General features: G+C 40.4%; 4 protein-coding genes across 13 annotated transcripts; 1 reads left to right on the top strand and 3 right to left on the bottom strand.

Moving 5' to 3' along the window:
- Positions 1-37,146: 37,146 nt before the first annotated feature.
- Positions 37,147-85,305, bottom strand: HACE1 (HECT domain and ankyrin repeat containing E3 ubiquitin protein ligase 1). 3 transcript variants are annotated; one of them, XM_040059280.2, is made up of 24 exons: positions 85,112-85,305; positions 80,657-80,711; positions 79,541-79,630; positions 77,640-77,744; positions 77,074-77,149; positions 76,641-76,772; positions 75,696-75,778; positions 73,328-73,424; positions 70,561-70,662; positions 68,857-68,963; positions 65,040-65,286; positions 59,755-60,092; positions 58,584-58,652; positions 57,855-57,942; positions 56,509-56,620; positions 56,329-56,426; positions 56,057-56,144; positions 55,313-55,462; positions 49,483-49,679; positions 44,711-44,842; positions 43,907-44,005; positions 43,532-43,602; positions 38,409-38,522; positions 37,147-38,059 (listed from the first exon to the last, which is right to left on the bottom strand). In XM_040059280.2, the coding sequence occupies exons 1-24, from the start codon at positions 85,185-85,187 to the stop codon at positions 37,957-37,959; spliced, it is 2,829 nt and encodes a 942-aa protein (XP_039915214.1). In that variant the 5' UTR covers positions 85,188-85,305; the 3' UTR covers positions 37,147-37,956. The 3 variants fall into 3 exon arrangements, with proteins under 3 accessions (XP_039915214.1, XP_039915215.1, XP_039915216.1); XM_040059281.2 differs by having other exon boundaries at positions 37,202-38,059; positions 65,136-65,286; positions 85,112-85,248; XM_040059282.1 differs by lacking the exons at positions 80,657-80,711; positions 85,112-85,305 and having other exon boundaries at positions 37,202-38,059; positions 79,473-79,612.
- Positions 85,306-134,050: 48,745 nt separating this feature from the next.
- LIN28B (lin-28 homolog B) lies at positions 134,051-215,975 on the top strand. 2 transcript variants are annotated; one of them, XM_040058966.1, is made up of 4 exons: positions 134,051-134,254; positions 135,203-135,387; positions 174,858-175,042; positions 212,375-215,975. In XM_040058966.1, exons 1-4 carry the CDS (start codon positions 134,245-134,247, stop codon positions 212,742-212,744), a joined length of 750 nt encoding a protein of 249 aa, XP_039914900.1. In that variant the 5' UTR covers positions 134,051-134,244; the 3' UTR covers positions 212,745-215,975. The 2 variants fall into 2 exon arrangements, with proteins under 2 accessions (XP_039914900.1, XP_039914899.1); XM_040058965.1 differs by having other exon boundaries at positions 135,200-135,387.
- A 15,839-nt stretch (positions 215,976-231,814) lies between these two features.
- On the bottom strand, positions 231,815-257,593 carry BVES (blood vessel epicardial substance). Of its 3 annotated transcripts, none has more exons than XM_040057910.2 (8): positions 257,498-257,593; positions 252,691-252,924; positions 250,493-250,617; positions 244,603-244,790; positions 243,601-243,709; positions 241,539-241,706; positions 239,337-239,478; positions 231,815-232,129 (listed from the first exon to the last, which is right to left on the bottom strand). In XM_040057910.2, the coding sequence occupies exons 2-8, from the start codon at positions 252,911-252,913 to the stop codon at positions 232,005-232,007; spliced, it is 1,080 nt and encodes a 359-aa protein (XP_039913844.1). In that variant the 5' UTR covers positions 252,914-252,924; positions 257,498-257,593; the 3' UTR covers positions 231,815-232,004. The 3 variants fall into 3 exon arrangements, with proteins under 3 accessions (XP_039913844.1, XP_058275645.1, XP_058275646.1); XM_058419662.1 differs by lacking the exon at positions 257,498-257,593 and adding an exon at positions 255,302-255,382; XM_058419663.1 differs by lacking the exons at positions 231,815-232,129; positions 257,498-257,593 and adding exons at positions 234,496-235,978; positions 255,302-255,383.
- A 10,514-nt stretch (positions 257,594-268,107) lies between these two features.
- On the bottom strand, positions 268,108-282,651 carry POPDC3 (popeye domain containing 3). Of its 5 annotated transcripts, none has more exons than XM_040057914.2 (5): positions 282,461-282,651; positions 280,005-280,121; positions 272,073-272,816; positions 270,247-270,355; positions 268,108-269,360 (listed from the first exon to the last, which is right to left on the bottom strand). In XM_040057914.2, the coding sequence occupies exons 3-5, from the start codon at positions 272,561-272,563 to the stop codon at positions 269,031-269,033; spliced, it is 930 nt and encodes a 309-aa protein (XP_039913848.1). In that variant the 5' UTR covers positions 272,564-272,816; positions 280,005-280,121; positions 282,461-282,651; the 3' UTR covers positions 268,108-269,030. The 5 variants fall into 5 exon arrangements, with proteins under 5 accessions (XP_039913848.1, XP_039913847.1, XP_058275647.1 ...); XM_040057913.2 differs by lacking the exon at positions 282,461-282,651 and adding an exon at positions 281,515-281,616; XM_058419664.1 differs by lacking the exon at positions 280,005-280,121.
- Between the last annotated feature and the right edge of the window lie 5,707 nt (positions 282,652-288,358).

Genomic DNA, 288,358 nt, shown 5'->3' with positions numbered 1-288,358 from the left:
GGAAACTAGGGCAGAGAGATTTGTTTACCTGAAATTGAGGAGGAAGCCTATGCCAGAACTAAAAACTGGAACCAGGCTCTGTGCTTTGACTGTATCCAGCCTATCCTCAGGTAGCTGTTACGTGCATCCTTGTGGGTGCCTTCAGCCACTAACAAAATTACCTCTAATACCAGGGACATCATCAGGAGCAGTGATGGCACTGAAAATCCCAGCACCGTCAGGGTAGATTGAATTTGGCCAGTGTATTGCCCTGTGGCAATGTTGGAGTGGGAGACACTGAGGCAAAATGCTCACCCCAATGTGGGGGGGACAATGACGAGTGCACTTTCAGCGAGACGAGTGCGTCAGTAGGAACAAGAGGCAGCCCTGTCTGTCAGAAACTCTGGAGAGACATGTCCTCCAGACAGGAAGGAAAGGAGCAGTGAGGGCTGGAACTAGCTGGAGCTATAAGGAGATTCACAGAAGTGCAGTTGGAAAAAGTAACCTCCTGGCTAGAAAGAATCTGGTAGCTGGGGAATGGGAACCGGTCTACGCCCGGCAGCTTATGTGAAGAATTTTGACAACCATTCGGAACAAACATTTTGAGTTTGCATTTAAAGCTAAATTGGGAAAGACAGCAAATAAGAAAAAATGCAGTGAGATAAAGAAGGTCTTAGAGTAGATATTTTAAATACCAACACGGCTAATAAATGCAAATTAAGTTCAGTGCTGATAAGCACAGAATTATGAGACTGAAAGCAAAGAATGAAAAGGAGAAACTATCTGCTTAGAGGCAATCAGCTGCACTGTAATGGCCAAGAATGAGATCTGGGGAATTATTGTAAAAGAAATCCCTAAAGCTTTCAGCCCAATGAGAAAATGATTGAAATAAACAAGATGATAGGCTTTATTAAACCACCAGAGTATAAGGTTCAGCTTCCACACCCTGCAAAGGGTAGGAGTGAAATGCACCAAAGCAAAAGGATTAAAACCAAAAAAGCAGCACTAACCTCACAGAGTAAGATGGATTTTTGCCCTTGGCTTTTGTCCGAAGCCTGAATCTTCTCAATTGTTGTGCTCCTTTGTTACTATAATGTCCTATTTTGTTATTCCTCTTCCTTTTATTATTTTTCAGCCTGTCAGATAAAACTTAATGAGAAGTTACCTGGGAAAGGACAGCATCTTCTTCACAATCATGTAATCTATTGTTCAAGTCAGGCAGATTTTTAGAGCATAAATCCAAATTATACATTGGATGGCTACCTGGGTTACCATATTACCTCAGAACAATGTGCAGGAACAGAATTCAAATCAGTATTGCTGCAGTATAGCAATGTTAAGGGAGGGTGTCAGCAGAGCCTGGAATATGGCAAGGAGGAAGCAGGTTGGACAGCAGGAGAGAGGAACTTGCACTAGCAAAGATCTGGTGTGGACATAATGCAAGAGTTAAATGCAGAGGAAACCTATTACTCCAGTAATTATTTAGGGCAGTTTGTCCAGCCATCTCTCAGCACAGGACCTCCAGAACCTACTGGGTAGCTCCTGTCAGCCATTAGCATTTTCTTGTATAATCTCCAATTGCATCCCTCAACCTCATTGCTGGCTCTTAGGAACACCACAGAACAGAATGGACATAGTGTGGCAGCCTGAAAAGTGTTTAGCTCAGACCTCCTGAGAGTTCAGCTCAGATCAAACACATAAACAATATTTTATTAAGTTTTTTTCAATACCCTAAAGAAAATGCTCTTTTTAACAGGAAATGGCTAACATTGAATTTACTGGGTTGTTTTTTAACTCATGTAAATTTTTACTACCCATACAACCATTTGGCAAGAAATCTCACGGGTTGACTCAAAATAAGACCTTTAGTTTTGCTGAGACCTTTCTAGTGATCAGCAGAAGATCGAGTAAAGTTTTCCTGCCTTTTTCTATAGAGTTCCCTATCCTGCCTAAAGCATACTCAGCTTGTGATACATGACAAAAATCCTTAGAATTTTTTTTCACAGGACTGGTTTCCAGATGGTTGTTTTGGCAGCAGTAAACAACTGCAGCCAGTGTGGAGTCCCATCTTTGCCATCTTCTTTTTTTGTATTTTGACTCTTTCTGCATGTTGTCAACATCACTTAACCTGTGCTTCATGTGGCTGCTCTCCCCTCCTCATTTTTTTCCTGACTTGAAATTTTAGAAGGATATTTTTTTTATCTCTGAGGTAAGACATTGAAAATAACTTTGAGTTGTACCTGAAAAAGGACAGACGCCTGCAGATACACTTCCATTCTGACAGTGAAATATTGCCTGATGATTTTTCTAAGGTGTTTTGCCTCTACTGTGTGTAATTCCCACCATGCTTCCAAAAATGCTGTGAAGGCAGACTCAGAAGCCTCAAAAACTTCAAGGGTTTCTTTGGTTGGATTTGGGGTTTTTTCCAGTAGTCACTTGTATGTGATTAATCTACTCCTGTACTTTCTTACAGCAGAATTCAAGCTGACTGGCCTTCAGCAGTTCTTCCACCCATTTCATCCTTCATGAAAAGAGATTCTATCCGCCCTTCTCCCAGAACATCACGTACACTCTCTTTTCCTGCAGAAATAAATGACTATGTCTCCAGAATCATTTGGGGCTCTAAACACCCTAGTCCTAAACTTCCTGCTGTCCAGCAGGAGCAGTGAATTTGAAAGCTTCAGGCAGATATTCTCCACTTTCTCACACTTAATTAGGATGTACAGAACCTGCAATAAAAATGAAAATGGAAAGGGCTTTAGGAACTCTCTTTCAATGACATTTTTGGTCCACATTTTTCCTGCTCTATTGGGCAACAAATCAACCCTTTCCTTGGCCACCATCTCCCTTAGCAGATATGGCTAAAGAATTATTTGTTTCTGTTCCTCATGTCTCCTGATGGTCAGGTTGATTCTTTTCATGCAGAAGAGTAACGAGCAGCTAAAATGACAGTGACACTGTTGCTGATGTGATCAGGCTTCAAACTGCTGAGCCACAGGTGCAGCTTCCTCATTTCCTGGTGATGTATTAAAAATCCCTCCTCTGGTCTATTCCTGCAGACAGCTGTTTTCAGATGGATTTCCTCATAATTGCTCTTTCCAGGGCACACTGCTTCTCATTCTGTTCTAATCCTTCTATTTTGGTCAGCCCAGTGTATGAAAGTTTAAATTGAACACTTTCAGGCTGCCACAAAGGTTAAAAAACCTATTTACCACAAAATTAGACTCTGACTTGCAGGAGATGCCAAACTCCTTTGGATTCAACAGGACTCCAGTCCTTATTAGGACCTCTGAAAACATCCATGCTCCTAATCAAGACCTCTCCAGAGGGGGTCATTTTGTCTCAGCAAGGCTGCTCTACACTCATCTGCTGGCACAACAGAGCCCAAAACCTGGGGTAATTGTCACCTGGGCATTTCTAGAGGGCACAAAATCTCCGTAAACACTTTGCCTAGATGCTCCCAACAGAGTGATACAGAGCTGCTTTCTTTCTCTCTTTGACTCCTTGAGTATTTGGAGGCAGCTCCCAAAGGGCAGAGAAGTGCCTTCACCACCAAACCAGCCAAACATTTGTAAAATGTGCCTGGCTCAGGGCCAGCAGTGGCTCAGAAGCCCCAAGGGGAGCTGATAGTAGAGCAAAATGGGGAGCTCTGGAGGAGCTAATATCTCATCTTTAGCATCTCCTGAGCATAGCTCTGACTTTGGTTCATTGACTTTGTGACTTTCTTTGAAGCAAAAGGAACAAAAGAGAAAAAAAGAAAAACAAAAGAAGGACATGCAGAAACAAGCATTTGAAAAGTACATTTTTAATAGCCTCTCCTGGGCAGAATCAGCTGAGCTCAGATGCAAAACTACTTTTTGCCAAACTGCATGAAAGCATCATAAGATCTCATTTTATCTCTCTTCTCTAGATTTATTGTAGTGGTGCCCTCTCACACTTCCACTCCAAAAAGCCTTCCCATTATAAACCTCCTCCCTTTTGCAAAGAATTTAACTCTTCTCTGTGTGTGCATGATGCTGTAGCTTGGCATACAAAATCCTTAGTCCAGTTGTGGGGTTTTTTTAAGAGGTTAAATTGTGTTCTGCAGTCTTTGATTTACAGACACAAAAAACCTCTAAAATCTACATTTTTAAGAGCTAGGAAGTGTACTTGAAGAACAGAAATTATTTAAGTCGGGGGAAAATGAACTATTCCAGATTTTAACCCTAGATTCACTTACTTGAAAGGCAAAATATGTTTTTCTCAGACCTCAATTCCTGGGCATGTAATTTTCAATGTATTCCACGTGCAATAAAGTTGCTGGAGGGGAATACAGGAGGAATAGAGAATTTTGCCTGTGATATGTGGTATCAGAGAAAGTTTTTGGTACTTGTAGTTATGTCTCAACGGGCTACAAGGCATGACCAGAGGAGCCAGTACCACATCAACAAACAGACAACAATAAAACAGCCAGCAAAGAATGCTAGCAAAGCTGGCACTGCATCCAAAAGGTAACAACTTCTGAGAAGGACATGGTGGCTGATCCCTTAGAAACACAGCTGCTAAAAAACTGTCCTCACACCCACATAAGGCTCGTGTTCTGAGCCTAATCTAGTGTTACAGGTAGCCGTAATAAAATCAGTTCAGTTTTGCTGAGAGGTAAAACCTGCCACACACCAGTACCCAAGGTACTCCAAAGGTATCTCCAATAGGTGTCTTACAGCAAAGAACAGCCCACCACTACTTTCCTGCATTATTGCCTGAGCCCACAACCCTAAATGTGGAAACAAACAGGTGTAAAATCTTTAAAATCTAGTTTGCAGCAGAAAGGAACAAGACTGCTGGCAAAGGACTTCACATATTCCTGCACTGGCTGTTGGAAAACATCTTGCATAATTTTATAACCCACTTGATGCCTTGTGTATTCAGAAAAGGGAACAACCACCAGCAGCATCTTTTACAGCATCCTGCTGGTGAGTTAGGGTGGGTAGCACAGAAGACCTGCTGGTCAGATGTTCGAGGCCAGAACAAGCTGCTGGTCTCATTCACTCATTTACTCTAAAAGGGATAAGTAAATTTACTGCACTGCACTGCACATCTTGTGCCTCAGCTGGGCAGAAGCAAGCAGAACCCAAAATCTGCAGTGGGCTGAGTACATATTTGCCAGTCTGTGTCATCACCCTGCCACTGCCACAACCCATTCTGGCTGCTGCTCTCCCTGGGCAGTAGCCCATGTACTCCTAGGTCCAGGCAGACACTAGGAGACTGAGCCAGCAGTTCCCAAAGTTGTATTAGATCCGTGGCAGCTAATTTTGTTAGCATGATTAACTAGGGTTTGTGCTGCCTCACAACAGAGAGCTCCCCTTTATATGGATGTAGCCTCCATGTATTTGAAAGATATCCCAAGCGCTGAGATGAAAGGGGAGATTGAGGCTGTGTTACACCTGGGGTCACATTCTCTGAATTCCCGTGTCTTTGCTCTTTTTCTCTCTCTTTTACCATAAAACATGCAGTGAAAATGTTTTTTCAGCTATTTCAAGAGCCATGGTAAAAAATCAGTACTTTACCAGGGCTGTGTGCTGTAATACTGCAATACAGACTTCACCTCACATGTTTGGAAGTGGTCCAAACAAGAGAAGTAAGAACTACACACTTAAATTAAACAAGTTCAAAAGCTAGGACACTGAAGCTACCCAAAATGTAGCAAACCAAAAATGGGTCAAGTCACTGTTTATGGCCATTATAACTGTTTTTTTTGCAAATTATAAAAAGAGGAAAAATAATTGACTGTTTAATTATGTTTCTTTTTAACACATTACCTGAAAAACCTGACATATTTTAAATGACAGTAAGCTAATGTTTTAGACTTCCCTTGGCATTATTTTGATATCTATTATAGAAAATATTTAGGTTATTGAGGCCTAAAACAATTGAACAAGGAAGTGCAAAAATGGAAGTGACACAGTTTTCTTTTTAAGGTGATTCGTAAACATCTTGATAACTGCTGATCCAGATATTTCATTATGAACTTCAGACAATTCACTATTAAACTTCCCCAGTCTGTTCTGTGATGAGCAAGGGAACAGGAAAAAAGATATTAACAAAGGTGCAGCTTTCTGATAATCCATTAAACCAATAACATACACTGCTTTTAAAAAATTAACTTAGTTTGCTGTGATTTGGTTATATTTTCTCTTTACATGTATATGCAAATGCTTTTTAGATGTAGTAGTCTCACTACTTATCTCCTGCAGCCATAAAGGTTTTGTTTTTCTCACTTGATGGTGAGTAAAATTATCCACAAATTTATACCCTAATGTCAGGACATGAGACTATGTCATTTAAGACAATTCTAGAAAAGAAGGTGTCATGGCATTGAAGTGCAAAACAATAGCCTTGGTTTTGCAGTTTCAGTTTTCTAAACATAAAAATAAAATTATTTGAAAACAGAGTAATTTCAAACTATGTCAGGAAATTCAGTATTGTGGGCTGTGCTGGTTCCCCCACACAAGCTCACTTGTGAGCAGGGACATTTCCTCCAGAGCAATGAATCCTGCAATAACACTCAAGAGTAAAGCATTTACTTTCCCTTGTAAATTGTCACACTTCAAAACATTGAAAAAATGTTTCTGTATTCTCTTTAATCAAATCAGTTCTATTAAAAGCAGAATGCAGGTTTAAAGAAGGCACTATATATACATTACCACAACACTATAAAGCATGGTGTGTATGAGGTATGTTACACTGTCATTGTTACTGAGCTGGAGAGACCTGCAATGCAGTAAATGTTTGCCAGGAAATGAAAGGCTAGGAAGGTTTACATTTCCTTTACATGTACCCAAAGCATTCCATATTTCAATGTTCTTACATAAACATGCCTTTGTTTCAGGCTTTTAGTGGAAAAAACCAAGCGCAGTTTACAACTAAATGACTACTATCTGCAAGTGGCAATTCCAGCTAGCAGCCTGTAATTTGTCAGGGACAGATAACAGAATGCTGTTATCCTGCACCTGGTTAATCCTAGCCCAGTTCATCTTGTGTGCATGTCTGCACAGCCCAGCAACGTGAGCAGTAACAAATCTCACAGTATATGCACACATCTTGTTGCCTTGTTCATCACACTTTATTGCCTTTTTTTATAAGTTGCATGTAAAATGTTCTTCCAAAGTTTGCTAACTATAGAATGTACATTTGAAATCCAGGACAACTGGAACTTTACGAGAACCTCCACTCTCATTCAGCTGTTTTGAGAGAGGTAATGAGGGAGGAAGAGAGGTTTTTCTAAACAAATGAGTTTTCACACTGGAAATAGTCTATGTTCTAATGCACCATGGCAGAGCATTAAAGTGTGCTGTGCAGGCTTTTAAAAGACAGAATATCACCATTTGTGGTTAGTCACCATCCATAGCCCATTATTTGAAGGAAAATATTATCCACTAATGGCAGCACACAGGAAATTGCTCCCTTGATAGAAATGGTTTACAAGTAGGAAACAGCTTTGGAATGGAGATTGGCTAATAGCTTTACCTTGTCTTCACAACATTTTTTATTCTTCTTTGCCTTTACTGCAAAGATGACTCCTTAATAGAATAGAGCCTCTATCAGAGAATATTAGTTATTCATGTAGCTTCTGTGAGCTGTGGAAATAAATTATTGCAAGCTGAAAGTGTTTCTCAAAGACCATAAAAAGCACCCCTTTCATGCTGCTCCATTAGGTACAATTATTTTATTTATTTCTGGCTTTACACTTTTCCGTTAGTATCTTGTTCGCTTGTTCTGAGGACAAGATATAATTTGTCTTATCAAAATCACTCAGCCCAGTCTGAGGTTAAGTTTAACTAGGAAAGCAACTGGCAATTATGCAGATCAACTTTAGTAAATCTAAGTGAAGGCAAATATTGCACAGAACTGTCTGGATCCAATATAGAACCTGGATGCTGCATCTTCCATTCTACCAGCTGACACTGTAAAATGCAGAAGTTTCACTGAAGCCATTTTTCCAAGTAAGATTTAACTGTGTAACTCTCTTACACACTACAGAATGTGCATTAATTAATATTTTCTTTCATCTGACAATTTCAAGTGACTTTTCAGGTATTAAGGTATTTAAAAAATTGGTTACCATGCTATCAAATTAGGGGCTTTTTTCTCTGATCTTAATCCATTTGGGTTTCCATTCCCCGTATGGCTGAAATCCAGACATGGGGGGTTTTATAGAAGTCTGTTCAGAAGATTGTTCTCACAACTAGTTTTGAGCTGCTAACAGACATAATGACCTTCAGGGTGTGTTGATATTTACAGAGTGAATCCCTTTATGATTGTCACCCCTGGTACTTTTCCTCAGGAGTTTGGAGGGGCTGGAGAAAATTGGCAGACAAAGGTACCTGGTATTTGGTTATATCTCAAGCATCTGATTTCTGTCTGTCAGAGAGCAAGTGGTCAGCATAGGAAGCAGAAGTCAAGGGAGACACCTGCTTACCCTGAGAGTCATGGTACCTGATGAGAAATCTGTTCAAGCAGCAAGGTTTTTTATCTCTAGCTGCCCCAAGGAAAAGAGAAATATTGATATTCACCCAGTAAGGTTAACAATATGCTTAACTGACACTCAGCTTGTGGTTATTTAGATCACAATATTGAACAGTTTGGACAGATAGCTGTTGTCCTCAGGAGGCTGAGTTGCCAGCTTGTGTTCCGATTACCCTCCTGAGTATCCAGAGAAAAGTTTGCAGGTTCACAAACATCAGACCACGACAGTCTTCATGTTTATATAAATTGGCACATATTCTGACAACACTTCGGATGTTAGTCAACAGCAGAAATTAAAAACAAGATAACTCGCTCGATCATCCCCCCTGGTCAGGAGCACAAGTAGGCACAACACTCCCCCATTGCAAGCCCATATCTCCAGAAGGCAGCACTTTCAGTCAGCTCAGGCTTAACTCAAATGGATCAGCTCTTGAGGGGCAGGAACAAGCTAATCACCCATGAGTGACAGGAAGAGAAAGATCCTGAGCCCCTCCAATAAATTCTCTCCACCTAGTAAGAGCAGGCTGTTAGCTGTCTGCATAAGTTATCCCTACAATCTGTAAAAGAAATATATTCGACCTGTCCAGCCTTCCCTCTGGAAATATTGTAGGAGTGGGACGTAACTCAGCTGCTGCAGATTAAAAGCGTAATTCAGATGCCCAAGTACTTTGCAGGTGAATTACCTCTGTGTTTGAATTTTGTCTATTAAGCATTTCACTGAAAGAGAATGAGAAAGATGCTTAATTTATTATTTAATATTTTCAATAGACCTCACTATAATATTCAAAAGCAAATAGTTTTCCTGAGATGCATATGTAGATGGGAGTTATAAAAAGGCTATGCCAAAAGGTTTTATGGTGATGCAGATGCAATAAGAAGATTGCTTTATGACCATGTTTTCCATGTGGTAGCTCAATTAAAGACTGGAGGATTCTTTGTTCATCAAAAATGTACAAGACAAATTCAGTTTTTTTAATGACTGTGGAGAGCATGCCTCACTCAGGATTCCAAACTTTGGTTCTACGCTTTTCTTTCCTCTCCTCACAATATGACACTTGCCTATTTCCTAAGTAAAAGTTTATTTATTTCACATCCCTCACAAAACTTGAATCAAAATGACATATCCCTTTATGGTTTTCTTTGGAACATCATTGTTGCAAGCTACCTGTCATGTCAGTTCTCCTTATCTGTTAGCTAGATTGATTAGTAGCATCATGTTGGGTTCCATCAGGGGATGTGCCATTTTAGGATGTTGTTTAAAAACATTAAAATCACAGGACCCAGCTGCCATCCTTACCCAAAACATGAGCAGCCTTTTCAAACATTAGAACTCAGGTATTAAACACCAGTGTTATGGCTCAGAAACATTTCCACCTGCTTTTTGCAGTGGCTCAGGCATCATTCTCTGCTCAAGACATGATTGCCGTCTCTCAATCTCCCAAACCCTTTAAGGAAACAGAACCATTATAGGTGCCAGCTCAATATAATGTGCTACTAGAAAATCAAGCACATACTTGGTTTCACAAAACCATGAAACAATAATAGCTGGTTTTTTTTTTTCTCTCTGTTATTTGACCCAAGCATTCTTAACTACAAAACTCTCTGTGATCTGTAACCCAAAATCCTGAGAGGGTCTCCTATTTCAGGGACAAAAGGCATAAGCTGATATCATCAGGCCTGAGTTATTAGATTGCTTCAACAGTTTCTTTGTCATCAGACATGTAACTTTACCCATCAGAATTCTACCAGCAGGATTGTTGGAGGCCAGCTTGCTCTATGGGTAGATGTTACTGCAATGACACAGCAGCTGTTTGAGGGAGAAAGGAAACCAGCAATCCTAACCTCAAGGGCCCAGTTCTGCACAGGGGCACTAGAGGACTGGAAAGCAGCAGAGAACTGGAGAAAAAAATTCTACAGACTGAAGTTCAATCAAGGGACACTGTAGGATAACAGCAGTTAGCGACAGAAGCAATCATCAGATGGGATGGGGAAAATGCACAGATAATTGATTGGAATAACATCTGGGCCCAGATAACCCTCCAGTTCTCAACTAATACTTATAGGAGGTGTCAAATGAGCAATTGAGCTACCAATAATGATTATATCACTTTTCATCCCACAAGATCTTTGGATGCTTTTCAGACTGCAGGATTGCTCATTCACTGACGAATTACAGCTGGCTACAAACAGCCATTTTGCAGCACTATACAATAGCTATTATAAAGGAAATGAAGAATAAACTTCTTCTATTGATCCAGCAATAGGAATGTTCAATAGACAGAAAGTAATTACCTGAGGTAGAGGAAGGTTACAAAATGGCAGTAACTATGAGTATTAAAAAAGCACAAACAAAGTTAGCCTCGAAGCAGCCAAGAAATCTCTGTGAGAAGTTACATAGGACAGAGGGCCGCTCAACAACAAGCTTTAATATAGCATCAGGGAGCAAGGGAAAAGGGAACCTCAGCCCTGCCCAATTACCCCACTCTCCTTCCCCCACAAATACAGCATCCTTTCCAGCCAAAACCATCACTCCCTGTGGTCTTCTCACAGGAGTAAACAGTGACTTTATATGCAAATATAATTAACTTGGTCTGAAAAACAGAGTGAGAAAGGAAGATAAAGAAGGAATCTTTCCAAAACAGTCTCCTTCACAGTGCCTGTGGGGACTTAGGCTACTTACAGCCTTTTTGGGTGGCAGTCCTCCCTCCTTCTCTGGATCTAACAGGAGTTCTGGCTTTGCTTATGGAACAACTATGCATCCCAGGAATAACCACACAATGCATCTCCTGCCATTGTGATTGCCATTTCAGACTGTGTCTTTTGTTCCAGGACAGAGGAACCAAAAGTTCTAGAAACTCTTGCTCTATATTTCAAGGATCCACAGAAAATCCAAGCATTATGTGTTCAGGTATTTCCTGCTCAGATTCTGAAGAACAGCTTTTTGTCTTTAATTATCAGCTCCTGCAGAGGGCAGCTACTTTCTTTTCAGACAAGATGTTCATGCTTTCCCACAAAATATGGCTTCTTCAGAGCACCATGGAGAAGGGGAGCAGCAAATCTCACCCTCCACATAAACATCATCATTTTCTGAAATCACATGTTACTAGTGCAAAATTACTGTTTTCTGTGTCAAGGACTGCCTGATCCATACAGCAAAAGGGAAGAGCAACGGTGGATCTAAAATTTGCCTATAAAACTAATGAGCTCAAAACTGTCTTCTTTGAGAGCAACTCCCTTCTCCTTAGCACCTCAAATCCTCTGATCTTCCCGTCCTTTCTGATGTCTTCCCACCTTGTCATCAAACTACCCTTAGAGCTGTTTTTCCAGCAATTTTTTTTTTTCATTAATTCAGAATATATGAACAAAGGACATGGGACTTGAATGAGCTGATTGGTTTGGTTTCATTTACTTTCAAGATTATCCAAAACTTCTTCAGCTTTGCAAAAGTAAGGCATGTACCCATTGACCCAACAGTCATATATCTGCAGAAGAAACAAATACCAGCTGCTGATAGTTGAGACCACACTTTGATTTGACCCCTAGACATCTGAAGGCACCTTATTAATTTGAATTGCAAAATCTCGAGAAATGTCGAAAGAAATATGAAGTCATTACAAATGACAAAACCCAGAAAATGCATTAAAAACACTCCTTGACAAGATGTAACTCTTTACACACCACTTAGGGGGGGACAGGGGTACAAATAGGAACATGCATACCATCTACCACTCATACAGAGGAGAGGGGCATGGTAGTCACTAGGGTTTTTTACAGCTTCTAGCATTTATCTAGCAAAATCCATCTGTATAGAAAAGTCCATTTTAAAGAGACTTGTTGAACTGCCTGCTGGCATTTTCTACAGTTTGCAGCATGTTAGATCAGCAGAGTCAACCTAAAAGAAAAAAATTGCTTTCATCTTCTATTTGTCAGGAAAATGGCTGCATCTCAGGTACATTTAATCCATATTTGATAGACTTTGTAATATTCTGCAAACATTCCGGTTAATGTTAATTATCGTGCTGTGGCATGATGCATTTATAGAACCTGATGACTTCATTGATTTAAATGGCCCCTGGAAAAGATCCAAGCTTGCATCCTTGCCTAGTCTCGTATTTGCCAAAACCCAATTTAAAAACCATCAAGTCCTGTGAGAAGGAGATTATCATTAAGAAATTATTTTAATTCAATACCATTTAAGCCTAGAGTAATAGCTAATAACAGCAGGTAACGCTTAAAAGAATGTCTATAGTGCTTTGAAGACAGAAAGTATTCTTTAGTATTTATACCAAAGAAGAGAGATGATTTTGAGTAAACACCACCTCTTTCAAGGGAAGAGAGAAGGAATAAAGCAAGCTATTATGTGTCAGTCTGTAAATAAATAGCTTTTGTGCTACTTGAAAAGGCTCAGGCACTAATAAGATTGACATCTGAACCAGAAGATTTCAAGTGCTTTGGTGCTATTAGGTACTAACCTATTTCTCTGAATTCTTTTGTGAAAATGGCCATCTTCATCAGACAAGTAAAGTGGTAAAAATCATGTCTTAGCAAGGCAGCTTTTTGAGAGCTTGCCAAATTACAGAAAAGGATACACAATTAATTGTGGCTTTGTTTCAACTAACTTGGGTAAGCTACAAACTAGTCTTGGGGTTTTTTCCTCATAACTATTTGGAGTTATTGTGCTTCAGTGACCAGAGGTGGATGAATCTCACAGGTGAACGGTTCTCCCATCCAACAGTTAAAGCTGCTAATGTGTTGATTCATTTCCACCCTAGAGAGTGGAGTTTGTTGGGAGCTCAGAAGGGTAGAAGAAGAAAAGCCTTAGTTATATCACCAGTGTGAAGCTGCAGCATCTAAACCAAAAAGTTATTCTAACATGTATTAACATGGATTTAATTTGCTAGATAGCAAATGAGTTTTTCAACAAAGCCTGAGACTGCTGCCTTAAAGCAAAAAAAAAAAAAATCCAGGACCCTTGGTTCAGAGCTCTGCCTTCCACACTGAGAGCAAGACTGAGCATCAAGCCCAGAGTGTGCTCACCTGTATCCCTAAGCAGAAGGTGACTATTTTTATTTAGGATGAAGGGCAGATTTAGAGATGTTGGTGCTAAAATCTCACTGGACAAAAAAAGCTCAACCCATTAGCATCTCCTAAAATGCACCGAGCAATTCTGCTGGGAACCCACTACTTTTGTGTGGTCTCTATTTTACTGTCAAGTCGTGATCAGCCTCAGTTTGACCCATGGTTATCAAGTGATGCTCTGAAGATGTCTGCCCTGAGGATCACATTCTGGCTTTGCTGTGAGTGCAGAGCTGCCTGCTTGTCAGGGCCAGAGACAAGCGTGTGAGGCTGAGACAGGGCCTGGATAACTCCTGACTCAATGTGCCCACACACTGTGGGGCAGTGGAAATGTTCTACTGCTTATCAGGCCCTGAGCTGTTCTCTAGCAGCAGCATTATGTTAAAAAATACAGACTGAAATTTATTCTGATTATCCTCAAATAGTTATCTTCTTCCAGGCTCAGCTATGCCAGAAAAAAGGGGCACCATAATATCTGCTGATCGCCTTTCTCTCTCACTGGAGGCCACTGTCCCTGCCAGACTGTAAGTGGAGAAACCTGCCCAAACACTCTCATCCTGTTCCAAGCCAAGCCATGTGACTTAGCTCACACAACACAAGAGATGGTTTGTTCCTGAAGAAGCAAAAGCTTGCACACAATTCCTCATAGCCTGACTAACACGGGAAGCAACCTCTTCTGTGAGCTCAGCTGAAAGATATGCATGGCTTACACTGCTGGATTCCTATATCACAAACTTCTTATTTTCGTGATCAGATCCTCCAGATCTCTACCACATATGATGCCACAAAGCAGTTTGTACGAACAGGTCACCCGCCTCCAGATAATTTGGCCAGCTGTCCTCAAGTTTCCCTATGTTTCAGGAGCGCAGTAAAAAAAAATGTTCAGCTAAAGAGGAAAAAGAGTAGCAGCAATGAAATGACACCTCTCTGTCAGAGTCTTCCTGAATCCAGCAGAAACAGACCAAGACAGAGGGACCTCAAGGACTTCAGCAAATGGTTGCTTGTCAGATGCTGTTATGAAGCTCTCAGTTCTGCTGAGAAGTGTCTCTTGGAAGAAGTGTTTGCTTCTTGGGAAGCAAAGCACAGAGATCCCCTTCAGAAACTGAGAGGGAAGGAGAGCCCTTATTTTGTGCACTACTGTGGCTTGCATGAATCTGCTGCAGATTCTGCTCTTTACCCCATGGGACCCTGGCTGCCTGCGCTAAATGCTGTCTGAAGGCATATTTGCTTTCAGGTGTGTGTTTGCTCAGGGTGACTTTCAGCAGATAAGCACTATGAAAAATCCTCTTACCTGTGCTAATAGCAAATTCTTTTCTGGATCATGAAGTGAAATCGGGATGAGAAAAGTGACATTGAAATGGCAGAGAAAATGATAGTTATGAATCAGCAGGAAGACAAACAGCAGTTCTGCAATTACATGTGGTACACCAAAAGCTCTGTCAACAACTGACCTCTTCAAGTTGTCATACGTTATATCTGACTGTACCATTCACCACCAATAGGACTGAGGGGAGTCCATTGTCAAGCACAATTTCTTTATTATTATTGTTTTCCACAGATCTGAATGCTCTTTGAAGACATTGGAGATTAATAAATAGAAATCATTTGTCGGTTCCATCAGTCTGCAAAGATTAACACAATCATGTCCTTGGTGAAACCTTGACACGTGAAGCTAACATGAATGCAGCAGAAAGAAAGATGCCCAAAGGACTCTTTCAGATCCCATCTACAGCTGCATCCTCTGGGTGTCAAAACACGAGTAAAAGAGGAGGACATGTCCCGTAAAAGTTGACCCTGTTTAATATATTTTAGTTAGAGGTATGAAAGGAACTGAACTTGGCAGTGTATTTAACAAAAAGTTAGAAGAAAAACCAATAGAAAAGGCTCCAATCTTTCTTTTGATGCCATCCTGCTGCTATGATGACCAATCACCTCAGAGGCCATTCCCACAACACTTTCATGAGCTGCAAAGTGAAGCTAAATTATTTCTTTAGGAAGTGTGCTGTAGAGAGGGGGAAAAAAAAAAAAAAAAAAAAAAAAAACAAAACAAAACAAAACAAAACAAAAAAACAAAAAAAAAAAAAAAAAAACAAAAAACAACAACACAAAAAAAAAAAAAAAAAAAAAAAAAAAAAAAAAAACACACCACCACCCACATGATGATTCAAATCCCAGACTAGACTCCCAAGCACTGGAGTATCTTTCCTCTGCCAACTATTTATCAGACCACTTCACGATTCATTGCCTTTCCAAATGGCTTTTCACTGAGGAACAGTGAGTTGCAAAAGGCTTTGTAGATTGAACTAGAAAGAAGGTGAACCAGGAATGATTTCAGACACAGAAAGAAAAATGCTCTCTTGAAAGAGGTCAGAGAAACAGATGCCCATCATTTCACTGATGTTGCAAAGCTGATATGCTGAACATCTAGCCTCAAATATGAAGAGAGGAGTGTCCATTCTCACCTCTCTGCCATTGCAGCCTATTATTTAGATGCCATTTGGGAATTTTTCAGTTCTTTCATCTCTTACAAGAGTTTCTAAGAGCTATTCTACAGTCCCAGGGCAGAGTCTGAAGTAAAAATAGAACTGTGCCAGATACAGATGTGATATTTGATTAATTATCAGCATAACCCTTTATGTAGACACCAACAGCTTCATGATGGTATCATATACAAACATTATTTCTTTTTCTCCCTATCCCATTAGACAACAAGCCTTACTGACCCTGTAAGCATCTACAAAATCCCTATGGCCAAGAGCCATTAAAAACATTTTTTATGTCAGAAAGGCAAGGGGAGAGTAGTGGCAAAGTCACAAGAAAGGGTATGGGAAAACAGCTTCTCAGCCCCTTGAGCTCCATGGCAGGATAGAGCAAAACATCCAGGCAGATCCAAGGGCATCCCAGCCACATTCAGCCAAACATCATCTAGCAATGGGATCTTGTTGCACATGGCTCAGGAGTCAAGGGCTGACCACGTGAAAATTGTGGGTTCCACTATCAGACGCATTCCCAGTGGCACTCGTGTCTGTCCTGGATGCTCAGAGGGAACTTTGTGCCTCTGCTGTTATCCTGGCACAATTAGAGCACAGCAGCTTTCACACTCTAGCAAGATTTCATTTCACTTCTCTGACAAAATAAAAAACCTCAGAGTAAAACCTTATCAAGTGAATTTTGACAAACAAAAAAAAGCCCAAACAAACAAACAGAGTCACTCAGGACAATCATGCTTTTTCTTCCAGAAACTCTCAGTGGTCCCCTGATTAACAAAACATTGACCCCCATGCCACAGGTTTTGAGGGCTGCAGGGAGGAAGAAGGCAGATTTTAAACAAGTCCCATCGATAATGTCTTATTGGGAAAAGTGCAGGATGCTCTTAGACACAATATCTTTCAACAAGACTTTCAGTTTTCTTCTTCTGAAATCCTGCAAATTGGGTTTTCAGATTCATCGAACATTTTTCCCAGTCAGAAGAGATGAAACGGGATTGAGGGATAAACAGAAACCTGGTCACTTCACCTGAATACCTGTTTTCAAACAGCATATCCAGTGGTGTTCAGAAGGCGATGCCACTTGAAGTGCACCCCCACATTTTGCTTTAAACTCTCTCTAGCCTACCAGCATTTTTCAAAATCATGACAGTATGTCTGTAAAGAGAGAGAAACTAAAAAAAAAAGGCAGTCAGTTGAGGGTCTTGAAGTCTAGTTACTGCTGTGCTAGAGGAAGAATAACTGCAAGCAAGGGGGCTACTACCAGCAGAAGAAAAAGGAGGAATAACTACACAGGTGCTTTTTTCATCCACTGCGCTCACCTCCACTTGCCTTGGGGAGGGAGAGAGGGAGGAAGGAAGGAAGGAAGGAAATGCACCCCACACAGTGCATGAGCAACTGTTCAATCATTCTGAAAAGAAGCTACAGAGAAAAAAGGTTTAAAGTTCCCCTAGTTTGGGGGAACTGTTACTGATCACTTTTACTGATTTGATAAGAGTTTGGGGTCAGCTCTCAAAAAAAGAGAATGAAGTTTAACATAATGAAGCATTTGGTTTCCATCTACTATCAGCACAACACTCACCTGGATTGTGGTTCTGTTTTTTAAGACAGCATGACTACCTTTAAACCACACCAGGGTTAGAGAGACACCAGGCATGCCCTGTGTCTGTTGTGAAATTGTCTGAGAGGTGAAACAAGCAGAAACTGGGCTGCCAGCAAAGTGGAGGGGGGGAGGGAGTGGGTATCACTGCCACCCTCAGAGACTGACAGGTCAGACTGACAGAAAAACATATAAGCATCTGGGAAAATAGCAAGTGTAGAGAAGAGATTTATTGTGAGCAAGCCTGGAAATATACTGAAATATTCTGTGCTGTTATAAAATATATTTTTTAAAAGCCCAGAGACAAAAGACATCAACTTCTAAATAAAACACCTCTTGAAAGAATCTACTAGAAGCTGGGAAAATATCCGTAGTTCATTTATTGATAAGAATATCTATTTGGAATCTCTCATCCACTATTAAGTGACACCATAGTTTGATGTTGTTTACTTCTGATCAGCATTTTTAAAGAGAGTTTTGAGGGTTGCGAATTCACTTGCACCATAATCCAGAGATTTCCTTCTAGTATCTCAAGACTGATCTTAGCAATTTATTCTGACAAAAAACAAATATATTCATGTTAAGATATTAAATATATGTGCACTCTCCCAAGGAATTTCCATCTTGTTTGTCACAAATGCATCTTTCATTTCTAATTTTTCTATTCCATGACAGTAACCAGATGAGCCTTTGCTTGTTCATTTGCACCCAATCCTGTCTCTCATGCAAGAAGCTTAAAAATCTACTGCCAGATAGGTGCCCTGTACTTAATGTTTGCCTGAAAGTTCCTACACAGTTGGAGCTGTACAGATAATGTTCTTGCTTTACACCATTAGCAACCAGTAATGTTGGGCAGCACTTCCTTTAGGTCTCACCTGCTCCATCTGGATCTCCAAGCACTTCTGTGGTACAAGTACTTGCAATAATCATCTGCATCTTATTTGCATAGACAGTATGTCTTGATGAGCAGCATGAAAGCAGCATTGCCTCCTGTTGAGACGAGTAGGGTATGGAGCTCAGTGCCAAAGGGCAGTGGAAGATTTCCCATACAAAGCATTAAGGTGGAGTGTGTTAAACTAAAATGAAGAGGGGAAAAAACCCAGGAAATCTACTGCACTTTTTCTTTTCATTTGCATGGTCTTTTTTTTCTTATATCTTCTTTTCAGTCTATCAAAACTTTCAGTAAATTCTAGAAATGTAGAGGAGCCCACGCGGTGCTAAGCGGGCATTTGTCTGTGCACCTGCCCTGTGTAAAACTAGGGTCTAGGAAAAAGCTCTGTGGGTAGGAAGGCATTTCAATTAAAATGCAAAAGCCAGAAGTACTTGTTTCCAAATTAAACACTTCTGACTTTCTTCTGTGCAAAATGGATATATCTCATGTCATTATCGTAACATGTGAGAAAAGCAATTGTTGAAACGACCTTCCCAAGCTCCTGCTCACAGTACAGGAGGGCTAGACTTTTCCTAGAGCATTTCCATATGCTTGAAGACATTGCTGTTATTAAACCTTCCATATGTTAGAGCTACATAAGGAATTTATCAGCTCCTGCATGCTCACTCAATAATGGTCTGCCGGCCTTCTGGTGACAACCTTCCAATAAGGTCTTGCTGTGGCAGCCCTGACAGCTAGGGTTGGCTTGTTTAACAGCATATTAACAAGAAAAATTGTCTTTTTTAACCTTACAGAACACTGCAGTGTCCTGGCACAAGCTCAGTGAACTGTGACACTGCCTGAATTTCCTTGAATTGCTCAGGAAAAAAAAAAATCCTTTATTAAATATGAATTCAAAATGGAATTAAAAATAAAATCAAGCAGCTTTGGCAGGAAACTGCTTTATGTTCTTTATCAGAAACCACTCATGATTAGCAGCCCACCAGGCACATGACAAAATCAGGGTCCCCAGCAAGAACTAGAGTGTGTCACCTTCATTTCCAGTCCCTGAAATCTATTTCAACCTGTGTTTTCCTCTTAATTCTAGAATTTATTTACTCACTTGCTACAGAACAGCTTTTAAAACTTGCTTTCTAGCTTGCTGAGTTGTAGGGGGTCATTCCCAGAGGTCCATTTTTGCATTCACAGTGCCATAAATAATGGCCTTCATCTACAGCATTATTATCTTTCTTGTTCCAGTATCTCTCAAAGTGACATTTTGTTTGGTGCTCCTGTGCCTGAGATGGATTAACAATACTCACAGGTAAGAAACCACATTTGTTAGAGAAATATTCTCTGGGTTATTGCCTTATACACTAACACAGTTCTCTCTTGCATTCCTTGCAAGGTTTAGAACTAACTCCTTTGCAGGAGGTTTCATAGCAGAGCAGCACAGTTCCTCAAAAACTTTTCTTTCCTCTTGGAGGTAAGCACTTGCATTATCAAGTTACACTCATGTTTTACTGCTCATAGATTGAATTACATTTATCACCCTGGAAGCAGCAACAGCATGACTGCCCTTCCACATGTGAGACATGCAATTCATCGATTTCTGGAGCTGTAACCACAGCTTTACATTTATCATATGTCAGTTCTGGTTTACTTAGCAGTCCCCTGTGTGGGACAATGTAGTTTAAAATGTTGCTATTAAAGAGGGGGGGAAAAGAAACATTTCACATACAATGGTAGTATTCATCAACTGTTCTTTGCAGAGTGATGTAGCACTATTTATCAACTACTAGTTTCCAATTTCTCTAGCAGTAACTTTTTTACTCTTATAGATGGCTCAAAGATCTAAGAACAAAATGACAAAAAGAATAGTTGAAATATGACTCACATAAACCAGTCTCTTGTGCTGAACAACAGCCCCTCTTTTACAATAGGAGATGCAGTCTTTGATCCCTGAACTTTTGCCTGAAGGTATAGATCAGCTTCATGTCCCCTAAGGAAATTAACTTCCCCCCGCCCCCCCCCCCCCCAATTGCTTTGTGTTATTTGTTTTCATATTGTATTTTATGTTACTTATTTTTAGATTGGGTTTTATGTTATAATGGTTTGGTCTGTACTCTCCTGTTCTCCTGGAAAGTGTTTTATTCCAAGGTTTGTCCCTACCCCTTTTCCCTGTCCTCCCACGCTCCTCCCAGTCCCCTCCTATGGGCCGTGTCTGTCTGTCGGCTGCTCCTCCCAGCTTCTAGAGAGTTTGGGTAAAGGACATCGAGTGATAGGGCAAGAGCCAAGGAGGTTCCTCCTTTTATGTTCCCATTGGTTTCTTTAAATGTCCCTCCAACCCTGTTCCACTCCCACCTTATCCCTCATTGGATGTTGGTTTGTCCTCTCCTTTAGCCCGTCCCCTGTAGATAAGCCTGGAACAGGAGGCTGGGCAAGGACTTTGCCTGAGCAGCTGAACCGAGGCAGATGACCCAACAGGATGGGATAAAGACCTTGGACTCGCCCTCTCACCAAGTCTGACTCCTTTCCTCTGCCACCAACGGGGTCTCTCTCATGACAGGGGAAAAAGCCCCTTCACTGTCCTCCTGGTTTCTAGGACCTAGGGGAGTTTTCCTGTCTTGTCGGAGTCTCGAGCTAGCCTGGGCAAAACAGAGCCAGCAGCTCCGACAGAGACAAGCAACAGGCGTGACGACAAACCTTGGAACAAAACACTTTCCAGGAGAACAGGAGAGTACAGAACAAACCAATATAATAAAAATTAACAACATGAAATACAATATGAAAACAAATAACGCAAAGCAACACCCCCCCCCCCCCAAATTAAAAGCCGTGTTCCCAGTTTTGAATATCCCCATTCGAGTGAACGATTCCATATTAAGACATCCTGTTCCAAAAGTCTTTGAATTCCTCAAGCACTGGGCTTTATGTAGGCAGCCCCTGTTCTAGGGGACCTCACAAACAAACCCTTGCACCTGCCATTTGGCTCTCACATCAAATTAAAATGAAGGCAAGTGACAAAAATCTCATCCTTATCTCAAGGATACTGTTATCTCAAGGATACTGTTATCTCAAGGACACTGTTATCTCAAGGACAATCTCAAGGATATTCTTATCTCAAGGACAATACTGCTTAAGTTAGTATCTCAAAAGATGAGACACCTTTACCTAGTTCTCAAGCTCTTCCACTTTTCTTTTTGCCACCTTTTAGTATTTGTGGAATGAAAACTCTGACAACTGGTTGGGTGTGCAGGGACAGTGTCTCTGGTCCCCAGTCACACAAACCTATTCTGCTGCCCAGGAAGTCAGGAGAAGGTGGTCTTCCCTTCATTTCTGGAGGTGTTGCAGACCCCTTACAAATCTCAGATGGATAGTGGAAAACAGACTGCAGAAATACACTTAGAATCATCTGCAAAATATTCCCCGAAGAAATTTTTCAGCAACATGGAGTTTGTCACATCTCTCTAGGCTTTAAGGAACGACGTGTATTCCAGCAGGAGGACACAATGCGGTGGCTTTCCCTGCTGCCAGACCAGGAGGCACTGCAAGAGCCTGCCCACTACCATGAGAGAGGGAGCAATGCTGTCACCCATAATTTCAAAGACTTTCTCTTGGCCCTTTGCACTGGAAGAGGCCTCTCTAGCCAGAGGAATAACTTGTCTTGGGTAGGAGGGACATGAAGGGAAGAGGGTGGTGAGTGTCACCACAGTGGAATGTATTTTCAAATGGCTGAGGGGAAAAGCAGAATTCATTCTGTCTGGATGATGCAGCAACACGCCAGCACAACTGCAGGAACAATCAGACTTCAGCCTCTTATTGAAAACATATTCTCCAAGGCAAATGAAAAGAGAACGGCTTAAATAAAATGATGCCTTCTTCTGACACTTAACCTTGAAGATTTTCTCATTCTATCAGAGGTGCTTTCATGCAGTTTACAATATGAATAGCAAAGCCACAGACTTTAATCACAAGGCAAGTCCTATTTGTTTCTTGTTTTCTGTAGTGAAAATTGCTTTTCTGGCTAATGTTAAATACGTCTGAAACAAAACACTGTAAAAGAAAATCTCACAAAAAATATTTGTTTACACTACAGTACAAAAAATATATTAACAAAGAATAAATTATGTAGTGCTGTTTTATCTGTTTAAGTTTTAAATGGAACAAGGCATTGGAAAAGATAACTCCCAAGAACTGTCATTTCCACCTCCTCCAGAACTTGCTAGTATGAAAACAAAGTTGGTTTTGCCAGGATTTCTCATTAAGAAAATGTCATTTCCACTAGTTAGGACAGTCTCTTGGAAAGTGGGAGATCCACATTTGAGATGTACTATCACATAGGCAAACCAGAGACTTACATCTTTCTCAAATTCCAGGTATGCATGGAAAGGACTTCAACTTATCAAGTAGTTTGACCTTCTTTTCCAAGTATATCAAGTTGTTCATACCTATGTTCTAGCTTTGAATGTCTGCAAGAAGAGACACACCAAAAGCTCTCTGGCCAGGCTCTTACAGTGTTTGGCCACCCTCGTGGGGGAAAAAAAATCTAGTATCTACTTGGAATTTCCCTCATTTCAGCTAGCCTCTGATCTCCGCCATTCTTTCCCCCTGCACCTCACAGAACAGTATAAAAGCATAAACATCCCCCATCACAATCCCTTCATCTACTCACCACTACAGGAACATGGCAGACTGGTCAGACACAATTTGCCCATGGTGCCTGTTCCCAGTCTTGCTGGCTGTTCCCGTCACCTTCCCATCCTTCACGTGCTTGAACATGGCTTCCAGGAAGACAAGCTCCTGGAAATGAAGTTAGGCTGACAGGTCAAAAGTTCCCCAGATTCTTCTCCCTACCTTTCATTAAAACGGCATTAAAAAGGCATTTGCCTTTGTCCTGTTCCCTGACAGTCATCACATTTACAAGAGGATAGAGAGGGATTTTGCAATTTTATCAGCCAATGCTTGGCATCCTTGGATGCAGCCCATGTGATTCCACAGTCTGGTATTTGCCCTGTTGACTCCCGTTGTTCCTAACTCAGTCCAGGTTCCCTGTCAGTCAAGGATCACTCTCCCAGTCTATCATTGGATGCAGAGCCCTTCACTAGTCATGCAAACTACCTCATCACATTTCTGCTATTCCAGTGACATAGGTCTGCAGCTGCATGTGGACTTCAAATTCCTTCTATTTTTTTTCCATGCTGTGTATGTACCTGCACAAACACTTGATTGAGAATCTGGCTTTAGAGAAAATAAGTAAATAAATACTCCTTCTTTCATGCTTCTCATTGGAATGTCTGTTTATCTATACTCATATCAATGCTATCACAGTTCTCAGGTGTTTAAAAATTGGAATAGTAAGCTAAAATCTTCCTGTATATGGATTGCATAAATTCAGTCAGACACTAGCTATAACTCCCATGTCCATAGTCTGAAAACAACAACAAAAACACAAACAAACAAAAAAGCCCAAGGGGAAAAAAAAAAAAAAAAGTGAAATAAAGTCTGAGGAGGCTGTTATGGGACAGATAGGAAGAGAGAAGGGATGTACAAATAGAAACTTGGAAATTGATGCGCCTCCCCAATATTGAAGAGTATTCCACAATACTGAGCACAGAGCTCATATTATTTAAAAGTCTCAAGTACTAATTAGAAGAATGGCCATGGTGTCCAAGTGCCATGGACATGGAAAGCACACCTTAGAGAAGGAATATTTAATTGAATGGTCAAGTTTCCAACATCAGTTGAGGCCAAGTAAATTTAAGGTATATGTAAGTTGTAAGATTTTAATACGGTGTCTCCGCTAACTATTTAAACACATCTGTAAAGAAAAAGGCAGATCTTCAACTGTTTTTGCCAACAGTCTTTCTGGAAAATATATTTTAATAGTTCAGAAATAGTTAACACCTGAAAAAAAAAAAAAAACCCACATATGTTTTGGCCTCCCATACAAAAAGTCAGAAGAGAACATGGGCATAGACCTCTACGTTCAGATTGAAACTAGTGTAAAGCAGGCAGTTTCCTCATTCCACCTACAAGAAAAAAAGGGTTCCGTGGGCACCATAGCAAGTCAGAGGTGTCCGCAGTAGCATCACAGCCAGTGTTCTGCCAAGGAAATTTCTGCTGGAAAATATCCATTTTAATTTTATTAGCATTAATTAATTCCAAGTTTTTGGCATACTGGTATGAACAATCCAGTAACGCAGTAGAGCAACAGCCTGTTTATATTCTTGTAGAATGACATTTATTGCAGAGATGAACTTTACAAACACTTTGGACCAGATGGTGACCGTTTTCCTTGATGGCACACAGGGGAAGGGAAGCCCCTCGGAACTGAGCACAGAGGAAACCTCAGGAGTTCGCAAGGTAACACCTCCACTGACTGTAACTCTCTCGAGGTAACAGGGCTTTGTCTCTTTGCCCTTTATATGGGAATAAACCTGGCTGCAGGAGAGCTTTGTGGCTGTGTGTGAGCTCATGAAGAGAAACAGATGTGGAAACCTTGTCAAGGTAGACATAGCTGTCACCTGCTCCTTGCAGCAGTCAGAGACTGTGGCCTGCTTCAACCAAGCTTATGAAGGTAGTTCAAGCCTTTGCTGAACTGAATCAAAAAGTTTGGAGAAATCCTAAAGTGGAAACAAGTAAGGACAATATTTTCTCGGGTACCTGTCCTTTATTGTTTAGGTCTTATGTCTCTGATCATCTGTTTACACTTAGCAATTCTTTTTTAGCCTTTTTTAGCTTTCTTCTATTGCTATCTGAGTCACACTGTTTAAACCAGCTTGCTGTCCTGACCCTCAAGCTGCAGATTATGATATTGGTTTGGTACTTCACTGTGATGAGCAGAACTTCATGCCCATGCTGCAGGCATGGGACAAAGCCCGCTGCTCCTGCCTGGATGCAGAGAGGACCTCCCCTTCCTTCTTCCCTAAGACAAGTCTCGCAAATGGGCTTCAAGCTGTTTGCACATAAAAGCTGCTCTCCCACCCACACTTCTGTCTGCACACCACAAGTACACTCTTTTGGCTTTATGAAATGCAGATATTCACACCAGCAAAATGTACACCCCTTACCAGCGTCGTTAATTCTTATCTCTAGCAAAGAAACAAGATGCTGTTTGAGATACTCAGAAAAAGCACTTTTTAAGCATTTGTCATTGCATACCTAGTGCATACAAAATGCTCCTCTTTGCATTTACCGCTACATTTGAGAATGTACCTCTGTGTATTACCTTATTGTGGGCAACAAACATAAGCTTGGTGTTAAAATCATAGCAATCATCCAATCTGTATGTTAGATAGACAGTTATGCAGACTCATTTGCATAGCCAGCATGGCAAAAGACTATTAGAAGAAAGAGCTTTAGAAAGAAAACCCTAGATGCTACAATTCAAGGATAATAAAAAAATAAAAGTTACACAAAATCATGCAGACGTCATTTTGGACTAGCTGAACTTACAAGAACAGCTGTTTCAGACATTTTTCCAAGAGAATTGAAAGGTACTGGAGGAAAAAGCATTTGTGTGCACACATGCATATCCTGTGCACACACAGGAACATACATTATATTTATTTATGTTCCTGATGCGATTTCTCCTTTACTCCAGACAAAGCATAGAGGATCTTAAGGACTATGAGTTAATTTGGTGTCTATATCTTCAGATACACAGCACAGCTGCCAAATGACAGAAATGGATGGTGTGTCAGTCTTTTTTTTTTTTCTCATTTGGTGCTGATATACTTTATATCAGAAGCAGAGCTGGAACGCCAACCTGGATCAGCGGTCAGCTGCAGCCCTGGCACATTTGCTCCCAGTTCCCTCTGTCCATTGTGTACACATCCATATATCTACCAGGCCATCATGCCCAACTTCTGAGCACCTTTAATGTGCTTTAAAGATAAACACTTCTATGTGTAGGACAGAAAACAAGGCTTCTTTTGCTGATTTAAAAAAAAAAAAAAAAAAAGATTCACAAGTGTAGGAAAAGAACCTTTCGAATTAAAACATCGCTTAAGCGTTTTTGTTGGGTTTTTTGTCCTCAATAGATCAATGAAATCAGAACATCACTGTAATTCTGTTTGATAATTTTAACTTAGTTTATTAGAAATTATCCCCTGAGCCAATAGCTGACCTCCAAAGCACTCCATCTTCCTGTGGGATAACAAAGAGTAACATAAAACATGCTACTGTAAAATAAGCATGGCTGGTGTGAAGTTTGTTCCTGTGTTGTCAGATAGACAAACGTATAGCAAGTACTCAGCAGTGATCAAATAAATATCCAGAGACATTTTTCTAACAGACAACTCAGCAACTTCAAACAGATTTCTTGAGCTAATTCACTTGTGGTATGGGCTGATAAAGCAGTGTTAATCTCTTGCCTTAAATCAAGCCTCTGTCATAAGGCTCTATTAATCTCAACCAAGTTATGGAGTGTCTCAGTGGTAGGAAATTATACTTATAAATTGAATCTTGTTCTCTTTCAGTGCAGCAAGAAATATTTTTCAAACTTCTAATAGGAACAGTAAAACCTATGCCAACAATATGTTTGAATAAATAAAAGCCATCATTTAAACCCACTTTCCTCCAAGCCCAAACATTACAGCAAAATAATAGAAAATCATTACCTACAAAGAAGAAATTAAACACAAGATTTTAAATGAAAGTGAAGCAGATAGTTAACATTTTTATCTCTTTACAGCAATTGGATTCTTAAAAAAAAAAAATCCTTTACAGTCAAACGATCTCCAGGCACTAATAAAACACTTATTGATTCTTAGTATATACACTTACTCTACAAGATGTCCTAACCTGCAGTTTCCATTATTTTTAAGAGAAACAGATACCCTTTACATAAGTCTGCAAAGTCAGTGCCCCTTTGTTTCACGGGAGACAAATTCACAGTAACTAAATATGTCTGCATTAAATTTACTATGCTTAAGTTAAAATTAATAACCATAGGTGACAAAATAACTTCATTTTATGGCCAGCAAATAGAGCTGCAGGGTGGGTAGAGGTAGGAGGCACCAGAATGTAACTGCAGCATTGATAAATGTTATGGGCTTTGCTTCCCAAGAAGAACCCCACCGTCTCTGGAAGGTTCAGACAGATCTGTCCCATTGGCTTATTTGAATCTTATCTGCTGCTGGTACCATCTCACCAAGCACAACAAACAGCAAGGGTCAGTGTTCAGATCAGAAATATTGCCTGCATGGTCACACAACAGTAAATACAGAGAACTCTTACACATCAGCATATTAGGATTTGCATTAGGCAGAGTGTTCAAAGACACAGGGCCAGGGCATCAGCACTCAATTCATATCAGCTTTGCAGTCAAATCAAAATCCAGGTAGCACAAGGAATCATCTTGACTTAACAGGTTTAAGGCAAGATGGATTCAATTTCACTTGGAAGAAATTTACATTAAAAAATAAACACACACAAAAGAACACACACAAAAAAAATGCTTGCTATGGATTTAGTCTCTCTGTGTAGTAATTAGATTTTTCTCACAAAAATGAAGGTCAGAACACTTTACACAAAGCTTTCTTTGGGAGAAGCTGTAGGCTGGGAAGGATAGGGTTACCTTTTAAGTTCAGCTGGGACACATGGTGTAAGGATTGAATACCACCAAGAGCACAGCAAGACTGGAGTAAGAAGCATTTCAACTGACTGCTGCCTCAAGTTTAATTTTAGCTGACTTTCATTAACTGTTCAGAGTTGACTTGTATTAAACTTTCCTGTTTTCACTCTTATGACAAGGGTCCCAGAGTCTCCTCTGACATCAGCGTGATCTTCCTTGCTGCATTTTCTAATATGTGCCAACCTTTAAAGCATCTATCCTAATAATCAGAGCTGCTAATGAAAACTGGAAATAATTATGAAAGCTAACAGAAAATTTATTCTTAACATTTTTCAAGGCTGGCACAGGCATGTGCTTGCTGTATGTGCAGGGAGAGCAGACTCATCCACACACAAAACAAGCAATAGGAGTCAGCTGAGGGGGCTATGATGGAGCACATTTCAGACTGCTGGTTCTTCTAGTGGCACTAGTGGATTTCCACAAAACAGAGCTCTTTCTTTTTGACCTGCTTTCTTTGCGACAAATAGAAGGATAATTCTCCCTGTCAATAAAAAAACAGGGAAAAATGAGAGAGGGAGGAGGAGAGAGAGAAAAGAAGAAACAACAGAGAGAGAAGGGCAGCTGCAGGCACCAAGGCTGGAGAGAAAGGGAGAGCACATTCCAGAGCTGGCAAGCCTCAGGTGAGCATTGCAGCGGTCTTCCTGGAGTTTCTGCAAACAATTAGAAATTAAAGGAGCCTGTTCTTGTTGATGCATCCAAAGGGGCCTCAACAGTTTTTATAGTCCCTTTCTTTGTCCATCCGGCTTCTCCCTCAGGACATTAATTTTATCCTCTTTTAAGTAAACTTGTTTTAGACACATTTGAGTGATGTTTGCAGCCCCAGCTCTGAAACAAAGAGATGATGCATTCAGTAGCCTGCACACACCACATTTCCATGGAAAATTCTTCCCCAGTTTGCCCTAGGTACCCTGTGATAAGTAGCAGAAGAAATCTTTTATCAAGACATTGGTATTTTCTCTGGAGACTGATGATCAGAGTCTTTTCCTACCACAAACGAGATTCAGCAATAAAGAGGAAATATGGTCTTAGGACAACATAAGCAGAAACACATGTTCCTCCAAAATTCAGAATTTTAAGAACTCAAGACTACATATGAAAAAAAGTAGTGTAGGGCAGATGTTAAATTTCCTATTTCAAGGTAGTCTTATACATGCAGAAAGAGAATCTAAAGAGAGTAAAAGCCTCCCTAAAGGTAAGTGTCCTTATTTGTATTACCTGATTTCAGCAAAGATTTAGATAAATCACTGCTCAGAACACTAATGTAGCAGCTTGGCAATAAAAAGAAATCAAAAATGGGAGGAAATGACAAGGCACATTATTCAAAGGTCATACCTCCCATAGACAACAGTCTACAAAAAAAAAAGGCTAACATACAAACACTAAATTCATTAGAGGAAAGAGGAATTGGACTGATTAACTCTGTATTAAATACTATTCATTAGAAGCACATTATACTATCCTCCCATTCCAGCAACTTATACCAATTTACAAGCAAAAGACAATTTTCTTACACAAGTAATTGATAAAAATTGTGCTTTAGCCCAAAAGTTAAAAGCCTTTGGAATCTCAGCAAAGGTTTCTAAATAAAGACATTCCCTTACCCACCAATTTACATGAGTCTGATGAATAGGATATCCTGCATTTAGTTTGGCCTTCGGCAGATGGAAGACATGGTATCCTACAAAGATTGAAGTCAGATAAAAATGTCAAAATAATTAAGCTTCCTTACTTAAGCAGGTTCAGACATACTGAACTAGCACAGCTTTATGGTCCAAGATCAGAGTAAATAGCTTTCCTAAGGCAGCAAAATCAATGGAAATATTTTAGATACTTGGCACTCCTTTTTTGAGGGATGGTAGGAGTGGATGTTTGGCATAAATCACCACATACCTATATGTCACCTTCAAAATTAGAGACCTTCAGATCCTGCAGATTCTTTGCTGGTTTACTGCCTTCTATCCTGCATTCCATCGTGTTCAGAAGTGTTCCTGATGCTGTGAAGTTTGATTTGTCTGAAGGGGAATTGAATGGATTGCATGGAGTTGAAAGACCTAATATTCCACAGTCATAGTAAAAATAAGGTATGTTCTAAAAAAGCAACATCTCTGTAGAGCTGGAGGATAGCACTCTGGATGAAAAGACCAGCACATTTCTGGAAAAATCAAGGAACTCCCCACCCTTGTCCCTCAAATTGTTGAGTTTTTCTTTAAGTGCCACCCACTTCAAACACAGACCTAAAGTCTCTTCATGTACGTAACTGCTCATCTTACAAAGATACAAGTGCACAGGGCTTTTTTTATTAAGCCAAAAAATCATATTCATTGCAAATACATATTGAAGATCCAGATTAGATTTAGAATCTCTACATAACAGAAATAAAATGCAGACTCTAAGTAAATGTTGTACTAGAGAGAGCTCATACGTATAGAAAAAGGTAGGATCAACACAAGATGGACTTTTGGGATGGGTTCAACTTTAGGTGGTTAGTCTTGGTACAGGAGTTTCCAGGAATGTTGAGTGGATACAGAAACAGACCCAAATAATGGGTGCATGAAACTCACCATCAAGGCTTCTGAAAATTAAATTCACTTCTGCTTTAAGGAGAAAGTAAGATTTGCCATAGGATAACGCCTACTTCTTTAAAGTGACTTTTAAACTTTGTCACAAACCAGAAAGCAACGCTTAGATCCTTATTTATCTGAAAGTTAAGGAATCAGCATTAAACCGTGGGGATTTCCCACCTTATCAGAAGCACATCTCCATTCAGACCATCAGTGTCTAGGTGTAAAAGCCTCCAGCATAAAGGCTACAAAGGATCTTGACAAGATGGTGCTTCTAGGGCAAGTTAAAGCACCTGAGTCACACCTGTATGGAGAATCCCCACTGGTTATCAGACATGACTGCTTTCCAGATAGACTACAGGAATGAACATATTCCCCCACACTTTACCAAGCACACAGTCATGGTGACAGGGAAGGACAAGACATTGAGGCAGAAGCAAGCCTTGGAGAGAGTTTGGTTGATCCTGAGCCCTTCTGTTACCACTTTCAAACTTTGTGACTGGTGAGCACTAAACAGCATTTTCAAGATACTGAGGTTTCCCTTACGACAGCCATCTGCTCCAGTTTGCTCCAGCTGCCAGAAGGGCTCAGCAGGATAGGCGTGACAGAAGAATAAGTACACTCCTGAGACCCCACTCAAGGACGGTCCCCAAGGAACAGAACTAAACCCTGGGTAAAAACACAGACACTATGTCTGGATACTTCCACATAATCCCTGCCAAACTCATCTGCTCTGCACAGCATCACACAGACACACAGAGGCTGTCTCCTTCCCTCAGAAGTTTACACTCTAACTGCAATAGCACAGCCTACATACAGAGACACAAAGGGATTCACCGAGGTTACAAAGGGGGTCAGTGGCAGACGCAGACATCAAATATGAACCACGGCAGTCTCCCTGTCATCTGCCTGTCCACTGAACTTTGCTGTCTGTTAACTGCAAAGATACATGACAAAGCAAAAGCCCCCAGTGAACTCACATCAAACCAGTCAAGACTGAGTAACTGAGAAGCTTGGTACTGGAAACAAGATAGAGAGACAAGCAGAAACAAAACCTACAGGCCAGCAGGGCAAGACACCGTCAAAGGGTTTTTTTGTCTTTTTTTTTTCTATAAAAGACAGTAAGAAAAAACTTTTCTTCAGGCATTTACACACACACACACAATGTGCACATTGCTATGAGCTGTAATTACACACTGCTGAACTTTTAGAGTGTTAGTTTAAACTGAAGTATTAATGCACCTTATAGAAAGTATAGTTTTACATTGAAGTTTATCACAGTTGTTCACTCACACATTTCTACTATTTCAGTCCATTCCTCTGGTGCCGTTACCAGTGAAGACACAGGAAAGTGTCGCACAATACACAGTAAGACTGAAAGTACATTTGCTTGGTCTAAGCTCTTAAACTTCCACAATCCAGTCAATACTGAAGATGGATATACTAAATACGCTAAAATAAAAACACTCCTGCAAAGAACAACAACCTAAGCAAAGACACACAGAGACTATTTCCAAAACAAACACACAACATAAAGAAGGTGCATTTTTAAATTATGTCAAGTTGCTAAGGACCAAGAGCACAGATATGACTATTAACCCCCACATGTCCTGCTCATGGAGTTTACATATAGAATTTTCCTAAACTAGAGACACATTTCAGCAGTTACTCATGCCACTGTGCTTAATGGGGAGCATCTCATCTGCACAGAAGCGAGCCCCTTCTAACATACAATTTGAAGTGATGCCCTTTCAGCAGAAGCTTAACTTGCTTTAGCAAACACTGCCAAAAATCTGCCTTAAGGCATGGGGTGGGGGGGATATATGAAAATGACAAGTCAGCAGTAGGCTCATTCTGAGCTAGCATCAAACATAAAGAAATTCCACCATGGTCCAGCTCTTGGCTGAGCCCAACCAGTCTTCCCAGTCTCAGGGGCAGCAGACTGCAGCCTTCAGATCAGGCAGGGAAGAGAAAAGGATTGTATCTCTAGGAGTCTCAGGCACTTTTCCCATCTGCCAGACGAATGACATATCTGTTCTCAAAACAGCCCTGTTATTCCACATTTATACTCAGTACACGACTCACCTCTTTCCTGAAGATACTCTTCACTTTCAGAAGTGTGCCTCTACCATTTATTTCCTCTTTTTTCTTGCTTATGGTCCTACACCTAAGAGCATCACTAATATGTCCCACAAATCAGGGATAAAGCACAGTAGTTGTCTCCAGACCACTTCTCCAGACGTAATCTAATACAAAATTTAGATTCCCCATAGTACAATCCCATCTTTTAGCTGGCATACACTGAAAAGCCATGCTTTTGGTAACATCCACAGGCATCCAAATACCAATCAATAGCTGTGTCACTTTGTAGAAATAAAGACAGCAATTAGAAGAATTAATCTAAATGCATCAGAATAAACTCACCAGTACAGAAAAGCTGTCTATTAGATACCCGTGAAATCTTTCCCCTATGCATGTTAACTAGTATCATTCTTCAAGTATTCAGTTTTCTTTCCAATCCATGTAATTTGTACACCAAAGGTGTTTTTATATACTGGACAGCACAAGGGTTTAGTTTCCTTTTGCCAGGGGTTATAAATTTGACTAGACAGCAACAATTGCTTTTTAATCTAAGCAAACTGGTATGTCAGAGGCAATCAGTATGGCAAAGCTATCCCAGGAGTATCCTAATAATCCCAATGAATCACTTGGCGTTGTATGAAACTGAATAGTTGAACTCTTGGCAGAGAATGTCACAAGCACTTAATGCAGCAAGTATATGCAGCTGCAAACAGCGACCTCAGAGACACTTCCCTTCAGTGTTTGTACTCCTACTCAACTTCTGCTCTTTTGGCATTAAAGAGTTTCCAATCATATTAGCGTATTTCATTTTTTTTTTAACAATCTCCCATGGGAAAAACCCTGACACAAATTTAGGGATGTTATTTACTATTCCTACCAATGGCTGCACATCACATTCAGAGAAAATGATCAGGAAAAATCTGAGAGGGCTCTGATATAAGAGAAAATGTCTCCATATAAAGCAGTTAATAAAATAAGGAGACCAAAGTGTTTCCAATGAGAGACTTTTTAACGCACAAATGATTAACACACAAATTACATTGATTTCAGAGGAAATATTTCAGTGGACCACTGCAGGCCTTCTTAGGGGTGTTTTGGACCTAATTTGTAGCATTTCAAACATATTAAGTGAGCATTTCAAAAATAATGTTCTCCAACTAAATTATATGCATTTATGGAAAGACATGCAATAATGCCATTTTTAAACCCAAACTAAAGGTGCAGTCTATCTTAATTCCATTTTCATTAATATATTCTATTAGTTTGAATTACATGCAGATTTTAAAAACTGAAACTAGAAATCCTGCTTTACAGACATAATTAGAAATGTTTCAATCTACTTAAATGCACAGAGCTATTTTTAAATGAAACTAGCCAGTAATTAACCTAAGATGAAGCCAGAAACCTTACACTAGGTTTCATTATGTGGTGTGATTCCTACTGCCTCTAAACAACAGCCAGCTCCACAGAAGTACATTAACTCTGTTAGTGTCCTTAGAGTGTAAAAATGTTGTTGAATTGACAGGTGTGTCTATAAAACATGTATTACAGTCCCTTGTCTATCTATCTTGTCTCTTGTCTGTATGATTATCTATAGTAAGTCTGGATAAAAACAGATGTTCTGACTTGAAAAGCACTTATCTTTACAACTCAAGAATCCCTGAGGAGGTTTAATCTAGTTGATTTAAAGCTTTGCTTCTTAGCATCAGTTCAGTAGTTCGCTGATTTTACTTCTTAACTAGACAAATGCTCTTCTATGGACATGCTAAAAATTCTCAGTAATAATAGCTGCAAAAACTACTGACTTGCCATAATTTCTAAAGCACAGGTGATCCTAATTTTTCTTTTTTACTGTGCATTTGAAAGTCTCCAAGTATCTGGAAAATTCTGGCCAACCACCATCTTCCTGTCATTCCATTTTCAATCTTACTTGACTATGAAACATACAGTAGAAGTCATTAACCTGCATTTCACAGTTTATGGTTTTAATGGTTTTGCAACATTAGATGCACAACACATTTTCAAGCATCAAAAACTAGGCTTTGCTATCTAACTTTTCATAAAGATAATAAAAGCTAATGAGCACTCATGATCTATGATCTGACAAGACATCTGTTCTGTTCTTTCCAAGATAAAACACTCACCCTGCCTTGTTCTGGCACAGTGGGAGAGAACAAATATAAACCAATTAACCATTCTAAACTATAAGCTATATTAAGTTATAGTTTCTCAACAGGCTTTTCATACCCTGTTGCTAATAGGGCACAGGTGTCCTAAAAACAGCCTTTCAATGCAGTAATTAAATCCTGCTAACTTCACATGGTCAGCTGCAGTCAACAGCACTGCTCAGTTTCCACAGGAAAAAAAAACCCTTTAAAACAAGCAATAACAAGGTTGATGTTATACCAAGAGTCCAGTATCAACAGCTCTCTTCCTATGATCTGCATATTTACATCATGCTTTCTTATTACAGGAGGATTTTAGAGGAACTTCATTCTGATCTGTTAGGGGGGTGAGTAGCACAAACATTACAAGAAATCCTACAAGATACATCACAGGGGACATGACTAACATGGGGCACAGAGGCAACAAGAATAACCTGCTTTACCATTGCGAGGCTGTAACAGGGAGATCTGTCATAGGAAATGGCTGAGAACACTAAAACTCTGCTCTCCTTTACATTTCAAAACCAGCTGCCAAGCATGTTAGGTGAACTGGTTGAGACCAAATTCATCTTCTTGTCATCCACAGTATAATATAGAAGTGAAAAAAAAAAAAATCTTTTTTGTCTTCATTCAGCCTTGCAGTATGACTTATTTTGAACACTGCAGGAGCATGCAATGTTTTGGCTTCCTGGAAACTGCTGTACATCACTGTAAATAAAACATGTAAAAGGGAAAAAAAAAAAATCACAGAACACATAGCAGTTAATGAACAACATTTTTTACAGTAAAACCTTAAAGACAAAAATCCCAGTTTACATAAAGAAAACAAACACCCAACACCTGAAAAATACCTCATATTGCTCAAAACCCTGACCTCCTATCAATCTACCTTGCAGCAGCACATAATAAAATAAGCAATAGAACCAAGGAACCAAGTACAGCCCAGCTGTGCAAGTGAGCAAAGTACTTTTCCTAAACAGAAGGATCCAAGGTAACTGGGATTTAATGTTAAAACCCTGCACATCCTCAAATGTCTAAGCTATTCAAGTAGCCTAAGCTTCCTCAAGCACACCAGAGAACAGCACCTCCCCACTGACTGAATCAACAGCCAAGCAGCTTTCCCCAGACTGTTCTGTTGGAAGAGTCTGCTCTTTCCACTATAACTGGTATTCTCCTCATGTTGCAGCAACAGAATCTGCCTCAGAATTTAAACCAGCATTTACACAACATGTGCACAAACAGAACCAGAAAGGAAATTAAGCTAATAAGTTCATGTATAAAGCTTAGTCCAAAGGAAAATTACTGTGGCAAGATGGTCCAATGATTTCTGGATTTTCATAACCTCTCTCACACCCCCAGAGATGTTATGTATGCTTTAGATTAAAATAAATAAAATCTGAAAAAAAAAAAACCAGCACTAAATAAGCAGCCTAAACCAGCTGGTGAACTTAGGTTACACATGTATTAGCACTTTGTGTAGGAAAAAGTGTCTGCTGTGGACCTGAACCTTAAAATTTGCATGTTTGCTGGGATTGCTATGACCAAATTAATTTGTGAACTCTTCAGATCTGTAATATTCTTCTGTGATATTCTTTGCATCATTTAAGCCTTGCAGACATAAATTTGATGCTCATCCATTAACATCTGGTACGTTTTTGGATCCATTTTTTCTGTCTGGTTTCATCGGGACAGAATCCAATTTGCATTCTCCAAGACAAAAGCATGACAAGCTGGGATGACCAGACTAATTTACAAAGAAAAAAACACACCCACAACTGAAAAAACACAACGAAAAACCATTCCTAGCACGAATCAAAACAACAATGTAGACCTACCCCAGGGGCCCTAGAAAAACAGTTATGCAATAGCATCATCAACCACTACAAGTGCAGCTACTTATCAAATGTGCTGGGCTCTTGCTGTGTATTTTTGAATAAGTGCAACAGATTCTAATTCCATACAAATTTTGACACAAGAGTCTAACTATCACAGTTTTGTCAGTTAACCTCATAAGCTCAGTTTACTTCCTTGTGCACTTTTTTATGTCCATCCACACACTTTGACAATGATTCCTCAAATACTGGTTCTATGACAATTTAAATTATAGAAAGATTAATAAAATCCTGAATAAAAAAAAAGAATAATCTGCCCACAGAGACACACAAACTTGTCACATTCCAATTCTGGTTAAAATATTAAAATTTAATTAATACCTTTTGAACATACAATTATACCAAGTAAAGGCATTCAAACAATGGATATAGATCTTAAACAATATTTACAAATTCTAAACTGCAAATTGACTATAAAGTCACAAATACTTTAAGTATTTAGTAGAATATAGTGTAAATTCTAATATAAACTAGGCAAACTCAATCTGTTGTTTTTTTCCAGTCATAACAGTCTAATCTTTACATATTATATACATTAGAATACCAAAAAGTTATAAAATTTTCTTTCTGTTACTATGCAAAGAAATGGAAAATACATCAGCTCTGTCTTACTGTACAATATTCCAATTGAACTTTCTGTAGTGGTCTGCAAAAATAAATGGCACTTTCACATGCAACAAGGCATAAAGTACAACTTTTCATTTGCAGTATTCCAGCTGAGTGCAAAGTAAACTGCAATGCAAATGTCATTCAACCACATAGTTGGAAATCAAATGTAAACTGTGGAAAGAGATTCTGACAAACTTTCTCAGAGTGAAGTAATAACGAAAAGCACGTAAACTGATTTCCATACAGATCTGTAATTCTAAAAAATGAAAATACAGCACACTGAGAAATTTCTTATGATGGTATCAAAGCTACCTTGGCAACACAATAATGGAGAGAAAGATGATGATGCTGCGCCAGTTCTGAAGCCCAGCCATGCCAATGGCCTACAGCATCTAAGATGCTTTTCTTCTGACAGTTTCCAAAATTACTTCTGCCATTCAAAATTGCACATTAACAAAATTGCACGGTCAGATGGGTTTTCTAGACTTCATTATGCCATTGTGTAACCATAGCTTCCACAGTGCAATGCCACAAGAAGCCTGTCTTTCAGGATTTCTTTACTTGGGTATTCAGGTAACTTGAGCATGTTGATACTGAAAAGAAAAAAAAAAAAAAAAGACACCATTGAGCATCTGAATATATTGTAGGAAATTACGTTGTTTTTTCACTTCAGTAAGTTGTAATGCAATAACTTCACTTTAATATTCCTTTATTTATTTCACTACCTTTAATTAGACAAATTCAAGTTGCAAACAATGAGCATACATAATGTAACATCATTTGGGATAAAACGCACCACACCTTCATGCTGGAGAGTGAATACTGCAGAAACTGTTTAAATTTTTTTGGATCTTTTAATATTCTAAAGACCTGTACTTTTAACTGTGACTGAGATGAAAAAGCCCTGGGTTTAAGATATTTTAATGAGAATAGTTACCATACCATGTGCTTGATGTTGGTAAAAGATTTGCAGTATATGGTACAGCAGCAATAGTAAAATTTTGCAACCCACTGCCACCCATTATATGGGCAAAGCCACCATGAGGCACCCTGGAACTGAGAAAATGTACAGAAATTAGAGCAGTGCAACAATGTTATAAGGCAAAAAAATATAATCTTTACACTGAAAAATATATCTTAGCATACTTTGACAGTTACTAATACTTTTACCCAAGTTCCCTTTTTCTTACTGATATCAAAATTCTCATTGTTTAAAAGCTTTTAATTACATGACTGACTAACACATTAGTCCACTTACAATAGGCATCATATTGCTTGACATTTAAGACATTTCTGCCTGCAAGAAGGACTCATTTCTATAACCTGTTTCTGTAGCAGAATGTTCATAGAATCAGAATATTCTGAGTTGGAAAGGACCCACAAGGACTGAAATTCGACTCCTAACTCTGCAGGGAACACACTGTGCCTGAGACTATTGTCCAAACCCTCCTTGAACTCTGTCAGGCTGGTGCTGTGACCACTTCCCTGGGAAGCCTGTTCCAGTGCCCAACCACCCTCTGGGGGAAGAACCTTTCCCTAATATCCAACCTAAACCTCCCTGACACAGCTTCACATCATTCCCTTGGGTCCTGTCTCTGGTCACCAGAGAAGAGATCAGTGCCTGCTCCTCCACTTTCCCTCCTGAGGGAGCTGTAGACTCCAATGAGGTCTCCAAGGTCCTCCCTCAGTCTCCTCCAGGCTGAAGAAACCAAGTGTCCTCAGCCACTCATCACACGGCTTCCCCTCAAGGCCCTTGACCATCTTCATGGCCCCTTTGGATGCTTTCTAACAGATTTATTTCCTTCTTATATTGTGGCATTATCTCAGTTAAGAATAACATGTCTATTTATGTTTAAATTTTAAGCTACACCACAAAACAGTTTATTCTCTGATTACTATCTGTGGGACAAATGACCAAAGTGTCCTTGACATGTCTGTTCATTTACTACTTCAGACCAAATATCTCAAATAACTAATAAAGCCATTGTATCAGTCACACTATAGCCCAGTGACAAACTACGGCAAAACTAGAACACACTAAAAAAATCCCTAGCATCTTCAGGAATGCAATCTCACTTAATCATATCACACTTCTTTTTCCTTTACCAACATATTATTCAAAGATTACTCCAGGTGTAAATGGGCAATAGCTCATTGTTCAGACTCCCTCTCTGTCATTCTGAACTAACAAATAGAATAAAATTAAGATATTCAGATATTTTCATATTATTCACTTAAGCTGACATACACTACAAGATAACATCCTGCCAGCACAGCCCTTGCACCCAAAAAAACCTCAACACCCCCTCAAACTCCACTAAAACAAAAGGATAAAGGAAGTTGAATGCATTAGGAACAATACCACCCAGTAGGGAGAGGGTGATTATCCTTTCTCTGTACTTGGGGAGAAATACTCAGCTCCAAGCTCCCCACTACAGGAGTGACAGGGACTTAATGCAGCAAGCTGAGTGAAGGGCCACAAAGATTGTAAGGGATTGGGAGCACCTGACACAAGACAAAAGCAAGCCAGGATTGTTCAGCCTAGAGAAGTGAAAACTCAAGAGTAATCTGATCAATACTTGAAGGAAGGGATAAATAAGATGAAGCAGTGGTCCCCAGTTACTGTACAGGAGGCAACAGACTCAAATTGAAGTCTAGGAAATTTCCATTTAAACATAAGGAAGATTATTTTACTGTGAGGTGGTCAAACCCTAGTACAAGTTGCCCAGAGAAGCTGAGAGGTCAGCATTCCAGGAGACAGTCTGGACAAGATCTTGAGCATCCTGCTGTAGCTGACCCTGCTCTGAATACCATGTTGGATTAGACAATGAGATTACATCACTTGGTTAGAGCATGGTACTAATAATGCCAAGGTTGATCCCTGTATGACCCATTTACTTAATAGTTGGACATGAAAATCCTCGTGCAACCCTTTCAACCCAGAATAATCTGTGAAAGTCTTAATCTCCAGAGGTTCCTTTCATTCTCACCTCTTCTGTGATTTTATAGCTAGCAAAGAAAGAACCTGATAAAACAAAATAAATCTTCCAAAAATATGTAACAGCTGATAGAATTCTGGATTACAGGTACCTATACTAAAAACAGTGCTCCCATATTCACCAAATCAACTGACTATAAAATCCAGAAGCAAGTATAACAGAAGAAGTAATGCTTCCACTCACAGTAAAAGTACCTGGCAAAAATGCGAAAGCGTAATGGTTGCTGCTGCTGAATGTGAAGGAGCTGGGACACAACTCACAGTAACACCTTCTAAATAAACCCTTTAGAACTAGCTCTAGTATCCAACACATAAATCTGTATTACCTAGCTTAACAACAGCAATGTTGAGCATACAGTTCTAACACTGCTACACGAAGTACCTGCTGTGGAGAGAAGTGCTGATTATTTGCAGCATATTATTTATGACACAAATGCAATTGTGCTTACAGCAACAATTCAGAACAGTTGTAAAGATGTTACATCAGTACTCTTATACCATGGTTTTGGCTCACATTCCAATACAGTCCTGGCACTCCTGCAATGACTTTTTTTTTCTCCTTTCTGATAAACATCCCACATTCAAATCAGCAATATTTAGCTGATATTTGATATTTAGCAACTATACTGAATTTTCCTCAAAATGGCATAAGCATATTGCTTTTTGCTCAACAAAAACTGTAGTCCCCAAAGAAGTTCTATACAATCTATGCAGCTGTTGAATACAAATAAAGTAGAATTTATCATTTAGAATCTATCAAGCTGTCAACACTTCCTTCCAACTGTTCACTAAAAATCCCATCAGAAGTTGCCAGTGGAGAATTAACAATAAATTAGCCAAATACTATTATAAATACCAAACAGATCAAGAGGGGGAAAAATTAGAAAAGCTTGTAGAATGGGTAATATCATCTCAAGCAGCTGTTAGCTGGGAAAGAATAAATGGCATCATAAGTGAACTTTCAGATCCCCAACATGAACCACAAAAACATTTAGGCTTTTTCTTGAGTGTGCTAAGACCTCCAAATATGTTCAAACCTTACTCATGACAACTACTATTACAAGATGTCTCAAAATTAGTATTAATGACAAATGCAATGTTATCTCCACTGAAACTACCAAAGCAAGACTTCATAAGAGAAAAAGAGAAAGAGATGTAAAAATGGGGGAAGAATACAAAAGGCTAAGTTTAAGAAATACTTAGGGATGTCACAGAAACACTGAAGACATAATCATAAATCTATTTTATTTAATTCAATAGATTAATTTCATAGTCTTTGACTGGAAAGAAAGAGCAGTTCCACTTCACACATACACAAAAAAATCAAGTAAGTGAATGTACAGAAGAGATTAAAGGGAAATGGAGAAAAAAAAAGACTTTTGAATGTAGCCTGCCAACCAGTACCCACAGAAACAAATTCTTCACTAAGGCTAGAAAAACATCATAGTTTAAAATCAGGTATACTTTTAATGTAAAATTTTACTTACAATACCAGCCCGACTACTGTACTAGGCTCACAGAAAAGTCAGTATCTAAATCTTCCATTTCAAAGAAACTAGAACTGTCTGGGGGCTTACATGCAAAAATGCCAGCTGCATATACCTATTAGAGGTAACTTTCAAAAGTTAAGTATTTATGGAAAAAAATTATCTATTGCATTTCACACTGAAGAAGAAACAAAGCGTTCTTCCCAGCTGATACAGGAAAAAAAAATCTTAAGCAGGTTGTTTTTAAATTCCAGACCACAGTTCTTAAAGCCACACCAAAATTTTCTTTCCTACTAACAAGAAAAAGGATAAGAACAAGACAGTAGGTGACTTGTGACCAAAACGAATGATGCTGACACATGCATTAATCAGGCAATGTAATTGTTTACTTGATAGAAAGCCCTCCTTAGAATCCAGTAGATTATCCCAAATGCTATGAAAATACTGAATGTCACTTCAGTATCATCTGGAATGCTTTAAGAAGCATTTGAAATGACCTTACATTTTAAAGATACTTATTTGCTGTCTAGATTTAGAAATGGACTAGTCCACTAAAAATGGAAGACCAGCAGTTGGCAGGCCACACGTGTAGTTACAACTTCAGGAATCATTTCTTCAGAGGACAAAAAGATCAATGTGCATACAACTAGCCTCTTAAATCATCCATGATCCCTAAACCCAAGGAAATTAGTAATAAATCAAGTGAAACTAATAGAATCTGGAGACCAGGCCATTTGATGATACATATTTGACTATGAAATTCCTTAATATAAAAGGTAGTTTTGATTATCTTAGTTTGTATTCTATCATTGCTTAACCATAAAACTGATACACAAAAGGTCAACTACTCTACTAATCCTAGAATAGTAAGGGAACATCAGACTAATAAGATGCTGTGATCTCTGCCTGCTACCAGAAGAAGACTGGATTGCACAACTCAAGTGTCACATTAATGTCTATGATGCACTTTGTGAAATGTCTGTACTCACAAGCTCAGCAACTCACCCAGCTCACAGGGGCATTTCTTGCTAAAACATTCCCTCACTGTCCCCAAACCATAAGGGAAGTAAAAGTGATTTTCCTTAGAGAACAAATAGAATTTAGAACAGAAAACCTTTATAAAGCAGACAGTCTTCCATAAGGTTACATCTTTACTTATCTTGACACACTGCACTAATACTAAATTCAGCTCAGCTTGAGGAGAAGGATATTCTGTGTACACTGACTGAAGTGCTACCTACTTATCTCATATATTACAGCCTCAGCTGATTACCAGAAAAGCCATGAGACACATAAATATGCAACAGGAACAAGAATATAAAGCTCAGTTAAATTCACTATGGCCTTGCCAAGAACGGCCTGGACAGCAACAAAGGCCTCTTGAAAAGTGGTCAAGTATAATAAATATGTAATCAATCATTTTGCAAGTAAGAGACAGCAAAAGTATTAACACACACTTTGTCTACTTTGACCAACGTATAGAACAACCTTTCTAGATGATCTTTTATGGTCTCTCAAGTCTCTTGTCTTATTTCAGAGCATATAGACAATGTATTTGTTCTTACAGAAGAGTCTCTCACCTGCCAGTAACAAACTGTAACAGTAACACTCTCTCTTCCTGAGTTAGTTCTTCCACCACATCCCAGAACCACTAAATGACAAAAAAGTTAGTTTGTATTTTCCATTAAATACTTGTAGTACTTGAAAATATACTGATAAAACAATAAATGGAATATATGTGAATTTGCTACTTAAATTATGGAAATTTTTTTTACCAAATTCATACAACATTAAGTTACTTAATGTAGAAATACAGTATAAAAATCTCCAAGAATTTCAGCGAAAATAAGCTTCCATAAACACATACAAATAATGACAACAATAAAACCCACATTTTTTGGATTAAATAGTCTACATTATTAAAAAAAAGAGAACAAACAAATAAATAACTTTACCTGAATAACTTGGTCTCCTCTCTCATAGCCACTGGTGTATTCTGTATTTTTTAACCAGTCATTCACATCAATCTCTGGCATACCAGACAACAAAAGCTCCTTCAGGAGAAACACACAGATTGTGATTAGTCCTCCTGACTAAACAATTATTTTGAGAGTTTATGCTATTTTAAGAAGTAATGCTTGAAGAAGTAGAAAGCTTACAGTGCTTTTTCAGTTTGGTGCAAACTTATGGAACCCACGACTAAATATTAATACATGAAGATTCTTGAATTCAGGTGACTTCACATAATGTGTTTAATTTAAGTATGCACTAGCAAGAGAGAAAAATTACTGCCAAAGAACCTATAAGAAAAAAACTCTGAGTCTTGCCATGACTTCAGAGAAAATTTGAGATGTGTTGGTTACAGAAGATCAAACCACCAACAAAAATTTACTGAAATTCCACTCTGACTCAGAAAAAATAAAGACAACAGACAGCATCTCCTTATTCTTAAAGGATTTCTGTCCTTCTCAAGGAAAATATGCAAAGACTTAAAGGCCACAACATGCTGATTCTATACTGAAATTACAATTTAAGGCATTTATTACTGGCAGGTGAAGTTTCAGGAAGATGGTAATCCTGAGTAATTAGAAAAAGCAGGAATACACATAAGACCCTCACTGATAGATGCCCTGGAAGCAATGCTAATGTGAAAGCTACAAAATATTTTGTGGTTACTGAGCTGTACTTCTACATTATTTGCACTGCTGATGAAGTATGCTGAACAAAGTGTTTAAAAATACATAGGCATTTCTGCTTACCAGTTCATATTCATCAAAAAGTTGGATCAAAGATGGTGGAATGAACATATGGAAGCCTTGTAAAAAGGCATTTATCTGAGGCTGAATGGCTCTTGTCATTCTGAGCTCTGTCACAAGCTGCACATACTCAGCCTGCAACATAGAAAACAATACTAAGATAGACCCCAGCAAAACCACATACAGCTCAAAGAAACCCACACACACGAATGCAGTCCTCAATGCATTTCAAACCTCTCCCACTGCAAATTAGTAAGAGTCCCTTTATATTTTTCATGTGAAAGCAACCCAAAATAAGCCCCTTCTGCTCTTCCACCTTCCCTCCTAAGACAATTCCAAAACAGAAGTATTCGAATTGTTACATAAACAAGCCGAAAAACAGGGACTCAGACTAAGATACAGGAAGTAAATAAAACCTAATTTGTCATGCCCACATCTAATAAAATCTCCATTAAGCTCAACTAAGGGCATAAACACACCAATGTTTGTAAGCAAAAATACTCTATTTAAGCAAACTGACATTATTCAAGAAAAAGGACTAAGTTCTGAAGGAATATTTGTGAGCTAAAAAGCTTCCTTGCCTTCCCCCTGTCTCTGGAACCTTAAAATAATACATAATAAAGCCTACAGAGGTAATTAGTCTTAATAAGAACTTCAAATATTCAAGAAAGTCTTGAAAAATCTCCTTAGTTTTTAAAAAAGAAAAACACCAGAAAACAATTTCCATCACAGCCAGGGAACAGACTATAATATGCTTTAGAAATCTGGGGGCTCCTTTCCCTTTAAAAGATGCCAGCCAGAAAAGGAATCCACCCGAACTTTGCTTTTGTTGAGAACACAAAAGCCTAGGAGGCGTTAATGGAAGCAGGCTTTTAGAAGGAGAGAAGTGCCTTTTAGAAGGGAAAAGTGCCTACATTAAAATTCTATAAAAATGCATCTCGTCTACCCTGACCAAATTACACAAGTTTAATAAAGTTTCTTTACTCAAGAAAATAGTTTTCTACTTGAAAACAAAATTTATTCCTAGATTATTTAAGGTACTCCGTTTAAAGAAATGCTTTGACTTCGTAATCATGACTTTTGATAAGACAATCACGAAATGCATCTCTCAATTAAACCACTTCAACTATCAGCTTTCTTCAAGAAAACAATCTTATGAAAATACTACTTGGATTTTTAATTGTAAAATACTTCAACCTAAACTTTTAGGTTCTGAATCTGCACAAAAGCAACAAAGCATTTTGTATTTCCTCCCCTTCAGAAAAAGATAACGAAGTATGAAACATTTCAAAACAGAAGGATATTTTTTAAAGGCAGCTTCTTACATTCAGAGATGTACAGAGGGGTTGCTTTCTTTGCAGTTGAAAGATACCTTTAAATGCATTATCACCATTTAATTAGATTGAGAGAACAATTAGTTTGTGAAGTGCTCTGAAGAAGAGGAACATGACCTAGTATCTTCAACTGCTCCCAAAAATCTAGGTTCAGTCTAGTAATCTCCCCAGGTTGCTTCTACTATCAGTGGAACTGAAGATACGTCCCTTCTCTGAGGACTGAAGGGCAGCCAAAGGAGATTAACTGCACTAGACAAAAATAAGTCTGTGAATACAGAAGAAATCAGAAATTTTTGCAACACCAGGTTTCAAAATAATGTTAATACTGGTTGCCTTCAATGATCAGAAATGCATGTTTTACGTCTCTTAAACTGTTCTTATGTAAATTTGGCTACCCAGAAAAACAGGGTTGTGGAAAGAAAAATTCAGCACCTTATTTTGAAAAATCCACTAAAAAAACCCAAAACTTATTTTATGCATGACAAAAATACTACACTGAACACTTTAAGTATGAGAGAAAGCACTTGCTGTACTTCAGCTGTAACAAGAAATGTTTAAAATCGCCTGGAACAGCAAAGCATCCTGGCTATCAGCAATGGCACATGATGAAAGACCCGTAGCACAGAATTTACATAATACATGTCAGTAAACAACCTGGTCAATTTGTTTTGCTTTCTGTGCACTTCATTTACATTTTATTCCTCTCTGAAGCTTTAGGAGCACATTACAAAACAGAAATACCTACATCATTTCAGATCTACATAGTACATAAAGTTATGATCCAGCCTTCTTGAAGGAAGGGAGATTTGATTGAACACGCCTTAGACAGGCATCACAAATATAATGACAAAGTCTGGTTTGGGTGAGGGGTTATTCTGTGTTTTACTTTGAGGTAAATAAAGCAGAGATCATGCTTCCTCGATTTCACAGTCCCATATACTGTGATACAAGGATCAATGGTTATGATGATTTTCACATTCGGAGAGCAGCTCCATTTTAAAGCTGCCTGGAAAAAAAAAAAAAAAAACCCTACTATTTTACTGCCAAACAGAATGGCCAGCTCACAGACAGGTTCTGGGAGGACAGTGAAAGCCATAGGATTGCGGAGATCTGCACCATTCTTTAATATAACATATAGTCAAACTTTGACTAGGCCTAATTTTATTTTTTTCTCAAAAAGTAGAAAGCTGCAAAACGATACACAGCAAAGATAAATTCAGGACAAAGCCTGACTTCTCCCTTTGACATCTCTCCATTACCATGACAAAAGGCATTTGAACCAAGCTATAAGTGTATTTCAGCTGTGGACACAGCTACATGGACACAGCAATTGCAAGACACGAATATTTGCATCATCTAATCGTCCCACAGTCATTCACCTATTACCCAGTTCATATAAAAAAATTACCCCATTCAAAGAAAATAGCAATTTACAAATAGCTCTTTCTACCGATGCATTTACTTTGTTTCCGTTTTCAATGAGAGAGAGAGACTGTTTGGGTGTAGGGAGGGGCAAGGGTGTGTTTTATTTTGGTATTGGGGGGGGGTTTTGTGTATGTGTACGTGTTTATTGTTTAGTTTTTTAAGGGATAAAGATTCATTCATAATTTAGTTTTAACAGGTAATCTGCTGGTGTTCATACACAGCAAATTCTTTTGGAAGCTGATTTTTTTCTCCCAGAGGTATACTAAATACAATGAATTTTAAACAGTGGTCTATTATTCCTTGGGTAAAGGCAGGGGGAAAAAAAGGTATCACTTGCAGGAGAAAAAGAGATTTTTTAATAAAGTAGACACATTCCTATTTAAATGGGTAGAACAGCTAAGCTAAAACGTACTGCAAAACTATGTCACATTAAATGAACTGGAAAAAAATCCCCCAAAACCACTAAAATACACATCTCCAATTTGCAACAACTTGGCCACTGTCAATAACTTTGCTAGTGAAAAAAAAATGCCATCTTACAGATGTTTTTTGACTCCACATTTTGCAACTTCAAATTTAAAACATGCATTCATAGTTTCAAAGGTACCACCAGAGTCACCTCTTTCTTACCATCCTTCAAATTAAAGCTACACAAAACTCTAGTCCCCTCCTGCCATGCTGACAAAGGCTTGATGAGGCAGAATGCAGCCATCTCCTCTACATGCTTGCAATCACCCTTTTTAGACTGTGTCTCAGCTCTAAAGTTAAGGGAGCAAATTCAGCTGCTAATGGGTAATACCCTCATGTGGGCAAGCTTCTAATTTTATGCTAAATGAAAATGGGTTTTAAATAGTTATTATGAAACTTACAATTTACATTAAATACTTATATATATATATATACACACTGAGAAGCTAACACTGATCAGATACAAGAATCAACATCCTTGCTTTCTCCAACAGATAATAAAGAAATTAAGTATCCACTACCTTCTTAATTAGACTTGTTTTACCATCTGTATTCTTTCACAAATGACTGTACCGCAGGAATCACAGTAAAATCAGGCTAATAATACATATTCCTGCTATTGGAATGACATTGCCTCAATGAAAACGAGGACTAAGGCTACAAGACTCCAGGGCCAGTTGCACCAGCACAAACTGCAACAAAGGCTGACACCCAGCGGCTGCTCCCCAGTGCAGCAGCTGCCGACACCGCTCCTGAAGAATGCTTACTGAGCACAGAGAACAGGCTCAGCCAGCCCAGCACAAATAAAAATCAGAACACAAAGCACACATCAGGACCAAGAGTCAACGTTACAAAAAGCTGCAGGTCTACCGCGACACTCCTGCAGTTACTCAGAACTGTTTAGTCAGTAACTGCAGGATTCAATTAGACTTGTGTTTATCATAATTTCTAAGCAATTTTCAAAATCTGTCTGTGTTTTCCCATATTTATTTTTTTGAATTAATGCTGCAGAGGAATTGGGGGCTTCTCAATCTGTTACTATTAAAGTGAGTCTAAAAAGTAGGTTATTTCCATATCCACCAAGTGACTTGCAAATGGCTGAAAAAGCTTCCTGCAGACTTTTACTCTGTGCATTTATCTGCATATTGTTTACAGCAATCCAGCACTATTGACTGGCCTAGCAGGCAGCACACTTTGCAACATTATCTATAATTTTATGTTCAGCAATTGCAACTGTTCATATACCCAAGACATCACTTTAGGAATATTTGTAACTTTTAAAATAAATCCTTCATTTAGATTGATCCTATTTCCCTTCCACACTCTCTGTCAGAAAGAAGAACTTCTAATCTGAACTCTTTTAAAGATTTTATGTAGTACTATTCCTGCAACATGCTAACCTAGAAAAAGGGGGAAGAGTGTTGGCAACTGTAATTTTTTTTGTGTTTTCTTCAAAACTGGTATACCATTCATCCTTCCAGTTATTCAGAAAGTCAGTCCAATGGTGTTTCCTACGCTACCATCTTCTGAATAAACCTGTATACTCACCTTGTTTTCCTGTGTAACAAGTATACTTGCACCCCCTGGCTTCAATGGCACCTCTTCCATTGCTCCAAACACATCAGTCTCAACAGAGAAGGTCAGCTCTAAACCCAGATCACTGATATCATTATCTAAAATCCACTGCAAGTTCTTTGCATACTCTGGATCAATAGATGCTACATCCTGATAATTTACAGGTATGCCTAAAAAAGAAAACAAACAAACAAACAAACAAACAAACAAACAAAAAGAGACAAAACTGCTCAAATAAATAGGATAAAGCAAAAAGGGTTCTGACTTAATACATGGTAGAAGATTGCCCTCTAGAGAGAAACAAGAATAATGCAGTAATAGGAAAAGGGAAAAAGGGATGTACTGTTGCTAACTACAGCAGAACTGTGTGCGCTGTATTTTTAAAATACTACAGAATCAAGTTTCCTCTGTACATTTTTCCTCCTAGTGAAGCAAATGACATACCACTCAGGCAAAACCAAACTGCACAATTTTAGATCACTAAAAGCATCTACTCCTTCTGAATACAAGACGTTAAATGTTTCCTACCAAGTCTTAAGGTTTTCTACCTAAATTTTAGAAACACAGATACCATATTTCTCTATAGCAGAATCTTCTCCCCCAGAGCATTAGGGGAAATGCTAATTTAGGGGGTATGTGGGAGGAGACAACGTTCCCATACCCAGAAAAGTCTTACTCTTCAGTGTTCTTCTTTTTAATTATACTGAAATGAGATCTATTAAATAGTTCAAAATTATTATTACAGAAATTTTACATTTCAAACTGAACTTGTTTAGAAGTATTAAAAGGAGAGTTGCTAGAAGTCTGACTTTCATCCAGGTACAGAAAGTGCCTATTTTCAAACCCCTTGAGAGGCACAGCACTCAAGCACATTTGAGCAAATGGGTCCAGAACAAAGTGACCCTAGTTTATGCAAGAGAGCTACCCCCTTCACAAGAAAGCAGACCTCGATTATTTTAACTCTGGCATGATAGATACTTCAACTCTACCAAGACAGATACAATATCTGGGAAAAGGGGCAGGGGGTGAGGGTAGCAGTAGGTTTAGAGAAAAGCAAGTTATTAGGAAGTACTGTCCTTGCTTCACCATCTTCCATGCATTGTGCAGTGTCATAAGGGTGCCCATTAGTAGAAGCCTTTAGCACACTATGGATTGTGGATGCAGTACCTCAGAGAAACACAAAATTCAAAGGTTAGCCGCCACTGCAAAACATCCAAGTTGTTATGGTATTTCTCTGGAGGAGCTGACAAGTGCTGAAATGGTGTATACAGCTGTAAGGCATTGGTTTCCAAATAAAATCAGGCAACACTCCAGTTTAAGAGAGGGATAGATAACTTACTAATTAAATATCACGGTCATCTTTCTCAAAACAAAAAATCTAACAGCTGCCTAGTAGTTTCAGCTACTGGGCGAAGACTTTCACTTTTGCAACAAGCAAGCATATGTGCATTTGACACACAAAATGTGGAAATAATGATGTCTCTGAAGGACATAGGCAAAATGTGGAAAAAGACAACCAAAAAGTAGGAATCAGAGACTCCTTTAGAGAAGAAACTCAGCAAGTGTTACGATGAGAGTACACTCATAGTCAGCATGTTGTGAGACCAAAGCACTAAGTTCAGTCATTTGGTTGACAGATATTTTACCAATAAATAGACTCAAGCAGGCAGTTATAAAATTTCCATCAGATTTATCATGACAAAATTTGAATCCCACAAAATACGTAGAATCTTTCTCTTGTATACCCTTGAGTAGTTTGAAAAGGAAGAGAAATCTATCTTAGTATAACTGTGAGAAGCAGGTATTTCTGTGCAACACAGAAATCTTCAAAGAGATACTACAGGTAAGCTCTGAGACAAGCTCATTAATTATTCAAGGTTTTAAGGCCTCCAGTTCAAAATACACTGACCCAGAAATTAATTTTCACTTTTTTTTTATGCCATTTCAAGGACTACTTTCTATTGTAGAGTGGAATGTAAGAGTAGATAGAACAGTTAAGAATTTATCAGCTATCTGTAAGCTGGAAGTTGAAGATTCCTTTTACAAAAAGGAAAGTAACTGTATCTGTTACAAAATACAAAGTAACTGGAAAACAGTAATGGAAAAACCATGCTCCTCCCCTGTTTAAGCAAAAGGCTGATAGACAGGAAGAGTGAGAAAAATTAACCTAAGAGGTTGTTGAGGGTTAAGTTTTCCTGTAGAATTTTTCCCCCCCATAAGTTGCTAGGAGACTAAATACTGATAGTTAAAGGGTGCTCAACCCGGACAAAGGAAGTTGATCACTTAGTTTTGGGGGAGGGAAAAGGCTCCCGAGGGCTGAGGGTGGTGGACTCATCTGCTCCCCGTTTTCCCGGGAGGACGGTCAGGCGACTAGTAGCTGCGTGGATTCCACGGTTAATGGAGGAGTCTGGTCCTGGGAATTCTATCATCTGTTGGAGCGCCCAGGAATTCGGAGTTTCTTCGCTGCCCTGCTGGATTTTGGGTCAGCCCGGGTCCAGCCGCTGCGGGTTCTCCGGCACTGCCCACTTTGCCTGCCAGGACACCCCCCTGCCTGCGGAGGACAAATCCACCGCTTCCAGCCATCAGCGCCGGAGCTTCCACTGTTTTCCCCTCAGGGTTCTTGGTTCTGTTTTACTATTATTATAATTGCTGTTGTTGTTTGTCTGTCCTGTTATATTTACTAGTAAAGGACTGTTATTCCTTTCCCCATAGCTCTGACTGAAAAGTTTTTTTTAATCTTCCAAATTATAATAACACAGAGGGAAGGATTTGAATTCTCCATTCCTAGAGAGGCCTGCCTCTCCCTAGCAGACACCTGTCTTTCCAAACCAAGACAGAGGTCTTACTAATTTCTGACTGTATTTCTCCCGGTGCTGCATCTGGAATAGAGTGCAGCCTAAATCAACGCGCAGACCACACAACGTTTGGTTTCACAGCACATACACACAAAAAATCATGCACACTACCTATCTAATACCTTATAAAGCACATTAGTTGTGTGTTAGCTGCAATATCATATAAGTTAATGATCTTTCCTCAACTACCAGATATTGTTGCAGGAAGATCTCAACTCACCACAGTGGAAAAAGGTAATGCACCCACCTGAGTCTAAAAGAAATGTAAGAACATTTGTTCATACAGGTTTCAGCTTCTAATTAAGGCACTTCCACATCATGTCTGTTGACTAAAAAGAGGAGTTCCTCTGTGAAAGAGGTTCACAGTGCTCCTCAGACACAGAACGGCTTAGCACACAACTGGTGGTTTCAGTGCCATCAACAGATGGATATACTTTCACTACAGAAAACAAGGATCTCGGCGCAAGGTGAGAAACCAAAGGAATGGAAACAGTCTCAGACTGCAAGAGATTTCGTACTTCTTTACTTAAGGCCTGACAAGTAGCTGAAGGGAATTTCTATGTCTGTAACAAGATAACTTTGTATTTGGCATGAACAAGAGCTAGCAAAAATAAATCCGCTCAGGAGGACCCACTGCTGTGCAACTCTGATTCCTTAACCAAGAAGATAGGAGATGCGCAAAGCTGATGGAAAAGGCCTTGGAAAGGTTTAAATAAATCACAGTGACTGAGGCAGAAAAAGCAACTACTTTGAGAAGTGGAGGTGTAGTTTTCCCGGTTCTTCATCTCTGATAAGTAATAAGAAGTGATAAAGAATTGTGAACCTTTTGACCTTAAACAAGTTGAATGTGTATAAACCTCTAGAAAGTTCCAGGATGCCTGTAAAACAGAATGACAAGACCTTACTAAGACCAGTTAGACCTTATTAACAGAGACTAACGACCGCTGCTTGATTTGCAATAGTCATTCTAGCAAAGAGGAAAAAAAAAGAAAAAAGTAAGTAATAGGTCATCTTGTCAATTCAGAAACCAATAAATCAAGCATATCATCACAAGCCAAAACTAGTAAGGAACCTAAAATCAGCAGTTATTTCCAAAAGAGGTGACAAGAACAACATTTCACAATTTTCAAGGTAACACAGAACAGCAGAAAAATAAGATTTTCTTTTTTGTGAATACATCACAAGGTAATTAGCTTGTGAGTGTTATTCATAGCAATGAAAGCAGCATGGCCAGCAGGTCAAAGGCAGTGATTCTGCCCCCCTAGCTCACACTCATGAGACCCCATCTGGAGTACTGAACGCAGCTCTGGGGTGCAAGCATAAGAAAGACACAGACCTCTTGGAGCAAGTCCAGATGAGGCTACAAGATGATTAGATAGCTGGAGCACCACTCCTATGAAGACTGAAAAATGAGACAATTGCACTTGTTTCAGCGTGGAGAAAAGAAACCTCCAAGCAGCCTTCCAGTACCAGAAGGTGGCCTACAGAAGAGCAGGAGAGGGACTTTTTATACAGTGACAAGACAAGGGGGAATGGTTTAAATCTGAAAAACAGTAAGTTTAGATTAGATATTAGGAAGAATTCCTTTACCGTGGAGGTGACAAGGCACTGGAACAGACTGCCCATAGAAGCTGTGTATGCCCCATCCCTGGAAGTGTTCAAAGACCAAGCCGTACAGGGCTGAGCAACCTGGTCTAGAGGAAGGTGCCCCTGCCCAAGGTATCTAAGATCCCTTCAAAACCACATCATCCATGGATCTACTCACTCTTGATGTCAGAGGCCAAGGCTTAAGGTCAGCACCAAACTGTGCCATGCAATGATGCCTCTACTTTAGAACCACTTTGCTTGTGAAGATCAATGGCTAGGGGAGCCTGATGAAGCACTGCCAACGTGGTGCTGCTGCAGACTGGCTGTGTTCCACTGGCTCTTGCCAGCAGTCTCCTGCCACAGAAAGCAGTAGTGAGGGAGAGAAGTAAAGTATGCTTCTCTGTGAAGAAGCTCTTGACAAAGATGGCTGAGCCTGCAGCTTCAATGAACTGCAAGTGTTTTCTGAACACTTTCAGGGAAGATAAACAGTAAACTTGAAGTTAAGAGTTAATCTGTCCTGGACTCAGCAAACATCACAGGAAGACTGTAGGTAGACAAAACGATTACAGAAAACCATCAAGCTATCTTATACTTCCAAAGAAGATTAGTGATCAAACACAAAGGAAATTCTGCATGCAACAGCAAATAAATTCATGTACTTGGAGGAGTGACAAGAATGCACAGGGAATCACATCTTCTTTCAAGAGAAGTTTTTCAATGACAATGCAGAAGAGGGGCATCTTGTTCAGCAATCAAGAGGCACAAAGTTTCTTAAAGAAGAGCAACGAAGAGCCCTAGACTACAGATACCACCAGCTAACAGAGGTTATCCTCTACTAAAAAAGTTACTTTTCTATAAAAATGTCTGTCCAATCCTCTTGAATGCTACAGTAAAAGAATATGAATTAACTTCTCTCATTAAGGAGACAGGAGGAACCTGCATTAGTTTTGAAACCCTATTTTGGGAAATAAGTAGTATTTGTTGGAGTAGGTAGACAGAACGGTTTTTCAACAACAGGGCTTCACCTTTTTAAAAACCTTTGCACAAGCTGAAGAATTTCAGACATAATCAAGATTGCCTGATAGATTTTTACTGGAGTTCACAAACAATCTCAGCTTTGTCTATCTTAAGTTAACCGGGGAACAATTATTTTCATTTCTCAAGAATGACACTACTTACAAGGGCAAACAAATTTCACAACTGTGATGCAAAGATTGTTGTGACTCTGATGTACATAAAAGACTAGCAAGACATTTCCAAGGCTTTTTCAATTTTAACATACACACAAAAATAAAAAAGGAAAAGGTTCACTACTCAGACAACTGTTATGAGTAATAAGCAGGATTTTAATAAAATCATACCAAGAATGTGTTTGTAGAATGACCTTGTGAAGTAGATGTTCACCAGCTGCCTGTGATTCAGAGCCAGCCCCAGGATCTGGCCTGCGAAACGGAAGTAGTTCAAATGATCTGGATTTACAGAAGAGTTGCTGTTTGGCTGGAAAGTTGTTCCTATAAAACAAAAATATTATCATGTTCCATCAATTTTTTTTTTTAATTAAGCTTCTCTTTATCAAACGCGCTAAGCATCTGAAAACACTGCAGGAGTTTTATCGCAGGGTTTTGAAAGTCTGTTTGGGGGGTTTTTTTGCACAAGAAAGACATCACAAAGAAATGTCTTAGAATGTAATGACATCTTATTACAATGATACTGCTTAGCCACTCTCCAAGGCACTGTTCTGAAATAATTATCATCAACAAAAGGGTAATTACCAACTGTTAAATTTGGTCCTCCATCTTACTGTATTGCTATATACGTGTTTTACTCACTCTAATGGGCTTTGCTTCTGTCAACTTGTGAACATGCTCAAAAGAAGGACAAGAATATATCTACTTCCTTTCATCTGTCTCCAACCAGATGCAGGCAGGAGACAGTCCAGTCCTAGTCTCCTTGGAGATGACTACTTCAAACAGGCAGACCTGAACCTTTCCTTTTAGCTTTCATGAAATAATCTGTGCCTCTATACAGAATTTTTTATAAAAATGCTTTTATAAAAAACTACAACCTAAACTTAGGGAAAAAAGAAAAAATGGGCAGAGACATACCATCAGCTGACTGGGTAAATAAGGCATAATCTGGGTTAACTATTTCACTGGACAAGATATCAAACCATTCACGCACCACACCCTGTCCCTGCATGTCAAGAGAATAAAACACATTAGTACACAAAACTTTCACTCGATAGTTATGCTGAGCAACCACATATTTCTTTTAAAGTAATTTTAAAGTAGCTTTTAGTTCAAAACCACACTTGTGAATGAAAAATAATATTTCCATATGAAAATACCATAGAAGAAAACCATGCACTTTTACCCACCATGCCTTCCTCTCCATGAAATCTCACAGCAATCCCCTGCTTCAATTTTGCACAGTTTGCTTTAGACACAACTTCACAGCTACTCCTAAAAATAGAATCTAAATACAAAATACCAATTAATTTTTTCATCTTCATTCATTATCTTTCAAAGACACACTAATTCCACTTAGAACATAATACCTCTGTGAACCAAAAGTATGTCATTTTCATTGACAGGCCTGTGCACCATGTCTGAATCTGGCTGTCCGGCGTGCAGGTGTTCATAGAACCACTCACAGCGATCTTTAAATGGCTACAAAACAAGGTGCAAACCATATTACACACTTTCATTCACCTTAATAATTCCTCTCCCATAAGCAAATGGTTATGCATAATTCTCAATTTATTTTTGAGATGTGCACAGTTGCCCCAGTATGCTACACAGTATTCTGGGAAGAAGAAATGACTAGACATACGCTTGAGTGCTTTCTGATATTGGGTCTGCAGAAAGACTGGACCACCAGCTATCCAGAAATAGCTATTGAAGTTTTCCACAGAAGAGAAAAATAGCACAAAACTTCTTTTTGTGTTAGGGTTAGGGGAGAGCATGAAGGAACTCAGATAGAAAATAAGTCACTGGCTTCTGTAAAACTACTGATAATCAACCAGAGCTGAGCACAGAAGCACAAATGATACGAACCAGCCCTATTTGCACTAAGGTTCACTGGTCATATAAAACGGCCCAAAGGAACCAGAAGCCTTACAAAGCAATTCCTAGGTGAGAAGGTTTTAACTTGTTTGACTCAGTGTTTATTGACATTTTGCAGCTCTTTGGAGATAGGTATGACACAAGAATGGCCTTTTTCATCTCCTGCAATTCACAGCACGTACATGAGTTGATCTAACAAACACGGTATCAGTTCTCAGGGTTTCCTCATTATTCAGAGGTAGTGAGTTTCAAAAACACACATTTCAATGAAAGAATGAATAAACAATACACCTACACCATGTCCCAAAAATGAGACTGGATTAATAAAATCTATTTATCTTTACAAAGAAAAGCACAGTATGGTTCATAACTAAGGAAATAAAGCTGTTGGAACAGACAAGACAACATGATGCTTCACTAAAGGAGCTGCCACTATGACCAAATCAAGTGATAGTGATGTATTTATCCTCTGTTTTGTCTCAGAATGTAAGTCATTTAGAGCAAAGTAAAGAATTTTAAAGTTCAATCTATTAGTGGTACACAAATAGATTTAAAAACAGAATTTCCACTCTTTAACTGAAAGTTGGACTTGTAAGACACCTCCAACATTGGTTATCTCAAATGGACTCACCCATGTATTTTAGAGAATTATGAATACAGAAATCTGGCTGCCATGTCTGTTTAATATGATCTTTCCACATTACAGATTCAAAAGCACTAGAGGCCATTTTAGTTCTTTCATCCTGTCCAAATGGATTTTCTTTAAATATTATTTTTTTAAAAAAAACACCCTTTGTATATTCACAGAAGTTGTAACTAAGTACCTCCCGACATTTACCTGAGCTTTTATGATGTGCATAAATCTGGACATTAGTTCAGGACACTCCAGAAGAAAATGAAAATGATCAAAAATTATTTTGGGATTTCTGAAAGAAAAATAGGTTAGAAGGCCTTTAGAGATTTAATAATAATGCTTCATGAAGCAACAAGTCTATATAAAGAAACCATGGAATTAATCATATAGACAAGTTTCAAGAGATTCTTCTATTTTATCATTTTTTCCAAACTCTTGTTTCCAAACAACTTAGACTACTACCTCATCTGTTAAACATGGGAGGATTAGAAGCAGTACACAGAAGGAAGCTTATAAATCTGGCAGTTCCAGAGAAACTCTGGAAACAGCCAACTATACAAAGATGGTTTAGACTCGTTTAAATCATCACACATTTGAGGAAGAATGAAAGTTTTCATCTACCTTAAAAGGGAAGGCCTTATTTGCAACAAATATAAGGAAAGAATCCATTCATCAAATTATTCTACTGCTCTGTGAAATAGATTTCATTCACGAATCTTACAAATAGATCACTTAAATATGCAGGAGAGTTCATTTAAGTCTGAGCTCTGAATCATTAATCTACACTCCCTTGAGTTCAGCAAGACCATTGAATTGCATATTGTTCATATATCACAGCAACAATCTAAAAATACAACTCAGTAAGAAAAAAAAAATTATTGCCAGGGAGGAACAGAGGGATGCATCACAAGATGCATATTTGTTGAAACTTACCGGTTAACAAAACACTTAAGGACATCATCATGTTTACAAACAAATTCTATAAAACGAGGTGATGTCATCCTGTTCAAAAATCATAAGATATTTTTGGTTAGTGCCATCGAAACTAATTTGAATTATATAAATTGTTGGTTTTCTTTTTTTTTTTTTATAAATACTACACAAATAGAAACTGATGCTGTTTAAGTAGTCATCATGAAACTAAATATACAAGAGCATCAAGATCTCATAATGAGCTAACAGAAAAGGCAAAAATGTCAATAACCAATCATCTTCCAGAAGATCCACAGAGAACTATGCCCCAGACAAATATTACTGGCCAATTTGAAAGCTTTTATTCAACTCAGTTTGGCAGAGAAAGAAAAACTCTTATGGTGATTATAAAACCAAGAATAATTAAGAGTCGTCATGTAGTGGGACCCTTGCTTCTAGATTCCTCAGGGAGCTTGTAATGCCATCATACTTGCCTAATCTTCTACTCATGAGGGCTAAAGTCACAAATATAATCCATAACAATCTTGGACAGACTAGGACCTCAGTTACAAGGAGTCATACTTGTTTCCTTTTTAAACCAGACCTCAATGATATTAGGTTTACCTAAGCTGAACTGCATTTTCCACACAAAACTACATGTTTGCCAACCTGGGGCAGTATTCAAAGTGAGCATTACCTTGAGACTGAACTCCCCTTGTTATATATAGTATAGTCAAATAAGTTCTGTCCCAGCCATCATTTTCATACACAAAGATAACTCACTTCTTTTTTCTTCTGAGCTTTAGCTCTTCTTGTTGGATAATCACATGAAATTCTGGGATAATTTCACATTAAGAACCAACAGCAAATACAGCTAAGTTTCAAAATATCAAGATCCTACTACCTACAAATACACTACATGATTACAAAGAGCCATTAGACATTCAATACAAAATGTTCCCTACTGCAGCTACATTCATAGGCAGCAGCACTACAGAAAACTTGCAGTGCTGCTTGGTACCATTAGAACCATTAAAAAATAAAAAAAGCATTCAAACAACTGAACTAGTGAAAGCATTAAACAGCATAGCCTTGACTGTTCCAATGTGGTCAGTATCAACATTCTTCCAAGAAAGTATGTATGATTTTAAAATGGTAATAGTTGGGTAAGAAAAATGAATCCTTTCCTTACCCCTGAGGCATCTGACAGGAGCAGCACATATAGAAGGCTTGAATGACAGCACTTAGCCTGTTTGCTGTCATGGAAATAACATCCTGATAATCAGCACAAGCTTCCTGCTTCCCAGCAACATCATATGTTTTCAACTCGACAGCATCAGTGGACAGCTCTTTTCTTCCCTCACTTCCTGCAGTGGCAAAAGAAGGTGCAGGAGTAGCATCCTGGTGATCTGGTCCTTTTTGCTTTAATAAAATAGAAGTAATGTTGGCAGAGTCCCTTTTGTTTTTCATCAGCTCTGTGGCTATCAGAACAAGCCACTCATCCAGAGAATGCCAGAGCAGTTCCAGCGGCTGCAATAAACACATGAAAAAACAGACAAAAAGGAACATGCTGACATTAGATAATATTAATAATGTGATAATCCTCTTAAGGCAAATAAATATCATGCACATTTTAAAGCTTTAAATAATCCTGTAGAGGTCATGTTAGAGATAAGAGGCAAATACTCATAAAATACAAAGAGAAAATTTCATATAGAAGGAAAATCAATCAGCAGATGGAAGAAAGAAACTCATTTAGAAAGAATTACAGAAGACCTATAGAACTGAACTATATGACTAAGTTAGGTTTCACACAGCACACTACTGTCTAACCACTGCAGCCAAGCAGGGAACCAGGAACACATAGGCTGAGTTTCTAAAGAGACTGTCAGTTCTTTTTGAAGAACCTGGTCAAAGAAGCTTCCTCTGCCAAGAAGATGGAGGAAATTCCAGACAACACCATTGAGATTCAGGTTCGTGCACACGTCTAGTAAGAATGTGCTTTATGCATAATGTGAGCTCATACAGCTCATTTTGATAGTACCTCAGATGTTTCAGAGTAAGGGTCACTAATATCTAGCTTTACGAAATCGAAATCAGCAGAATCCCATATCAAATTAAAAAGCTATACATTTTATTTTACTTTAACAAAAACACACTTCTTTCACTACCACCTGCTAAAGCCCAATATAATTGAAATCCAGTACAATTCCCTCATAACACATTTACTCCAAGCTGCAGGCCTACTATGGAGGAGAAAAAGGGATAAGACCTGTAGCTTTCTCATGAACATTAAAAAAAACCCACAAGAGCTAACTGTGTTGTCTCTTAATGGTGTTTAAGTGCTTGTTTCACAAGCCTACAGTCTAGTGAGCATAGGGATATGAATCCTACAGGGAGGTAATCGACTCAAGTACTTCATAGCATTCCAAAAGTAAGAGTGAACTTCTAAATGGAATCTTTTTTCCATATATTACTGTTGCATCCACATTTTTCACCAGTGAAAACATTCAAAGATTTAGCAAACACTGGAAGTTATGTTCTCATATTCTCAGGTTGCTTTTGAAAATAAAGAGCAGCTCACAGCATCTGTACACTACCTGAAGCTCAGTAAGGTGTACCTCATAGTTGACACACTCTCAATACACAATAAATTACTTCTCATAAGAGCTGTGTATTAAACGATTCTGCTGAAATTCACCATTTAAAAATTTATCACTACGCTTCCATTTTTTCCCAATAGGAGTGTGGGGGAAAGCCAGCCTCATCTCTAATAGTGCTGGGCTTTGCTCAATGTTTTGTATGTCAGTCACTTAATACTTGCGCTCCTAGTGACCACACATTTCTCCAGATGGTGACCTCCAGCACAGGCAGAATTTTCTACATAAATGTCTGCCATACAGGATCAAGTTACCCTCCTTCCAAGACACATCTTGCAGATCTTTACCACAAAACATAACATAAAAAACTTTCTAACAGAAAACAGGATTAATTGAATACACAGAAGAACAAAAATGCAGCTGTACTCTTAACCTGTAATTCAGGAGAAACTAGGTTGTTATTTACTAGAATACTAAAATCTAGGTTTTTTCCCCTCAAACTTTGCAATGTTTAGCTTGCCAGATATCATATTCCCCCAATGTCTTGTGTTTTATCTTTTATTTCCCACAGATTCAGCACACCTTTCAGAACGTTTCCACCAAATTTGTTTTTCCAAAGCTAGTTCTTCACAGCTTCTGGTCATAAACTCATTTAAAAGTCTAATCAAGCATAACAGCTTTAACATTTCATTTTCCTTCTTTCTAGTCCAACTTCAGGATAAAACACACCTCTAAATATTGCCCATCACCTCCACTGCCCATCATACCCATGAGTGTCAGCATTTTATGTCGACACCCCTGACCAGACCTTTTCAAACGGCATATGGACATATTCAATCAAACCACTAGCAACATTTTTTTCAAACTACTAGTCAGCATTGTTCAGTCGATTCTTACCATGAACCTCATATTAAACAAAGACCTCCACTCAAACTTCAGTTGTCACATTTCACAGTGCAGAAAAGTTTCTCTAGAATTATACAGCCGAGTCTGATGGAGTACCAAGCTTTTACAGCTGCACACCTTACCTCCCAAATGCAAGAATTTACCTATGCAATCAATGCCTTCCTCTTTACTCATCTAGAAAGCAAGACCAGTAACCAAATCCATATTCAAACTGCAACACTGAAGCAAAATCTTTTGCCAGATGTCAGATAGCTTTTTAAGACACAGGATGCAGGAGATCACTAATCCATGAAGTGACTTTGTCACAGCAGAGAAGTTACCTCAATTCTAGAAAAGAACAGTATCTGAAACAAGGAAAAAACATTAAGCACTTCCGAACCTTGTTCAATTACAGAGAAATTTTGCAGCAAGTCTACCTAATATGAGATCACACTGAACAGCAATTGGAAGAGCAATACATGGAAAAGTAATGAGTGTAAATCTGGTCAAAATTACTATTCAAAGTTTCTCACTGGTAAGATCTCATTTGAGTTAGTAGCTTGTTTCAAGCTTGAGAGAGAAAATTCAGTGATACTTTTGTATCTTACAGGATCAGTACAAGAATGTGTTATTATTAGCTAGGGCTTCCACTTTAAAACATCTGGATAGGCCTGAATCACATCCCGGAATTCACTAACGCACAGATAGCTCTGTGATTTTCTTGACCTCATCAAGCAATAACATTCCTTAGTAGGCTCAGATCAAGAATACTCACATTTTTAATCCCTCCTCAGCTACATTACAGTGACAACTCTTCAAAATATGCTCAATCAATACATTGATACAGAAAAATTCAATGAAGCCTTATGAAAAGTCAGGTCTTTTTTATCTCCTACCAAAAGGTGAAAAAGACCATCAGAAGCACATTTTCAAAGAAAGGACAAAAAAGCAAAAGGAAAGGTAAGACTAAGAGAAAACTGGAAGTCACCCAATTCACTTAGCACTGTATCTAATCTCCCCACCATCCAGCCCTCTGTAAATTCAGGGAAGAACAGACTAAACCAACCACAACTGCAGATTAATTTAGCATTGCCAGACCTGAGTGCCCATTCCCAAACAACAGTAAGTTCTCATCAGCAGTTTCATATTTCTGAGTTTGAAATTCACATCAATCTTTAAAATACCATGGACACAACACTGGCCCTACTGCAGGGTTTCCTTACTCATAAACTTCTAAATAAATTACAATAATTGCAATAATAATTTTAAATCATCCTGAAATTTCTTGTTTTGTTAGGTAACGCAACAGTAGTATACATTTTACTTATTCACGTTGTTTTCACAGAATTAAGAATTACTGATATTTTCTAGGAAAACAGTGGCAGTAGTTTAATAAAAGTCTACTGCACAAGACTTAAATGCACAGTAAATTAAGAAACAATTCTTCCATCATACAAAGTCATTTGGGCATGCAGATAAGTGATTCTACTGATATGCCACTTCCTTTGCAAATTGCAATTGAATATTTTTGTTTATTTTATACTGTGTTCTGAAACTATGTGGAGTTGAAAAGCAGGAAACCTTTCTTTTTTTCCTTTTTGGGCTTGGTAACAGAGTATCTCACTGGATATAGTTCTTGTATGAAGCGTGTTTAACATCTGCTTGTTATTCAATCTGGTATACTTGGAGCAATCTTCATTAAAATTGTTAGAAAGTGCTGCCTTTAATAAAATAATTCTTGTGATTTGGGTAGGGCTTTGTTTTTCAAAACCAGAATGCTGGTTAAACCCACATTATTGCCCTATTTTGATGAACAATTCCAGAGGACAATTATTACACTGCACACTGCACAAGGCATTACATTTTGCATACAGTACTGTTCAGACTCCAGCACTAGCTTTATATTCATTATATAAATCAATTTGTTCTTAAAACTATTGTGCTACTAGAAGAACAAACATTTGTGCTTGCACGTTTTTTGGCTTTTTCAACAGTCTGATGCTTTTCCTCTTTCCAAGGAAAGAAATTTAAACAAAAACTGAGATACTTCACTAAAAACACTGGAATTAAAAGTATCATCTCCCACAATATCAATACAGCTCTGTCTTAAAAGCCCTGAAAAGCAACCTGATGAACATATATCATCAAATAATTGAAGCAACTTCAAAATACTGTTTTCACAACACAGTGGAAGAAATGCAAAGAAACATCCTCAAGTAATTACTGGCATCTAAATTTCTTGATTTGAGCTGTGCTGTTTAAGAGTATGGAATAAGATGGGAGAAGAAAGATACCCTGCAGTTCTTTTTTATTAGGTGCTCTGAAAAGTATGGCAGTTGCATATCCAATGAAGACTGAGTGGCACACAGGAAACTGGGGCTTCTTTACAAAAAGGCAAATTATGACTTTCTACAGAGAGATTCCTTAACAAATAAACATAGAACTGCCAAACACCTTCAGGAGCTAAACCTTCAAATGCCAACCACCTAAAGCATGTGTTTGAAAGCCGCTATAAACAAGTAACCTTGGGTAGTAGTGAGTTGATGTTTCAAAGCACATAATAAAAAAATCCAAGAACAACTTCGGAAAAGATTTCATGATCACAGTGGGAACAACAAACAGATCAAGAATTCAATTGCTTGAACAACTGTTCAATTGTTCTTGTGAAGCTGGATAAAGCTTATTGATCAGCACTCCATCTGTGTATCTCCAACTACCATCTTGAAATTATATTAATCTATTATATTAATATCACCATATTTTGAGATTACTATACTCTTAACAGAAATAAAACAAAATTTACCAGAGTCACCTGGGTAACTAAACCTTCAACACCTAATAAACAATCTATTAAATAAGAAATAAATCAGAAATCATAACATGAGATGCGCATCAGCGGCTAAATGAATTAATTCAGTGCGGGGAAAAAATATAGGAGAAGGAGAGAGGTAGGTTTAACTTAAAAAGGGATAGGGACATCAACCAAACTTACTTCCTGTTCATGAGATGTCTGATTAATGAATGCATGCTTTGTGAAATTCATCTCTTTAACGTCTATCTTCCTAACAACATCATATACTTTTCTGACCTTGAACACCTGACTTCTTGGAGTTTTATTTCCATTGTAGCCCATGTCATTTCCATTACTGGGAGAGGATGGGCCAATGCGAAAGACATGGCAAAATATCCTCACGATCCTTAAGAGACTCTTCATTTGAGCTTCATAATTACTTGACAAGCTGGGGGAAAAAAATGGAATGTTTAAGTTTCTTTTCCTAGATGAAGCAATTTAGTATAATAAGGAATAAGCAATCTAAGGGTAGGGTCTGATACACATGCTGGAAAAAACCCTAAGCTTCAAACCCTAGTAAATTTTAACTTTCACTTCCTGCACCAGCCCCAGAAGTCAAATACAAGCATTATGGTTTTCTTACATGTACAGGTAATTTTAACTACAAGTAAGAACAGGCAAATGCCTTATCTTTCAAAATACTTCCTTATTTTTTAAATGCACTTCTTATGAACCCCTAGGAGGAAATTCAGCTTCCAACAGAATCTCAGTGCATGAAGCAAGCTGGGATATTTAGATGAAAATGCTTTTCAATCCAGAAAAGAGAGCCTCCAACAGTAAAAGCCTACTGACAGATCAGATATAATGCCACAGCCCATCCTCAGCAGCTGTTATTCTAGAGGCCCACGAGCTACCTCAACCAGACAAGGGATCAGGATGGTAAGGATGCCACAATTTCTACTCAAGAAAAGCATAATCTAAAAGATACTAAACAAAACCACCACTATGTTATTTATTTATCCAACAAATATACTAAAAGTTTTATGTCTCCTTAATTGAACTGGCAAACACTGAAGTCTGTACCAAAACAGTGCAAAATATGAGATATTCATGACCCTATGCACAAGCAGAACATTCTCCATCAAATTCAACTTGGTTTTCTTTCTCAAATCCCAAGTAGTAAGAATTTTTCTGTCTTGAATGCATAACAAACTGCAAGAAATTTATTTTTTTTTCTATCAAAACCTATTAACTTATAAATATTATAGAAGTGAGCACATACTCAATTCTATCTTTAAAGTACTTACAACTCAAAAGCAAGCATCCCAGCCAGAAGATCGGTAAACACCAGAAAACTGACATCTTATAGGGTGCTGTAAACTTCTGTTGTAATTAATAATCTGTTAATTCACAAACCTGAAACACTGTTAGCTCTAACAGCTAGTGTAGCTGTTATACTTCATACACCCCATGTCATCAGCAAAAGACTTCTTTGTTTTCAGCACTATATTTTAATTACTGTAAATTAACTTTATAAAGCAATGTACTAAGAATTTTACCAAACTACCATACAAAGTACGACTTTCTTGTGACAATTTACACTTTAATCAAGTAAGTTTTCAGTAAATCAATATAAGAAAGGAACAGAGAGAGTAAATAGTGCTACAGTAGGAATGTTAAGTTTTTAACCAGGTAAAGAAAATCCCCTGAACTGGCAGTCTGCAATTGTGTTACCAGAAGCTCTCATCACAGCTAAAAATTACCATTTGTAAAATCTTTGCTTATATACCAAAAGAATCTATGAATACAAGAAGCTATCTCAACAAGTTAAATATTTAAAAAAAAAAAAAAAGAAAAACTACTAATATATCAACTGTGGTTTATCATGTCTCAGCAGCAATGTTTTCCAGGTGAAATTTCCTGGATATTTGCTAGAAGCATTACAGGAAACAATTTTAGATACCTTGGAACTAAACAACAGACAAACCCAAAAGCAACAGGTTGTGGGTTAGTACCTAGGAAACTAATAGAGATGAAATTGGTTCAGCCATGCAAGAATATCATTATTGGAGGTTTTCATGGATGAAGTACATTTTACACACTTTTGTTGGAAGAAGGGAAGGAAAGAGGCTCAAGCTCAGAGTATTCACAAAGTACTACTTTAATCCTCATTGTGTTTATCTGAAAGCAACCAAGAAATACTTCTTGAAGTAGAAATTTACTGCTTCTGTCAGGAAACCAAGCTGGAGAGAAGAGACACACAGTTTTTGCGAAACTGCTTCTGGGAAACTGTCTTGGAATTGTTTTCTTTTGCTATCCTAGTTCTGTTGTGACATATTACAAAGTACCAAAGAGAAGCTGGCCAGTGAGAGCACACAGGACATTGCAAGTACTGGCATCTCTAGAAATGAGTCCTCATCCAATGCAATGCAACCCTTCGATCTTGTCTTCAGGTTCCACTTTGCCCATACACAGCAATACAGGAGCACACAGGGCTCAAACTCAGAGACAGTACAGGCACAGAGCTACTGTTTCTACAGCCACACTGAGGGGGCATTGCTAAAATCAGAAGAGCAGTAACAGTAACAAATCAAATCTAAACAACAATCCCTTTAATTTACCTCTGAAGACACTGAAACAGAAACAAATACTACCTTGTATGATGTAACCCAGATACTACAACTTCCAATAACGTCCTTATACAGAGCAAGTTTGAAATCCTTCCCTGCACTATGGTTGTACACTTTATCACAACTTATTTGTGGGAGATCTATTGGCTCTAAGGAAGTCTGGAGACAAAAAGGAATGTGTTTCAAGTTAACATATTATTACAGTTAACATATTGTTACAAGTTAACAAACAGATACACACTGAAGCTCAGCAACAGCAGAAATTCTTCAAAAAGTTATAAAGTTATCTTTGCAGCAACAAAATTTTATTAATGTCTACACACTTTAACCCCAAAGTTTAAAGGGATTCAAACCTTAATCAGACATTAATTCATCAAAGTAAACACCCACCAGAATAAGATTTATTAACAGTGTAATAAATTTCCTGCCGTCATTCAGGAGTTCTGACCTACAATCTACAGGCTGCATTTAAATGTACTAATGGGGAAGAAAAAAAAAGGCATCTAGGAGTAGGAATACACTATTTCTTTTCCATCTCACTAATGGGCTCCTCAGAAAATCTTCCCAAGAAAAAGAATCTTCCCAAGTCGTAATCCTCTACAACCTACACTGACAGGTTTCTCTGATTACAGAACACTCTCAAACCTTTCTTTGCCAAAATGCCACCTAAAACATGCTAATAAAGAACTTGTGTTTTCAGACCTTTGACTCTTCTAGAAAAGATTTTCTAGCAAAGCATAAAGGTAACACCAAAAACTGTTAGCTGCTAAAAACAGTAAAATGTTCCAACAAATTGTAGACAAAGTGTTTTGCCCTGACTCAGATGCCAAAAAAACTAGGAAAGCAGACCAGGTAAACATGCTTGCCTATGTCACGAATGTCTCCAAGTTACTGCCACTTGTGCTGCTGCGACAGCACACTGGTAGATGAAATTTTTTACCTCATATATATTAGTACCCATGTAAGGCAATCAGAGCCAACAAACATGAGACAGGCATCTTAAGTAACAAAACTCTCCTCCAGCATACTAAGAAAGCATGTAGAAAAGTAAAAATGTGGAAGGGAAGAAAAAGTGAGAAGGGTGAAGACAAAATAAAAAAGAATTGACAGTTGTCTAAAAAGCTTCCCTTCCTAGGGCTGACACAGCCAGACTAACCAAACAAAAAATACACTTCTTTGCAACTCAAGCTTCTAGATACCAGCAGCTATACAAGGACACCAATTTCTTCTCTTGAAGTCTTTGTGAAGATAGTGATCTAAACAGACATAAATCAGATTTGAGATCCATCTATTCCAGCATGTGCCAAGCATCAGATAGTCTGGACTATTAAAACTATTAAGTGGCACTAACTGCCAGGTAGTTTATCAACTTGTGCCCTCACACTTACCTAAGCAATTTGTGACCATTTGTTGTAGCAACTTCAGCAAGACTTGTCAAGATTTTAAGATACTGGCTTTCGCTCTGCTGAGACAAGTGTTCCAGAACTTGCCGCAACTGAAGGATTAAAATAAAAGCAATTGAGTAGCATCAAGGAGTATCAGATCAACAATAATTTATCAATTATGTAGAACACTATCACCCAAGTATTAATATCTAACAATAATAATGTACATCTATACTCTACAACCTCTAATCTAACCTCAGATAACATTTCATTATCATTTACAAAGATTACTGCAAAGGTACACATTCTAGGGTCGATGCACGTACTACATGGTGTTTAATGTTACACAATGTTACAACACTGAATGCTTAATCCTGTATTATTAATTCATAAGAACAACTTATGACATTTAAAATATGAGTCTTGACTTGTAACATATACCCAGTTTCCTTATGTCATCACTTCTAGATAATATGAACTGGTCATTACCCAAGACTAAGCAGAACAGCTCAGACTTGGCCATAGAAAATAATTTTCAATATATGATTACATTTCAGCAATGAAGCAGAACTATACCACATATTAGCTAATGTATTTTGTACACACTCTCATTAAGATCTTGTTATTTGCACACAGCTCCACCATTACTCAGATAGAGGAAAAGTATTTATCACTTACTTTCTTCACTCCCACAATATACAAAAGATATTTTTGTTCCATTGTTCTGGTTTTCTCTTTTATTTAAATCATCTCTAGCATTTCCCCTTGCATCTAACATACACTGAGAATTCTCACCTGCATCATTTCACTCTGTAAAACTCAACCCTGTTTCAGAAATTTAAACACTGACTTGGAAATCCTCAGCGTTACAGCGGAAGTAATGGAGTTACAAAGAAAATGAAAACATCAAAAATCTAGCAAACTAAATTAAGTAAATTGGCAGCCAACACCTTAATAAATCTTTTTTTATTTTTACAGTCTGTAAAGTTGTTTGCAGTCATTTTAAAACAAATATATTAAAACCCACAGCAAGCCAGATTTACAAGAGGGAAAAGGCATCCCATGCCTCTTTTCCCTTACACAATCAAGAAACAAAACTTTTTTCCTTGATTTTTCTTTGCTTTAGATTAAATGACACCACAATAACCAAAGAAGCAAGGTATAAGAGAACTATTAAAAAAGAAACAGAAAAAATTCATCTACAGAGATAATCATCAAATGAAACTGTGGCTGAAATCTTTTACACTCAAATTGTATAAGATAACTTCATACAGATGAGTGCTCATACCACAGACTTTTAAATTAATTCCAGATGATTCAGCCTCAAGACACATACTAGAATAGAAGTCTGCAGATAATGACTAAATGAAGGAAAATAGGCCCTGTTACACAAAGTAATGGTATATATAGGATGCTCTAGGAGTGCTCTACCAGCACCTTTGTATTGAAGCTTGCAATGTCTGCTCTTTAAACTGTCTAGATCAGTTTGCCAAATATGCCAAGTTAGAACACTAAATGAAAACTGATCCTACATTTAATTCCAAATTCTTGTGTTTAAAACTATGTGTAAGTCTGTACATTTTCCACAAGGAAAGAAAGATACCTAGTGGACAACTACTGTGGTACTGATTTCCACTCATGTTAAGCACTCAGCTCCTCACTACACTCAGATACATCCCTGCTGTAACATACAGATTCCCATATTACCATGTTTTCTCGCAGATCTTCATTCTGTGTCATTTGAATTATTGTCTGGAAAAGCCGAGGATGGTACTGTATTAAGACTTCACAAGTCTCTCCATAACCACCCTAAGAAAACATTTTAATTAAAAGAAACATTAGAATTGAGAGTTAGACTATTACAGGCAATAACATATATTAAGGATTACCTTTTTTTTTTTTTTTTTTTTTTTTTTAAATGCTGGAGAAATCCTATTCTAAAATAAATTGAAATTCAAAAATGTAACGAAGATGTTTGGGAGAAGATAGAATCAATTTTTTTCAGTATACTGGTTCACATATATTCACTCCTGTTTTTCTGGTTTTTTAAACATTTTCATACTTACCAAACTAAAGGTACAACTGAACAGGACTTCAGCCAACAAATACCAGGGATTAAAAACAGTGCAATATTTCACTTCTCTTCCTCTTGCTGACATCTACTTAATTACACCCAGAATCTAATCCTTCAAAACAAACATTTTCTAAAGGTTCATAGGACACATATCTGACTTGTTACAGGAAGAAATGGGATAAAGCCATGAAAGGGTTAGCTAACTTTAAAATCAATATACAAGTATCACACCACTTGTGCCTTAGATTAACTTCACACCCTTCTGAGAAAAAAAAGTTTTCTGGAAAGAACAGAACTTCATTTTGTGGTTTCTTTGTATCAAATCTTATCACAGCTGCATTTTTAAGCAGACACCTGACACCTGAATATGCATCAACTTCTGCTCTAGGAAAATGACCACAGAATGTATTAACTGCTGCAACTCCAGGGACTCCTCCTTGAATGACAGTTGATATTACCTCAGTGAAAACCATACATTAAAAAGATTAATTTAATTATTTCCAGTACCAAGAAATTATGTATTAAAAATAAACCCACACAGAATCTGTAAGAATTAATGAAAATCAAATCTTCAATATCAAAGTATTGTTGGCAAGAAGTATATGAATCTATCATTTCAGTCTTCTAAAAACACGTATCAACTTTGAAAAATAAACCTGTAAGCACAGAATAAAAGCTGCAATGTAAAAAGAAAGAAAACATTGTTTTCTCCATTCTTACTTGGCATCATGAACTTTATTACTGCATGACCTCAAACACAGTAAGATCATCGCTACAAAACAAACACCAGGTGTCACTACTCACACCTAAGAAAAGTTAACAGGAGTTTTATGTGTAAAGAGGTGCCCTAGGGATTGCAAAATTGGAGACTGAAGCAGAAATTCAAAACATTAATTATAAAAGATAATAACTGTACCATTAAGCACACACTGCTATAGAATCACAGAATCATTTAGGTTGGAAAATACTTGTAAGATCAGCAAGTCCAAACATCAGCCTAGCATCACCCCCACATATGCTACTAAACCACATCCTCAAGGGCCATATCCACAATTTTTTGAACACTTTCAAGGGAGGGGAGACTCCACCACTTCCCTGGGCAGTCTTCTCCAATGCTTTACAGCCCTCTCCATGAAGAAATTACTCCTAGTATCTAATCTAAACCTGTCCCACCATATGCTTACAGGTCTGTGGCTGCAGAAAACCTTGAAACTGATCAGACTCCATGTGGCTTTATGTAATGAAAAGTCATTCTGTCACAAAAAAGGAAAAAAAAATCTAACTCTGAGTTTCACAATAAGCCAGCAGTGAGAGAGTACAGTGATCTGGCACTTCTCAGTGACCAGAGCTGAGGACTTACTTGGTTTCTTATATCCTTTTTATTTTCAAAAATAAATACTCTAAGTAACCTAACTGGATCAAGGTCCTCCACAGATAGCCTATGAAATAAAGCTTTCAGAGTGAAACATTCCAAAAATATCCCACAGGTACTGGAGACAGGACTCTTGCACATACACACAATTATTTCAAGTGCAAGTCTTAGGCACGTGAGGACACCTCAGAAATTAAATAACACGAGGTTGAAATAATCTGAAAATACAGGAAAAAAAAGAAAAGAAAATTCCAACTTTATCCTGACAAACTACTGACATGCACAAAGGTAGTGTGATGTCCACTCACTCCAGTGATCTGGTTTTTACACCTTTCAGTTCAGTTTTCTAGTCTGATTACTAGCAAAGGTTCAAAAGCTTCCATTCAATTGTGTTATTTATACACTGACCTTCAACTGATCTGACAGAAAAAAGTGTAAGTGCTCACAAATCAAGTCACTTTAGCAAGCAGTACAAGCACTACTTGGTATCAAACAAGACAGACTGTTTTGCAGTTGAAAATGCTCTATTAGTTGAAAATATGTAAGAATTTTGTTCCTCATCCAGTTATAGAAATATCTTTAAAAGGTTAAGTAGTCACCATGTAAGTTTTGTTTGTTTTAAACAGCAACATCTCCTCAAGAGAAAAGAAAATCTATTTTTTGAGGTAAAAAAAATCAAAAACCATTCCTTTCTGCACGCCTTTACCTCTTACTTGTTAACAGGTAAGCACCTAAGTTGTCTACCACCATTATACTGAGGAATCCCAAACTTTCTACTCAAATGGAGTTCTAGAAACTCTTTCTTGTGAAGTCCATTTTTGCATCTGACTTATGCAAAGGGTAGAAATTATGAACTTGCCTGTAGGATCAATTTCATGATAAAAAAAATTAAGTTTTGCACTTGTTTTGCCAAAGGACTACCACTTTTCAGAGGCCTTAAGAATAAAAAAAGGTAGCAGTGATCAGGTGACGCTGTAGTAAGTCACAGAAATCAGAAATTCATAGAAAAAGTGTTGCTAACTTAATACCTGTACACAAAGATCCAGTGGAGTAACACCATTCTTGTCTGGTAAATATTTGGCTCCTCTCATTAGAAGAATTTGTGCAGTGTCTCTCTGACCATGGCTATTCAAAAGAAGAGAAGAAAGACAGTTAATACAGCATTTATGATCTATTATGAATCATAAATCTGTCTTTATTGCATCTAACAGAAAAAAAAAAACATAAGCTAGAAGAAAATAGTTACTGCAAAAAAGCAGTGCAAAATTCAGCCCATTTATGAATTCAGAGTCACCCTCGTCATTCAGAAATGATTCATCTTAGCCTCGCCTCAAATATTTACGAACTGCATTTCCTGCAAAAAGAGAGCTCTTTCTCAATTTACATCCTAATTTACTTCACTGAGGAAGTTCTCTTTGCCAAGTTCTTTGCTCACTTCTACCACATTTGAGGAAAAAAACATCTAATTGTACTTTAGCCATCAATAAAATATAAGCAAGTTATTTTTATTGATAATGCTTTTTGCACAAGAAATAAATACATCACCCAAATGGCTCTAATCTCTATATATAAATGTTTTGCATAGCCTCTAGAAGTGGTGAGTTTTACTTTTGCATTCAAAGTCTGTTTCACAGTCTATTCACTAATCTGCTTATAGATTGTATAGGAGCCTTAGCTCCCTCGAGTTAAAAATTTCCCAACATGCCAGCATTGCCTATAAAACAGAAAAACCAACTATTTATACCTCTCAACACTTTCCCAAACCCTTTCTCCTGAAAAAAAGGAGACAATGAGTACCAGTGATCAGAGGTTTACTTCATTAAAAACACATGGAACGATTATTTGAATATTGCCTTCACCAGCTTTAAGTGCATATACTGCCAAACATAACAGAGAAGCATCTAAAAGGTGAAATGAAAGACTGATAAAAAAGACATAGCAATTAAGGTTACAAACACAAGTATTTTCAGTGAAGGTTTATTTCTCAAGCTAGTTTGCAGTACACCCTTTACACTGATGTATATGAGCATTTGGCACCCTGGAACACAGAAGAGGCTGCCTGCATCCTCAGCCTGATATGTGCAGTCTATCAGCTCAGAAAGGGCACAGGTAAAGTGACAACTAATAGCTGAGGGGCAAGAGGTAGCTTCACTGATCTCTCAACAGCTCCCAGACAAGCTCTCTTCAGTCCTGTCCTTCCAGCCCAGGAAGTCAAGAGGTTAATCTAATGTACCAGACTTTGTCCTACAGCAAACAAACATTAAGGGTCAGAAAGGAGCTAAGATTAATGGCCTACTTGCAACATCTTCACTGTAATTCTCTAGACTAAGTGGAGAACCCAACACATCAACTAAACAGGTGTTTCAGACTCAGACTTTGAACACTTTCTGCAGCTGTCACCCACCACTGCTACTACATCCTGCCCTCCCTGTCATCAGGGACCTACAACCTTTCTTTCCAGGTTTGCTGTAGTGCACACCCTGTTCATTCTACACTGCCAGTTCCAGTTGGTAATTCTAAAGAATATGATTCCTGTACTTGCCACATGCCACGTTCCCTTCTTATGAAAAACTTCCAATCCAAGACAAGCTGCTTACTTCTTTTAAAGTATGAACAAATACCCTACAGTCCCTAAATCAAGGACCAAGGCTAGCAGCTATCTCTTCTCCACTTCCCTTCTTCTCAACTGCCACAAGTCAACACACACTATCTCCAGAAACCACAGCTCCCCAAACATAGTTCTTAGCAGGCCAGCACGTCAGTGCATTTCTCCTTTTGCTTATAGTCACAGTTAATCTTATGTGAATATTTAACCTGTAACCAAAGAAGATCGCGAAGATCGCAAATATTGTAAATGTTCTAACAAATCGCAGAAATGGTCTAATTAAAACAAAAGATCATTTATCATACATGATTAATTTTGAAATATAACTAAACTTTTAAGAAAACAGAACTGATCAAAGCAACAATGTAATTTTAATTCAACATTGCAATTTAACACATATAAGCACATTTCATGTATATTATAATACCATACTGTACATTAAGGAATAGCCAAACTCACCTTACAAAAGGCTCTGGGTTTTGTGTACTCAAAATAATCTAAGTTTGCAGAATTCATTTTTTCAGAGAAGGGTTCAGCAATCATCAATTTATGACTCATGCTAGAACATGCACAGGTATATGTTTATCATGTCTGTCAGAAAGAGGTATATAAGCCTACAGTATTAGCCTAAGTATTTAGATAGGACACCAAACTACTCCCAAAAAAGAGACAAGATTAAATACCAATCAGCTTTTGTATTTCCTCTATTTTATAATTTCTAGTCAGTTATTGCAAAAGGGGAAAAAATATTTCACTTTTAGGCCAGTATTCAAAAGTTAAAAGTATATAACCTGCAAGCAAAATAAAGCGGAGTTGCCCCAGAAACGTTCGGCCTGTTTATATCTGCACCGCTGTCCAGCAAACACTGCACCGTCTACAAGAGAACAAAACACCAGCTTCAGAAAAAGAGCAAAAAGGGGAAAACCCTCTTGGCTTGCAACTACCTCGGGCATGTCTGCATAGGTAAACACTGAGCAGACTCTCAACTTCTGTTACATTTCAGTCACATAAGTTTGCTACATTTATAGGTAACAGTCTTTCAGAATTTGGCCTTCCAAAATCCAGCGCTGACAAGGACAACAGAAAGGATCTGGGTAGAATTACTATTTATTCTTTTTAGCAGTAAATAGTTCTGGTGGCAATCTGTATAACTCTATAGGGCTCCAATGCAGTTCAAGTAAAGAATCCAGATTTATACTCTGAACATAAATAGTCAGCCCTAATGCAAGGCCAGGCAAAAAAAGTATTCACACAGATCAATAACAGAAGAGTTTATTTGGACTTGTTTACTTCTAGAGTTAAAATTGTAATTGACCCAACTCTGTTTTCATTTTTTATTCACAGTAAATTAATATTTCAGATTTCAAAATCATATAATAGCTTCCACAATTATGAATTGAACATATTCTGAAAAATAAGGAAAAACATTTTCAAACATTTAACATTATATAAAACCTGATATTAACAAGCCAATAATAGCACTACAGAAGAGCTGAACAGCATACAGTAAGTTACCTAAACTCCCATAAGCACCAAGATCAATCACCTCCACAAGAATAAATAAGTTGTTCCCATGGAAGTACATGCAGACACTACAACACACAACAGCATTCTTCACGCTTGTAGCCATTTTCATGTGCATTACTACTCTGAAGTTTATAAAACAAACACAACAACTTTGAGGCATTACCTAGTTTTTCACAAATCAATTGTGTCCATACAATTTAGAAACTTACTGTCTTGTGTCCATTTTGACAAGCTACGTGAAGGGCTGTCTGTCCCATGGCATCTTCAACATCTACATTACTGACGTGCTGAACAAGATCATGAAGCAATTCTGTTCGTCCATTGACAGCCAACCAATGAATCTAAGTACAAAACAATGATACACGTTTCCTTTAGCAATGATACATATATATCAGAAAAATTATTTTAAACCTGGCTGTATTACTGTCAACACTTTCACAAAGAGAAGCTTTGCATAATATTAAGAGAAGCTTTGAACAATACAATCATATGCTTAGGTATTTTGATCACATCTTTTGATTCTTGATGGCACTGGACACACAGCAGTTTTGTGTTATGTGTAAAATGGCAAAAGCTTAAAAACTGAGAATCTCCAAATTCTTCATTCATTTTAAGAACATCATGATAATTAATAGCACTTACTGCAGTCAAGCCTTCATTGTTACAAATGTTGACATCTGCACTGTATTCCAGCAGCTTGCTCATACATTTTTTCTGGCTATAAGCAAAAGAATATATTAAAATCCAGTCAGGGAAAATCACAAAGACTAAATATTTGCTCCCTGGTTTGGACTTTTTTCTCTGCCCCTCTCCTAACACTGTGCAGGCCAACTTTGTATTCCTTGTCTTGTCTTAAAGACACTATCTTAGAAAATTCAGATATCTCTGACCCCCTCGAAGCCCTCCAAAACCTTTTCTTACTCAGCTAACTGGAAGGTGAATGTATCCCTTGTTCAATTACTGTTGTAAGAATCATTATGCCCCTGATTAACTGGCACTGGAATTGGCATTTCAGACATGACTTACTATTTATAAAAAAATTATTGTATGAATACTCCAAGTAAGGATTTTAACCTCCAAGTTCTCTATTTTCAAAAGTGAAAATGAAAGGCATTTTTCTGAACTATGCAAAAATATTACAAAACATGCCAGCTCAAGTGCATTATGCACAAAATTTTTTTAAGAGTTTAAGCATCTTAAAAACTTACCCATTCCTTGCTGCTAAATGAAGAGGAGTACATCCTGAGATGTCCTGATAGTTTGGATTTGCTCCTTTTTTTAATAATAGAACAAGGCATTCAACTGATCCACAGCTAAGAAGAAAACAAGAAAGGGAAAAAATATAACAAGTATATTTACAAATCTGCATTGGCATAAAGACAACAGCAATATTATGTACAGATCACACTCAGCAGAACATCTTTACATAAAATTGTTTTACACCCTCATAGCTCAGGCCACACAAAGCTAAAGGAAAGCCACTTAATGCAGCAAGAAGTGACCAAATATAATTTGTAGGAATGAATAGATGCCAGCCTTCTCTGTGATTCCAATGACTTTAAAACACAATGGTGAGTCTTTAAGACTGGTAATTCTTTAAACTATAAACTGGTTTAAAAGTTTTGCTTTCAATTTCCTCTCACCTCCCTCATCCCTAATCTATTAACAGGACTAAATTTTCCATTAAATATTTTGGAGTTTGTTATGCTTCAGTGTCTGGAAGTTATGATTACAAGTCTGAGTATCAGGAACATTCTAAAACTCGTACAAGTATTTTTTTGCTATTAATTTTGAGTAAAGAGCTGAACTCTTTACATAATATAGCAACTCTTCAGGAAAACCAATGTCACTAAGAAGACAGAAATTCTGCATCACATGTTTATCTTGCTCCTGAACACTCCAAGTGGCAGAGCTGATTGAAAAGATAAACAGTATTTTTGTATCTGCTGCAACCAGCAAATCGATTTTTACAAATGTTCCCAATGTCAGAACTGCTATGTAACAACCCAAAGGAACTGAAGATTAACTGTAAAATATGTTGCAAAAACAGCAGCTCAATGACCCCTTGTGACCCAATAACTAAGTCAAGATAAAAGAAAATCCAGAAACTATGTGTAACACAACTTCTTGTATTTTTAGAATCAGTAAGTACAGTGTATTTTCAAATATGCTTCTAAAGCTTATGCTAAAAATTTGTTTGCATTTTTGTAAGTACTTCCTTAAGTAAATTTTATATAAGCACGATGTAATTCTGAGATTAAATTGTTGGGAAACAGCTATTTCTAAAAGTCTATTTATGAAGCTGGAGTTTCCACCTTTATTGCTACCAAACACTGCTATATATCTGCAATACTACTATTTTTTAAAAAAAAAATTTTCCCTTTTTGAAACAGTTTAAATGTAAGAACTTTCACGATATTTAAAAGGGGAGCCAAATACAGAGCATTCATTTATCAGTTTAAGTTGAGTTTCCTGAAAGGTCATGTCAAAAACTATCTGGTTCATTTCTATTTATATGATGTTAACCTGTCTTGGCAGAGTTACATATAAAATAGAGATATCCCCATTGAAGAACTATACAAACAATAAATAATGCAGATGAAAATTTGCACTTAAGCTCTCTATCCAGGATACAAAACTTATTAGAAATGAGTGCCCAGGTTATATTCCCTTCAGTTAAAGCCACATAAAGTACTTTGGAACAGCTGCTTCCCAACAAACACCCAAATGCTTCCCACTCTTTTAGAATACCTCAAAAACAATTAGCACTTGCAAACAAGAGTTCTCTACCTCTATAAAGTCAAGAGTAACCCAGCTATACAGGATGCACATCATAGCTTCATTTTTTTAAAGACTTGAGATTCCACAGAAAGGTAAAAAAGTATCTAGCCAAACTTCCTTCACTGGAATTTGGAATGCCATTTGAAATCATGTGTAAAATCTGTACTCTATGAGGAAGGCACATTACCAGGAAGAACAAGCAAGATACAAAAAGTGTGAAAACAAAATGTAAACTGACACTACAGAGTTTTCCAGCTTACATTGGTGCCTTAGATTTGTGGCAATATTTTCATTGTTAACTTCTGGACTGGACTCAAGTAAGTCTTACTTTGCTGCAATATGAAGTAAACTTCTCTTCACACGTCCAAAGGCATAATTCACATCAAATTTTGAATTTGAGAGCAGCTCTGAGACAGACCTTCAAATAGAAAAATAATTTTTTAATTTTAAAAAAGGTTCACAGCATCCGAGCAAAGTTTATACTGTAAGTAGTACACAAGTACTCTATTTCTTACTTAATCACTATTTCTTTTCCCTCCAACTATAATTACTATGAGACCAAACAGTTTTTAAGCATTTGCTGATTAACAATACCTTTCCACTTCTTACTGTACATAAAAAATTAACTGTGACACTGGAAAACTGTTTCAAAGGTAAACTAGTAAGCATTAGACCAAACAACCAAATCACTTCTTTGTAATATGAAAAACAAGCATTTCAGCAGCTTTGGTTTAAACAAAACATAAATTCCCATTTTCCTCCTTATCACAATCACCCCAACCACATATCCAACAGTCTTCCCAAACATAGGCAAAGTTCAGAGTGAAGACTGGTAAGTGAAATCGTAATGATGAAGTAGAAGGATACAAGATCAGGATAAAAAACTTAAGACCTTTCAACTTGCAGTAATGGGCTGATCACATAATTTAAAACCCTTGCATGCAATATTACATAGCAGAACTAATGTTTATCCTGGCTGGAAAAACAGCTTACTGTTTCAGTACGAGTTACTGTCTGCTTCCCTACAAAATTCATGTGAAGGAAGCACCACTTAGCTGGCATTATACAGCCTCCAGGTTCCAAGCACTTTGAGGACCATGTCTTTCTGAGATGTCTAATGAGACTAAGAGCTTCTACATCATCCATAAATACACACTTACAGCTAAGACACAGTTACAAAACACCATTTTTGTTCTTATCCTAAGTTTTCCTATGTGCTTCAACAGAACAAATCCCCATTCCCGGAGTCTATGGCATAAATCAAAACAGGTGAAACTAGGGATGCACACAGTCAGTGACAAACTTCAAATTAGACCATAACTCAGCAATTCAGCAGCAGCACTTCCTGAGAGCGCTTTAGGAGCTATGACTTCAGCAAATACGCAGGGCTTTTCAGACCTTAAAAAAAAAAAAAAAAAAAAAAAAAAATTAAAGAAGCTCTCACCTGTGCTGGTCAGCCATAACCATCGGCATCAGTGTATAGACAGCAGTTTCATTATCTGAGAAGAAATTAAATTACTCTGTTACCATAATGATATCTTTCACATAAAATAAATGTATCTAGCAACATTTATTTACCTTTTCAAGTGTCCACTGTTCAACAGATCATTCTTTTTACACAGATTCTACACACACAAAGTTTCATTATAAAGAAAAAAACCATCACGCTTAGATAAAAGAGAGAATTAACACAATTGCAGCACATGAAATTTCAATGTGGCTTTTTTTCTTTTACAAAGTAAAAATTACAGAATTTTCAACAGAGCATAAATTTCTTTGAATTGACAATTCTGTTAGTTCAATCACAGTTTTTAAGAAATATGCATAAAAAAAACCTGAACAAAAACACTTAACAATTTAATTTTAAAAAGGAGGAGGTTTCCTGTCTTCCCAGGTGACTTTCACAGTCCTATGATTTTGTAGTAGTGACTTCATTTTGTCTCTATACTTGAATACCTGAGTGCAATAAGTTTCATTTTAATTTTTATCTCTAATCAGTTTTATATTACATACTTGAAGGCAACAGTAAAAGGCCAGAACACAAAGATCCATGTCAGTGGTAGGAACACATTGACATTCTGACATTCACTACGGCTGCTAATGGCAGCACACTGCATGGGTGTGATGAGCCTGTTCGGTCACTCACAGACTTCCTGAAGCAAAATACTATTTTTATAAATAAATTTGACAAAACATAAAATCTTTTCGCATACAATAATTATAATATATTAATATGCAATACTTTTATTTTATTACAGACAATTATTATAGTTTTTCCCTTCAACAAGCTACCCATTTTTGAGAGTACAATATCCACAGATTGCTCATGCAGACACCAACTTACGACACGAGGGGCTATGCTTTCTGAGAACCCAGGTATATGGTTTCAGAATATGGAAATACAGGACTGTTCTTACAAAATTTTTGTTTTCCTCATCACCTTCATTGATCCAAAGGTACAAAGCAATCAGAACAGGAACAATTAAAACAGTCCCAAACAAGCACAGTATCTCAGTCTTTTACATACCACCCCTCTACACATTCGCTACTTCCACTAGCTAGGCAAGGTGATATTTACTGAATATTAAATAAAGATTCTTCAGAATTATGAAGTGGAATCCAAGAAACTGTTATCATGCTGCAGCTATGCTATTTGTTGTTATTATTGTTCTACAGTGCTCCAAGATTCCTGCTGCTATCAGCTATTTGAAGTTCTGTGTTCCTAGCTAACAAAAGAAAGAAGCAATGCTAACCTGTCATTACCTTTGAAAACTGAACAGAGATAAGTCCAATTCAAATCGCATTTTGTCAGCTACAAAAATTTTAAAACAAATTTTTTAAAAATCAACATTACTTATAGCAAACACGTGGTGCAAGAGACACAAGCCTCTCAAAACACCAAATCATGATTAAACATTGCAGAGAGTCACAAACCATCACCAAGTTCAAGTTTGAACTCTCTACAAATTGTTCCTTTCAGCAGAGTTCTGTGAACATCAGATAATTCCATCTCCAACACACACCCTTAGAATTTGCTGGGGGAAGAACAAGCTGGGAAGGAGGGGACACAGAGAGAAAGAGTCCTGAAATAAAATTAAACAGATGCTAAATAAATATCAATTGCAAAAAATATTTGAGCACTTTTAAAAAAATCTGTCCATGATTAGCTCCCAGTTTACATAAACTAAAAAAAAAAATAAATAAATCTTGAGCTCTCTTTCCAGAGCTCTTGGCAGGAGGATAAGGCTTTCCAAATAAAACAAAAACCCAAACTTAAGAACATCAACTAAATTTAAACATGACATCCTTATATATTTCCACAATCAAGCCCTATATACAAGACATGAAAAAAAAGGTGAAAAAAATTTAAATATATCAGCACACTTACATGAAACACTTAATATTGATTCTAAATAAATTTAATTATATTTCAAGTAGAGTGATCTAGAAAAAGACAACAGTTAAATACAAGTGAAGCTGAGCCATAACTGGCTTTGATGGCTGGGCCATAACTGGCACAGTTACAAACCCAAGCCTTTTGCTATTCTGTTAACAGAAATTACACTGTGGAGCACATCAGATTTTCACAGAATCTTTCTGTACAGAAGTAATTAAAAGGGTGTGGGACTAAGGAGCTTTTATGCCTATCTTTGGTGATTATTTTCTCTAGACATAAAAAAACTCCAATTGACATAACCTACATGACAGCAGGTAGAGAAAAAGCTTTATAAACCTCATGAACTCACCGAACTTATTTGCTATCTAATTTGCTTGCATTTCAAATCTTGATTATATTAAAAAAGGCACACCAAATGCAGTGTCAGTGTTTTGGGCTGCAAGACCTAGTTTTCAGGCACCTATGCTTAATAGTAGCATCCAGAAATTTGTGTCAACCTCTCAAGTGTTCAGAAAACAACTGCTGAAGGACACTTTGGGGGACTGATAAAAAAACCCAAAAGTTCTACTTGCAAGCTCAGGATATTCATTGGCACTGGACTCAGTTGCTAACACTTGCTTAAAAAAAAAAAAAACAAAACAAACCACCAACCTTGAAATTCATCATCTAGAATCCTGGCCCTGGCAAGATTCACTTTTCACTTACTACTTTATTTTCTCAGATACTGTTGTGAAGCTGGCAGAGATCACAACCTTAAAGACGTGTCAGCACTGCACATTATACCCTAATGGCTACAGCACATGCAATGGAAGTTCAACACCTGCATTTATCACCTTCTTCAGCATAAGTAAATTCAAACATACATCTCCATTTCCTGTGAGAGAACTATGATTCTCACTTTAAGGATGGAGGGAAAAACTATGTATCTTTCAAATTAAACATCAAATTAAAGTTATTCAAATGTGATGGCAGGCATGGGGGGATCATAATTCAAGAGGCCACACACAGCACACAAGAAGCCACCAAACTACATATCATCCTAGACCAGTGTGGAATATTCCAAGCTGATCCTGTCAGTACACGTTTGGAACAACATACTACAAGCCAAACCTGCTTCTCAAGAAGAGCTTGGGCAGATCCTGCATGAACCTAAGGAACACCAAGGTCAAGAAAGAAGATACCTAACGAGCTAAGATGGACCCAAAGTTGGACAGCCACTGAAGAGAGACTTCTTGGAATGCAGTTTGAGACTTCAGTGCATTAAGCCCATTTATCTCCTTATATAAATCCCAGTGATTTATTTCATATAATTCCTAGGGAATGCATAGAACTCACATTTCTTCTGCACTACAGGGCGATAGAAGTACTTGCTCCAAAGGTCTCAGGGCTTGCACTCCCATTCCATAGACATAACTACCTCTGAAGTGTTAGATAAAAACAGCCAAAATGTGAAGAAAACAGACAAAATTCAGAACCAGTCTGCCTACATTAGTACTGGAGTAAAGCAGCTCCAACTGATACAGGTTGTGCAAAGCGATATTCATATTAGCATCTTCAATTAGTTAAACTGGTGCTACTCCATTATTTCTGTAAATCTAAGTTTAAGTTAATAGTATTACATCAATTTTCTCTGCTGCCATTCAAAGACTTACAAGCAGCAGGAAAATCTGCCTAAAACTTGCCTGTCAAGTGAAATTTATAAGCAACTACACTGGAAGGCACTGGAACTGTGACAGGTGACAATAAATGAAGGGTGTAGTAGCAAAGTTCAGCAGGACACCAGGAAGTCCAAACAAGGAATGCACAAAAAAACCAGAATACTACTCCCTCTCCTCCACCACTGGAGATGAAAGCTGGCAGACAGGCAGGCAAAGACTCATCCATAAAAGCAAACACTGAAGAAAGTACAGTGACAGCACATGGCTCACAAGTCCGAGAGTTTTACAGTTAGTCCTCCCAAAAACTGGACCTGGCTGGAACACCAAACCATTTGCTGCAAGAGCCTGAAGCTCTGTGTTCAAATCCATCCTGATATGGGGGACCAGCATCCACGCGAAGTGGTTCAGAGCCAAAAAAAATTAGGCTGTGACGGGTGACAGCGACTTACAACACCTTTTCAAACAAAACTCAGCACCACTAAAATTAGAAATTTAAAAAAAAAAAAAAATCTTGTCATCACTACTCTGTCATCGACGAGGCACCTAACGAAGGATTATTTAAAAGCGAATACAGCCGGTGTCCGACACTCCGGCCACCCACTCTCCCGGGCTCAGGGGCGGCGGCAGCCGGCAGGGATCCCCCGCGCCCCGTGACGGAGGCGGCGAGGCAGCGGGGGAAGGAAGGGGACGCCGCTGTTGCTGTCAGCGCGACAAATAAAGAGAGCCTGCCAGAGGCGGAGAGAGGAAGCCCCTTCCCGTTCTCCCCAGCCGCCTCAACCCATCCCCGCCGGCCCGGGCGCGGAGGCCGCCGGGACCGACCGCTACGTCAGGGCCCCGCTCCTACCGTCCGGCAGCTCCACGGTGCGGGCGCGGCGCAGGGACCTCGTCAGCCGGTTGAGCTGCTCCATGGCTCTCTCCATCCTCGGAGCGCCCAGCGCGGAGCTGCGGACAGCCCCCGCTGCCGCCGCCTGCCCTCAGCCCATCGCGGCGCTGGCGGCGCCCAGGCCGTCCAGGCCGCCGCCACCCGGCAGGCTGCGCGCATGCGCGGGGCGGAGCTGGGGGAGGTGGCGGTCTCCCTCAGTTTGCCTTTTCCCCGAAGGAAGGAAAGGGATGAGGGGTGTGAATTTTCAAAGCTCGTAGAAAATGGATCTTTAAGCGTCTGCTTGTTACAAATAAACATTAAAACGCGCTGCCTTCTGAAGCCGCTCCTGCCAGGTTATCCTGCCCGTGCGGGCTCATTTCCCCCGAGCCACGGAAGGGAATGGGGCTGCAAACGCGCCTGAGCGGGACAGAATCACAGAATCGATCACGTTAGAAAAGTAGACAATTTTGTAGTAGATTTCATCGTTCCAAAAAAATCTCAGCTTGACCCTATGAGCTTTTAGTATGTGCCAGGAAATTTCTACTTGAACAGTGTGCTTTTCCAGTGGTATTGCAGCCGTCATATATATATATATATATATATATATATATGCCCATATTGACTGCTGTGGACAATTAGATGCCTCTGCATGGTAATGGTAATTAATTCTGTCTAGTTTAGAAGTGGCTATGGCACTAGAATTAGACAGCTTCGGTGATGTTTGTAAGACACCTACAGTAAGACTAAGTCTTCTACAAGTCTCATAGCAAGACTAAGTCTTACTACAGGTGAGTAAAATTAGCTGAAAAATAGTAAAATTAGCTTAATTTTTTTTTTTTACACTATGGCACGTGTAGCAACACTCCCAAATTTTATTAAATTTTCTTGATGTCAAGGAAAAAAATTGACATCTCAAGGAAAGAAAAGGGTTCCCAGCTTACCACCTAAGCTTTAAGTCATTTGCTCAGTGAATGCAGTCAGCAGAGCTCCCTTCAATACTGAGATAAGGGGACCACAATCTATCTGTCCCTTGCACTTACATATCTGAAGATGTCGTGTTCAGCTGCCTATGAGCAATTGGTCAAAGTTGTCTTTCACAGTGAATCAAATCAAACCAAACCAATTATCAGCCTTGTGAAAGAAACACTGTCCTTCACTCGCACAGGAAGTTCATTGCTGTGAGCAGTCTCAGGGGGGACAAGAGGTAGACTGTTTCTTTTCAAAAAAGATAATACCATCCCTAATAGTTAAAACTGGTGCCTGTGGCATTTATTTTTCTACAAGAAAAGTTTTCTTCAGAGATAAAAATTATTTTGTTTTCAGGATTGCGAGGACTACAGATTGTTGTCAGAAATGGTATGCAGTACTATGTAAAATTAAAAACATTCAGCTCTTTCACTGTTTTTTTCCTCTGTACATTCTTCACAAAGACATAAAAAATTAGAAGAACTTTATGTTAGTTAGCCTAGAGCACAGAAGTGAGGTATTGATATAGATTTTTCCATGTTTAAATGACAAGAGAAATTTGTGGCATAAAGACTTAGTAAATTTTGGATCTCAGGTTTTTTCACACCTTTTCTGTCATTAGATTGCTAGTTATTCACAAAGAACCTTCTCTGGACAGTGCTGAGCCCAAGCATCCAGTCCTAAACTAGACCTTTGCTCATTACAAAACACCAAAATATAGGAACAAATTCAGTATGTGGGAAAGTGCATTTCATCTATAGTTTGTCATCTCCATTTACCAAAAAATAAAAGGGTTTCTGCTCAGATTCAGTTCAACAAGCCCTATTGATTTACAGGAAAACTATGAGACAGGACTACCTCGGAAAAATACTAAATCTCTGCAGAAAGGAAAAATATCATTAAATATTTAGAAATAGATTTTAAAAAAAAAATTATTATTATTTTGCCTGCAAAGAACTCTATGATCATTGAGTCCAGCCATTAACCTAGCACTGCCATGTCCAGCACTAAACCATGTCTGTAAGTAGTGCACAATTTTAAATTCCTCCAGGGATGGCGACTCAACTACTTCCCTGGGCAGTGTGTTCCAGTGTTTGACAACCCTTTTGGTGAAGAAATTTCTCCTAATACCCCACCTAAACCTCCTCTGATTCAGCTTGAATCTGTTTGCTCTTTTCCTATCTCTTGTTACTTTGGAATTGAGACCACCCCTCACCTGACCTACTCCTTTCAGGTAGTTGCAGAGAGCAATACCCAAAGGTATTGAGGTCCCCCCAAGCCTCCTTTTCCCCAGGATAAACAACCCAGATCCCTAAGCCATTCCTTGTAAGACTGTACTTTAGACCCTTAACCTGCTTTGCTGACACTCTCAAGACTTGTTCCAGTGCCTCGATGTCCTTCTTGTAGTGAGGGCCCTGAAACCGAACGCAGGATCCAAGGTACAGCCTCACCATTGCTGAGTACAAGGGTATGATCATTTCCCAGCTCCTGCTGTGTGGGAACTGACAGTGGTCAGAAATTAGATTTTAGGCTCCAGGCAGTAGCTTGAGGCCTGTGGGAAAAGCCAAGTACATAACTCTCTCACTTGGGCCTGAGAAATCATAAGGAGGAACCCAAAACAATCCTTGTAGATATCTTCTTCCTGAGACCTGGTATTTTTCCAAGTTGTTTACTGGTCCTAAGAGGCGTTGGTCTGAAACAACCAATAGTATTCATTGTACCAAAATACTGTATAAAAGACCTTGTCTTTCAATAAACCTTTTGCTATAATGCCCTCCGAAGAAATTGGAGTTCTATGTATCATTATTTGAGCTGTCCTGAATGGTAACAATACTGCTGGCCACAATGTTTCTGATACAAACCAAGACAGCATAGTAGTCCATGTTTCATCAAGGAATGAACTAAAAATCTGAAAAGAATATGATATTTTTATGAGATACTCCAGATAGACAGGCATGAGCCAGTGTTCTTCCTCCTGCAATTCCATTTGCCTTGATTCCATTCCCTAGCGGTGAACTCTTAAGTGCAATCTGAGCTCTTCCTGGAAGCAGCTCTGGCAGCAGAGATTTTCTTCTCCACTGCATTGCAGTCTTAGGAGTCAGCACATCTTTGGAGTGTGGCTTGGAGCCATTTTTCCCAAGAGCCACGTGCTCTTTGTGGGCTGAGTCAGCTTCTTCTGGATATGCCAGCAGACTAAGGTTGAAAACTGCCCGCATATATTGTGCTGGGACTTGTCTGTGATGAGGATGAAGCTATGTAACTGAGGACCTTTGCAGAATTGTAGTAGAGATCAACTTAATTCACAGAGATCTTCAACTACCTTCCTCCTCCCCATGTTACCTTCAAAGAACATAAGATATTCACAGGCAACGTGTGCATGGTGCTTTCCTTCTGCCCTTGAGGGAGCTTATCTTTGTAGAATCAAAGTGTTGTTTGGATTAGATGAGACCATAAAGGTCATCTAGCTCCAACACCCTGCCAAGGGCAGGGACACCTTCCACTAGACCAAAGTTCTTAGAGCCCCATCCAGCCCGATCCTGAACACCTCCAGGAATGAGATATCCGCAACTTCTCTGAGCAGCTTGCTCCAGTGCCTCACCACCCTCACAGTAAAGAATTTTTCCCTATATCTATTCTAAACCTGCTCTCTTTCAGCTTAAGGGCTTTCCCTTTGTCCTATCACAACATGCCCTTTGTGAAAAGTCCCTCTCCAGCCTTCTTACAAGCACCCTTTAGGTGCTGTAAGGCCACAGAGGATCTCTCTTGAGCCTTCTCTTCTCCAGGACAAACAGCCCCAACTCTCTCAGTCTATTTTCTTAGAAGACATATTCCAGCCCTGTGATCCTTTCAGTGATCCCGTAAATGGTCCATTCTTACTGCTAGATGTATACTCTTTGGGATTGAAGAAATTAGATCAAGTCACTGCAGAGAACTGTGCATAATCCCAGGGAAAACAGCAATAGACATCCTGTACCTATTTCCAAGAATTCCAGTGCTAATACAGCTGCAGGTCTGTCCTGTACACAATTCATGCAGCTGTGTTTTAGTATATCTGGCCACGTAAAATGCTACCCCAGTGAAACTTCAAGCAACGTTTTTTGTCATTGGATAGATAATCTTTATACATGTATACATGAATCCTTCTTTTTCCAGAGATTTTTTGAATTCTTTTTGAAATCTACGTTTCACCTTGTTATCATTAGTATTGAGGGTAACAAAATATAGCTTTAAACTGTTTCACTTTTATGTGTTATTTGCACTGGAAATCAATTTTTAATTTGCATATCTATCTTAAAAACAATCAATACAATCCCACATTTTTTGGCAATTGGGTTAAAAGTCAGTAATAACGATATGGATTATCTCTAATTTATTTCTACTGTCAAAAGAAGTATGTACTTGACTGATTTCAGATTTGATTTCTGATCCTCATTTTATGTGCTATAGATGCAAAAGCCATACTATTAGAGGCTACTTTAATTATTAATAATAAATTATTATATTTTATTATAATTATTATTAATTATAACAACAAATATTTTAAAATCACAAAATAATATATATTATTTCTATGCCTTGTCTTATTTTTGAGTAATATGAACCTATGTAAAAAGATGCTGGCTTTATAATCACTTAATGGGACTTCTTGAAGTTACTTTAATATATTATTTTAATGGACAAAATTATTTCCCTAGATAACATTGAAAACTATGTTCTAGGAAAGTATAAACTGTGTATGCTTTGACTGGGTTTCTTTTCATTTTGGGATGAAGAAATTTCATGAAGGACAGAAAATTGCTCATAGAGGGCCCTGAAAGCACCACAGCTGCTTTGATTCTGCCAACTGACAGGTCAGCAGCTATGGCTTAGAACATCACAAAAACTCCCCAGCACTTTTCCTGGTTTTATTTTATCTGCCTTGTTGAACTATCTTGCCTTTTATTTCTTTGCTGCTTTGCTCTGTGAACTATACTAAGTCCTGGTTTCTCTTTCTGAGACTATGCTGCAAAAGAGGTGTATATATATATATGTACATATATATATGCACCCATATATATACATATATACATATATATAAAAAATAAGATTTAAAATGTTATTGTCTATTTTTATGACCCATATGATTTACACTGACAAAAATTCTAAACTAAAGGACCATCAGTTACAGCTTGTGCAGCATCCATTTCTATTCTCTGTGGAGCAGTTAATGCTACTTGACGCCTACCTACATTTCCTTAAAGCTGGGTTGCTGAAATTTCTCAAAAATATGTCCAGGGTTGAAGATATATTTTTAAACTTTGTCTAATTCACCTGAGCTCCTGGTCTGAAGCAGCTCCTACCAGTTCTATTTCTGCTATATTTGTGCAATGTCTCTCTTGCATTAATTTTTCAAAAGGAAGCTTTAATGTGCCTCAAAACAAATCCAGAGTGCCCAAGGATTAGAGAGAAGATACTTTGAACTATTTTCAGAATGTCATACCCCTTGTTTGCATTTTTTACAGGAGCTTGCAAAGCTTAGACTATGTTTCATATTTTAAAAATATCATCACTCTTCTTTTAGTAAAATCCATCTTCTGCACAAAGCATTTTTAAGAAAATAAATACCAAAGAGCAAGTAGGATATAAACATAAGGTTTCTTTCTGCTAATCATTATGCTTCTCTCTGTATTAGGCTAGGTGGAATCAGGGAAGAGCCAAGTATTTAAACACCTGATTGGCCAAGAAGAAATCAATAACCATTCTGTCCTTGCCTCTCCAACACTGGTGATGTTCTTGCAAGATCATCTCTGGCTGTTATGTTTTTACTACCACTTCTCTGGTTAGTTGTGTTTGCACCTTTATTCTGTGCAGCAGGACCTCTCTACAGATGTTAGGGGAGTTTTTTTTCTCCAGATAACGATGGCCATTTCTTTATATTCTCTTGTTTCTAGAACATGCATATTTACAATTCTGCAACAATAAACGCAACTCAAGGTCCTGCAATTCATCATCACTACACTCAAGGAGACATCAGAAAAAGGAGACCTGCAAGGTGAAAAATGCTGAAATACTACGTTATGTCCTGAACAACAACCTAAAAATATTGAATGAACAGTGGAACCATTATTTTGTTCCACTTGCTGCAAATTTTGAGTTTATGATATACTGAAGTTTTCACTATCTCTCCCTGTTTCAGGTCCTTGTTAATGTAAAAATTCATTCAGGCTGACACTATTTTCCATCATTTCTAGAACTGATTCTGTTTTGAAGGACAAGAAAAATCTATTAATTTAGTCCTAATCAATTCATTTTCATCTTGGGAGTATATTAAAATTGGGCTAATTTTAGTTGTTGGCAGATGAGAAAGCATTCTGTCAGTCAGAAAAGTTCAAAGGAAGGCAATATCCTTCCTTTTCTCAAAGAAATGAATAAATGAATTAGTTACATACACAGGGCAGACCTATCCTCACTTGATAAAATAACTGAAGATACTTGTTCTGCTGTTTCTCTGTTACTTGCTGCTGGTGCTACACAGGTGGACTCCCCTTGATATCCCAGACCTCATTTAAAGCATTACCACAGACGTCGTTGATGCCTATGAACAAGCTATTCAAGTACCAATAGAACAGATTGCAGAGCTTCAGATAAATGTCCCAATTGCTTTCTAGCTTTGTATCAACACAAAGTTGCAAACATCTAAGAAAGAAACTTGTACTTTAAAATTTAAAAGAATGTGACTATAGAGCCTCTTAACACAATCCCTGAGATTAAAAAAATTATGTGGCAATTTCTGTAGTCTTTGGACTGGCAAAAATAGCATGCTCTGAAAGGAATCCTATTTTGCAGAGATAGGAGGTGCATCTTTTACCCTTGCACCACATTAAAATACATGATGAAACCTTGGGGAGCACAGCTGAGTCCCAGTAACTGTCTTGATTCAATACATGCGAAAGGCAGGTCTCACTCGACACATTCTACTGGACACAGTAACTTTTAGCTCACAAAAGACAGAACATCCTTAAAGAGACACTCAAACCAAAGGAGACTCACTTGTTACTCTAGCCAGCGCCTTGAGGTTTGCTAACTGTTCTAGGATAGGATTACTGAAAGTTTTAAAAACATTCAAGACGATAAATATTATCGTGTAAATAGAGATACAGTTAATGAGACTGTGATTGCAGTGGGAACAATTTTTTTGTGCATTAACAATTCAACACCATAAAGCTCTGCGGGGGAAATAAAAAGGAGAATTATATTTTGATACAGCATTAATTCTTTTCTCAGCTCCCTGGTGGGGTTACTGAATAATTTTCAGAATCGTGTGGCTAAAACATCCTCAGTAACACAGAGGGGATGTACAGTAGCTTCTTAAGCCGAGGGATAAGTTCAGTCTTTCCTAAGAAATTCGGGCAGAAGGCGTCATACGAAGAGCAACCACAAGATGTCAGTCTTACTGAATTACAGCAGATTATTCTGATTGGCTCCTTTCTGCTAAGGGGTCAGGCAGGGGAAAACTATTGACCATGGTGAAATATTTGTGGAGAAAGTGATCTGGGAATAGCATTTCTAGTCCTAAACATATTCATGAAAATGAACTATCAGATCCAAATATAGCCTCTGTGCATATTTGTTTCTTCTAGAAGATTTAACCTTTCTGCTAAGAACTCACAGGAAGGACATGGCAGAGATTTGGCCCTCCCCACTTGCCCTTTTCCACACATTTTCTCCAAGCATCTTCCATCAGAGATGGAGTATCAGACTATATGGACTTTGGGCCTTTTTTCTGTAAAGCTATTTTTATTTTCCTAATAGTCTTGAGCAGGTTCTAATCCTATTGTTCTGAATGTTTGTAAGATAATAAGAAGCTCCAATTTCCACTTCCAGTCCAGGCTTGGACACATCCAAGTAGCAGGTATTGATCATTGTTCCTGGAATACTTTACAATCCATTCCCTTATAGTTCACCATTTTAGCCCTGACAAAGGAGCTGTGCTCTACATTGCTTTTTTTGAGAGACACTCTATTTATCTCTTGCTACTTACACCAGCACTGTTCTTGTATCTGCTACCTGTCTGGTCACGAGGTTTACCATTAGCTACTGCTAGCAGTCACAAACTCCTGTTGTTATTGTTTCTGCTGGTTGTTCATACTGTACTGCTTTGCTCTGCTCTGATCTGCAGCAAAACTGCTGTTTGCTTCTGTGCCTCCAATCAGCCCTTTATTTCTGCAGCCCATACAATCTTTCAGTTGTGCTCAAAAAGTTGAAGTGATATCCAGGATCTGTAAAGAGACCTTGTGAAAAAAAAGCAATTTTCCAGCAGGATCTTTCCCAGATTCTGAAAAATACAGACAAAACCCCAAAATATGCTTTGACCCAGATTTGTTTTCACTTCCTTTACTGTGAGATCCAATCACAAGCTGCAGCATTTGCTTCGTCAGCAATTGCAGATAGGTTGCCCATAACACAATTAAACCCCTTACAAATCATCTTGTAGCTGAAATATCCTAAGGCACCACAACAGTCTACCAGGAAATTAAACTCTGAATCTTTGGTTCCCTCACTGGCTCGCTGCAGACAGACCATCTTATGGGATCCTCACAGAGGCTGTCAGCCTCCTGTGCACCTCACACCTCCAGCCTTATAAACCACTTAACTGAAGTTGACCGACTCCTGGCATTCAGCTATTAACTGAAAGCAATTTTACTGAAGTTACTTTATTAAAATTTAATTCACCTTCTGTATCTTCAGGTTTCATAATGCACTGTTTGAGGGTTGCAAGTCTCCCTTGGGGCATTTCCTTCTGCTTTCTGACGAGAGCAGGCATCCTAATACGCAGATTAAAGGTGCTGTGGGGCTCTGCTCTGGTCTTCTCAGTGGTAAGAAGATGACAGACAGCAGAGACACCACTCTGCAACTGCGTAATACTAATCCCGAAATAGGGACACACAAAATGCTTCTCATACAGGGCAAGAAGGGAGATGAAGCACTCATGTGGAGTCTCCAGTAGTCTGAACATGCGTCTTGAAGCTGAAAGTCTCCTGCCATTGGGGACAAGCATGGCTGGAAACATAGGCTATTTGTGTGCCTGGTTGAAAGATGACTCGTGTTCTGCTGAGATCTGCTCTGTGCTTTGTAAAATGAATGGGTTGTAGTAGGAAGTTTCAAAATCTAGGAGGGAAAATATTTTGGGATGTTAAAGCTCTTTCCTTATACATGATTTATTACAATAGTATACTTTACTTACAATAATCCTTTGTAAATATTAAAAGTAAAAAGTTAAAGGAAGAAAACCTGGGGGTTTTTTGTTTCTCTCAGCTTCTGTCTTGTCATCTGCCTGGAATCTTGTCTGGTTTTTGGTACATAATCAGTTCATTTCTGTGTACTTTCTGTTCTGGAAAGCAATTAGACATATTGGCCACTAACACAGTCACAAGGGATGCAGAATCATAGGCTCAGGAGTTAACTTACATTGATTTAATGCTCATCAATTATTTTATCATGAATACCACTGGAGTGATGCAAAATGTCAGCAAGACAATGAAATTCCAGAAGTTATCTAAAAATACATCCGGCACAGATAATTTCTGCAGAAAGTCCAATGCTTCCAACAGAAAAAAAAAATTAATTTTCAGATCAGTCAGATAACAATATTTATATTTTTCAACACCTATAAACACCCTTTATTAGAATTTACCATTTGAAGAGCTTGTTCACGTCACAAGACTAAGTATTGTAGCTCTTACACTAGAAGCTCATGAAGCACTTGGTTTCATGGGTATCTTTACATTAGTCAGTACAAACCAAGCTCAAGTTTCATGGAAGACAGCTAATAGAGTTACTGTATTCCATTAAAAGAGAGTTTTCTTTCCTTGCCTGATGCTTTATCGGCTTCTTAAATGTGATTCTCTTGTTCACCTCTTCTCAGTATGTGCTTTTCTAGTTTTACCATTTTAAGACAAAGTTATTGTGCTGGTTCCAGCTGGGGCAGAATTAATTTTCTTCACTGTGACTCTTATGGGGCTGTGTTTTGGATATGTGCTGAACACATAGTTGATAATACAGAAATGTTCCTGTTATTGCTGAACAGGGCTTGCACAGAGCCAAGACATTCTCTGCTTTCCATACTGCCATGCTGGAGAGGAGGTTGGGGTTACATGGGTAACTGGGAGGAGACACAGCCAGGACAGGTGATCCAAAGTGACTAAAGTATATTCCAGACCATACTGACATCATGCTTAGAATATAAAGTGGGAAGAAGAAGGAGGAAGAGGAAATTTGAAGGGATGGCATTTGTCTCCCTAAGTCACTCTTAGGTGAGATGGGGCCCTGCTCTTCTGGAAATGGCTGAACATAGCTGCCCATGGGAAGCAGTGAATTAGTTCCTTGTTTTTCTTTGCTTGTGTGCTTGGCTTTTGCTTTCCCTATTAAATTGTCTTTAACTCAACCCATTCTCTGTCTTTTACCCTTCAAATTCTCTCCCTGATCTCTCTGGTGGGGGTGTGAGCGAACGGCTGGTTGCTGGCTGTGGTTAAGCCTTGTTTGTCCTATTTTGGCTCCCAGTGTGGGGTTCAAAGACTTTGAGATAACCATAGATTTGATTGGCATGTGGCAGACTGAATTTACATCTGATAGTGCTGTTTAGCTAGTAATGGGCAGGCTCCTTTGCTTCCATGGGGCTTGCCTGCCTGACTGTATTATGCTCGTTATTGGCTGCTTTTCACTATCCATGCTGCTGTACTGCTTATCACCTCACTCTGTTTTGTCTGGGAACATTTTGATAGCAGCCATGGTGATGTGCCTGGTCCGGCAGGTGGCCAGGCATTGCTGCTGTGTTCTGTGCTGCTGTACTAGACAGGCTGGAACTCCAGTGTGAACATGAGCTGAAGGGACTGTGAGTGAGTCCACAAGAGAGCAGAGATACACATGTAGTCCGTGCTGGACCCCATGCTGCAGCAGGTGGATGCCTGGAGAAGGATGTGACGTGACCCTGTGAGAAGCCCAAGATGGAGCAGGTTTGCTGGTAGGACTTGTGACCCCACAGGGGACCAGGGGTGGAGATTGTAATGGATGTACCTTTAAACTGTTGTAAGCTATGATTTGAGTTGTATGTTTCAGGAATTACTGTAGCAGGAACTACCCAACACAATGGAGGAGAAGCCTTACAAGAGGCAGTTGCAGTGCAGCAGTGACCTGACCTGAGCTGGCTTTGATGCCCAGCAATTCCCCACATACACCACCTCTCCCATCCTGAGTGACCATAACAGATAGAGCCCAAAGTCATGGACTACACAAGTTCAACAGACATTTTGTGGACATTGTGTGAACATTTTGCAGGGGTGATCCACAGGCTAAGGGAACAATATCTGTGTGTTATATCAAAGAATTGGAAGGGGAGTGGTGGTTAATGAGGTTGCATTGGAGAGTGTGGGACCTGAGCATGTTGTAGATGGTATGGAATATGCTGGTTTCAGCACAGGTAGAGCTAATTTTCTTTACCGTGGCTGGTATGGGACTGTTTTGGACTTGTGCTGAACACAGGGAGGATAATATGGAGATGTTTTTGTTATTGCTGAGCAGGGTTTGAACAGAACCAAGGCTTTTTCTGCTTTTCATGCTGCCACACTCGAAAGAAATTTGTGGGGTACATTGAGGATTGGGAGGAGACACAGCCCGGACAGGTCCACTGACAGGATATTCCAGACCCTATTACATCATGCTCAGTATATAAAGTGGAAGGAAGAAGGGGAAAGTGGGGGAGGACATTTGGAGTGGTGGCATTTTTATCTTCGTAAGTCACTGTTACACATGATGAGGTCCTGCTCTTTTGGAAATGGCTGAACATCTGCCTGCCCATGAGTAGCAACCAGTTAGTTCCTTGCTTTTCTGTGCCTGTGTGCTTGGCTTTTGCTTTCCTTATTAAACTGTCTTCATCTCAAACCCTGAGTCCTCCGGCTTTCACCCTTCCAATTCTCACTGGTGGGGGAGCGAGCGAGTGGCTGTGTGGGGCTTGATTGCTGGCTGGGGTTAAACCACGACCATCATAGATTGATGTTTCTTTCAACATCAGTTTTAACCATTGGCAGTGATGATGATAGATGATGTATACCTTCCCCCATGGCAAGACACTAATTCATAATGCATTTCCTGTCCTGCATTCCTACGATTGCCCATCATATCCCTTATCTTCTATTCTGCATTTAATTTTAAAAACTTGCCCACCTGTAACCACTACCATCATCCACCTACTCTGCGTCAACTTCCACTATCTCTTGGGACCTCCCAAACACACACAGGCAGAAAACAAATCAGCCCAGACCTCATGAGTGTTACCAGTCTTCTGCCTCATTTTGCTTCTTGCACTAGAGCATTTTCCAGAGGGCAGGATGGGGCTAAGGACTGTGCCTGAAGAGCCAGCCAAGCAAATGTTGTGTTCCTTAAGATAAGGTGAGTTTTTTTAAGAGCTCGTGGCAAGGCTATGGAAGAATAGGATTGGGGGTGTTATCCTGGGTTTAGCTTCCAAAAAAAAAAAAAAAAGTTGATTTTGCAGATTTCTCTGTGTGTGTGTGTGTTTTCCTGTACTGCATGAAACCCATATTTAGATTTCGAAATTTTCAGACCTCTCAGCATCTTTTGCCACTTACCTTTTTTCTCCCTGAATTTGGACATATGGCAAGGTTCCTGTGCAACAAGGGACCTGCTGGGGGGCAAAACTGTAGTTGGGGAGTCTGTTTTACAGCATGTACCTCTGGGTGCTCATGGACCTTGTGGCTTCCCTTGCCCTCCCTGCCACATGGAACTGATCACTTGGGTTTGCAGCTGCACCTGGCCTGTGGGATTCTGGATCCAGAAAACAGATGCAGTTTAGTCTGTGGATATATCTTGTAGGTAGCTCTTTGTTTGGTACCATGGCTTGGGAACATGGGCCAGGAGATAGTTAAACAAATGTCAGTTTTAAAGGATGATTTGGCATATCAACATTTGAGAGGGAAGAACATTCCTGCTCTTTTACTTTCAAAACACCTGACAAACTTTGAGCACACTAGAACTCAAGTATATAATCATATTAATAGCAACACTATTACCTTTTTCTTATTATAGTATTTTTTTTCTTTCTTATAGTATCTATTATTTTTCAGATAAGTTTGTCATTAGGTTGTGCCTGTTGCCAAAGAATCCAGCTTCATAATTGAGAGCAACTTTGTAAATGAAGAGTTAATCATCAAAAGCATTATACAGTTGGGAAAAATAACTGTATAGAATAGCCAGTCTTGTCACACTTGCTTATATCATCTGCATAACTTCCTTGGAGCAAGAATGGAGTGTGAAGCCTGGGAAGAAAGGAAGGGATATGCAGGACAAGAACCAGAATGGTTTACATCACTCTGAGCTATTATCTTAGACTGTTACTCACTTCCCTCCCTGAGCTCTTTGGGGCCACTTCAGAGAAATTGATGAGATGAATTGTCTATTTCATATGCTTTGGACAAACCCTCCATAATTATAGCTTGGCTTTTCTGAAGACAATGTATGTATAAAAAGATTAAGTTGTGGAAAATGAAGCCATGATAAAAACAGCTATTAAAAAGTGCTAGAAAACATAGCCATAGCCAAAAAGTGGCGCGCAGCCACTGACTGTTGGGTGATGTTTACTCGTACGCTGGTTCTTTGTAACTTGAGTTACAGAAGCAAGGGAAAGTGACACCCTCCAGCACTCTGCTACCTGTAACGTGGGGTGCCAGAGAGGGCACCTGGTAGCACAGAGCAAAGGCACTATATTCACATGGGACAACCAGACAGTAATGCACAGGAAACAACAGCAGCAGAAGGCTGACGGGAGATAAGTACTACAGAGGAGTTTAATTTATTGCCACCATCTTCCAGGGGCTGGAATGACACTGCCATGAACAAGACTCTGCTAGCAGAGACCCATGTTCAGGTGACCCATCCTGGATTAATTGTAGGGCTGCATGGAGCACCAAGATCATGTGCTGTGCAGCTCACCCAGACATACAAAGCAGAAGCCTAAAGTTTTAAAACTTTTGTGTTCATACACAAGAATGTTTCGGTCATGAGGTCAAGAGACTTCTGAGCTGTCATATAAAAGTTGCTAAGACAGCCTAGTACCCACAGACTGTGCTTGGCTTCTACCTCCCTTGGCAAGTTTCACAGCTGACACAACTTAAATTAGGGTGTTCTAGAATAAGACATGCCAGATCTCACATCAACGATAAACTGTATTACCTACACAAAAAAATATAGATATGACAGACCATTGGGATGTTTCCAGTTCTTGCAATGACCTGGTTTCTGGCTATTCACAAAAGCAGACAATAGCTATTTTAACCTGAAACTTTGATTTTTGTACTGCACGTAAACAGTTAATCAAGAAACAAAAATTATTATCTAAACACATTAATCTAAAAAATTACACTCAGCTATATATACACAAGAGAAATATTATATTTTTTGTCTCCATCTTTCAAAAAAATACCATCAATAAGACTGGAACAGGGATTGAAAAATATTTTTCACCAGTCTACTATATATAGCCAGGATATCATATTCCCTGTGAATAAGAGAATCAAAATCCAACCATAAAGGAATTAATATTGATTGTGCTGGCTTGAAAGCAAAACCAGTGAGAGACTCCAAGTCAGAAAAAAACCAAATTATTAGGAGGGAGGGGAAAAAATAAAAAACAAAACAAAAACAAAACAAAAAAACCCAAACAAACAAACAAAAACAAAACAAAAAAACCCAAACAAACAAACAAAAAAACCCCACCACAGTAGTATAAAAGATCACTGACAGAGTCCGAATACAACCTGACACTGTGGTGGCAACAGTCCAGATGAAGCGGACATGTTGAAGCAGTGTTCCCACAGAAAGGTCTGGTAGCTCTTGTCCTCTGGGAATCCAGTGGGTAAGGCTGCCTGTGCTGTCCCAGATGCCAGATTATATCCAGGTGGGAATGCTTGGCTCCTCCCCCTGGGCGGAGCATCTCACAATGGGCTGATATCATTTTATCAGTCTTGCAATGGGTCCTTGATTGCCCATTAAACAGAGATAGCTCCCGGAGGGAGTTATCTGTGAGTCATGCAGCAGGGCATTGATGGGCCATTAACAGAAGATAGTCTGGAGGGAGGGGGCAAGGGAAACAGTGGTGCACAACTTAGTTTCAACAGCTCATGTAGATGGTGATAGAATGCATACTTTGGGCACATCTTACATTGTAACCTAGGACATTGATCTACTTACATACAAATTATAACTTTATGTAATATTTAAATAAAGTTTTGGGGAGGTATCTATCCCCATGCAAGACCTGATTTATATATGGATATGTATGTTAAAAATTATTTAACCAGCCATTAAGCAAATCTGATTTCTGGATATGCTAACCCTGCAGAACTTGTGTGCTCCAAAGGTTTAATGTCTGTATCTAATCCTGATTACTCCTAATCTTAAATTGGAGAAAACCCTCTACTCCCCTCTGCAACACCTGATCTTGATTCTTGGATTGTCTTATAACTACTTAATTGCTTATTAACATGAATGATCTCCATTTTTAAATATATATTTTACATAAATAGGACCTCAGCACTGCTCACTCCTAAGTGTCACTCTCTTAAGTTATTATGTCTCCTAGGTATTCTAAGTGTACTGGAGAAGAAAAGAGCTGGACACATCTAATTTTTGAACACTTTTCTTCTGCTCCAAATATAGCACAGATGCATGGGGAAGCAATGTCAGAGATTTGAGCGGACTTGCACCCACTCAGCACATATACCACAGTGACGATCTTATCCACCCCATACTTCTCTCTCTACAAGTAAATCTGTGCCTAGGACTGTTGCCAGTCATTGGAACTGAAGTGTCTGTACTGCTACATTGTTAAAGGAGTCCCTGGAGAAGTCTCGCCCAGGCACACCTCTCCCAAGCAATTCCCAGTCATTCCTAAGGAGCTGTCCAAGGCCAGGAACTACTTCAAAGAGGGCATGCATGTGGCCACCCTCATTTAGAACCAAGGACCATTACTGGCGGTTGTGTCAGTTAACTAGATTCTTAATGAATTGATTCATAAGCCAATTCCCCCATGGATTAAATGTGAGTTCATTTTATTTTGAGGATCTGGTGATGGCTCCTAGCAGATGGTGAAGGCTCCTTCCTTCCATGCTAGGTATGGTAGAAGGAAGCCTGCCACAAGCTGTTACTACAATGCAGGCATCATCTCTTTCATGGTATTCACATGGAAGAAAGATACATCTTCCTTGGTAAATCAATGGAGAAGAAAAAACAAATAGAAAATGCCATTGCACCATTGAACACTGTAGGCAGTTCTGCCTCCTCACCCAGCTCAGAAAGAGTAAAAAAGTTTGTCAGAGACAGTTAAAGTTATGAAACTACTCCTATCTGAGGAGTTTATAAACTCCCAAAGATGGATCTGGGGGTGAATAAGAATGTATGATAGATATCTGTAAAGTCAGGAATAGTACAGAAAAGGTGCGCACCAAGTGACTATGAGCATCGGTGAAACTTCCAGGCAGCATTTTCAAGACTACTGCAGACTCATTGACACAGGACACCATAGTAGACTAAAGTATAAATGAGTTAGAAGAGCAGCTAAACAAGTTCCTATAAGAAAAAGTTCACCAAAGACTGTTAAACACCTAGTCCTGGATACAACTTTGTCTCTAAAATGCCAGTAGACCAGGAGAATATACCAAGCATCACCATATGTTTTACATTCACTTTAGCAAATCACATTGATCATTGCTTGAGACTGGGATGCTGGGCTTTGCATTCCAATTACTAAAATCTTTCTTATTTTTGTCCAGTCTAAAATATAATCATCCTAGTTAATTAACATTCATTAACTAAAGTCTAAGCATTAATGAAAACCCAAACTGGTCTTATCTGAAAAACTCTTTGGTTTGGACCTTTGGCCTGTTTAAAGTGAAATAATTTTGAGGAAGAATGATGCCAGATATCCAAGATGTGCAATGGAACACATGCTAGGGTTAGTTTTAAAAGAACAAAGTTTCCATGCCTGTTGTTAAATGGATATATTATCATTACTGTAGCTCAGAGCTGGATTAACTTTGGATATGCAAAAATTGCTTCCACAACTATGCAAGGTGAGTTTTGACTCTGGAGATTAGCGTCTCACAGGATACTCTAATGAATTTTCTACTCACAACCTTGTCTCAGAAATTAATGAAGTCAGAACGACTAAGGTCACTATTCTTTTCAGTAACAACACTGAAAAAGGTTGACATTATGTAGCTCTGAACCAAATTTCTCCTAAATGAGACCCTTAATAAGTGAATTATGGAAAAACGGGCATCAATATAGCAAGTTCTAGGTACACAAAGTCACACAAATTTTACTTAATATCCTGACAGACCTTTAAGCTAAGCTGTAAGAAAAAAAAAATTGCCTTTTTTTTTTCTATCTGTTTATCATCTTCTTTATTATTAATATTTTTCCTTCCTTCAAACTCTATCAAAGTAGATATGTTTTTGAGCCTGACAAGAAAAACACTACACTATGAAAAGCTCTACATGTGAAAGGCGTGGATTTTTGCTTCTGAAGCTCCTAAGAATTTGGCAAATGAGCTTGTGCAAATCTGTAATTTTTATGTATTTTAGTCTCATACATTTTTAATGTATTTTTTGTATTTTTGCAGGACATAAGTTTAAATCGATACTGCTGTCAGCACAATCATGGACTTAGGTAAAGGTCTACTCCAGCCCTTGGTCAGCTAGGATTTATGGCCTCAAATTTCTTTAAAAAAATATGTACAATTACTGATCTCTTAGCCAACCCTGGAGCATCCTGCTATACTGCATTACGATGTATATTAGTAGTAGATACCTTGATGGAAAAAGTAATCTTGTTAAGGGGAAAAAGAGCATCTTAAATATACTCCCATGAAATTTTGAATTCCAAATATCTCATTAAACCTGTCCTTAGAATGCTGGAAGCTAGTCCTGCGGCTTATTCCATCCTTGAGCACTTTTATATTAATACCTTAAATAATCATATTAGAAATGTATGTGTGTGCTAAATTATGCGCCCACTGGTGCTGAGGACAATGCAATTTACCATCAGTGAGGTGGAAACGCTGGCTGATTCAGAGGTCAGTGGAAAACAGTGCAACTGGCATCACAGTCACACTGAGATGAGTCCCGGAGAGGAAAACTAACAGATATACAAAGGGGCAGCAAGACGAGCACTGTCTTGCAAATATGCAGACTTCTGAGCTTATTGCCTTGACATCCTAAAGACCTTGAATTTTCAATTCCTTTGCATCTCCCTTGAGCAGATGCTCTTTTCTCCTCCATTTCTGGTTCATGCTGCATAAATCAGCAGCCATCACTACAGGCTTGTGATGAACTCAACAGCACAGCTGAATCCTCCCAAACAAACAGTCAGGAAAGAGCTGTCCGTAAATAGCTTTTCATGTCCTTTTTGTACCTCAAAGACCAACATACGAAGCCTTCCAAGTGTTGCCTTGTAGATATATGAGTTTCTTGGAGGTGGATTGGGGCGAGAGACAATTCAGCTGAGGAAGAAAACACCCTGTCCTTGGTATATAAGACATGTCTTTCAGCATTTTCCCATGTAAGTCCAGCTAATTGATAGATTTAAGTGCAAAGATAATAACACAGGTTGGGTTTTTTGGTTTTTTTTTTTTTTTCTTTTTCTTTTTCTTTCCTGGCTGATCTTTTTAAACTTGCTTTTCATCCAGTTCCATTAACAAAAGTTTAACTGACCAACTGCACAAGGCTAGTTTCTGGTATAATGCAGGGATATATACAAGCAGAAAACTTTGGAGTTTTGATGGTGTGAATTTGAAAGTGACATTCCACACCAAATGAAAAAAAATCACTACATTTCACCAAATCTCCAACCTTCTCTTCTAAAGTTCAGAAAAATTTTGAGGAGAGGTTTTTCATTTGTTTTTTATGAAGGGGAGCTGATGGCCAGTTCAAGAATATGCAAAAATGTAATGCTGTAAAAAGGACAAGAAAGCAATTTCACAGTTATGAAACAGATCGTTGGTCAACAATTCCTTTCCTGCTGACATTGACAATTTGGTAGTTGGAAAACCTAATTCCTGTAGTATTTCATGGATAGGTGAAAGTGTTATTAGGCAACAGTAGGACAAAAAAGTTCTTTAACACTCCCTTTGCAGAAAAAATAATTGAAGTCCGCTTTGATCAGCGTAATAAATGGAACGTTGTCTTTAGAAAGAAGGGCTGATGGCATTTTTTTCACTCTAGATCATAGTCTTCCCTGGAAGCTTGCTCTGTCTCTGTCTTTGATAGAGAAAGTAGAGTCCCCAGCCCTTCCTTACCTACTTCAGCTAGAGTGCTGTATAGTACTGGGGTTCAGCTCTGGTGGTACACTAAAGGTCAGGACATATTCTGCAATGTAGGTCATATTTGCCACATGAAGTCAGCAGAACAATGGTACTTTGCCCCATGAAAGTTTGCCTCTAACTACTTTGTTGTCTTTCACACACACAGTAAATCTGTATGTCCCAAGTCTCATTTCCTTTGTGGTCTATTATGATTTTGTTTGAGGTTCCAAAAGGACAGGAGAATTGGTCTGCTGCTAGATCTCTCCCGGTTACATAAATTTTTTTAGACAAAATTAATTTATTTGCAGCCTCTATGTAGTTTGCATTATCACTTACATAGTGGCCTGCTGGTTTTTCAAGGAACAGACTTATTTGCTTAGTACCAGTGAAAGTTGGTAGGAGTGTCCAAGTTCATTTAAAACAAAATATAAGTAGGAAACAGATAAAGCATTATTTATTTTCTTCAAAGTATATTGAAGGATGGCTCTTCATTTGCCTTGCCGAGTCCTGGGGTAGACATGTTGGAAGGTGGAGAGAATAGCAGCATTGTTCAGTGGAGTCTCTCAAGAAATGGGACAATGAGCTTTATGCAAAATTTGGACGATGTCAGGAGTGCTTTGGAATGGGGCAACAAAGAGAAACGAAAGAGCAGCTTCCTTTATAGGATTTTTATTTCCTCTCAGTCTACTTTTTTCTGTGTCAACAGGGATTCAGCAGGAGCATTCATGCAGGAGAGAGCAGGTGACAGGACAGCCAGCTCTGGGAGAGGACAGTGCTGCCACATCTCTGACCGACATTCCACATAACGCTTCCCACTGAACTCAATTTGTGGTGATGAACTCATTTGTTAGCAAGATGTCAGTTCCTGTCTCCAATCAGTCTATTTGTTAAAATCATTAAAACAAAACAAAACCACAACTTTGTGATTTTTTCTGTGCTGTTCCTTGCACTTAATAAAAGCTCTCAACTGCTAGGCTATTATCCTTTTTCGAAGTAGGTTCTTTATATTTCTTCCATAATGCCTGCAGAAAATATGACCACAGTTAAATTACTGGTATGTTGTAACTACTGTTAACTCATTGACTTCTGATACCTTCTTATCAATCTTCATTGTTATTTTGAATTGCAAGCTCTTTGCTGAAGATCTTTTCCTCTATTTGCATGAATCTTTAAAAAAATATGTCAGGTAAGAAAAAAGCAAACAAGAAAAAGAATTCACCTCACATAATCTAATTCACCTATTCTCTGCTTACTTCACTCACTTTTTTAAACTCTAGGTCCCTTTCAAAAAACAAAAGTTGTATACTTGCATGCCTACAGTTCAGCTTTCACAGACAGAGCCTGGAGGGTGAATCAGTGCAGGATGATGCAGGTTCAGTTGAAATTCCCTTCTGTTTTTAACAGCCTCTTTTTCTTCTGACCATGGAGATAATGAAGGGATAAATGTCTTATCTCCTCCTTTCCTCATTCTGGCTACTTAGACCCTCAAAGTCGCTGGCCGACTAGTCAAACACCAAAAAAATTAAATAAACAAACAAACAAACAAATACATAAATAAATAAATAAATAATCCTTTTTACTTCAGACTTCCATCTGTGTTAGCATATTTGCTTATTTACATGTTTCCAGGTCTGGCTAAGCACAATAGGATAGTTCCATAGAGCTGAATGAGGCTTGTCTCCCCTTATTAAGTATCAGTTTATAGTTGAATGGCACTGGGATTTTTAAGGAGAATTAGTTAGCCAAACCCAGAAAATGCTATAATGAAGGCTATAAGGAAGTGTTCTGTATCTATCTTTATCTATATCTGTATCTATATCTATCTATATCTATATCTATATCTATATCTATATCTATATCTATATCTATATCTATATCTATATCTATCTATATCACCTATCTGTATCTATAATAAGGAGATACAGAAAATTCCTTGCTGTGGTTTGGTTTCCATTTAATTTTCCTCTGAGGGTTCCACTATTAAGTAACATATGTAGCATGTGACCAAGCTGAAGTGCATGAATCCCAGCATTTGTCACCTATATTAAGAAAATGGCATGCTGAGGGAGACAGTTGTCTGGGCTTTCTGACTCTTCCTCAAATTGATAGTTATTTTTCAGAAAGGCAGTGAGAGTTGTGGTTAACAAATTTTGTGGAAAATTCTTTTCTCTGAAGTCTTTCATTAAGGGATGTTTCCATTCTTGTGCTCTAAAAAGGGAAAGTGAGGGAATTTGATTCCCCTTAGAGGAAGAATTTTTAGCAGACAGATTAGATTTCCCAAATTCCATCATACAATTTAGTCTTAATTTCTGCATCCTTAAAGTGAGGTTAATATTTTTGTAAGTACCAAAAATAACTCACTGGAAGTATGCTAAGTGACAAGTAGCACTGATACATTGCGTAACACGTGCAATTAGGAGACCACTGATCTAACCTGATTAGAATCTTTGTAACCAATAAATAGAAAAGTACTCATTCAGCCATCAAAAAATTCTTCAGTCAAAGATTCTTGAATTACTGTTGTGAAGCACTCCAAATGGACCCTTATTTGACATGAATTTAGGGTAATGAATTTTCTTACTTTTAGTAAGTAAATATATATGTACCTATTACATTACACCTACACCTCTATAACTTTAGAATACCTTCCTTTTCTCAAAATTACATTCCACTTCAAAACTGGTCAAATACTTGTCCCAATTTCTTTGATGTAGGATATTTATTTCATGTAATTATGGTGGTGTTCATTCTGTTCTAGTAAGACATCTCGTGTTTTATATGTTTGTGTTCATTGCATTTTACAATTCTTTTAAATTTATATTGTACTGTTAGGGGGATTTACCTCAAAACAGATCATTATCTGAGAGTATCTCAAATAGCTACTGTATGTTGACTTAGTAAATCAGTGGTGTAGAAGTTACAACAAAATATGTAAACATATGTACACACTTTTTTTTTTTTTAACTGAAAAGTGATGAAAGCTGCAAAAACATGTGCCTATTTTATCAGGTAAGATCTGTGATTCCCTTTGACTTACTGCAAAGAGCATTTCCTTAAATGCAAAATTCTACACATGATGTTCTCAGATGTTTTCTCAGAGAAGCTTTCAAAGTTGATGTTTTATTTACTCAGATCTCTATGATCTTACAGTAAATCTGTAAAAGCTGAGTTGTTTCAGCTTTGCTAATGGCCTAATTAGCCTCTATGTTTGTATAATCTAATTCAACTTACTTAAACTTCTAAGGTTTTAGTGTACAAGAAAAATAGTCTAATAAATAGTCTACTAAACTGAAATTAAAGTGACAGAAGCTCTCTTTTCAACTCAATCATATAGCCATCAGCAATAACAAGAAAATAAATTATTTTAGTCTATGTTGCCTATCTATAAAATTAGGAGAACACTTCTATTTCATTCATGGTTGTCATAAGAAATAAAATTCATGAATGGCTATGAGGCTTTTGGATACCGGGATGAAAAACATACAGATGCACATACAGTAGTAAATTAAACAGTGACAGAAGATGGGTCTGAACACAGGAACCTACACATCTGCATTTAGGTTTGAACTAATTAAGTTTTTTTCTCAGCAATGTAGGGCACAACTCACAAATTAGAAAGAGGAGGCACCATTTCCAGTTATGAGGTTGTACCTAGCCATGATTTGAAATTTAGAGAGTTTAATAATACAGACCTTGGCTACCCCAAGTCAACTGGCCAAGAGGCAGAGAAAGACATGGAGCCAATTAGTCTTTAGAGGCACTTTCTCTGTGCCCACAGCTGATGAGTACATTTCCTGGTGATAAAATCAGATCTGCATGGCACAATATATAGTGCATTACTGTTTTATGTGAGCAGATTTGAGGAAGGAAACATTTCCCATTCCACAGTGATCACTTTTTGGAAAACTCTCTGGTCTGCACATTACAGATGCTCAGAAAATGAAGGATTTTCCAATTTTCCTTTATTTTTTAACTGAGAGAGAGAACAAAGGGCCATACTAGTTGCCTCTGCTCCAAAAAAATACATTTGAGAGACCCGTCTAAAACCATTGTCTGTATTCAGCAGGCAACTGATTTCTTAGTTGACTAGCTCCCATTTGCACAATGCACTTATCATAGAATATTCCACTGTAGAAAACTCTTGGATTTACTCAAGTATTTGACCAGGTGAGTTCATGTTCAGAAGAGCTAGAGTTTTTTCAGTTTCCTTAATTTTGACATGGCCTTACCTGAGCACTGACCTTGCAAGCTGTTCCACCCAAGTAAGCCCATGCAGTTCTGTCCAGCTCCAGCTGAACTGCAGATATAGGTTTCACCTTGGTTAGTATTTTTTACCATAACTAATGTGATATCTTTTACATGGCTTGCCTGATTTCACAGGTCACAGAACCAGAGAGTCATGGAGAAGGGAACTTCTGGAGATCACCCAATCCTCCTCTGCTCAAAATAAGGTTGCCTACAGCAGGGTGTTCAGGGCTGGGTCCAAACAAAATTTAATTATCTTTAAGGATGGAAATTCCAAAACCTCTCTGGACAACCTATGTCAGCATTTGATCATCTTCAAAATGTGTTTAAATGGAATTTCCAATACTTCCGCTTGTGTTTGTCACCTCTTGTATTTTCACTGAGCATCACCGAGAACTTGGCTCTGCCTTCTCTCCTTCCCCCCATTAGGTATTTGTCATACTCATTGATCAGGTTCCCCCTGAGCCTTCTGTTCTTCAGGCTAAACAGTTCCAGCTCTCTCAGCCTCTTCTCACATGGCAGATGCTGTAATCCCTTAATCATCTATATAGCCCATTGCAGGACTCACTCCAGCATATCTTTCCTGTTCAGTTTGACATCAACCAGAACCCCCATCTCATTTACTGCCATGATGCTTTCCAGATAGGCAGCCTTCCTACGTTTGCTGGTGCATGGAATTGTTCTTTCCTAGGTGCAAAACTTGTCTCTTCTGGCTGAATTTAGAGGATACCTCTCAACCCATTGCTTCAGCCCATCCAGGTCCCACGGAATGGCACCAAGAGTGTCTGATCTATCAATCCCTTCTTGCAGTTTTGCACTTGAGCAGAGAAAATGCTTTTATAACTCATTTATGAAATTCATCTTTTAAAAGCCTCTCTTTTCTCTAAGACACTTGTTAGTCTTTGTGCAGGTTCTTTTTGGGTTTTGTCTCATAGAAAGTGTAGGGCACCTCAACTTTCTCCCTGCAAAAATCCACATCAAAGCTACCATGACTTTGAAAGAGAAAAGAGATATTTCTGTTGGGTTTTTTCCTTCATGACTGTCCCTTTTTGTAGAATTCATCTCAAGTTTACAATTCCTGGCAATCCTGGGATATGCTCCTAGAATGAACTGTTCTTCAAACAAGATTCTTGCAAGCAATAAATCTGCCTTCAAGGGTCTTTCATTGCCCAGGAAAGCTAGCTGATGCAAGGAAATAAAATCTTAGTAAATCCCCTTTCAAAAGTAAAACTGAATATTTAAATAAATCTTGCAGGGTCAAATGAACTTGGTAGAAACCAAGACTTTGGAAGGCATATTTGCAGTGTTTTATATTTTTTTCTAATGTTCTTCTCTTCAATCACTGTTTGAAGAGAAGCTGGAAAAGGCAAAATCCTAATTTCTATATATGGCAGGTTCTGAAGCAATGAAGGATATCAGCATGTTTGAAAGGGTAGGAGGGGCTCTGCAAGCTCTAAACCAGGTCACATATTTTAAATATGCAGTTAGACCAGATGAGTGTCACTTAATTTCAGACGATTGTCAGTTCATAATCTTTTATTGGTGTAACCCTTGACTATGCAAGGCAAAAACCAAAACAAGTACAAACCATGCATATGCTAGCAAATATCTTCTGCTTTTTCCAAGAATTTCTTGCTTTGTATATTTCCACTGAAGAAAGTTCAGTTTTCATCTATCTCATGAATGCTTTATCTCCTTACTTCTTTCCAGGCTTGTTTGTTAGCTTTTCCTCTTTCTTCTGAAGAAAGCAATCTTGATGGGTTTTGCTAATGATCATGCCCTCTACACTAACTATAAAACACGTATAATTAACGATGGAAGCAAAAGGTTAAGTAAACAAAAGGTCATGACAATTGAGGCTGATTTCATTAGACAGCATCGGTATGTTTTTGTTCCCAATACAGAAATCTAGGTTTAAAGGTAATTCATTCATTAAACTGGGCCACAGGAAATGATAATTCCTCCATTTCTGTTGGGTCATCTGCAACTCTTACTTTAATTAGGTTCACAAGAAGACACTGCTAACAAATAACCTGAAAATTATATATGAATGTGGTTTCATCAAAATGACTCACATTTACTCATTGGGTAAAATGTCCCAGTATGAAAAATCAATCTTATATGTAAGGGTGGGAAATTCTTCCCACTGATTTGTGTCACTTCCATTTTCATCTCTTGGTAGTAAGAGAGGAATGGGACACTTGGGTCCATGTGTTTTGAAAAAAATGAGTTTGGAAAGGGATACTTTATCACTTAAAACTGAAGTATGGTACTTAAAGGAACACTCAAAAAAGGCAACTTTCCGTTCCCTACATTAAGGACACGTTGCTGAAGTACAGGTAAACTGCCTTGGGAAAAGGACAGTAATTAAAACTAGAAGGTACATGATTGGCTACTTAATTACATATTGGTCTATATAAATTTTAGCACTGGAGGTTCAGAAAATTTTCTTTGATACCTCCAGTGCCTGCAGTGGAGTTTTCCTACCAATGGATTTAGCCAATATCACTAAGCCTAATAACTTCAGAGTCTCAGTCAGCTTATGCCAATGTTCTGTTCCTGAGAGAGAAAAATGTCAAACACCTAGATGTTTTTAATATATTCACAGTTCATCACTGAACTTTTCAGCTGCTGAGTGTCAGTCCTGCCTTTCTTCTTCCCCCATGTCCACCTGGCTCTGGCATGGCGTCTTCTCTGCAGTGGCTTCATTAACCAGCAAAATATTACTGCTACTCACATAGTTGGTTCTTCAGTGACTGTCAGATTTTTGACGCTCCAGTTTCTCTGCCCTCCTTTTCACCATCAGTATCTCTTCCTGGATTGCACGGAGAATCTTTGCCTCTGCCACCACTCTGTAGCTAACCATTTTGTTCCCTTTATTTTGAGCCTTAGAGATGCCTTTGTTATTTATACTGCAGAATCTGTTGGAAAAAGCTGTGAGATCTTTCTGTTTCCACAGAAAGTTGATTCTCCACTTCCTAGCTCCTCTTTTACTTTGGCCAAGGAGACCTTCTTTTTCTCCTTTCACTCTGCAATTTTTATTTTTGTCTGTTATCTGTCACCCTTTTCTTTTTTTTTAATTCCTTGTTTTTCTATAAGAATAAATAAGTAGGATTTGTGAGGATCTCCCTTCCATGCTTTCTTCCCCATTCACGTTTTAACTTGGACTTCGCCTAATTGAAAGTTTTCAAATGTCTTCTGATAGCAAGTACAATGGGACTTAAACTATACTGACTTTTAGTCAGAAAAAAACCCCTCAAAATATATTAAAAAGCCGTGCTTCTATTTCCATTATTTTATTTATTTATTTATTTTAAAGGGTATGGGAATTATGAAGGAAGACTCTCCTGTATCAAAGCAGTCTCCATTTGAATCTGTGTCACTTTCAATCAGTTCACCCTTTAGCAATGTGGTTTATTTCTGCAATTAACCTAGGGGTGAATTCTGATTGACTGAAACTGAAGTGGCAGAGGTAAGCCAGGAGTAAAACAAAATCTTTTGAGACAATATTTTTGACTAGTTTAAGCCTTGCTTATCAATTAATGTTTCATTCTTAAAATTCATGAGTAACAATAAGAGTGATGCTGCAAATTAAGGCTTGGACATTATTATTCTAGTTGCATATTATTCTAGTCCCACGGAAATGCAGAGAAGCTCTTCCTAAATCATATTAATTTCTCTGTTTGTTTTTTCAATATTCAATAGAATAGGGAAATGCTGACCTGACTGTAATTAGTTCTTGTGATTGGCGCAATGGTAGATGAAGAAACAAAGTAAATGTATAAGCCAACTGTGGCTTTCCACCCACAGATGCATGAGGCAGGCACTTTCTCACTCTACGCCCCCAACTCCAAGTAAGCATTTCCTTTCTTCACCACTGTACACTTCGAAAAATATTCTGTAATGTTTTTCTACCAGCTAACAATTCAGTTTTTGAGCCTGAAGTTCCCAAAGGAAACTAGTTCAAACTCCTTAAATCAAGCTGCTATAAGGAGGCAGACAGTTTCAGCTGATGAAAACCACATCCAGTGTAATGCAATAAAACCCACGGATCAGTCTCAGTCATAATATAAAATTTATTCCTAATGTTAAGCTAACATTTTCTTATGGTTGTTACTCTTAAAGGCCATACATATTGATTAAAAAAGCATTAAATTTTAATGGTTAACGAAGTGCATGTCCCTGAATTCCTAAAACAGTATTTGAACATGATTGTCGTTGTTTTGAAGTAATTGTTTATGTGTGAAGATCTTGTACACTAATTCAGCTTCACCATAAATCCTCATCCTGCCTCAGACTCTTTGCCGTTGCTGTTGATGAGCATTATACAAAAATCTCCATATTACTCTTCCTTTTTAAAAAGTGCCATAACCTCCACTCCATTAATTATTCTGAAGAGGAGCATGGTGAAATCTTTCTGCTTGATCTGACCCTGAATCCTGGATCAGAAATTGAACAAACATTTAAAAACTTGGTCAAAACTTCCACGCTGAGTAGCCAGCTGGACACAAGGAGACCTGAGTCCTTATTTCCTCCCTACTAACTTTTTCTTTAAAGGTGGTATAATATAAGGCACAGAATAAATTCAGAGCAGAAACCACTCAATTATAAGTCTCATTTTTAAAGTTGGCTCCTAAAAAGGGAGCCCTCACAGTGAACACTCTGCAGCTCCCCTCCTTCTCTGCTTCCCGTCCTCCCACCAAACCCATTGTGGAGTAAAGGCCACGTCTCTATCAGTGAATAAAAAAGTCCAGGGCTCATTTTCAGCTACCCTGTGGCTAACTAGTCTGGTGCATCTCACAACCACACAGAAGTTTTAACCAGTAGTTCCGAAAACCAGGCCAATAGAAATCTGCACATTAGGGCTTGAGTTTCTCCTATGCTAGTTCCTCAGTCACAGCCTGGCACCTATTGTTTTGGTGAAGCCCTATTGGCACTAAACCACTTCATGGACTATGCACAACCAGTGCTCTGGCATTTGCCCTGTCCCTGTTCATTTTGCTAATTCAGATGTGGCCAGAGAGTTTCCATATCCCCGAGCAAGCAAGCCAGCAGTGAGGACCTGGCCACAGGATTTTACATCCATGAAAAAAAGAAACCGCAATAGGGTGAACAGATAAACTGGGAACAGTAGTCCCTTCTGCTTGGTTTGGCAGGTGCAAAATATTTGTCCTCTTCATTGTTGTAAAACTAGTACCTATGTGACATATACATGACATGCTCATTCCCATTAATAGGAAAGCTCAAGCCAACACTTTTTTTGGAGCTGCATGTGTGGCCTTGGCCTAAAAAGCAGAAAGCAGAATCTGCATTCACTGCAGGGGTTCACAGCTTCCTTTCTGGTTTGGTCTTCCTGATGAATCCATCTCCAGTTGATGTCATGGCAAGTTTCTGGATGGACACAGCTCAATTTCTGCACCAGTTTAAACAAGAATAATAAAATCAGCTTTCAAATTAGTGTATCTGAGCCCCTGAACAAGGACAGAAATTATTAAGCATTTGAAGAAGGCCAAATATCTACTGGCTTGGAATTAAGTACAGACTTGTAAAGGTGGCAAATACTGGCTTAGAAAAGGTGTGGAGAAGTAGCAGTTAAGGCTCGGCTTAGCAGAGTGCTCTGAGTGTGCCTGTGTAATAAAATGACTTTGCTGCAAATAAATAATTGCCTAAAAAACCATTTTTTATAAAATAATTTTCTCTGATTACCATATTGAATGTTCATATGCTTAGATATCTGCCTAGGTTTGCAAGCGGAACATACTTGAGAATCTCACATTAAAATTTAAAGCTTCATAAAATGCTGCATAATTTTCACAAGGCCACAAAATAAAGCAGAACAGCATATTTTGGCGCAGCCTTTTCAAACCAACTTCTAAAGAAATCACTTCCTTTCTTTGGCCCCACTGGCAAATGCAAATAAAATAGGAGTAAGATGCATAGAAAATAAGAAACTCCTCTGTTACTAACATTTTCATTGGATCATTTAAAAAAAAAATAATAATAAAAAAATTAAAACAAACCCAAAGGCAAAGAAAGAGACTAACGGCTAAAAAGAGGACAGAGATAGTTCTGTAACTGCACACAGCCATCGACAGCTAAGAAAGTTTGGACCATAAGCATTTCTGGGGGAAAGAAAACAAGACCCTCACCAGCATCCATCTATAGCACACTTCATATCAGTTTTGTTGCCAGCATGCAGGGAATGTTTAGCCTTAAAACTGCAGTAGTTTCTTTTGTTTGAGTTTTATGACTTGATGTGGTTTTAAAAAATAAATCTGTTAGTCAAATAGAAAAAAGACAAATGCAAGACCAGAATAAAAACATAGATTAAGAGGAAGAGTCTTCTAAGATCGGAGCTGTTCCAAGGGGCAAAAAGCTAAGTCTGGAAACTGGGGAGCAGAGGCAGAGACTCACTGCCAAGAGCATCAGTGTGTCCACAATATGTTAATGAAAATGAGTTAATGAAGATTAACATTACTGTTGGCTGGAAGAGTTGTCCGAAATATCTTCAGGAAGCAGCAGGATCTCTCCTATTAGTTGTGAGGGGCAAGGACAGAGGAGGCTGATTAGAAAATCATGAGGAAAGCATGGGAAGTTAGTGGGCAAATAGGACAGGCTAAACAAAGGAAGAGGAAAAGATTCTGGGAATGCAGTGAAAGAGGAAAAAATTATTTAGAAACGTGCACAAAATGTGGATTGGGATGGCAGGCCAATTTAACAGGTCACCTTAGGAAGATTTGCCATGGCTCATGAAAATGCCTAGGACTGTTTAATCTGCATAGGAAGAAACAAATTTCTCAGCAAGTTCTCAGGGGAAACCCTATGAACAAGACCAGTGGAAAAAAGCTGGGGGTAAAGAAAAAAAAAGAAAAAAAAAGAAAAAAAAATAGGAAAAAGTAAAAGCATGGTGTTTTCACAGCCAGTTTGCTGTGATTTATTGAAGAAGTTCAATTCTGCTCATGTTCCATATATAATTTGTTTTATGCAAACTCACTACTAAAATTAGGTTACATCATAATTCTGAGAGCACAGCAAAATAAAGCATACGGGGAAGATTCTTTTCCTGCAAAAATAAATACCTCAGCAGAAATAGTGGGTACCAGGAAGGAACTCTTCCCCATCTATAATAAAGAAATCAAAATTAAGTGAAAAACCAACTTCTGACCATGATTTGGTTTGGTTGGTTTGTTTTCCAGAAAAGATTGTGTTGACTCAAATCTATTAGCCAAATACAACTAGTTATGTTAAGAAAATATAGCTCTGTGCTGGGCTATATTTATATATATACACACACAGAGTGTGCACCAAATTTTAGGTAATAGAGTCAAACATTAGGACTCTGGATAAATGCAGGTACTTAAAATCTCAACTGTGAAACATGAAGCAGCTTTCTATGGCTGTGCCTTGATAAGTCAAAGTGAAACAGTTTGGTCATTTGGTCACTGGAAGACTCCCTCCTGAGCCTTGGAAATATCTCTCTGTTCCACACAAAACATTTCCGAGCTAAGTAAGGCACAGTATTTGAAGGCTAGACATTCCACAGCCGCTTTAATCACAGGCTGAGATCACATAGCAATATTCTGTGTAAAGCTTTTTCTGTTGAACGGAAGTTATCAGGTAAGTATTTTAGTGCTGACTTTGCACTTACTTACACCAAAGAATGCTAATAAATTCTTGAAAGCCTGACTGTACCCTCAAAAATTAAATCTACAAAGGAAAGCCCAAGAGTAGGAAGTTCAAGCCAAGCATACTAATGCCTGATGACAGAGAATACATGAGAACTGGGCTCACTACAGACCGCCTTTTTATCTTGTTCTCTTAAGGAAATGGGATTGCATTTGCTATCCATGTCTTTGTTCTCAGGCAAATTGTGAACCTTTTTCACAGTTTCAGCTCAATTCAACATAAAAGACCCAGAAATACTACGTGTCATGACGAAAACCAGCAGTCAGGAAAATGAGACTGCTAATTGGTGTCCTCTCCAGATGGAAGATGGTGTGACTTCACCAGTTGCCTACTTTTGACTCACCAGTTTGCTAATCCTCAGCACATGTGCCTGGTGAGGAACCACACCGCTGAGAACCATCTCCATTTTGCTAGTGCATGTGGAAAGCGGTGACCACTGGAGTCTATGTAGAGTGGATTGGTAGGAAAAAGATGTGGAACATTGGTCCATAGGTACCCAAACCTCGTTAACTCTTTTATTTTTAGAACAACGAACAATATACCCTTGGGAAAAGTTGATGCTGGACTACCAGTGGGGTATTCCATGGATAAGTCAGGACAAGCTAGAAAAATAAAACTTTTGCATTTATAGTCGCATAAGCCAGTAAAGGAAAACAATCATGGTGCAAAACTACTGGGAACGGGCAAGTTCTGGACAAGCCAGTTGTACAGTGGGAATACTGCCTGCTTTGTGGGTGTGGACTGCCCACCAGCAGACCCCCCACCTATAGCAGGTCGTGGCCGCAGCTGGTTAAAGCGCTGTTAAGGTCGTTACATTTTGATGGAATTTACACACCCTTCACGTATCTTTCCCTTTGCACACAACTTCGTGTCTTATTTGCATGTTCCCCCCTGCGTGTGCCAGCGGTAGATTTGGAAGTGAGCAACAGCGCAGGAGGACACCGCAGCTGGAGAGTCCAGTCCTCGGGGAGGCGGAACCGGACGCAACCGCAGGAGCCAAATGGCCTCCATGATGCGCAGCCAAGGAGGAGCCCGGGGGAGGAGGCTATTGGCTGGATGGGGCGAGCGGGGCCCTCGGCGCCGGCCCCGAGAGAAAGGGGCCCTGGGCGAGCGGCGGCTCCGTCGGGGCCGTCGGGCGGCTCCCGGGGGCGCGGCCGGCCCCGCCCCGCCCGCCGGCTCCCGCTGCCCTGGAGCGCCCCCGCGCGCAGCCGCCGGTGCCGCCCGCGGGGAGGGCGGCGGGGCAGGTGCGCGGCGGCTGCGGCGGCGTGAGCCAGCGCCGGGGCCGCGTCCGCCCGCCGCCGCCGCCCCTCCTCGCTGGCTGCCACCGCCGCCGCCTTCCCGCCGGGAGCACCGGTTCCCTCTGCCGCCGCGGCTCGCTTTCTCCTCCTCCTCCTCCGTTCCGTCCTCCCAGTGGCTCGGGAAGGCAAAGCCCCCCCCGCCGGGGGCGCCCGTCGGTGGGCGCTTGCCCCCCCCAGCCCCCGCGCTCGCCTCGCCACCGCGGCAGCCGCCGGCACAGCCCCGCTCAGCCCGGCCACCATGGCGCGCGGGAGGTAAGCGAGCTCCCTTCACCTCTTCCTTCGTCGGGTCTCGCCCTCCCGCCGGCGCCGCACCTGCCGGGGCGCCGGCGGGCGGCCGCGGGGAGGGGACGGCCGGCGGGTATCTCCAGTGCCGGAGGAAAAGTTGCGCTGGGCGGAGGCGGAGCGGCGCCGCATTGTTGTGTGTGCGGGCGCGGGTGTTCCCTGCGGGCGGCGGCGGCGGGGCGGGTGTACTTCCGGGTTCGCACCTTGCTCCCTTCGCCGCCGCCGCCGCGCCCCCTCCTCCGCCGGCCGCCGCTGCCCCCGAGCCCGCCCGCTCCGGCCCCGGCCGTCCGCGCCCGAGCCGCCGGGACGGGGGAAGTGGGCGCCGGGCCGCGCCGCCCGTCAGACGCCGACGGCGGCCGCGGTGGAGGAAAGGGTGAAGGGACGAAGCCGCCCCCCGCGCCGAGCGGGGCGCGGGGCGCAGCGCCCCGCCGAGAGCCGGTGGCGGCCGGGGGCCGAGGCACCGGCCGCGGGGACGGTGCGGCAGCCCGACGCCAGGGGGCGGCCCGCGCCCCGCCGACAGCCGCCGCCGGATGGCGGTGACCGCCCGGCGAGCGGCCGCGGCCGGGCGGGGCGGGCGGGGACCGGCGCGGGGCGCCCGCGGCCCGGCGGAAGGGAAGGCCAGGGAGGAGAGCGGACTGACGGCGGGACGGGACCCGCCGGGCGATGCTCCCGCTCCGAGGCGGCTGGGGAGCGGAGGATGGGGCGGAGGCGGCGCGCCGCCGAGGGTGCGGGGCTCGGCCGCCCTGCGGTAACCACCGGCGGGGCGGGCGGGGGCCGCGAGTCACGCGCGGCGCCGTGTGCGCGGTGCGGGGGGTTTAACGCGAGTGGCGGCGGGGCCGCCATCTTGGATAGCTCCCGCCGCGGCGCGGGGAGCGCGGGGTCGCGGCCGGCCGCTGCCCGCCCGCGGGGACCGCGGGGACGGCGCCGGGGCCGCGGCGCGCCGGGGCCGGGGGCGCGTCCCCGCCGGCGAGGGGGCGGACGGGCTCTCCAGGGCTCCGTGACGCGTAGCTCCGCGTCTGGCTCTGAGGTGCCAGCCGGGCACGGTGCGGGACGCGGTGAGAACAAATAAAAGTGCCGAAATGCCTCCGACACGCCTTGCTCCTCCTTGTCTGGTTGCGCGCCCGCGGGCGGCGGGACCGCGTGGCCGCTGCCTCCGCGGTGAGGGTACGGCCGCGGCATCTCCGGGCTCCGCGGGCAGCGGCCGTGTCTGAGCGCCGGCAGCTCCACTCGGCTGTTGTGTTATTGTAGTACGCCATACAGCGGGTCAGACAACCAGCTATCGAATGAGAACGTTAATCTAAAAATACAACAGCAGCAAGGCACGCTTTTTGTCCAAGATATGGAACAATATGCAATTGGCGTATCTAAATAAATTAGTTTTAAGTATCTTTTAGCTTTAACGTGAAGGAATTGCCTATTTTAATCTGATAAACGTATTACCTACAGAGATTTGATTCGTTTACTTCTCTCTTACCAGTCGTTAGCTTGGCTAGTGATGGTGAGTAAATGATGTACTTGCAGTGATGGGACAAAACAGCAGTGCACGCTACACCGGTTTGTTTACAGACTTGACTCTTTTTCCTTATGTAACTGGTCTTGCTATTCTTTTTAAATAGGCCGTTCACAGGGCTGTGATTCTTTTCCCCAAATGTTTTGGAATTTCCCATCTTGCATAGAAATTGCAATAATGGGGAAGTGTCCTGTTATGGACAGGTAATCAGACAGTAAGGAAATAGTTACAGCTAAATTTGGTCATAGTTAATCTAAATGTGGTTGTGTATACTTCTAGTGATATCTGGATATAACATTGTACAGAAGTGCAATATTGCATGTTTACTCTTAGACTGATACCTGTATACTTCGCTTTGCAAAACTAAAAGTTATTTATTTTTTAAAACACACTCCTGAAAAAAAAAAAAAAAAAAATCCTTAAAGCTTCAGAGGAGATAATACTGATAAACTTGTTTGGAAAATTATTTGTGAGATATGCAACTAAGCCATAACTCTTCAAAGGAAGTTGATTTCCCCTTTAGTATAAGAGTAGTAAGAATCAATGTTGAATTAAATTATGACCTAAATTATTAATACACCAGGAAGTCAATTTTCCTTTGCTGTAGTCAAATGAATCATATATGTAATGGCAAGGGTAGTGATGATATCTGATCTTTGTCCCTTGCAGTAGTTACAAAAATGCAGCTGTACTAAAAACTCTGCCTGTGTGTGTATGACAGAAGTAACCGTTTTCTACTCTGATCATTGTAAAATACATTCTGTAAAGGACATGTGCCGCTGTCTCACCGTTATCAAAACTTTTTGTTGTTTTTTTTTTTATTTTATTCAATCTGAAAATGTATTAGCTGGCACATACTGAGAATTTAATCCGAGGGAAGATGGTTATACCTAAATGAAGAAGGAAACCCCACATGCTCTCCCTCCTAGGCCTGGACAGCTGCAGTCTAGGCCATTTGCAGGATGCAGCGGTAGGACGCACGCAGTGTTTAGCTTTGCATCCCCGAGCACAGAAGTGAATTTTAAAGCCCAGTCGGTTAAGCCATTTGTTCCTGCCCTTTTTCTGCTTTGTAACCCCGCCGCAGCGTTTCGTCTGAGCGGCAGCCGAAGCCCGCGGCGCGCAGCGCGATCCTCGGGCGGAGAGGCGAGGCACCGCGCGTCGCTCCGAGCGGGGCGCCGGGCCGGGAGGCGGCTTCCGCAGGAGCCGCTTTCCCCTGGGCGGAGAGCCGCGCATCCCCCGCGGCCGGCGGAGCGCGGCGGGGCGGCCGTGCCGCCCGAGGGGTGGCGGTGACCCGCGGGGCGCGCCGAGGGCCGGCGGCGGGCGCGGCCCCTCCTCCGTGGGCGCGGCGCTGTCCGCGGTGCTGAACCCCGCGGCCGTGTTAGTGCCGGGCCGGGCCGCGCCGTGGGCGCGCTGCCCCGTGCGCCTCTCGGGCGCCTCGGCCCAGGGGTCACGGCGGGGGAGTGCTCTCACCCACGGCCTGGATGTAGTTCACTGTATCGCGCCCGGTATCGGATGCTGACAGCAAAACCAGTGGCAAATACTACAGCTTCCTCCTTCGGAATATGAGTTCTCCCAGCAACCCAGATTTATTATTTTTTTTTTTTAATAGCCAGCTTGGGAAGCTTAACATTACCTATACCAAATGGAAGTGTGCAGATGAAACCAGCAAGTAAACAAGAACTTGGCGTTCGCTATTTTTAACCATGGGTTCAGTTTATGAAAGGATGTTCTGAAAGTGAATATCAAAATAGTAGCATATCATCAGTGAGAATGAAATAACAGCTCATGGCATGGGGAAGGTTGAGGGAAAAGCAGGTATCTATTAGCAGCAATGCAAACACAGGCATGGGGTTTTTTTCCTTTTTTCCTGTATTTAAAAAACAGATTTAGAAAGGTGTGCTGTCTAGCAGATCTTTTTTTCCAAAGTCACTTTAAAGTGCTGCAACATCTCTACTACCTGAAAAAAATTTAAAAGCTTTTTTCATCTCAGAGGCAAGCATTAATTTTCTGTAATTGCACACCGGGTGCTTCAAATACAGTTGCACAATAAAGAGCAAATATGCTCCTCTGATGTGATGTGTAGAGGCTGGGGGGAAAAAAAAACCAAAAAAACCCCCACCCAACATGATGTGTTTCATATAGGAGGATAACAATTTAAGAAATATACATTCTGCTTCTAAAAATAGAATGAATTGAAATGCAGAATGAATTGACCTTCAAATTAAAGGTCAGAGGTGACAAACCGGGACAAAGGTCATGCAGCTCATTTTCAAGCAATCAGTTTCTAGTTTTTTCATACTTGAACAAAAGCTTAATTATACAGAAGAGTAAGAACTGTAATATTTAACTAGTCAATTCTAACAGAGACATAGAGGTAGTTTTCAACAATTCCCTATTTTCTTTAATGTAGTTCTATTAGGGAATTATTTGTGCTGTTACTGATGCAAAAATGGGTCTGTCTTAAAATATTTAAAGGCATTTCTTAAATTAACATTTAATAATCCACCATCTGTACTTAATATTACTGCTTCAGAGATGAGAGGGTTTTGTAGCCATTTTCTGCTTTTTCAGTGATTTTAGCCAAAACAAAAACCAACCAAACAAACAAAAACAAACAAAAAACCCCAAACAAACAAACAAAAAAACACACCACAACACCACAATCCTGCTCATGCTATTGTTTCAATAAAATTAGATTGCAGGTCCATTCATTTGGGCATTCATGCACATACTTATTATTTCTAGCAAACCACTTCCCCAAAATCCATTACTTCCAGTCTGCAGCATTCTATATGTCGATATGTAGTAATTTGACAGACCTAATACCTGACTGTTTAACTAGTATGTGTATGTGATTATTATTTTATTATATGCACTAATATTCAGTGTTCTAACAATTTCAAGGTATTGGTTCAGTGTTTATATCAGTAATACCAAGCTTTCATATATATTCTGAAGGTATTTAACAAATATTCTATAGGCTGACCATATGCAGTAATGCGACATCTAAGGACAACTACTAGAAATTCAACTGTTAAAATTTGTATACTCACTCACTAATAATTTTATATCACATATTAGGTTTTTGCTTTTCTTTCAGATACTGTATGTCCTGTACCTACTTCATCTACTGATAAGCATGTTGTTTTTAAAGTTTTCATCTTTTCTTCTAGAGATTGTGGCTTTTTTTAGTTATATATCACTGAAGTTCTTGTTTACTTTTTAAAATTACTATTATTTTCTGGTTTGAATTAATGACCTGTCTCCACTAAAGTTTATTAAAAGTGACCATTGCTTTACTTTATTTGTTCGGTTGTTTTAAACAATGACTCAGTCAGAAGCCATTGACGTACAGGACTGGTGTCCACTCCAGTTGAAATGGGAAAGATGTGCCCTGTGCTACTCACTCTTCTACGAAAGTGAATATTGGTGTTTAAAATATGGGCACTCATCTGCTCTTTATCTTCTACACTGTTTGATTTGATTATTTTAATGAACAATATCCATATCAGTACTTGATAAACATATTACAAAAAAAATTATAAAATCAATCATTAGTAGTGCTCTCAAGTAATAATTCAGTGATTAAAAAAACCCAACAGAAATGAAGAAAGAAGATTCTGTGGTTTGTACGTAAATAGTACGTGCAAAAAATACAAAAGTTCTGTGCAAAGGAAAAGATACGTGAAGGGTGTGTAAATTCGATCAAAACAAGTGTTAATGTAAAACACCTCAGAAAGGAGGTATGAACAAACCATAAGAAAGTTGTTATAAAGGTAAATAAAAAGTTTTTTTTTTTTACATAAAACTCATATTGCCATCAGTTTTGAGGAAATGGTATTAAAATCCTACTTGGCTGCAATATTTTTATAACCTAAGTGAAAGTTGTAAGTTGTACAAATACTAAATTTAGCTTGTCATAATATTCGTTCTTAATTTGACCTTTAGTAGGTATTTTATTCAGTACTTCATTTGGTATTCTTTTGTTTGCAAATAGTTATCAAGTGGAGAAACAAAATCTTACTCTCTATATGTAGTTTTTCACAGAAATAAATAAGTCAGTGATCAAGCTCTGAAAAATGTTACTACCTATGATTTGAGAATTAGGGATTTTAAAGTTCTTTTCCTTAAAAAGTACTGATATGAAGTAATTTAGGAAGTACAAAGAAAAGTCCATCTGAAAACATGTAATAAGTTCACAAAGTAGTTTTCTTATTTCATTTGCTGTATAGCAAATCAATGTGTGGCAATTTCAAATGCCCTTCCTAACAGTAAAATGGAAACAAAATACTTTAAATATGTAGGAAGTAGAACAGTAGTGATCCATTTTTAAGGTGTGAGTTTTAAAAAAATTCATCTTTGAATCACAAAATATTGTTTGAAACATACCTGGTTTACATTGCTTTTTAATTAAATAATATGATTGTTATTTAGTATATGTATAGTCAAATTCAGACCATAAGAAATTGCAGATTTTACTAAATCAAATACACTGAATATGAGAATTGTATATTAGTAATTTCAATCCTTTAAACAAAAATAATCTTGTTCAGTGTATTCCTTTGTTATGTATTATTAATGTTTTAAACTAAATAAATGCTAAATAGTTTTTATTGCTAAAACAATTGTCAGTATAGTAGTAGCATATAATTTTGAGGAGAAACTGATGCTAAAGTTGTCAGGCTTTCATTGGCTCCCCTTCTGATATTGTGGAATTCATTACCCTTTTTTTGCCCCAAAGTATCATATTCCTAACAATTGTGGGAGCACATTTTACCTGTCTTTGTTCCTGTTCTCACTGTAGTCAAATGACATTCTTGCATATAATTAAAAGGTGCATAACTGGATTTTTGATCTTCAAAAACTTCATTTCCTAAAAACCAAGATATGTTTAGCCTCTTTTATATCAGGAAAAAAGCATACCTGGGCTATTGCCCAGCTGTGTTGTTTACTTGAAGCTGTAGTTACCTTCCTTCAGATCAGTGACAAAAGCAAGTGAAATTAGCAAAGAAAGACTAAGTTTTATTTTGCTAGTTGTTCAATTAATTTTCTTAAATCAGCACTGTAAAAATACTTTAAAATATCTCACACATACTTGCTTTCACCTTCACATGCTAGAAAGGTGTATATACTGTAATGGTGTATAAACAGAATTATGGAAGAAAAGCAAAGAAAATTGTGGCTAAACAAAGAATAAAATTGTGAGAGCTTTCAAATTTTTCCACCCTGTAATTACTTAAGGACTTGTACATGTGAGTGTAGCTTTTCAGGAAATCTTAATTTTTCTTATTTATGCATTTCTTATTTATGCAGTAACTATATTGAATGGAATGAAATTAAAAGGAAAAAAATAGTTTAAGCAATGAAAGCATCTCAGGAGGAAATTCATTATTTAGAATTGCACATTGAGGAATCTGTGTAAAACAAGTAAATTCAGAGTGTCAGACAACACTCATTTGTGATGTTTGAAATCAAAATAATGTGTGCATAATGCTTCTGTCAGCAGTCAAGAACAGTGAATAAGGTTAATTTTTACTGACTGGTTCAAATGACAGCAAAGTTTGTTAATATATCTGATTCTCTGTGTGTGTGTGTGTGTGTGTATAGATACATTTTAAAAGCTCATGTTTTATGCTCTTACTATGCTTGGGTTCTGGCCACAGAGTTTTAAAATTTTGTGTATACTTTGCAGCATTCATCCATTTAAGGCTTCACTCCTGATGAGTTAACTAAAAGAAGATCCTTTCAGCACTGGAATGTTTTCCCCCATTCCTTTGCAATGCTATTTTCTTTGTTTGTTATAAAATAAAGGATTGGTGGGTTTTGTTTTCTAGTTCTTCTACTCTCTAATCATACTTACAGTACCCAGCATTCTTTAGAAAAATACTGCTGGCTTTACTCTGGAAGAAAACAATCCCCTGGCTACCACTGTGAAAGAAACAAATTTAACATTTTTTTTTTTTTTTTTCAATTTACTTTTGGAGGAATGCATATATCTTACTTAAGTGGAGTTACTATTTATGTCTGCTTTACTTTCTTCCAAACAAATTATGTTTCTAAATCCTTTGGCAGCAAACCTGCTTAAGATAATGAGTTCAAAACGATCCGTATCTCAGAGAATTCCTTTTCAATACATATAAACTTGCTATTATTTTTTACTGATTGATAAGTTGTCAAAAAATAGGTTACATAAGCTGTTAAGTCAGTTGAATTACAGAATGTGCTACTTGTAAGGGAAAGTGGATTACCTTTGTTGGATGTCTGTCAGTGTGCCTTTAACTGCTACTGCACTTTCCATTGTATTTCCTATCCAGCAATAATTCCATATGGTGTTCTCTTGCATTATTTTTCATGCTTACTGTCACAGTATCTTTCCACAGGCTGTGAATGCCTAGTTAAAATAAGGATTGCTTTCAAAGCTAGTGACTTTTTCTCCGAAAACAACTTGTTGTCTAGTACACAATTCCTCAGCAGCATTTATTTACTTGCAGTTACAAAGTTCATGTAAATGCCAAGATAGTTCCAGAAGTAAAATGCCAAAATACTTTTTTGATTTGTACAGCATAAATAGGCACAGGAGAGTTCACCATGAGCCATTTCAGAGCCCATACCTGCTTCCATTTAAATCAGGGGCTGATTTTGTATGTCTTTCAGTAGGATACATTAAAATACATGCCAGAATAGTTTCTCATTTAAACTATCTATTTAAATGAGTTCATAGAATTGAAATGCCTAGGCTCTTCACTACACTAACACATCTTATGCCAAGCTTTAGGTGTTGTATCAGGAAGCTTTTTGTAATAACTACAAAAAAATTAGATATCCATTTTTCTGCTTAATACTCTATTATGTGACCCTCTAGAATATGTGATGATTAGAAATGTGTTACAAAATGACAATACTGGAAACAAGAATAACTTGAACTTGTGCTGTTTTCTGCTACAGTTTTTAAGAACAGTACTTCCCTCCTTCGATTCCAACACCACTCCCCCAAATACTTATTTTTAATTCCTTCATAAACTGCAGCAGGCTACGTTCCAAAGCCAAGAACGGATCCTTTACTCTATGCTTGCATATTTCATTATGTTGCATAAATAATGCAAGTAAATCTGAAAGACACAAAAGCCACATAGCCAGCCACAGGTTGGCAGAACAAAGAAGCAGATATAAGAGATTGGGCTTCAGTGCTTGAAGGTGTAAAAGCAGAGTTAGGTTTAATATTAGACAAAACACCACACAATTCCAGTGGAAAACTTAGTTATTAGAAAAGAAGAGGAACCGAATCAGCTTGCCACTGTTGTTGCACTGAAAAGAAAAATTGTACCACCTCCTTTTCCAGTTTCTGGTGTTGGAACAGATTCAGGATATTTGACTGTAAGGGAAAAGAAGTTAGAGAAAATTCATTCTCATTTGTCTTCTTCTGACTTTGCTTCACTTCTAGTGGTTGTGTTTGGGTTTGTTTGTTGTTTTTTTTTTGTTTTTTTTTTTTTTTTGTAGAAGAGCAGGATAGCTGTTCAGATGTCCTCCTAATTTGGAAAATAGACAAAACTCAGATTTCTCTAAAACAAAAGAGAACTGAGCTTATATCTAAACAAGTTGATACTGCAATTTCTTGTTTTTGATGGGTTTTAGTTAACATAAATTATTCAAAAAAACAGTAGAGGGTGACAAGAGGACAGGTGTGGTGACAGGTGAGTTTGTGCATGCTCCTATCTATTCATCCTTCATTTGTTACGCAAACTGGACAACCTAAGTAACAAGAATACTTCAAGACATTTTCCTTAATGCTTCATGCTATCTGCAGCAGTTTTTTTCTGTGTGATATTTTTGTTGACATTATATGAAATCAGCCAGGCCTTTTTCAACTAGAGCAAAAGTATGCCTTTCATGAAGTTTCAGTCAAGTCACACATCTGTATCCCTATGACTGATTGATTTTGCTTAGATTGAGACCTAGAATTTAATATCATTACATACTATGCTCTGCAGTTCTGTCAGTCAAAACTAAAAGCATTTTTCTGTTGATATTCATAAGTTGGCATTGAATTACTATTCTGACCATGAAAGAATCCTGGAGAATTATTTTTATTGGCTTTTCTTAAATCATATAGAAGGTATGACTTGATTGTTTAATATATAGTTTAAGCATAGTAAAGACAACTCACTAGTTCTTAGGTTACCTACTGCAATTAAATATTGATAAAGGAAAAAAAACCACGTTCCAATATTCTGCAAATCTGTGTCTTTTCCTTCTGTTGTCATCAACTGTGTAGCTTTCATAAGAGACTAATAAAAGGGGCAATGCTTTTACTGGTACTGGGGGCAGGGGGCGGGGGGAAGCAACACTTGATTTTTTTTCCTCTTATGCCTCGGTTATTTCGTGGTTCTGATGAGCTAGGTAAGTCTCAAACAGTAGGTTTACAGGTCACTTCATAGAGTCAATGCCCTGGCATTTTATGGCCTCCTAATGAGCCGTTAAACTGGAGATGAGGTAATTAAATACAGTACTCTGGGACAGTGCACTGACACCAGCTCTCTGATTTTAGGTTCCTCAGAAGACGATGAGGTCATTCAAGAAGGTCTCCTCAGGCTCAGGTCAGTCTTCTCTACAGCGTCTTGCGTGGCTGACTGTATATCTGTAAAACTGAGGTACTTCAGCACTTCTGTCCCGCTGGCTCTCATGAACGTAATCATAGGGTGGGACGGGGAAGAATCGCTAATTTTGTGCACAGGCTTCAGAGTTCTTGTTGGATGCAGTCTTGAGTGTTCTGCTTCTGTAAGAAAAATAAACGATTACATAAGGAAAGTTTATTTACAATAACTCCATGTCACATACCCGTCGCAAATGCTGGAAGCCCACGGGTTTGTATGAGCGCTGCGGGACCACACCCCGCGCCGGTGGGCGTGCACACCTCAATCACTGACTAAAATTTGTGCTTGTGGAGCTATTTCTGTGCCGCTGTCACACTACCGCCACGCACCTCCTCCGATCGCGACGCCCCTTTGCCCGCCCGTCCATCACCTGTCCGCCGGTCCATCCCCCTGTCCGCCCGTCCATCCCCTGTCCCTCCGTCCATCCCCTGCCCACCCGTCCATCCCCTGTCCGCCCGTCCATCCCCCTGCCCGCCTGTCCATCCCCTGCCCGCCCGTCCATCCCCTGTCCGTCCGTCCATCCCCTGCCCGCCCGTCCATCCCCTGCCCGGGTGCCCGGCCGTGGCGCCGCATGCGCGGGCCGGGGCGCGGCGCTCCCCGCGGAGCGGCGCTGCGCCCCCGAGGGAGGGACGCGCGTCCCGGGGACACCCGTGCGGGACGCGCTCCCTGCAGCGGTGGACGGTGTGGGGCGGGCGATGGCAAACGCCGGGTGTTGCCTGCGTGCGGAGCGGGAGGAGCCGTCCGTGTCACCGCCGGGCTGCCGCAGGCCGGAGCGCCTGGGCACTTACTTGCCCGTCGGGGACGATGCGCTCCCCGCTGGGACACGCGCATAAGCCGCGGTGCGGCTGTCCCGCCTGAGGAGACGGGCTGGAGCTAAAGCGCCTGAGGCGCGGACCCGCCCGCTCATCGTCCTGCGCCCGCCGGGCGGGAGGCGAAGCGGTGACACCGGCCCGTGCAGCCGGTCCCTCCACCAGGGCCGGTCTTCCCTGCGGGCGTTAGCCCTTTCAGACGGCCTCCCGTGACAAGTTCCAGAGCCTCCTTAAATCCCCCAGGGAAGCGGCCGCTATCAGTTGCAAATCCGCAGCTGAGAGACGGTTCGTGTACGTGAGACCACTACCTGCATCCGAGCTCTCCGAGTGAGTGCCTCCCGCGCCCTCCTGCCCGCGGATCCCGCGCGGGACCGCAGTATTTGACGGTACTTTCAGGAGTCCCCGGCCGACCGCCGGCACGGCCCGCAGAGATGCACGGACGGCGGGGCGGGCCTGCGCCGCACCCACGGCCGCCGCTTCTCGTCTCCACGAGAAAGTGTTCGTAGAGCTCATGCTTGAAACCGCGCTCCGACCCCACTTCGAGCCGCGCCTCCGATCCTCGGCGAGGGCTGCCCCGTTCCCGTGAGGGAGCAGGGGCGGGCTGTGGGCATGCGGGAGCGCCCGCCTTGGGTGTGACGGCTGAGGAGCGCCGGGGAAGCTAAAAAACCGAGCTCCTGCGGCGAGCGGGAGTGTGAGGGGAGAGCTGCGCTTTTTGCGCCCTGAAACTGCATTTCCCGAAAAGAGCCGCGGTTCGGGACGGGCGCGGTGCGAAATCGCCTCATAAGGCCCGTACTTCATATCCCGCAGTCGCACGTCGGGCAAATCCCGTCCCTGCTCGATCCGAGCCGTGGCAGCGCGCAGCTGGGCCGCCGCTGTGTTTTGTTTACCAAAAAATATTGCAAGTTGCGTATTTTCTACTATTAATGCTCGCCATTTAAAGCGAGGGTTGTAAGCCCGACCGGAGAGCGGGCCGTGTCCTGAGCTCGTCCGACCCTGCTCTCCCGAAGGCTAGGGAAGGCACGCCGCCACGTCCCCGCTGTGAAGGAGCCGCATTTTCTGGGAAATGTGAAACAAAAGCCCGGGTGCCAAGCCCGGCTTCAGGGCAGGGTTGCGAGGACAGACCCGCCGCCTGACAGAGCGCGGCCGCTGGACGCCGGAGCCTCGCCCTGCCCGGCGCCCGGCGGACGCGCAGCGCTGGGAATCGGCCTCTCCTCCCCCGAGAAGCACGGCCGCGCCGGGAGCGGGACCCGCCGCGCCCGTGGCCACCCCCGCCTCGACCCGGGCGCTGCCCGGCGGCGGAAAGGGAAAGCGGCTTTGGCGCCCAAAATGTAGGTGAGAGGGTTTTGGCGGGAACAGCTTCGCACCGGCACAGCCTCCCGGCCGTAGGAGCGGCGGGAAAGGCTCCCCTCCGGCCACACATCGAGGAAGAGCCGGTTTCGGTAGAGACCGCGCAGAAAAAAACACGACGGGCATCTCATCGGTCCAACATCGGCGGGGCGGCGCCGAGCCGCCCAGCCCGGGCAGCGGATAGAGGGGGCAGGGGCGCCGCGGCGCCGTCCTTGCCCCTCCCGCCTGCCCGTCGGCGAGGAGCGCTGGCTGTGCTTTGAAATGGGAAGTGGTAGCAGCACCCCGAGCTCCGCTTTCAAGTGTAAAACACGCGTTTTGTTTCAAATGCACGCGGCTCCGTCGTTTGTTTGGATTTTTGTGGTTTGTTTTTTTTCCCCTGGTTTTTGGTTTTGTTTGTTTTTGAGGTGGGGGTTTATTATGAGAGGGCGAATAGCGTACGCGGGGGGGAGGGGGAGGTTGTGCGGTTTTCGTCTTTAGGTTTTGTTTAGGGGAATAGAAGAAACCGAAGTTAAGACATTAAAAGCATTGGGAAGGTGACAAATAGGAAATCCAACACCACTGGTTTTGGTTACATAGTTTCAAGCGAGCTCTTGCTGTGCATGTAGAAAGACAATGATTCCAGCTTCCTATAATTGTCTTTACCAAAATTAGCATCTGTTTAGCGAAATGTAAGGATAGAAACAGATTTTGTTAAAAAATATATGTAAACTATTGCCATGAAATTAATTTTTCCACGAACTGGCTTGTTCCGTAGATTGTTTTTCCTCTTGCCCCCTCCTTTCAAAATGAATTTTGGAAGGGTGTTGGTTAGGATTTTTTTTTCCTCTTTTCTTTTTTTTTTTCTTTTACCCGGAGAGTTCCCAGCTGGCAACAGCTCTCTACCTTCCACAAAACTTGAAAGGCTGATGTCCCTTGCAGGAAATGAATGAGTCGATAACATCTGACACCAGTGACCAGTCCAGTGACCCCAACCTTAATTCCACTAATACTGGAGGCCTGAAAATCTCAGTAAAGACACATTGCAAATCCCACCCCGCTCCATTTTTACAAAATCTGCACTTATTTTGCAACCTAATAAAAACTTTGCAACCAATATATTTACATTTATTTGCGTGGTTTTGTAGTCTGTCATTTATTCATCGAAGAACATACGGTGAATTTTCTTTTCACTGAAATTTACTAACAAGACATTCTGTCCATTTAATTAACTCAATCAACTCGTTTGTGTCTGTTTGACCAATATTCTAGCCTCTAAGGATTTTTTTTATACCGAATATCGGTAAAATAAAACAAGTCTTTTAAAATAAAGACTTTTTAAACTTTATTAAACGGGTATTTCCTGTCTTTTCGAGGGGAGGAGCAGAGGGATCTTGCATTTTATATATGTGCCATTCTGCCACAAGATATGTAGCCTTGGGCAGTTAAGGTAAGAGGTGTAAGGATTGTTTTCTTCCGGTAACCTTAATTTCTTGTTCATAACTGTGGTTTTACCTGTATTAAAATCTCATACATTTATTATATATTAGACACCGTCCAGGTCATAGGATCCAAGCATATAAAATTACTGGAGAATTAATATTGTAAAATAATCGCTATTGTGAGGGGGAAAAGGAGGTTATGAGCCAAAAGCAGTGGTATGTTGCACGAATGCGTAAGGCTGGTCAGTGTAGGAAGTCGACCTCACTGTTGAAATAACCTATAGGAAATTTACGGTTGAAGACTGCAAAGGAATTTCAGGATTTAAAGCTTCTGCTCCACTTGCCGGGTGCTTGTATTTGTACACTCTTGCCCACCCTCGCCTCTTTCTTGCAAACGATCACACGGAGCCTGCACCTCGGTGTTTCACACAGAAATGAGGCGCTAGCAGGGGAATTGACGCTTTCCTGAAAGGCAACAAAAGGAGTAAACAGGCCCATGGGGGCAAAGGCGTTCCCCTTAATTGGGCAGACTGATCGACGCCACTTCCCAAACAACAGCAAGTGCTTTGCAAATGCATAAGCCCCTTGCATTCAGGTTCTGCACGGATCAGTTTGTTGCCTTGGCTTTTGTTTGTGTGTCCTTGGGATAAGAGAGGATGCTGGGGGGAGGAGGGGGGAGGTTAAAAAGAAAGTCAGAGTCCAGGTTTTTACAAGGTATGGGCAACGTTTAACACACACACACACGTATAGGTATAGATATAGGTATATAAAAATACCGCATGGAAAGACAGGTTAATGAGAACAGAATACTTCCACCTTCAGTCTAAAGGAGACGGACAGATGGAAAAAAAAATTTCTTCTCCCTTAATTGTTTGTTTTTCCTTATAAAATACTGTTTTAAAAGCGTTTGGCCGAGCTTATAGCTGCGGGAAGGGCTGGAGGGCAGGGCCAGAGCTGTGTACCTGTGAGCGCGGAAGGGGAGTGCCTTTCCAAAGGGGCTGTTACCAAGCCCGTTACACATCACTCATTTCTTCTCCGAATTGGATCCCCCCTCCCGCTGGCAGTGAAGACTTAAAACAGCAGTCCCCAGTCACTGTTATTTCTCCCCTCTTTGTCCTCTTCCCCCGAGGCTTTTTTTTTTTTTTTTTTTTTTTCTTCCCCGCCCTCTTCTCCAGTAAATCCCTCTCTGTCAGTCCTCTCCCAACTGCTGATTGAGGTTCACTCCAATTCTCGGCTTGAAAACTGGGCTCTTATTTAGGAAGTCATTAATCACATCCCCTCCCCCGGAAAGAGATGGCGGAGAAACCTGTGAAGTACAATTCCTCGCCCCATCCCCCTTCCAGAAATGTCGTGAAACGCTAGATCTCCGCACATTCTGGGGCATATTAAGGTGATACCGCGTTTCCGGCGCGCTTTTAATTTGAAGGCGATATTAGTAACGATCCCGTTGCGCATCTGCCCGCGTTGTGCGTAGAGGGTGACACAGATGCCTCCCGGCACTCCCCGTGAATGCACACACGTGTGTCCCCCGGTCCATGAATGCACATTTGTGTGCCCCCCGGTCCGTGTCTGCACACACGTGTGTAACTGTGTCTGCGCAAACGTGTGTCCCCCGGTTCGTGAATGCACACACGTGTGTACCCTGGTCCGTGTCTACACACACGTGCCCCCGGTCCGTGAATGCACACACGTGTGTACCCCGGTCCGTGTCTACACACACGTGCCCCCGGTCCGTGAATGCACACACGTGTGTCCCCAGCCGTGTCTGCAGACACGTGTGTGTCCCGTGCGTGTCTGCGCACACACGTGTGTACCCCGTAGATGCATACACGTATCCCCAGCTGTGTCTGCACACACGTGTGTACCCCGTAGATGCACACACGTGTCCCCCGCGCGTGTCTGCACACACGTGTGTCCCTCGTCCGGGAGCATCTCTCCTCCGTGTGCGTACGCGAAGCCGCCTGCGGTGGGCACAGATACCCCCATAATCTCCGCACGGCCGCCCCTGCGTGCAGCTGTTGTTCAGTGGGCTGTGTCTAGAAACACACGGATCTTCCTACGGATTTCTGCGTGCACGGGAGGGCAGAAACCCCAGAATAATACGTCATCTCGATTTCCCGTAAAGAAGCGTGCAGATTAGCTGTCCAAAAAGGAAGGAGGGGAAAAAAAAAAAAAAAGGGGGGGGGGGGGGGGGGGGGAAGAAAAAAAAAAAAAGCGCCGTGTTGGAAATTTCTTGTTCATTCATAAATTATTTTGGTGTGTCAGGCTACTTGAAATGGCGATTGGCTGCTCCTGCCTCCTGCCAACCCCTTAAGGATCCGATGCGAAATTAGTAGCAAGAAAGCATGTAATTGACCGAGTCACGTGTGCGCAGGGGGCCAGAAACGGAGCGAGAGAGACGGGGAAAAATCAAAAGAGGGAAAGCACATTAGACCATGCGAGCTAAATTTGCGATCGTTCAAAATCAGGATGTTAGATTAATGCAGAAGACCACTTCGATCCACAGGGAAAGTTTTCATCTCACGAGTTTGGAGCAGAGGGCCCGTGGGGCAACATGGCCGAAGGTTAATTTTCTTTTTCTATTGTTTTACTATGATTTTCGCTGGCTCGCTCTCTCCCTCTCTCCCCCCTCCCCCCACCCCTTTTTAACCCAACTATGCATTACCCTTTTTTAGCAGCTCGCTCAAGGGGGCTTTCTCCAAACCCATTGTTACCCAGCTCAGAAACTGTTCCGTACCGCCCACACCGATTCACAACTTGAAAAGCTTTCAGGGGGCTATTGTTTGAATTGTTCCTGTTTGATTAAGCACAGTTGCAGTGGTGGGATGAGAAAACGGCCGTACACCTGTCCCAACTTTAATCGAAAGTTTATTCCAAGGAGGGATGGATACACGTTGGAAAATAGTGGTTTCGGCGCTGCATGTGCAATAACCAGTTGTGCAATCTACCCAATTTTGCTTATTCTCTCTCCTCCACCCCTCCTCGGCCGGCCTCCCCCCTCGCCCCCCCGGTCCTGCGCCTTGCGAGGAGAGACTAATTGAGCTGAGAATTTCTGTTGAGAAATGGGATCGGTCTTAAACCAGCAATATTCAAGTAAAGTATCGCGTTCCGTGCTGTAATGTGGCTGAAAGATGGAGTTAAATGGAAAAATACACGTATGTACAGAAACGTGGGCTGCTCTGGGCTCAGAGAGAGGGAGAGCCTCCGTGCGCAGTGTTTCCTCTCTGTAACCTCCGGTGATTTCATTTCTTTACGTATTTTGGGGAGAAGGTTGTTTATTTTCGGATTTAGGAAAAATATGCACTTTTCACCGTTTGCTTTTCGATTTTGTTTTGTTGCCCCCCCCCCCCCCCCCTTTTTTTTCTCCCCCCGTTCCATTTGTAGTAACTCCTTTACACCGCGGCAGAAGGATGTTACGAGAATTTAACTCTTGCTTTGCATCTTGTCCTCTCTTCCTTCTTTTTCTCCCCCCTTCCCCCCCACACCCCCCGCCTTTCCCTCTTCCTCAGCAGGGGCGAGTAAAGGTGGAGACGAACCCGGGAAGTTGCCGGAGCAGGAAGAAGAAGAGGAATCCCAGGTTTTGCACGGAACCGGCCATTGCAAATGGTTCAATGTGAGAATGGGATTCGGGTTCATCTCCATGAGCAACCGAGAGGGAAGCCCCTTGGAGTCTCCAGTTGATGTCTTTGTACACCAAGTAAGACCCGTTTTTGTCTTCCATCTCAGCCTGCCACATTGGTTGAGCTCAATGGGACTCCGGTTTTATGTGAAGAGGAGTAACCAATTTTTTCTAGGTGTTTAGGTACATCTGTAGTTAAAGCGTTGCCTTAGGTAGGGGTTTTGTTGGCAGTGTACAATTTGAGTAATGTCGTTAGATTGTGCTTAGTTTCTCTGGCTGGTGATTTGTACAAAGGCATGATGTTTCTTCGTATCTTCCTCCTTGGTTAGAAAAGTCTTCTGTGGTTTTTATTTATTTTCAAATGTCACCCTTTTTAACGAGGTTTATCATTTGTCACCGGTCTGATCAGGACCAGATACGCCTTTCCTTGGAAACTGTTTAAAATTAAGCTGGGAAAAGGATAAATAAATGTCGGTTTTCATTCAGATAATATTTCAGTACAGTTTTAAACGGTTTACTTGTAAACATCGAATTACTTTTTAAAAGCTCATCTGAGATGAGTTAGTGAAATTAAGACATAATTATAGTGCTATTTTGCAGTAATTCAGACCGGAGAGCGTCCCTGTGGTGATACTCTGAAGCTTGTATGTGTTTTGGTTGGTTGATTTTTAATTATTCCGTTTTAGGGGGGGGGGGGAGGAAAGTAATGATTAAGTATTCAGACCAAAAGCAGTGTTTCTGTAAGGCTGCTGGGGAGACAAGGGGTGTATGTCCCATGGTTTTAATTTTAAGCACGGCAGCATGGATGGTTTCTTGTTTTGAACGTGGAGACTTGTATGAATACCTTTATGTGAAAGTTACAGACGCAAAATAGGTGCAGAATAATAAGGGAACTTTTTTCGCGATCTGTACTGTGGTTTGTGAAGAAGGCCTTCCCTGGCGCTTGTGTGAGTCTCCAGTTGCAACAATGCTATTTTGAATTTCACCCATTTCCTTTGTGATCAGAGAGGAGAAGAGAGGTATCAGGTAAAGAGACCATTTTGGGGTTGGCCAGGGCCATGTTAGGGAGGCAAAAGGCATCTCTCTACGAGGTTGTCCGTTTTCTATGACGTTTGCAATGACGGTGAAGGGGCTGTTCCATGATTATTTAGTGACTCCCTTTTAATGTCGCATTTGGTGGCCCGGCTTTATTCTGCAGTAACTTTATTGGGCTTTTTTAAAGCATACACCTTTGATTAGGTTAGTAAAAAGGCAGCTGAAACTTCTAAAGAAGCTGCTGCTGTGGCCTGTTGCCTTGCAGGGCAGGGTGGAGTGGATTTCTGGTCTCGCTGCCTTACATGTGCCCTTGCACCTAAGGGCCTGCACTTCAATATAGCTGCTTGCATTTGAAATTATGTACAAAGAGTAGAATCCAGGAGTCAGTTCACTAAATTCCTACACTTCCTGCTTTTTACTGGCATATAAGCTGCCCCCTCTTTGCTGCTGCTTTTTTCTCTTTAGAATTGAATGAATGAAACACTTAATCAAAGGAGCAGTCTTCCTCCTTTTCCCTTTTTCTTCCCTTCTTTGTATCTTAACTCACGAAGTTGCTCTCTACAGTTTCATAAATTTACTTCAAAGATAAAACCCCCCTCTTTCTTAATGTAATTTTGTATTAATGTATGTGAATTTTTTGCTTCTTGAATAGTAGAGGACAAATATTTGAAACATAGCAGTGCTGTTAATAAAAAACACATTTGGAAACAAAGATATTCTCAGAGCTCTGGAAATAGAGAAGTATTGAACTGCATGATAACCTGATACATTTAAGTAATACTAGACAAGGTTTTCAGTTTCATAATGGAAAATAGTCATAGAAGATAATAAAGTAGTAGTAAATTTGGAAGTCTCTATTGAGTTGTGTTCCGTAAAGGAGGGGAAGATAAGGAAATGTTAGACAAGTTCGTTTATTACAGTTTAATAATCTACAACTTATCCATACCCTTGGGTTTCTAAGACAATCACAGTGTAAAACGCAGTGAAAAATACCATGTTTCATTGCACGTTAACTGTGTGCCTCAGTCATTTTGAGTTTAATTAGAGATACATCTTACTGAGTGAAGTTACTATCAGTATTATGAAATGAATTGCTCTTGTGGCAAAGAAAGTATGTTTCTCATCATTTTCATTCTGATGAAATCTAAGGTGTATATATATATAAACTTTGATGACATGAATCTTCTTTCTATCAGTTTTCTGTATAACGTAAAAGGGAGAACTACTGTCGTGTTTCAGAGTACATTTTAGATAATTGATACTGCTACACAGAATGTTTTAGCTAACTAGCTGACAAAGCTCTAGTTCTAGCTATTTCTAGCAGTAGCAGCCATAGCATAAAAATGCCTTTAAATCTGTAATGTTATTTAACACTGCTGCTTGTACAACAGTCTCTTGCCTGAGCAGTGACTGGGCCCTGTTCGTTTCACTAATTTGAAAAAAAATTGTCATGTGAAGGGTCCTTTTCAAGGCGAAGATGTTAGTTTATAAATCTGTTGAAACAAAATACTACTGTTCAAAACTGCTTTGAAAACACTTCATCATATAAGTGTGTGCAGGTAGTGTTCCATGCATTCATTTGCTCATTCTGCAGTATTTGTAGATACTAGTATAATTTTGTAGAAATTTGAATCTGAGCAGGGGAGAGAAGGTTCTAGTTTACTTTGTCGAAGTCCTGTCAAAGCTAGCTTGAACCCTGCAACAATATTTTTACTTTCTTATCTTACCCTTTTTTGGTGAGGTTATGCCCAGTTTATGAGATCTTGCTATGAGCAAAAACGTACTGTGTGTCAAGTCAAAATTCCTGTAATAGTTTAGGCTCATTATACCTAGACTTTTGAGCTTGTAATAAATAATTTTGCTTTCTTCTTGGAGTTCCCCCTTAGCTATGTGTAGGTTATAGTCACATTTTTCTAAAGTCAGTGCTTTGCTAATTGTATATATTGATATATTTTTAGAGGACTGTCCTTTTGTTTGGACTTTTCTTCCCCTTCATCCAATGAAAGTCCTGTTCACAAAACAGCTGCAGTATTGAGTTTTTAACCCTGTCTTTTAAGCCCCTCCTTTGGTGTTAATCATTTTGATTGATCTTCTCTGAACTATCTTCAGACTGTTGTTACCCTTCTAGTAATGAGGTACCTAGGGCTGGATGCATTATTTAAGGTAGAAACACATCAGCCATTATATATGTGCATTTGTGTGTCTACAGTGTAATTTGGTACACTTACACATGTCCACAGTCTTTTCCTTTTTAGCTGTATTCTGATACAGCTTATATCTTTAAGTCATGTGTTTGAGTCATTCAGGGTCATATAAAAATTATGAGTCCTAAAAATGATTTGATTTTTTGAACAGAAGCCGTGCTCAGTGCAGCAATGTGCCAAGTCAACTCTGTTTCTTCTGAAAAAAAAAAATGGAAGAGTAGCAACGATGGTCATTTGTAACATTTTTAAATGTAAGGAATGTGTACCTTACTGAATTTGGCTCAATACTGTCATATGTACTCTTTATAAGTTACCATGGAAAGAACAGTACAGATTGTTTCTCTTTTGTGATGTGAATTGTAAACCTAGTTATGTGTGAGTGGCTCTTACTAAATTTTAGAGGAAGATCTATTTGTTAAAGGGTAAAGCAGACTGGAGAGGTGAAGTTAGGGAAACCTTTTGTTATGAGCATGAATAAAGGTCTTCAGTGCAAAGAACTCAGAAGAGCTGAAGTTCTCATAGAATCAGAAAAGGATGATCTTTTTTACAACTTTTTTGCACGTTCAAAATTAGACACAACTTAAATATGTACTACTTCTTTTGGATGCTGGCAGTAAGGCAAAAATGCTATATATTCTATTTTGCACACACTTTGTACAAACTAAGTTACAAACAAGTCTCTTTTCCTTTGCTTAGCGTGAAGCACAGATGTTAAAGATGATAATGAACTGTAGGGTGCTGAATGTAAACCGACGCAATTAAATGCGTGAGCATCGAGGGTTAAAAATTTATGTCTGTGTCTCAATAATGTGTTTCTTCAGGATGGGATGGATTGTTCAGTTTAGATGGAGTTTGTTGGGACCTTGTTGGTTCTGTAGTCCAAAATTCTTACCACAATAAGGGATTGATACAAGATTTCTGAACTGGGACCTTAAGCACAATGATTCTTTGGGATCCTCTTTTATGAGGTGGGGAGAGGAAGGAAGGGAGGAGCAGCATGTAGGAGCTGGTGTATTTTGTCTTCTCATTAAAAGAAATATCGTTGGCTTGAAATTTTTTACTTTCATCTGAACTTTATTACTGTTACTACAAAATTTGATAAAAATGGAAAACACCCTTTTTTCTTGCATTGAATCCTTCTGCACTGCACTATCATTTGTGTATTAAAAAGATTGCTCTTACATGCTCAAGTACATGTAACAAAAGAAGGAGGAAAAATTACTATTTTGTCTGTAAACAGAAAAATAAATGGCAAATGAGACATATAAGCAGCATCTGAACAGGCCTTTTCCTTTAATGTGACCAACTATTCTTTTCAATGATGAATCAGATGCCTGTTGTTTGAATTCCTAGTTTTTAGGCACAGTTGAACTACTTTTTCTGTGACGGAGTAGGGCATGGCATTATACACTCAATGCTGACTTTCTTATATCGTGAGCACGTGTGATCCTGTGCTTCTTCAAGGATGCATTCATTCTTTCATCTAGCATACCTTTTTCATTTTTGTTTTATTGGGAGCCTTTCAAAACTACTTAATTGCTCAGGATAACTGGAAGACCCGGGCAAACAAGTGGGCTGAGTGTTTCATTGCTCCTTATGTTTAGTATGACACAGGAATGCCTGTTTGGAGTATAGAAGTCCCCATGCAGAACACGCTGTTACAGACTTGTGGTCTTTGACTTCTGCTGGGGACCAGCAGAAGCCCAGCCCTAATCAAAACAAAAGTGGCTAGCAGGATTTAGGGAGGGAGGCTGAGGAAGGAAGCGAACAGGGAGTAAACGTGTCTGCATTGAGCGTGTGTGTGGAGGATCCGGCAGGGATCAGACGCGGGTGTCGAAGTCTGCTCTGCGGTCAGCGCGTGGGGCATCCGTAACGGGACGGAGCTGCCGGGGACCCGGAGCCAAGCTTTGGCATTCACCAGCTGTGCTGCAGCATGCAGAGGAATGATGGGGACCACTGATTGTGGCATGGAGTGCTACAGCATTGGGATTTTATTTTTTTTTTTAATTTTTAAAAGTTTGTTTTGGCTACTAATTAGTGTATAAGTTAGCATAGTGGATGGACACATAGATTGCATAATACTTCACTGACAGCTTGATGGTTTAAGATGGTTGTCTGAAGAAACTTTGTAATTTGGTTATTTGAGTTATGGGGCCACCATCTTCTTAACCTTCCATATTTCATCTATTTACATCTAACCCCAATATTGTAGTAAATTGTTATTAGTAAACCCATATAGTATTTAAGTGAGTGGCAACACCATTAAACCTAAGGGGTGTTGTGTCAGATAAGACTTCACTGAAGAGTTTTAAACCTTGCATGTTGACAAGTAGAAATCACAAGTGGCCCAAAGGCAGAGGGCTGCAGTGGGACAACTTTGTCTTAAAAGGTATTTCCCTCTTTGGCAGAGCAGTAAGCACACCCTTTCCAGAGCATGCTATCCTCCTTTTCTCCAAGACTGAGGAAGTTGTGCACTGGGGTTGGGATACTGAAAGGAAGAGGATATTTTGTCTGGGGCACAAACATAAGATATCAAAGCAGATACATGAACCAAAGCTAAAAGGAAATGAATTGTCAGATTGGGAAAAATGTTGTTATTGTTGCTTGTTCTGGTTTGCAAGTACATTACTGGGGTAGTAGATACATTTGGAACTATCCAGAGTTTTGTTTCACAAAGTATACTCCCATGTAAACATTGCTTAATTAATACGCCTTAAGTAGCCCATTGCAGTAAAGGCCTGCCATATTTCCCCACTAATTATCAACAGAAGCAAAATTAGGCCCACCAGTTTCTACAAAGGTGTATCAAAGTGACCATAAAAGTGTCATTTAAGAATTATCCTAGGAACTAGAAACTAGAGGGTAAAGACCATTTATGATGCTTTTTAAAACCAACACAAATAAATAAGAACATACTGTTTGAATTTTTAATTCCCTGGATGTAGGAGTGCTTTTTTTGCCTTTTTTAAAATCAGCTGAAAGTAACCAGGACTGTTATAGAGGTATTATGTGATGCTTGGCTCTTTTTAAAGGACAGTTCTTCAGGACAGATTTGGACTGGCTTTTGCCTGATGGATATCACTGGTGAAAGTAGTGAATCCTTAAATTGCTCTTACATCAGCAGCGTATCACTAGACACCTCTGCATGGAACGTGGAGAAGGTGCTTCTGATTGCCTAAACCTATTCAGATGAAAAAACTGGTGTCCATGTTTTTCCTCAGATTAGTCTGGCTGGTTCTGGCTAAAAATGGAGTGGGGGTCAACTACTTGGGAGATGGCTAAAGGGAGTTCACATCCTTACTCCAGAGGTGGCTTGGCTGCTTGTGGAGCAGCTGTGGACCTTGCTGCAAGCTTCACAGCCTGCCGTATTATGGAAAACCGGCACTGAATTCGATTTTTTCCAAGCATGCAAAGCTGGAACTTGCTGCAGTTCAGCAGCTGCTCTGCAAGCGGCCAAATAAGTCTTTGCAGTAGCAGTGTGAGGTGAATAGATGGAGGCTTAAACTCGTCCAGCCACCCTTCTCAGTGGGAATCCTATGGAGATGACAGCTTTTACATTTGGCAGCAGTGCTGCTGCCTCAGTAAGTTTCAAGAGCTTTTGTATCACTCTTCATGTTGGACTAGGATAAATGCTTGTGGGGCTGCATTGCAAACTCAGCTGCACTTCAGAGGTTGTGTTCAGGTCTGTATCTGATTTTTGTATCATTTTTCATAACAGAGAATCCCCATGATCTCCGCAAATAAGGGTGGGCAGTATTAGCACCATGGAAGGGTGGCCAAGGGTGCAAGCAAGCAGCAGCAGGGTGAGGGTATTGGAGCAAAAAGCTGGAAGCTACTGTCACAGAAATGTGATGAATGAAACTGCAGTCTCCTGGTGCAAAATAGCAGGGTTCTCGTGTTGCCACCTTCAGCTGGGGATGGAGAAACACGAAAGTGAAAATCACTTTCCAAGGAAAAGGGCACTTGAGGGTATTGGCATGAGTACAGGCATCTCAGCTCTCTTTGGAACCGAAATGTTTCGGGAATCTTTGTCACACTTTCTCTTTTTCTCGTTTAATTTTGGAGTACAGTTCAGTGGTGGCACTGAAATATATTGATTGCAGTTTTTGAAAAGCACTATTTATAAGGCAGACAAAAGAAAAGTCAGGGAAATTTTGATTAACGTAATATGTGGGCTTTTTTTTTACAGAACAGAAATCATCATATTTACAGAGTACGTTCATAATAATTTGGATAGATCTTTTTAACAGATAGGTGACATCTTAGTGAAATTATCTGATAATCTGGAAAGTACAGTTCCTTAATTATTCCATGTGTATGTAATTTCAACTTTGAAAATAAAGTGCATCAAAGCCTTGGAGACTGAGATTTCGCAGAATATTCTTATTCAATTACCAGTGCAGGAGCCAAGAAAATCACACAGTTTCCTTTCCAAAACTCTGATCTGGTGCTAGAATTGCATGTTATGGAAGGAGGAAGGCTGAAAAGTTTGGATACATTTTTTAGCACCATAAGTTAATATTTTCACTGGTTAAAATTGCTTAACAAGTAAAATCCGAGTTAAGGCATATGTAATAAATATTTGGAGTGTGTGAATTTATCTACAAAATCAAAGTAATATTTCATGACTATAACAGATCTTGTGCATTGTCAGAAAATGATAATGTTATTACATACATAAATGTGTAATTCTCATCAATTTAGCTGATAGTGGCTTTCCCATCAAAGATAATCTGTTCCCAGAGAGGCCTTCTTTTAATTAGTCATGCTAATTTATAGGTCTGCAGTGCTGAGAGAATTTCTTTTTCTTAATTGTTTTTATTATAGTGCCACGTGAGACTACTTTAACATTTGTGTTACAACTCTTTGTTTATGGTCATAAAAATACGTGGACTGAAATAAACCCTGGTCTGAAACTGAGTGTAAAAGTGATAGCTATTGTGTACTTTAAGGAGACCAGAATAAGCATCATCTTGTATTTTTTTCAAAGTACCAGTGACTTTAAAATCCCTTAATTGTGCACATGTGCTATAATTTAAAAAATATTTTGTTTCATTTTACAACTGTGTTTTGCAAGGTAGTAATCAAAATCTTGGTTAGTTTTATGGGCCATTTGTAATAATACAATCTTAGGGGAAATAAGGGGGTTTAAAAAGCCTCTGCTGACCATGTGTAGTAATTTCTAAATATTCTTAGACTCATTGTACTGGAAATACTAGAAATATATAAAAGTAGTAGTATTGAACATACCTAATAGACCCAAGCTGACTTCTCTAGGTACAGGATTTAGACCCCCAACTAAATCCTGTATTTAAAATATGTGTTGTTGTCTCACCCAGTTTAATTACCTGGTCTAAGACATGCAGATTATACAACCTGAAAATCAGCCATTTTTGACACTAAAGAATAAGATCCAAGGAATATTAGCAAACTTGTTTGCTGCCCTCTTCCCCAGATATTAAACACAAAAGTATCTCAAGTGAATGGAAATTTGAGAAGTGTTTTAACAGTGAACAAAACCTCATCCTTCATGCAATGAAATGATGACATCTCTTCCCTTCTTGTTAATTACAGACCTGCTGGGCCATATTCCGCTCAGTATTGTCACGTGAAGTGGTCCTACTGACCTGCAAAACTTAGAAGTGGATGTTAAGGCTCTTATATGAATGTTTTTACTGAAATTATGTGGTTCACAGGCTTTTGTTTTCATAAGGCTGTAAGTGTGCATTTCGTGCTCAAAAACACTGTTCCTGTAGAGTGCCTAAAATGTGGGGTAGTAAACAGGGTTTGGGTCACTGTTGCTCAATTAAAAGTTGACTAAAAGTGATACAACTTGTCAAGTTCGTGCATACATACTATGCTCTGTATGTAATTTGTGTATACTTTCCCCAGTATGTGACTTTTTTCCTACTGTAAATGTATAATACTTAATGTCTTACCTAAATTCACTCGGCCGCTCATCTACCAGTCTGCTCTGATGCCGAGGTATCAGGCTGATAATGTGGTTTTTTTCCATCTTGCTGTTGAAAAAGTTGCTCAGTCCCAAATGAGTTCCTCACAGTAGGAGAAAGTGGGAGAAGTATGTGAAATGCTCCCAGTGTGGGAAAGACCCCTCACTGTGGGCACGGGCCAGTTCTGTTGGAGGTGAATGTATTCCACCCTTGCACTGAAAGTACCTTTGGGGTGTTGAGCAGTTCCTGAGTCCTGTGCAGGGCCTTTGATTTCTGGCAGGCCTGATGGGTGGGATGCAGTAGGAATCGGGATTTTTTTTTTTTTTTTTTTTTTCCCCCAAAACCTTGTGACTTGCAGTATTGCATATCTGTGCTGATGAGGGGGAGGAGGATGGGACTCCTACTGGCTGGATCCTTCAGGATCTCTCTTCTTCCCAGGCCCTGGTGTTAGGGATGTAGAGATACTACTCAGAGACAAGGGAGAGCACTGACTGGTGGGGAGAAGGAAGCAGATGAACCTTCTGCTCAGACAGGAGCAGGTGGACAGTTCACAGATTTGGAGGCATAGCACAGTCCTAAAATATTTGTAAATGAAGTTACTCAAAAAGTTTCCACTTCACCACAGTGCTCAAGGGGTCTCCACTGCAGTGAATGCATTCTCATCTGGCTCTGCCAAATCCGCTTTGTTTGCCTGCTTTGTTGTTTGGTTTTGGAGATTTGTGTGCCTCTGTGTGTGTTAATTAAAGAAAGCACATTACAGTTGTAGTAAGTGTTTTACGTGAGTCAAAATCACATTTGTTCAATGTTTTCATGTGGCATGTTTTGCAGAAACTGTTTATCAGGTGGGAAATGGAGGGTAGGAACGAACCCTATAAGGTGTGCATTGTTTCTTGTGTAGGGGCCTTGTGGCTCTAGCTTGCAGGCTGATCCTAGGGCATCCTGTTTGTTGTGCGTGATTCTGGTTCAGAAACTACTGCAACCTGGAAAAAAAAAAGAAAATAATTTTTACAAGCGTGTTTAATTGGCTTCAGAATTAGTGATAATTGTTAAATACAGACATTACTTGAGGGTGATTGATCTGGATATAAAGCAGAAGCATTAATAAAGAAACTCTTCATTTCTGATACTGTAGAGAACTTTACGTGTCACCATTGACTTTACAGCACTAGTCACAAAGAGAGGACTGTGGGATTGAACTGTAGGGGATGAGAGCAAAAGATTTTCAAGGTGCATTGTTAAGATGAAAACAATATTCACGATTTTTAGGCAGAAATATAGTACATCTGAAGAAAAAAATTTTGCTTAGTCTTGCAGGAATAGGATTTTGTTAGTGTTAGTTCCTGCTTTTGTGAACACTTAATGGAGCAATAATTACCACATCTTTCACTAAGGAGTGCTTAATTATCCTGGACTACAACCTATTATCTACACTAAGAAAGTGGGTTATCAGATTCTCTTCTTAGAAATGCCTTCTCTTCCTCAAGAATAATAATTAAAAAAATTTACAATATTCCAAAATATGATCTATTAGATTTGAAAATGTTTAAAATTATACAAATTCATTACACCGATTTGGAAGGTTCCTTTAAATTTGATCTGTGCCTACATTGTCTTTAGCAGAAATTATTAAAAACTTTTACAAAAAAATAAAAATGCATGTTCCATTTTATATGTATTTACATTTAATAACTACATTTTTCAAGAACGCAGATGCCTTTTAAAATTAATCCGCAGTCTGCTTTGAGGTACATATCTTTATGTTTAATAATGTAATTGGTAGATCCAGATTCCCCAAAGAACTTTCACATTAATCTTCATTAATTTATTTTAATTGAGCAATTACATATTTTTTTTTTTAGATGGCAGATTAATTTATTTTTGAAGTATAGTTTCTTTTTTACTGGCAATAATCATCAGTAGTTTATTGGGAAATGATAGCCCATTCCATGCTTGTGTGGGTTTATTGTTAATCTTCACACAGTACTTCCTTGGATGATCATTCTTTAACTGGTGACAGCTGTAAATGGACTAAGATTAGACTGCTGAAGTAGCTACAGTTGGAGCATTTGGTGAAAGATGAATTATTTTTAGTGTTCATTATTAGATATTATGATCAATGTTCAAGATTTTCTGTGATCCACATAATATCTTTTTAATGGGAATCATTTAATGATAATACATATAAAAATTCAAATTTATTTTTAAAATTATATATAAAACACTACTATGTTTTTATACTTATAATTTGATTTCCTTTTATCTGAATGTCCATTACAAGGAATCTAAGCCAGCGCTGACCACAAGAGGTGTCATGAAATGCACCTATAGTATATTATATTCTCTTGAGTGAGCTAATGGCATAAAATGGTTGATTTTGTTGCAGCATTTCTGGTTTTAGGATAATAAATATAAACTATTTGTTAAATTCTTAGCTGGTAAACCTTAGCTTAGTTTCTGATTTCTCCTTCCATCTGATGCACATTTTGAAAGTACTGAATGTTTTATCTACATTTCAAGGACCAAGTGTTACTAAGAGATGAAATGTTAAGCCAGGTGAAGTCAGTGAAATAGTTGTCAAGGAGTTTCAGTACATATGCACAGTTTGTCTCAAGGATTTTTTTTTTCCTGAGTTTCATTTGGGAGCTTAGATACTTAAACCAGAAAAGCTTGATTAACCAAATGAAAGGGGGGTTTGTGTGTGTAAACTATCATTCAGTGGACTTGTTTTTTACTATCTTTGTGACAGCTTTGCAATCTTTAAAATGACCCCAAAACTTATTATGTAACAGTATTATTTGTATGAACTTACATACACAAATGTTCATCTGAATTTCTTGCAGCACATTCAGCAGGATCTTTATTAATTCAGAGTGTAGCTGTGCCACTTTGTGGACAAGTTTGAAATTCCTGGCATTTCAGGTCTGAAAGAGGGCTTGGCAGATAATTATTTATTAATAGTTTGCAAGAAGATAAAAATGTGTACTGACCTACAATTTTCTCAGCTTAAGTGAACGTGTAGACAATTTAGTACAGGGGTTTTTGTTACTGTTTAATTCCAGTAATTTAACAAAGTTAATCTGAATTTGTATGTCTTTTGAGCACATTGTTCTGGGCACACTAACATCTCACTGCCAAATTTTTAGAGACAATGGACGAAAAAGCAAATTGCTTCCTTTCATTAAATCTGTATGGAAGTAAATTATCAAAGAATAAGGGGCATGCTAAATAGAGAAGAAAGACATTAATCCTTTCTTCCTTTAGTAATTGGTTTGTTGAAAAATACCGATTACATTATTGTAACATAATTTTACACATTTACTAAACAAAATACTTTTGTATCAAAAGCAGCTGTTAAATTTTGAAAAGTCAAGTTTGCATTAATTTGACAAATTTTATCAAAAGCTTCCCGGTAGCAATGTTGCTATTAAAATGTTACTATTAACAAGCTACTTTCAAGCATTAAGAAATCCAATCAGAACAGTTAATTCGGAAATAATGCAAAAAAACAGCAATGAAATATTCATTATGAAGATAGATGCTGATAGAGGAAATACAAGATCCCTGAGCTGTCTGCATACAAGCCTTGTTTTCATCTTGTGCAGCATTCCTGCGTGTTTCAGGAAACACGTTTAACAGCGTGGGCAGTTCGGTTCTGCCGCGCGGAGGAATGGCCGAGGGCGACGCGGACTTTAACCGCGGCTTTTATATTTGCCGGTTCCCTTCTGTATCAGTGCAGTGGCATCTGGAAGGGGCCAAAGGAAAAGATTCCGGGCCTTAATTTTCCTGCTCGCTGGCAAAACTTGCCAGTCAGCTGTTGACTTCTCTGCTGCGCTGCAGCTGGCGCGGGTGGCGGGATGAAGCCGCTCTTTCTCTCTGGCGCGGATGTTGTATCTATCGTGCGATCGGCTCGTACCGCTGTCGGCAGGGTTGCCTCTGCTGCGGAAGCCGTCTGCGGCTGCTCTGGCCGTGGAGGCACCGTGGGACGGAGCCGAGAGTTTGGGTGGGCAGGGGGTGCCACGGCGGCGCCGGGGAGGGGCCGGGGCCTCCCTTGCGGCCCCCCGCGCCCTGCCCTGCCCGGCTGCGGCGGGAGCGGCAGGAATTTGCCCCCTCCCGGCTCAGGTTGCAAGCCCCGACCGAACCGGGGAAGCGAGGGTCAGGGCTATGCATTGCCTATCGCTTCCTCGGGCCATTTATAACCTGGTCCTCCCCGGGCAGCTGACTGTGGTCCAAGGAAGTGATTGATATGAGAGATTCAAGGATTTTATTGCTCTCTAAATGCGGTTTAAATGTTCGGTTGGTTTGTTTGTTTTATTAAAAAAAAAAAAAAAAAAAAAAAGAAGCTAATTTGGCACACGGTGCAGAACTGGAAATGCTGATTAATATCTTTGAAGATCAAGATAATGATAAATCAAAACTGTCTGAAGGGCAGCACTGCTGGAACTGATGGGTTTAGTGCTGTATGTGCCCCACTCGCCTGGCAGTAACACAGCCGTGCCCTCCACTGGGCTGCTGGCGTGGGGCAGGCAGGGACGATCACTGCTCCCTGTGTGCTGAAGGACCAGAATCACAAACCAGTCTAAGCTGGAAGAGATCCACCAGGATTGAGTCCAGCTTTTAGCTTTGCACAGGACATCCCCAGGAGTCATGCCATGTGCCCGAGAGCCTTGTTCAAACACTTCTTGAACCCTGTCAGGCTTGGTGCTGTGACCACTTCCCCGGGGAGCCTGTGCCAGTGTCCAGCTACCCTCTGGGGGGAGAACCTTTTTCTCATATCCAACCTAAACCTCCCCTGGTGCGACTTCAGGCTGTTCTGTCAGGTCCTGTCCCTGATTGCCAGAGAGAAGAGACCGGTGCCACCGATCTCTGGATCTGGGATGGGCATTACTTCAGCCACGGCTAGTCGGCCATCAGCCTTGGGGCACACTGATGCCCAGGCAACGCGAATAAAAGCGCTGTGAAGCAAACCCTTTTCCCTGGAGCTTTGCCACCATTTGTGGCAGCGCCGTCCATACTGGGGGGTGGAAGAAGCTGAGCTGGGGTTCACTGAGCCCCCGCACCCTGTGCTTCTCTGCCCGGCCCACAGGAGGTGCCGCGCACCAAGACTGCAGCGGGGGCGACATCAGGAGCAGCTGTGGAAAGAAATACGACCACCCTTTAAGGAGCCATTTGTTTGCTTCACTGATGCTGGAGGAAGAATTAAACTTGGGTAGTTGCAGAATCACTGAGTATTTTGGGTCAGAAGGAACCCGCAGGTGTCATCAAGTCCAGCTCTTCATTCAATGGCCGGTACAGGGATCAAACCCACAGCTTTGGTCTTATCATCACCCTGCTCTGACCAACTCAGCAAAGGTGATAAAAAACTGGGCACATCACAATTTTCCATGACCTCTCGGGCTTGCCCTCCTAATGATCAAGCAAATCATACTACTAAATAACACACCACCTTGAAGCAGCCATATTTGCAGAAAATTTTGACAGGGTATAAATTTTTAGTAACAAGTTAGTCTTCTTGAATTGTTGGAACTTTTCAGTGGTGTTTTACTTCATATCTTACAATTTCTTTTTAATTTCTGAGCCCTATAATGTGACAAGACAGAACTTTTGGAAAATATTCAGAATTATCTGCTCATGTTTATTTGGAAGGACAGGAAAGACCTTAATGCTAAAAGGTCCTTCAACAAGATTAATGATTGCTGGATTCCAGTCTTGCAAACACTTGTTCTTTAAAGTAAGACCTGTTCATGTAAATAAAAGTTTCAAGATTAGGACCTTAAATATGCAGCTTTTGTAATGAAATGGTCTTCTGCTTTAGTCTGTCCTTGGGTGAAGTTCCACATGGACTTGATGGGATATTTTTTCCTTGTGTTAGGATTATAGCTTTATTACTTAAAATACTTTTTTGAAAAAATAATTGATAGTCTATATTTTTTTTCTTTATAAAAAAACACTCAAAAAGTAGAGCATATACATACTTTATATGCTGTACATGAAATAGATGTATTTCACATCAGGTTTCCTCTAATGGAAATAAAGTCAAGCAATCTTTCCCAACACAGGTCACAATATGTTGGTTTTTTGGTCTCTGTGGGTAAATTGTGCAAAGTTTTTACAAGTTTTCTGACTGTAGTTTAGAACAGCATCATTTAAACAGTATTTTTTACATTCCTAAATATAAAATGTATTTCCAAGCTGTCAGCAGTGTTTAATGATTCAGCCCTCTGGGAGAATCTCTCCTATGGGATGAGTTTGGTGTAATGATACCTTTGACTATGATACATTTACTATGTATTGACTATGATGCATTTGTGTCAGTTGCTCCTTCCTCCCCTGTCAGCATTCCGCTTGCTGGAATCTCATGTTTTTTTCTGATAACATTTTTTACTTGCAAACGATTTTTTTTTAGATATGTCATTAAAGGAGTTTTTGTAGACAACCTTAAAGTTGCTTTGATTGTTTCAAAATAGTACAGGGATTAAAGGCTGCTTTGCTTTTATTGCTGCCTTCAAATAGGTGGTACATGCTTTTTGAAAGTATTTTTCAAGCAGAAGTGTTTAATGTTTCCAGTACAAAGTATGTTGCTTTTCTGTAGTTGTAATTAAACTATGTATGCCTTATATTTACATATTTTCAGCTAAATGGGCTCTTTTACAAAATGTACAGTTCTTGAAATATGCATGTTAGATAATTGGAGTATTTAAATTATGTTTTGTATGAAGTTCGCTACTTATTTTAACCTTTCTATGTAAAATTCTTTGTCCGTTTTTAATGTTAACGTTACAATGCCAAATGGGAGAAATGCTTTTCACAAATCTCATATCTTGGAGAGCCCAGTAATTGTCATTCCATATACCAGTGCATAATTTGCTTGGTAGACATTAAACTTTTCACTGCTGCTGCTGTGAGCCCCTGAATTATTCTGCATGGTTATTTTTAAATTAAGCATCTCTGTTAATCTTGAAGAAAAAATTGTTTGCTGAAGATATGATCCATGCTAGGCTTTTGCAATTGTTTGGTTTGGTTAAGTTTCTTTTTTGTTGTTGTTGCTTTCGTGCTGGCCTGTTTGGTTTGGGTTTTGGTTTTTGTTTTTCTTCTCCTGTATGGAATCCTTTCTTGTTACAACTCTGCAGTTTCATTACTGCCTTAAGCCACGTAACTGTAGACTTTTGCCAGAAGAGGCAATCCTTCCCACCCCTTCCTCCACCCTGGCCTCATATTCCCAACCTGGACTCCCATGTCAATTCCACTGCTTTGTAGCTGCAGGAGTTACAATACTTTGCTTCTTAAGCTGAAAACTAGTCATATATTTTCCATGTTTGGGTTTAATTCGCATCATGAAACTCATAGGACTTTGGCTTTGCTGCATGAAAAATTGAGCTAACTTGAGGAAAGCACTAGAGGCGTGGAGCCTGAGGAAATGCAGAATACGCCATTCCATTTGGTATCTGCACAGTGGTGGAGTGTAGTTTTTGAGGAACTGAGCCAAAATGAAATGGGAGGTCTTTTTCTCCAAACTTCTTGTTGCTCTTATTGTTTTAACATGCTAGCTAGGAGAAAAATGGCAGAGCGAGACTTTGCACAACTGCATCTCACGGAGCTGCCACCTCTGTTGGTGTGTGCTTACGGTGACTGCACGTGGTATCAGTACTGGGCTTGGTCTGGCATTAATTTCCTCAGAAAGAGATGTTAAGAGTCCAGTCCTGCAAATAGTGGATGTATCTGTTTCTGTAACTCGTAAAAAAATAGGGTGAGTTTCCTGTTGGTAACATTTAATTTGTGATTGCCCTTCTGGTGTGTAACTAGCAGTTATGATTGAGCTGTCTGTTTTACTGGGCACATCTTTTCCTTAATAGTACAGGAGGTTCGTGTTAAGTTCTAAGTTCCCTGGAAGTCCCTCCATGATTTGAAGTTTCTTAGTAGACTCAATGTAATGTTTATTAACTGATGTCAGTGGCTACTTCAAACGAGATTCAGCCGTGAACGACTTCTCTCCTGATGTCTAAACTGCTTCAAAAAAAGCTGTAGCAGTAATTTTCATTTTTCTTGTAAGGACATTTGAAAAATATTTTCATTGAAATAAACCACTGAACTGTCCTGAATGTTGTTAAAAATGTTTTTGAAGAAATACTTCTCATGTGCACGCGCGTTTGTCATTCATGGTGTAAGTTCAGTGCTGCAAAGCACTGTGCCACACTAACAAAGTCACTTGGATTTCATTGGATTTGGCTCTTGATGAGTGAAAACTGGAACTGTGCTCTGTGCAGGACTCCCTTGTGTGACGGTGCAGGGTGGGTCCTCAGTTTGTCTGAGAGCAAGTGGGACTGAGTTCTGTCTGTACAGGGACCATGAAATTATGCCGGGTGCTGCATACACGTAATGTGGGCAAATTTAGTAGATACATTTAAATATGGAGTTCTGCTTGCTGCTAATTTAACATGAAGTCAGAAGGATGTATTTAATAAAAACCAAGAATGGTTGTCTTGAGATTGTTTGTTGACACAAGCTGTGCTGTGACTGGCTAAGGTGCACTGTACTACAGATAGAGCGTAGTTGTGCTTACTGTATGTTAGCGTTCGCCCCTGTCCTCAAGGAGATTGGTGAGGAGGTAATACGGATGTAAATAAATTGAAGGAGTTTATATACATATATTCTCTATTATATGTGTGTGGGTTTTATATATATATGAGTGTGTATGTAATTTTTGTCCAAGTGGCCTCAGGCAGCTGGGATGGGCAGCATAGGAGCTGTTTTTAATTGAGAAAAATGTATGTCCTGACATTTCGGGAAGTATTTTCCTTATACAGAGAGAGATTGCCACTGATGTATGGAGCCTGTCCAGTAGCAAATCTCTGTGTAATCGCATTTGATCAGGATCCTCACAATGAGGTTGTCTTTCATCTATAAAATTTCAGATGGTTTGAATTTGTAGCTACTTTTCTTAAAAATGCACCTAGGTATTTATTTTAGAAAGAAAACCTGCTAAACTAAAGAAATTTCTGTTCAAGTACAACATGTAGTTGAGAAGATCATTACACTTTCCAGTAACCTTCATTTACTGCGTGGGTTAATGGTTGATTAAAGTAATTTGGCACTTTTCTCTTGCAGACAATAATCTGTGTGCCCTGTGCACTGACATTACATGCTCAGTCTAAGCTGATCACAAGTTGCCTTAATATAAGGCTGGCCGAAGTAGGTATGGATGTTTCTGGTACACAGATAAGAATCAGGAGAATATCAGTATTAGACATATTGGAGCAAATTAAATTATTGGGCAAATGATTCTAGCAAGGAGTGAGTTAAGTGAACAGAATACCTTTTATCTTTATTTGCAGGTTGTTCTTCGAATCATTGTTGATTTCCAAATTTCAGAGAGTTATAATAAGTTACAACACTGACATGAAAAGTAAGCAATTTTTTTTTTCCAGGACTTGGGGAGGGTATGTTGCAAACAAATGGAAAATTTAATGTAAGAAAGGATAAGCTATGTGTGAAAAAATGTTTTTAAGAGGAGTATCAGTTGTGAAAGTAATTGAAAAGCTGCTATGAAATGTAAATTTATTTTCCATTTAAAGGTATTTGCAAGGCATAGAGGTTTTTTATTTAACAAAATGTAATGATATCCAGCCTTTCTTGGCAAACATATAGAAATCACTAATTGCAAGAGGAAGCTGTATAAACTTGTTTTCTGTCCCATCAGCTTAGCATTTGTGAGTCGGCATTTTACAATAAACTCTAGATTTCTTTACAAATAGGATATAACCCACAATAAATAAATAATTTCCAAATCGTTGCTGGAAATTTGTGGCAGTTGGCCAAGGAAGAGCTTTTTTTAAATTTTTTTTGTTTTGTTTTAAGTTCTCAGGTAGTGATAAGGACATGCTATTTCATGAGGGCTGAGAAATATGCTGTTGTACACTGTAGACATTTCTGCTGGCTTTCCTTCATCTCCTGCGGGTGCCCCTCCTCCATTTTGTTTTCCTTTTTCACAAGTTTTCTGGTTGTGCTCTCTCTTGACCTCTCTGTGTGAGCTTGTAGCCACACAGGACCCTGGCAAGATGAGAAAACACTACTGTTGGATTAAAACAAGAGCTCACAAGCCAGGAAAGAGTCTGCAAAGGCAGCAAAGGCAAAGTGGAGATCTGCAGATTTTTTCCTACAAAATAATGCAGTAGTGTTAAAACAGGGCTTGAGTTTTGTACAGATTGTTTCACATTTAATTTTGAAAGATAGCACAGCTATTTGTGAAAAATCCCTAAATAGATTTCGTTAAGATCTGGTTTCTCTCTTGGGATTTGTTATTGCAATCCAGAAAAAATAAGACTAAAGAAATAAGAATTAGCACTCTCGATCTAAAAAGACAAGCAAGCACCAAATAGAAGGATTTTCTTTATATTTTTTTGCATTGCAAAAAAGTTTCCCCAAGATAAACCTTTGAAAGCCATGTGACACAATTTAAATATTAATTTGTCCTTGCAAAATAATGCCTTTTATTTATTCCGAAGATATGGCATCTCTGATCTGTGTATAAATATGCTTTTTTATTGAGAAGTTGACTTTAACTTAGTGTTTTGTAATAATGATATTTTAGAACCTTATATTAATATATTTAACCTATATTTTGGCATTAGTATTCTAGGTTCCATGTTTTATAGAATAGTGTGTCCAAATGCAGAATGTAAGCAAAAGGTACTTGTACTTTTGTGATAAAGTGTGCTTATTCCTGCCTAGTGTGTACGTGGTGAAGCTCTTCAAAAGTGTTTTAGAAAGTGAGAGACAAGCATAAGAAACTTTCATTCCTCTTGTCCTTATGTCTCCAGAGTCATACCCATCTTTGGTTTGATTTACATCTTCCCTTTGACAGGATTTTAACACTACCATTTGCTAACCTTATCATACACCTGGGCACCAAGGAATATGTCCTGCAGTTGGTATTTCATTTCCATGTTTATCAGTCACGGTTCTCTGCACGCAGTGAGGAGGGGCATTCACAAGTTTAGTGAATATCAGATAACAGAATTTCCTTAATGCTGGGTTCAGTGGCTTTGGGCAAGTCTTTTAAGAGAAAGGATATGTTGCATTACTTTATTTTGCTGTACCTGTGGGTCTGATTTTTATGTCTAACTACGGATTCAGTTTCTTGGCAGCTGATTGTCAGTTATATTAAAAAGTAGTGCAGCGTTTTCTCTCAGGATCCAGAGATGAGCAGGGAGCACTGCTGAGCTCAGGAGCAAGGAGCTGAACCAGGGCACAGGTTCTGGCTTAAGTTATGGCATGGGTTAGCTATATGTAATTTCTGCAAGCGCCTGCCCGACCAGTAACAGAAACTCTCCCAGGTAAACCAGTACTGCTCATTCTGTGGGCTTTATGGCTGCATCTAGTAATAAATAACCGTGGGTCAGGAGCAGGCTGAGGCAGTGGAGTTCATGTGAGAGGTTGCCCATTGTGGTTTTTTTTCCCCTCCCCACAGCAACTGCTACTGCATTTGGCACACAGAGGAGGGCATTCTCTGGTCAGCGGTCAGAGCACAGCCACCGTCTGTTTTGGGAATGGGGCAGAAGTGGAGAAGGAAAGAATGCTGTCAGGTGAATGTTAAATTATGCTGTGCCACCTTGCTTCTGAACCAGGGAATGATGCCCAAGCTGTTGATGAGAAGCATATATGTAGCCTGAGACTGCAGAGACTTGAGATGGGTGCACATCTGGCTGCCAGCACATGCTGGCAGGAGCCAGTGAATCACTATGTTTGTTGTAATGGAAATATCTTTGTAACTCACACAGGTTCGTTGATTTGTTAAAATTTATTTATCACTATTAATGTTCTCCTCACCTTTAATAATAACAGGTTGCAAAGATGGGTGTTTTTGTTCCCCTTCCAAAAGGAGTAGGACTTAATAAATTTTACAAGATGAAAGGCACTACAGTAGGTACATAAACCCACACAGGGGTTTGTCTGTACCTGGTTAAGGGCAGCTGTGCAATGGATCTCCCCCTGTACAGGTGGGATAGAGGCATTTGACAGTAGCGTGTGGTTGGTGGCTTGAACTGCAGCTGAAAGTGTCCTGAGCTGTGTCCTTTATAATGTGATTGAGCAAAGTACTTGTGCCATGTGGGAGGTAACAGCAATTCGCTCAGCACACGTGCAAATGCCATGTGTGGATGCACTGACTCATGTTAATGTAATTACCTCACTGTAATTGAGTTAAGTACAATTGATTTAACAGTAGTGAAGATGAGCCCACAGTTACAGTCTAAAATGTGAGTACCTCTTTGATTGTCAGGTTTACTGTTTCGTGCAGGAGGTTGAAATTTTTCTTCATAATACAGTGAATGAAGAATGTGCTTAGCATTAGCCCCATCCACAGTGTGAGTGGACCTTAGGGATAGTAGTTTTTGTTTTCTTGCATGTATTTGCCAAATACTATGTCAGCTATCAATAATACACCTTGTGCAGAGCAGGAGGAATCAGCACAGTGTCCCATTTTATTTATCAGCTGCTCTGTAGGCTGCATTCTGATGCTGAAGTAGAATGTCTTTTCTTGTCACTTAATTGCTTCTTGTGGGATCTCATGGCAATAATTTTTAAAGCCCTGTGGTTCACTGCTCCACAAACTTGATCTTTTCTCAGAAATGTTTTTCATTCCTGCTTTATATTAGTTAGCTGCTAAGAAGCTCTACTATTTACTCAGACTTAATCCAACAGTACTTGCCATCTCTAGTTTAGTATGTTAGCACTTACTAATCTATGATTTTAGAGACAATAGAAGTGTGGAGATGATATGAGAAAGGGGTTGGAAAAAATTAATGTCTTGATTAGCTCAGCAGTTGCTAAGCTAACCAGGTCTTAATTGTAGATATTCTGTATATTATGTTACTACAAACAAATTTACTTCCCAGTGAAGAGCAAAGTAAACTTTGAATTTATTTTTTTATTTTTAAGAGGTCCTGAGCTGGTCTTTGTAAGGCTTTGTGACAAATTCCAGGTTTTCCATGACGAGTTCATCTGTGTCCCTCTGATTCTGACCACAGTGTGTGAATACCTAAATGAAACATCTCGCAAAGAAAAATATTTTGAAATTGCTTTTAATTACTAAACTTTATTTATCTTTTAAAACTAAATTTAACTGATACTCTTAGGGTCTGATTTGATGTAGTTCAGCACATTTAGATTTGCTGCATCAGAAGGAGGAGTCTTTCTTTGCTCTTCCTGTGCTGGCCCAGGATCCATCATCAAGCAGTTCAGCAAGCTAAACTTCCTTTAAAAGCAAAACACACACAACCCTACCTATTTGTTTATTTATTTATTTATTTAAATTAAATTTGTATGGACATTGCTACCTAAATTAGTGATGACTCGGATGTTTGCCAAACCTGGTACAGTGAGTGGAGGAAAGAATCTGCATCTCCAGCAGGGAAGAGCAGAAGGGAGTTTGTCCTTTTTCCTGTCAAGGCCATTGTTTAAATTAAAAATTATGTTAATGAGTTCATATAGTTTTAGTTGTGTTGTCATTTCAGAAATAGTTTCTGAAAACAGGATATTCTGAAAATAGGATACTCTGTATGTATCTACACATAGATACCCATATCCCTGTCTTTGTCTACACATACTGCTGGAATTTCCTAAGATATTATAGTTTCAGGCTGCTGTTTAAAGAGCCAACTATTTTTATTTTATGATCAGTTCATTTGCAATGGGTTGGTTGGTTTGTTTTTAAGAACTGAAATGTCATATTTGGCTGAAAAACTTGCCTGAATAACTTCTTATATTAACTGTAATGGAGCAGAAAAATATCAGGGACAAACCCACAATATTCCATATAGTTGTGATTACGTGTTCTTACAGCATAAAATACAGTTACTATATCTTATAAATCTAACTGCATTATTAAGCACAATATCATTTCTTTATTAGAAATTCCAGTTATGCCCTAAAGTTGAAGCATGTTAAGGAAGCTAAAAATAGTCTTGGTGTTTAGATGATTGAGTCAGAAGGTTTTCAAGACTTGGGAATAAGCTGTATCAGAAATTATGCAGTACTACTATTTGACGTAGAAAAAGCACAAAACAGGTGCAGCAAATGTTTCTGTATATATCAGGTCATTAGTAATGCAGTCTGGTGGGTGAGAGTTCTTCCGATTTCAGAACACCATCGATGGCCATCTATCTAGGAGCAATAGTTTACACTCCAAGATTTGGTGAGTGAAGCTCCTGTTGGCTCTTCTGAGTTTTATCCTGGTTTGAAGCATGGAGTCATTTTGACCAGCCAAAAAGGACACCTTTTGCTATGACTTTAAGGGCTCAGAGAGTTGTTCAAGCACCATTAACTGTAATAGAGACCAAGCCCTGTGTGAATCCTTGTATAACCAAAACCAGTATTTCTGCCTTTAAGTCCTACTGGGGCATGAAGACAGAAAACCAAAGGCACCAGTGCAAGGAAAGGGACTCTGTGTGTTGAAATAAACTAGTGACATTTGAAGTGCAAGCAGTCCAGACCTTCAGCAGGCAAGCTTTGGGCTCTGTATTTACAGAAACTTTTGACAATACTTATAAAACCTGTCCCTTCAGCAAAAATTTTGCTCCCTAAGGAGGGAAGCGTCATGTGTTAGCAAGCTCTGAGGCAGGCTGCATTGGTAACTTGGCCAGCCTCTCCCAGGCTGAATCCATGACCCAGCTGCTTCCTGGCCCTGAGTCATCCTGTCTCTTGTAAAAGGATCCTGTGATGTTCCTGCTCAGCAAGTGCAACTGGGCTCATGGCTGCTATTTTTTTCCATTAAGAACAGTGATATGTTAATCAGTGACCAGAAACTACCTTCAAACAGAAGTATAATTTTTATAGAACTAAAAGCAACACAGAGGAAAGCATCTTAAAATCACAATTCACAGAGCATGTGACTGAGGGGCAGTGCTATGTAATTTCCTGGGCTAAGTAACACCCATTTTCTCTGGATGGCTGTGACAGAGTCTCTTTGAGCCAGTCCATCTTTCTAGTTTCTGAGCAGGGACCCTGCGCTTTTCTTTGAGGATGACCTTTCTCATTCTTCAGTGTTAGTATTTACTTTTTCCAACTAGAAGATCCATGTTACTTTATCCAGGATCCTAGGATTTGTCCCAGTTGTTGCATGTTGCTTTGCTGGGCTGTTCTTACAAGAGCACAGCTGGAGGGCTCTGTCACTGTCCTGGCCGTGTGCTTACTTGCCTGATCGTACATAACCACTTCTGTGTCCTTTCCACCAGACAACAAATGGCTTTGCCACTGCTTTTGATTTCATGTGTGATAAGCCTTCATTCTCTATCATAACAGACAATGAGGAATGGATTGGATAAAAGTGTTATTTCCCAAGGGAGATACGTGTGACTTAACTATCTGTGAGTACATTCACAGTATGTTTTCTTTGACAAGAAAGAAGGGTTTTTAGATGCCTGTTTTTCTTCTGCACCCTTCAGAAGACAGGACAGCAAAATTTTTAGTTTTTGAAAGCTACATCGATGGGAAAGCGGTCAATCCCCATTTTTGCTCTTTAAGAAAGCTTCTCACTCACATTAGGTTATGTCATTTGAGAAAAAGTACCAGGTCTTAAAGCTGTGCTGTGATATCACTTTGATTTTTATTTCTTTAGCTCTCTTCTATTTTTTTTCTATTGGTAAATACAAATATTTTACTGATATGGGACTAATTCTTGCATCTTCAGGTACTCCTAGTTCTAGTTGCTTGCAGAAGGGAAACTTGAGTTCTTTAGTCTGTGAAAATCATGCATCTTCCACCGCTGCATCTGTTTTAATGGTGTCTCTTCTCTATGTATTTAAATGTCCTAACCGCCAGGAGCTGCCCCTCTCTCACTTTTAAGTTTCCCATGTTTGTTGTTAGCTTCAGGGGCTTATTTCTTTGGAAATACTTGAGTGTGATTAATCAAGTTAATATGTGTTAACGATAAAGAAAAAAAACCCCACCCACCCAAAAACAACAATCAAGGCTTTAATTTTTTTTGTAGCCTTGACTTTCTATTTTCCTGTAATTTTTTTTTTTTTCCATTTCTCATCTCAAAAATATCTTGCCTGTCTGTGTAACAGACGTTTATGCACCTGGATACTCTGAAAAAATATTCCTATGTTTACAGAACAAAGCCAGCCGTAAGAAATCCCACGTGCTATATGAACTGCAGAAGCCTGACAGGTGACTAATCATGAACACAATCTTATGATTTCCCTGTTTTCTTAAAATAACTATTTGTATGAAATAGCGGTCACACCTAAGTGGTATGGGATGTGCAAAAGTACCATCAAGAAAAAAAGCTGGGCTGCTAATTTGTCCTTAAGATCTGTTGAACTGACCTGTTTAGGGAAGTGAGACAAATTATGTAAGATTAATCTCAAAATCAGTCACTGTGCTAAGTTTTGTGTTGTTTTGTTGGTTTGGTTTGGGTTTTCTCTCCTCTGTCTCTGTCCATGAGCACATTTTGCTCATAAGTAGAACGCTTACCAAGCCTACACAATCCTGTAGCCATGATCCTTGCTGTTCTTGTAGGAGTGGTTGCTTGTCTGTGATTCCTTTTCTGTGCTAGTTTTTTGCCAGGGTGTGGAAACATACTCCAAGTACACGTCGTGGTGTCCAGTCTCCTGAGCAGCTGTGCTGTGTCACAGTGCCTGTGGTCCATTGCTGCACAGCCTGCCAGCTCCTCGTGCAGCAGTTCATGCAGCCTCACATCCGCTCTTGGAGAATCACTCGATTCTCTGACACAGAAGAGGTAGTACAAAGCCTTGTCATCTTCTTCCTGCTGTGTAAGGTGGCTGTCAGCTTCTGGAATTAATGCACTACTTCTTTCTGGATACAGGCATTAGTAATGTATTTTTTCAGCCTTCAAAACACCTAAAAAGCAGATTTATCACGTTGAATTCGTCAGCATAGTGAACAGAATTGCAGTATGTTAGTGTTTACTAATCCATTATTTGTTGCAAGAGCTCTACCACAGAATATTTTCTTAGACTATGCCTGCCTAATTAGACATATTTATTATGTTATCCAAAATCGCTGAAACACTTTTCCAGAGGAGATCGTAGCATCACATTGATATCTCCGTTGGTTTTGGTTAGTGAAATTCTTATCTGCTCCTCAGTTTATGCCTTTTGTCCTTTATGTGCTCTGTAAGAGGAGATGAGATTCTCCTTCGCACATGTTCCCATCTGGCCAAGGCAGGCAGGTCTGCTCACCAGCTTATCCCTGTGCATCCTCTGTCCAACCCCACGGCTCTCAGGCCCCCTCTTGCACCACAGGAGAGGGGAATCTACAGTCAGAATCTGTATTTCCTCCCTCTTATTGCATGGAGCCTGGATGAACCAGCAACTGTTAGATCCTGATCATCCCCGTTCTTCCCTGTAGCAGCTTTGAGTCCCCACCTGAAGGTGGAGATAGCTTTTGGCTGAGTGTGCAAAATCTGACTCAGATTAAAAGCTATGTTCTCCAGCTGTCCACACCTGGTGGAAATAGAGCACAGCTATTTCACATCAGTTTCACCTACCATCTTCTACCAAAGCCTGAGTCATTCTCACACATAGGTGATTGCTCCTGATTTACTTCCCTGCATCTTCACAGCTGTTGATAACTGAGAGTCAAAGTAACTGAGAGTCAGAGACTGCACAAATGGATGCTGGCCTGTGCTCAGGTGAATCTACTGATAATCATTAGACTGAGTTAATTTAACGAGTGCTTGAGCACTTGGTCAGAAGTCCTCCTTTTCCTGTAGCTTTCTGCCTGATCCTGCTTGTTTCCTCTCCCAATGGATACCTCTGTGGGAGCTGTTGCTGCAAGAGCTGCTGGGCACATGCATCTGGTATATGTACTGCCTGGAGTTAAAAAACCATTTGTGGTTAAACACTGCAACATACCTGTTCTGGCATAGTGTAGTATGAACAAGAAGCATCTGCAGAACTCAAGTTACTGACAAGTCACGTTTTCTGCCAGCAGGAGCTTCCTAGCTAACCTTTGTTATACTTTGTAATGGACACTTTGTGTGGCCTGGTGTTTAATTTGGTTGCTGTTTGATTGATGGATTTGATGAAGCTGGGTTATGGGGTTGGCTTTAAATTACCTGTGTGTTTTCATGTGCTCATACACGTGTATACAAACTGTGATAAGGGAGTACTGAGTTTGTACAGTCAAGAAGGAACACATAGATGATACTGAAGCTGAAGTCACACACCTAACAAGTCTAACCCTTTTTTATTTCTCTCACTTTAATTTGTACTCACTTGATTTTTATGATCACCTATTACCTGCCCCCTTCCATTCCATAATGTGTTGTGCTTTCAGCTACAAATGGCTGCATCTTACATAGTAGCCAGAAAATAAATGCTGTATGTTCATATGTCACTGAGAGGAGTCTAGAAAAAGAAAAAATGCACAGAATTTGTTTCCCACAACTCAGCTGGGTTTCTTGCATTATAGTCACTAGATGATGTAGCTCTGATTTTAGCCTTTGTAGCTTTTATCTTTCAAACACTCTAAGAAAAAAAATTAAGCTTGGGATTTGTTTATTTCTAGTGTCAAAAGCAAACAGCTCAGGGAGGCAGGCCACTTTTACTGGACCTGTAAAGGAGTAATATAGATGGTAGAGATTTCAAGCTGCATTTTGTTTATTATGGATTTCAGGTTTTTGGGAGCACTGAGCTGTTGGTGTGGGTAGGAAAGGGGAGGGCTGGAAGCTTTCACTGATCTTATGGCTGTCTGTGAGAACAGACACACTAATGCAGCAAAAAGACTGAATGGAAATATAAATATGTTGTAGTGAAAAAAATGGAATTTTATATAGTTCTAGCTTTTTATCACATACGAAGTGTAATGTTATGAGGAAGAAAAATCTTCAGCCAGAAATAGGAGGAATAACATAATTAGGGATGAATCTTACCACAGATGGGTAGAAGGACAGATAATGGAAGGATGTTACTAGGTGAGGCAGATAAACCTTAAATGTGTGTTTGGAAGGGTTTCTCCTATGGATCGCTTGCCTTACAACTGCATCAGAACTCGTCATCTGCCTGGGTTCCATAATGAGATGTGTCTGGCGTGTCTGAGGTGTAATCAACCCACAAAGCAAACACATTCAGAATTAGCAGGCTGATGCTTCTGGGTCTACTCTCCTCCATGAGTGTTGATGGGAGCTGTGTCAGCACATTGCAAGAGGAAGGACTTGTCCTTAAGGAACCCCTTTGTGTCTTCCTGCTGCAGCTGCTCCGACCCTCTTTCAGGAGGCCTCAGAAAACATTTACATTCTTTGCCAGAGCATGCTAAAATTGGGACATAAAAATGACAGATTCAATAATGGAGTCTTAAATAATATTTAAGTAGTCTTGTATTCTCTGCAATCTGAGCTGCAGCCAACATTATTGTCACTTGATTGATGCTGTTGTATGCATGATGTTCCAATTTCACAATTACTTCCTACTTAAGTAAACATAATCATACCCACAGAGATAAAACAGTATTTTAAAAGTAAAGTTTTTCAAGGATTTCTTATTACCTCTCCAATACATATGCTAACATTAAACAATTTCTCTTTTATAATTTATAATTTTTAGTCTTCTTCCATAAAAATCACTTTAATCTGCCTTCCATTTACTTGAAAAGGGTTTTGCCTTAAATGCTGTTTTCTCATTTTTATCACTGCAAATTCAGAGGTGTTTCATTGAAACGCAGGTTATGTCTTTTGTAACAGAATATAGGTTTGATAACAGAAATGGCTCCAAACCAACAATTTCCGTCAGTTTTTAAAATCCAGCTGTTCAGGGGACTAGTTCACAGTTAAGTTAAAAATTAAATATTCTCCCAAATACTAAGTTAAAAGTGCTGCTATGTTCAAGTTACTTTTTGAGTCCTCAATGGTATCTCCTCCCACTGCTGTGAATTCCTAAAAAATAATTTAATTTTAAGTCAGCCTTTCATTTCCTGTTACAACCAGTTAGACATTGATTACTAGTTTCACTGCTATCTAGTACCTTGATTGTCATGTATTTAGATAATCTGCCACTCCCTCTTCTCAAAAAGAAAAAAAAAAGTGATTAATATTTGAACTATAAAATAACCTTGTGCTCATTCTTCATCCAAATCAAATGGGTTCTTTTTTTCAGCCATCTGAATACCTAATAGATATTTGTAATTCTGATAAAATTGTATCAAATGAAAATATAGCTGCCTATAAGTTAGGAGAATCGATGTCATGCTAGATTATCTAGTTCAAAAAAAATATTATGAATTGAGTAAATGTGTATAAGCTGCAGTACAAGAATAGCTAAGGAAGCCATAATTAAGGAATCATAGAAGTACTAGGGGCCTTGAGTCATAAGTTAGGAATTGTTAATATAGTATAAAGATTGCTGTTAATTTTGCTTTTATTGTAAAGGGAGAAGGGTTTTCATTTTACAGGACAGATAATGTTGTGAAATGAACTAACCATCCCCAATAAAAAAATTCAGCCTTAATAATTTTCAAAAATTATTGCTTGTTTTATAAGCAACAACATTTGAACCCCACCAATTTTGTCAGATATTCTTGTTTTATTCTCGTGTGCATGGCAACTTTGATTTTAGTAACCAAATATTCTAACCAGTATTTTATTTGTGTCTTTTGCTTGTATATTGGCATATTAAGTAAATGGAATTAAAAACTAGATGGTAAGTATAGCTTCTGACCTCCAAATGGTTTAGCAGCATTGATGTATTGCCTGTGGATGGCTTCTTTTCTCTTGTGTAGGACCTTGCACAGTGCAACGTGAGCTCTTGGTGGGAAGCGAGATCACCTGTACCATGAAAGTAAAAACTGTATTTGCCCAGAAGCTGGTGAATAGTTCAAGGGAGGTGTCTGTTTACAAGAGAATGTATTTTTTATCTTGAAATTGCTTAGAGCATGGTTACTCTCGGTTGGTTAAAATACCATGCATGTTCACTTACTCCCTCGCTCCCTGGCTCAAAGGGGCTTTCAAGCAGGCAGCGTTTTTCTCTGAAGAATGTGAAGAGGTCATTGAAGGATGGAGGAGCTTTGCACTAAGGCAGCTGATGGTAGTTTTCAGAAAACATTCTCTGCAGCCTGACCTCGGGTTTCTCAGGTGAAGTTGCAGTCACGGTGCTGGGCTGGCAGGCTCCAGTTCTCAACCCAGGGCCTGGAGAGGGTGGAAGTGATCTGAGGACAGTTTTTCAGCCTGTAGCCCGTAGGTAGCTGGGGAGGAGGAGAAAAAGGGAGGTAGGGGCAGGGGTGGACTGCCATCATGGCCCAAGTCAGAACTGATCTGTAAACCATTCTGCTCCCAGTACTTGACTGGGAAGAGGGGACAGTTGGCGTGTCTGGGGCTTTGAGAACCTGCAGATGCTGTAACTATCCACCGCTTCTTTTTCACAGCTTGGTTCTGGCCCTAGTCCTCAGCCAGCCAGGCCATTGCCCTCGCCCAGTCCTTGTAAGGCACCAGCCCTGGTTTTTTGGCATTACCCAGCCCTTCCACCACCCTGTCCCTGGCCTGCTGAGAAAGTCCAGTAGCTACATCCCATCAGGATCCAGCAACCATCCACTCCTCTTACCTCTATCCTTACCACCCCAAAGTCCTACCTCCATTTACTGCTCACAAGTAAGATTCTTTCTGTCCTGGTTATTAGCCTGTAACTACAAACATAACCTGCTACCCTCGCCCTAATCCTCTGTTTCCCTTTTGGACTGCAGAGTTGTTGGTGGCTACCTGTTACACTACACTTCAGGAAGAAAGAGGCAGGTCAGGATAATTGGGTCAGGATAATTTTGCTATAAGGATAGGGTGAGGAGAACAGGTCCAGGTCTCCATATGTATGCTGATTTGCCGATTCATTTATTTAGAATGCAGGGGATTTTTAGTGTCAGACTGTGGCTTCTGTAGCTTCCCACAGTGTTAGCCATTCTTCTGTTTGCCAGTGAAGTGTGAACCACCTAATTTTCTCATGTGAGGGGTTACAAAAAGGTGGATGAACTGCTTTCTTAGAATTTCCCTGGTACTATTTTGCAGATGGTATACAATTTAAAAGTTAAGAACAGCTTCCTCAGAAATGGATGTTAAGGGTCTGTAGTAAGAAAACATGACTCTCAGGCCAGTTTTACGCAGAGGAGGGGAAAGGTGCATGTGCAGAGACATCCTGCTACATCTGAATTAGCAGATCGCAATCTGGGCCTAATTTATTTTTAATTAAATGCAGCGTCTTGGGATGGTGGGAGGTGGCGAGGGAGGTAGATAAGAAACCTTTATATAGGTTAAACATCTCTTGACACAGGGGGTGTCATTCTTGTGCATGGGGGTGTATAGAGGAGCACAGAAATGAAGCTCCCAGACGTTGTCGAGCAGGCATGGAAAATAGAGGTGCTGCAGTGGAAACATGGTTAACGACACCAGAAAGGTGTAGTACATCGGGAGGAAACTGTGGTTTAGGTGACATAACTCTGCCATTGACTCTCTGCTTTCTACCAGGGTACGTTTTTAGTACTTGACAAATGCAGCAGACTGTGAGTTGTACATTGCGCCTTCCTGTGCTTTTGATTCCCACCTCTGTGGAATGATGTGCATTGAAGTTGGCTGATTTTTAGATCTGCTAGAAGAGAACTGTGTTTCAGTATATTCAGCGTGCTTTTTAAAATGAGTCAAGCATAGCCATGCTCTGTTCTGTCCTCACCATTAAACCATTATAGGAGAGATACCTGACAGGAGACAGCTTAGGCAAATCCATCTTGCAGGTTTTGCTGTATTTGTATCCATTCTGGAAGAAATGAGAGAAGTGGACTTGGTGGTTTTTATGGATTTTCTGATGGCCCACTCTGTTCTTCTTTTTTCCCAAAGAGAAAGGGAAAAGGTCTAGGATTCTGTATGATGCCTCCTTTCTTCACATAATAGATGAGCTGCAGGAGTGGTTTGTTTTGACCTCTGCCTTGGAAATTTGTGTTTTTAACATACTGAAAAATACTGTGCCTTGGTGGTCTACATACTACAGAAGTATGCAGCTCATGATTTTTTCAGTTTATTGCACATTGTCAGGGGAAGAGATACACCAAAGTCTGATGATGGTTTTCTTCCCTCTTGGGAATTTTTCCACTTGGAAGCATCACTAAAATAGAGTTAATATCAGGGTGCCTTGGAGAGTCTGGTCAGCTGGACATCAGGGCCTCATATCCTGGAAGAATAAAAAACGGGTGGGAAGAAAGAGCTTAATCCTAATGAAAATAGAAAGAGGATAATCTGCCCTGTTTATTGATTGCATAAAAGGTCATGTTTGTTTGTTCCTAATCTTTGTAGAAAAGAGCCTTCGGGTTTCTGCAAAACTGCTTTCCAGCAGATGAGTATTTGGAACAGAGAATGAGGTGGTTTCACTTGTCTGAGGGTGGAATAGCTCAGTGGTGAGTGAAGGAAGGAAAGGGCCCCCATCCTGGGGCATCTGTGGGGCTCCCAAAACCAGTACAGGCAGCTGGTAGGAAGGGAAGGGAGCTTGGAGGTATTTGACCATTGGGAGACCATCAAGAGAAGAAAATGCTTCTCATCAGGGGAACTTCTGAGGGTCTGGGATTAGTAGTGTGAGATTAAATTATCTGAGATTGATAGTGTGGTTTCTGGAGATCACTGAGGTGCAAAGTGCTGCACAGGACAGCCTTACCTGCCATGGCTGCACATTCACAAGGCTTCTTTTGAGGTGTGCTGGTGGATTTTTTAACTGCATAGAACTGATTCAGGGAGCAGAAACAAAGCAGAAATCTGGTATTGCTAAGAAGGGCTAAAGAGTTTTCTTCCTGAGACAATGTGAGGCTTTGGTGGGAAAGCAGGAACTTCCCTTTTGAAACTGACTGAAGTGAGTCAATTCTCTCTTGTGCCTAGTGTGACTGATGAGAAAATATTTAATCTAAGAAATGAGAGAAGAGACTGGTTTGATTTTCGTGCCTGGTATTAAAGCACAGAATGAGTAAAACTGGGTAAATGAGAATTGCATATGCAGTAACATAAATGATCTATGCAAAGGAGAAAAGGGTGAAAATTACTGAACAGAACACTAGTTGTGTAGGTGCTGCACTAACAAAAAATGCACTTACTATAGCAAGAAAAGAGGATTAGGTCAGGGAAGAAAAGCAAAAGATATTTTTATTATCCTGGCTCTTTTTATTAGTATACAAAATCAGAGCAGCCACTGCTGAATGTATAACCAGATACAGAGACAGTGAGAATGAATAGCATTCATGGCCTGAACACAAATACTTAAAATTATGCAGAAAATTGGTAAGATTTCATCAGTGAAATTGGCACCTTGGAAACAAAGAGTAGCATGGACACAGTAGAATCTATTTGGTCAAAATCACTTTGTGAAGGAATTACGGGAGACTTGTTGTAGATCTCTAGCTTAGATTTATATACAGACAACATGTCTAATACTATGATATAATGATGTGGTTTTTCTGTACACAACCGTCAATAGTTTTCTTACCAAAAGAGTAATTCAGAATAGAGGTTGTGTTATTTCGTGCTTGAAAGGAATTGCTGACCCTACAGGAAACATGATTGTTTAAAGAATGAAGATAAAGCGTGAACTGTGTTTGCTTGGTTTAAGTTAAATGAGATGACAAAAAGTTGGTATTTTATTTTAGGATGAACATGTGTTAAATTTAAGAGAACTGTTTAGTAAATACAGGTGAGCTGAGGTACTGGAGACTTAAACAGAGAAAGGGTTCAACTTGAATCCCAAGTAAAGGAAAAGGAGAACTGTGGCAAATTACCTAATCATTCTAGCAGAGACCATTTTTTGGGGAGGGCTGCTGGGTTGAGAAAAGGTAATGAAAAAAAGGGAATAGATTATCAAAAGAAATCTCTTATTGGAAGTTGTGATGGAACAAGAACTGAAAGTATTATGCTGAGTTGGAATTCATTTAAACTTCTTAAAAGTTAAAGCAGTTGATAGAAGTTTCTTTAGATACATAAACTGAGAAAGAAGAAATCCTTCTGTTGTAGAGGGAGCGTGGTTTTGAATTAGAGAGAGCCTTTTGTTCAAAAGTTAAATAAATACCTTTGCGCACTTCTCAGTAAGAAAAATAACAGTGTAGCAACAGCGACAGGATGATGAATGGAAACAAGGTTATGAACATGACTGCGGTCATGGTGGAAATTCAAGACAGAAACAAATTCCAAGTAAATAAAGGTGTGAAATTGCAGTGTACCAGCTGCATGTAGTTGCTGCCTATGTACTAGTTCTTTCCCTACTGTAAAGTTACTTGCGGTAGCTCACCCTTTCTCATAAATGTTTTATACATGTACATGTACACATTTATACGTGTACATGGCTCTTCCTTGTCTTGCAGCTGAAGTGCAAATCTTTGAGAAATAATGTTTTGTAGCTCTTTAAAAGTTACTTTATGTTATGTTACACTTTGAAAAAACCCTGTAATGCTGTAGAGTTTGCTTTTTTTACATAAAATATTAAAGAACACATTCTCATCTCAAAAAGTTGCTGTTTCCACTGTGTATGCCCTAGAGCTCATTGAACTTTTCTGTGAATACATTTAGCTCACTGGAAAAACAAAAATCTATCTCTGTTTCCTCTTCCTCTTATCCTCCCCCCTTCTTTTTAAACTGGGTTTGTTTCCTGTCAGATTAGCGAGTTAAATTGGCTTATGGGGAGGACCAAAAGAAGTGCCAGATTTGGTGCAAGATAAGCCTCTGGGAGCAGGAACAAACCCTTGAGGGTCAGCAGGAGCAGTGTTGAGGTGTTTTGCGAGTGCCCATTCTTCAAACCCTGTGTTAGTGCAGCAGAGCTGCACGTTTGCTCTTGGAGGGGCTGTTGTTCAGGGTAGTGAATTTTTTGTTTGCCTTAGCATTCTGCCTGCAAAAATACACGGTCTTCACAAACCTCCTATAATGAATTTTTGGTCAACAGCAAAAGTCCTTGTAGAAGGATTTGTATCGTGCAACTGATAGTATTTTGCGTGGGGTTTGACCTAATGCAGGGAAGAGCACTAGTATGCATCCAGTGTAAATTGTTTTACTTCTGGGTCCTCTCACTGTGTGTACCCTTGCTTTGCTCAAAGGTTGATGGCTCTTGATGAAACTGTACGAGGTTGTTTTGGAGACATTTTCTTATAATCTTTATTGCGGTTGGGCTTTAGAATATGCTTTCCTTCATGTCTGGATTTAATTGTAGATAATTTTGGAGGGAAAACAGTTTTCTTACTTTGGGAAACTCAGCGTACTGGTGGCGTCTGGTCATTGTACTGAGCAATCAATCAATCACTAGATAAAAAAGGGCAGAAATGAGAGATACAGAAAATAAACGAGGTAAGCAGAATGCCACCAAATAACTTTTCCCCCTCGTACCTCTAAAGGATTTAATGTCTGCAACAGCAGCTGTTGACAGCCCTGACTAGAAATGGGAAAGCTCTGATGAGGCACTTACTCCTCACACTTATTAAAAGTAATGCACACATATCTGGGGCAATTGGGCTCCTGTAATGATCCTTAATTCCGAACTTCCTTTCTTTTGTAGAGCCTGGTGAAAGCTGTAAGCACTCCCTGACACTGCCCAGGAATTGGTGCGTTTCTTTGGGGACCATTTTGCTAATACAGTTTATAATCGTTAAGTTTTGATTTTTGTTTTGTAGTAGGTATTGCTTGTAACAGAGACATGTGGGATTTTACATTAAGATATCTATTAAAAAAAAAAAAAAAAAAAAAAAAAAAAAAAAAAAAGCCCAAAACAACAACTCACCATAAATGGTCCTGTCAAATTAAAGAAATAGAAAAAAAAAAAAAACCAGCTCCAGTCTGAAACCACTGTATTGACTGCTGGTAAAATAACGGTAAAGTCTCTGACAGCTGGAAGAGAAATGAGGAAAAGCATGTTGCTTTTAAGTTTTTCTCTTTGTTGGCGGTGTGCCCATACACCCCATTCAGGGCTCTAGAAATGGTTCACTGGCTTGAAACTCTGGCTGCTTTTAATTGTGTTGGTTTTATTTGTTTAAGTAATGGGAGGAAAATACTGAGCTAGGTCTCTCAACTTTAAATTATCAACTTTACAGACATTTATTTTGTCCAGCTCTTCAGACAAGTTAAGAGGGATTCAGGTTTTAGATTTGTTTTGCTGGTTTCCAAATGCCATTTTTTCACAATGGCTTTGAATTGTTACTGCACCCTCAGAGAATCTCACCATGAGCTATACATTTGCACAGTAAGTCAGACAGCACCAAATCCATCTCTAACATTGAAAAGCTGTTGAGATCTATTCAAGGAAAGTACTGTGAAAGTCATTTGAAGTGGGTTTTTTTTCAATATTCTTTGTTGTTAAAAGTGCTCAAAAAATGCAAAAAAATGTACACCTGCATAGCATGTGATTCATGAAAGCATGATTATTGCTTAGGCTTTTAAATATGTTTAAAAATCTCTTGTAAATAGAGTGCTTTGTTTAGAAATAAAGTTCTGTTGCTAACAGTGAAATGAGAAAAATAAAAACATTCTAGATTACTAAAAACACCCTGCTTTAAGTTATGTTTTAAGCAAGTTGTTTGTTTGTTTTTGAGGTGAAGTAGAAGACAATGTTACGTGTATCAGATATCAACCTTTTGGCATTTTTTAATAATGGTAAAACTTAGGGGAAAAATACATAACTCTTATTGAGACTTAGCTGTATCTTCATTAAGTTGTAATTAAACAAGTAGACAAGCATCCATGCTGTGTTCACTACTGCAGGAAAATAAGGGCTTATGCCTTTGAGGTTCCCTTGTGATTAGCACCCATCTGTGTTGTACTGATTGTCTAGTTTCGGAACATTCAGCTGTGCTTATTTTGGACAGAATACACATTGTTCAGTTCTTTCCTTTCATTAAGATTTCCCTGGTGGCCACTGAAGAGATGTGGAAGGACGTAGAGATAGACTCATGCCACAGGCAGTGTCTGTTGTTTCAGTTGAAGAGTGATGGTGTCTTCTTTGGGCATATTCTGGACTTGGATGTTTCTTCATTGTGACAAATATCCCCTTATTGCTATACAGACATTTCAAAGTGGAGGGCGTGCTTGAAATAATACTGCCTTCCTGGGTTGCTTGTTTCTTTGGTATATGTACAATTACTGCCCTCCAATTGCATTAGTAAGAACATTTGCATTTTTATTTTTTCATGCCTTAAATTTTCACTTTTTAAAAAAGCCAAGGTAATTATTCAGGGAACAGATAGTATATATTTCTTCTTTCATGCATCCCACAACCCTCCCATGTTATTCCCCCCACCTTTTAAATAGTGCTCAACCTCTAGTGTATAGAATCAGCATTTTGTCTCATGTTTCACACTAGTACAGCATGTGGTGGGAGAGCCAAGTCCACTAGAACTGCACAACTGGATAAGCAAAACCAGCCTTTGTCCTCATGAGTGAAGCTGTATTCTTGGTTACTTTGGCTGCTGGAAAAATTAAAAGCACCTGAGCCACTCAGTCAGACCAGCAGTTGGTAGTGTCTTGTGCTGGGTACACTAAGAGCTTGGGATTTCAGGAAGCTGAGGCATAGGCGCTTTCACATGATTCCATTAAAATAAATATTCAAAAATATTTTATAATTTAGTCTATTAGTGCTGTGAAAAATACTTTGCAGTGGCACCCCTTTTCAGGAAAACACGGAGAAGTTTAGTGACACAGGTCCCCCAAGATAGCTCTGCTGCAGAACCAGGAATTGTAATCCTGTTCTCCTGTCTTACCAGTACTGGGTTAGGATATCAGAATCAAGGAAAGCCTAGGTTGGAAGGCTCCTCCTGATTTCATCTGGTTGAACATCTTGCTGAAAGTAGGGCCTAGGACTGGGTTATTCAGTGCCCTGGTAAGATAAGTCTTAACTGTTTCCAGCAAAGGGAGCTATTCTTTTGGGCTTCTCTTTAATTCTTTCTATAGCGAGTGATTTCTCCTTGTGTCTGAAACTAGCTTGCTCTGTAGCAGCTCAGGGAGAACTGCTCTTGCTCTTGGTCCTGTTCTCTGTGCATCCTTGTGAAGAAAGCAACTCCCTCTTTGTGTGCTGTGAGCTGTGTAGGTGTCAGTTCTTGTGCTCTGTTAAAAGAGTGTCTTAGTGCTGCAGACCTCCCATGAATGGTTACAGGGAGCCCATGCCAGGGATTGCCATCTGATTTGTACGTGTTCCTAGTTGCACTTGTCGAGTAACAGATGTGAGTCGCGTGTCACTTGGCTTTTTTGACATGTGACTGATTTGGGATGGCACCTGCAGTGAAGATCTCCTTCTGGACTCTGTGGTTCAGCCAAGTGAATGGTAGAGAATGGATTAAGAATCAGTCAGGATACATTGTTTTCTCTTTCCTCTGAGGAATTCATGAACAAAGGAAGAAAATATGTGTTATAACTATCCTGAAAGACTTCTAAATGCGTATAAATTGAGGTATTTTGTAATATTCTCTGTGAGTCCAACTGATCTCATTCACCTACTGTGTAATTTCTAAAATAAAAGTGTACTGCAACCACTTTATCTCCACCACCCCCAAAAGCCTCCCTGTCATTTAACTCAATGATCGTTTTATTTAAGAGTTTGATTAATCAGATTTGTCCTGGAATGCTTACTCACTTAATTGTACATAATTCATTTGGAATCGTGATGAAAATTTTCATTGTATCAGAATCAGTGGTAAGCTCCTGTTGACTTCAACTTGTGCAAGATTTTTCTACTGCAGTATAATATTAAAATATTTATCTTACTTAAAGTATTTATTTCACTCGCCCTGATGGTGAAATTTCCTTTTCTGTGAATGAAAATACAAACCCATACATAAATCATGCTATGTAGATAAGATTTTTGGTGTAGTCAACAGAAATTCAGCAGCTCACTAGGGCTATTTGAATTGCCCATGTCCTCAGACTTTGTTCAGAGTGCCTTCCTTGTGCCTCTCATTCTTGCTGTATCTTTGATTCATCTTCGGAATAGCAGACCCATGTCTCAGATACAAAGAATGCAAATTATGAAAACTTTGATCATAAATTAATTTGCTCTGAAGTGAACATTTGCTCTCTTTCCAGACCTTTTCACTTCCTGAGATCTGTTAAGAATTTTTAAGGGTTTTGAGAATACAGCATTTCTTCCGCTTCATCCTATAGCATTCATCACGGAAAAGGAAAATGTTATTTCAGTTTTGCTGATACTGAAAATGGCTTTTTAAAACTTGTTTAGTGTTGAATGGGGTTTGCAGTGTTTCCAGGACCGTAATCTGTAGAATCATCTGCTGCAGCTCGCGCAGAGGAAGCTGTTACTCAACGTGTGCGTGTTGTAGGATGGTAAAAGGGGTCATTTGTCCTGTTGATTATAAATGTAAATACTGTTTTTAAGGCAATGGTAACCAAGAGTATTTTTCCTATTTACAGAGCAAGCTTTACATGGAAGGATTTAGAAGCCTAAAAGAAGGAGAACCTGTGGAATTTACTTTTAAGAAATCTTCCAAAGGCCTTGAATCAATACGGGTAACAGGCCCTGGTGGGAGCCCCTGTTTAGGAAGTGAAAGACGACCCAAAGGGAAGACAGTACAAAAAAGAAAACCAAAGGGAGATAGGTAATTACCTTACTTTGTTATTCCCCCTTTTTTTTTCTTTGCAAGTTTTTCTGGAAATTATGTTTTCAGCATTTATTTGTTTGTGAAAGGAAACCCTTCTATGCAAATTTGGCTTTTACATGTAGCATAGTAATTTAATTAAAGCTGTATCTATACAACTACATCAATCACCCACTGATTAGTTTTACTTGAGAAGGTTTTATTAAATTAGAGGGAGCCTGCAAAAGAATATAATACTGTTTTGAAGATACTGCTATTGGACTGGAGAGAAAGGTCAGTCTGAATACAGGTGAAATATGTATGAAAAATGTCATGTTTAGGTGAGAATTGTGCATGCTAAACAGACATGTGCAGTGGGGTTTTAAACTGCATCAGTAGTTTCGTAAAGAAAAAAAATGTAGGTGCTACAGTAAGGGTAGAGATGTATATAATTTGATTATTATATTTTTACTTAGTGAACAGAGTATAAGGTGTTCCAAAGGTTTTAATTCCTGGTGGTCTGAGGAACTGTTGTAATAATACTTTACAAATTTCTGGTTAATTTTGATTTCTGCACTTCTCTCTACACATGTGGAGCAGTCTGACTTTCACTGCACTGTTACACTTTATTTTCTACTTCTGATGCCTTGAAGAAATTCTGAATCCTCTTCACTACAAAGCCACCTGTACCTAGTTTGTTTGTTTCCTTGTTTGCTTAGGTGAATTCACCCTTTTTTCCTCACGCTGTTGCCAAGCCCAGTAGCTAAAATAACTTGAGGCCAAGGGGAATACATACTTTGTGAGGATCCTGGTAAGAACATCTAAACAGCCAGGTTTTGCCTACAGTATTTAATGTATGGCATAACTGAGAGGTGATGGCTCCTTCCATTGCACATTCTGAAGCAAAGAGTAGCTTAGCAGTGATAAGAGTACCCTGGAAAGGTGATGTAGCCCAGGTTTGTGAAATTTAGGATCAGAAACCTTTAGCTACAGCAGAACTCCACTTGTCTTAACCTCTGTTAAAAGGCCCTTTTTTTGGTCCCCCCTTTTTCTTTTTATTTTTTTTTTCATTAAGGATTGGAGACAACGTGATATTTGTTCCCCTTTCACCTTCTTTGTAAAAGCTAAAGGCCATAAACAAAATTTATTGCTGCTGTAACATCTCAGAGTCCATAACCACAACAAGGAGAGACTTTGTAAGCTGGACAAAGCTTTCTTTTTGATTATTCTTCGTATCTGGCCTGTTAGAGTCCTGCAATGGCTGGGTTGTTGTTTGTTTCTTCTGGTGTTTGTTTTGTTTGTTTGTTTCACTATAGGCTTTCACTATTATTATTTAAATCATTGGGTTTTTTCCCTGAATTGTAACTGCTAATCTGTTTAGGGTACTAGCATTACCACTGTTCTTGATGTCTTGTATTTTGGCAGCAAATAAATGCCACAGTCATGCTGGTGTGATCCTATTGACCTATTTGTTGCACATGTGTATGGAGGAAGACAGTCCTTGCTTCAAAAACCTTGAAATTTAAATGAGCTGGCTATAAGCAGTCAGTGGAGACTACCTGTTGAAAGAGGCAGGGATTTGAACCATCTATAGCACCCAGTGTAGTTGATGCCAGGGGAAGTGGTACTTTCCAAGTGCAATTCATCTCATCCTAGGGAATCATCTGAAGTGTTGGGTTGAATCTTGCCTTCCTGCTGTTCCTCTTCAGGGATTGCAAAGGGATTCTAGCTCCAGTTCTGTAGATGCTTCCCTTAGAAGTCTCTAAGGTGAAGTGAGATGAATTCTGCTTTCAATCATGTTTTTTCATAGCTGAAGCATAGAACAAATTGAACAGATATACCCTGAAAACACAGTGTGGGGAGGCTGATCTATGAGACAGTGTACTCTCTAATGTTCACTTGCCTTTAAAAAAAGGGAAAATTCAAAATTAATTTGAATTAATTTGAATGTGAAAATGTGGGCAAAAACATCTACCCACTTCTGTCTCAGAATTCTTTCACTTAAGTCATAAGACACCAAAAAAGACTGAAATTTGAAATGTTTGAAGTAGCATTGACATTATCACTCAGTGAAAAGCAGTGTCTTTGCTTGAAGGAAAATTAATTTTGAATGCCTAGACAATAAAAAAGGTGCACCTCCAACATGTCTAGTGAAAAGTTTCTTGAAGATTGCTGTTGTACTGTGAGAACTGCCTCCATTTATGAAAGCTTATTCCAACTTCTTGTGTTCATCTCTTTTTATGTTACCAGTGTAGGAGTGTGAGAGCCCAACCTCAGTGCATCTTTTTGTCTGGATCCCATTTGAATGGATTGTTACTCTAATTACTGAGAAGAGTTAGAGTTAGCAAAGATGGGGGGAGAAAAAAGGGAAAAGCTGCAATATGTGTAGACGGGGGGGGAAGAAAAGTCATGACACTGAGGCTACCAGTGTTGGTGGACTTTGTGAGGCCTCCATGATAGACTCATGGTCCCTGTAATTTGCAGTATTGTTGCTGTGGGGACCTTGCTGTGATAATATTTCCCTTTTGGCATTACTGTAGGCCACATTAGTTTTACAACATAAGTGGGAATTCTTTGTAATTGTCACCAGTGGCATTGGCCACTTGGTCACTCTTTCTCAGTCAGCGTGTTGGTGTATGCATGTGTGAGAAAGGGGAAATTTGTGGTCCATGTGCAGTGAAGCTGTGGTTCTGAGCAGCCTGCAGGATTTGGGTTCTCAGACCTTACTTTAATGTATTGCAATACATGTATGTAGTTTTTCCCAGTGTTTAGAGAAATCGGGACTAGAGAGGAGGTTTCTAAATGAAGCTTAGCTGGGATTTTCATCTGACAAGTTCTGGGTTCCGAAATGGTATTTTATGGCAGAGATGCACAGTGGAGAGGCTGGTCTCCTCCTACCCAGCTAAACCAGGGGATGAATTTGTCAGGAGCTGCATTGTAACCAGCTGCAGCTCGCTTTGTAGGAGCTCTTAACACATGCCAAACACAGCATGTTTTGCTCAGTTCTGGCAGTGAGCTGACACAAAAGTATGCTATGCTGCTCTCTAGGAATGACCATGGGGATCTGATGCAGAAAAGATAAAGTACTCTGAAATCACACTTAACCAAGTACTTAGTAACTTGTAGACAAGTCTGTGATTTACAGTAGAACAAATGGAATCAGAACCTAACCCACCATCTCAGAGTAAAGTTGAGTGGAAAAAAGGAAGAAGGAAAAAACTAACTATTTTCTTTTTATTTTTTTTGAACAAGCACTCCCTGTGTTTCTATGTCACCTAAAATAAAACTGGGTAAAGGACTACTGTATGAGTTGTAATTATTTATATAGATAGGAGAATATTCTTTAGTGCGGTGTACATTTAAATATTTTGACCCACAGTTCTTTGGGACAATATTAATAAAGGTGCATGATGCTCACAGGACTACAAGCTAGAGTTATCTTTGGGACCTAGAGGTATTCCCCAATATCTCTAAATATTCCTGCAAGGAGCTCAAACTTGGATACATTTTCAGCATGCTGGATTTGTTTAGCCTGGCACTAGCTTCATGTGGAGATGTGGAGTGTTTTGGGAGTGTTTTGGGGGAGATGGGGAGGTTGACAGCTTGCTCTTTTTTTTTTTTTTTTTTTTTGTGGTTTTGAAATCTTTATACCAAAATGGAAGCAATAAAATAAAGAAAGAAGAAAGGAACAAGGAAGAAATAATTAAGAGTATAACTCCATCTATCTCTCAGTTCTAATTTATGTCCTTTTAGTCCTCTGATACCTTCTGCTAACATCACACTTGTGGCAGGAAAACTTTCTAGTACAGGTGACCTGTGTCAGTAAGTGATCTAGATTTAATCATGTAATAAATAAGCACTACATTGTGAGATTGAAGGTTGACATGAAACATTTCACAGGCCTGGTTTATAGTGCAGGCCTGCAAGTAAACTGTGAGGAAGGGATTTGGGAGCTGCTTAAAATGATGGAGCTCAATGAACCATTGCCACTGGATAAATGGTGATGCTGAATTACACCCTGGGATATGGCTGGTGAAACAGCCATGTATTTGTAGCTCAATTGGCTAAACAGTAATGAGTATTGCAGCATGGATATAACCCTTTGAGAACTTACTTTCCAATGTAGATAAATACGAAGGAGGAACAATTAGAAAAGAAGTGGTTTTGTGTTAAGATGTTACAAATGGTGTTCACCTGTAAGTCTTGAATGTGACCAAAACCATAATTTTCAAATGAAGAAAAACATAGTTCTAAACCACCCGCACGGTGGAAATACAGCCACTTAGGGAAGGGGGGTTGTAATTAAATAATATAATTCTCCCCTGATGAACTGTCATTTAAAACTACTTTGTGTCTGAGTCACACAGAAAATGGTTTTCATATCTGAAGACATTCTGTGGATGATCTGAAGTCAGACTATATTAAGAAAATCTTAAAGGTCTTCTTTAAAAGCTCGTGATCTGCACAAACAGCCACTGAGCTGGTGTGATGCAGGAAGGGATGACAAATGGTGGCATGCCATGGAGGACATTTGAATTAAAGTTACTGGAGAGCTAGTTAGGATGGCAAAGTCACATGACGCTAAGTTACATGATACTAACTTACTTCAAACTTGATATTATATTAATTCCATATCTACTGATTGAATCACATTCAAGTGTATCTAACTTTCACAGAAAAGCCTCCGAGGGCTTGGACCGAGCAGATTTTTGTGAAGGAGATACGAATAATGGGAGTGGTATGGGCTGGGGAGGAGAGCCCTGAGCTAGTACCAACGTGGCAGAAGCAGGTAAAGCTCATGCTTAGCAGATGGGTGGGAAAGCCTGCCAGTGCCTTCTCCTGAGAGTAAGCAAGGCAGGCTGGTTGTCACCGTGCACAGAGTGGACACATCCACTTGGCCAGCACCAGGGACCCGCTTTGGGCGGGGCCTGAACAGCACGGGGGTGAACTGGGGAACAGGCAAACTGAGTCATCCAACCAGGGAAATGGGTGACAAGTTCAGGGAGTTGTAGCCTTTGGCACAAAATGGTGTCAGCCTGTTACTGTCAAACGGTGAAATTTTCCTACTCCTCTTCAATGTAGATTGCATTCACATTTCTGCCATTTTCTAAAGAGGAAGCTGACTCACAAGTAATGCAGAAATTGCATGGTTTACACCAGCTTCTTAGAAATACAGCCTTGCAAAAGGACCTTCCTTGAGGGTGATGTTTCAGCAATTAGAACATGAACACCTCCTCCCTGACTCCCTTTCACCTGGTCTTAGATGGCAAGAATCTCTTCATTCCAATTTTCATTCTTACGTTTCTCATTTTTCAAGCATAGGGCATTGTGTTGACTGTTTGCTCTTTTCTTGCATCATAATTATTTTGTTGGGTGTTCAGTTGCTCTTTCCAGTGATGGAACACCTTTGTTGTCTGAGACAACGTTTTAAACTTAAAATAGAAAGATGGCCATCATTTTGTTCTCTTATGTGAAAATTGCCATATGAAATGAGGTTCCTCTGGCCTACTATCATGTTTCCAACAAGGGCCCATATTTAAGGAGAGACCATAAAAAATAGGGAGGTATAGCTTTCTATCTCTGGCAGTAGTGGTTTAAGCATTCCTTCAGTATGGACAACTAATCTGCAAAAGACAATTAGATGAAGTGTTAAGTACCTGAATTTGCTGGATGCAGCTTTCTTTTGGATCCTCAAGCAAAGCTTGATATTATTTGTGCAGAGATTTATAGAATTAACAGTTTGCATGTTGAGACAAGAGGCTAAAATGGGGATAAACACCACTCTGAGTTATGCTTCCTTACGTAATTTTAGGACTGATATTTGCTGACTGTGCCATAAAAAGACACTAAACTGGCATGAACTGCTTCTAATAGTAACAGCAGAATGCTGAATTTAAAAAACCACAAAAACAACAACAACAACAAAAAACAACAACAAAAAAACCCAAAACCAAACCAAAACAACAACAACAAAACAAACAAACAAACAAAAAAAAAACCACAAAAAACCCCCACCACATTGAGAGCTTTGCAATACACCAGGTACTTTAAGAAGGTTTTATCTTCAGAGGGCTACAAACATTAGGGACAAAGTTTTTCATCCTAGCTCTTTGGAAGTTTTCGCAATGTTTTGGGGTTTCCAGGAGTGAGATAAAATTAGAAAACTAGAGGGCATTGTTGGTAGGGTTAAAAATTAGATAGCTTTTAAAAATAGCTGCCACTTGGTGCTGTGGATTGGAGGCTTGAAAGCTGGCTTGGGGATAGGTCTCTAGGGCAGGAGGTTAATCTTTGCTCGTCTTTCTTTGTGCAGACCCATCCAAGTCTTAAGTCAGAAGCCCCTGAAAAGTGTTACTGCATATATTCATTAGACAGCCCTAGTTAAATCGACATCATCCATCTGTGTTTAAAGGGAGCTCAGCAGTCACAGCCCTCCTGCATAACTAACACACAGTGTGCTTCCAGGACTTGGTCTGTCCAGTCTGATAAGAACAGAATCAGATCTTCAAGAACAAGAAATTTTGGCATGAAAAAATGAAAAGAAAGTGGCTTAAGGGAGAAAAGAGAAAGCTACTGCCACTGCTGGGTATGTCTAGCTCCCAATAGCTGTGAACCACACACTGTGTGTCATGATTTCTTCTCTGGCACAGGGTGTGACTAAACCAGTCTTCTTGAAATGCCTGGTGTAGAACTATGGGAAAGTGTTCCAGAGTGAGAGCAGAAGCAGGAAAACCTCACCTCTTGGAAGACAGCAAGCCACAGCTAGGCTAGCTTCCACCCCCGGATCCAGCATACGGCGCTGGGAGCTGCCTTTCTCAAAAGATACTGGATTTCTCTTCCATAATTCTGTAGCTCAGACAGTCAGGAGCCAGGATGCAGAGCTGAAAGATGCAGACCTACAGTTTGCTCCAACACACAGTGATTGTGTGGTAGAGCAAAGTGTAGAAATGGTTACAGTTGTGCATAACTGTATGTATAATTACATGTATAATACTTGAATTTAAGGTTTTGTCTTTCAGAAGACGTGGAAGAAATCCCATTCAAAATTTTAAATGGAGAGGACATGTTTAGATTTGCAAAACCAAGTGTCTGTAGTTAGATGCAGTCTACAAAGCTTAATTTGACCCAAGGTCAGTTAGGTATTTTGGGATACTCTGGTCCACTGTAATGTGCTGGTTATACGAGCAATTCCTCATTCATTTGAAAGGTCATTTTCTGGTTTCAGACGAGAAAACCAATGTAACTACCAAATTTGTCATAAGGCCACTTAGAGTAAGATCTCTTTTCAGATCCTCCATTGCTGGTGAACTTCCATGACCATGCAGTGTTTCAGCCTGCTCACTTGGGTGCAAGCAGGAATTGGGCTTTGCACTGAGGCCTACAAATCATCAAAACATGCAAAAATATGCTGCCTTTCCATCATGTGTCTTCTGGTGGGTCTTCTCATGTGCTTCAAGTAAATGCGAGTCTGTGCCAGGGAAAGAGCCTGAAACCTGGTAGCCGTGATACCATTAATATCCAAGAGTGATTTTCATCATTGCAAGCTTGTATTAAGAACAGAGTAGAGACTGGAAAAAAGTTTTTTTGTATCTGTTTGTATGCATGTACAGTTAAGAAGAGAGAGGCCCCAAATTTTTCACAGTGTTTATAATAAGAAATCCAAATTAGATGCTGAAGTAAGTTGATTCAATTGTGAAAACATACCAGGAACAGATGAAGTGAGTAGGACGGTGTCGTTTTTATGCAGCCTCCTGTAGAGTAAAGCTGTCCCTGCACAGCAGATGGGTTTCTTAAGTACATACACTGTTTTTGGAATGCAGAATATTTCTCTTTAATCGGATGTCTTCCCTAGGCCTCATGTTTTCTGCCTATTCCACTCTCTTTCATCAAGGGGTGAGCTCTCTCCCACTTACAGTAAACTCTCAGCATGTATTCAGGCCTTTGCCTGCACTGATACCTAATGATCCCCTGCATTCTTACCTGTACTAATGATTACACATACCAGAAGGAATTTAGAAGCACAAAAGAATTGAGAACTTTGCTCAATTTAACAGACATGCATAAATCCGATAGAGTATACATTAAACATATCTCAGTAAATAATTTTCAAAAAATCATTCTATTTCTAAAAAATCATCCTGATATAACTGGCATCTTCTTCTTTAATTCCAATTTGTTTCTCAGTCTTTAATTTCTTACTAGAATACTATTTTCAAGTAGACAAAAATAAACAAAAAAGCTGAAACATTTTCTGGGGCCAAATCAGTAAATACTTAATCTTGTGCTTTGAAAATAGCAGAGAATAGAGCGTTATTTGGAGATATTTTCCCAATTGTGAAAATTTCTGTTTTAAGTTGATACTGTGCTGCTTTCTGCTCATGTTACATGCTATAGCTGTCAATGAACAGGTAACAGACCTGCTCACAGGATAAGCTACCTTTTAAAAAGGTGAAGACTGCCTGTGCTATATTTTATGACAAAAATATTCAGTGTCATTAAATAATTAAACCCCAAATCTTCCATTTTAGGAAAACAATTGCATTACCTTGCCTTTTTTTTTTTTTTTTTTTTTTAAATATATGTTGCACTCCAGCATTACCTAGCAAACCTACTCAAAACATGTAATAAATAGATATACAACACTGAGGACAGATTATAATGGTGATTCCAGATGATGGAAGTAATTGTCATATAGTTTGGCCTGTTGATAAAGATACCAAAAACTTGAAAGCTGGAGAAAAGTGAATTATAGCATAACTGCTAAATCAGATATCCCTGAAACATTGCCTCTGATTTACCACTGGGGATGAATCTGATGCTCTTCAGAAGGAATAAAAGTTCTAGAGCCCTTTAACTTCAAATTAATAAAGACCGTGCGGTAATGTAATTCCAAATTGCTACAGCTGTTTCTTTTATTAGCTGTGGCTTCATGTTTCTGTCCTTGACACTTAAAGATCAAACCTACTTAAATATGAATAATTTAAAATTGAATTTACTTCAGTGTCTTATTTTGCCAAGAAGCTCAGCAGCTCATTATATAAGAGGAATGTGTCATGGAGGTAGTCATCTCCGTAGTGGTGGTGCAGGCACGATGCTGCTCTTCCCGCTGTGCATCCCCCACCCCCAAAAGTGCACCTGTGCTAGTGCATTCATTCAGCAGGTAATGACACACAAGCTGTGTCCTGAAAGAACTCATGGGTCTGTAAGGGCATATTTACACAAGGAAAGGGAGGCTTATTTCAGGAAAAGCATACCAGCTGAAGCCACCCCTGCACAGCGATGTGGCATCCTCCATCCAGAAGTAGCAGGACTGAGTGGGACTTTGCAGTTGCTCCTTCTGCTTATGACAAGCTGCTCGGTGAAGAGACAGTGGAGCTCAAATAGAAATGTTCCTGTAGTGTCCACAATCTCTCAGCCAGGGTCCGAGGAACATATTGCAAGGATAAAAGGTAGGGTGAAGATTAGGAAAAAGCAGGAATAGGGAAACAAACACAGGGAAGATGAGGAAGGAGAGAGATGAGAAAGGACTTAAGGAAAGGGAGATCAGATCATTGAAGAGTGCCACTGTGAGAAGCCCAGATCTTTTCCAGGCTCCAAGTGGTTACCTCAGTGCTGGTGGTTCTGCCACTTTTTAGGGACTACAGAAAAAACTGAATCCCCTCATAGGCACAATCAGGGATTCGACTGAATTTTCCTCCATTTTGAGAGATTGCTGCAAGTCAAAAGCTAAAGCGCAGGGAGCTGAAGCGCAGGTGGTTTGTGAGCTCCTGCTCTGCAGCCTTGGAACAACTATGGTGATCCCAGTGCATCTGAGAGGGTTGACCTGAAATGGGACTTTCTGCAGTATTCTGCTCATTGTATGTTCCTTGTTTATCGAGTGACAAACGTAACACATCAGGAGTTTGTTTTGCAGAACCACCAAATGCAGCCCTCACAGCTGCTCAATTTGAGCTTTGCCTTAAATGCATCAGCTGCTATAAAACAGTAAGTGCTCCATGGGCACTGATATTTCAAATTAGAGTAATACTCCTCTGGAAAATTTTGGCTTTTTTTTTCTTATGCTCCAGAATCCTGTGCATTTTTCTGAGACCAAATAAACCACACAGTTTTCTAGAGACATTGGAAAGTAACTAATGTATGTTTGATCTTAGTGAGAGCCCCAAAATCAATATTTTTTGTGTTCCCAATTTAGCTGGATTTTTAGTAGTGAGTTCAAGTGCTGAATTCAGTAGGCTAAGGAAGAAGAATACAGTGACTTGTATTTCATGCAGCAAAGGAGAAAAGGCCATATAGGAGAACTCACATGTGGGTCTCACAAGAGAGTTTCAGGGAGGAAGTGGAACACTCTGCACAAGGGAGAGCAAAGGTGCTGTGGCCAAGCTGGAGGAATAGTGAGCTAAGATTGGCATTATTTATTGGGAAGAGGGAGCTGGATTTGCTCAGTAACAGAGGAATGGTTAAGGAGGAAAGAATTGTGAAAGTTCACTATGAAATATGGGAGTGAGCTAAACAATTTCTTTTCTTTGATCTCCATTAATTTATTTATCTCCATCATTAATCTTACGATGTTGAGTCTCCTGGCACTAGAGCTTTTGCAATGAATAGCTGAAAGTCCAAAAATTGATTTAAATTGTACTGGTTGTGTATTGAATGGCTGCCTCTACTCTAGAAGTCACTTGGAGTTTTATCCTTTTAGCTGCTGGACAGTTTAAATGCTAAACACTTAATTTACTTTAGACAGCTTTGCAAACAACAGCAAACTACAGACTGCTCAATTAATGTTGCAACAGACTTTGCATCAAAGTTTAACCAGAACGCTTTGATTTCTTTTAATGATAAATGAATATATCCTCGCCAGTATAAAAAGCTGAAATAGTTCAGTGTTTCAAAATCAGTTTCTGATTTGCTGCTGTTTAAAGTTAGTATCTTTGCCTTTTTGTTGTGCTAAGCTAATACTGTAAAACAAAACAATAGAGAGTGTGTGTCAGTGTGTGTCTGTCTGAGATGAGTTACACTACAGAATTAAGCAGTGTTACTTCTTCCATCAGTAGTTGCAAAAGGATTAGAAGTTGTATGTAGCTCACATGTAAGCCTATTAATTTGCCTTTTTAAAGGTTTTGTTTCATTTATGTTCTTTTTCCCTAGTTTTTATAAATCACTTCTTTCCAGTGAGTAAATGAAAAGTCTCTCCTTTCATGTTTATCAGACTAATTTTTTTAAGTTCTTATGTTATGATATATTTTTTTGAAGAATCATGGTTAGCTGGTCTAATAATAATTGTTAGAAATATGTGACTACACCTCCTTTTAATAATTAAAATGTGTAAGCACTTTAGTTTTCTATGTCAAAAAATAATCCTCAGAGTGGATTTAATTTACTTGGTAAATAATTCAATGTGATTTTGTTATTAAATGTGGGAATATCATTACTCACTTCACTAGTGAGAAATTCTAGAATTTTTGTCCTTGTGTTCATTGTGTAGCAAGCAGATTTTACTTGGATCCCAGAAATAATTTTATCAAATTGTTCGTTCTTATTATTTCTGTGTTTCTAACTCCCTGGAGCCTCCTGAAGTTATCTTTCTCCTTTACAATTTTATCCATTTCTCATACACAGAAAAGAAGCATCTGGCATTTTTTTAATGAGAACTGTATGCTCATTGACCAAACAAGGAGCAAGGAATCTGTTGTACGGTTGATTATTGCAAGAAAATGAGGTAGTAGTCTCGCTAATAATAGCTAAAATTTGTATTAACTGATGCTGTTTCATTTTCTGAGTCAGCTAATCTCATACTTCCACCCTTTCTTTCACAAGAAAACAAATTGTGTTTAAAAATGCCTGGTGTAGAAAAATGGTACTTTCAAATGCAGAGATTAGAAACATTTAAAACATACATATCTGTGGTTAAAGATGCCGAGTCCTAATTCTCCCCTGTCTAGAGCTTTCCTTTTTTATCTTTGAAGTTCAGTCATTATTTCATGTCTATGCCATTGGTTTATTTTTGTATCCTACTGAAATTTATTCTGACTGTTTAGATCCAGTCTTTTTAGAATATTTATGAATGCAACTTATCAACAAGTTTACATTTTATGTAGCCTGTGGAGTTGGATTTTGGAATTTGCTTTTTTAGTAGTTCTTTTGTGGAAGAGAAATCTTTCAGGCATGAATTGATAGTCGAGATCTTTTGAGGTCTGTCTGTGCTAACCTATGACCTCTGTTCTTAGGAGGTCAACATCTGAGGGCAGGAGATTAAGGCAGTTAAAAGATTGGAATGGGAACTGGAATGGAAAAATTAGCCAGCACATTTTGGGTGGAAAACATCAAAGTCATCAAACAATTTGCTTATTTTAAACTCAGTTTAAGGGTAACAAGCTAATTGTACTGTGTTTGTTGACGCAAGCAATTTATATTATTTGAGAACATTAGCACTGAAGAATTTTTTTAATTGGAGAAACATGATGCCTCTTCAGTATAAATGCACTACATATTTTGTATTCTAAATGCTTTTGTGCAACATCTTTAGATAATAATTCAGGATCTGCTTATATAGTCCGTGTGCATTTAATTAGCTGTATTGCTTAAAAACAGCAATAGTAAGTGTTGTGGAACCTGAAACTTGCTTGTAGTCTGCTGAAGACCCCTTGCTGTCGTTGGAGAATACAGGTGCTCTCTGCACGGGGGAAAAATTATTCCCGTGTTAAAATTTTCTAACTCCAATGCTTAAAATAATTTGTAAGCACCTCTCGTTTCAGTTTTTGAAATGTGAATTCCTTTCCCATACAAATTTGTGACCAAGACATGTTCTTTTATAGATTATAAATCGACTTACAAGAAAAGACACCATTGTCTCTTTGTTCTTGTCTGACATAGTTCAAAATTCATTAGCGTGTGTTTTTAGAAGAGTGACAACTTCATCTTTCATCTGTGCATTGATTTCAAAAATGTTATTATCTGGAAGAAGACACCTTCCCACATCTGAACAATTATGCAAGTTCAAGGATTTGTGTAAGCAATCACATTTTCTTCTTGCTTGTTTAAAGTGCAAATGGAAGTGGTTTCAGTATCATAGGCAAAAGCCAGACTAGTGTTTCAGCATGCAAACCCGCCTAGCAGGAAAGAAAACAAAAGTTCCAGGTGCCTCTCAGCTCAGGCTCTGACTTACAGTGTATGGATTATGGTACTTCTATAGGTACGGCTGCTAATTAAATTAAAGTACTATAATACAGTTAAACTCAAGAAGACAGCCATGTGTAAACCTCGGTGTAGCCTCCACATGTTTCTATTGTTCTTTGGATAATGAAGGATACGCGATTCAAACCCCTTTGCAAGCTTTTAACTTTACAAACTCTTTCCTCTAAGTGCGAAAACCTTCTTTTCGCAGCTTTTTAGCCCCGATTTTCACCTGAGGGGAAACTGAACAAACTTACCACCGTGATTTCTTGTTCTTTCGTGGAGGGCAAAGAAGGGAAAGCGGGAGTTGCTGCCGTGGCCCGCAGCAGCCCGTGGCCCGCAGCAGCCCGTGGCCCGCAGCAGCCCGTGGCCCGCTCGCAGGGGTGCCGGCGCTGCTCTGTTTCCTCCCTGCCCTGTCGGAGTGTTGGCTGGGGAGGCTGTGCCCGCTGCGGGGTGGCCGCGGCCCGCTGTGCTGCGCGACCCCAGGCGCTGCCGCCCCCGGATGTGCCCTGCATCCTCGCTGCCACGGCCGCTGCCACTGCCGGCGGTGCTCTGCATCCCTGCCAGCGCCACAGGCCTTGGGAAGCAGAGAGCATTTGAAGGGGCAGAACCGGCCCTGAAGGTTATTGTGTCTTGGAGAGCTGTTCCCTCCTTGAATTCTTGGGATAAAATGGGGTAGCTGCTCATCAGCCATTTTGGGATTCCTGCTTGTCAGCACTCTCTTGTGGGTAAATGATTGATGGCTGGAAAGCTAACTCTGTTTTACGGAATGGTTTTGGTTATCCGCTTGTGAATCCTTGTGGAGGAACAGAGGATGTGTTAATTTGTAAAGAAAAAAAACCTTAGCTACAAAGACAGTGTGTCTGACGTGACTTAAGGTAACTTTCTTGTTTGCCTAAGCAATTTCTATACCTTCCTTCAGCTCTGTATGCTTACCAGTAAACTCTTCAATGCAATCCTTCTTAGCCCATATAATACTTCAAATCACTGTAGTTTTTCATTACAGTGGTAGCTGTGATTGTTGGCTATTTGAATTACTAGCGAGCAGTGATACACACGTATTTTTTGATCTGGAGGGCCTGCTCCCCAAGATTTCCTGCTGGATGTGTGTAGCCTCTTGTTTCATGATGTTTGATGATTCAAGCACCGTGTCCATAAGTCTGCTTTTCTTAGTATCTTTTGCCCACCCTTTAAAAGTAATCTATAGATACCTGAGATCTGAAAACTCCTCTAGTGCGCACTCTCAAGGTGCTGGAGGCTTTTCACCCTTTAGTAATTGTAGCATTAGTTCTAAATGTGCAAAGACCTGCCTCCAGGTTTTATGTGCAATAGCTTGCGGGGCAGAGTAGACTGCTTGCTGCGTTTGTGGAAGGGTAATTTTAAAACTCAAAGAAGTTATGCAATTTTTGAACGACTTAGAAATTAATTTGAGTTACTTATGATGAAACCCTGCTTTGTTTTTGCTTGGTCTTTTTGAGAAATAGCTAGGGAATATATCCTCTGTTCCCTCTCATCTTTTCACATCAAAAAAAATGCTGTTGAGATAGACAAAACTGTTTAGAATTACTGCAAATAGTATTTTTCAGGCTTATGTGTTTGTGAAGGTTGAAATTTCTGGCAGTGCAGCTGTGCCAGATTCCTGACTGCAGACCCTGGTGCTCTTGGAATCAGTGTCTCCAAATGGACTCTCTAATTTTCCTCAGCTGAGTCACTTCCTTACTATGAACTGCTTTAAAGAGATTTTTGCTTCTGCTTTGCTTTCTAGGGTTTAGCCTGCACTGCCCCCCTCCTTTTCAAAATAAGAACTCATCAGAAAACACCTTTTGTAGAAATGCAGTTGAGTTCAGAAGATTTAAAAAAACTGGATTATTAACTGGATTTTTTTAAAAAAAACTATTGAGCTTTGTGCTCCTCATCTGTTTCTAGCTGCTGATTTGAATGAGAAGCCAGAAAAAAAAGCATGTTGGTTTTGTTTCTAAGTAGTGGTTGTAGTTGTTTCCAACTGCCCCGAGAACATGAATGTCACCTCAGATAATAGCTATCCATAAAATCTTTGGAAGTGTAAAGTAATAAATAAATCTAAGATGTTATATATAGATTTTCTTCATGACCCACATTTCTTGCTTAATTCTTGCATAAAATACAAATTAGTCAAATCTGAAAGCTTTTGGATTTGTCAGAATAAATCTTTACACCACTGTAATTTTAAGATGCATTTTATAGAAGATTTACTTTAATTGTCAAGAGGAAAAAAATAATTATTAAACCTGTTGTATACACATGTTGTACGCACATATATAGTATATACAATAGATTTATGAAAGGTTGCCTCACTTGCATTGAAGAAAGTGGGTGTCAGAAGAAAGATGACTTAATAAGTTATAAGGTATTAGGGAAAATGAAGCTATAATAATGTAGCTGTGTTAGCTTGCTCTCATTAGGCCAGGTAACAACAGAAGTAAAAATGTCACATGCCCTTTTATCATCTACAGTCTTGCCTATGTAAGAAGGTCAGTTGAGAGTTTCCAAAAACCTGCAAAAAATTCTCGAATTACAGATTCTGGTTGGGACTGTAAGTGAAAATCTATATGAAGGTGGCTTTAGTACTGGAAATTCATTGTGACGCTGTATGCACACTAATACTGTAGTGAAACATCCGGCTGCAATAATGAGACGCCGTGTTGTGAACAGGATTCCACCATGTTCTCTTGCTGTGGTAGCAGGTGGTAAATTTGCTTAAGCTTGCATATTCTGTTACATTGTAGAGCACTGCAGTTTGTGTACGGCGTATAAATCCGTTTTCATTTAGCTTGGAAATGTTTTCTTCAAGCAGCTTCTTATTTAGTCTTAGAAAAAAAAAGATTCCACAGAGACATGTTTATGTTTGTTATTATTACTATTATTATAATTAATTAATGCAAACAAATCTGTTTTTTTTTTTTTTAAACACTTCTTTGTTAAACGATAGTTTAAGTTCTTCAGTTTAAAAATCCTTATTTTCTTGAAGTAGCCAGCCGTGACGGCTGAGATGGTTCATTCCAATCAGTGTGTAAAGGTGAAATCAGTATGTAAATGCTAAATGTGCCTATTAGGAGCAGAATCAGGATGGAAGTGAAGGTGGGGGTGTGAAGAACTGGAGGTGGGAAGGAAATGTGGTAAAAGGGATTACTGGATGTGAACTAGGTAGTTTGTGGGACTAGGTAGCTAGTTGAACTGGGTAGTTTCTGGGTAGCTTGTTTTATTCAGTTTGCTGACTGAATAAAGAGAAGTGGGTGAGCAGTGGTCACCCCTTCATGACAGAGAGAGGGCTGCTTCTGCTCTGATGCTTTCTATGGAGTGATGACTTCCAGTGCTTGTAGACATGTCTTCAGCATGCTTCTGCCTCAAACCAGGCCGTCTGTAGTGCTCACTCTCCTTTTACCCCCATTTCCCCCCAACAAAGCTAGAGAAGCTTCTTTAAAGTGTATGTTTCACATGGTTCAGAGGAAGGGGAGTACCAAACATGGGTCTTCTGCAAGCTGATCAAGAGAGAGAACAGTGCAGGTTGCAGCTGGGTGCCTTGCACGCGTGGTCCAGGATGCATGGCTGGCCAGGGCTCTGCTTGGCTGGGGTGCAGCTCTGTGCTGGGGGTTCACCCCCTTGTAGCACCCAGGAGCACCAGACACTCTGTGCATGGAGATGTCCAGTATCCTTGAAAGCCAGCACATATGAAATTGTGTGGCACAGCTGTGGCTGCACTGAAATCTGGTAATGCAATGGTTTGGTGCTGAACCAGGCTCCTTGTAGGTGTGCTGTGTGTGGAGTCCCAGAGTGCTCCCTCCTGGGAGGGAATGGACCGCACTGGGCTCTCTGTGACAAGAAAGGCACTTATAAAATTTCCCCTCTTGGTTTTCAGACAGGCAGCACTCATGACAGTGCCAAACACAGGCTGAGACTGCTAAGATGGTCAAGCAGTGTGGCCAAGAGTGCTCCTGATGGTGCTGTAATAGACACAGCCCTAGAGACCTTTTTGGCAGAATGTGCCAGTAAGATAATTCTGCATATGCCGCAGTCTCTTTCCACAACGGAAAAGAGCCTCTCTGAAAGAAAGACGAAAATGGGGAAGCTACACAGGTGGTCTTGGCCCAGCCCTAGGCCATACCGTTTCTCAGAGGCATTCAAGACAGATTCCTTCAGATTTTTAAAATTTCTTGCATCAATAAGTATTCTTTAGTGTGCAGTAAATTGACTTCATCTAGGTTATTGTCAGTGTAGGCACTGAACATCCTGAGGTGTTTTTTTTTCCTTTATATATACTTGTAAATCGTATATATGGAATATCTGGGGTGTAAACTTTCATCCACCGGTTCTGTGTCTCATGCCTGTGTCCGTTAATACATAGCTGGGGTTTGGGACTCTCCTCATCACATATTGACATTCCTTGGGGACACACAGCTGGTGTTTAATTATGTCTGATCTAAGTTTTCCAAAACTCTTCCCAACAACTGCAGCAGAATTCTTCAGCCAAAACTGCTAGAGAGGTGCCATTAAGTTGAAATAATGTAAATTTTGGAAAGCAATGCTTTCTTAAGTTTAAAACATACAAGGTTTTTTTAGCTGTTGATTTTTCTGCACCGTGCTGTACAAGCTGAAGTAATGGGAATCTCCAAGGTTCTCGACTGTGTTAACAGATTTTTTCCTGAAGAGGGACTGTGACTTTAAAAAGAAAGGGATGCTGCCCCTGACTCTGAAGCCAGGTCTCTGCCGGGGTGCAGTTTCAAATTACCGTGTCTGGGCAGCTGCCATGGCCCCCCTGCACCCACAGCCAGCCTTGCGGTCCTCTGCCTGCGGGGTCGCCGGTGCCGATCTAATTCCTCGGAGAGCCAGTTCAGGGAGCGTAACTGAGAAAAAACTAATCCTGCAAAAAAATGAAAGGTACCGAGCGGCGAACGGATAGAGAGGTGACGGAGTGGGGGACGCCTCTCGGTAACAGCTCCGCGTTCGGTGGGTTTATCTGGAGTGAGAAGCCCTACGGGCAGCTCGGCATGAGACGTGTCGTGCTCTCTGCTCAACGTGGCGGGGACATTCCCTGCTGGCGGCAGCTTTTTGGCCTCTGTAGTAGGAGCGATAGGAAGCCTGCCCTCACTGGTGGCAGGTGGTGATTTAAGAGCCAGCGGGGTTCATGGGAGGAAAGTGTCAGGAACACAAAACCCAGCGGGGAGTTGGGTTTGGCCTCCAAAAGGCCAGAGGTATAATTAGGCATCAGCAAGACCTCGCAGAGGGTTTGGGGAGTGTCCCAGGCGAGGTCTTTTCTGTTTGAGATTCCTCCGTCAGACTGCCTGTAGATCCTGCTGCACACGGCTCTCCAAAAGAGCGATGTTCCGTGCTTTTTTTAGCAGGGCTGCAGCTTGTGGTTTTCCTGGCCAGGGAATGAGAACAGGGTACGAAAAGCAATCCTACCTCTTTTTGATGCCTTGGTGCCACCACACCATTAACTTGTCTCTGAAACTGTACAGTACTAGGAAGTTGGGAGCTGACTGGGAAGGTGAGCGGCATTTCTCAGCCCTGTGCCTGACATCCCTGTGGGGCTGGAAAGCAGCCTTTAAAAGCTGCAGTGCTCAGCCTTAATTCACTGGTCTGGTGTCCTAGTACATATGCAATGGTCATTTCTGAGTTCCTTTCCTGCCTTTCAGCAGCTGCTCCTCCAAACTTGCAAAATGCAAGCAGTAGGCTTGGAAGAGTCAGCATGTGGTGTCATCACGGCTCTTCCTTCCCTGCCAGCTTCCGCTAAACAATCTGTTTAATTTTTTTTCTGCTTCTGTTGCATTAGTTTGAAGTTCTGTGAACGATGCGAAGACAATTGGAGATACGTACTAAAACTAGCATTTCCTGTTGTAGTGTTCTGCTATTTCACATCAATCATACTATCTACAGGGTGTTACAGTTTCAGAGTTTCACTTGGGAACTTAAATGTACTAAAATTATAGCCTGCCTTCTTCACGACAAGGAAAAAAACAACATAAATTTCACATATGGTACCAGAAACCATATTCTTTCCATTTGATTTTACCACATGCACCAATTACAGAGTGTTTGTATGCCACACAGAATAAGTTAATGTTTCAGGTTTCTTAATGACAGATCTTCAAAGGAAGTTCTCTTCCCAAATGGGAAGGATTACATAGAATCAGCACTTAAAGTTAGTGGTACTGTAATGCTGAAAGTGTCAGTGACTTTGTGAAACTTAGTCTACAGTTCACTCAATGTTGTGTTTTCCAGGCTTTCAAAAAAACAAGAAAGAGATACATATGCCCTGGTATTTCCATATATGTGTATTTTCCTAGTCTTTGCTAAGAATCACTGAGTTTTCAAAGGATTCATAAATGCTGCTCAAGTATAAAAATAAGTTATAAAATGCTACTTTGCAATATTGAGATAGTAAACTAGCATTATTATGAATATTTCAGTCACTCTCAGTTACTAAGAGGGTTGAACATGTCTTAAAAAAAAAACCCAAACAAACAATTAGTTCATTTAAAAAAAAAAAAAAAAAAAAAATTATGGTAAAGCTCTAGAGTGATATTAATGTTATTCACAGTTCTTTTTGTACAAAGAATGTGTTACTGGCAACTAAAGTCGTGGTTTATTGATGACTTCCCTTTCTATAAGACAGCTTATGGTTTTCTTCTTGTCATCGTCATCAGAGGAAAGCTACCAGCTGAACTAATTAATTCTGCAAGACTTCATAGGAAAAATAATTTTGCAGCTATTTTTTCTAACTGATAGGCATGTGATTTAAGCTCTGGTGGCAAGAGGCAGGGTAAGGTATGGAAATGCAGACAGCTGCCTCTGAAAGAAACAAAGCTTCAAGGAAGCTTAACATGCTGAAATCAAGGGGGGCACATAATCTCCATCCTAGGGTGCTGAAGTACTGAGCGTCACATCAGTCCAGGGTTATTAACAGCTTTTGCTTTGGGATACGGACTTAGGACTAAAGAATGTTCATGAAAAAAGGACATAAGAACTGCAGGCAATGGTAATGAATCCTGTCCAATCTCAAAATATTTATGACAGCTTTGCATCCTGCTAATAGAGAAGACATGGGAACATTAGAAAAAGTGGATGAAGTGCAATGTTAGTTTATCAGTTCCAAATTGTGCCTTATTTTTATTATTTACTTTATCTAGTATTTGTATTCTGTTAACTAGATAATTTTCTTAGACAATGGAAATGTACTAAAGGTAGTCTCGCCTTCAAAAATTACCTGTTACAATGTGCAAAGGAAAATTATTAGTTAAAAGAAAGTCCAATACATGAACTCTGAAATGGGTGAAATATCGTTTGATGGGCTTTACTTGGTTTTCAACCTCCCATGCTCCCCTGTAATTTATTATTTAGAATTTGAAATGGTTTTAACAATGTGGTGAATATAAAAGTTCTGTGCCTTGTGCAGTATCTGCCTCTAGTGCCATCACCACCATATAGATAGCCTTTAAGGATAACCATATTAAAGAAATTATTAAAAATAACTTTCCTGAGTTGCACCCTACTATTTATGTAAAAGATAAAGGGGTAAGGGACAGAATTTAAACTTGACATTAGTGGAGGAAAGCAGAAGTTGTCATGTCCTGCCTTTCCTGCTGGTGTGTCTCCTAAAGACACACAGACTAACTGGGAATGGCAGGGGAATAATATATTTCAATGAGTAGCATGTCTCTGTACCAGGTGAGCCACTGACCTGGGAATTAGGTAGAAGAATTTCCTTCCCTTCCTTACTCTGCTAGTGTAGCGCAAAAGCAAGCCACTTTGAACAGGTCAGGGAATTGGCTCTGAAGTATTGATTATTGTTTCTCAGCTCTTTTAATAGCCTGATCAGCCTCAGTGTTGTCAAAGCCTTTGGGTAGTTTCTCTAAGAGCAGATAATTGTTTGCAGCATCCCTCTAGTGCCATTCACAGGTTGTGCTAACTGCACTGTCAAAGTCCTCTGCAAAGAGGGAGACACATTGTCTGCTGCTCAGTGGTGCAATTCAGTAATTCCTGGCTGCTGCCTCTTTTTCCTGAGATTCAGTTTGCTTTCCTGATGGCAGGCCCAGTGGGGAGGAAGGGCTGGAAAGATGGCTTTGTGCTTTTCCCATCCTGTGCAGAACAGCATGCACCACAGCTGGAGTAGACCAGGAGAACAGTACTCCCCTCTCCCAAAATTATGTTATCTTGCAGAGCAACTGGAAACCTACTAGGCAGCCAGCTGCAGTCTTGTGGGTTTTCTATTACCTCTGTTAAGTCATGTGTTGCAGCTTTTCATCAGCAAATGTTTGACAATTCTGCATCATTGCACAGGCACTGTGAGGTATCATCTTCTGCATCACAAATGCTCTGCGAATGGGTCTTTGCGTGGAACAATTTGCAAGCATCCCCTTATTTCTCAGGCTGAGTCATCTGCTGTGGGCTGTCTTTGCTCAAACTCCCCTTACTTCCTTTTTCATCTTAAAGGCACAAAAGAGGTCAAGACAAGGAAATTGGACCAAATTTTCGGAAGGCAATGGTCATTAACAAAAATGATGCAGTTGCAGGTTACCTGGGTTTGGAAGGAAAGAAATTACAGGCTGACTGTTGATGAAGTCAGTGATGATTACTTACGTGATTAAGAACTGCTGGGGCAGGGTCTGAGGCTGCGAGGGAGGGAGAATCTGAGACTTTTGATGAATATTTGGGGTAATGACCCTGAGGTAATGTATGATGTGCTATATAGGTCAGAGTTAGGGTTTGGTTTCCCTCAAGAACCGACAGATCAGGATTTTAAGAAGGGCAGAGGAAGAATAGGGGAGTAGAATGGACCTGCTGCTGCTGCTAACAACCATTAAAAAAATACAAAGCCAGCTGCTCTCAGAGCAGAGCTTGATCCTTTCAGTGCCTTTAACAGCACAGTATATATTCAGAGGAGGGGAATTCATGAGGCCCTATGGACCTACACCATGGCATTACACAAAAATGCAAACCCGAACAATGGGTGGCCTCAGCGGTTCCATCTGGCTCGCCATTAACAAGGTTAAAGTAAAGTGGGTTTCCTTGGCTGTGTCACACACAATTTACACTTCAGATGCTTTAACTTTGGAGCCAGACTGAAGGGAGCACCACTCTAAATGCACAAGGCAAGAGTCGCCTAAGATGTGTGGTAAGCACATTTGGTATTGATGCTCCTTCAAAGATACAGAGTGGTAACATTTAGATCATTTTTAGGTACTATTTCCAAGTGTGGAATTTTTTCCTAAATAATATTTTAAAAATTCTGTCAACAAACTAGAATTGCAGTCAAGTATTCTTTACTCCAAGTAATTTACAGGCACGGTAATATTAGAGGCTGGATTCACTAACAGCAGAAGTTACTAGAGGCCCTAGAAATGTTGCCACCAGCATTTCTGGTATGAAAACCTCAAAACCTCAATACACTTTGAAGCTAAAAGGGATATTGGTACATATAAGTGTATTCTGTTGTAAAGCATTCTGCTTTCAGAGCCACCAAAGTACTTAGATAATAGCATGGTTAACCGTGACAGATAATAACCTCTAAAAACCTTTGCTCTAGAGAGGCAGTGATATGTCAACAGGTATGTTGACCTGTTAATTTCTATGCCATTGAGTGTAATAAGGCATGGGAATTACCCCAGCATTTTGCAGAAATCAGGTTCTTTGTCTTAACTTTGACATATTTAAGAGAACCCAAGCGTTCTCTATGGTGTCCCATCCTTGAATAAAAATCAACTGTTATTGAATGAGTATCAAGGTGATAATTTATTTTCAAAGCTGTTTTATCTGTAAGACAAGTGTTTGAGCAGTTAAATCTGTGGTAAAAAGCTAAGGTAATTTACAGAGCGAGGATAGATCTGTTGTTGCTGCAGCTGTGTTCAGGGCATTCGCAGAATGGAGCGAGTGTTGGCCTGGATGACAAATGAACACAAGATCAGAATCCTGGCCATCTTGGCTGCTTTTGACCATGAATTGTGAGTTCAGTAGTGGAACAGAGCTTAATACCACAAGTTAAACAATTACATTTGCATACCATGAAGCCGGTGGACATTGTTGACTCACAGTTATCCTGGCAGTGTTAGTAGTCTCCTGTAGGAGGGCCTTTAGCTTATGACACAGTGAGCTTCCTCCTTGGTGAGCTGTGCTGTACTGCTGTGATGGGACACGCTTCCTGTTGAGCATGCTGCCGAAAGGTTGGCATCAGCCTCACCAGGGCTGAACAGTTGCTTTGTGCCTTCCAGGCTTTTCCAGCAAGTGAAACAGTACCATTGATGATGGCCTCCCATGCCTTTAATAAGGGGCTTGGTGTGGAGGATCCTCTTCTTGTTTATCCCTCTTCTTGCTCCGTTGTTCAGCTTTCTGACCCACCCATATGGCTCCTCCATGCTGCCTTTCCATCTCTCTTGCAAAGACAGGAATATTCTTGAACATCACACTTGAGTTATGCATCAGTCCTGTTATCATAGCCATGATTATTGTAAAATGCAGTAATTTTACAAATTTACAATGCCCTAAGTTTGGCAGGCATGTCAAAGTTGTCAAGCTCCTCTCAAAGGTTTCCTGGTCACTGTGTTTGAGGTAACTACAGGCGAAATAAATTGAGCTGAGAAGTCATCTCATCTAGTTGGTGACAAACCACTGACATTCCCTTTTTAGCTGCTGGTCTGTCCATGAGCAGCAGCTTTTGATTCAAGCCCTACCTTAACAATAGCCTCAAAAGGAAAATAGAGAACTGTTCTTGCTGAGCCATGACAGGTGCAGTGCTTCCACACGAAGCATTGCAGTGGTAGGAAAATGAAGAAAGAATAACACAGCAAGGCAGAACCCATGAAGGGGTAGAAGGAAAATAGTCCAGCTGCCAGTTAAAGCATATGTCCAGCTGCAGCTTGCATGAGCATGAAGTGGGAAATGCCCCAGCTATGCTCTGCATGAGTGGAGGGATAGTTCATAAAAAAAGCATTAGTTAGCCTGAAGTAGGGCTGGTTGATTTATGAAGAATATGTAAAAGAATGGTGTAAAAACGTGTTTCCTTAGAGGAGGGATATTATGCATCTCTGTGCACTATATTTAGAGTGTATTTTAACTCAAAGCACACAGCTCAGCTACTTTTTGTCAGTTAAGTTCTTTTCCAACTCATTGTCTCTAACTGAAAGGAAATTCAGCCACAGCCACACAAAACTAAGTTGAACATCTGCATCTTCTGCCTGGACCTGGAGTGTGTGATTCTTTCATCCATGCACACACCTACTGCTGGGGATCTTCACATACACACACCTACTGGTGGGGATCAGATGGAGTACTATGATACTGACAAATCCATGAACCCAGATAGAAATCCAGTACAGATTTGTGTGAAAGCCATGTGTGTGCTATGATCAGGGGTAAATCCCAGACAGTGTGCCTGCTCCACATTGTAGTTCCTCTGCAAGAGCGTTTGAGGACAACAGGAATTTCATTTCTTAATCTACTCCCTCCCACCTCCTGACAGTGTTTATCACACCCACAGTTGTGCCAGTGCAATGATTTATGATTTTGTCTCAAAACTGGAGGTGTGATATGAAGCAAGCTGAATAAATGCTGCAAATTGGGGCCGGGGGGGGGAAGTAAATGAATTAACTGAAAATTTTTCGTTTGAGAATTGGCTAGCATTTTAGTGACTGCTTGGATCATCACAGGGATCATCCTTAGGAGTTTTTGAAAGCAGATCAAATTCCTTTGGAAGCATTCTTCTTGGAAAGGGGTCTGTTTACTCAGTAGCTGTCTTCCACTTATTTTTTACATTACCCGAGGAAAAGCTGTGAATACAATGCAAAATAGTTGAGCTGGAGTGCTGGTCACTTGCTGATGGTTCTGGATGGTTTGCAGCATTGGAGAGGGATCCATGACATTGCCTGCATTCCGCCTGGCACAGCACACTGCTGCTGGCTTGTTTTGCAGTACAGAGTATGAAAACAGAAGGGCACCCTGGGAACTGCTCCTGATGCTGCCAAGCCAGCAAGCAGCGGTGGCACTCGCTGTGCAACGCTTGGCAGGAAACTGGAATGAAATCTAAGCACAGTAGTTTATTGAGGACACTCTAGTTCAGATTTTTTCATCATTGAGAAAGCGTGTGGTTTCTTCATCTGATTCTCAGATTTGTGCTGCCTGCCAACAGGGAATCTAAAAGACTTGTGGAAGGGATTTCAGCATTTATCTGAAGTCCAATTAAGCTCATGCTAGCCCTCATTTTCTGTGTTATGTTTCTGATGTAATTGAAATGCCTTTTCACAACTTGTCTATGACTTTTCATGATAATAGTTGGACAGTGGTGAAATAGCTGTAACAAAGAAAAGTTTCAAAATCAGGCATTTTATGCATTGTTCAGGATGTGCTTGATACCTGTGCTAGTTCAGTGAATGGCAATTTGTGGCCTGATCACCATATGGTTGTACCTTGTTGTACCATAACTGTCCTTGGTGTACCAGATGTAATCCTGAGGGGCACAGCCTCAGATCTTCTAAACTAGGAGGACCTTGCTTACCTCTGAAGTCAGTGGGACTTAAGCATTTAACTACCTGTAAAAGTTCGATTGTACCTGACAGTGTCGCACAGGCGGCCTGGGACAGAGAAAGAACTGGTCTATCACCCGCTTCTGAGCCTGGGAAGGATGAGACTTTTCATGGGGGGCGGTCTGTGGGCTGTGCTTGAAATCCAGAGTCCTGAGTAGCAGATACAGTTTCCCTTCACTTTGTGGTTATGTGGAATTGTGTATTTCCAGGATATTTTGAGTTTGTAAGGAGGAGAGCCAAAGGGATCTTGACTAGGAGCAAAGTTTTCTGTCCTTTTAGGTTTTCAGGAGTGAGGTTGGCTTAATAAACAATTGATTTGTTCCTGGAAGTATTCAGGAATATTGTTGGAAGCGACAGATTTCTGAAAGTCCTCTGTCCCTTGTCTTCCGTGGCTAACACTGTTCAGGTGTGACTATTTCCAACCTCACAAAAGGCATTTGGTTCCTAGATTTGATGTTTAGGTGCGGCCAAGAGACTCAAATGCCATATTTAACTTGCTGTCTGTGTCTTATGTCAGCTGGGTTTTTTATTGGGACAGCAGCAACTCTGAGCCCTAGCTTTTACAGCTGAGTCCCTCAAGAATTACCAGGTTGGCTTCTGAGTTCTCCACTTGTGTGGCCCACACCAGTGAGCAGACTTATAACCTACTCTGAAGGTCCCCAAGTTCACCACATACCTCCCCCAGTGTGAAAGGCAAGTTTGGAGGCAAATCTCCCCTCCATCAGGATGTTGCTGTAATCTTCAGATGGTTGTTCAGCCTTTTGAAGGGGGATTAGTAGACTGTGGATAAGACATCTGGGTTTCTCATCTTCACTCTCTGAGGAACCAGGGTCAGGGATCAGTGGCAAGAGTATTACACCCCGTGATGGAAGCAGCACAAGATATGGGGGAGACTGTACCTGACAAGGACAGGCAGTGATGGAGGCTCTGGGATTCCATCAGGTGCAGAGGGTGAAGAGTTCAGCTACAAAGCAGCTCCTAATATTTGTGGTTTGTTTTTTACAATGGTGCAATGATACAGATATCCAACACCAACACCCAGTAGAAGTTGTTATCGTGGCACCCATGTGCCACCCTTCTGGAGCAGCTGTGAGAAAGGACGCTGCCAGTGGAGGACACTGACTGGATGGGAGGGGCCCTGCTCCAGCCTGATGCTGAGAAGCTGTGCTCCCTCACACTGCCTGCTAGTGAACTCCCTCCTCCCTCTAGCACTGAGTGTTCGTCCAGAAAGAAAAAAAAAAAAAAAAAAAAAATTCAGTTTGCTATCTAGCTGTGAGTTCAAATCTGCTGCCCCTGCTGTGATATTTTAAGGTCTTGTGGCAGAAGGGTACTCTGAATATTTCCTGCGGAAGATCTGTCACTAGAATAATTAACTGCTCAATGAACAGTAAGAATTGTCTCCATAACCTTGTAGCAGTATGCTAAATAATCATTAAAGCAGGAAGAAACTGGATTTCAGTCAGGACTAATGAAGCCCTATAGATTTGACATGTTATATGTTCCATTCCTAGCCCCTGCAGTATGTCTCAGTCACCTTTCTGTCTTCTAATGTGCCCCAGAGCCTGGGATCTGAGGAGAGCAGACAGGCTACCAGCCTAACCAAGTAATCCTTTATTTTGCTGGAAGTCAGGATTTTCCTTCCGAAGTGGAAGAACTTGAATCCCCTTGTAACCATTTCCCAATTCAGTACCCTGCTGGCCTGTGCACACTTCTCTAAGTGACTGCAGAGACACACATGCCTTCTTCCACCCCAACCAGTGGTCTGATTTATCACTAGCGACTTGTGGGCTTGCATTAAAATATGTTGCCCTTTCTGCCTCCATGCACTTCCACTCTTAATGTGTATTGTTCCTGCCTTGCACAGTGAGTGCTACTGGATAACTGGAGGGCTGTTTGGTTCAGAGTGTAAATGAATTGTTAAGACACAGACATGATGCTGGCATTAATCATTCCTCTGGTTTGTGACTGCCTTCAAAATTGTAAATTCAGGGCTTCCATATTGAAGTTGTGGCTTGAGTATGAATTTCTGATCAAAACTACAGGAAGTTGGTTGTGCTGTGTTCAGCAAGCTTATCCACTATGTTTTCTTGTGGCAGGTTTACTTGATGTCCAGCTTGTAATCTGTTCTTCCCCTGCCATGATCACATCTGGGGTGCTCTTACCTGAATTGTTCTTTGCTTTCAAACATTTTATTTAAGTGTAGGGTTCATGTTTTGTATAATCTCCTAATTCAGAGTTCATCGGTCCTGCCAGAAAAACTGACCTTGGCCTATAAAAATCCTTAATTTTCAAATCATTCATTCTTTCTTAGGCTGAAAGGCTGAAAAATGGGCAGAAGACGTATCACTCCTCTACTCTTGCCATAATTCTTTGGTTTTCTGTTTTAAACTTTGTGATTTATGCTGTCTTCTGCTTTCAAAGGTTACATCAAGCAGCAAACACAGATTTACAGGTAGAATGGAGGAGCTTCAGCTACATTGCTCCTTGGCCTCACAGCTTGTATCAACCTGACCTCTGCAACCAGCCTTGGCTACTACAGTGCAGCTTTTCAGAATTCAAACACAGTGGGAAATTTTCTGTGTTACATTATTAAAGATAACAGAAAATAAGTTCAGTGAAGTCACCAAAATTGCTCTGGATCTTTGCCCTTGTGACTGAGATCAGAACTAAGACCGTTAAGATGCTCTGTTTCTGGGAACTAGCAATATTTAAGAAAACTTTTATTAACTTCATTGTTATAATTTTGCTGCGGTAATATCACTTAATCTACATAATCCAAATCAAGAGGAATAAAGTGATCTAGTTTACCACATATAGGGAAGCTATACCACATATAGGGAAATAAATTCAGAGAAATAAGTATTAAATGTGTGTGAGATTTGCCATCCTGAGGGCAAACAAGGAAAAAGAAACCACCAAATTCTGAATTAACAATAATTTTTATATGCATAAATGTGCTTTTTTTATTCTTATGTACACAATAGTGGAAATTAACGATGAGGATAAATCTGGTGGTGATATAGGGCAGAACAGTAGAAAATGACATTATTTCTCTCTTAATGCTCAGGGATCAGGCAGCGTGGGACAAGAATACCTGCCTCAGGTGGGAATTAAAAGCTTTAGCATATAAGACTTAATCCTGTTGCAGCCGAAATCCTCTTTTCACGCTTTACTGTTGCTTCTGCATTTTAATGTGAAAAGTTGCAAAATATTTTTTTTTCTTTAAGATACCAAAAGCCTCCTAAAAATGTGTTGAAAATGCTCAGCCCAGCTGTTTAGTAATAATGTCAATATATGAAGCTAGTCCATTTTAGACACTTAGATGCAAGTTCAGAAAAGTGAATAAGGTGACTGCTTCCTTTCTCAGTCAGTGCAATCAGAGTGATGCAGATTTTCCTTACCATTAAAGTGTGATTATTTGATTGTTCTTGTGGGTACTGAATGTATGAACATACAGGTGCTATTTCAGGCAAAACCAAGCACCGTGTTTGATGCCCTTTTGTTCCACATTTGGGATAGAAAGCCCATGTGATTCATGTGGCATGACTTTATCAGTTCCATGAGCTCTGGAAAGAACCCCTAGAGAGATAGCTGGATGGTCTCCTCATAGAGAGTGTGTCAGACAGTAACCGTCTCTTTGTTTCTGAGTAATGAAATGAAAATGTGCGCTGCTGGTTAAATCCTGCAGTCCTTAACATTCGTGAAGCCTGTATTCATGCAAGTCATCTAATTCGGTGTATGTAACAGGAAAACCCATTTCAAGGCTAGGATCTAGGTCAGTCCATACTCCTGTCACCGAGTATTTCTGAAACCTTGTGCGTGATACTGATTTATACGAGGGTACCTAAAGTCGTACCACTCTAAGCCAGTATTTGGGGAGGAAGAATAGGTTATGAACTTCCCGAGCAACCTTCTTCCTCGTCTTTCTCTACCACGGCTTGCTTCAGTGCTCCAGCGCTCCAGCCTACTGCCAGGATGCCATTTGCTGTTTTCCTGCTGTTGTGAGCTGGCGTCACTTGTATTTGCTGTATTTGTTGTGTTTGCTGCAAATGTTAGTGATGAAACAAGGAACAAAATGGAAAAGGCAATTTTTAACAGCTGATTCCCACTTACCTACTGCCTTTTTATCTCATCCGTGGATTAACTGATCAGTGGATGTGGAAACCCTGGAACCAGCTCTGCTGAGAGGCAGATAAGGTCAGGCATGCCTCTTAGCTCATGACCAGCACCTCACTGACCCAGAAAGAGTTGAGCCGGTTTTATGCAGCGTGCATCCTTATCCACATGGCCAGGAGGCTCAAGCCACCTCTGTGAAAGGCTTCTAGTGTTACCGAGCTAGGCTTCTGTAAACAGGGGCACGGAGCAGCGCTTTCAGACGCAGGCAGCCGAGGTCTGCTTAGCTCCGGCCACCCCCGCGCCCGCCCAGCGCCGCACCCCAGCTGGCTCTGGCAGATGCGGGTACATGCGGCAGCGATGCCCGGAGCAGAGCCCAGGCAGCCTTTCCACCAGCATGAGCTGTGGAAAACACTTACTTCTTAAAAAATTACTGCATGTGGAGCTGTTCTTGTTGAAAAACTGGTTTCTTTTATTGTTCCCACAGAAATTAAAGCTTACAAGGGAAATTTGCGGTTGAGAGTGTTTGCGTGTGCGGTTTCATAGTGCAAAAAGATTAGCAGTAGTAGACTTACTTGAAATCATGGTATAACATTTCGTGTTTGAAATGTGTGATATATGACTGTTTAAAACATAACTTCCTTAAACCATTGCTGATTCTGTGTCTGCTTTATCTGGATGGGTTAAAGCCATTAAAATATACACATTCTTTCCATGCTATATTGATACTATAGGAGCAAAACCATCTTTCATGTTACGTAGAAAAAAGACTTCACTCTGTAAATTGTTATTTCTGGACTTTTTAGCTCTTAATATAAAGAAAGCCCTTTTGTTGTAATAAATGAAAATGCATACAAATCATTCCTCCATGAGGATACATTTCCTAAGGATTTTTGTGTGATCGTGTGAAAAATAATTTTCCTCCGCGCCTGTAAAGGGAGTAGAGATAAGGTTTCATGGAAAAGAAGAATGGAAACAACATCATTGAAGTTACTTTTTAAGATCTGCTCTCTCTGTGGTCCTTTCCTTTTTTGTGGAGAAAAAGCTGCATTTTGTGCATTTTGCACCACCTTTCTGTTTCATTGTTGTTCTTGGTTGTAAAAAAAAAAACAAACCAACAAAACCATCATCTTCCAGTAAAATAGTATTAGCAGATTGTAAACAATTTTATTTCCTCATGAACTTAAGCTAAATTCTATCCTGACAGGCCTGATTTATCAGGCAAATGCCCCACGTTGTTTGTCCGCTTCTTTGTTGGGGGGAAGGGGGAGGGGAAACCCGAGCAACAAAAGACCGTAACCTATTGATATTACTACTGTGATACACTGAGGGAGATAAATTGATTTAGAACTAACCACAGAAAACTAGTCGATCTGATGAGTTTACAACGGAGCATTTTTATTTATTTATTTGTAACAAGAGTAAACATCATCAATATTCTACCCTGTGTTATTGGAAGCCTCACAGACAGTGTGGGTTTGTGTCAGCGTGCTGAGGCTATCTGCAAAATGAAGGAAGGCAAGCTTAAAAAAAATGGAAGGACCTTGTTTTTCTCACAAAATTGGAAGTCTTGGTTCTCTGGTACATTATCATGAGTTGTAGGATTCACAGGACAAATAGATGGGTGAGCATTTTTATTGTATTTCATACTTTTTTTCTTTCAAAGGTTATCTTTTTTATTTTTTAAATTATATTTCTGTTATATATCTCAAAAAGCTAGTAAAGCACAGGAAATTTTTAAACTGAATTTCGTTGAAGAATGCCAGCCTGCAATTAACTTTCCCAGCATGTCGCCTCTGCACAGTGTTTTGCATGAACGAGGAGTTCAGGGTAGCAAATACTCACAGGACCAACACAAACCTAGATGTGGCACGAGTGTGCCATTTTCTGCATTGATAATCTGCTGTTTTACAACATCCTTGATTAAAAATACTTAGTTTTAAAATTAAAATTATTTTTTTTTCCATGGATTGGTAAATGAGGGTGCTAGTGAGGTTTTCTGCCTCATTGTAAGCCTGCTTGATGGACAAGCCATAAATGCTCTGATGAAGATGGTAAATATTCCTTTCTCTAGTTTATTTAACAAGATAATTGCCCTTGACCTTAATTATTATTTCAGTAGTATTTCAGTATTCACTACTTTGAATTCTAATACCTTTTTAGAGTGTTTTCAAAGTTACCTGTATTCTCTCCTGCATTCAGCTACAGCTTAAGAATTAAAGGTTGATAACCAGAATGGTGTAAACCCCGGCAATGCACGTGTGAGCAGAAACATCCCGTCCACTTCCCTGTCAGAGGGCACGAGCAGAGTGTACATTCCACTCATCTTCTATGTGTCTTGTTAGCTCACCAAAATGCTTTGGGTTGAACGGAGCCTTAAAGACCATCTAGTTCTAACCTCTCCTGCCATGGGAAGGGACACTTTCCACTGGACCAGGTTTCTCAGAGCCCCATCCAACTTGACTTTCCAAGCTGCAACAAAGGCAACTTGAAATTAGCAGATCCTTGACAGTCCAGAAGATCCTTTCAGCCCTGCTGAGGTGTTGGAGGTCTTTCTCACTTGTCCCAGGTGGTGCCTGAGCAAGCACACACCACCCTGAGCTTTTGTAAGTGTCACATGCAGGTAGTGAGAAGCAACCCTTTGCAGTGTTTCGTGGCCTTATTTTCAAGACAAGTCACTGAAGCCTTAAACAGTTGAGAAATCTTAGTTATGTCTAAGACCCATTTTTTTTGTTAGATCATGGATAGTTTAACTTCCCTTTAGAGCCATTCACAAAACAAGAGTTGAAATGATCTGCTGCCTGTTACATCTGCCTTTCTTTAGGTATATTGTGAAAGTAATGGCTGAAAAGAACAGCACATTTAGGTACAATTTTAAAGGTTTCCTTTATGCTTTAACTGCACAGTTGCATTCAGTGTATTGTAACAGCAGCTCACGTGGATACTGCTAGAATTCCATACGGTTTTTCAAGGTATTAACATTGCAAGATGAAGTATTGTTAGCCAAGAATAATTTTTTTTTTGTAGTCTGATAGCATTCAGAAAGGAAGAACAAAAGAAAAATTGGTATGGGGTATATCCTGGTGAATTATTTTAGTCTTCCTCTGACTGTACCCCCTTCCCTCCCTTTCCCATCCCTGTTACAAGTTAACTCCTTATTCCCTGATCCCCCTCCCCCAAATCTGTCACTAGGGTAATTTTACAGGTTTTTTTTCCTTTCAACAGATAACAGTCTGGGTTTACACATATTATTCTCTACTTGTCATATGTATTGGATTATCATCTAAATTACAAAGCACCTCAAAGAAGCAAGCAGTTGTGTTTACCTAGTGCTGCTTAACCCTTCTGAGTTGTTATTGTGGAAAACATATTTGTAAGGCAAGGGTATTGTTGTTTTTAAAAGTTTAGGGCTACTACGTCCTGAGTAGGAGTATCTGCTGGAACAAGGGAAAAAAAGCTAAACACTGGACGGTATTGTTTGGTTGTAAAATTGAGTACTTAAAATCAATTTCAGTCATCAGCTTCTTGCAATTAGTACAGCATAGTATATGCTGGAATCTATACACTTCTGCGTCTTCATGTTTCCTTTAATATGTATACTTTTTTGCAATCACAAATCCATAGTGAAGGAGAATTTAAGAGGTTTTCTTAACCTTGCTATATGCCCTCTTCTTTCTTCATTAGTAGGTATTAATGTTACAGTTTTCTTGAGAGTATTGAAATATAATGCTAGACAAGTTCCTCAAGCTGTTCTTCCATTAAGATGTTCATCTTTTTTTTTATATAAAAATCACCCTGATTCACCTTCCTGTCAGTGCTGTAGAGGAGAAAGGATTTCCCGTTAGGATAATTGCCATCCCTTTATATTGTTGAGCCTGAAGCTAGCCAGCAAATCATGGAAGCCTACTGTGAGAAAGACAATCCTATTTTAACGAATCCTTCTTACTTTTGTTCTTTGTAAGTGCTGATTCTATCATAATTGCACATTTAAGGGCTTTTGTGTTTTATTCATCTCATGATAGACTTCACATATAAACTTGTATTTAAGCTAACACGCATTCTTTCCGTGGTGCTTCAGAAGTGAGGAGGTACTTGCTATGGTTGCAATAATCTAGGATTTCTGAGAGCAGAGTCGAATGAGAATTGGTCAGTTTTCATGGCAGGAGTCAGGAATTGGTCAGTTTTCATGGCAGGAGTCAGGAATTAGTCAGTTTTCATGGCAAGAGTCAGCTTGTTGTGTGTTAATCTGTGTAAGTACGTAGAGATGTGAATGTGTAAGCTCCCGTGTGCACATCATGCTGTCAGCTTTCATGATGTTCTAACATAAGTACAGGCAGCAGAGAGGAGCAAAGGGCTGAAGCGCTCAGGACGAAAGGGTTAATGCCATATCTTAATGCCTGGGGATGATGCCATGCATCATTTGTGAGCTCTGAGGTGGCTGACCACTTCCATTTTAAGATAAATCTCTTGGAAAAGGAAGGCATTTCAGAGCGAGGTGTGATCTGTTCTGCTGCTAAGAGTGATAGACAAGGAATGAATGAATAGTTAATAGAACTGAATAAATATCACTCTTCTCTCTAAGTCCAGGCACACCTTGGCTGACACATATGTATTCTAGTGTGACACTTTACCCAGATGCTTGAATTGACTGGTAAGGAAAAACATCCCCAAAAACCCAAATCAGTTTAATCACAACTACTTCTGATAGAGTTTTTCTTTTCCAGTGACATTTCAGTGACAATTTAAATAAATGCAAGGAACTGCAATATTTTGCAAATAGGATGTATTGATTGAGTATATATATAAAGGGTGACAGAGGCTGCCTGAGTGGAAGCAAGGGGCCCTGACAGCAGGTTCTTTGCCGACTGGTGAGGTGAAACAGTGCACTGAATTGGATAGCACAGAGCATACCATAGTGACTGATTAAATTGATTTGTCCGTGGCTACTGCCTACCCTGCTACTGAGGCCCTTTACCCTGTTTTCAAACTTTTTATTGTTTTTAACCATTCCAAACAGATATGCTATTGAGGGAGAAGAGAAATGTGCTGATGCATTCACAACCATAAAATTCCATATTCTGAATTAATATAAACCCCACAATTTCCAGAATGTCTGCACACTCCTGTGCTATACTGTGTTATAATGCATTTATCCCAGGAACAAGTACAATGCTAGAAACTGATGACAAAGTGAATAATAAACATAATTCTCTAATATAACGTAAATTACAATCAGTACCACATCTGTGAATTCTTTAGATGTATTTATTGGAAGGGGAGAAAGTAAAACACTTAAAGATTTTTACTTGTTGCTGTTGTTTCTTTTCTCTGATTGCAACATTTATTTCCTTAGTACTTTTTCCAGAAGGTGTTTAGAAAGATTGTAGTGGAAACACAGCTGAATGCCAGTTAGGAAGACTGAATGCTGAACATACTGTCAAGTGGGGGTCACTAATTTGAAAATACCTGCAATGATATGGCAAAAAACAGTCAGAGGGATACTGTGTAATAACTTGAAAATTATTTTTTAACTATAGGAGAAAAAAAGCTTGATGTTTTGATCTTAGATCAGGATGTTTGGATTTTACAATGTACTTAGTATGTCATTTCCCTTCCTGTGCTAGAGAAATCAATACTAAGTGATAATGGGGCTGGTACATGTTATTTTCTTTGTGATTCAAGGGAAGCATTGTTAGACTGTGTGTCTCTTTGTGGGTTTGTCTGTAGTATATGCAGACAGAGCAGTGTAAGCATAGTTTTCAAATTGCACTGAAAAATCACATCAAACTTCAGTGGTGACATCAAAATGGAACCAGTTCACCTAAAGTATGTTATTGCAGTTGTTGTAGAAGTGCAGAGTTCATTGTACTGGGCTTAGTTTCTTCTTACTCATTTTTAGGGAAGATACAATAATAAATCACAACAATTTCTGAAAGGATAATGAAGTTCTATTCATTATTTAACTTCTTTAAATTATTCTGCAGTCTTGTAGGACATGATGGAATGCAGCATGCCATGTCCAACTTGTGCTGTTTTTTCATTTGTCTGTGGAAATGAAGATATGGTTGGTATCTTGGTACTAGTGGTAAAGAGATGTGAAGTGGGAGGTGCCAGGGACTGTTTCTTGGAGTGGAATTACAAATGTTGATATTTGAAATCTTTTTAAAAAAATTATACAGGTTTCATCAGTAGCATTTCTTTGCAAAGTAAAGCAAATTCAGTAGGTGAGACTCTGGCAGTACATAAGGTTTGCACGGACTAAACTCCTTGATACTGTATAAACTAGTAGGGACTACTAAATTCTAGGTGAAATAGTCAAATGGTGCTTTGTTACTTTCCAGGAATCTGAAAATGTAAAATACCTTTATGTGGGTTTGATCCAGAACGCTTTGCAGTATTTCGTACACAGTTATAGTTACAGTCTTTTTAAAAAATCCTTAAGTTGACTCCACAGACCTAAGTATTTGTGAAATATATATACATTTTTAATTAGTTAGTGGTTAAGAGAAAGGAAAAAAAAAAAAAAAAAAGGGGCTTAGTTATTTCTAGTAATGTTAGATTATTATAAAAGAAATGTCTATGCATTCAGTGCAGCTTTTATAAAACAAAGAAACAGAAACCATGCAAAAGCAGCTAAAATAGAAAACTCAGTGGTGCACATAAGGTCACCATGCCAAGGGCGTGTAATTATTTCTTTGTATCGTATGTTAGAATAATGTAATCCAATAACTGGTGTTCCTGGTGTGCGTTACAAAGGATCGAGTCAGGAATTGCTGGAGAGTTCTTCAGGACTCCCCTGGCTAACGGGGTTAATAGAAGGGGTTTTGTGGGCTTCAGCCATTTCGGAGGAGTGTGGGAGCAGCCCCTGTCCGTGCGGCTGGAGGGGGCTCCGCACCCCTGGGCTCCCGGCAGCGCATCCCACGGAAAGCGGCACCCCGGTCACAGCCATGTGCCCGTGGGTGGGGAGTTTTGAGAGGAAACAGACACACACAGATTCGTGGCTCTTCCCGGGGCTCTGCTGAATTCACTTTGAATCGAACCCCTAAATGCCATTACAGACCCTGTGTTCCCGCTGCGAGGGTTTGGCCCTCGGAGCCTCGGCCCGCCGTGCCTGGGCTGAGCCAGAGGAGCCGAAGTGCCGGGCCTTGGGACGGAGCCGGGCCAAGGGACGGAGCCGGGCCTCGGGACGGAGCCGGGCCGCGGGACGGAGCCGGGCCGCGGGACGGAGCCGGGCCTCGGGACGGAGCCGGGCCTCGGGACGGAGCCAATCCTGGCTGGTGGCGGGGCACCGCGCCCCTCCTGGGGCTTGCGTTTGGCGGGCTGCAAGCGCCGCGCCCGTCGGGACGTGGCTGCGGGAGCGGCCGGGCCGCAGCATCGCCGCCCGGCCGGGCGAGCGGGGACAGCGGGGCGGGCATGGCTGGAGATCTGCTGCCCTCTAGTGGGGCCGGGCCCGGGCCCGCCGGAACCTCCCCGCGGGACGCTGCGTTGCGTAACTCCATCTTCTGTCTCTCTTTGGTTTTAGATGCTACAACTGCGGTGGCCTCGACCACCACGCTAAAGAATGTAGTCTACCTCCGCAGCCAAAGAAGTGCCATTACTGTCAGAGCATCATGCACATGGTGGCTAACTGCCCCCATAAAACTGTCTCGCAGCAGCCCACTAGTTCTCAGGGAAGACACGAAGCCGAACCGCAGCCTTCCACGTCTGCCTTCCTGAGAGAAGGGGGAGGAACGCACGGCTTCTCGTCTCCATCGTACTCTCAGGAAGGCAGGTCGGAGATCTCGGAGCGCTCGGGCAGGTCACCACAGGAAGCTTCGTCGAGTAAGTTGTCTGCGTCGCCTGAAGAACCGAACAGAAAGGGGCCTTCTGTTCAGAAAAGGAAAAAAACTTAATGATTTTGCATAACGTTCCGTTTTCTTTACCCTCTTGGGATGTCTACCTCATGCAAGTACAGGGGAAATAATTCATTATCAGTAGCTGACCTGGAATTTTAACTACTGTTGAGGAACTGTGAATGTTTTTTTTTGTTTTGTTTCGTTTGTTTTTGTTTTGGTTTTTTTTTTTTTTTTTTTTCTTTGATAGACAAATCACTCCAAACAAAATACATTTGAGCAGGGTGCATTATGTTTTACCTTCTGTGTGTACGTATGAGTGTGCATGCGTGTGTGTATGTGTACATATCTATAAATATATATTTTTCCATCAGACCATTCTCAGATCCCATCAGACAGTACTGTGAAGCAAAAGTCACAGTACCCAGTGTTCCTGAACTCATTCCTAGAACCTGTTTCCAAACATGTTCAAAAAGCAAACAAGAAACCCCAGTTTTCTGAAATTTCACTCAGAAACAAACCAAACCTGATAAACCACACAAAGAACTGACATTGAGACTGTTACTTCTCTTGTGAACCAAAGGATACTTTCATATTTTAAAGCTGCCATATGGTACTAAAGATACTAAGACATCCCCCCGTACCATCAATTTGAATTATTTCCTTTTTCATCTCCACAAAGTATCAAAACCCCTCCCCATGCCGGTGCAGGGCAGTTTCATGACTCAAGACGACTCTCATTGCCACCACCCTTTGTTGGTGAGGAGTTTAAAGCTCCAGAAAAGACAATGAATGTGTAATTTCTGTGATGGTTTCTCAAAGCATTTTGTTAAATTAATATGGTTGTAACTGTAATTTAGATGTCTGTTGTGTAGGGGAGAATGTATAAGTTGTTACCAAACAGACCCTTTTGAGTGGTGTCAGGATGCCATCCTGGTTAGCCATTTGTATACTGTGAACATTTAGGGTACCTTGGTGGCAGTAGCAGCCGCAGCAGCAGCAGCAGCAGTTTCTCTTGGTCCCAAGTACTGTCCCTCAATTTGAAGGGTCTTTCCCCCCTTATTTCCTGTTGAAATACCATGGAGAGAACTCCCTAGGGATTTTTATTGTTGTCTCTTTGGGTTTTAAAGAAAACAAAATGCAAAGCTAATGAGATCCTGGGCTGTACAGTTTCTTAAGACTAAAGGTTGATGGGTACTTGGGGTTTCTCAGCGAGCCTCCCTAGATGATGATACAGCATGGGTGTAGACCAGCCTGAGTGAAGGCACCTGTAAATTTGCTAGAAGCCCTGGGCATCATCTTCTTGTGAACTGGGGGTTGCAGCTGACCAGCCTTGGTACAGAGTGCCCTAGGACCACACACTTCTGTGTGAAAGACGAGAAAAATTGGTGGCCTCAGAGTGAGACTCCCTGGGCTGCAGGCCTTGCTCAGGGTTAATAGAGTTGGAGCCTATCAAAACTTCAAGTCACTTTCCATTTGTAACTTTTGAATTACCAAGTCATACGTAAGATAACGTACTCTGACAAATCCCATTGTGGATGTAAGTTAATTAGAGAAACCTGTATAATCCTTAACATTGGCAATAAACACAGGCTGTTAAAGCTTGAAAGTGTCGGGTAGGTTTAAGCTCGGATAATCAAACTAACAGAACAGCCTGCATGAAGGGCTACAGTGAGCCAAAGTCTTACCGTGGTAACTCCTCTGCAGCTGATGGTTACAACAGGTATGCAGCTGGCTCCGTGCGTGGCCTTCCCCTTCCCACTTGTCCTGCCAGATGAGACTTTTACTGGTGCTGCTGCTGCTTCAGTGAACAGGTAGTCATCAAACTCCTCAGTGAAGGGCACAATTTCGGGAGAATTATTTTCTGTGAATTTCTTGCCAGTGTTTGCAAAGAGTCTCAAGGTTTGTACTGAAGTTCTCAGTGTGCTAATGCAAAGCTTACCTTTGACGATATTGAATGTGATATATCTATAGAGAACGTCCTTGCCTTACGTAAGGATAGTAAACTTATTTAAATTATGTAGACAAATCAAAGTGGCATTGCTTAACCTTCTAGTCGGTGTAAAAACCAGGTTAAACAGCAAAGATGCAAAACTTAGGTCACTTTGAAAATATAAACCAAAGCTCCTTATAGAAATGGGCAACTGTGGATTTGAAAACTGGTCATTCCCTGTTTATACGTAAGAAGTTCAGAGCTGAGCTAAGGAAATGTTTTCAACATGTGGATTTTTATTGGTGTTGTTTAAAATCACTGTGTGCACCAAAGTCAGACTGAACTGCTAAGAGCACATACCAAACCCTATCTTATTGTTGAAAGCTTAAGGTTTTATTTTTATATATTAGAATGTTATCACTGTTACATAACGTACTCAGGACGAAGAACTTTGCTCAGGGAATATACCAAGTAATGTTTTTTCTTTACAGAATAGTCTACAGACCTGCTTACTCAGAACAAACCAAATAGTCTTAGACCTTTTTATCTCCATATAAGTATTATGTACTGATATTAGTAACTACCTCTGAGTTGACGTAGACCTACGTTTCTGATAATCAGATCTCAGCGTTTTGTATTATAAGTTCCTGTGAAATGATGAAGTGGTATTCTGTACTGGTTGCTTATGTGAGCATTTGTGTCTTTACATTCACAGGGTCTGAGTTTTCAGAGATGCTGGGCAACCACAGCTCCCACTGGCTTCCAGTTGGAGTTACTGGTGCTTAGCTTTTCTAGGAGGGGAGGGATGGGGGATGGGGGTGGAGGGGGAAGAATAAAAACACAAAAGCATCAAGCCCACTTTGTTTACATAAGTGACAATAAAATTGCTATTCTGTTTACAGCAAAAGGCTACCTCATATCTACTGCATGAACACACCTTTGTGCTGCTGTGGCCTTAAAGGTGGCTGTTGATCTATGGTACATACTTTTTATCTGTACTAAATATGTAACTGTTAGTTCACCACTGCAGACATTATGGTAAATACTTGTTTAAGATGAAGCATCCGTTTGAAATTATGAGACCTTTCCAAACATTTCTTTGAAAGTTTTTATTTTTCTGTCCAAAGGATTATGGGGCATTGTTCACAAGAATTAATACAGCTCCAGAAGAGAAAAAAATGTACATGCCTAAGTTAAATGTATAGCAGCATAAGCTGCAGCAGGGGACTACTTAGCACTGGACTGCAGTAGGAAAAAAAAAAAAATCTAGTTATACTCCTTCAATTGGCTGCTCAAAATAAGCAGAGGACCTTTTAAAGGGGGAGGCACAGATTGAGTTTGAGATTCTTCCTTCATGTCTAAGGACAAAATTAATATTTGGCAGCATTCGCTCAGGCTAGATTTCCCCCTATTCACCAGCCTGTCCTTGCCAGAGTGCTCCACAATAAAACTCATTTGAGTAGAAATAGTTCAAATATCTGCTCAGACAGATGTATTTTTCTCCTAACAATAGTGGAGATAAGGTTAAACCTGAAGCAAGAATCTCTCTCCCTCCCCTTCCCCCAGCCCAGAATACTCAATTTGATTTAATTGTAAGGGACGTTGTGAGATATTTTTTTACTCTTCCCCAAGGAGAGGTCACGATATTTAATTACATGCTACAAAAGATAGGCCTTGAGGAAGACTTGTATTTGGAGGAAGAGCCAAATAACTTTTTGCTGCAGTTAATGATAGATCTGGCATTTTAATACCGTTTGCAATATTTTGCCTTTAGCCAGCTTTCAGGGAGTGCCAAACACCACATTTGGATCCTACCTCTTCCCATCGCAGGCCACCTTTTTCAGCCATTTTATTCTGCACCAGTGTTATCCTGGAGTTCCTGCTTGGTTCCTGCTAACTTAGTTTTGTTAATAGAACCCCATTAAGAAAAAAAGTGCTTATAGATCTTGTACCATTCTTTGTAAGAAGAATTATAAAAACATGGGAAATCGCATCGAGTCTTAAATTTAATTTAATTAATTTATCTGTAAGAAATGTTTATCGTAAAAAATATATATGTATTCCCCTGTGCTAGATATAAAAGTAATTGGGAAGATATGTACCTGTGCAGATGCACTGACTTTAATTTCCTAGAAGTCTTACTGAGATTTGAGTATTGTTTTAGAAACAAACAGAGCCTTGTTAAATGCATCGATCTTATTTTGGTTAGTTTATCAACAGCCTCTTTAAGATCCAGTGGTTGTGTTACCCCTGTTACAACTGATAACAAGAGGTTGATCTATGAACACATGCTTTTTTTTTTTTCTTTTTTTTTTTTTTCTTTTTTTTTAATAAACCAGAGCTGTGTATCAGCAGCTGTGGCAGTATTTTTCTGAGAATGTTGAAAAGTAGCAAGGTATTTGCTACCATTGTCATTGAACCAAATGTATGAACGTCTTTACAAAGGACAATGGTTTTGACTACCTCTTGGATTTCTAAGTTAAGCAACAACTGTCTGACAAACATCGCCAGACTGGCTTTAACTAGTATGTGTTGCTTGTGATAATAATAACAATAACCATACTAGAGACCAAAGTGAACACTGATTTCTATATGTCTTTAATACTGTGTCTTATCTAGTGTTTTTAAATTATCTTCGTAGTATAGATTACCTCATTGTCCATTTTGACTTGTATGTTGTTTACAAGGTGAAATAAAAGAAAAATCACTTGAATTTTGTGTTGTAAGAAAAAGCCTTGAGTTGAAGTTTTGAAGGTCATTTCACCTGTTTACTGTCTTGAGGGACTAAAGCACTGATTGCCTTTCTACATAATATGTATTTTATATTCTCATTTCATGCCTAATGTCTTCTTTTTCCTGTCAGTCATGGATATTGTGAGGTTTAAAAGAATTACTTGATTAAAAATAAAACATATAACATTGGCATTTACAGTGAGCCTTTGAGATTTGCTTTATTTTCAGGGTGAAAACACACTCTGTATCACTGGGGAGTTTTCACTTGCGCTGTCTTTAGTGTTGGGTTTCAGAAAAAAATAATTTTAGTTACATAAGGTGTTGTTGGGGGAGGGAGGGAAGGAGGGAGAAATAAGTGGTTAATTCATACCTGAATCATACTTGCAGTGCTGCAGAAATTGTACCCTAAAACCTATTTCAGCTATTGAAATTAAACTGCAGGATTGTAGCTTTTGGTACTTACTCTCTGTGAGAATACACTGGACATTAAAGCTATCAGACATTTAGACATTTAGGTTATTCTCTGGGCTGAAAAGCTTTTGGTATTTAAGCCTTATCCCATCTTTATTACTTCTTCCATAATCTGTAAGCTTGTATATATCTATTTCATGCTAATTTAAACTGAATTGAAGAGGGATTTCTTTTTAGAAGGGAAAATGCTGTCATTTTTCATTACCTGGAAATTCCTTCTCTAAATTACATAAAGTGTTATTAGTGACTTGGATAACATTAGCTCATCATTCTGTATTAAAATATTTCAGGACTTGTATATGCCAGCTCCACTGCCTCTGTTTTAACACAAGGCTTTGCATGCAGGTGATTAATAGCAAAATTTAACAACCTCTGCTAATACAAGGCAGAATTATTTTTTTCTTTATTTGTAAAAACACCTGCAGGAAAGGGTGACTTACATGAGCTCCTGGCCAGTGTTACTCCAGTGTTCCAGGGAATGGGAGGGGACACCTTGGGCATGCCTCCACCGAATTCCTGGAACACCCTGCAAGGTGACACAGGCAGGAGGAAGCCACCTCAGGGGGCACTGAGCGGCTCTGGCCACACGCAGATGTAGGAAGCCCTTGGAAGAAGTGAAATGGAGAAACCTCCTCTCCAGCGGTGTCTAATGTTGACTGAAACCGAAGCACCTGGAAGAACGGCAGCACCTAATTCTTCCCACCTCATCTCTCTAATGAGCAGCCATCCTTCCCAGAGCCACTAAAAGTCAGTGTTGTTATCCTTTCAGCAGCTGCCCCAGGACAGTTGTCTTCATGTTAGGGACAGGAAGCCCTGTTTTGTGCATTAGGCAAAGGCAGATCAGCAGTAGCTAAATCCACTGCTGCAAGCCAAGGCGCCCCCTTCCTAACCTTGCAGAGAGGTGGTCACTGCCATGCAGCATTAACAACAACATTGCTCTGTGCCAACAAGAAGAAATCTTTGGGTTGAAACTTCTGAATTAGTCAATAGAGTAATCAAAATCACAGCAGCCTTTTGAAATAACAATAAAAGTAGCATGTTTATTTTCTTCCCTGTTCTGTGGGTCCTGGGACACAGGCTTCCAAGCAATCTCCAGCCTTTCTGTAACCCTAAATGCTAAAACAAATGTATCCAGTTTTGAAAGAATTGTATTTTTCTTGCTATCTGTTGGCAGCAAGAGCTGTTTACACTAGCCCTTCATTTCAAAACTGCTCATAATTTATGATAGATTCAGGATACCTATCTCCTTCCCTCAGCACCACTCAACTTTTCTCCAATAACGAAAAAGAGCCCAGATGCAAGTAATTTCACCTACTTTCAAGCTGTTTACGTAATTAGCCCTCACACTTCCTGTGTACTTGCATAGGAAGACACTCCGTGGTGGACAGGAGGGAATTAATTTTGTGGATGTTTTCCCCCTGATAGTAGTATAATTTAGGTGATGTCCCGACTGATAAACGTAAACACCATTTTGACAAAGTGCTCTGCTGTTTCCAGTGTTGTCTGCTGCCTGCAATGCGGTTGACCTCTAGGATGAGCAGCCCCCTCAAGAGCATGCTACTCTGCACCAGTTATTTTTTGCAGTCATTGGCCGCTGCATGATTGCAGGGTAGCTGCCATAGAGCCCTGGGCACCTTTTGAGGCTGCTGATGCTCAGTTAACATGCAGCTGGTCGATTTTTGTTTGCTGGCTGTTCAATATTTGGCCCTGGGCGTTACTTGCTGCGCAGCTCTTAGCCTAGATAGCCAGGGCTGGAGCGGCCAAACAGTTCATAAACCAACAAAGATGGGCTGGTGGTGTTTCTGATGTTGGGCCACCCAGGAGAAGGTGAACTAGACAAAAAGAATGACGAGCACTGAGTTCAGGTATCCATCCAGGTTTAGATGCTTACAACCCATTTACTTCCAAATAATCCAGGATTCCAGGCTAGGAAGTACCAGTTGTTTATCTAGTTTGACCTGCTGGACCGCAGAGGCTATGAAATTCAGTGCAGTTACTACGGCATTGAATTTTAGCACTCGGCTTTAACTGGAGCCATGTTTGCTTGGGTGCTTTAAGCATATTTTTTACTTGGGCTTCAGATCAGGCCTGAGTGCTTTTGAGAATAAAAAAGAGATGCTCTGCTTCATGACAGCTTTTTTTAATCACCTGCTTTTTTAATCACAAGTAGCGCCTCCTTTCCAATTCCACTGGCTTCAACTTCCAGCTCTTTGTCCACTATAGTAAAAAGTCCTATGTGCACCAATAAGGAAATTCAACCCTCTTTTTCTAGTTTTTAAAATGACAGACAAGACCCAGTGTTTTTTGTTGTTTTGTTTTTGTTTTTTTTAATGTGGAGTTGCCTCCTCCTTTATCATGATTTTGAGAAACCTGCTACTTGCCTCATTCAGAATCCTTTAACTTCTATGCTGGGATAGTATACCAACTCTGGTTTTAAAATCAGCCTTGCTGAGCTGCCAGTGTTGGACTTCAGTGTCCTAGAAAACTGGTTCTTTTGTCTTCTTTCCCTTTTAGAAATGTGCTGGATTATCATGCGCTGGGTTCTTTAAAGCAATTAGCTAAAAACACCCCACCAAAACCAGATCAAACTAAATAATAAAAATTAAAAACAAAACCTAACAACCAAACCCACTTCAGTTGGAGCATCCAAAATATTTGAGGCAATCAGACATCTTGGGAACTGGCTGCAAGTTACAAGCATAATGTATAGTAAGTTAAATTTGGAAGTATTTTGGGAGTTGCCTATGAAAGAAAGCAGCAAGGCCGTTTCTGCCCCAAGGCAGCACAGCAAGGGTGGGGGCCTGAAGCGCAGCAAAGTTCCTTTCCATTCAGCCCCCCGTTTCTTTCATCTCTCCTTGACCTACACTGACAGCTGTGACAAAAAGTCACAGTCAAGCCTGCTGAACCGTAACTTCTCTGGAGTTTCGAGCCTGAGAGTTTCTGAAAAGCAGCTGTCTTGCACAAAGCTGCGCAGAGAGGAGCAGAGGCTGCCCCCACAGAGACCCTCTGCTCGGCTGCTGCGGTGTGGGAGGGTGAAGGAGACAGGCACAAGCACCACCCCAGCAGACCCTGAGCCCTAGGATCTGTTTGTCTGTCAGCAAAAGCCAAGGGGAATTAAAGCAAAAGAATTGCAGGAACAGACATATGGTTTCAGCACCAGGTGATTAAAATAAAAGGAAAAAAGAGGGCAAGGTTTGCTAGCCCCTCTGACCAAAGAATCTGGAAAAAATAGGATTAGTGGCAGCTCCTGGAGTTTGGGGACAGCCTATCAGGGGGCTCCAAAGAGCACCAATAGGCTCAGGTGCCCGTCCATCTGTTTCAGTAATTCTCCACTTTCAGATCAGGGCTTGAGGTTTCTCCTGATGGCTCATGAAGAAGCGATGGCCCTGAATTGACCTGAACACTTAAAGCTATAGCCTTGTTCCCCTGCCCGTATGGGGTTTGCTGGCAAAGTTTGAGGGTGTGGGGGACAGGGGGTGTTACAGGGGCGTCTTCTGTGAGGAGTTGCTGTAAACTTCTCGCATGTCTGACAGAGCCAATGCCAGCCAGATCCAAGGCAGACCAACTGCTGGCCAAGGCTGAGCCCAGCAGTGGCAGTGGTACCTCTGGGATAACAGATTTAAAAATGGAGAAAATACTCCTCACAACTGCAGTTAGAGAAGGGAGTGAGGACGTGTGAGAAAAAGAGCTCTGCAGACACCAGGGTCAATGTAGAGGGAGGAGGAGGTTCTCCAGGCCTGGAACAAAGATTCTCCTGCAGCACCATGGTGAAGCAGCTGTGCCCCTCCAGCCCATGGAAGTCCATGGGGGGGCAGGTGGATACCCAGAGGAGGCTGTGACCCCATGAGAAGCCCACACTGGAGCAGGCTTCTGGCAGGACCTGTGGCCCCATGGAGAGAAAAGCCCACACTGGAGCAGGTTTGCTGGCAGGACTTGTGGCCCCATAGAGGACCCACACTAGACCACTCTGTTCCTGGAGGTCTGCACCCCATAGAAGGGAACCACACTGGAGCAGTTAATGAACGGCTGCGGCCCATGGGACAAATTCACTTCAGTGGAGAAGTTTATGAAGGACTGTCTTCCATGAGAGGAACACCACTCTGGAGCAGGGGAAGAGTATGAGGAGTTCTCTCCTTGAGGAGAAAGGAGCAGCAGAGACAACCTGTGGTGAACCTACCACAACTCACAGTGCCCATTCCCTATTCCCCTGTACTGCTGGCGAGAAAGAGATTGAGATTTTGGGAATAAAGCTAAACCCAGAAATAAGGGATGGAGGGGAAGAAGTGGGGAAGTTGGTTTTAGATTTTATTTCTCATTACCCTACTCTGATCTGACTGGTAATAAATTATGCTAATTTCCCCAAGTTGAGTCTGTTTTGCCCATGACAGTGACTGGAGCTTGATCTCTCCCTGTCCTTATCTCATTACATTTTTTCTCCCCTGCCCAGCTGAAAAGAGAGTAATAGAGCAGTTTCGGTGGGCATCTGGTGTCCAGCTGGGTCAACACACCACACTGCCCAAAGCCAAGAGAGGCTGAGGGTATTTCACCTTGAGCCAGTACTACTGAGAAACAACCACCTCTGAAGAGCATCCTTCCTCTGGGTGCCGTGTTCTGCGTAAGAGTCACCACAGTTCTGCTGGATGAAGGCCATGAACCACAAAGAGGAAGGCAAAAACTTGTTCCTAGAAACCTCACATAGCTGCCTGGAAACAGCAAGGGAGGGACTGAAGTTCCAGCTGTTTGACCAGACAGCATCATCTCTACAGGCAGTGGCATAAAACCTCCCATATTTTGTCTGCTGATGATTTCCTGCTCTTCAGCCTGTCGAAGCAGCAAAGGTAGGCTGAAGGTTCTTCACAATTTTTCTGCAAGATGAACATTTTCTGAGCGCTCTGGCAACTCGTAGATTTTTGGGACTGGGAATGACAATATGCTGATCTGAGGCTTAAACCAGGTATTTTTCTCTACAAACAAAATTTTTCAAATCAACAGCACTGAAAGCGTTTTCCACAGCAGGAATTAGGATTGATTCCCAGGTGAATTTTTTCAGTGAAAACAGCCCACCTGCCTCTTTTTACATGGATTTGAAGCACTTCAGCAAGACATAGACACAAGAGGAGCAGGGAAGGTAATAGAAGAAAATACACCAATCAGCACAGATCTTGAGCCCCTAAGTAGCACAAGGTATTTGTTAGCTTGCAGCTAAGAGCTACAAGCAGTTACCAGAAAACCCTTGTCACCCTCATGAGTCACACGGGGACATGCTTTACCCACTCAAAATCAAAACAAAATCATCCATTTCCTGGAACGCTCCCAGCACAAAGCCCGAGTGAAGTGACAGGATACAAGGAGAAAGGGCTGGTAGAAGAATAAAGAAGGTCAAGAGTCTCTTTCAATTGGTTTCCTCTCGCTGCAGAGAGGCTCTGGCAGGTCCCAAGAGCCACAGGGCTCCTGGGGTCACCCGGAGCCCCCAGCTGAGCTTCCCGGGCCCGTGCCGGCTCTGCCAGGGTCCACCCGCGCTCGTCACCCGGTGCCTCTTAAACGTCCATCTAACCTATCGCTTCTGAGCCTGGCTTTGTCCCCACTGAGCCAAAGGGGGAAGGGTTTGGGTCACTGTGAGCTTTTGTTAGAAAGGTTCCCTAAATTAGCTCCTCTATTTGAGATAAAAGAAGAAAGGGGTCCGTCTTTATTTTCCCCATTCACCCACTGTAATTGCTCCATCTCATCCCTGTCTGCTATTCACTGGCTCTCAGCAAGGCCCCGGCAGCCAGGTCACAGGTCAGCACGGAGGACAAGCCCCTGCTCCCCTGAAAAGGATTGAAATGTCTTAAGTGCAGCTTCAGCAGCTTCCAGAATGTGCCAATCCCTTCTGAAAAAGTGGGCTTGGTGAACCACACCTGCAGTGACAGGGCAAGGAGACCGCGGGTCTGGAAATCCCTGCTGCTGCACTTCATTCTCTGGTCGTCACTCGGTTTGCTCAGGTTCTCAGGAAAACAGTTAATATACCCCAAGTCTCTTTATAGTGCACTACTTTATTTCTCCAATTTACATAGCAAGGTACTTGCCTTGTGAATATTCACATCTGCTCAGCTGCCTTGTTTGTATCTTTATTTTGTGTAATATTGCTGTTGTTGTTATTAGCTCTAATATGTACAGGAAAGATCTTCTCCCAGGCCTTAGAGAAAAAGTGCAATTGCCCTGTGACTGTCTGTTTGAAAAGATACGCATCAAAACTTCATAAAACAAAAGCTGGGGGAATTTGCTCTGTTCTGTCATCAGTGCCAAGGACCCAGCTGGAGCCGCTTCTCTAGCTGAAGGTACCACACACCGTGAGGTGACAACTTCTGGTACAAGCAATAAATGCAAAAAAATGCAGCTGTGGGGGTGGGCTGAGAGAAGAAAATGTCTCTCTTCTAGCAGTTTCCTTTTACAGGGAGGGCTGGCTCAATGGGATTAACAAACAGTTGTTCTCCGAGTCCAAAGGAGAGGGAAAAGATCCCCAAACTCTAAACCCAGTTTCCTTTAACAACACTTTTAAACAGGTCAGGAGTAGGTGAGCACTGAACACCCTCCTCTCTGACCCTACAAGAGGAGACCCCTGGGTAGGGCCAGACAAGACCAGGAGAAGGGGTTTTATCTTTCCCCATCCCACTCTGAAGGGGTAGGGGCCATCAGGGAAGAGAAGATCTAGCTGGAATCTTGAATGCCTTAGGACTGCCACAGCAGCCACTGCAAAAAAGAATCTGCTGCCTCCCTGCTATATTGCACAATGTACAAAATCCTAATGAGGCAGGGTTTGATGAGAAATATCCCATTTACCTGGCAATGAGGGTAGCACTCACTCTGCAAGAGCCATACTGCAGATGCCGAAATTTTCATTAATAACAGCTCAGTAGATGTTAACATTTTCTTTTTACAGCACAGCCCAGAGCTGGGCTTGCCTATTAGTGCATTACAGCTGATGTACATATCATTCAGTCAACAGAGCTGGTAAGCAGAACAAAAGGAGGCTAAGGAAGCACATAAGAGGCTTAGATTTTCCAAACTGAAATGCTTGGAAGTGCCAGATGACAGTGGAAATTCTCCCAAAACATTTCCCCCTTTGGAAAAGAAGAATAATTTTTTTCCTCACTGCAGGAGCCATTAAAATATTTATGTACAGCATCTCCCTTTCATTCAGACTGACTCTAATGGGGATTTCCATTAATTTCAGCAGTCAGCACTTTTTAGTGCTTCTAAATGCACTGTATAGTATGATAAATATGCTGCTGGACAAGAGCAGAACTCAAGATCAGCTGCTTCAAGACACAAACAGCTGAGTGATCATTCTTTCCATGACATGATTATGCTAGTGCACAACTGATTTTTCTCCTTGTCTTTCCTCAGTAGGCTCTACTGGACTTATCTCAGAGAGGCAGAGAGAATGTCTCCAAGAGGAAGACAAGGATCAGGATAGGAACATCTGTCTGGGAAAGCTGTACTGGGGCAGCTCACAGATCTGCCGCCTATCAGCACAATTCTACTCACCTTTGTAGTTTCCCCCAAAAGTCTGTGATCACAACTATACTTAAGCATCCCAGCCTAGAGCAACATTGCCTCCATTGTTTACTTTGGCACCAGAAGAAATATTCTAAGCTGATCTTGCTTATCCCTAAGCCTGAAGCTTGCATACACTGCCACAGTCTGCCAAATCCATGTCTTTCCAATTAAGGGGGTTTTGTTGTTGTTGTTGTTGGTTTTGGTTTTGTTGTTGCTTTTTGTCTGTTTGTTTGTTCAGTGGTTTTTTTTTTTCTTGGGTTGTTTGGTTGTTTGTTTGGGTGTTTTGTGTGTTTTGTTTGTTTGTTGTTTTTGTTTGTTTGTTTGTTTTTCTTTTCTTTTCGGCTTCCCAGTAGTATTGACAGCATTTGCAAAAAGCACAAGAAGTTTCTCCCCAGCAGAGGCTGCTGTTTGCCTGCATTCTTGTCTTCTAACATGAGCAATTTTTAAGATTTCTCCTCTGATAAGCAAAACAGCACAAATTCCAGGGTGCTCTGGCACACAGCTAATTCCTGTTACAGTGACTGACGGTCAGTCAGAGCTCATCTGCGTTCATGCTGGAAGAAACACTTGTGCTGGCTGAGTGCACTCTAGAAGCAGTTCAGGGACGGGCTTGACCATAATACAGCCTCCCAACTTCACCTTCCCTGACCCTGACAGGGTAACTGCAGCAGAGAAAAGGTACCAATTCAGTTCTCTTTGCTGCTTCCATTTTTAAGGCAACATTCAGAAAGCAATTAGTTTTCTGAGGGGTTTGTGATGAGTGGAGATACAATTTAAAAGCAGGCTCCATCCATTAGGATAGTCAATGTAAAAAGAAGCTGGTTTGAGCTGAATGCAGTGAAGACAACTTGTGGACAAATTGTAATTAGCTCTAACTGCCTGATTTAAATGAATGTCACAGAAAAATTCTGTGGTAATAACCCATGGATAGGTATCACCTGTGTGCTCATGTGCCATTCAGGGTACAAACTAAATATGCTGAACCCAAAACATTGTTTGTTCTGCAAAGAAAACCATGGTTCCCAGCCCACTAAAACAAAGCATGAAAACAAACCCCACTCAATTTGTTACAGACTTGCTGTCACAGGTTATTTTAGGGGCCTTTATTTGTCTGTTGTTTTTTCACCTGCAAAATTTCAGATCCCCTTTTCTAGGAAAAGACAGCAGAGGGAGCAAAAAAAGAATCCCAATTTCTCCAGGAATCACACAATAAAAGCGTATTTTCTTGGCCGTTTATTTGTCCCACCCTCCCCAAATAGTACTACAGCTCATAGTATTAGGTTTAAGCAGCTAAAGGATGTCCAAGACACACCAGGAGAGGAGTCTTTTTTCCCCCTAAACAAACCCACAACTTTTTAACAAACTCTACTTTTGCTTTCTTTTTCTGCATAAGTACTATGATTTCTTCTTTGACATTTAAGTAAGGATTTGTATTTAAACTTTCACATTCTGTAGGATGTTTTACAGCATACCCCGTGCACATAAAAAATATTTTCTATTCAACACAATCTAAGTCAAAAAATAGTGATCTCTTAGGCACTTAGTCCTCCAAATAAAATGATTATTTATGCCAGTACAATTTTTTTCCTGTTGCTAATTTTATAGTTTAGTGGTGAGCACATAAAAGCTACAAATGAACACAATGAAGTTTCCTTTGACAACTGTCTCTACTGCCAGATGTGTTCAAAGAAGGAAATAAGGAGGGCAGCAGGAAAGACACAGGGAGCCAAATAATCCCCTCAATGCTTGGATGAGGTTCATTTCTTTATGGGATTTCCAGAAGAGCAATTCCAATTTTGCATCCTCACCACAAGCACCTTGGTATTCTGTACAAAATTGTTCCTCCATATGCTTACAGAGATGAAATACCAGCTGGTATTCAAGACTAAACCTGCCTTCATTCTCAGAAGAAGGAACCCCTGGGCAGGTATAAGGTGCAAGGAGCATGCAGACTCTCTGCCCTGCACTCAAGACCACTAAGCTCTCCTCAGCCAGCAGATGACAACCATGTGCACCACTGCAGCACCCCGAGCACACCCCAGAAGTGCATTTCAGTGGATTTTCCCAACCACAGACAACAATCTCACTCAACTCCAAGAAAACAGACTGTCTCTTATGCACCTGTATGCTGTTTTCATCCTGCTGATTCTCACTCCTCTTTTCTCACACACCAAATGAGCCAGCTGTCTCCACCTGCATTTCCCTTTGCCACTGGTCCTAGTACAATCACAATGCTGAGATAGAAGCTTGTTCCCCAGTCCACCTCAGAGCCCAGTCCTGACTGTGCTTTGGCACAGGCCAATGATGTGCTCCAGGAAAGGGAAATGGTGGAGCTGTGATGGGAAAATGTCCACAAAGCAGTAATGCTGTGATCTTAACACTTACTTACATTTAAAAAGAGGCCTCAGAAGTCCAGCCTCTGAGCAGGATTCTGTCTGTCTCCCTTGAAAGTGACTGCATGCCTCACGCTCCACACTCATCCCAAAGTCCTTAGAGATCAGGACAAGTCCAGTTTAGCCAGGAGCAGGTATGTTACCTGCCCTTTCTAAGACTTAAGCCAGCCAAAGAACAGCGTCACTGCCAGCTTTCCTGGGCCCTCTTGCATAGAGAAGTAGCCTAAGGAACCAGGTTGTGGACTTGAGTGGAAGATGAAATTTGCAGCCTTTTGAAAAGAATTCCTTCCTCTCTTGTCTCTTTGTGGGCCTAAAACAGCTTTTGAAAAATTAAACAACGTGGAAATGCAGAGAAAAACATAGACGGTTGTTTGGTTTTCTAAGTAAGGTGTAGTCATCATGAAGTGTCCCTGAAAGCCTTGCAGACATAAGTGATGAAACCCTGGAAATTTTTGACCACAAAAAGTTTTTATAGAAAAAGTTTTTCATAAAGATTCGGAATGAAGCCCAAGTACACTGAAAGATAAAAAAATATACAAAGTAAAATTCCACAGGGTGGTGTGATCCAGGAAATTATTTTGAAAAAACTGCAGGAGAACAGGCATTTAAAAGCTTAGAAGATTCATATTTCTTCACAGTATTTTGGCAGACAATGTCTATACTATTATTAAATTCCTTAGTTTTCTGGAACAGGATGGAGCAGTGAGTGACAGCGAACACAAGAGTGTTGATGGAATAGCATACAAGTGGATGCATGTCAAGAGGCTCTGCCTTTGATCTGTTCTTTGCTATGAAGGATGACAGGGAGTTGTTATCCCAAAAGCACTTTGCACAGGAAATCAGGACGCGGCTGTAACAGATATTAATCCCCCAGGAGAAAGCTAAGGAGTAATTCAAGCACGGTAAATTGCAGCTACTGAACAGTATTCAGCTACAGTAGGTATAATACTGGAGGTTGTAGTAATACTCGCACTCATCCCTGTGCAAAGCCCTAATATCTACCTTATCTCTGACTTAGGGGTCTTAAGGAGTTCTCTGGAAAAAAAAAACAACTCTCAAGGCTTCTAGAGGTATTAAGCAAACACACAGGAATGACATGGCACTGCTGCAACTTAGATTTGTAACTTATTTTATATGCATTAAATGCTAAGTAAATTACCTTGTGAACTAAAATCCAGCTAATATTTAAGCTCACTGAAAATGCTTTGTTCTACCTGTAGTCATAATAATTTTATCAACTGAAGAGCATTTTGTTCTGTTCAATGGCCCAAAAACAGCCCATCAACTTTTGCAGTGTTGTTGAGCCACTCCCTATTGCTCTCCTTACTGAAAAAACAGTGCAGAGACCATATTGCAATCAATACCGAGTGATCCCACAACTTTTGCTTTGTATTGCATCTCTGCACCCTCTAATGACTTTCATATTATCATCAGCATGCTCTCAGGAAGTTTACATGTCAGGGCTAATTAACTAGGATGGTTTGTCTTCCCTTATTAATCCCCTAAGTACTGAAAACCCATTCCCCTTTGAGCAGGAGCAGCTGTGACCAACATGGCATCAGAGATGCAAAGCCAGCATTTTACTCGGAAGCACTTGCTGCAACATTTCTGAGAGAATAATTAAAGTAACTGTTGTTGTAATTCCAGTAATAAGGTTCAAATGTGTCTTTACAATTTGACTTCTCAAAACTCCATCCAAAAGATTTCTGAATGTGTATGTGATAGCCTGTCATGCACAATGTTGCTCTAAACATTGCTGCCTTCCATGTGCAAAGATACTTTCCAATTCAGTACTTTTGCAATTAGGCTCTATCTAGATGCCAAAAATTTACTGAAGAACCAAGCCCTTGCCTTTTAATTGTATCAGTATTGCTATTTTTTTTTTTTAACTAAATCACTTCATTTGTTAAATCTTTGTTTTGCTTACTAATGCATATATCAAGTAAAGTAGCCTATTTTCCATAAGGAGATTATAATTCTGTTGTCCTCATTTCTTGCAGGCAAATAGTATAGGACAAAAAGAAGGCATTTAGCATTTTCATACCAGTTCAACACATTATATTTTTTGAATTTAAATACATCAGCCTTTTTTTTTTTTTTTTAATGACTGTTTCAAAACAAGGGTTGTCTAAAGTACATTCCTATTATTGAAAGAGTTTTGGTTTTTTCTACACTTGCCTTTTACTGAAATGGGCTAGAACCAGAGAGCTGTTTTTCAGCCTACAGAAAGATCATGTGGATCATGGCTCCCATGTTTCATTACATTAATTGCAGTCTACTGGTTCACCAGTTCTGCCACTACACACCTGACTTCCCGAGTGCTGGGCTACAGCTGATTTTCTGAATCCTCTCTAAATGCTGAAATGAATTTTTTCCAGCTTTGGCAGCTTCTCCGCAGCAGATTTCCCACCTGGGGTAGGAGCACACAGGCTCCTGTGCATGAGAGTTACAGCTCAGTCAGCTCCACGTGAAGTTCAATCCACAAAATTTAAGATTGAGACAAACAGTGCTTTGCTGTGAGAATGGGACAGAGCCTTAAGCATATCCCTAAGACAATCCCCAACAGAGCTAATTGATATCTTTGAGTTCAGTCTCCCTGACACACGTGGTACTCAAGATACATTTTTATATACAAATTCATTGAAATCACAGAATTCTGGGGGGGGTGTGTGTGTGTGTGTGTGTGTAATTGAAGTACCTTTCATTTTTTTCCCCCACAGGCATTCCGGTTAGCAAAAAAATCTCCTAGTATACTTCACATCTGCTACTTGGTTACAGTTATGACCAACAGAACATGATGTTCTGATTTTAAAAGATATGTTGTTTTATGTTTACTAACTGAAATTAGTATTACCTTGAAATGAGTGAACCAGACATTGACTGAACAATGCTCTCAGACTACTCCACCACCTCCACCAGGAGTCACTGTGCTGCCTACTGCGTATGTGTGGTCTAAAGATATTTTGCATTTATCTGTGTATGTCTCAGCTCCGTGTGCCACTTATAATAATGCAAAACTGTCAGAAGCACTAGACACAATGATGTAATATTAAACCCTACATTTAAATTCCCAGAAGCAGTAATGCTGACAACACAACTCAAATTTCCAATGGCTTAACATGTGTCTTGATATTGCATGAGGTTTTAAGGAGGGAAGAAGTGGTTTGTATAACTTGGATGCAGGCTTATTCAAGGAAGCTCTGTCAGGATAAATTTTAGAAATAATATGGAATGACCGAAGTAAAAAACCCCAGACTATGACACTTCTCATTACTAGAGAGATGACAACAACTTCTATTATTCTACGTATCAGTCTTGTGCAATTCAATAAATGGAGGAGTAGCTATTTTCTGTTATACTTTGTTAAAATATACTATTTGTTCCATGATTTTGAAGTTTTCAAAGCTGAGTAGTACAGCTACCATCTACATGTCTCCACCTATTACAGGCAGGAGTGCTACAGGTGCTTCTTATAAAAGCTTCCCAACGTATCCCTTTATGAGACTGGGCTTTACTAAATTTGCAGCTACCCAGTTTTGGGGTTTGAACAGAATTTCCCACACCAAGTGTCATTTGTGTGAAGGTTAATTCAGAACAGCTCAGTCAGTCCATGGACAAGGCCTCAGTATAATACAGCTGCCCAAAGAAGAAAAAGTTAAGGTTGAAAGGTAGCATTAGATTTAAATCTTTGGCCAAGAAAAACTAAAACTGTAGTCATTACTACAGTAGTGGAGTCAACCAGTGAGATTGGGAAACACTAAAGGCAAATACCTCAAAAAAAAAAAATTGAGGCAGAAGACTGTGTGTGTTTTGCGCATGAGACTATCACAACAACGATGGTTGGTAAAAGCAACATGGCTTTGGAAACAGAGTTTCAAAATCCCCCACTGAAAACCCTATCATACAAACTTCAAAGGAACATAGGTAAATGAAACTGGGGATATTGTCCATCAAGTTACGTCTAGAAATTTCCAGATAGTCAACAACACAATACTAAACTTATAATGGCAAAAGTCAAAGTAGAAATAAAGCAACCAAAAAGAAGCAACAAAAAAACCCACACAAGTTATTATTTATTTTATTTAGAAGTAAAATAAAACATGACATTTCCATCTAGAAGCCACTGGCATATGCTGCAGTAAATTCAAACATGGAGAGGTGGACTTAGCTTTCAGATTCCTCCCAGTTTCAGCTCCTTTCTTTTGCACTGGAGCTTTGTGCAAGCTCTGATACACCTGAGGGCACAACTGTTTAAGGCAGCCGCTGGAGTTCAAGCTTATCAGCAGATGGAGCTTCAAAGACATCATCTTCAACACTTTCTTCTATCGGCTTCATCTTTGCTGAAGTTCTCAGGTAAGGAGATGTCCGGCCTGGGCCTGCCACAGGTACAGAGAAATTATCAGTTAATTTAACAATACACATCTGCTACATAGACCTATCTGTGACAGATCATTTCCAATCTGTGGAGAGCATTGTCCAGACACTTAGACCCAACTCTTGAACTCTGCCAAGTTTGGTGCTGTGACCACTTCCCTGGGCAGCCTACCCAACCCCCCCCAGGTGAAGAGCCTTATCCTGACAGCTGGCCTAAATCCTCCTCTGACACATCTTCATAAGTTTTACGCAGCATGATAACGTAAAACTTATACAAGATTTGTACCTCCATAAACAACCACAGAGAAAACAAGATTTACAGGCAAAGGCCACGTAACTTTCGACTGACAGTGATTTTACTGCAACAAAACTACCTTTTAGAAAGGCGGCAACTTGTCTGCCAGAGCAGAGCTCACACCACAGCTATCGCTGTCAAGATGTTAAATGGAGTTTTTGTGCAAGTTACCACTGCAAACCACCTCTATTGCTGTTATATTTTCAGTATGAGGGTCAAACCAGAGAACTCCTTTGACACCAGTTGAACAGTTCTATTTTCTATTGTCCACTCTGAAATTGAATCTACTCGTGGACATGTATTTTTCTCAGTACCCTCTTCTAGAGTTAGACCACCGCAACAGTATGAGGTTCTAAACAGCCAGTATACGATGATGACCAAAAAGATTATGGAAATCTTTGAAATCCCATTTGAGAAGAAAGCAGCAAAAGATAAAGGTCGTGCTAACAGATTGTTTGCATACAAACTAAAAATTTAAATGTTCTTGAAAAAAATACCGATACCCGTAACACACTCTTATTTTTAAAAAAGTTTTCCAAATATGCATTAAAGTGCTATGTTAAGGAAGCCTACTTACGAGGAAAGACTTGTCTGCATTGTCTGTGTTACAGAGAACAATATACAGTCACGGGCAACACCAGTACATTTTGAAGTCACATTCACAAAGACAATGTTTGGAATTGACATTTCAGAACTTTTTATGATAAAAAAAAATGCATTAGTATTTTCTTTTGAGATTCAAAAACTACTTAAACTGCCATAATACAGGGTTACTCAATCATATTTTTAGATACTGAAATTGTTAAACATTTCTTTCCACACAGATGTGTTTTATGGCCTAAGCAAATGATAACTAGATCAATTAACTGGCTAATGTACCCCACCCAAAGTCTGTGGGTACATTTGGATATAATATTGGCTTTTCTGGGAGACACCCTAAGGCAAAAGGGTGCCTAAAAATGCTGAGTCACAGTTCCAGCTTTTTTTTTTTTCTGGTAGCTCTTTGTTTTAGTGTAGTTTATTGTTATTTTTAAAACGGTTTTCTTCTGTTTAAAACCACTTAATTCTCTCCAGAAAACAAAAGTAAGCAGCCATAAGTTTGTACAACAGGATCCAATATAAGGTCTAATTTGTTCAGCCTGTTCGTTTCAAAGACATGCTCTTACTTGCTCCAAATACAAAATTTTGTCTACTGATGCCGTTATCCAGTGTAGGACAGATGTTTGTAGAACAGATGTTCAAGTTACTGAGTCAGACCTTCCTTTCACTACATTTTCTTACCCTTTCTTGAGGGCCTAAGCCAAAATACACACTAAATTTCTGTGAAATCCTGCTTTTAACCACAAGTAGGGAGCATATAATTTGATAATACCACTAAAAGCATTACCAAAGCAAATCCTTTTTACATTCCTGCTCAGCTTAGAAGTTAACAAATACAGATGCACAGACCAGCAAATCTGAGCTATCTAAAACAAGTACCACAGAAAAAGAGACTGTATCTCTAATAAATATGAGGATGGCTGTCAAGCAATAGAATTACAGAATAGAAACGAATACCAAAATATTATTTAAAAGACTGAAATTCAGGTGAAACTAGGCTTGTGATCAGGTTGAACTATTTTTGCTTAACTCAAATTTTGGAAAAAGACATACCTCTATTTCACTTACTAATGAATTACATACAGATGGACCATGGATGTCAAGCACAAGTGTCACATGATAAACAAACCCCACTTTAATACCTTTTTGAGGATGCCTGTTGAGTTAATGTGATGTTATCAACAGAAAACATCATGCTGCAAACGACTCACTCCGTAAGCATTATAGAACTCTTGTTGGTTATTTCCTTAATATAAAAGCAAACAGTTAGTTGGGTTTCTTAATTAATTAAATTCAAAACATACTTTTGTTAGTAATTGCAGTTTGAGACCTACTAATTAGTAATTTTAACCCTTTTATTACTAAATATTTTGAAAAAGGATTAATATTAATTTCTTGAGAAAATGAGTCAAAGCTTATCATTTATAGCACTGATAAAAGCATAATTTTAAAATATGGGATTACACAAAAATATAAATGCTCATTTTTTTCAAGAAGATGGAAATTAGGAGAAGAAAACTTATTTGCATTGTAATAGTCAAAAATTACATTTGTAGTGAGAGGCTTTTGTCCACGCAACAATCACCTAGCAATGACAAAACAGTATTCCTGTAGATTTCCCATACAGGTAAGTTCCCTTCATTAGTTTTTTTATTCTAATTAAAAAAAAAAAAAAAAAAAAGTTTGTCATTTCCATACGTTTGTCACAAAATCTTTTGAGGATTTTGGATTGTGTTTGTTTGTTCTCAATAAACAAATGTATGCCCGTAGAAGGAGGATCCAGGGAACAGCACCGGAACTGTGAGCCTCAACATGTGCCTTATACTAAATCTTAAAAAACAAAACAGACAGAAAAATACCCCAACTATTGCACTGAGAGCACCCAGCAGAAGATTTCTGAAAACACAGCAGTGGCAACGTAAATGGCAGATTTTTCAGTTTTCCCTGTGATCTGAAAAGAAGTGCATACATTGCCACAATCCACACTGAATACAAATCTTTATGCAGAGCTCACCTTGGCAGCAACCCCATCATTAGCAATGACAGTACCCAGGAATAATTAACATGCTATCTTGGCAAAAACAAAGATTGAAGCATTACAGTTCAAGGAGACGAACAAACCTTTTACAGAAGTCAGAAATTTCACAATCGGAATACAAAGACGAATAAATAACAATACTTTCCATGGTGTGTGTTGCACTGGTGTAGGGGCAATCCCTCTGCCTCCCCAAAAGTAAGGGAAAATACTGGATTTGGGAGGCTGCTGCCTCAGCTGGGCTGAGGAATTTAAGAATACAAAAGAACATAAACCCCGTATCTCTTGGGGAAAACACACCCTGTATACAAAAAAAAAGGTACACAAACCAAGGAAAAGTACAGCAGAGAAAAGTGTATTTATCAAGTATGTGCTAAGCACAAATGCATCTTGCGGATTTACATAATTACAGCTGAACTTGTCATGCATTTCAATTACTCTCTCCCAAAGCTGAAATACTGGTGTAAGAGTTTTGCTGTTAAGTCCGAAAGAGGCATTTTAATTCTAACTAACTGCACAAACACAGTTTTACAATTTCTCTCTGAGTGTGCAAATTCACCCGAAGGCTCTCTATTCAGGAAGCGGCTTGAATTTCATGGAACTTTGCTGTGCGTGGAACAGGTGAAAAGCCACTAGAGGGTTTTAAGATAAAGATCCGAGAACAGACCAACAGAGGAGACTTCGTGGCAGGAGTCGGCTACAGGCTGCCTGATCAAGAAGAGCAAGTAGAAGGAAGCCTTCTTCCAACAACTGGATCACAGGCCATGGTGCTCGTGGGGAATTTTAGCCACCCCGGTATCTGGTGGAAAGGCAACAGAGCTGGGAGCAGGCAGTCCAGGAGATTTCTGGAACGCAGCAGACAATTTCTTCGCACAAGTGATCGATGAGTCAACTAGGGAAGGCGCTCTGCTGGACCTGTCACTGATGAACAAGGAAGAACCCATCAGGGAGCTGAAGGCTGCTGGTAATCTTGGCTGCAGTGTCCAGGAACTGGTGGATACTGAGTGGTGTGAAAGACAAATAGTAGAATTACAGCCTTACAGGACAGGGGACTGTGGCTTGCTCAGGGTTTTACTCAGCAGGAACTCATGGGACATGGCCTGCAAAGGGACCCAAGGACAGATGGTTGATCTTCGAGGACACCTTCCTCAAAACACAAGGACAGTCCATTCCAGTGCACAAAAAGCTGAGCAAGTATGGTGGAAGGCTGGCATAGATGAACAGGAAAGTTCTGACAGATCTCAAACAGTCACACACAAAGTCTAAGTATGGATGAGCTCCTTGGAGGGAATACAGAACCACAGCCCAAGCATGCAGTGATGAAACAAGAGAAGCCAAACCTCAGCTAGACCTGTATCGAGTGAAGGGCAACAAGAAAGGCATCTACAAATAAATCAGCAACAAAAGAAAGACCAGGGTAACTGTGAGACCAGAGCTCAGTGATGCACAGGACACAGGAACATGAAAAAGTCTGAGGTATTCAATATAAATTTGGGTTTTTTCCACTTTAGAGGTTTGTCCTTAGGCCTGCTAGGGCTTTGCATCCAATGGTAGAGACAAAGAGTCATGCTTGACTGACAGAAATCCTGGACTGAGTTAGGAACAACTTAAATTGACAGGGTGAACACAAGATTGTGGAACCACATGGGCTGCATCCAAGGGTGCCAAGCATTGGCTGATAAAATTGCAAGACCCCCTCTATCATCTTGGAAAGATGACTGCAGTCAGGGGAGACAAATGAAAATGCCACCATCACAGCAATTTTAATGAAGGGGAGATGGAACATGCAGAAAACTACTGGCCTAGCAGTCCAAATTAATTTCCTAGGAAGATTATTGAGCTTGTCTTCCTGGAAGCCATTCCAAGCACACAAAGGGATGGGAAGGTGACTGAGAAAGCCATCACAGATGCTGGCTGCATCTGATTACTCTGACCACCTTCCACCTTTGGTGGTGAGATTATGGGCTCTGTGTATGAATGGAGTACAGTGGATGTTGTTTACATGGATGGTAGCACAGCCCTCCACAGTCTGCCCCCGAGTCCTTCCAGACAAAAAGGTAAGAAACAGACTGGATAGATGGACTACAGCTTCAGTGGAAAATGTGCTGTACTGCCAAGTTCACAGGGTGGTGAACAGCAGTACAAAATCCAGCTGTCAGGTAGTTAGTTACCAGCAGTGTTCTCAAGGGCCAATGTCAAGGCCTACAATATCCAAGATATGAATGATCTGGTTGATGGGATGGAACGCCCTCCTGCCAAGCTCACAGACAAGAGCCAGGTAGTGAGGAAAACTACAAGACAGGCCAAAGGGTAGGGCAGTGAGTCTGGACAAGCCGTCGGAAAAAGAGAAAAGAACTGACAAAAACAACAAGTTCATGAAAGGCAAATCCCTGAACCCGGGATATGACACAGCTACACAGCATTACAGCCTAGGCTCCAGCTGGTTGGAAAGCAGCTTTGCAGAAACAAACCTGGGTGTCCTGGTGGACACAAAACAGAACATGAGTTAGCAGAGTGCCCCTGCAGTGAAGTGTGCCATCCATATCTTGGGCCACATTAGCAGCATATATTGAGCCATATAAGCAAGAGCATAGCCAGCAGGTCAATGAAAGTGATTAATCCCCTCCATGTGGTAATCGTGAGACAGGATCTGCAGTGCTGCATCCAGTTTTGTTCCTCCCTGTACAAGAAAGGCATGGACATACTGGAGCAAGAGCAGTAGAGTGCAGCCCAGATGGCCAGAGGCTGGAGCAGTGATGTACAGGTTGCAGGAGCTGGGTGTATTCAGCCTTAGGAACAGAAGGCTCCCAGGGGATCTGACTCTTGTCTTTGGCTACCTAATGGGAGGCAACACAGAAGAGAGAGCTAGACTCTTCCCAGAGGCATGCACTAAATAAAGAAGGAAAACAAGCATGAGTTGCAATAAGGGATTTTTTTTCACCATGAGGGTGGCAAGTCCCTGGAGCAGGTTGCCCAGGGAGGCTAGAAGATCTTCCAGCTTGGAAGTACTCAAAACTTGACTGGACATGGCCCTAGCTGATTTTGCTTTGGACATGAAGCTGGATCTGATAATGTCCAGAGGTCTCTTACTACCTCAATGGTACCGTGATTCTGAATGTCCTTGCAGGGAATGGAGGGGAAAAAGAAAACAATACTGGAATTTTCATCATACTATATCCCAGGTATTGATGTTTTAGTAGGGTGAAGCACTAGCAGGGCTTTTGCTTCCATCTATCTGGGCATGCAGACTACAGCAATGTTAAGGAGTAAAACCAGATAGGCCCTCCAGGTCTGAAGGTGTTACTGGATGAGAACTGTGAGGAACACAATGGAAAACAGATAGTTAAACAGAAAGATGCAAATATTTGAAAACATTTCATCTTAGCAGAGACTTTAACCATAACAAATAACTGGCAGAGTTTTTTTCCTCATATATTTGAATTCTAATCACTAAAAACAATATTTCCAAAATCAAAATAAAGAATCCTATATGATCCTTTCAAATGCTGTTAAATTAACAGCTTATGCCAAATGCAAAAATTGAGCATCTTCTGGGGTTTTTTTATTCAAACACTGCTTTCAGAATTCAGGTTAATGTTGACATTTAGACTCAGATGAACTAAAAACGAATGACAGCAAAGGCCTAGAAAGAATAATTTAGCATGCTTTCAAAAAGGAATAAATTAAAAGAATAGAAGCAAAAAGGTCAGACATGGTTTCTTCTCTCACTTCATCTGTTCTCTACTACTCCTGTCATACAAGGCACAGCAGAGGAGAGCCTGACAGGATACTTGGAGATTTTCCAGGTGACATCAAAATATTAGTTGCATACCACATTCCTCCAGATCCTGCCAATACAAACTATCTCAGGAGGAAAAGCAGAACACCAGCTTGCTGAGGGAAAATATTTTGTTTGGGTTTTTAATTTCTGTAAGCACCAGTGACAGACCAAAGGACATACTACTGTGAATGTACCTTCAGTTTTGCCCCATTACGATAAACATTCCATATTATGTTTAACATAAACATTATGCCAAAGATTATTACTGCATGCGTTGGGGTTTTTTTTTTTCCACTATGTACATGAGGTATCTTCATTTAGAACACAAGGCCTCGTGCATCTAATGACTGCCCTATAGTTAGCTCTCTTCATTTATCTGATGCAGCAGCACCCAAGAACCTACAGTCTGCTCCCACAGAGGGCAACAAGAGTGCTGCAGCAGTCAATGGTCAACCTGAGCTGCATTCAAAACTGGCACAAACTACTCTGAGCACTCACGAAGAGAGGATGCAGAGGAAGTCCCCCGAAGAAACATCTGCAAGCCATCCTCGCTGTCACTGGTACTGGCCATGCTGTTCCTCATCTGCATCACAGAGAGCTGAGAGCAAAGGCTGGGCTGTCGATCAATCTTCTTTGAAGCCTAAAAAAGAAAAAAAATTACTTTAAAAAAAAGATATCAAGCATATTAAAATAAAAATAGAAAATTACTACTTCTCGTGTAAAAGATGCTCCGGTCTCAGCCATGATTATACAAGAAAATTGTTATAGGAGAACATTTTATGCGGTGTAAATCAATTTAAACAGCAATAGAAAATGCCAGTAATATACTGGAATTGGAATACTGACAAGTATGAAACTGCACATTAATTAATTCAATTTCAAACCGCTTTCATACTGAAATTTTCATGTATTTTCTTACAGAAGGTTTGAGGTTTATTATCTGGTAATTCATTATTTAAATATGATGCTCTGCAATTAAATGTAGACTTCATGATGAGGCTGGTCCTCCTTGCTCAACAAAACAGCATGCTATATAGAGAGGCAATTTATACCTTAACAGAAACACGTTCATTTTCCTGGCTTTTCATTTCATCATGTTAGAAAAGTGGTGAATGCCATTCCTTCCCAGTAGATGACCATTTGCCTCTTGATTCTACTGCAGACTAAATGCATCAGGTGAACATTATCCTCTCCCTGTCAAATGGTCTGAGGAGCTTCCATTTTGCTTTGAGCAGCCTTCCTGAGAAGCCTTTATACTATAACATTCATATGAAGCCATACATTGTACCTTGTTACTATTACTGCAAGTCAGAATGCTATTTTAGGTGTATGTGAAAGGTAGCAATCAATGACAAGACTATAACAGATAACTCCACTGAATTTTAAAAGTCAGGAACTAGTATCCTATTTCATGCAAAAAGGAATAACTATTTTCCCACCATGAGTGAAAATCTCCTTAGGTAGGAGAAAATCACAAGTTTTCTTATAAAATGAATTATTACTTTTCTGTTTTCCAAGAAAAATTTGTTTGATAGTTTTACCTTCTCCACTACCATCTAGAATATGAACAGTCAGTACTGTATTTATTTCCACAATCCCCTACATACATGAAGTCAACCACAACATTTTCTGATGAGACTGACACCTGTTGAAAGGTATCGAAGACACCAATAATATTTATATTTCAAAGTGAAGCTTGTGAGAGGTGATATGTACATAGAGTGCTGGCAATGGGAAAATCAAGAATTTATTTGATGTTCTCATGCCAAGTTATGTAGGATGAGCTCAAGCAACAGGATTTTTATTTTAGGAAAAATAAAAAGATACTACAAATTTCCCAAATGCTCACTCAATTTTTACAACATACATTTTCAAAACTTATTATAATAAACCAGCTACAATAATCTTAAATTTATGTGACTATTGCAACTAAAAACAAAGACTCAGTACAATCTGAAGTTAAAGTGTGCAGATGTTAAGTCAAAGGAGGGGCAAAATTTGTCGGATTTTTTAATTCTTCAAAATTAACATAAGGAATAAATAATGAGACAAAATGAAACTAAACTAAGATAGTTCGTATCTCCCTGAGTACACCCAGATCACTTACCAGGACACCTAAAATCCACTCCCCTCTACAGGCAATGAGTTATATTCAGACCACTTAATGTTTTATATGTAATTATATTTTATATGTATTGCATGATGCCTTCTGCTAACTGTATGACATCAACATAATGTTTGCTTTTTTTTTTTTTGCATTTGCAACCCTCAACGACACATTGAAATTATTCTTCCTAGGAATCAGTATTACGTAATTGCTTGCTCCCAGTAAGAATTTTTTTAAGAAAAAAACTCTCAAGCTTCCTTTTACAAAGGCACTCATTTGTTAGTGAGAAAGGATATCAAGGGAGAAGTTATCTTTTTAGCTACTGGCCATCATGTCTAATAGTTAGCTAGAAATATTTTCACAATTTGATCAGATGATTACTCATCTTTCTTGTACATTACTGTGTTAACTTTAACAAATGCTGCTTCTCACAGAAATGTTGCACTGACTCACACTAAAAGGCCACGAGGTTGCATTCAGAAGCTGAGGGCAGCAGGTTAAAATAAGGCGCTTTAAGAGCATTTACATTTGAAGTAAAAAGACATTTGTATGTGGGAGGAAAAATTCCCCAAAAAACCCTTAAAGTCGCTTACCTTGTCATTTAAGGTTGGGTCATTCAATGAATAAAGTTTATTTGTAATATCTTTGCCAATAAGGTACTTAAAGATCTCATAAAGAAATGGCTCAGACTCCAAAAAGTAAGTCAGCCGTTCCCTGGACCAGCACAGGAACTTGCAGTTATCATCTGCAATAATGGTGACCTGAAAAAAACCACATTAACAGAATCAGCACATTTAAAAATGTTTTAAGATGGGTACACTTAAACATATTTTAAAAGAAGTGATACCATTTTATTTGTGACTTCAGTTAAAATAACTGCCATAGAGCTTTTAGGTATCCGTTTGTTATGAATGTGATATTTACAAATGTAAAAATTCTCAACTATTTATTATCATTGTATTTTTAACCGATACGTGTAGCCGGTTTGTTTTACAGAAAACCCGGGAGACAATAACAGGGGAAAATCTCTCATGAGTTCCCAAACCATAAGAGCATCTATCTAAGAGGAAATTTATATATGAAGTCTGTCCTACAGTGACAACAAGTACTTGCAGCAGGCCTATACGTAGCTTGGTTTTATTTTACATCGCTGTCACCAAACAGGAACAACCGGTATCACCCAAAGGTCTCCACTGAAGAGTTTTTAGTGATTTAAAAAGAAACATTTCCACCTTCCTCTCGTAACTGTCGTGCCCGTCGATCCCACAAGCACAGCCTCGCAGCAGCCGAGCCTAGGCCCTGTCGCTCAGTTACCGACAATGCAGTTACGGGCAGCTGCAGGGCACCTGGGTCCCCCTCATGCGAGGATGCGCTCGCCAGGTTCATCCCCCTGTGCCAGCAGAGGCCAACGCCACACCAAAATTCACACCGCTCACACCCAGGGACAGGGGAAAAAAAAACCCAAAAAACCATAAAGTCCAAGAAATAACAGAAAACTGTCATATACCCATGGATATAGACGAATATAAGCCCACAGGCTGAGGAAGAATTCGCCAGCATTGCCAGCAGATGGGGTCCTTAAGACTGAATCCGTCTCTCTTGAAACAGCAAGGCTGCCGGTATTCACACGGCAGTAACAAGTAGAACCCACGAATAAAGGATGCACCCTGCTCCAGATCACAACAACTTCTGAGGCAGGCAGGAGCTGAGGCATGACCCGTTTCCTCCGAGAGGGGCTGACTGGTGTCCAGTAGCTCCCAAGAGAAAGGGGCCGCGCCAAGAGGGCAGCCAGGCTCGGGGAGGCCTCGCCGCGGTGAAGCGGACGCACGGGGACAAGCCTCTCCCGCTGGCGCTGCGCCCGAGGTTTGGCTGGCACGTACGACATCAATCACCGATTTCAGAGTCTGCACTGCTCTGCCTCCCGCCCCTTCTGCCACGGCATCAGCGTGGATGTATCAGTCAGACACAGTCCGGTCACTACTACACACACCTAGCTAAAGAACATCAAGTAAGAGGTAGCAATATAGCCATTTCTACGGGAAAAAAACACCCTTCTCTAAAAGTATTCCAACCCTCCAAACTATGAGAATATATATTTAATATGCTGGCATAATTACACCGGTAGAGAAATATACCCTTATTGTTCCTCATATGAATATCTTTATTCAAAATACTGAGGTAATTTTCAGCTTATGTTGCTTCAACAAATTGCAAAATGACAGAAGTATTAATATGCTTTTATAAATACCAATTTCTAATTACTAGTGCGTGAACTCCTAGACTTTCATTATCACAGCAGTCCTTTTTCCCTTTTCTTTTTTTGAACCAGTGATGAGATTTTCATATATATAATCTTTTTCCATCAAAACTGCCTCTTAAAATTATTTCTCCTGAACAATCCCTTAAAACAAAATAAACTTAGAAACAGTAAAAGAGAACAGAATAGCAAAAACCTGACTGCTCAATACACACCATTATAATACTGTTTTGCAGCATTTAAAAGTTATTCTTGATATGGTCCATCTTCAAAAACCTATTCTAGAAGGATAGCAAAATTATTCAAGTCAAATAGTTCATTGTTGATCAAATTTATACTCTATCTTTTTTTAATGGTCTCACCAGCTCATATCCAGTAACATTTAAAACAAAGTGTACCTGGAATTTCTCACCCCGGTTCATCTGCGTTGATCGAAATTCAGGAGAATCTATAAAGGCACAGGGGTAAATATTATGCAGAAAATGCCCTCGATAAGACACCTTCATTCTGGAAAAAAAAAATGTACAAAACAACATTTTAAAATCACAGAGGCTGATTAATTTAACCTAAATTTGGGCAGGATTATTGACAACGGTAAAGTAGTAGGCAGCAGGAATAAATACGTTCATCTTCTGGAATATCACTCCCAGAGCTACCCTGTTTTCTGTCTTACTGATTCTAAGCAGAACAGACAAATAGAGAATTGACGAACGTGGGACATATCCACAAAACATTGTTATTCAATATGAGAAAGGTCATGTTGCACAGCCTGACCAGAATTAGGCTTCCCTTAGGTAAGCAGCTTTGTGGTAATGAGTAAGAAAAACAATGAAGCCTGACATCACTGTTGCTGTCAACAGAAACTGGTTAAAATATTGGCCAGTATTTAGCATGAGTTTCAAAATTACATCCTGGCTGTGGGCACATATTTTACCCTTTCTCACCTGGATTCTGTCTGCCTCTGGGCAGTGCACCTGCCCCTCTCTACTTGCATGTACAAGTGCAATGAATCCATTCCAAAGGCCTGCTGTTTTAAAGCCTACTGGAGAGATACTTCTTCCCTTATGCACCCTATTTTTTAACCTTAAAACCTGAGAATGGACTAAGGAGACAACTAGGATATCTAAGACTCAAACAAATCTCTTGCTTATTTTGCAAGACACTGCCTTCGTTACTACGCATAAAGTCCATTCAGCTGCACATGTAAGTGGATACACAATATGCTCCCAGTAAGAGATATCACTGTCACTTGAAAATGGTGTCACAAAATAGTCCATAAGTAAAGACTACTTGACTAAAGATCATAACATATTACAAACAATTGCAACCTCAATAATTTTCTAATTTATTCAACCATGACACAAAGCATATGACTGTCCCCAAGCTTTTACAGAACCTACTTCCCCTTCAGCAGGATGCTTAGCCTATCATCAACTGATGTTTTATCTTCTGCTGCATAGGCTTGACCTGTCTTCAAAGTCTGAATGTTGCAAAATTGTCCAGTTAGTCTTTGGAAGAGCTCTGGAGGCACATGGAGAGGTTCAAACATTCTCTTGTAGAGGCTGCTAAGCTCCTTCTCTATCTTGATCTAGATTGGAAAAACAAGAGACATCAATAAACACAGATGCATTAGTTAAAAGACTGCACACAGGCTTTAGCTTGAGGGACATCTTTGGTTTTACTATGCTTAAGCAAGGGAAGAAGTGGTAAATGTGTGATGTCTACCCACAGACGCTGCCTATCACAGCGTGACCCAAAACCTTATCTAAAATTAGCCAGGATGGCACACTGGTGCTTCAGAATGGTGTTCCATCCAAGTGGCACACTAAATCACACACAAGGAGCCTTCTGAGATGTCTGTTGATGCAATAGTGAATAGGACTTCGGCAAGAATTATACAGAGAAAAAAAATGAGACTGTCTTTCACACTGCATGCACACATCCCTGTGCCTATCTCTCAGGCTCTCCTGGGAGCGCCTCTCATCTCTGAGCTTCCTGGCTTACTTGCAGTAGAAAAGCAAGTCCTGAAAAACAAACCAATTATATTGAAACCACATGTGATGAGGGAGGGAAAAAAAAAACCACCAAAAACACTGCCAGCTGAACATCCCACATCTAAGAGCCCACCCAAACTCAGGCAGCAGCAATGAGGGATGTTGGCTGAAATCCTAAGCCTGGAAGTCTTCCCTGAATGAAGGAAGCAGGGGATGAGACAATATTACAGCCTTCCTGAAAGCAGAGGCAGCCTGAATAAAGCTTGCATATTTGCCATGAGGAAGACAAACTGAAACAATAAGCACCAGATAATGAAAAAAATAATATATATATATGGAATAGAGAATAAGGAAAAACCACCAAGAAAGAATGGCAGAAGATAAAGAGGCGAGTCTCTGACTCATGTTCAACTCTTCCTCCAGGACCTGCAGGTCCTTTCCTACAAAGCTGCTTTCCAGCGGGTCAGTCCATGGCATGCTGATGCATGGGGTTATTCCTCCCCTGGTGAAGTACCCCACACTTTCTGTTGAACTCCATGAGGCTCCTACTGTTCCAGCCTGCTGAGGCCCCTCCAGATGGTCTCCCAACCTTCTGGCCTATCAGTCACTCCTCACAGTTTTGTGTCATCAGGGTTCACATCTGCCCCACCACCCAGATCATGAATGAAGATGTCAAACAGCACTGTGACTAGTACTGGCCCCGAGGTTACACACCACACACTAGCGTATGTTTACTACACAGCTCCAACTGGACTTCTTATTTCTGATTACCATACTCAGCCCTGCCATTCAGCCAGATTTCAATCCACTGTATCCTCATCCAGGCCACACTCCAACAGATTCTCTGTCAGGATTGTATTCTGTGTTGAAAACCTTACCAAAATTAAGGTTGAGGATATTCACCATTCCAAGCTATCTGGCCTGTCACTTCACTGTGGAAGGTTATCATAGAATGGCTTGGGTTGGAAGGGACCTTAAAGATCACCCAGTTCCAACCCCTCTACCACAGGCAGGGACACCTTCCCTGAGACCAGGTAACATCAGAGCTTCAACCTTGAACACCTGTAGGAATTGGGCACATGCAGCTTCTCTCAGCAACCTATTCCAGTGCCTTACCCCCCTCACAGTAAAGTATTTCTTCCTAGTAGCTAATATAAACAAACCTACTCTCAGTTTGAAACCATTCCCCCTTATCCTATCATTACATGCCCTTGTAAAATGTCCCTCTCCCTCCTTCTTGTATTTTCCCTTCCAGTACTGGAAGGCCACTATCTGGTCACCCCAAAGCCTTCCCTTTTCCAGGCTGAACAACCCAAATTTTCACAGCCTTTCCTCACAGAGAACCTCTTCTATCTCTGTGCTTGGGACCCCAGACCACCCCAGGTGGGATCTCATCAGAGCAGTGACTTCCCTCACCCTGCTGGCCACACTGCTTTTGAAGCAGCTCAGGATACAACTGGATTGCTGTGGCTGTGAGTGCACATTGCCAAGTCAATGCCAGTCTCTCATCCATGCCCAAGTCCTTTTCTGTAGGGCTGCTCTCAACCTGTCCATCCCTCAGCCTGGGTTGACACTGGGGGTTGCCCCAACCCAGGTGTAGTACCTTGCACTTGGTCATGTTACATTTAATGAGATTTCCAGTGGCCCACTTCTCAAGCTTGTCCAAGTCCCTTGGGATGGCATCCCAGCCTTCAGGTGTGTCAAACAACTCAGCTTGGTATAATCTGTAAATCTGTTGAGGGTGCACTCAATCCCTTTGTCTATGTCATTAATGATGACAATAAATAGCACTGGTTCCAAAAGGAACATCACTCGTCCCTAATGTCCATCAGGACTCTGAACCTTTGGCCATTACCCTCTGGAAGTGACCATCCAATCAGTTTCTTATCCACCTATTATCAGGCTGGTTAAGCATGACTTCCCCTTAGTTAATCCTTGCTGACCACTCCTGATTACCTTCTTGTGCTTCATTTGCATAGAAATGTTTTCCAGGACTACCTATTCCTTCTTTTCAGAGATCAAGTTGGGGCTGACCACTGGGTTCTCCTTCTTGCCCCTTTTCAAGGAAAGGAGTGGTATTTGCTTCCTCTGTTCCTCACTCACTTCTTTCTGTCACCACTGTTATTCCAAGACTATCAGGAATGGCCTTGCAGTGACATCACTTCTTGTGGCTGTGTGATATCAGGGCTTGTGGACTTAGAGCGCATCACTTGACCCAAAGTTACACTGGTTTCACACTCAATCAATTTCAAGTTAAATATTCCACAAGTAACTGCATTCATATGAAATCCAGGTTTTGAATTTCCTGTATGTTCCTTATGCCACAATCTTGAATCCCTCAGAAGACATCCACACAGACAAAACAAGGATTAAAAGTAAACATGCAAGAGAAATTGTATTATGCTAAGGACTTGGCTGAGTTGTTTGATTTCATAATATGTTCCATATCCCCACAAAGCTGGATGACGGTTTTACCATCATGTTCTCCAGGAACTCTTTCATTTTTAACAGCTATACCAATTTAATTAGCATCTCTTTCTATACATGACCACTGCAACTTAAAAAAAATACATTTTCATCTGAAAAAGGAATTTACATATCTCCCAAGATTCCTGAAACCAAAACCAGGCATACAGACATTAAGGGCAAATTTTGGCCCTGGAGTGTTAATCCAATCCCTTAACTAGCCCCTGGTTCACGTTTCCTGATCTTCCTCTAGTGTGTAACACTTTGAGGAGAAAGCAGGTGTAGCCACTTTCCTAAAGACCGATCAGATTGCAGGCTGTAGCTGCGCTTTAGATGGGCTCCCTTAAAACAGACCATTCCCCCTTCCCAAGCACAGCTGACTGCTCCTCCAGTCATGCTTGTGGGTCATATTCCAAACAAGCCATATGGGTAGGTGTAATGTTTTGTTCAGCAGGGGTTGAAATATTCTGGGATGCTGCCAGAACTCCGAGTCAGGCTGATTAGACTCAGCTTCCACTCCCGACTAAAAAGCCAAATTTGTCAAGCCCCAAGGAATCAAAACCACTGAAATAATCTTCTGGTCAGAAAAGAAACTCACTGTGATTTTGCATGCTCCATTTAATAAAATAAATATTTAACAACTGAACGTATCAATTATTCATTTTGTAATATGACTAACTTGTAATTACTCTGCCATTCCTTTTTTTCCTTGGAAAGATCTTTTGTGAGAATTACCAAAACTGATCAAGATGGGCAATACAATAGCTGCAGAGAGAAAATCTCATTCAAAAATTAGTTCCTATGAGTTCTAATTTTTTCCCCTATTCTTTGTCAGGAAAACACTTAAAACAGCTCTGGGGTTCATAATAAACATGTTAGACAGCTAAAACTACATGTGTGACTATCAGACATCACTTCAAGTATGCTTGTTGATCATAGTTTTTTAACAAAGACTGATATATTTTTTAATAATTACTGAAAATATTATGTATTACAGCAATTAAAATAATATTTTCCATGCAATGTTCATAAATACCGTAATTTCTCAGTGGAAAGAAGACTATTGAAATTAAGCCTTAATATGCAAAGAATCAGCACTACCTGAATATTCTATCAGACCTAATTTTTGGCTAAGCTTTTAAGTTGCACAGGTCACATAGCACGGTTGCTGGTAATCTTTGGGTGAATCTGTGTTCCATACTGGAGGAACACTGCTGTAGGTAGAGCCTCTTCCTTTTTTAACACATGTACTCAATTTATCAACTTGTTGTAGACAGATGCAATTTAACCTTTAGCCTCCTTTTATATGCTGTGGTTGCCTGCCAGAGTGTGAGCAGTGCAGAGTTTATGGGAGTGCCGAGCACCTCCGTTCTGCTGTGGTTACAGTGACAGTGGGCAAGGGCTACAGAAAGAAAAAGCAAAGTTAAAGGCAGGTGCTCCAGGCCTCCTTCTCTTAGATGCAGTTTCTTACCAACTTTGGTGACTGAGTTTATCAGTCAAGCTTCATATTCTTACACAATTCCTTCCTTCTGTATCCACCTACAGAGTACTTCAATCATTTCTACCACTTAACCTAACTCCAAAAATAATTCTGCTAACAAACTTACTAGAGGATTTTGTGAAAATAGCTGCCTCTTCAATACCATAAACAAATTCCCCCAATCTATGCCAACATGGCTTTTAGTAGACAACTGTAATTACAAAAGAATGTCTTTCTTTCTTCATTCAGCATTGATTTACACATTCCAGGGTGATTTTTTTTTTTTTTTTTTTTTTTTTTTTTTTTGGTTGGTTGGTTGGTTGGTTGGTGTTTTTACTCAAGCCCAAACCAGCACATCCTCCCAGGATGCTTTTTCACTCACCAATAATCTCTTATTTAGATTTTTGGAAAGGAGTGGATGGGTGCAAACTCAAGGACCTTTACCTATGTTTAGAGATGCCACAATTCACAATTAAAATACAGGTAAGTTAAAAGGCTTGGTTTCCCAGGGAAATGGGTTTCTATCAGCTGAGCACTCCTGCCTTTTGCAGTAATTTCTGACTTTGGTGGCCATTTCCTGTCCCATCTGACAGAAGATTAGAAGCCTCAAGAGTTATTAAAAAGGCTTAATTGGTGGGGGCGGTTAAAGCAAAGCAGAACATGCTAATTTGTTTGAGGGAAAAGAATGGAACTGAGTTCATCCCATACTAGAAACCAGAGTACCTGCATGGGATATTTAACTGTGGACACAGAGTAGGTAGAGCCTGGCCTCACTGGCTGTTATCACTGCTGCTATTTTGTGTGCTGGACAGCATGGCCACAGCTACCTTGCAGAAATGCAATGCAGTTTCATCACGTGCTGCATCTCACATGGTGACATAAATGGATTGAACAGGCTGAAAAAAATAGCATTAGTAATACTAACTACAGAGGAAGTTACCCTTTAAGTAGTAAGATGACCCTTCAAGAGCAATTTGAACTAGAAACATTTACTACACATCTACAATTTTCTAGTAACAGATCAGTCTAGTTAGTTTTAAGCTACTTCCTAGGCAAGACAGAAGTCAAGGTTTATGTAGCCTTGCCAGCTGATTTCTTAGTTACTTTCTTGCACAGCCCGTGTTGAATTGGTGGAGAGCTTATTTCCAGTTAGGTTCTGTTTTCTCTTTTATTTTTGGTACAAGTTGTTGCACACTTCCAGAGGGTGTCCAGAGCGTGATTTTGGGCCAAACACAAAATTATTCTGCTGAAAATGTGCACTAATCAATTGGTTTGCCCAGCAAACATGGGTAAAACTTCTTTTGCTTGCATCTTGCTAGACTGCTTGTGAACTTTAGCTGTTATACATACCGGTCTTCTTTTATACACTAAGTATATGAAATGCAAAAGGTTGACAACCAAAAACACAGAATTCCAGATCATAATGTCCAAGGCACAACGATAGAGCGTAGCCCAAATGATGAATAATGCACATCCTGTAAAAATTTAAAAAAAAAAAAAAAAAAGGAGAAAGTTAAGTTTCAGCAAATAATAAACATTCCTAGAAGCCATCAAGAATATGTCCACTGAGTATAATTATGCTGAAAAGCAATATATTCTCAAGTTAAGCTTTCATAGAGATAAGCTCTCTGGATGAAGGCATGCAACAATAGCTAATCACTGCAATGCTGCAAACAGGCACTGGGGGCAGGTTGACAGACTGCAGCCCTATTACATGGGACTGCAATACTGAAATGACAGTAATTCAGATCAGGATGGGGCAAGCAGAAAGGTGCAGTCCATGATGATTTGTCACTGAAATGAAGTAGAAAAGAGACGGGGGAAAATTAGGCAGCTAACAAAAATTTGTGTTGCATTAATTAGACAAAAAAAGGCCTAGAAATGAACATTCACACCTAATTAGCAAGGAAGAGTTGCATAACAACTTCCTAAAGTCATATGCAGATAGTTTCTTTTAATTCTCAAAAATAATATTGCTGATGCAACAAGGCCACATCGGGAACCGGAATTCTCCTGTATAGCATCAATGACAAAATTTCCAAATGCTTACTCTTTTTTTAGTTGCTTTGAGTAATGACACTTGCTTTAAAATATAAGGCATCGTGTATGATTAGGATTCCATTTTCAGCCTACAAAGACAATATTTATCAAATGATGGATTATGTATTAGTGAGTCTCTCCCTGATAACTGTGAGCCTACCATCCAACAGAGACGGCTGGAGAGGTCACAGACATACTTTCTCTGCAAAGACAAAAAGGAGACAGTGCTGAATGAGTGTTCTTACCCCCTTTCTCCCTGAAGATGACATTGACTTAATGAACTCAGTATCATATCTAGCCTGTCTGGGTTGTTAACTGATGAGGCAGCACTTGCATATGATTAGAAAATTCAAAATACACTGACTCTTGATCTGCTTATTAGTTACACTGCAAGGCACAGGAAGACACGATGTCTGGATGTATTGAAGAGCAGCACAGAGGTGGGGCAGGGTCAAAGCAAAGGGAACAGATCCCTAGGAACTCTGCAGAACTCTGATTCCCCCTCTGCTCAAAATACTACAAGACCTACAGATCAAAATGGCAGGCTCAGCAAGTGCAGAGCTCCTCTTGCTTTTAAAGCCAAGATAAAAGGTCTTCCAATGCTCAGACCTGTGGTCATCAGTGCAGTCTGTTTTACGAAGTTACCCTATAATAAATATAAAATACAAAATGCAAGAGCATTGTAAATTCAAACAGTTCTATCATAAATTTGACCCACACTATAAAGCCAATAAGCACTCAAAGATACTTAAGCATGCTCTTGTTGGATTGGATTTATCCTTCTTACACTGGAATGAGTCACTATTCCTTCTTTGATCACAAGGATCTTGTCCCACACAAGGTACAGAGGCTTTGAAATAGCTGTGGGACTGCAATGCTACAAATCAAACCACATTTGCTCAGCCTCAACCATGCCAAATTTAGGTTCTCCTCTCAAGTCAGACTCTGGTGTCACAAGATTCCTACAGTGGTAGAAGAAACACAACTGATATCAGAACACAGAATACAATCCCCATCGGAAGGCTGCACTTTTAAATCGGCAATGAAAATAATGCTGGTGACCCACAGGCGCCACGTGCTTGAACCCACATTAACATGGGCTCACAGCAAGCTTCTCAAGGAAAATCTCACCTACCAATGCACAGTCCCAGTACTTACTTGAAATCTAAAATAAAGGTCTTAATGATCAGACACAACTGATTTGAAATAAGTGGATTTTAAACATCCAGTTACATCTGGCGTAAATGATGTCCACTTGCTTTCAAGCTGACATCTTCATAGGTTTGAAATTGCAAATTACAGTTATAGGAAGTTTTAAGAGCCAAGGGTTATATAATCTTTCTAGAAAAGACCAAAGCAGATCCGGTCTTAGACCAAAACTACCTTCATCAGAGCACAATGGCCATTAATAGAGGCAGTAATTTCACCACAAACTGCAGGGACCAGCTCCATAATGGTCAAAGCCAGCCATTTCTGTCACATTTCTGTCTCCAGAAGAGCTCTCCTACCTATGGTGAGCAGGCCTCGCAGAAGAATCATATGAAGATTCAAAGTAGTTGGAATAACCAGTCCAACTGCAAAGCAAATGTTTGCCACGTGGAAAACAAGATGATGAATCTCTTTCCAGTTCTCACATGCAGTCTCATTGAGAGGATCAAGGGTGGAATTTTTTAAGTCTGGAACAAAACTTAGTGGAGTAACAGTGAGTGGGCTCATTGCTGTAGTATTCATCTTGGAGACTCCTGCAAGGAGAGGGAAAAAAAATTCACTATGCATTGAACTGAAACACAGTAGACATACATGTGTCTAATATGGGTTTAGGGTTATTTTGTCTCTTCCCAAAACATATTTTCCATTATCATTCATGAAAAAAAAAAATGCTTTAAAAGGGTAAGCTAGGTCTATAGTTCAATAGTGCTTTGCTATCTCTTTCACCTAAACCACAGCCACCAAAACAGAGAGGCTGCTAAGTCTGCTGCCAGTCTTTTAGGGAAATCACTTGGTCTACACAGTTAGAACAAGCCTGTCTGTGTGCGGAACTACTGGAGAAAAATGAGGCAGCTAAAGACTATTTCTAATCTAAATATATATAGGATGTTTTTGTTGTTGTAATAATAAATATAACACATATACCTTTTGCCTCAATTAAATGGAAAAAAAAAATCTGTGGGCAAATCCCAATACAAAAAAAATGACTATTAAAAACAAACCACAGGGAGAAGCTGGAAGATTTCAAGACACTACCTTTAGAATATTAAAAGCTGGTCTCTCTGGGTAACTGCAGTCAATGTTACAAGCTCTGCAGGTCTTCTCAACCCAGAGCAGGTCTCAGCTGAAGGAACACGACTGCTCCTAGACATGTCTGCTGTCAAACACAGGAGAATCCTGCTTCCAGCAAGGCATGTATGATCTCTCACTGCCTCAGAAGCAGAAATTATATGGAGGTGGGCTTGAGTCTCATCAATATGCACTTCATCACTGAGCAAAGAAGCTCCATAACATACAATGCACCAAGATTTGCATTCGATTAAATTCTGTAGAGACAGTGCACGTCCCTGATGTGTGTCATCACTAACTGCCATGTAATTTATCTGCTCAGCAGACAATTTTGGGCCACAGTTAATACACTATTTCCTGCAGACTTGAATATACTCTGAAGCATCTCTGTTAATTAAGATCGTTTCTTGACCTGTGAAATAAATTTGAGTTGCTTCATCTCTTCATTATTTTCTTGCCATCAACCTGTGTACAGGGCATAAGCAAACTGTAGAGTTTTCAAAATTAATCAGTGTTTTAGATCCCTTCTAAAAGCAGTGGGAAGAAAGAAATCCTCAGCCCTCTCTTATGGTTCATCTCCTATGCCCAGAGCCCGTCACAGCTAAGGTATGCTACAGAATGTGCAGAGGCATCCTGCAGGATCAAACACTAGCACAGATAAAGTGTATCTATATCTAGACTCAAATTATTTCCAAGGAAAAAAAATATCTAATCCTAAATATCTAATCTAATCGAAAATACATCATTCACACACATCTTAAGATATCAATTTCCTCTTTTCATTCCTACATTAGTTATTTACAAAGATTAATTAAAATGTGGGGGTTTGTCATAAACTCTACATTGAGCTGCTAGCAACCATCAGGCCTATCCAAATATACTTCTACTTTCAGCTCTTTCACGAGTTCATCAAGAGAGTCATTAGAGCAGTTTCACTGTCCTGACAAAGCCACTCACACAGCGAGCCAAAGCCTGAGCCCCTGCGAGGCTGCAGGACTGGCATTTTAATGTGCTCATAAACAGGAGGGAATTGCTAACTGGATAACTATGCCTGTGCTCATTTTACACGCAGCTCATCTGGTGCTCCTGTTGTTTCCAAACAATATAAACTCCTTACACAGGAACAGCAGGATCCCTAGATCTTAAAAAAAACATAGTCAGCTGAGTTTCTACCTATATCAAGCCTTTCACTGCTCAGCTATGTGCCAGTAAAGGCACCACCTAAAATGCCAACAGAACAAGTAAAGACAACCAAACTCACACACAGATACAGAACCAGCCATAAGTCCTTCAACTCAACATCAAAAGAGGCTGCAAGGAGTAATTTCAGCTGCATCTGATCACAGATTAAAGCAGCCTTCCAGATGCTCGGTATTTTTTATTAGCAAATTTTGTACTGCTCCACTGTGGGAACAGAGGCTATCTTACCCTTTCGACTCACCTCTAAAGCATCATACATTTGAACACTGGAAACCCAACAAACCGAATTAAATATACAGCACCTGGCAATCTCATTCCCCTCGCAGCCCAGCCAAAACACTGCTCCCCTTGCTCTTCACAGATACTGACACAACAAATCACAAGCTGTAAACTGAAGTAATGGGAAGGAGTTTCTCCAAGCGTTATGGAGCAATTTAAAGCATCCACAGTTGTAAGAGGATGTTTAATGCTTTTGAAGGTCAGGTTTATCTACCAGATTGCCTAAATTAGAACCCCAGAACCTAAATCTGCCCACCTCCTGTTTTTTATAAGTTTTGTCTTTACTATCTCAGAGTCTTTATATGAATACCTTTGAACTTCACATACTACTCACAAACAATAATTACCGCTCCCCTAACATACTGGAAACAGCAGAAACGAGAACTTCTCCATCATGGTGGTATTTAAAAGCTGACAGAAATAGATTGATGCTATCTGCAAAATGACAAAAGGACGGACTTAGACACGGGCTCTGAATTTCAACTAAGGAGACTGCTTTGAGGATCAGTAAAAAAGCAGACAGGCAGAGCTACAAGCTGTGACCTAAAGTGTGTCTACAGGTAACACTAGAAAGACAAATATCCAAAATGCCAAAAAACATCATCACTGTAATTTTTAGATCTATCCTTTCGTCCTAGCATCTACTGTTGCCAAATTATACTGAAAAATGAGAGGAAGTCTGCAGTTCCACAAAAGAACATGCAATTATAATTTTTTACCTTCTATGACCTCAGAGAGACAAAAATTAATTTTGAAAGTACAGATTTAGGCCTTTAAAACTTTAATTATATCTACAAAGGATTAATATATCACAAGACTGTTCAGTCATATGCTTAAGTCTTCAATGCAAAGATAGGTATTAATATCAGGAGTTAGAAAAACAACCAACATAGTCAAATAATTTTGTAAAGTTGGGGTAAAATAGTATGCACTGAAATTAAAGCTTTATGGGACATAAGACAAATCATTAAAAGAGCAGTTTTTCGTGTCCAGTATATATCCATCACATGGATTTAGATTTACCAAACCAAGAATTTGAAAATTCAGATGACTGAGAACTCAAGCAGATTTGTTGTTCAAAGAGGAGGGGTAAAAAAGAGGATATATATATATATATATATAAAAAGAAAAACTCACTGACTCTTTAATATTGAACCTAATAGAAATTAGCGTAGTTTAAAAAAAAGCCTAATTTTTTTATTTTATTTTATTTTTTTGCGCATGAACATGATAGAAAGTAGAGGTAATATATAGTGGTCTTAGGTCAGAAAATACAAATTCTCAGAATATAAACAAGGTGAGCCTACTCTAGGATTTTGCTGTACTCAACAACATCTTTATACAAGAGACCAACCTTCTGAAAAGCATTCCCAAAAGATTTAGTCCACAAATATTCAGACACCAAGATTACTTTGAAAAAAGAGTAGCTTTTATGGATAACTAAACAACATTCACAGAAGACAGACATAGCAGAAAATTGTAAAGCATTTGGTTCTTCTATGAGAACCAGTCAGCCAAGCTGATACGGGACAGTCCCAAGCGTCCCACTCGTGCCATTACGCACTTTATTGAGATTATTCATATCCCACAGCTTTACTGGTCAACATTATTCAAGTGAGCTTCTTAAATCTTTACTTGAGTATGTTTCTGTAACTTTACAGTCAATGCAAGCTAAAAGAAAATAATTTAATTATACTTGCAAAACTTTAAACTACTTTTCTATGGTCTTACAGCACAGAAGCTTCGTAGAGATTTTAGGAAATAATTATTTTGTGACCTGAAGACAAACTACTACAGGTAGCATAGCTGAGTTAATTACACTGTAAGTCACCAACTCCCTCTTTTTGCAAAGCAGTAGGAACGAACAGGAAAGTGGTTTAAGAAAATACGTATTTCATTATGCCCCTTGCAGCAAGTCCCATTCAATCAAAAGCGTCGGTAACCGCAGAAATTTGTTACTCTCTTTAGTCACTCTAATCCAGAGAACATTTAACACGTTCATTCTTCACAGTCAACAAAGCACCCACACCGTGGAGCGCCTGCCGCCGCCGCTCCCAAGCCGAGCGGACCCGAGGCTGTGAGAGTCTCCGGGCTCCGCTTACAGCGCTCACGGACGCGCCCAGCGCCCGCTCGCAGGGGCGCGACCAGCCCGCAGCCCCGCTCTGCGCTCCGCAGCTCCGTGTCGGCCCACAACGCCAAACCCACCCTTTGTACAAAATAAACGCGAAAACAGTTTTTAAAAACTGAAAATAATCGAGCGACTGGTCCCTTTCCCCCCAAAAGAGCCACTTCGAAAGCTGCAGCCCGTCCCTCCTTCCCGCGGGCAGGGCACAGGCGGAGACCCCGGTCCCGGCTGCGCCCGCAGCCCGGCACGGAGAGCGACCGAAGGGAACCAGAGACCAGGGCCGGGACCGCGCGTTCTCCCCGCTGGCCGGGCAGTTCCACAGCGGAGCCTGGCGCCCACCCCTCCTGCCGCGGGCGGAGCGGACCCGCGGCCCCGGGCAGAGCGGGACCCGCCGATGCTGGCCCCCGCCGATGCACGGGAGGAGCGCCCCTCACCTGCCCCGCGCCCGCGGAAAAGTTTCCCGGCCGCCCGCACCGGACGGCGACGGCCCGGGGCTGCCGCTCGTCGCCGCTGGCGGTCCCGCGGCGGGCACGGAGCCGCGGCTGTGACTAAAATAGGCAGAGGAGCCGCGGGAGCTGCGGGCGGCGCCGGCGGGGCCGGCACCGAGCGGCCGCAGCGCGCAGGCGCCTCCGCCGGGCCCGGGGCTGCGGGCGGGCCGGGAGGGGCGGGAGAGGCCGCGAACCCCGCGGAGCCCCTCGAGCATCACCCCGGGCACCCCCGCCAGGCCGGGGCCCGCGGGACCGGGCAGTGCTCAACAGAGGCGCCTGAAACAGGTGGGGAGAGCCACCGCGCAGAGGTGCGGCCGTGCCCCGCAGCCAGAGCCCCGCGCCCGGGCAGCCTGCCCGGCTGTTGGGTGGTTAAAATTAGAAGAGCTGAATTCTCCCCTAAACCCGTGGCAAGCAGTACTGCCCCTACATGGTGTGTCAAAGAGCCTCAAGAGCCTTAGTAAAACTGCTCTTCTCGACTCGGCACCTGCTGCGGTTGCTTGGTCACCAGCGTGACGTTGAGGAGATGTCACCAGGTTGGCTCGTGTGGCGGTTTGACAGCTCCCAGAAAACAGCGTGCTTCCAAAGCGGGACCCTTCTGTCCCCGCATGTCGGCGTCGGCTCTGCCCGTGTCCTGTGCAGCCCGCGCCGGCACTACCAGTCCTGCAGGACAGGCGAAGCAGTCACCGAGCGTGCCTTCATCCCCAGGGGCCTGAGGAGTAGCATTCAGTGATGAAAGGCATTCCAGCCCATCTCAAAACCTGACTGTCAGTGATAAATGAGGACTGCCAAGGCAGAAAAAGTCTTTCAATACATTCTGATGAGCTAGCTACGAAGTGGGATTTTCAGCGGCCAAGAGCATATGGTCAGCATTATTCTTAAGTATTTTTGGAAAGCATACAGAATCCCAAGTTGTTTTTGAAGTAACAGTTTATACACGTACACATCAACACGTGTCCGAGAAGGCCCTGCCTTTGTCACAGTTATTCTTGGTTTTGCACCTTGGACAAGAGATCGGGATCTCTTCAGGAATGTGTGCCAAGTCAACAGGGGTTTTACGAATCCTGCTGCCTCGTATAAGATCTGATTTTCAAAAATATATTATGAAATAATTATGAAGGACTTGATTTGGTGCTATGTTTCCTCTGACTGGCCAGCCATGTTTATGGATGTACCTTCTCTTTCCTGAGATATGCAGAGTAAGTGAGCTGGAAAAAGGGTAGGAAGAACGAGTTTGGATAGCATGGCTACAGGAATGGTCATGAGTGATAGCTTCTAGCATGTGTTTGAGATTGACAGTATTCAGCTATGTTTGCTGGAGCCAAGCCAAGTAGCTTCCAAAAGCTGCACAAAGCAGCCCGTCAGAGAGTTCCTGTGCTAATCCAAACTGATGCGTTAAGCATTTTCTAGCATGTTACTGAACATTATGTGTTGGAGAAGGACGGTTTGTTCTACTGGGTGTATCTTCTATAAAGCCTTTGTACCTCTCTCATTACCTTCTAGGTCTTCTCTAACTTTGGGGGAAGCCTTGGTGGTAAACAGCATGTGCCTAAAAAAAAAAAAAAAGTATTTATTAGGAAAGCTTGGCAATGAACTAATAATATTTGCAACCATGTGACAGTGTAGAGCTTTGTCCTGATTGCAGCTTAGTCTCTTGGGATCTTCACATTTCACTATATTTATGGTTAAATGCCATTTCCCCTCTGCAGCAGGGCAGTAAAAACGAAGACTGCATGGAGGCGGTGTTATCTACCAGTACAGCTGTCAGAAGGAAGAGGGAAATGAGAGAGGATCTGAGAGATGCCCCTGTATCCTGTCTCTCCAGGAGGACCATAAGCAGGTGGAACACATAGACGTGGCTCTGACAGACTCTGGTCTTGTGCTGTGCTGTGCACCTGTGTATAGAAGAAAAACTTTCTCCAACGGAATCACTGGCATTAATTTTATGTAATAGATCATTGGCCTTTAGTTTTACAGATAATATTAGACAACATTACCTATACTTATACAGATAACAAACATTCTCTAAGTTAAAAGTACTAAGTAGAATTTATCCCCTTCAACGAAGGTCTCATGTACTGTAGAAGAATGGGCTGGTTTAATTAAATTAATGTCTTACTGTTAAATCAGTGTAAAGATTGCTTTAACCTGTCTGTCAACAAGCTGCAGGTTTGTTAAAGTCTGCTAATATAAATTAATCTGATAGAGGCAAGAAATCAAAACTGTTTGCATTTACACAGAATGAGGAATTGGCTCTGGACAGACAGATCAATTTTTGGAGATTTGTGTAGAATTCATGCATTTTGTTAGCAGAGAGGTCTAATGGTGTTACAGCTGCTCATTGATGCAAGCTTCTTCTCTTTCTTCTGCTATTAGATTCTTGATAGCTTAAGTACTTTTTCCAATTATATAGTTGTTTTTCACAGTAAAAGTCCACAGTAGAAAATGTCTCATGGTTGTTGCAAATTGCTCAATCTTGTTCTTTATCTCCAGCAACCAGCTTTGTGATCCTCAACAGTACATCTTAACCTCTTGGTGCCTGCCTGTTCTTCCAGATTCCGGGGAAAATATCATCCTGCTGATAATGCAGGAAGGTGTTTGATCTAGAAGAGGACAGGCAGGAGTTCAGAGGCACAGCTGAGACCTGAACCTCCCTCTCCTGTTTCTCAGTTTAGCCTAGCCAGGCATTGGAAAACTTTATTAAGCAGATGAGGAAGAAACTTCTTGTGAAACTGCAAGCACTTTGCCTCTTCCAAATGAGAGCCCAATGTCGCAGCCTTTTTTAGGCAAAGTTTTCACTAAAGAGAACAAATGCTTTGTATTCAGGATCCCAGATGTGCCAGGCTGACAGGGCTATTTTCAGACAATGGCAAGATCTATGAAATGTTTCCATTTATAGTTTCAGGAAGCGTACTTAGCATCTACTCTAAACTAATCTTCTAAATTCCCTCCACAGGCTCTGTAAGTGGGCTCCTTTAGAAAGTAATTCATCCTGTGTGTATTTGACAACTGTGTGGAGTGGGACGAAATGCACTAGCAAATCCCATCCCACTTGCTGAAATTTTGTGCCATATAACTGAAAAATCACACACATTTTCCACAGAAAGCTTATTTATATGGGCTTTGCCTGAAAGCATCCTCACGAATTATGTTTTATTGGAAGGAAGTTTGTACGGAACAGATTGTGAACGACAAATACTCTCTCGGCTCTTTAGTATTCTGGACGTTTATTTAACAGGAGCACGTGCATTCCAGTGCATGTTTGCCTCAGGCCCGCTGACAGACACTTTCTGATGCATGGTCAGGCAGTTCTTCCAATGCAAGACCTGCAGGAAAGGTGTCTCCTGTCAATGCAAGGAGGGCTATCTTTTTGTTTGAATCCAAGATCTAAAACACCACATCCCAGGGGTTCCAGGTAACTGACTAATAGTATAGTAGTTTATTGTTGTCAGCTTAGAGCCAAGAGCCAACTTTTTTTCTAAAACAATCAGTCAAAGTATTCAGAGTTTTAACAGATGGTTGACGTAGATGTTTATCTAAAGGGTATGTGATCCTGAGGTATAAGGACAGAGTAAAATTGTTTGCCATTAAAGTGATCTAAATGGTGCGCAGTAAACAATTTATTCAATCACACCGAACAATTATCTCTGTTCTCAAATTATGCATGAGCAGTTCCCTGCTGACACTTTATTTTGTATGTTCATTATTTGAAATTGCTCAGTGAACAATTTCTATGAACTGCTTGCAATTGATTTTTTCTGGGACTTGATAGAAGGGCCTGTGTGCTTGCTCTAGCTCTACCTAAACCACATGATTCCCCCTAAAAAACCAGGAGAGCTGATATAAACCGGGTTGGATTTCCTAAAGCAGAGCCATGGAATGCTTGTCACTGCCTTCCAGGGCAGTTCGCTCATGGCATTGGGGAACAATGGGAACCCATCCGAGGGGGTTTGCTTCTTTCTGCAAATAGAGGAATACCACATACGGAGTCTGACCACATTGCTTGCCTGGAACTCAAATAGTTATCGACACATTGCTCTCTGTTAACGTGAGGCAGCTCTTACTTCACACAGAACTGGAAGACAAGTAATAGAGCCATGCTTTTGCATTATGTATGTCTCCTCCCGGGGTGACAGCCCATTTTTAGGGGTCTCCACTACAGCAGATTTGGCAGCACTGGGTGATGAACTGGCCGTGATTTTTCTGTTCCCTTTTTGGACAACTTCCAGGTGCAAATAAAGTTTGAAACAATCACAGAGAGATATCTGCACTAATCCTGAAGTAAATGCATTTCAGCTGCAGCTCTCAGCCTTCTCTCTCTGCAGAGATCCCTATGAATTTGTGTGAGTCTGTGTGACTGCAGAGATGAAAGTGATCACAGATATCGTCAGAGTACAAATGTGTGCATGCTTTTGGGTGTTGGGACAGTGACAATTAATGTTTTGCTGCAGTATTAATCCATTTTTAGCTGTGCATTTTAATATTTACTGAGGCTATTTTTGAAAAGCAAAGGCTAGGACTGAACCTTCAGGTTGTTGCATGTTTGCATCATTATCAACCATTTTCTAGGAACTTTAAAAATTATTGATAAGGATTTAGAATTTTATGTAAAGATATGAAAAGGAACTAAATAACAAGTGTTTAACATCCCCAGACAGATATACAGAATTGAAAAATAAATCAAAAAACCTGACTTAAAAACTTGAGGAACGAGGATAAAAAAGAAGTAGGGGGTGGCTGAACATGAGTCTATGGAATTTTTTTAACAAGTGACAGAGACAGCATACATGATTTGATAGTGAGAATAGTCCACAGTGAGGGGGAAAGAAAAAGTAAACAGATCAGCTGAGAAGAACTTTGAAATTGAAAGAGATAGGTTTTTTAAATTTAATAAACTTAATTTAATAAATTTAGTAAACTGTGCATATTGTAAAGGACTGTCAACGTGTGTGGAGTTAGAGCATGCCACAACTGCCCCTTGCTACCCTGATTTTTTAGAGTAAAGGCAAACACAGAATTTAAAAAAAAAAAAAAAAAAAGTCTTCTGATTTCAATTAATAAATAAGACCTATCTTTTGAATGATGTTTATTATACTTCTTTGTTCTGTAAAGAAAAAAACAACTAACAAAACCCTATTATATAGGGTTAAAAGCAGGGATACAGACAGCAATAAACATACATATTGCATGTAGCTGAAGTACGTAGACCACTGTAAAAAGCACTTTTGGAACTAAATTGGCAATCAGTATAGTTAACAAAAATATACTAGTAGTTTGTAAAATCAAAACCAATGTAAAAATATTTTATGCATCAGTATTTCTTGTATTTTTTCTATGAACACTTATTAATTCTTTTGATAATGAACATATTTCTTGTAAGAACACTGTATTTTTGAAAATCTGTAACCAAACAATAAAATGGAGACCCAGTGATAAATAGAGCAGAGTGCTGGATATCTAGCTGTTTTTGAGAAGCACTTATTTCCCCTCACTAGTGAGATCTGCTTGAAAATATCATTTGAGGGACTCAACTTTTCTGTAAATGAAAACAGGACAGTTTTGTTTCACATTCAAAATAAGTATTCAAGATATTTTATCTTTTAGTAAAATGGAATAGCTACTACAGCTGGATTACATAAAAGCTTTGATGATTTCAGTGAGACAGTTAGAGGACCAAAGCACAGCAAGAAATTCCAACACAACAGATTTTTATAGGAATTGCTGATACCCATCCTTGGGTATCTTGGCAGATGTGAACTGGCTTACCTCATTTTTGTTATGGATTATGTTGCTTTTCATTTACCCAGTGTAAGAGAACACATATGAGAAGATACAGGGTCATATCTAATGTGTTTTATACTCATCCCAAACCTTACCTGCCAGTATCTCACCCTTAAGGCATGTCCTACAGTTGGGCACAGAAGTCCAAGCAGAGCACTGGGTATCTAGATTGTCCTGCACTCTTCCTAAAACCCACACATAGGAGATATTAAAGAGATGTGTGTGCTTCATCCTCACTGAGCCCAGTCCTGCAGGCTGCTTGGGACAGAATCCCTGCCTGGGAACAGGAGCCTGCTCACCTCCTTTCACAGATCTGAGATGCTTTGATGCTTGCCTATGATGTACAGTTTCTACAGAAGGGGGTGGTGCTGCCCACTTCTACACAATTACATGGTTAGAGCATTTATCCATTGCATGGGATTTTTGCCTCAGTGTCTTTCTTGGCCTAATGTTGCTTTTGCTCCCAGAAAATTATCATATCCCCCAGATTTAGATAAGTTTAAGTGGACAGTTACTACTGGATATGATGAAAAGTATGGGATTCACTGCTGAAATAGTTATTTATCACCATTATTTTATTGCAGTTGTTTATTTATATGACTTCGATATCGTAGCTCTTGATCATCTAACATTTATCACCATTTGTCTTCAAAAGCCTGCTCAGGTAATGATATAGTCCTGTCCCTACAATTCTCCACCAATCCCTCGAATTAGGAGCTGCAGGTCAACTGGCAACTTAAAAAACATTGCCTGTGAATCCACAGCAAAAGAATAACTGCTCTAAAATCCTTCTGCTCTCACAAGGTTTTGTGAAGGTCCCTTTTTTGTTTGTTGTTGTGTTTTTTGGGGGTTTTTTTTGTTTTTTTTTTTCCACTCCAGAGCAGGGTTTAACAACATTTGTAGCTTGCAGAAAGATGGTTTCAGCCCAAACCCTCTGCTGGCAGAACTCTCTGCCAAGTGACCCTCTAGGAGGGCATTGCTAGCCATGGTTTGGGACACAACCCCAAATCTAGAGCTAAGTGATGACATGCTTGTGCTGCCTTCCTCCTACACACTCCTGCTGATGAAGCTCCACCTACAGGGTTTGATTCATCAGCATGAGTTAGCCTGATTTACATGTCAAGTTCAATGCATCTTTTGATTCCCACAAAAGCAGAATTACAGCAAGTAGAAACTGATGGGATTAAAAAATATACAAGAGAGGAAAGTTAATCTGAATTAGGCAAACAGAAAGAAAGGGTGCTATTGCTTAGGAGCCCTGAACCTATTATATTTTAATACATATTAATGTAAATAAACATTTTCAAGAGGGATTAACAAATCAGTTTAATATGGTATTTATTTTGTTGTATAGTTAAAAAAAAACTGTTACGCAGTAACAGCCAGGGGGGGAAATATGCATTCAATTATTACAGGAATAGAAAAAAGTATTAATCTGGTCATGTCTGAATTCAACAGACAGATATGAATTTTTTCCTTTTCTATTCAAACAGTTTTCTTCTATATAAAGAGTTGTAGATTTGTTTCACTTTTAACACATGGCTTGCAATATCTGTTCATATGAGCAACACAATATTGTGTTTTAATTTTTCATGTACATTGAGACCAAACATGTCTTATATTTCTCATTTACAATAAGCAAAATCTGTAGAGCACTTTTTCCTGAAAATGTAGCATCAACATTTTATTTAATTACTACAAGCATATGTCTTTTTTGTGGTATGGCAAATCTGTGCAATATCATCCAAGCATGTATTCAGCTTCCCCACTTTAATCCTAGGGGAGGTCATATCTCTATATGTATAATTTGCTTTGCTGTAAGGAAAATAGTTCCTGAAAACATAGATCCTGGATGGCCCTCCTCAGCCACAAAGCTCAGTCTCTGTTATCACAGGCAACTGAATAAATTAACCTTTTACTTTAAGCTAAACATTCAAAATTTACCTTGCATAGTGTTTTACCTACAACAGTACACTGGGGTGCATCCTCTCGGGTTATTCCATAGTTCCTGTAGTTTTGAGTAGAGTTGTGTGATGGAACCCATTACCTGTACTTACACTATTAGTAGTTAAAAAAAATACTCCACACTGAAAGAATTGCAAGGTCAGTCCTGTGCTCCTAAGTAGAAAAGACTTGCTTTGAAGCTCTAACTACATATTGCTGCACCCAACAAATTAATTTGTCAGAAGCACAATTTGAAATAAACCTCTCTTGGATAAAAATTATATGAAATTTAGTTCTCTCTTCCTCTACTCCACCTCCCCCTCTGTTTTGGACTGTCCTAGGCCATACAGTTTCTTACCTTAAACAGCAAATTTGAGCCCTTCTGCAGGTTGTGGGTGTGATTCCAACGTGAGGTCCAGATAATTATAAAAGCTTAGGAAAATCAACTGATGAATGACCACATCATCACGTGCACAGATTCTGCCACTCTTACCTATAGCAGCATATAAATGTAGACGTAACTCCACAGAAGGTTATGGAACTGGTAAAAATGGTAAAATGTGAGCCAAGGGGAAACACTACACAATCAAGAAAAGGACTCACTGATAGCAGCATGGACTCAAGTATCCACTTGTTTAAACCAATTGTGAAGGAATCTGATCACCTCAGTAACAGTTATTTCTGAGTAGTAACACAGGCATAAATTGGATGATGCTCAAGTCAGAACTTCATCCAGCTCCAAATGGTTATTAATCTGTAAATAATCATAGAATCATGGAATAGTCTGGGTTGGAAGGGACCTTTAAAGGCCATCTAGGCCAACCCCCTTGAATAAGTGGGAATATCTTCAAATAGATCAAGCTGCCCAGAGCTCCATCCAGTTTGAATGTTCCCAGGGACCAGGCATCCACCATCTCCCTAGACAGCCTGTTTCAGTGTTTCATCACACTCATAATAATAAAATTCCTCCTTATATCTAAAAATATCCTTGAATTTAAAGCCATTACCCTTGTCCTGTCACAAGAGGCCCTGCTATAAAAAGTCTGTCCCCATCTTTCTTGCAGGCCCCTTTATGCACTGAAAGGCTGCGATATGATGTTACCTGGAGCCTTCTCTTCTCTAGGCTGAGCGACCCCAACTCTCTAATGACTGGGTGTTTATGATCTCACAAAGCTTGTCTAATTTCACTGACATCATTCTGAGCATGTCTTCATTTAGGTAGATTATGCAGCCCTCCCAAAACACTGGTTTATGAGTCGCATACCAGAGCGTATTTCACTGTATGTTTTAGAAGCATTGTCCAGATTAAAATAAAAACAGAGGTAGAGAGAACTTCTGTCTTGCTTCCAGCCCTTTTGTGTGCACTTGTATTATTGTAGATATCTATTTTACGGCTGAATGTTACAGCTGAAATGTTCTGCTAGTCATGTCTCAAACAGATGCTGGAAAACAAGAAACAATTTTTAAAAAATGACTCAAAGCCCAGAAGGCACAGTAGCAACACCTAAACAGGATTAGCTAAGAGTATCTTCAGATATTGACTCAGACATGTCCTGGTAGAGATTTCTGACAGTGACCAATTCCAGCAGAGGAAAGCATCAGAGTATTGTGTTTGGAAAGTGTGCAACAGAAACCAAGGCATACAACAGTCACAAAAAAGAAAAAAAATATCAAAGTATGTCATGAAGTACCCATCATTCCTCGGTGTATTTCTAAGCAGGATGCTACTGCTTAAATAGAATATATAAGCTTGATATAGAAATTGGGTGAGTAAGAATCCTTGGTCTTTTTTTAAAGTGAAGATGATCAAGCTAATTAACTTTAGTAGGGTCAGAATTAAGTAAAGACAAATTTTCTTGAATAAACAGGTCAAACCCAAATATTCAAGAAAAACAAGGAGAACATTAATAAATTATTTATATTATACCTAAGTCTAGAATAAGGTCTCTTCTATGCATTTAAAATATTTTTATGTTTGTAGACTGTTACGCAGATGTACATCCTTACTACATGCTGCCAGCCTCTGGCACTTTGTGCCTTACTTATCATCTGAACAGGTTTTTAAAAGCCATCAGTGAACTGTTTGCCTTTTTTTTTTCCAGCTCTTGTTCGGCCAAGACAAAGTAGCTCTGTGACTCAAGGACTTCATGCATAAGCAGTACATACAGAATACATTGCATGGAAGGGTTATGAGAATGATTTGGGGATTATCACACTGGATGCTGGGGTATTTTTGCTTGGCTGGTTTTTCTCTCTGAGGAAGTAACATAAAGGTAAAAGCAAAACTTGTACAATCCTATCTGTTCTATACCAAATGTCCGTCAAACAGGTAGTGTTTCACATCACTCCTAAACAGCTTTTTTATACATACTGCATGATTATCCTTCAAGTGTAAGATGTACCATCATCTTAAGTCCTCCAGAAACAACTTACAAGATCTAAACTTAAATGCATATCCACACACAGAGAAGCACACAAGGGTCATCCTACCAAACAAGCCAGCAATTTTAAAATATTAAAAATATTATCTACTTCCAGACATATCAAACAGCAATCCATTCTCATAAAATAGTAATGCTTCTTACTTCTTGATTACTGGCAGGCATCAGGCAGAGCAGCAGGAAGGTGAGTTGGCAAAGACATTTGGACTTCTCTTCAAAGGCACAGTGACCCCGAGGGTCGAAACCAACTCTCTCCTACTGAAGTGCGATCTGAGGCTCCCTCATGTCATTAATACACCGCAGAATTAGGGAGAGAGTATCTCCTAAATCAAGAATTTCATAGACACAGAAAAGTGACTCTGGAAGCTAAACAAGAACGTGTCAGTTAAAAATTTATTTATTGCTGCAGCTGTTTTAGTCTCTTCCTGACAAACATAGCTAAAAAGAATATTATACAACAAACTCCAATGAGTTGGCAGTAGATTGACTAACATTATTTATTGTACATGTCACGAAGGGCAATCACACTGCAGAAGCCCAGGTCCTATAGCATCACATTCTATCAGAAACGCTACACAACCATTTCCCTAAGCAGTATTTGCAGCAGTTACAGCTCTTTTATTTTCTAATGCAAGCAATGGCACGTCTGTTTTCATGTAATACCTCTTAAGGACAATCAGAGAGAAACCAACTACTCATTTGTTGTTTTCTTTTGTTGGGGTTTTTAACAATATTGCTGTGCATTTCAAAATCTTTCATTTCTTTAAGAAACAAACCCAATGCAATTGTTCCTTAGTCTTTTTTTCTGCAACATTTTTCATGTAAATTGAGAGAACGTTCACATGGCATAAAAAATAACAGTATAAGCAAGTTGCTCTATTTTGAAGACAACTTACTTGTATTCATTGACTATTCTGACTATACTTCATTGTGACAAATTTTTTTTGAGAAAAATATAATTACAAATACCATGGGCTTGCTTTAAAAAAAAAAAAAACCAGCAACAAAACAAGACACCACCACAGAGGCCACCACAATTGCAATAAGACCTCAGACTCTTATGATTTGTTCTCCTCCAAAATGAAAGAGATGAAGATCAACAGGAGTATCAACAGAAAGTAAACACTGCACAGACAGTCAAAATGCAGAAGCCAACTGCTGGCTTGAGATAGGAAACTCAACCTACTCCGATTAACATAAATGGCACTTGTCAGTCAAATTTGGCTTAATCTGCTTTTGTCTCTCTGCTCCTATGCTTCGCCACCTTCCGTTTCCCTTCGTCGCCTTGAGGAGCGGCTGCAGCAGAGTCTTCCCTCCTAGGAGGGAGCGAGGAAGGAGGCGCAGTTTGTAACCCCCGCGGGCTTGCGCCGGGGGGACCCTCGCTGGAGGTGGTGCGAGCGGTGGGAGGGCTGCACCGGAGGGGTCTCTGGCAGTGCAACGTGGTAGAAGTTGGGCAAGCGGATGTCGTACCTGAAGCCTTGCCCCACGTGCACCCTGTCGTTCAGGGCATACAGTTTTTCAGCGATGTCGCTCCCAATTAAAATCGAGAACAGGCGAGAGATGAAGCGGTGTTTAGCGAACAGCAGGTAGAGCTTCTTTCTCCTCCAGGCCACGTACCGACAATCTGTCTCTGCTGTTAGCGTTACCTAGAGAAGACAGAATTGAACAGCCAGGTGACAAGGTGGCGGTGCTGCTGCTGCCCTTGCTCAGAAGGCACCTCCCTCCCTCTCCCAGCAGAACCTGTCTACTGCAATTAGAGCCTTTTAACCGAGCCAGAGACCTCCGGGAGGTTACTGTATGCAAAAGACAAGTGAGAAAGGTGACTGGATACGGACTGAGCGATCACATCTAGTCAGCCTCAATGACAACATGCCTGTGCCCATATGGCATGCGTGGTTCAGTGCCACATGGATGCCCTGGTTCAGCCCTGCACTCCCTGCTCCACTCTTGGCAGCTTCGGCCGAGAAGGCAGGTCTGAAGAAAGCTCTCAAATAAATGCCATGGATTTGTCCTCGTGACAGCAGACATCGGATCCAACACAGACGGGAGCCAGCGCGTCAGTCAAGTGACGGCAGTGGGAGGGCTCACAGAGGGCACGGGAGGCCCAGCTGCCACCGCGTCCCACGCTGTAACCCGTGCCAAGCTGTGTCACGGGCACGTCTTCCCCTGGCTCATCTCCCGTTGGGAAACCTCTTCAGCACCAGCTTCTTCCCACCCCGAGGAAACCTGGCTTCTCAGGGCTGAGTATCAGAGCAGCCAAAGAATGCAAACAGAGCCTACCTCCCAGATTAGCTTTAAGAAAACCCCTGTTTTCTTGTTGCAACAAGACACAAACAGCAAAACCAGTCCAACTGATAAAGAAGACTTCCCAAACTAATGAGGTGCCACTTGTTTGCGTAGTATCACAAGCGAAACCAACAACTGAATAAATTTATTTCTAAATCAAACAGTACTTGAACAGTTTCCTGCAGCACAAAAAACAATCAAACAAACAAACAAACAAAACCAAAGAAAGAAACCCTTAAATTTTACCTGGAAAATTCCCTCTTCTGTGGGCCTCAGTGAATCCCATTCAGGAGAGTCCAGAAATTGAAGAGGAAAAATATAATGCAGAAACTCCCCATCAACTGTCACTCTGATCCTACCAAGATAAGACGTGTTAATTTGTTGTCACTACCTGTACACCAGCAATGACTACTATAAGAATGTGCTATTTCTAGTATCTGAGAAATTTAAATAAAGCTTTGAAAGCATTAAAAAGCAATCAATGCCCAACATTATCCTAATTGTATTTTTGAACCCAACTTCCTCTGGCCAGTTAAAGGAAAGCATACAAGACAATCATGCAACTGAAAAGAAGATTTTTCCAGACCTTATTCAAACCACATTATTCTCTCTGTGGTAGGTCTGTGCAGTGATGCACAAGCTTTGCCATGAAAAGGCTGTCATGCACTGGAGAGGTGAAAGACCAATGCCCGTAACAGCATTTACCTGCTTCCCCTGAAAAGCATGGGATTTACTTCTAGTTTTGGCAAATACACACTTTAGAGAGAACAAGGTGGCAAAAACTGGGAGTGGGAAGAAGGAGTGCCCCATGGCAAGTGTTAGGTAGGCCTCTCTTCATGTTTAACAGGAATTACATGGCCACAGGACCATGTCTGGAGCCAGAACAACAGCCTGGAGGTACGGGATCTCTGTGTGAATGCTGTGGCTTTCTGAAGATGCCAAAGAAAAATTTCCTTTCCTTGCTACTTTTTAAATAACATATAAATTTGAAGGCACACAAGTTGCCCTGTACCACATGGTGAAGGGCAGCAAGAACTCTGGTTGATTACTAACTGGTTGGGCATGTAGATGGATGGATACCTCTCCTTTGGTAAGACCAAAAGCAACTTCCATGAGGTCACTATGGAAAACTGCTCACAATCTATATTGTTCATTGCAAGTAGTCCTAAATCAGCTGAGTGTCAAGCAGCCTACAAGTTCCATCTATCCATGCAGCAGGCTGTCATAATGCACACACCCAGTGTCCCAACAAGTCCATGTCCATCACCTCTGGGTGGTGGTGACCATGACCACCTACTCTTGTGGTGGTTTGGTACTGCATCCTGCTTTCCATACAGTACAAAAACTGATGTTTCCCTCCAGGAAAGCATCAGCAAAGCTGACAGAAGGCTCTCCTGGAAACAGGGAATACAACCATGTGGATTTATTGCCTCAAGGTGTAACACAAGACCACAATATATAGTAACTGCAGATCCAGGTCTGCAAGCCTTGATAAGGCTCAGCTACATCCTTTTGTAAAGAAAGGACACTTTAAAGTCTTTTTCCGTTCCTTACAGATACTCTTCTCCCACTCCCTTGAAAGCAACCAAATACAATCTGTATCAAAGTCAAGATCTCTCAGTATATTCAGTTTTGTAACTATTTTTTTGTCCCATTTCAGATTATATTAGTAAAGAGAAACAGGACCAATGCTGTGCTCATCAGGTAGGCAGCAGATAGACAGCAAGCCATAACCTGGACACTGAAAACCCACATTTATTCCCTTTATCTGTCTAACCTATTAAATGCTATGATACAGCAGCCTGGAAAAGAATGACTTCAAATTCTTCTCTTTATGCTATTACAGATTCTGTGCTTAGTGTTTTTATGCTAGTGCTATCCTAGACAAGTGTATTTAACCTATTAATATTTATATTACTTCCATTAATATTTAATCTAATGTTCTGGAAAATAAACAAATGAGACACAAATCAGGCTTTTTCTTTCTTTCTTTCTTTTTTTTTTCCTTTCGTTTTCAACAAGGAGAGGAAAATAAAGCTATTTGCAGAAAACCTGAACAAAGCAATACCAACCTGCCTGACACAAGCAAGGACAGTTTATCAATGGGCGTTTTGCCCTGCATGGCGTAACAATGTTCCTTCTCCAGGGTAATCACTTCTGCATCGCAGCACAAGACGATCTTCCTGTACACAGTCAAGGAAATTCCCAGAGGCTGGAAGAGAGCACTGTAAAGTTCCTGGAATTCTTTGTCGAAGGCAACACTCCGGACTTGGTAGGTAACATAAACGAACTGGACGAAGCATATAGCGAACAGTACAAAATTCCAGGAGAATATATCAGCAGCACACACATCCAGCCAAGCCCAAACAGAAGAGCAGAGAAAGCCCAGTCCAAGCAAGCTGAAGACGTAGAGGAGCCCAAAGAATCCACTTCCACCCATGAAGCCCACAACAAAGAAAATACTGGCTAGGTGGTAGATAGATCCCTCTGCCTCTTGCTTCCAGGTGGTACACGTAGGATGTGCATATATCAAGCTTTCCCAAAAACTTGCATTTTCTCCCATGGCTGGAATAATTTTTTCATTCAGCTGAATCTTGAAAATTTTTAATTTATGAGATGCAGCTAGTTTTGGTTTTCCTTTGGTTTTCCATTCTTGCAAACTCTGCTCAATGATCACATAACATCAGGGTCTCCTTTGGTAGTGAAGTTGCACCTTAGGATTTCCAGGAACTAAGCAGCTAACGTTGTCAGTGCTGTTTCTCATCAGTTCATGCATTGTTTCGACTTTGGTCATGTCATCTGTAGCTTCATCTGATCTGGACAAGTGAAGAAAGGAAGAATTACTTATAAAATTATTTTCATCAATTAAATTTTATCAAAGTTTTATTGCCTAAAACCACAGACTGCATTACAATCCAATTACCCTTGCAGCTCTGTGATTCCAGGATCAAACTTTAATATTCACTCAGCTGAAGATCATGTTTTCCGTATCTGTGATCCCCGTAGCAACCACTGAACTGCCACTGAATCCGTGTAAAGCTGTGTGTTGCATTCACAACATCCTGTGACGGGCCTTTGTACAGCCTCACCGCTGAGAAGGTAGTTGGATTTGTTGGTCCAGACCCCACTCCCTGAGAGCCTTTTTAGTGTCCTACCCAGCTCTTTAACAAGAAGAGACAGTGAACTCTTCTTCCTTCACCTCCTCCATCTCTCTCTGGATTTCGGTCAAATCATTCTCATTAATGGGTTGAGCAAAGCTGCTCTCTGTTCCTGGAGACAACAAACTCCATCCTCAAACACCACAAGAAAAACCCAAGTGTCACAGGGGATGGTCTTTTCTACTCCCAGGATAACAGGCAAAAACCCCCTGTCATATAAGGAAGACTACAAAGCTTAAAGGCGTCTTAATACAGATTATGATATTAGAACATGAAGTAAGTAGTCCTGCAAAATATGACTCAAAGGACATTTACAAAGCAATTTTATAACATTCAAAGTTCTACATCATAGAATTTCATGCCATGGACCACATAATTTTATCGTTCAACACCCTAAAATGTAAAACATGCTATTCATTTTCATATGGTGATGTATTCCTAAGAGTTTTAAAAGGAAAACACAGAACCAAGAAGCAAGCAAGAAACCCTCAAATAAATCTAAAAACAAAAAAACAAAACCAGCTTTCCATATCTGTCTTTTAAAATAAAAATACGTATTTCAGTGTGAGATTATACACAGAAATTAGGTAGAAATTGCGAAGCCAGAATATATTAGTGGTGTAATCAGAATTGAAACCTTCCAAAACCTTACTGTCTGGATCTTTTCCTGGTAAAACACCAGGGAAACTAAGAACTATCTTGTTATCAAAATTATCAGATTCTCTAGAATATCAAAGTAGCTTGGTTTTTTTTCCCCCTCCCAAGAGCCACAGAAGTCAATACTTTAAAAGCATTGCTGTTGCAGCGAAGCATCCAACATCATTCATCAGGGCTGTCAGTGGTGCTTCTTTTACAATGACAGGTCTAAGAAATTAATAAAGAAAATTTGTATTGTATTTCCTAGCCACCACAACATTACTTCTTTAAAGTTTATTCAAACCCCAACATTAATTTTATGATTGAATAACACTGGTGCAAAATAAAGACGTAAAATCCCAAACAACTGAGCAGCAGAGCTCAGAAGAACAGGTTAGGAGGAAACTCGCCTTCTCTGGGAACAGTGATAGGAAAGTCATGGTCCATAACAATACCACAGCTAAACAGCACAGAATCTCTCCAAATTACAATGCTCAAAATCCTCCTGCAGTGTAAGAACCTGCATTACAAGAATACGGTAGTTTACAACTACAGCCTTTTCAGTTTGTTTCTTTATCCAAATACTCTCCTCTGGTACAGGATTCCCCTCAGATGTAGGACTTATCCCTTGAAGACTGGGAGTTGGAAGCTGCATCAACTATAAAGAAGCTGCCTAGGTATGGTAAGATCATGAGGAATTTTGGATGGTACTTAGGAGATCAAGGGGTTTAAGATTTTTGAATCAAAACAAAATAGCATTTCCCAGATCTTGTGTTCTGAATCCAGTCAGTATTTCCATTACATGGTCAGAAATCAGTGGCAGAAGTTTTTTATTTGACTGATTGTTTGTTTAAACACTGATGACAGTGATTTTGGATTATTGTTATTCTACTCTCCTGCCAACAATTTGCTCAAAGCAGTTTTACTGAAGACCCTAATTTCTAAATAAAAATAATAAAATCAGTATTTTGAAGGGGACCGTGACTGAGGAGTTACACTGAAAACTGTTGCATGCCACAAACAAAACCACAGTGGATCAGTAATTTGCTTTACACTACCAACATCTTTCCATCATGTAATGCCACACATTGCAATAATTTGACATGATATAATAGTAATTTCACAGAATGTATGTACAATTTTTAATTCACTTATTGCATTCTCAGTCTGCCCACACTAGAGCTCACAGTTGCTGTAAAGCATCTATTCATGACAAGATGGGCCAAAATAATTTGGAAAGAACAGCACACCACCAGGACACGGATATGGGGTCATAATACGCAAAAACAAAGTCCTGAGAAAACTGTTCTGCATTTGTAACTGTTCATTTTCAGAATGGGACCCATCTTCCAAAACCGCTGTGTGGAAAATTCCCACGTGGAACTCCATTTGTTCAGCACAATGAGAACTTTTACTGCGCTGCAGCATCTCCCTGGGCCTCTCTCCTCCCAGGCAAAGGAGGGAGGCCAGTGCTTGCCCAGAGCACTGCCTTACCAACACAACAATCTCCTGAGCTACACAAGGTGTGCAGGCAAACCTGAACCCTCTGGAAATACTGACAAAACCCGCTCCTAATGGGACTGACTTCTCAGGGTTATGCTTGCTGCCAGTGAACTGCAGGCAGAAAGAGAGGATGCAGCTCTTCTCAAGTAAGAAATTATTCTAATATTTGGGAGCTAAAATTCGCTGGCAATTGTAAATAGAGCAGAGACAATAATAGGTATGGGCCTTAGCATAGTAAAATTTCCAATTTTGAAAGGTATTTAGTGCTAGAAAAGGCTTTTCACATTTTGCTTTATAGTTCCTACAAGTCCAAAATTTTAACTCTTGAGGGCTTTGGAACAGTCACCCTAATTAGGCCATTCATCTACTACAAGTGAGGTTGTGGGGGAGAAAAGAATCCCCCAAACCAAAAAACCAAAGAGCTGTGATACCAACTGAGTCATCCTCCACCGTAGCACAACACTGCCACTTGTAACCACCTGGAGGGGACACCATCCTGTCACTGAGGTGCTTTGGCCCTCTGCTTTGTTTGATGTCCTGCTTCAATTGCCCTGGCTGTGGTGAACAGTTATTGCTACATGATCATCTGATGGTGATGACCCAGCAAGCAGGAAACTGCATTTAAAGCACGTTGTCTTGGCTTATAAGGCTGAAGAACTGTGTCTTCCCAAGCAAACACTGAGTACTTTCTCCGCCATGCCCTGCCCATGGAGAAGGGGTGCCATGCACTGCACACTCCCTGCCATGGGACTGCCATAGTCAGAATGACACACATTGACATCTGTAGGCTGCCAAACCCCGAGCTTCATGCAAGATGAGTCCTCCCAGCTCGGGGAGGAGATGTGCCCTGCCAGCACTGGCTGAATTACTGACGTGTTTCAGAGTGTCTTGCCCCACCACACATCCCACCTTCTCCAGCAGGAGCAGATGAAGCGATGCAAAAAATCAGCCCAGACTAGAGATGTGAGCAATATACAGTGGCACGGACTTCTTCAAAATTAACAGCAGTGCTGAGAGAACTAAGCTGTCCTCAGAAAGCGTTAAAATCACGTAGTCTGCTGGAATTTCAAAGCAGAAAATGGAGTATTTCACTTATACACTACCAAATGAATACCTGCTGGAAATTTAGAATTTTGTATAAACAGTACACTAAGCCAGTCAAAACAGGAAGAATTTGCATTGTACAAATGCACATTACAACCTTCCCCTTCCTCAAATGGGTGTTTCCCCCCTACACTGCAGTGTTCACACAAAGCATTACTCATTTTGTACATTCTTAATTAGCTCAAGAACCATGTACTTTACCCCATTTTTGTCACCAGTGATTCAATTCAACCCTGAGAAGCCATAAGTGTTAGTTACTGTGTCTGGATCACAATAATTCCTGCAAAAAAGAAACCCTAAAAGCCCTGAGGCCGCCAGCAGTTCTCTCTTGGGTCTTTTTTTTTTTTTTTTAATTAAGTCAAAAGTAAAGCTATTCAGAGTTTGAACAGTCCATTCTTTAGCTGCCTTATCCCAAAGTACTCTGAAAGAAAGCCCTCAGCACTTTCACACTGTACCTGTTGACAGGCTAGAGAGCTGTACAAGCTAATCATGTAAGCAGCCTGGGTGAATTGTTTGCTACAGCTTCAGAAGCAAAAGGAAAGTTTTTCCTCCACAGCATATACACTTCTTTGCATAAGATGAGATCATGGTGGATTTTGCACACTACAGTGTGTATGTTTATACGTGAGCTAGGAGTCGTAGCCTGGCTCGACACTCCAGCAGCTCCACCAGGGGCAGGGCATGCCCTCCAGCCAGGGGCGGTCCTCCTGACCCAGACATCCCCCGCATCCGGAGGGATGAGCTCCAAGCACTCCCCCCATGGCTTAAAAATTACATCTGGTCTAACATCATTTAGACTATAAAAAGAAACTGCCCCTTCATTTCATCAAGTAGTTTCCCATGCAATGTAAAGGCATTATGTCAGCTGAGACACCCCTTCCTTCCACTGCCCCTACATCTCCGGAATGTGGCCCCCACTGACACCTATCATTCCCAATCCCTGTTTGTGTTGCATACTTTCCCCAAGCTACTTTCCTTCTGCAGGGGGGCTAGATACCCACAGGGACCGAGAGAACCAAACTCTTAATTGCAGTGCAGTGTCTAACTCACGGCACAGAGAAGCTCTGCACCTACAGAGAGCTATGGCTCCGTGCCTGCAGGCAAGTATGGGCAGGTAAACCAGCTGTTTTCAGTGATAAACTGCCCCTGGACCCACTTCTGGTGAGAACATGCATGCGGCAATAAGGACAGTAACTAACAACACAAGCTACATTTACCTTAAACTTCTTGAGACTATAGCCTAGAGAAAGCTGTAATTATAATACTGGAAAACACAAGGTTTCCCCAACAAAATGCAGCCTGCAGGAAGGTGGAAGGAAGACGAGGAAGAAAAGGATGACCCAGTCTAAAAGACAACGGTATCAAGATAATCAGCCACTATAAAACTAGATATATGCAGATTTCAAAGACACACAAGCATATATAACAAAGGTAATTAATTAGCAGGATGGCTTTAAAGACTTCCCTTGCTAGGAATTAAAGAAGTTAAGATGTCTGGTCCCTAAGATAAATCTGGGTATACTATTAAGAAAAAAATGATTTACTATGATTCTGGTTTTTGTGCTACAGGAAATCACATTAGATGACTGCAGCAATGTCTCCTGTACTTTTGTCTTGAGTTACTTGATACAAAAAAAATTGTATATACCTAGAAAGTTTTGGACCTGGTCTTCCCAGAGAAACCCAGACGCCTATCTCAGATACCAACTAACAGCTACTTTAGACAGCAGAAAACACTGAAGACAGGTATATCTCTGAAATTATTCCTCCTGTAGACATTATAGATGAAATCTTCATCTGTGTGGAGCCAGCATCCCTTCCCATGAACGGTCTTCAAAGAGAGGGATGTGTTCAAAGACAGGGATGTGAATGCTTTACCATGGAGCCTGCAACCTGAGCAACCAAGCCTCAGGATCCCAGTCCATGGGTGAACATCCTCATGGCAGAATGAAGAAGGACTGCAGTGCAGTTCTGTGTCCCTTCTGCACAACATCACAGCTGCAGCAAGAAGGGCTGCGAGTGACCCACCCACACGAGGCAAAACGAGTCACTGGGAGCACGCTCATGGGAGGAGAGAAGATGGATTAGCACTGCCTTGGGCTGAGGCAGGCATCCCATTCATGTCTCATCACTGTCTCACCCATGGGATCAGTGGCTGTCACATGGAAGGTGAGGTGTCCCAGGCCTGAGGAAAAGCAGCCAGACCACACTCTTCCTAATCCTTCCAGTACCCGCCTGGGCTGCAATCCCCAAAATGGACCCACCACACTGAGATCATCCGTGTGATGTGACACCTTCCCAGACAGTCATCCTCCTGGGAATGCTCAGAGCTGCAAAACAGGCAGCTGGGGCATGTTCAGCCACCAGCAGTGCTTCACTGCCTTCAGGGCAGCTCTGAGACACGACCTCCAGCCAAGCAGGACTTTCCAGGGCCAAAGCCCTGCTCTGGTCAGATGGAATTTAGGCTACCATGCTTCAGTTTGTTCAGCCAAGGAGCCCCTTGAGCCAGCTGCTGCCTGACCCTGCAGACACCCCAATGCCACCTCTACGCTGAAGCCAATGCTCCACACGAAGAACCCACCAAAAGGCACAAAGCCAGCGACTGATTGTCCTCTTCGCCAAGCTGGGCCTGTCTCCCATCTCCCTGTTGCAGCAGATGCAGAGCTGCTGTCTCCAAAGCAGAGCTCCAGAACAGGAGACGTTTCATGGGACTTTCTACTCACTGAGCTTGTTAGGGTGAAGCTGGGAAAGCCTGATTCTGCTTACAATTTGCTTAAATTCCTACTAATCATTTTAGGAAGTGGAAAAAAGCTGGGCTGGGGAGGTCTTGAGAGAAAAAGAAACCCCACAGAATAATACAGAATAATACAGAAAGAACAGTTTAAGGCTCATTAGGAGCACTGCATACAGTGAAGCTGGTATTTAGTCTTTAATTAAAGACCAGCTAACAACACACAACTTCCAGTACTTCCACAATTCCTCATTTATCACTGTAAAATATACAATGTAACCTATGTGGTTGCAAAGCCAGTGTTGAAGATCCTGTCTGTTTTATCATATAGACAGTGTCTGAAACAACAACAACAAAAAATTACATATTCCTTTCAACTTGAATCAGAATTAATGAACCGTGAGTAGATGTGGTATTCCCACCAAATTAAGAAGTTTAATCCCCTCTCCCATTTTTTTAAGTTCTTTTGCTCCTAGAAACATGAATACGGAATGGCTGTCAGACATTCTTTTTAAGATCACCAGCACTTGGATAAATTTGAGCAAGGCTCTTGAATATTGAATGGCATTACCAAAAAAACAGTTCAGGGGGTCTATTTTATTGTGTTTTAGAGTAAAATTTGAAAGGAAGTACAATTTCAAGCTTCTCTCCAGTTCAGCTTTTAAATTAGTAGTGGAGAAAGCAGCCACAAGGCACATTTCACAAGTGCTTTAAAAGTGGGTTAATGAACTACAGCTGAACTCTGCGGAATTCCACTTAAATGAGTTTATATGGTGCAGTAGTGCCTTTCAATGGGAATGTATTCCCATGAAACCAACCACCTGACATGAACTTTATTTCCCAAAAAGGAGGCTTAGTTCACCACACCATACCTGCACATACAACTGGTTTGCAGAGATGTGCCATGAGTCCAAACACAGAGACACAGGTTGCCTATTGTCACCTGGAGACACTGACCAGAACTCTTCTTCACCAAGTAGGGGAACACACTAAAATGACAAAATAAAATCCCTTCTCTGAAGAATCCACACACTTAATGAAAAGATCAAACATAGCTTCAGTTAATGATGCTTTTCTTTAATCCTTAATAAACTCACTGTTCTCAACTTTTGTCATAAAAGCTTTAAGATATCTGTGAGGGCAAAGTTTGTGTCAGGGACCACAACTGACCACAGTTACCATTTTTCTCTGTTTCACTAGAGGACTTGCAGTGTACTAACTATTTTGCAGGCAAGGCATTTCTTCAAAATGTGACATTTTAAGCTACTTTATTATTTGGCACCACATGGAACTTTGTGGAAAGCCTAAACAGGACCAGTTCAGCAGAAGTGGAAACCATTCCTTGTTTTTCTGTGGTCAGTGAAGACATTTTAACTCTTATGTATACAATCGTATTCCCATTAAACAACAAAGTTAGCAAGAAGCCCTAGTTTTGGAGCCCAGAGTTCATCAGCGACATCTCTTAGCACTATCAGGTGGTCTGTGATTCAGTATTACAGGAGATCTGCTACATTTGCCCATAAAGTGATTGACAGTCTAAAGGCATACAAAGATTTATAGGACAGATGAAGAAAATGTAATAAAACATTACCGTTTGGAAGAATGCGTTTGGCAAAAAAAACCCCTGTGGTTTGGGGAAGAGAAGTGCTTTGTGTTGCTCTTTCTTATCCTTGGAAAGGAGCAACTGCAAATGCCAATTTCAGGGTTCATCTGCTCTTACCATTAGTTGATGGAGAGGGAGAGGACTCACATAACGCCAGTCTACGAGGCAAATCCCCAGCCGGAGGAAGAAATCCCCGGATTCCGAGGTTATTTTGTGACAGCAGCGGTACTCCCCGAGCCAGCAATGAGCGGCAGCACCCGGGCAAAACCAGAAACCCCGCTGTCCTAAGGGACAAACCCTAATCCGAGACACACAGCGAAGGGTCCCACTTCAGACGGAGCCCTGCCGAGGAGGAGCGCTGGGCAGCGTGTCGCGCTCCTCTCCAGAAGGGACACGGCAGAGCTCTCCAACTTCCAGGCAGGGCTGACTCGGGAGCTCCGGTTACCCCCGCCGGGCACGCAGGGAGGGAGGGCTTCCTCCCGGGACAGTGACCCCTCGTAACCCCCGCTCAGGACGCCGCCGAATCCCCGGGGAAGGCGACCAGCCCTCCCTGTCCCGCCGCTCCCGCCGCCGCCCCTGTCCCGGCGCGGCTGTCCCGGAGCGCGGCGGTGCCGGAGGCGGCCCCGGCTCCGCTCTCCCCCGGCCCCGGGCAGAGCGGGCGGCGCTGCGAGCACTGCCCGGCTGGACAGCGCCGGCGGGGGGCGGGCGGAGGCAGCGCCCGGGCTTCTGCCCGCCCCGACTCGGTTCGGCTCGGCCCCCGCCCTGCCCGCGCCCCTTACCTGCCCCGCGCACCGGGAAAGTTTCCCGGCCGCCCGGACGGGACGGACTCGGGCTGCCGCTCGTCGCCGCTGGCGGCCCCGCGTCCCGCGGCGGGCACGGAGCCGCGGCTGTGACTAAAATAGGCAGAGGAGCCGCGGGAGCTGCGGGCGGCGCCAGCGGGGCCGGCACCGAGCGGCCGCAGCGCGCAGGCGCCTCCGCCGGGCCCGGGGCTGAGGGCGCGGGGCCGGGCCGGGGCAGCCCCGGGGGAACCGCGGGGGAACCGGGCCGGGCCGGGCCGGGGCAGCCCCGGGGGAGCGGGGACGGGACCGGGCCGGGGCAGCCCCGGGGGAGCGGGGACGGGACCGGGCAGGGGCAGCCCCGGGGGAGCGGAGCCGGGCCGGGCCGGGGCAGCCCCAGGGGAACGGACGGGACCGGGCAGGGGCAGCCCCGGGGGAACCGGGCCGGGCAGGGGCAGCCCCGGGGGAGCGGGGCCGGGCCGGGCCGGGGCAGCCCCGGGGGAGCGGGGACGGGACCGGGCAGGGGCAGCCCCGGGGGAGCGGGGCCAGGCGGGGCAGCCGCGGCGGCGGGAGCTGCCTCCCGTCCCGCAGAGCCCCTCCTGCAGAGGCGGCCCCGCTCCCCCGGGGCTGCCCCGGCCCGGCCCCGCTCCCCCGGGGCTGCCCCGGCCCGATCTGGCCCCGCTCCCCCGGGGCTGCCGTGCCGCCGGTGGGCGCCGAAGCCGTCGGGAGAGCGGGGGGGAGGTACGGGGGAGGCCGGGCTGCCGGCGGTGGGGAGCACTCGGGGACGGCAGAGCCCTGAACTTGGGCACACTAAAACCCGCTGCGGTGCCAGGTTGGACGGGCACGCAAAACCTGCCGCTCCTGGCACGGCTGTCTTGGGGTTAAACTGTCCGCTGCCGCTGGTTTGGAATACATTTAATTACAGTTCTTTTCCCTTTCACCTACTCACCCCGGCAAGGTGTTACTTCAGAAGGGAGATGCACGCCTTCAGGATCGCCTTCATCACAAGGCTGGCGCACCATTCAGCTGCTTCTTTTGGGAAGAAGCAAATGCCTCCCCGAGAAGACGGAGGTGTCGGTGCCTTTCAGTGTGCTAGCTGCGCACTTGTTCTGGCCACCACTTCGTGGCTCGGGGAGAGAGGGCTTATTGGCGGGGGAGGAGGAGGCAGATTTACAAGCTATTAAGACAGAAAAAACCACAGCCTATTAAATGAGCAACTCCTGTTACTAGAGAAGCTATTTATCAGTAACTGGAGCATAAGCAGTAGCAGGTTTTAGGCAGTAAGAGTGGAGAAGCCCGTGTGTGTGCCGGTGGCCAGCTCTGAGCTCCCACGGCAGGCTGGCACGCTCGTCGTGCAGCAGGGCGATGCCCGGCGGGGCACTGACGGCACCTTCTCCAGAAGTTAAAGGACAGAGCAACCTGTCCTGCTCTAGCCAAAGGGATCAACGCTTCTGACAACTCGCTTTCCCGAGGGCGTTCTTTATTTTCAAAGATTTGTTAGCTCCATGTTTGCCAGGGAAGAAGATGCATACATTTTTGGAATAATTGACTCCCTTAAAACTTGAGAAAGCAACGAGGCAGAGCACTTTACACTATCCTGAGTTACATATATTCAAATCTTCATTACCTGATTGCAGTACTTATTTTTACATTTATTATTTTTCAGGTCAAAAAGTATTTTTATATATCTATTAGAGTATGTATTAAGGTTCTTGTAGTTAATGAAACATTTAAAGGGGTTTGCAGTGCAGGTCCAATACTTTCAGGCATGCTTTTTCACAACTAGTTTATGCTATTTCACAACTAGTTTAATTTTAACAGTGTAAGGTGAGAGACTGCTATACTGGCAAAACTGAGGCAGTACAGATTCATTGTTTTTTCCCTTTTTCTTTATACTTGGGTGGAGGTTGAAAGCACTTATTCCCCAGTTGCATTAGGCATAAATTTGTCCATTATATTTACTCTTCACTGGAATGATAACAAAGGGACAAAGAAATGCATAATAAAAGAAGAATGCTAAAGTGTTTTATTTGATCTGTGTATCTGCTGAGATTAGATTATTCCAACAATCCACTATTACATAAATTAAAATATGTTACCTCTAATCACAATAAAAGAAGCAAGAAAATACTGGTGGCATATCTAAGATACTTTCTGAGTTGTACTTAGTTGGAAGCAATGGCCGTTGTAATCCTCCACAGATATATAGATCACCAAGGAACAGGAACCACTCTCATATTTTTGATTTTAAATCAGTCAACTCTACGTCAATATTATCCAGTGCTGTAAGACTGAGACTACAAATGACCTTCTCAATCTAGCCTTGGAAATCAAACCTGTATGAGAGACGCAAGGGAAGCAATAATAAGATGGCAAAGCTGCCATGTGGTACAAAGAGACTAGCTCTGCCCAGTGTGCTTTGAACCAACCACTTGAGTCATCAGACTACGCTGATATTTTTTAAACTGCTGGTTGTACTTATATAAAAGGTCCATTTCTAAAAGGTCAGATAATCTAGTAAATGTAGAACCAAATTATAACCAATATTATTCTTTGCAGCAGTATGGCAAGATATAAAGGTCATACTTAAAGGCAGACTTACAAGGGAGCCTGCGGTAAGACTCAGAAATCCAATATTGGACTTGAGAAGCCATAGGAGACTTTGTGGCCCTGGATCAAGAGAAAGGCTCAGCTGTGGCAAATGCTCTGCACAGAGGCTGGGAAGGCAGCTGGCCAAGGGGCCTCAAGGGCCAGCTGGGCATGCATAGTAGAAAGGGCAAGGTTAGTTCCAGCTGGGCTGGATAGGAACCTGAACACTTGGATGGGCATCTTTGGGCCAGTCACACTGCTTAGCCATGAAACAGTATCATGAGCTTCTGACTGCTTGTAAATAGCTCCCTCTTCTCACACCTGCTATTGGATCTTTGGACCTTAGACACACCTATACCTGGACATGATTCATCCTATGAGAAGCCTGGAAGCTCTGTAAAACATGCAGAAAGCCTTGCTGTTGGCTTCTCCGCTGTCCTGTCTCCAAATGCGTCTTGTACTCTTGCTGCAGCCAAGGCAGGATTACCCAAGCAGGCATCCAAAAGTGCCCCTTTAGAGCTGGCGCTAGACCTTCCCTTGGGTGTGCTGGCAACTTCCCCCAGAGAGAGGAAAAAGAAAGTTCAGTCTATGATTTCGCTGTCTAGAAAGCAGGCCCATCTATTTCTTCAGCAAGTGCTTAAGGAGGGACTGACTTTCAGCATCAGATGGTTGCCTTCTGCTTTATCTCTGAAGTAAAGTAATGCTGTTCCCCTACGTCATGCTATCCTCTAAGAGGAGAAGTTATCAATAACTGTTTAATGGGAAGATTTTTTCTATTTTCTTAGACTTTTTAAATGCTTAATATATCTCTACTGCATTTTTCTTTCCCTGCATTGTCCTTGGTCAATAAAAATAAGTTATGGGGACATGGTAGCAGGTGGCATGATGAATTACTTCTTCAAGAAGTGATGTTCTTTTCCACTATGGATGTAATGTTCTTCCCAGGTAGTCATAAGAGGGTTCTTCTGTAGGAGCTCTTAGTCATTTTGGAAAGAGAATTAAACTCTCTGTGTACTTGGAAAAGGTTTTAGCAGACTTACGTATAGTTGAGTTCTAATGAAACTCCTCCTCCCTTTATTTGACAGTAATGAAATAAAATCAGGTTTGCATTTCTGTAGTGAACTAATTTTTGTTGCTAACTCTTACAAGCAAGACATCACCAAGTTGTATCATAACACAACGTAATGCTGTAATTCAGATCATATCCAGCCTGCAGAACTGATCAAAATTAAAACTGGAAGCCTTTTTAAAGATGTCATTCAACTAACTGCATTCCCTGCCAGGTAAAGATAAAAGAGTTTTAATTTATAGTTTAAATTTAGAGAAAAGGTGCTTTTTTTTTTTTTTTTTTTTTTTTTTTAAACACATCAGTAAAATAAAATGCTAAATAGTACATTTAAGTTTTTATCTTTCCACATGTAAAGGCTCTCAGATAATGGACTTGGATTTGAATATCTCTGTACCCTCAGCTGGAGTTAAGGTGGAGAGCCATAGCTGCTTCTTCACCCAGTTTTCCATAAGGAAAGGTGTGGGAGACAGCTCACTGTCCAAGTGGCCTCATGCCTTGAATCAGCCCGACCACAAAGATTTCTCCTGGAAACTGGCTCTTCCGATCATTTCAAACACTACCATCTATAAGAGGTGAAAGAAGCACCCAGTGTAGGATTTAGCTGTAACAAAAATACACAAATCCCAGTCAGTGGCTGCTGCTGAAGATGTTTAAATTCAATTAGTGAGTGCTTTTCTGGGTTTAGGTTTTTAAAGAGCCCTCTCTGATTTCTGCATGTGGCCGGAGTCACTCTGCTCAGGGCACTTTCCATAGCCCTTGCTGGGCTGGACCACAGCAGAACCAGGGTCAGGCTCGGAGCCTGCTTCTCTCACCCTCCAAAATAAGAGCCCTGCAAAAATTTCATCTGATGTAAAATGCAAGGACAAGAGAAGGCTCTAAGGATTCTTTGGGACAAAAAGAAGGGTGCAAAAACCAGGGATGTGTTGAAAGCCCAGTGTTCAGAGCACTCAGTGTGGCAAGGACCTGCCGTTTTTCAAGATTGTTTCCATTTTGCGGATACATCCCACAGATACTGGGTATGTCCAGGTTAGGGTTAGAGTGTTCAGAAGCTGGAAAATAGAGCACAGTAAGTGCTTATATGGCGAAAAGGGGATTTAGATTTGAGTTGTTCTAGACCTTCAGCTGCTTGAGTGGGTGCTTTAACCTTTAATGGGTCTGTTGGGGATGTGGATGAATCATGGCTTTGTGAGACAAGCTGCTTCACTGGGCTGATGTTTGTTGGCATTGCTGCAGAGCCCTGGTTTAGTTTATCCCCCAAGTAAGGTGTCTGCTCAGGAGTGAGAATGTAAAGTTAAAAATACAGAGTGTAAACCTAAAAGCTGTTCAAAACATTATGTAACTCTGGAAGGTACCAACTGTGAAAATGAAAAAGTTACATTATACTCAGGAAAATAAAGCAGGTACTTTCCATCACAAATATTTAAAGACTTCGGGAGTGGAGATTATTTCTGTTAGCAGTATCTGATAGTCTCTCTTGCTGAAGTTCTGAGCTGTCATCAGCCTCCTACTAGATGTTGTTGGAAAAAGGAAGGAAACCTTTAATTCCCAGCCTAAGCTTGCATATCAAATATTCCTGTAGTTACATAAAGTTTTCAATAGCTGTTAGATTTACACCGTTTATTTTTAACTCTAAACTCTCACTGCTCATTTTGCTTTTTCACCTTCTTCTGGCTCACCCTTCATCTGTTCCCAGAAGCCTTCTGCCTCAGTCCTTACCAATCAAGCTACTTTCCCAAGCACTGTCATTAACAATAGATAAAGATCTTTTAAATAAATTATTATCTTTACTTTGAAAGATCCAGATGACCAGATGTGCTAATGCAAGAGATCTGTTTGCCTGGGGGAGCCTGTGTTCTTGTTAAAACCGAGTTTGGGCTAGCTTAGAGTTGCACCAGTTTCAGTTGACACACACACAATGTCGTTTACCTTTTGTTTCATCCATTGCAGCACTGTGTTATGAAGGTGCATCTACAAAGGTGTGTTAGATTAACTGCAGGTGGAAAGTCTGGATAACTAAGTCACTGAGCCCTGGCAGCGAAGAGAACCAAGGTGAGCCCTGTTGAGCAGGCTTGTCATGAAAGCTTATGAAGTTTAAGAAACGCCACTCAAATATTTATCAAAAAGCCTCCTCTTCAAACCAAACTTTTTAAGTATTCAAAGAGAGAAAAACCATGTAGCATACCATAAGCTCAATGTAGGTACAGAAGAGTGACATGGCACGTAGAGAATTCTGCCCATATCTGGACCCATGGAAGTGCAGCTGGAGTATGGAAGAATCATTGAAAATATCTGTTCTTACATGTGCTTGCACTAGTTTAGTTGTAGACTTACCTGCCAAAGCGTTATCAGTAATACTGAGATGTGGGGCTGAATTCCACCACAAATTCCATATTCTCCATTGAAGTTGAACTCAATAATCTTAAAGGTCTTTTCCAACCTAAATACCAATGGTTCTGTGAATCGTGGTCATCAATACAAAGAGGGCTCCAACCCTGTTAGCAGGTTCCTCATGTGATTAATGAACTATCTCCATCATGATCACTGTTCTTACATTCTGCTTCAAACACAAAGCTTTGCAGTGAGCCACATACAGCAAGGATGCAGTTATATTTAATTCAAAGGTATAAAAATAGGAAGTGACCGTTCCCTTCATTATGTTTCTAATGAATTATAAAATGTATATCATCAAAATAAATATTCTTGAAACTGCTTCCTAATGAATCACTTACACAATGTGCCTACTCATTTGTGTCAATGATTAATTATATTCTTGCCTTCCTTCCTGGAATACAAATGCTTTTATTAAAGCAATCCAACGACAGTAAGACAACAGACTCATTCTTATGGTCATTCATTTGGTTGTGGATTGATAGAGTATTCCTTTCAGTGTCTTTAGAGTGCATCTGAACAGCTGCAAGTGGCTGTGACATAAATGAAAGTTCATGTCACCTTAAGCAGAATGAGATGAAAGACAGTCTATTCATCCAGTTTCAGCTTATCAGTGCACAGTCATTAAATACTAATATTATCTGGAGCACCGTGATAAATACAGAGCGTACCGTGCCAGCTGCAGGCGTCATCAGATGAGAGCCATTTTACAACATTCTGATGCACAGAGGTGAATTATTCCAGATTATTAAACATTTCATTAGTTCTCAGCTTCAAGATATGGCTTTAGAAGTAGCCAGT

This window comes from Hirundo rustica, chromosome 3 (assembly GCF_015227805.2).
Source record: "Hirundo rustica isolate bHirRus1 chromosome 3, bHirRus1.pri.v3, whole genome shotgun sequence".
NCBI classification, from domain to species: domain Eukaryota; kingdom Metazoa; phylum Chordata; class Aves; order Passeriformes; family Hirundinidae; genus Hirundo; species Hirundo rustica.
Note: the sequence above shows the minus strand (reverse complement) of the source record. Positions and strands in the feature narration are given on the sequence as shown.

Excerpts from the sequence above, each read along its gene's own strand:
- HACE1 (XM_040059280.2), bottom strand. The coding sequence starts at position 85,187 with ATGGAGAGAGCCATGGAGCAGCTCAACCGGCTGACGAGGTCCCTGCGC. Across the intron at positions 79,631-80,656 it reads GTTATGGCTGACCAGCACAG|GTCTGTCTCAGAGCTGCTCT; the intron begins GTGAGAGCTTCT and ends TTCTATTTGAAG. Across the intron at positions 56,621-57,854 it reads TGCACATCATAAAAGCTCAG|CCATTTAAAGATCGCTGTGA; the intron begins GTAAATGTCGGG and ends CTTGTTTTGTAG.
- LIN28B (XM_040058965.1), top strand. Across the intron at positions 135,388-174,857 it reads TTGATGTCTTTGTACACCAA|AGCAAGCTTTACATGGAAGG; the intron begins GTAAGACCCGTT and ends TCCTATTTACAG. Across the intron at positions 175,043-212,374 it reads AGAAAACCAAAGGGAGATAG|ATGCTACAACTGCGGTGGCC; the intron begins GTAATTACCTTA and ends CTTTGGTTTTAG.
- BVES (XM_040057910.2), bottom strand. The coding sequence starts at position 252,913 with ATGAATACTACAGCAATGAGCCCACTCACTGTTACTCCACTAAGTTTT. Across the intron at positions 241,707-243,600 it reads ACCGGGGTGAGAAATTCCAG|GTCACCATTATTGCAGATGA; the intron begins GTACACTTTGTT and ends GGTTTTTTTCAG. Across the intron at positions 239,479-241,538 it reads ACCCAACCTTAAATGACAAG|GCTTCAAAGAAGATTGATCG; the intron begins GTAAGCGACTTT and ends TTTCTTTTTTAG.
- POPDC3 (XM_040057914.2), bottom strand. The coding sequence starts at position 272,563 with ATGGGAGAAAATGCAAGTTTTTGGGAAAGCTTGATATATGCACATCCT. Across the intron at positions 270,356-272,072 it reads TCCTTGCTTGTGTCAGGCAG|GATCAGAGTGACAGTTGATG; the intron begins GTTGGTATTGCT and ends TTATCTTGGTAG. Across the intron at positions 269,361-270,246 it reads CAGAAGAGGGAATTTTCCAG|GTAACGCTAACAGCAGAGAC; the intron begins GTAAAATTTAAG and ends TGTCTTCTCTAG.